Here is a 210,605-nt window from a genome sequence, read left to right on the forward strand (position 1 = left end):
TCATATGAATATTACTATGTTATGTCCCCCTCGAAACCCTACAACTTTTGTAGGAAACATTTTTTGATTTAACGCAGTGTTTCTGAGATATTTGAGTGGGTCCTTTAAAATGGGACACCCGGTATATGTATATGTCTATCTATATATAAACACATTGCGAAATTGCCCATGAATAATTTAGATATTTGTCCTTGCCGTCGGCAGAGTCGATCTTAACAAGGAAGCTGGAACCAGGCACTCCTTACGTAATTATTTATTGAAAATTGCACATAAAAAAGGCCTATAAAAAGGGCATATAAAAGAGCCACCGCGAACGCGCTGCAGGCAGTCGCTAACAAGTTTGTCGACGCTAATGTAGTTGCGAATTAATCCATCTGTCGTTCGTTGAAAAAATCAGTTTATGTGAAAATTATTTATATGTTTCAAATTACTTATTATGAATTACAAGACATTCTCAGACGAGAGTATCCTGATTGGAGCTTAAATTCCTTCTTGGCAGGTACAAATTTTAAAAATTCTCATTGTGTCTATACGAGATTCAATATGTTAAAACTTTACTATATAAAGCTATATTAAGATTTTCATTCTTTTCGATCGTTGTCTAAACATTATCGATACAGTATAGATTGAATTGGAGTGACGCAATTAATTAATAAATCGGTGTCATTAATTTTGAATTTATCACGACGTTTGTACACACATCATTGTTAAAATGCACAATATGATAAAATTTGTGTCGTGTAAAATGCAATCATCTGATGATTAAAAACCTCTTAAAGATTTTAAAGACGTCTTATGTCTCCATTTTGGACATAATGTCTACGATTTGCAGAAGCACTTGTTACAGCTGCTTGAACAGTATTTCCCTTTATACATAAAATTGTTTTCACACAGTTATTCCAAATTTAATTTCTTCAGTTTTACTCACGCATATAAATATTTTTAATATCATTTCTTCTACATTATTGAAATAATGTTAAGAGAGTGAATTTAATAAGTAAATTTAGTAAATAAATTTAATAAATGAACGTAAAACAACCAGAACCTCGAAGAACACCCAGGAACTATCAACTTCGAAATCGTTTCAGCGGTTCTATCATGTAAATATTATTGAACACTTAATAATTATCTGCAATTTAATCTTTCCGCGCAACTAGTTTCAGTAGTGATAATATTCTAATTCATCTTAATGCATTCTTGATAAATACTCTTTTGTAATAAATTATTCAAAACGATTTTCATTTTAATTGCTTATAAGTAGATATACGAGTATTTCTCTGATCCATCGTACTGTAGGTTTAATTAAAGCTGATTTATGATCATTTTTTACTTCAAATATTCTGCACATTTAGTCTATTTTTAACAGAGTTACAACGTAATAACATAAAAATTGTGTTTATTTGCATCTTATGATCACACATTTCATCGTCTTAGCATCTAGTAGTTGCAATATTTACCTTATATATTTTCTTGCACATATTGATCTCGCATTAAATAATAATATTCAAATGCTTTGATATCGCATGTAAAAAGTTAATTTATAAGCAATATTGTAAATCTTGCACAATAGTACGTCGTTATTAGATTGATAATTATGTAATACTTATTTATATTTTTATTTCTCACTGCAATAATGAGATATCTTATCAAATTGTAAGCATGTGTATAAAAATTAAGAAGAGAAAATAGTATAAACTATTCCTAGAAAATAATTATTGATATTCTGGCAATTCTTCCAATATATTTACATGATTCGGAAGTTCAGTACTGAATAAAGTGAGATATTCTGAAAAAGCAACCGATACCTTTCTTATGCAATTTCACGAGTGCATATTTTTAAATATGCCAAAATATCTATTAAAAACATTTACATTATACTAAGAGAAATTTTGGACAATTATTGATTAACTCCATTTATCATTTCGAAACTCATCAAAAATACATCTTAATACAGAATTGTAATTATTTTTGCAAACTATACTTTATATTTCTTACAGAAACACAAGTTGTATAAAATGGCATTTATAACGCCTTATTGGAGCTTTGACAGCATAATAATTCTAATAGTTTTTGTCACAATCGCCCATTTTTATATGACCCGCAAGTTCAAATATTGGAAGAAACGTGGCGTTTCGGAAATATCACCGATACCTTTCCTGGGCAATTTTGCGGGATGCATACTTATGAAGAAATCGCCGGGATTGCTAATGAAGGAATTCTACGATCAAGCTGAGGGGGAACCTTACGTCGGATTTTTTGTTTTTGACAAACCCTTCTTACTGATTCGCGATCATGAAGTGATCAAAAACGTCTTAGTGAGGGATTTTAAGTACTTTTCCGACCGATATTTTTCGCCGAATGAAACTGATCGTCTAGGTTACGCGAATCTCTTCTTCATAAAAAATCCTGTGTGGAAAATGCTGAGAATGAAAATGACACCGTTCTTTACATCCGCCAAACTGAAGAAGATGTTGAACTTGATAGACGAATGCGCGATAAATTTAGTCGAGTATCTGGACTCGATGAATTTGGAAGGTAAGTATTGAATGATTTACAGAATGCGTGAGATGTTAAAAAAAGAGTGTATAAAGCATCTATTTAAATAACTATTTTTAATTATTGTTCCGTAAGATATAAAATTATATTGTATACATATGTATTTATTTATTTATTTTAAATGGACACAACCTGAATAATTATCATTTTAATTTGGATGATAATTCTCAAGTAGAGCATAAATTTCAATAACGGTCAATAATTTTAAGTGACCATCACGCATTCTTGAGAAATTATTTCTTCATAATACAATCATGTTGTGATTTTTATATTAAACTTGATTTATGTAACATAAATTCTCAATTATTATTAGATTAATATTAGAATTCAGAATAAAATTCAATTATAATAAAATGTTAATTTATATTATATAATAAGAGGAAAATGTATAATTTTAAAATTTAAAATAGTAAAGAGCATCTTAATTAAACCTTAAATCATAATATTATAAAAACTAATCCCAGATCTACCAAAAGAAAATACTTGATGCGTCTGCGAATAGAATGCAAAATTTTGTTAACAATAAATACTATATCAAAGATTATTATTTTTTCAAAAAAATATATAATATTGTTGACAGATAAGGGAAAGATAGTGGACGTAAAAGAATTATCCGCCAAGTTTACCACGGACGTGATTGGCAGCACTGGTTTCGGACTCAACACTAATTCTTTCAAATATCCGGATGCAGAGTTTTGCAGACACGGAAACATGATCTTCGGTAGTGCTCGCTCTTTTGAAGTGCTCGCGGCAACTTTCATGCCAACGTTAAGTCGTTTTATTGGCGTGACGGCGTTTGGCGTGAAAACCGACGCATTTCTACGTAAAGTCTTTTGGGAGACAATCACCCAACGCATAGAATCCGGCAAGATGAGGCACGATCTCATCGATATTCTTATCGAATTGAAGAAAAATCACGGTGACAAAGATATTGGAGGATTCAGTAAGCAGAATGTTAATTAAATAATAATGACATTACATAAGTTTCTGCAAAAAAATTATTCAATATTAAATTAAACAAATTTAGTAAGAGATAATAAGAAATAAAGAAATATATATACAAATATAATCATAATATGGTGATAGAAAATTAGAATATTCAATATGTTTGAGCGATTAAAATTAATATTAATCAGGACAAGCAAAGGATGAGACAAATCTACAAAAGTTTAATAAATGTAATTTCAGAGTTTAATGGAGACGATCTACTATCACAAGCAGCAACTTTCTTCGCGGCCGCTCATGAAACCTCTGCAACGACGATGGCTTTCGCGTTGTACGAGCTCGCATTAAATCCTGAAATACAGGACAAGTTGAGAAAAGAAATTTTTCAGGCGCTTGTTGAATCTGATGGAAAAATTACATACGAAATGGTTTGTACGCAAGCATCGATCAAGATATTCATTTTTACTTTTGATCGAATCTGAAGAGCGTCAACAATGAACAACTGAAATATAAAAATGACATATACACTTTTGTTACTCTAGATTATGTCGTTATCGTACCTCGAAATGATGTTCCTTGAAGTTTTGAGAATTTACCCACCAGTAGAATATCTACACCGTACAACCACTGAAGTTTATAACATGCCGAATTCCAACCTCATAATTGAAAAAGATACACCGATTTTCATCTCGATCCGCGGTCTACATAAAGATCCAAAATATTTTCCCGATCCGGATAAATTCGATCCCGAGCGATTCAACGAAGAGAATAAACGCAAGAGACCTATGTGTATTCATCTTCCATTTGGAGAAGGTCCACATGCATGTATAGGTGAGAAAATCGATTTTATTTTAAAGATTGATATTATGTCACGCGTTTAAAAATAGATTTTAAGTCAGAATATTCCATAAAAATATGCATGAATATTTTAACATTTATACAAACATTAAAAATGCTATGAATTAAGCAACCTTTATCATGATATTTATCAATCAAACGTAAAAGATGAACGTCGATTTTGAAACAAATCAAAGAGGAAAAAAATTAAATATTCTTAAAATTAGAATTAGTCGACTTATTTTTTCAAGATTAATAAGATTTAGTTAACACATTGAGTGTTTCGTGGAGGTCACAGGTGACTAACAATACCAATATTAATAAAAACATTTGAATCAAATAAATGGAAATATTTATAAAACATTCAATGATGTTAATGTTATTTGATAATATTAAATATTGGTAGAATTTTCAGCAAGATAAATGTATAGATGTATGATAAAACAGTTTAATCTAATTGTTTTATTTAACATTTTACTATTATAATATGTATTGTACTATTATAATATGTATTTTACTATTATAATATGTATTGTACAACAAAATTTTATTTTGAGATTGTGATCAAGTCAAATAAAATTTGCCCGACAATTCAATCTGTTAATATAATACAATTGAAAATTATAAAATTACAGTAAAATTATATTTTACTTGTGCACAACTACAAAATTATTTAATAATTTAATAAACATGAACAAATTTCAATTAGATGATAATTGACAAATTTTTACGCAACACAATTCGGAGTCCTTTATGGAAATATCTAAACAGATGATGTATTTTGTGTGATCTATTATTTTATTGCATAATTTACACATATATTATACATATCATTATAATTAAACATAAAATAATAATTCTAGAAATGTAAAGTTTAATTAAAATTAATGAAAAAGTATGATCTATTTGTATTTGGATCTTTGAATCTTAATTTATGAAAATTGTTTAATTTTTTATTACTAATTACTTATAAATTTTTAATGTCTAAACAATTTCCAAAAAAAATTGACTCTATTTGGTCAGAGAATGTGTCGTTAAACACATATACGATGGTGATAAAGCATCCCTTGTTTCTTTAGATTTTTTTCTTATTAAAATAACAATATATTTTATTATACAGATTTATTATATACAGTTATTTATTTTGCAGGTACTCGTATGGGACTTTTAGAGATGAAACTAGCATTCATAAAAATCTTGAGCAATTTTAAAGTAACACCTTGCGAAAAGACTTCGATACCTATGAAATTTAATCCTACCGGAATTTTTACAATGCCTTTAAAAGGAGTAATATACCTCAATATGCAAAAAATTTATAATAATAAAGAATTGTAAATAGCGTAATATAAATATAATAAATATAAATATATATATAAATAATATATATATATATATATATATATATATGTATAATTTTCTACTTAACTTTTATTTCTAATATGAGTAGCTCTGCTTTCTTTCTTAATATCATTTTCTTTATATTTTTAGTGCTTTAAGAGTTCGCACAATGTTAATTAAAGAAAAATAAATTTTTTTATTACAAAAAATAAATAAGAGTTTATTTTATTCAAATATAACGCAGTTACTGGTTCAAAAATAATCTTTATAAAATAATATTAGTAAAATAAGAAATAACAATATCAAATAGTTGTTTGCCTTCCGAGCTTGCTCGGAATTAATACTTTATTATTAATAAAAAATACTACAGTATAAAAATGATTTTATATAATACTTTGAATTTTTTCTTATTATTTTTGTCGTTTAAATGTTCTGCTTTAGATATTGAAATTTAATGATTTCGCGGATTCTGGAAATATTTTGTATATATTGTACGACAATAAGGTCATTCGGCAAATAGAAAAAAACTGTGTTATTATAAATATCTAAGCGCTTCAGTTTTCTATATTTATTTACTTATCCGTACAGTGTAGATATTATCTATAAGCAACAGTAGTATAAGCAATAATAACTGACAATGAAATGAGATAATAACAGTAACAAAAGCTATCTATTATAAGAAGAACTAAAAAATTAGATACAAGTTCTACTAGAAAAGAAGTAAAAAAATTAAATATAATATTTATATTTTATATGATTCAATATCTTTTTTTTACTTATTTAATTGACAAAAATTAATTGATAATTTATACCATTAAAATTAAATTAATCGAAGAAAAGCGAGTTTTAATGAGAGTTTGATAAAACCTATATAAGATAAAACCTGTATCAATTGTTCTTAAATGTAAATAAATAACAATATATAAACATTATTTTATTTTTTATATCTTTGGATTTTAAATGTCACTCACACAGACTTCTGTACATTATTTTAGATCGCTAACAGTGATATTAAAAGTAATGCAAGAACAGCCATATCTAATTGATCAGAACAAATAGATTCAATATGCTACAAAGTTATCGTCATATTTCTTATTTTTATGTATATGTTCCTGATATTTTTTATTGCTTTATTTTTAAGATATGTATTTATTATCATGTTTTATCAACAGATACAGCATATCAAATTCTGTCCAATTATGGCTGCACTTGCATCACATTTCACCATATAAGCTGTATAAAAAATTCTATAATATATTTCAAATCAAAATTATTTGTTTTAGAAAAATTTATTCTTTCATTTCCATTCACATAGGTAAACAGTTGTGGCAATTTAAATAACTATCAAACACAGTAGTGCAAATTCAGACAGAAAGAAAGAAAAAAAGAAGAGGCGAAAAAACGGAAATTGTAATTTGTGCATATAATTATATGTCCGAAAAGCGATATCTATAAATAACTATTAAGAGACATTTACATATAGGTACACTAAGAAAAAAAGTAGTTAACTTGATTAAATCGTTCAAATAATTACTATTTTGTTAATTGAACATATATAATATATATTTAAGTCAAGACACTTTATGTTAGATTTAATATGTTGTATTTAATTTAAATACTTCTATATGTTCAATTAACAAAATAGTAATTAGTTGAATGATTTAGTCAAGTTAACAATTTTTTCTTCTCAGTGTAAGAGAGAAGGGAACTGAAACCAATTGAAAAATTGCACTAATAAACAAAATCACGTTTACGCATATACGTTCAATATATATATGTATATATCAGTGCCGTAACTAGGCAGGGGCACAGGCCCAGGGCCCAGAACAAAGAGGGGGCCTTGAAATGAAACTGAACAAAAAAATTGTTCAAATATAATATTTTCAAATTTTTAATTTTAAATTGTAGAAAAACGATTATCCAATTTTTCCATAATTTCGATTGAATATAATATTGTTAAAGATATTAATTATGATGATATAATCAATTAATTTGCTGCAATGAAAGCCAGAAAAGTGCAATTAAAATAATTATTTTTATTTATAAATATGAAATAAATATGAATGATCTTATATATATCTTATCTTATTTCTTGTGTACACAAAAATTATTTATAAACAATTGTTACATGATTTCGTTTTATTATTATTTTTCCCCCAAAATAATTAAGGGATTGAAAAATAAAACCTTGCCCAGGGCACATAAAAAGCTAGTTACGGCACTGGTATATATAAACACATTGCGAAATTGGTCGATCATAACTAGGAAACTGCAACCAGGCACTCCTTACGTAATTATTTATTGAAAGTTGCGCATATAAAAAGAGCCACCGCGAACGCGCTGCAGGCAGTCGCTAACAAGTTTGTCGACGCTAATGTAGTTGCGATTTAATCCATCTGTCGTTCGTTGAAAAAATCAGTTTATGTGAAAATTATTTATATGTTTCAAATTACTTATTATGAATTACAAGACATTCTCAGACGAGAGTATCCTGATTGGAGCTTAAATTCCTTCTTGGCAGGTACAAATTTTAAAAATTCTCATTGTGTCTATACGAGATTCAATATGTTAAAACTTTACTATATAAAGCTATATTAAGATTTTCATTCTTTTCGATCGTTGACTAAACATTATCGATACAGTATAGATTGAATTGGAGTGACGCAATTAATTAATAAATCGGTGTCATTAATTTTGAATTTATCACGACGTTTGTACATACATCATTGTTAAAATGCACAATATGATAAAATTTGTGTCATGTAAAATGCAATCATCTGATGATTAAAGACCTCTTAAAGATTTTAAAGACGTCTTATGTCTCCATTTTGGACATAATGTCTACGATTTGCAGAAGCACTTGTTACAGCTGCTTGAACAGTATTTCCCTTTATACATAAAATTTTTTTCACACAGTTATTCCAAATTTAATTTCTTCAGTTTTACTCACGCATATAAATATTTTTAATATCATTTCTTCTACATTATTGAAATAATATTAAGAGAGTGAATTTAATAAGTGAATTTAATATATAAATTTAATAAATGAACGTACGACAACCAGAACCTCGAAGAATACCCAGGAACTATCAACTTTGAAATCGTTTCAGCGCTTCTATCATGTAAATATTATTGAATACTTAATAAGTATCTGCAATTTAATCTTTCTGCGCAACTATGCAGTTTCAGTAATGATATGCTGATTTATCTTATTGCGTTCTTGATAAATACTCTGTTGTAATAAATTATTCAAAACAATTTTTATTTTATCGACTCTAACTGCTTACAAATAGATTTATTCCTTTTATCCTTCGTACTGTAGCTATAATAAAAGCTGATTTATGATCAATTTTTACTTCAAATATTCTGCACAATTAGTCTTTTTTTAACAGAGTTACAATAACGTAACAACATGAGAATTGTTTTTATTTGGATCTCATTATCATAAATTTCATTGTCCTATCGGTGGCTGCAATATTTAATATTCATATTTTTTTGCATATTCATCTTGCATCAATTAATTATATTCAAATGCTTTGATATCGCATGTAAAAAGTCAATTTATAAGCAATATTGTAAATTTTGCATGTTAGTACGTCGTTATTAGATTAATTATGTAATACTTACTTGTGTTTTTCTACCTCACTGCAATAATGAAATATCTTATCAAATTGCAAACATGTGTATAAAAATTGAAAAGAGAAGTTATAATATAAACATTTTTTACAACATAACTATTGATATTCTGGCAATTCTTCCAATATCTTTACATGAATTGGAAGTTCCAGTATTAAATAAAGTGAGATATTCTGAAAGAGCCATACCTTTCTTATGCAATTTTATGTGTGCATATTTCTAAATATACCAAAATATTTATTAAAGAACATTTATATTATACCAAGAGAGATTTTTGACAATTTTTGATTAACTCTATTTATCGTTTTGAAACTCATCAAAAATACATCTTATTAATAGAGAATTGTAATTATTTTTGAAATCTATACTTTATTTTTTACAGAGACTGAAGTTGTACAAAATGGCATTTATGACGCCTTATTGGAGTTTTGACAGCATAATAATTCTAATAATTTCGGTCACAATCGCCTATTTTTACATGACCCGCAAATTCAGATATTGGAAGAAACGTGGCGTTTCGGAAATATCACCGACACCTTTCCTGGGCAATTTTGCGGAATGCGTATTTATGAAGAAATCACCGGGATGGCTATTGAAGGATTTCTACGATCAAGCTGATGGGAAACCTTACATTGGGTTCTTTATTTTTGACAAACCCTTCTTACTGGTTCGCGATCATGAAATGATCAAAAACGTCCTAGTGAGGGATTTTAATCACTTCTCCGACCGATATTTTTTGCCGAATAAGAATGATCGTTTAGCTTACGCGAATCTCTTCTTCATAAAAAATCCTGTGTGGAAAATGCTGAGAATGAAAATGACATCGTTTTTTACATCCGCCAAACTGAAGAATACGTTGAACTTGATAGACGAATGCGCGACAAATTTAGTCGAGTATCTAAACTCGATGAATTTAGAGGGTAAGTACTGAATGATTTACAGAATGTGTGAAATGTTGAAAGAAGAGGGTTTAAAGCATCTATTTTAATAAAAACTGTTCCGTAATATATAAAATTATATATATATATATGTATTTATTTATTTATTTTAAATGGACACAACCTGAATGATTATAATTTTAATTTGGATCATAATTCTCAAGTAGAGCTTAAATTTCACTAATAGTAAAAAATCTTAAGTGACCATCACGCGCATTCTTAAGAAATTATTTTTTTAATAATACAATCATGTTCTGATTTTCATATTAACCTTGATTGATGTAACATAAATTCAATTATTATTAGATTAATATTAGAATTAAGAATAAAATTCAATTATAATAAAATGTTAATTATTGTATTACATAATAAGAGAAAAATGTATAATTTTAAAATTTAAAATAGTAAAGAGCACCTTAATTAAATCGTAATATTATAAAGACAAATCCTAAATCTACCAAATAAAAACACTTGATGTCTGTGAATGCAAAATTTTGTTAACAATAAATACTATATCAAAAATTATTATTTTTTGAAAAAATATATATAAAATTGTTGACAGATAAGGGAAAGATAGTGGACGTGAAAGGATTATCCTCCAAGTTTACCACGGACGTGATTGCCAGCACTGCTTTCGGACTCAAAACAAATTCTTTCAAATATCCGGATGCAGAATTTTGCAGACACGGCAACATGATCTTCAGTAGTGCTCGCACTTTTGAAATGCTCGCGTCAACTTTCATGCCAACGTTAACTCGCTTTATTGGCGTGACGCTGTTTGGCGTAAAGACCGACGCATTTCTGCGTAAAGTCTTTTGGGAGACGATCACCCAACGCATAGAATCCGGCAAAATGAGGCACGATCTTATCGATATTCTTATCGAATTGAAAAGAAATCACGGTGACAAAGATATTGAAGGATTCAGTAAGCAGAATGCTAATTAAATAATAATGACATTACATAGGTTCCTGCAAAAAATTCTTCAATATTAAATTAAACATATTTAGTAAGATAATAAAAAATAAAAAAAAATATATACAAATCTAATCATAACATGATGATAGAAAATTAAATTATTCTATATGTTTGAGCGATTAAAATTAATATTAATCGGGACAAGCAAAGGAGACAGTTCTACAAAAGTTTAATAAATGTAATTTCAGAGTTTAATGGGGACGATCTAGTATCACAAGCGGCAATTTTTTTCGCGGCCGCTTTTGATACTTCCTCAACGACGATGGCTTTCGTGTTGTACGAGCTCGCATTAAATCCTGAAATACAGGACAAGTTGAGGAAAGAAATTTTTCAGTCCCTCGTTGAATCTGATGGAAAAATTACATACGAAATGGTTCGTACGCGAGCATCGATCAAGATCCTAATTTTTGCTTTTGATCGAATCTGAAAAGCGTCAACAATGAGCAACTTAAATATATAAGCACTGACATATATATTTTTGTGTGTTTTACTTTAGATCATGTCGTTACCGTACCTCGAAATGGTGTTCCTTGAAGTTTTGAGAATTTACCCACCAGTAGAATATCTACACCGTGCAACTACTGAAGTTTATAACATGCCAAGTTCCAATCTCATAATTGAAAAAGATACACCGATCTTCATCTCGGTGCGTGGTCTACATAACGATCCAAAATACTTTCCCGATCCGGATAAATTCGATCCGGAGCGATTCAACGAGGAGAACATACGCAAGAGGCCTATGTATGTTCATCTTCCATTTGGAGCAGGTCCACATATGTGTATAGGTGAGAAAATCGATTTTATTTTAACGATTGATATTATGTCACGTTTAAAAATAGATAATATGTTAGAATATTCCGCATAAAAATATACATGAATATTTTTACATTTATACAAACGTTAGAAATGCTTTAAATAAAGCGATCTTTATCCTGATATTATCAATCAAACGTAAAAGATGAACGTTAATTGTGAAACAAATCTAAAAGGAAATGAAATTAGATAAATCTTCTTAAAATTACAATTAGGCGATATATTTTTTCACGATTAATAAGATTTAGTTAACACATTGAATGTTTCGTGGAGGTCACAGGTGACTAACAATACCAATATTAATAAAAACATTTGAATTAAATAAATCGAAATATTTATAAATCTTTCAATGTTGTTAATGTTATATGATAATGTTAAATATTGATTGAAATCTTCAGCAAGATAAATGTATAGAATATGTTAAAACAGTTTAATTTAATTGTTTTAATATTTTACGATTATAATACGTATTGTCCAAAACAGATTTATTTTGACATTGTGATGAAGTCATAAAAGCCCGACAATTCAACCTGTTAATATAATACAATTGAAAATTATAAAATTACTGTACAATTACATTTTACTTTACTACTAATAATTTAATAAAACCTGAACAAATTTCAATTAGATAATTTACAATTATTTGCGCAACACAATTCGGAGTCCGCTATGGAAATATTTAAACAAGTAATGTGCCTATTTTGTGTGATTTATTATTTTATTACTCAATTTACACATAAATTACACATATCATTATAATTAAATATTAAATAATAATAATTCTAGAAATGTAAAATTGAAGAAATATGATCTATTTGGATCTTTGAATCTTCATTTATGAAAATTGTTTTATTTTTTATTACTAATTACTTATAAATTTTTAATGTCCAAACAATTTCCAAAAAAAATTGACTCTAATTGATCAGAGAATGTGTCGTTAAACACATATACGATGGTGATAAAGCATCCCTTGTTTTTTTTAGATTTCTTCTTATTAAAATAACAATATTTTATTATATCAATTTATTATGTACAGTTATTTATTTTGCAGGTACTCGTATGGGACTTTTAAATATGAAACTAGCATTAGTAAAAATCTTGAGTAATTTTGAAGTAACACCTTGCGAAAAGACTTTGATACCTATGAAATATAATCCTACCGGAACTTTGACAACGCCTTTAGAAGGAGTAATATACCTCAATATGCGAAAAATTATTAATAATGAAGAATTGCAAATAGCGTAATATTAATATAATGTATATAAATATAAATATAAATAATATATATATATGTATATATATTTAAAATATATATAAATATATTAAATGTAAAATATATATAAATATATATAAATATATAAAATACCTATATATAAATTTAAAATAACATAGTGAATATATACATATAATACATATATAGTATATATATATATATATATATAGCAAAATATAATATATAGTAATTGTATATATCAGTAATTGTCATATAACCTATTATGCAATAACATTATGAGTCAATGTAATCTACTAGGTAAAATAATTTTCTTAACTTGTATTTCTAATGTGAGTAGTTCTGCTTTTTTAAAAATATTATTTTGCTTATATTTTTAATGCTCTAAGAATCCGCATAATATTAATTAAAGAAAAATATACTTATATAAAAAAAAAATAAATAAGAGTTTATTTTATTCGAATTATATCGCAATTACTGATTCAAAAATAATCTTTATAAAGTAATATTTGTAAAGTAAAAAATGTTGTGTGTGTAAAACTACAAGAGATAATAATATCGATCAAAAATCAAATACTTGTTTGCCTTCCGGGCTGGCTCATTAATACTTTCCTTCCCTTTCTAAAAAAAGGCGTGTTATATCGATAGTCGGAAGTCTCGAAGTGATTGTTGTCTCTTTTCCGTGATGTTGATTGGCTGTCTCGAATGCTATTGTGCGTTATGTTCGTACCATGTACCATCGAGCGGCTGTCATCGCGAAGGTTAACAGTTTTGACAGTTGTTTAAAATAAAATCAAATTAAATTAAATAAAATCTTTAAATAAAATGGCGCTTGTGTTGTCTAGTGATATATAAAGTGCGTGTTATATTGTTTTTGACTCGCATTTATAATTTTATGTTATTGATTAAGTGAATGCGCGACGAAAAGGCTAACCGTAGTGAGAAATGGTTGACTCGTACTACTTAATCTATCTACATTCTTACTTTGCGCATAATAAAATTATGATGTGTAAAGTGCGTGTAATTTTTTATTGTTTTTGACTCGCATTTATGATTTTATATTAATGATTAAATGATTGCGCTACAAAAAGGCTAACCGTAGTGCGAAATTGTTGACTCGTACTACTTAATCTATCTAAATTTTTACTTTGCGCATAATTAATTTACGATATAATAAATGCGTATAATTTTTTTATTGTTTTTCATTGGCATTAATGATTTTATATTATTAATTAAGTGATTGCGCGACGAAAAGGCTGACCATAGTGAAAAATTGTTGACTCGTACTACTTAATCTATCTATATTCTTACTTTGCGCATAATAAAATTACGATATATAAAGTGTGTAGCTGATATTTTTTGTTTTATTTTTAAGAGGTGTATTCACTATCATGTTTTATCAAAAGATACGGCATATTAAATTCTGTCCAATTATGGCTGCCCTTGCATCACATTTTACCATATAACTGTATAAAAAAATTCTATAATATATTTTAAATTAGAATTATTTGTTTTAAAAAAATTAATTTTTTTATTTACAGTTTGCACAGGTAAAAAGTTGTGGCAATTTAAATAACTATCAAACAAAGTAGTGCAAATTCAGACAGAAAAGGAAGAAAAAAAGAAGGGTAAAAAATAGAAAAGTAAGTAACAAAAAAATAAGCATTTAAAAAAAATTTGTTTATAAAAAAGCGAAATGTATGACACAACATTCCGGGACTGACTTTCAGATTCGTTCGAGAGTTTTAAACTTTGCAGATCAAATTTATATTGATTCATACTTAGATTTTCGCCTTTTAAATCTTATTTCTAATTTCAATAAACTATCCTTTTTTAAAATATATTTATCGAATCGGGACAGTCTTTCAAAACCGCATATGTATCAATATTGCTTCTCGGGCAAAAAACAATTTTGCATGATAATAACAATACGATACGCACTTGCTAGAAAACCATTAAACCATACTGTTTGTTTTAAAAGCAGAGAGCAATATGAGTTCTAACCGGCACGATCATAATGGATATGTACGAAAATTCAAATCCAACGTATGTAAATTGAATTTTATAAGTTACCGTACTTTTATAACTTATATACAAACAGTGCGTAATTACTACATATAACTATAGAACCTACTCTTAATTATCGCATTAAATAACTGTATATTATATTTACTGTTATTTTAAATTTATATATTTTTATTCTTATATATATAAATATTTTTTATAATTTTTTTATAATTTTTTTTATAATTTTGCGCGCGCGATTGTTTACAATAATAAATTAATGTGTTCTAAGAATTATTGAATAAAAGTAACGCATGCTTAACTTAAGCTTGTGTGTGTATTTGAATGTCCTATCATTATTTTATATTTATTTAAATAAGTCTGTTATATTTATTAAATATACTGTAATTTATTAATAATTTAATAAAATCTTGAGTTGAGATTTATAAAATCTTGAATTGAAATTTATATTTAATTACTTGATATCAAGAAAAATTTGTGCTTTGGGCAAAACTAATCAGTTTCAATGAAAAATGAATTTTTCTTGAAACTAAAACGCACTATCATCCGCATCTGTTACATTTGTTACATCAGAATAAGCTATCATTAAAATGTTATAAATATACATATGCATAAATTATTAATACAATAAATGAAATTTATGCAATAATCTAACATTATTATGACTCAATGTAATCCACTATGTAAAGTAATTTCCTACTTAGTTTTTATTTTATTTATAGTCATGAGATAACTGCCTCCTTGAAGTGCAGTACAATTAAAAATAAATTATTTTCAAAATGTTCTGAAATACATGTATTATCGCAATAACGATAGCTGTGAGGATAGTATATTATCCATATAATACGCGAGTTATCATGACATTTCCGTAATTTGCGCAAAAATAGAAAAAAATATCGAAAAGAACCGTAAACCGAAAATAATTTAACGGTCCGGTGTATATACATATACATATATAATATATATATGTATATATATATATATATATAACGAAAAACATACTATATATATTTTCATGTATAATATGAAGTGTTGTTTATTTATATGTCATAAAAATTAATAATAATTTTTTTAAGTAATAAAATTTAGAAATTAATTTAATTAGAAAAACAAAAAGTAAAAATTTAAAAACCCGGAACCGTAACCGAAAAAATCGTAATTTAAACGGTTTCGGTTTCCCTTATTTATCAAAAAACCGAAACTGGAACCCAAACAGTTATTAAATATTTTATTAAACCGTAACCGAAACCGAACCCTAATTTTGTTTCGGTCCGGATCCTTAATATACATATATATATATATATATATATATATATATACATATATAATATTTTTATATATTATTCCATATATTTTAGATTTACGATTTATAAACTCTGTTATTACAATTTATATATTTAATATTCCATAATATTCCATATAAAAATATAAGTTTTAATAATTATATTTAAAAATATTCTAAAAATTGTGAACAAAATATTTTTACATAATCAATAAAGTGAAGCCGGTTTTTAAACATAAATATACAACCTGATTTGCGTGTTTAAATAAATAAAATATTAGTTTTTTACTTTCTCTGATTCGGATTCTGATCATTCTCGTATTATTCATGTTTTAGAAAGTAATCATACAATCTAAATTCAGATTTTTCTGTAGCTGTGAATATATCATTCCATTTTTAGTATGCAGATGAGAATCTTATGCATCCGTTAGCTCAATAATAAAAGCTGTTAACAAGCGAAACACTCGGGTTTGATTCTTGATTCAGTTTGCCCCGATATTTTTCTTTACGCTTCTTTAAAGGGAAGAAGGGAGGGAGAAGAGTTTATTAAAAATAACACCTCGAATTGAAATTTATTTAAAAATTGAGATTTATGTTATTTTTATTATCTTACAATTAGCATCCTTGGTACCAAGGAAAATTTGTGTTATGGATAACTAATCAATTTCAATGAAAATTAATTTTTCCTTGAAACTGATGCACTACTATCCGCGTTAAAAATAATAAATTAAATACATTACTGTATGAACGCTAGATTAAATTTTTCGGAAGTTGAGATGTATTACGCCGTTTAATGGCACTGTCATAGCACCTCTCGGATCAATTATCATTGGTATTAAAGTTTCCTTGCACGGTGCCACTTCGTATTTACTCAAAATTATCAAAAGCGCCAGTTTTATTTGCAAAAGCCCTAAACGAGTGCCTGCAAAAATACATAAATTATATGTGTAACTATATGATACTCTACTAAACAAGAAAAAGTAAAACATAAAAATTATGTTATTCCTATAATAAAAATTATTTCGTAATTTTGTTGCGTTATTTTACATTTTTACAACTAAAGCTAAAATTTGACAATTATAAAATTTATTGGATTATAAAACATATAATAATATTGTTGTATTTAATGATATTAATATTAAATAATTTATATCTTTTGTCTCAGAGCCTACAGATTTTTTTATTTCCAATTTTAATAATCTGTTCCTCTGTTGTATGAAAGAAAAATTTTATGTTCTTAAACATTTTTTAAATTAGCTACGTGATACATTAATCAACTAATAAATAATTAATCTCTATACTCTATACTTAAAATACCTGCATAATTTAATATTTCGCATATATACAGGGTGTCCTACTCGATTTAATTCACTCTGTATATCAATATCACTGTAATTGAAATTGATTTCCTTACCTATACACGCATGTGGACCTTCTCCGAAGGGAAAATAGACGCATGGCGGTCTATTACGTTTGTTCTCCTCGTTAAATCGCTCCGGATCGAATTTATCCGGATTGGGAAAGTATTCTGGATCATAGTGTATACCGAGCATCGGGATGTACACCGGTGTACCTTTTTCAATCACGAGATCGTAGTTCGGCACTTTATAAGTCTCATTTGGCGTACGATTTACGTACCCCAACGGTGGATACATTCTCAGAATTTCGGAGACCACCATATCAAGATACGGAAGCGACATAATCTGGTAACAAAATATTTATAATTGTCTCATTACATATCAATCTCTTAAAATTTACTCAAGAGTATAAAAGATAGAAAAGTCTAATGAAAGAGAATTGCTCTGGCTATCAATATCGATACTTGCGTGACGTTTTATTATATTATATTAATTTTTTAGCAACTATATATATATATATATAAATATTCGTGTACCATATCATATGTAATTTTTCCACCGGACTGGTCGAGAGCTTCGACAATTTCTTTCCTCAGGGTATTTTGGCAATCAGGTTGCAATGCGAGTTCGTACAATGTGAACGCCGTTGTCGTCGAAGAGGTTTCGAAACCAGCGCTGAAGAAACTGGCGGCTTGCGACACAAGATTATCCCCGTCAAATTCTAAAATTCAATTCATTTGTAGACTTTTGAAGGCTCCTTTTAATTAACTTCAATTATCGGAATTATTGCTCTATCGGTTAGTTCAATAATATCATTAAAAATTACTACGTCATTATAAATTATCTCTCTATTTATTTTTGTTAAATATTCTATAATTAAGAAAATTTCTCTACAAATTTTAAAAATAACAATTATCATTTATCGTTGTTTTGCTTACCGAATCCGTGGTAATCCTGATCACCGTGACTTTTCTTCAATTCGAGAAGAATATCGATGAGATCGTTTCTTTTTATGCCCGATTCCATACGATGATTAAGTGTTTCCCAAAAAACTTTGCGCAAAAATGCGGTGGGTTCTTTGCCAAACATTTTCACACGAGTCAAACGAACTAAAGTTGGAAAGAAAAATATCGCGAGCATCTCCAAGCCGCGGATGGTGTCGTATTGAAAAATCATCTTGCCGTATTTGCGAAACTCAGCATCCGGATCCTTGAATGAATTCGTATTGAGTCCAAAAGCGGTGCTGCCGATGACGTCTGTGGTAAATTTGGCAGCCAATTCTCTCACTTCAATCGTTTCACCTGTCAGCAATGTTATTAGCTGATTTAATTCAATTCTAGCTAAGTATTTTATACAAGTTATATTTTCATAAAATTTAAAAACTTTTTTTTGCGCTCATGTGTAAAATTGAAAGTTGAACTTATTTCCTTCAAGAATTACTAATTGTCGTTACAACATTTGAATGCAATTACATTTTTTTAATAATACTTATTAAAATTTAGTAGTATAAGTATTTAATAATATACTTATTAATTATTTTTAATAATACTGTGTATATTCTTCACACGTATTTAAGCATTTTTTAGTTTTTTAAATAACTTTAGATTCTATCTTAATAATTCTATAATTAATTGAACCAGTTTACTTTTGTAATAAAATATTGAAATGTTCGATTATATATCTTCTGCTTATAAATTTAATCAATATATTATTAAAGTAAAAAAAATTGTGAAGAAATAAAAACAGTACATTATTGATATTTAAAAAATTGAGCATAGTGAGCATAGTGGTTGTGAACACAGCGCTATAACTTTTATTATATCCACATTATCATAGAAAAATTATGGATATCTTTTCATTTGTTAATACAGATAGCTTTTGTAAGCAAACACATGCTTACAATATAGTTCAGATTGAACCATTTAATTATATGTATATATATATATATATATATATATATAAATTATATAATTATATATTAATTATAAGTATTGATTATATATATAATTAAATGGTTCAGAGAATTTTAAACTCAAAAAGATATATTATATAATATATGTATATATATATATATATATATATATATATATATATATATGTTATATAATATAAAAAACATTATAAAATAATATAAAATATAATATAAGATATAAAAAAAGGTGGTCACTTTTGGCAGGATACTCTGTGTATATATGCAAATGTATATACATATATATTGCAATTTTTAAAAGTCAGGAAGCAGCAGGTTCTAGTATGATACTTATAAAGAGGAAAGAAAAGAGATTGTGAATTAAGCGAGGTGAACATCGCCGAGTCGGCGCTGAGTGAGCGCACATACTACGACCACCTGCGGCTCGGCCGGCTCGAGCTCGATTGCTCGACTCTCGGCTGCATTCTTATTGTTAGCAGTGAAGTTGGGTTTCGCCGTCAGTTGGCGACATCACTGCGCAGTCTTGTAATCAGTGGTGGGGATCAGTCTGATGCGAGACGTGCACCGTGGTGGATACATGGGATGAACGTGTCTAACGGAAAGGACAGAGAGAGAGACGTTGGGTCTCGTTAGGCGAGACGCTTCGCCGGGCTCGGTTCGTGAAGTTAGGTTTCGCCGTCAGGTGGCGACACTGCAAAGTCTCGCGCGTCTCGCGCGTCTCGCGCAATACGTGCAACATGGCGGACATGCGGAGACGTGCGAATCTACGCGCAGGTATTTTGATCGAAAGAGTCTTCTTATAGAAAATGTTTTGTTCGCATTTTCTGTTAAAGATTTAAATATTGAATTGCATAATTAATTAATACATATTTATGCATGCATTGCAGTTTTATATGTAATGCAATACATGCATTGCAAATACACACACACACACACATACATATATATATATACATATATAAATTATTTATATGTATAACATATTATATTAATGTTTCTCAACTCTTTATAATTTCAAATTTATACTTCGCAATTTTATATTTCACACATATAAATCATTCAACACTAACCTTCTCGTTTCAACGATTCGAGATGCGCGTCTAGATTTCGGCCACATTGTAACATCAGTTCGAACATTTTTTTCAGTTTGCCGGATGAGAAGAATGGCGTCAACTTCATTCTAACTAGCTTCCAGGTTGGATTCCTTAGAAAGAAGAGATTGTTGCAACCCAAACGATCGTTCGGATCCGCAGTATTGTATCGATCGGAGAAGTTATTAAAATCCTTCACTAAGATGTTCTTGACGAGTTCTCGATCACGAATCAGCAAGAAGGGCTTGTCGAAAATGTAAAAACCGATGTAAGGTAAGCCTTTTCCTTGCTCGTATAATTCCTTTAGAAAATACGCCGGTGCTTTTCTAAGTAATAAGCATTCCGTGAAATTGCCTAAGAAAGGTGTTGGCGGAATGATTTCCGTGATGCCTTTTTTCTTCCAGTATTTAAATTTGCGTGTCATGTAGAGATAAGCGCATATCATGAGAGTCGTTAAAACTATAATGCCATCCAAACCCCAGTAATCAGTTATGAGTGTCATTTCAGATAATCTGTAAAAAATATTTTTTCTTGCATTTATATAAAAGTAGACGATATTATATTTTAATGATTATATATTGCGGAATAAAATAATATTATAATCTTGATTTACGATATAGTTTTGAATTTATTATTGGGGCTGCGTTTAAAAAAAAATGATAGAACGGATTTGAAAAATGAATTTTGATCGATAAATCTGAAAGTACACACATCAATCTTACAATTAGACAAATGTCACTTAACAATTGCACAAGACGCAATTATGCTTTCTAGATGTTGATCATAGTCTTCGGAAAATCATATATCAGACAAGATTAGATAACTTAAGATTAGCATCATACATTCGAAATTAATATAACGACGATCTCGAGATAAGCAGATATAACGAAAGATATGTTAATTAAAATTCAATTATATAATAACTCTTTTTGAGATTTAAATTATTTATAAGTAAACAAATTTATAATTAAACAAATAAACAGTTATCTCAAGATTACTTAAATTTTTTAAAATAGAAAGCCCCACTTTTTATTGCATATTTTTAAAGATATAATATTGAGACACTTTACGAAATACTATAATAAAGATTTTTTTATTTACTATTTTCCGATTATGAATTTACATGATCATCTATCAATCATATGAATTGTCTGAAAAAACGAATAGATGTCGATTAGAAAATCATATTGGATGAAGTCTAATAAATCTTAATAATTAATGTTGCAGTCTACATGATAATTAATGTTACCTTTATCTAATATCAAGAAAATGATAACTATTTTATTTCATTAATACTACTTCATATTACTATTATCTTCATAAAACTATTTCATATTATCATTAAATCGGTTTTAATTAATACTTTAATTAATAAAATAATGTTTTCATTAATATTGGAGATGGCAAGAAACTTACGCAAAAATTTAGAAAAGTATTATATAATTTGTTATCAGCAAGCATTTCTGACAATCCCCACAAATAATTGAGTAAATGATTAAATTAAGCTTATCGTATAAATAAAATGTAATGAAATAATTTTGAAAAACCTTAATGAGATTAATTTATGTTTACATAAATTTTATTAGATAAGATAAAATAGTAGATTTATAATGTTTATCTAATAAATTTTATAAACATAAAATAGTCTCGTTAAGGCCTTTCAAGATTATTTTATTACACTTTATACACAAATAATATTTGAGATTTCAATTTTAGTATAACAATAATTAGAATATTATATATTTATCTTTTCAATTAATTATTACTTTGTGTTATGCAATTAATTTATGTTGTGTTTAAGTTAATAAATAATAATATATAGAATAAAACGTTTCAACGTTAGCTTTAAGAATATGCGATAAATAGTATAATAATTTTTATTTAAAAAATCTAAATAACTTTAAAAGGATCATGCAACAAATTAATTATAAGATCAGTATCGTACGTTTCTCTTGAAACCAATTTTTGTGCTTAAAATTTTCTTGAAAAAAGATACTATTTTTTAAAAATAATTAAGCGTTGAAAATAAAATTGCACCTACATAAAATATTAAATTACAGATAATTACTGGCAAAGAGAAACATAAAATATTTCAAAACTTCAGCACATGATGATTCAGAACGTGACAGCGCATGATTTGCAGAAACAAAATGAACCTTTGTATCATACACGCAATTGCATTTATACATTGCTCTCTCTTCTGTTTTTCATCAGCAAATTTTTTTGTTATTATTTTAGTATAATGGATCATTAATCACTTGTACATGCAAGGTTTAATAACTGTTTTGCGCTTAGATGTTTTGATGTTTCGTTAACTTCTGATTCGTAAACAGATCTAGATGTGTTGTAAACAACACAATTAAATATATATCAAAGTAAAAATGCGTTATTATAAAATATTTATGAATTATTAAACATTTAATTCTGTTTTTAAATTTAAATCAGATTACATATGCTTGAATGTTTGAAAAATGTATTAAAATCGATAAAATGCTTCTCCTAAAAAACTGATATGCTTACAAAAAGTTTAATTTAAATTTAAATTAAAAACTGATATGCTTATTTCAGCAACTATATCTCTGTCTTTATTAGAGAAAATTGGCTTGCTTTTTTAGTTAACTCAGTAGAAATCTATAATTTGTACATTTAATGATCATTTATATCTTAAATTAACTTGTATCGGGAATTTTTGAAGGCTGTTTTTCTGACTGTTGTTGACGAATTTTCTTAACGAATTTTTCTTGACAAACTTTCCTTAAACTAAATATCGTTAGTAGAAGTGTGATTATTCTTTCTAAATGTTTCATTCTTGTCTTAATTTTTTAATTATTATTTTTATTATTAAATTTTCGTAACTTTTAATAAGTATGTGTTTTTAGAATTTTAATTTTTTTTTTAGTTTGTTACTAGAACAACGCGCGCGCCATTCTGTAATTTTATATTTAAAAAAATGATATTTACAAAAAATAATATAAAGTTTAAACTCGATTAATATTTTTCACAGAAATTAGTTAATTAAAGCGTTAATTTACTAATTAAATTTTAAAATAATAAGATGTTAAAAAATTAAAATAATAATATGTTGTAAATAATATGTTATAATATCTTATTCTCGATTAATATTTTTAACAAAAATCAGCTATCAAATAATTATCAAAAATATTAATCAAGTTTAAAGTATTATAACATATTTATTTAAAACATATTATTTTAATTTTTATAACATATTATTATTTAAAAAATTAATTAGCAAATTAACGCTTTAATCAGCTGATTTCTGTCAAAAAATGTTAATAAAGCAAAAGTGAGATATGCAAAATAAATCTATAATAACATTTTTTTTAGGAAAAGCACATAATTTTTGTTATATTTGTTTAAGTATCTCTTTATACATGTATTTTATTTGTTACAGGTAGCATTGCTGATAAGCTGCGCGCGCTTGACTATGAGATTCTCGAGTGTCGAACGGACGTTAATTCGTGTTATTATAGTTTTTGCATCGTTTTTTCTTATTGTGCAATGTACGCGAAATACGCGTGCGATTTACGGGTCGCGTCGGGAGTGCCGTGTAAAGTGTCGGGCGATCGTAATTATTCGTATTTTCGCGAGTGTCGTGAGTGCTACCATGGACCAAGAGAGGAGGAGGAGGCCCGGGGAGGCATCTGGCGACATCGAGACAACTGTGAGGTATGTAAAATAAAAATATTTTTTTCTAAACTGCATTGTTTGAGATATTCGACCGTTTCCAGACTTTCAAAACACTCTGTACACACACACACACACATGCACACACACGCACGTACCCACCTCCCTCCGCCCACGCACGCACGCACGCGCGCACACACACACACACACACACACACACACACACACACACATTTATATACATAATTTGAATATTTTGTTTTCAGATCAATGTGCTGTGTACTACAACTCCGCTATTGCACGTATCGGTGAGTGTGAAATTATTTTATAACATTTCTATAGCGGTAATGGGGGTATTTTCAATAGTTTTACTATTGAAGATAAAGCCAGAACTCTTAATTATTTATGAGCTTCCACGAAATTATACGCTAGCTTCACACACATATTATTTTAAAATTTAATTAGCAAATTAACGCTTTCTCAACAATAAATATATAATATTGTTGAATATAAATTTTTATTTTTTCGAGGTCGAAAAAAACGAAGTTATATGCTGATTTTGATATCTTTTTTGCAACTTTTTATGTGATATTATAAAATAAAACACTTTCCCAATACTCTATAATAATAAATTCTTTTTTCAAAAATTAAGTCTCACCGTCGAATATATAACACAGAACGCTAAAAATGTTTTTCAATGCGAACACGCAATCACAAGCTTCAATGACAGAATAAACTTCTGCGTCATCTTGGCGACTGTATTTATGCGTTTCGATCCTTTTTCCCTTCCCGGGATGCCTGCGGATATTATCATTTTATAATGTCGCGACAGAGAATGCTCATACACGTAAACTTTTAATAACAATTTCCGAGCCATTTGTATTACATCCTGTTATTAAATCCGCTTGTCAGAGAGATAAAAGGAGATCTCGGTTTTTTCTTGATTTATTGATGGTATATGCGATGTTAGGACAGTAGGACACACGTGTGTCTTATGACATGACTAATCAGTAACTATGCATACATAGTTACTGATTAATCATGTCATAAGACACACGTATCATATTTATTATTAACTATCCTAACATCGCATATACCATTTATATAATGGCATTTCATTTGACACCGTAAATAATACATCTGACTTTCACATTTGATAATGACCTAAACCTAAGGTCGAAACGTTATGAATTTTATCTAATAAATGAATTCAATTTAGTCCAGTTTTTGGTCGTCATTACAAACCTCCTTCTATATTCTTTACGACTGGCGAATTTTTAAAAAATATATTTTTAAAAAAAATATATATTATTATTATATTGATACAAATACAGAGAAAACATCATTATTAATATTTTTCAGGTCTTCTTTTATTCTTCGAAAAATTTTAAATCCACACAATTTGTTAGAGCACTTTTGATGAGGGAAAAAGAATTTTTTGAATTAAATTATTTTTATTAATGACAAAAGGGCGAATACCGGTATAATTTTATTCTATCTAAGTCTCTTCTTTATGTTAAATAATCGATTAATTTTTTTTGAATTTTTTAATATAATTTAATTACAAAATATTGATAATTACATATCTAAAAAAATTAAAAAACGCTGTTTAATTTTTTATTATGTCTTTGCTATCTGTTCTTTCTCACTTATTACAACTGGTAATTATATAAATGACACATTGTTTGTATAAATTGCTGATTTGAGAAATTATAAAGAATTGCTCAAATAGTAGATTAAATAGCATGACTATTACCAGTTGTTTACCTGAAAACATTAGCAAACTATATTTGTACTTATATACCTATACTTTTAAATGTTCTCTATCAATCCAAATTAGGTTTGCCCAATTTTTCGTGAGAGAAAATTTCGTACAACAATAAAGGTCTATTTGCACATATTTTATTTGCATCCAAATCCATAACTCAAAAAAAGCGATTTGCTTGGCATGAAATAATCCACAACCAACTTACTGAGTGCCGTAACGCGTCCGTGAAAAAGCAAAAATATCGTTGGCAATTAAACCCAATAACACTGTACGGATACTGAACTGAAACTGAACGATCCGAATACGACACTGTGCCGGATTTGTGTAAACACGTCCATTTACAAACAAAGGAACGATATTTATTTTCATTTGATACTGACGGAAAATCACGGAACTGAACAGACACGGCACGGATATATGTAAATAGACCTAAACGTACTTTGAACAAAAGTCGATTTTAAGTTTCTGTTGTTCTGAATTTAATAATATTTTTTTAATAATAGCTAGTTTCTAATAAATCTTTTCTAATAAATTATTTTAATAAATCATTAAATTGATATGTGTATATCTTAAGAAATTAATAAAATCTTCTCCTATAATCTTCTTCTTATAAAAAGAATCTTTTTTATTTGTTTGTACTGAGAAAAAAATACTGTTAAATCAACAACGTCGATGTAGTTAAATTTTATTTTATTAATTCAATGATATTATTAATCTAATCAAATACATGTATTTGATTAGATCATTGAATTAATAAAATAAAATTTAACTACATCGACGTTGTTGATGTAGTTAAATTTCAATGATATTATTAATCTAATCAAATACACGTATTTGATTAGATTAATAATATCATTGAAATTTAACTACATCAACAACGTTGATGTAGTTAAATTTGATGATGTAACTACAAATTTGATGATGTAACTACAAATACACGTATTTGATTAGATTAATAATATCATTGAAATTTAACTACATCAACAACGTCGATGTAATTAAATTTTATTTTATTAATTCAATGATCTAATCAAATACATGTATTTGATTAGATTAATAATATCATTGAATTAATAAAATAAAATTTAACTACATCGACGTTGTTGATTCAACAGTATTTTTTTCTCAGTGTAGTAAATATCAATAGGTATACATTACATAATATATAATTACAATAATTAAATTTATAGCAGTTGTAAAACGCATTTTGCGCATGATACAATTACGCAACATGATCATAGCGATAACGCATTTGCTCCCTTGAACTAATTGTAAGATTTTGAAACATATTTGACGTGCAGATAACATATCAATACACATGTCTGTGTTATATATATTATATTTTTTTAATTATATATAAAGTACAAAACTATTTTTTTAAAAATCTAATAAAAAAGTTTAACAAAAAAATAATGATAAAGATAACAATATTCTGCAAATATCTAATCAGAAATCATTTTTATAAGTATATATGCAATTATAAATATTTAATATTTACTAACAAACGGATAAGATATGCGATAGGTGCAAATTAAAAATTAAAATTATGTTTAAATTAAAAACTACGTGTGTTTGAAAAATAATATTATTAAACATGATTCTGTATATTTGGCTTTAAAAAAACTTTAATTTTGTCTTTATAAAAATTTAAAAATTCTTAGAAATGATATCAAAAGTAAGGATATTTTGAAAAATATAAAATTTTAGCAAAATTTAAATGCATTGTTATGAATGCATGTGTTTAAAATCTTGTTTTATATCTCTCATCGTTTCGAAGATATTTAAATATATAAAGTTTTAATTTTTTTTTCAAGAAAATGGTTTCAGAAAGGATTATTTTATACATTTGAAATTGTGAGATTTATAAAAGGCATTTTGTGTGTCCTCTTTTTATATCATATTTGTTAAATGATTCAAAAGAGAATTTTTGAAAATTAGCAATTTTGTGTAGATGTAAGAAATATATACATTGTATATATACATTGTATATATACATTGTATATATACATTGTATATATGTATATAAATATATATAGGTATATATATATACATATACATATATGTTACTATTATATACATACATACATATATACATATATTTATCGATGTTTAAAGGAAGAAATATATTTTTATTAATGACGTGCACATTTGAAAAAATCTTTTATAAAAATATTTTCTATTTTATGATTAACAACAGATATTAAGATATATATTTATTTACTAAGATACATATATTTAAATCGAGAGGTGTCTCACTGTCGCAACACATGTACATTTTTTTCTGGAATTACGCATTACTTCGCATTACTTCGCATTGATTTACAAGCATAAAACAATAATAAAACAAGATACCCAGACAAGATTAAAATGTCTTAAAAAGTAAAAATAATGTTGTTATGTGACGTTTTTTTAATATATATTTTATTAAATATTATATAATTTAAGAAATCATTAATATTTCATATTTAATTTGTTCAGATCTAATCTAATTTTATTTGTATTTTGTTATTTGTGTGCGTTCAAGTTTATATAAAAGAAATTTTTATTAAAAATGTTTTTTTAAGTTGATTTTTAAAAATTTCTAAATTTTTTAATCACAAAGTTTAAAATAAGACATTTTTTAAAATTTATAATTGGGAATGCGTAACTTTCTGTTATATCTTAATTATACTATAATATTTTAATTTAGGTGTTCCAACTAAATATTTGCAATATTAATTTTGAAAAAATATTAATTTCAAATTTTTTGCATAATACATTGATACTATATGATTTACAACAATATCTCATAAATTTATTTTTCTTAACATTTCTTTTTATAATCATTCTCATTACATTTTTCTTATTAAATTAAACAGTACTAATATTTAAATATTGTATTTTATTTAAAAAAAGGAATTAACATAATTACATTACGCATTCCGTCGCATTACTTATTGTTAGAATTATACGGCGCATTACATGGAATTACTTAAAATTCTCGATAATTCGCAATACATGTACAAATTTTTGATGAGTGAGACACCTCTCGGTCATGCTAATGAAGGCGAATCTTACAATTTAAAGAAAATAACATTTACATCTTTTATATTTTTAAATACATTCCTATATTCTCTAATAAATATGATTCTGATATCTCGAGTCTTATGCTTGATGCATCCATCGCGTTTTCTTATTATAAAGAAAATCATACTGAGTATTAGTCGAATCGTCTACATCTTGTGGCTTGAAAGTAATGACTCGTTTCTCAAATTTTAATTAGCACTATTAATATTTTGGATGTTCAAATACAGACCGCCATTTAATGGTGTCGTCGTGGTAGCTTTTGGATTAATTACCATTGGTATCAAAGTCCTTTCGCACGGTGTCACTTCGAATTTGCTCAAAATTTTCATAATCCCAAGTTTCGTTTGCAATAACCCCAAACGAGTACCTAGGGGAAGTATCACGGTAACAAAAATTTTTTATAAAAAAAGGGAATACGTCGATAATGAAAAATTAATTGATTATATTTTATAATTAAATCGATTGCCTTACCTATGCATGCGCGCGGACCTTCCCCGAATGGGAAGTAGACGCACGATGGTATATTACGTTTGTTCTCTTCGTTGAATCTCTCCGGATCGAATTTCTCCGGGTTGGGAAAGTATTCCGGATCGGAGTGCATGCCGAGCATTGATATATAAATCGGCGTACCCTTTTCGAGTACCAGATCGGAATTCGGCATCTTGTAGGTCTCCGTTGTCACACGATCCAAGAAAGGTAATGACGGATATAGCCTCAATATTTCGGATACCACCATGTCCAGATATGGTAGCGACAATATCTGACACAAGAAATTATCACATATGTAATTATTATGATCATTATACCATATATATTCATCATATATATCGCATTTACGTACCATGTCATATGTGATGTTGCCATTGGCTTCGTTGAGGGCGTCAACAATTTCTTTCCTAAGTTTATTTTGAATCTCTGGTTGTACCGCGAGTTCGTATAAAGTGAAGGCCATTGTCGTTGAAGAGGTTTCAAAACCGCCGGTGAAAAAAATGATTGCTTGTGCTACTAAATCGTCACCGTCAAATTCTAAAATTAAATTCACTCTCTAAACCTTTGGACTATTGCTCGCTTAAATATAATTAAAGATATTTCGTTAAGAAATTAGCATTCTTCTTGTAAAGAATTTCTTGTAAAGAAATAGCATTCTTTTTATAAGTCATCATCTTTATATATATATATATATATATATATATATATATATATATATATATAATAGTATATTCTGCTTACTGAATCCTTCGAGATTCTGATCACTGTGAGTTTTCTTCAGTTCGATAAGAATATCTATAAGATCATTTCTCTTCACGCCAGACTCTATACGTTGATTGATCGTTTCCCAGAAGACTCTGCGTAGGAAAGTGCTAGATTCCTTGCCGAACGTCTTTATACCGGTCAAACGAACTACATACGGAAAGAAGAACGTCGCGAGTAGCTCGAAACCGCGAATATAGCCGTAGTCGAAGATCATTTTACCGTACTTTCGGAATTCGGCGTTCGGATTGTTCAACGAGTTTACATTGAGTCCGTACGCGGTGCAACCGATCATGTCCGTGGCAAATTTGGCAGTTAAGTCTTTCACGTCTATCTCCTTTCTTGCATCTGTCGGCAATCACATTCTGTGAATTGACTTTTACATATATTGTACTTATATTTATACGACAAAAAAGTAAATTTATTTAAAAAATTATGAGATTTTTTTTCATTATAAAAATATATGTATATAGATAAGATAATGCTGGTGCATTAAATTACGTAAAATTGTGTAAAAATTATTTAAGATTATCGATTAAATTTTTACTTTTTGTATAAAAATGTTATAATATTAAAATTCATAAATCGAGAAATACGAATATTTCATATACGAGATATTTTATATTTTATCATATTATTTTATAAGATAAAAATTTATAAGATAATTGAGAAACGTACGAATACCTTGTGCATATGAAATATTTTATATTTTATTATATTACTTTTACTTTTCTCATTTTTAATAAATAGAGAAATTTAAATTTATTTATCGCAATTTTTTTTTATTGTAAAATTGTATATTGTCTCGACATTATATGTTTGATAAATCTTTACGAACATACCGTCCACCTTCAAAGATTCCAGATACGTGTCTAGATTCTTAGCGCATTCAAGCATCAACTCGAACATTTTCTTCAACTTGCCGGACGTAAAGATCGGGGTCAACTTTGTTCGTAATATCTTCCAGGCCGGATTTTTTAGGAAGAAGAGATTGGCGTAACCCAAACGATCATTCGGATCAGGCGAGCCGTATCGATCAGCAAAGTAATTGAAATCCTTTACTAAGACATTCTTGACGATTTCTCGATCGCGAACCAAGAGGAAGGGTTTGTCTAATACGTAGAAGCCGATGTAAGGTAGCCCCTTCGCCTGATCGTAAAAATCCTTCATGAGATAGCCAGGGGATTTCTTTAACAACGCGCATTCAGTGAAATTGCCAAAGAACGGCGTCGGTGGATTTATTTCCGAAACACCCCGTTTTTTCCAGTAGTTGAATTGGCGAGTCATGTAAAGATAGGCGGCTACGATGAGAGTCGTTAAAGCTATCATGCCGTCCAGGCCCCAGTAAGCCGTAATGACTGCCATTTTGAAAGCTTGTGTTTAAAGAAACAATTTATTCTCTTTATCTACAAAATAAAGGATGAATCGATTAAAGTCATAGCTTTTCAGAGTAAAAGAATTTTTGATAAAACAATTTATTAAACACGAATTTTTGTTTTTTTTTTACAAAATTTTTTCCAAAAGTTTGAAACAATATTATCAAAACAGTTATAATAAAAACAGTCTATATTAGTTTTCAGCCATAACAATAAATATCTATCAATAAAAATGTATACATATATAAGTTTCAGTTCTTAAAAATCTAAAATCTTAAAACAAAATCACAGGTCAATTTTAGTATCTTTTAAAATAGAACATTATCCAATTTTCTTTTAACAACTAGCTTTCATTGTTGAAAATGTTTAAAAACCGAAGTTATTATGCTAACTGCTACGATTTTCACTGGTCGCGGTCGACAGAACAAACTAAAGAAATGACATACTACGTCGTTATATATATACACTTCGCAGATTACTTGATTTTTTATTTCTCCCCGAGTGATGTGATATCACTGACGAACCGTTATCATTTAATAATACTCATTTTATACATGCAACTTTTAATGACAACATTATGAAATTGTTTATGTTTATGTTAGTCTTGTTTTTGCTTAATCAGTATTTTTTGCAGTAATTGTTTGAAATTACTAACAAAAATAAGAAATAAGAAATAACTACCTCCTTTAATGTAATTAAATGTAATTCAAACTTTAGTTGTCTAGCGTGACAGACTGAACATCTTGTACCGAGCTATTATATATGTATATTATTCTAGATAAATGTAATTAACCTTTTTTATATTTATACATTATAAATCTGGTGAGGAAATACAAATGTGTGTTATGAAACATTCCGGTATTTTTTTATGAATGCAAGAAATTTGATTTACAATTGCTATTGAAATGAACTAACAAGATAATAAGTTCTCATTATTTATCTTGTTGACATTAGATGTTTTTCTTAGAACAATGCATTTTTTATATTTTTTAAAATATTTTATACAATCCTTCAAAATTTATTTGTTATAGCATTCTTATATGAAATATTTTATGCTGCGCAGTATCAAAAATAGAGTTTTAATTTAATAAATTTAATTGTCACATTGGAAGAGTCAGTAATACTTTTGTAATAATTAATACATTCGAAAAATAAATTAATTAAATAAGGCTCGTATAAATTTCAAAAATTCATTAAATAAGAGGATAAGTAGGCCAACTAAAACGAGCTACAAATTTTCGGTGTTAAAGTATTATTGTTATTATAATATATTTAAAGGGTAAACGTTTCGACTGTACTCAGTCTTTTTCAATACAACAACATTTATAATTCGAAGATATGTCTTTGTATAAGAACGTTAAATTCTGTTAATACGGAAGCTGGTATCATATTGTTAAAATTATTACAATCGGACAGTTAACATTAGAATAACTTTGACTAAACTCAAACTAGTTAACGTCTAGTATTGAGAGGAAGGCCTTGTGTGTTGATTAAATACTCGAACTTATTCTATCGATAAAATTATTCAGATTCCTCGTTGGCAAACGAGAATGTGTTGGTGAAATTATCTCTTGATTATATTTCTTTTCCTTCCTGCCCAATCGTCTAGATAAGTTGATGAATGCGCTATACATATTGTCTAATAGTTTGTAATATCGACATTAAAAAATTAATATTAAACACTTACATTTATGTCGTTTCAGCGCTTCTATCATGTAAATATTATTGAATACTTAATAAGTATCTGCAATTTAATCTTTCTGCGCAACTATGCAGTTTCAGTAATGATATGCTGATTTATCTTATTGCGTTCTTGATAAATACTCTGTTGTAATAAATTATTCAAAACAATTTTTATTTTATCGACTCTAACTGCTTACAAATAGATTTATTCCTTTTATCCTTCGTACTGCAGCTGTAATAAAAGCTGATTTATGATCAATTTTTGAATAATTCACAAGCTCCCTCTTAATTAACTCAATCAATCTATATAAGTCAAAGATTTCAATATCCAACATTTCAGTCCTTAATTTGTGCAACACCGTCTAGCTGGTAAATACTGATACGTATTTGATTAGATTAATAATATCATTGAATTAATAAAATAAAATTTAACTACAAAAATGTTGTTGATTCAACAGGATGTTTTCTCAGTGTACATGATGATAATGTTTGACTTATATAGATTTTTTTCTCAGGATGTTTTCTCAGTGTACATGATGAAATCTTTGACTTATATAGATTGATTGAGTTAATTAAGAGGGAGCTTGTGAATTATTCACAATTTCTTAATAATAATATTCCATCCTACATTTGGTATGACATTCTTAACCATCATGTGACCTCATTCAATAAATATAGCGAAAGGTTATATCACACTCACAGGAAAAAATTCTTATGGTTACGGCATATAAAAAAATGGGATTGTATCAATAGAATTAAACCAATAGATTACAATAATTGTCTGATAATAATTTATGAAAGTCCACGTCAAAGTCCGGTCAAGACACATATGTCTCATGGAAAATTTGTAAAATTGCGTACGAATTCGAGATGAATATGTCGCAGATAATTATTTGTATTTTTTTCGGGGAAATTTTTCAGGGACAAAACTTAGATCCTTCTTTAATATCGAAATGATTTTTCGGAATGCACTCGTAACGCTTGCAACAAGTTTCCGGCGTACATTGTATGCTGTTTCTTTTGTATCTTTCCAAAAACGAAATAAGTTTCAATTCACGATAGCTCGAAGAAAAGCACATCGGCTTAAATGTTGACGTGACTGGCTAAATTGCCATTCGTGAGAGATTGCATTTTCCAGACTGACATGCAAGTAAGTCTGGCACACACGAATTAATATACGGGGTGTCTCGATAATGCCGTATTTTTCCATTAGACTAATGGACACAGTGTGGCAATTATGCAATTATCTCAAGGAAAAACATGAAATTATTTCTTCAACTTCATGCCAAGAATAAATCTGGTTTCTTGATAACATTTAATAGCTTTCGATATTCAAAACAGTTTGTACGCGCATTTACATTTTTTTTTTTATTAAAAAAATTAGCTTCTTATGAAATAATCGCGCAATCACACAATTCATTCTTGATATTGAAGTTCATTAAGTTCATTATAGTTCATCGAGTAATAAGCAAAACAGATTGTCCAAACAGGACAGTGCATTGCAATTCTATATATTATATATCCATTAATATATTAATTATAATATTAATATATTATATTAATACTAATATTATATATTAATAATATATATAAATTATATAATATATATATATATATTATATATTAATATTATAATATCAATATTATTAAATATTATAAAAAAATTAATTATTAAATTAATTTAATTTTTAAAAATAAAAAATGAAAAGAATATGCTCTTGTTGGAAAGCCACGATTTTATCTAAGAAAGGAACAACTCCAAACTCGGGAGGGAATAGCTAAAAGCAAACGCGATATAGTTTTGAGACATCTTGTGCATAGACACATAGCCGCAGGAGGACAAACTCGGGTACACATATTAGAAATGTAATATAGTAGCAGCCATTTGTAATCTTTGTTACCAAGCAAAGTAAACTCTTAATGTATGGCACGTAATGTGCCGTGTTGTGTAAACCGTGAAAAAGCTAGACACGCATCTAGTTAATTTCAGGGCAGAAGATAAATTAATGACGTGGGAAGTAATGCCGATTGCAATATAATAAACGATAATCAGCACGTCGATGCGCGATGTACGATGATTGACAGAAAATACCACCGACGACGACGAACAGTGCTGCATTTTGCGAAATTATGAGCTGATTAATAATAATTTATAAGAATCTGACAGTATTTGGCGGAAGGCAAGAAAAATCAAGTATTTTAGATGTTCAATATTTTACACAACTTTGATATTAAAAAATAATTTTACATAGATATAGAAAGATAAATATACATCTGTGAAGTCTGAATAAAAATGAGAGGTTCGATTTTAATTATGCGACATCCGGTTTTATCTTGAATTTAAAACACATTTGTTAGGCACACATTCATATTGTTATAATTCCATTTTGTGTTTTATAAAAAGTTATATATTTAATATAGTTATAAAAAGTTATATATTTAATATAGTTATAAAAAGTTATATATTTAATATAGTTATAAAAAGTTATATATTTAATATAGTTATATATTTAATATAATTTAATATTTATTATATTTTAAATATAGTAAACTATATTTAAAAAATTATATCAAGGGATCTTTTCAAGTGTCTTCTTTTTCTATCATAATAATTTTTTCTAATTTCTGTAAATATGATTTTATAATCTCTCCCTCTTTTTTTGTTCCTCTTTTTTTTTAATTCTATAATATATTTTTTTTATTTTAACGTAAATTTATTTTAACTCAATTATTTAATTTTAAATTGATTTTATCATCTTGTTTGGAAAATTTAGATCAAACAGCGATTCTATCGATCTTTTGCTGCTTTCTTATCTTTTTCAATTAAACAGAATAAAAATTCTTTGCAAACTTATCAATTTTTAATGCGCAAATGTTCAATTTTCCAGGTTCCAAAGATTGCGGCATCATCCTTCGAGAATGTTTCGCGCCTTTTTATCTCGCCAGCTACTTATCCGTGCAAATACGAGTCCGAAGAGATCTCACCGCTGGTAAGTCTGTGATTCTCTGTTAAACATAATCGCACGTCGTCAGCGATTTCTATTCGCACGAGTGTATCTCGTGTCAGATGCGATGCGTCAAATACACGAAAGGCGTTCACCTTCTATTCATCTATTTTTTCCATAAAACATGCTTGCTCGTGCATTGAAATTCCCAGTGATGGTTTCGCTGGTGATCGAAAACAAGTCGCCCAGTCGGATCTTAATGTCACGCATTGCGAATGATTATTAAATGATTATTAAAATCAATAAAAATCAGGACCCAGATGATAATGACAGTTCAATATTAAAAATTGCAACCATCTCTCTCTCTCTCTCTCTTCTCGCGATCTCTGATCGTAGGGCGATCGTTCCATATGTATATATGCGATATGACCTTTAAACGATCGCGTGGGGGAGACAAAAGGAGAAAAGAAGGGGGCAGCCACCGTGAAGATACTCGCGAGGTATCTGCGAGTCGCGTGAGGTCACGAGAGAACTCTTCAGCTATCGTTTCCGCGCACGCAATCGCGAACGCGGCACGCAAAGGGGGGTGCGAGAAGAGAAATTGCCCCCTTGCCCCCCTTTTGCATCAGGAGCGACTCTTCATCTTCGCTCCCGGCACATTGCGGCTTAACAAAGTAGCGTTTACGATTCTCTTCCCCCTCGACCCCTGCCGCGGTTCCACGTTTATCAAATATCCCTCGAAATCTCGAGAGGGGATGGAATGAAACGGTGAGGAATTTTTCTCGCGCAAAATCGCACACGCGAGCGACCATACATGTCCGGGGGGCCCTTTCTCTCTTCTTCCTTCTTCAGCTTCGTGATAATGAGGCTCATACATTGTTTCCCGATGGCAAACGTAGGCATCTCGTTGCGAGAGGATGAAATTGCGGTTGTGATGCATTTCTGACGAGTGAGAGACGCAAATAAAAAATTTAAGAATCCGAGTTGCATGAAAAGCCACAAGGGGACAAAGGGTGGGAAGAATGATGATAGGAAGATGAGGAAATTGCATATGACAGCTTGAATGATTATTCGCTAACGAGCATCGTTTTGCGATAATGATTGTAAATCGATACTTATAGTTCCTTCTCTCGATTATCTTTTATATATACACGGTGTCGATAAAATCACCGACTGTGTCCGCGTCTGTCACACCGATGTAATTTTTACGCGATGGATGCAACGAAAACCAACGATTGTTGTCGGACATCGGGACGTCGGTATTTGTCGGCAAGGGATGTCGATAAAGGAACCTCAGAAGATACCGGAGCCTCTTCAAGCAGACCTTGGTTTGACGGGTCGAGCAACAGCTGATGGTTGACGTCATGTTAGTTAGGTGGCAGGTAAGAGGTGATTTAAACCCGGTGTGTTCCTCGATTTAAACAAATTATTCAATTTAATCGATAAAACTCATTATTTATATTTGCAATTAAATAGATTCTGAAGCTGTATGGAAAGTCCTTCGTCCATTTTTCGCATAATAATTACTTCTTCGAAAAAAATGGAAGAGTAAAAGTAAAATCAATAATAAAGAATAAGTAATAAAATCAATAGACCTGTTTGTAAAGCATTGTCAATAACAATCTATTGTTTTAGAAATAAAAAAATAAATAATAAGGTATAATAAGATATATACACTACTAAAAAAAAGAAAACACTTTTCATATCTTAAAAATTAAGCTATTGAAAAATTATTATAAACAAAAATGAAAAAAGCATTTTGAAGTTTGAAGTTTCAATTTTAATGCGCTATCGGTGATTTAAAAAATTTTTTTATCTTTCCTGTTTTGCGCTTCAGAAAGAAAGCACATTGTTTTGTTCCTTTAAATTACGTATTTTTGACACTCTGCAACTCGATAAAAAAATTTCTCTCGTAAAATTCAACTCAAGTTCTATAAACTACATTTTATCTATAAAATTTTTAAAAACTTTTTAAAGAATTTTCTTACGATTTTCTTTGAGTTACAACAGTTTGAAAATAGGAACCCTAATTTTTAGAGTATAAAAGAGCGTTTCTTATTTTTTTATAGTAATATATATATATATATATATATATTATATATTATTTAAATACAAATATATATATGAAACAATAAAATATATAACGAATCACTTCAAATCGTCTATTGAGACACGATTTATAAACTTTTAACGAAACATTTGACGAAACATTTGACCTCGCACGAATAAAATTTACGTCGATGATTCGAGATGCGATGATTATCGCACGCGAAATGACAGCTACCAACGTCAACGTAAAATGATTCGCAGAGTACTTGGAGGGCTTTTACACATACATACGCGTTTGAATCGATTTTCAATCCCACCCATAGCCATCGCATCCTCCAGAAGAGACCGCCGGGCGCGAGAGATCATCTTTATTTCATTTCGGTACCGCCGAAATCATTTCGCCGATTGTGTCCTCTTCTCTTCATCCTTGCGGATCCACCTCAGTCACCCTTCATCCCCCTCCTAGCCCTGTTTTCGGCGCCGCTCGCGGTCGCCTCGGGCGCGGATTATACGGTATCGCGTCGGTCCGTCTCTCATGAATTAGGCATCGGACAAGTTAATGAAAGTTTTCCCAGGCAATTTCGTGTAATAATAGAGCAGACCGCCGCGCCTCTCGACGAGGATAGAAAACGGATGTGCGCGTATGTGTATGTGCGTGTGTATGCGTGAATATTCGCGTCCGCGAATATGTGTCCGGTATAATAATGCGAACTGATTGCGGAATCGATCAAGAGGACGGCTACTACTACTATAGGAGCCCTAAACTCACGCGAGATCTATAAGAACGGCATAATCATATTTTTTAAAACGACTAATTTTCATTTTATTACGGGACGTTTATGTTATTATATGTATTAATAAAATTACACTAATTATTTCAATAATTGAAAATGACTGATCAGAGCGATTAAAATTCAGAAGCTAACAAATCGCGTTTTATTTAAAATAAAACTTGCCGCAAAAATCGAAATTAATTACGTAGATATCTCCAACCCTTTTCTTTGCATAATTAATTAACGTTTTCGATTCGATATTGAATATCGACACATTAATTTATTAATTTTCTCTTATTGAAAAAAATACTGACCGAACACTTTTCTTCCAAACTTTCGTCTGCGAGGGCATCAGCGCCCTATTATTTTAACGTTAAGTACTTTTCCGAGATGACGATCCGTCCTTAAATATCAAGAAAGCGGAACGACGTGCCGATCGACCTTTAATACATCGGAAGTATATCATAAGTACCCCTGATATATCACATATCCTGACTGACGGACGCATTTATGTCTGACGTCGCGCCGATGGATCAAGTGCGCCGGCATGCGTGATGCACGATGTTTAATGCATGCCGTTTCGCCGTTGCTTTACGTCGAGGAAGGAAGGGGGGAGGAGGACGTAGAAAATTGAATCGGAAATTCGGATCGATATTCCGGGGCGACGGGTGGATGTTCGCTTATCTGCCGCTGCCTCTGGACCCCCCCCCCCCCCGAAAACGGTACCGTTGTTGCCACCGAATAGAAACGACCGATTCCTTCGATCGATCCGTCCGTCTCCTCTGCGAACTACGCGAAGAGACACAACGTCGCGCATTTGATGCCGAATCCACATCCGATTCTCATCTCGAAGCGATCTCGGACGAATCGAACGCAAAAGCTGCGCATTTAGCCAAAAGCGTTTGTTGTTATTGATAAGAAAATGTTTTTTCGCTTAATTAGCAATATATATTTGTTTTAATTTGATTATGGGATTCCTGCACGAAAATCGTAATCTCGATTGACACAAAGAATAGTAAAGAAAAAGACCATTTAACATTTAATTAATTATTATAAAAATAATTATAAAAATAATTAAAATTATTCGATACAATATTACGATAAAAGAATGAAGAAATAATGACACGCTGTGTTTTAATGATTTCTCTAGTGTTCTGATTTTCATTTAAAACTGATCTTGAATGAATTGAACGCGATAGAATATATATTTAGCGAGCCAAAAGTGTTTGTTGTTTGATAAGAAAATATTTTTTGCTTTGTTAGCAGAAGATTCGTTTAAATTTGATTTTGGGATTTCTGCACGAACATCGTAATCTCGATTGACACTAAGAATAATAAAGAGAAAGACCACTTGCGATTTAAATGATTAAAATAATTAAAAATGAGATTATTAATATTATAAAAATAATTCAAATAATCCGATACAATATCACATAAAAAAATGAAAAAATAATGACACGCTGTCTTAATTTTTCTGGTATTTTGCTTCTCATCTCGAACTGATTTTGGACGAATTGAATGCAATAGACGATTTAGCCAAAAGTATTTGTTGTTCGATAAGAAAATTTGTTTTCTCTTTGTTAGCAGAATATTCGTTTGAATTTGATTATAGGATTTCTGTACGAAAATCGTAATCTTGATAAACACAAAGAATAGTAAAGAAAAAGACCACTTGCGATTTAAATAATAATATAATTAAAAATAAATATTAAAGTTGTAAAAATAATTATAAAAATAATTAAAATAATCCGATGCAATATGACGATAAAAAAAGAGATGAAGAAACAGCGACGCGCTGTTTTAACGATTTTCGCGAGCCGATAGAATCTTGCAGGGAAAAACAGACGAGCAAATGCAAATGCCTGTCCGAAATGCGCTTGCAACGAACGACCCGAGCAGACCCGTGTGTTTAAGCACGCATCGTAAACTCGAGGTGAGAGACACACGTACGCAATGCCGTAGCCGCGATATCTCATTGTCCGATTCTGACCTGTCCTTTTCGTCTTTCCTGCGTTCTATGCACGTGAAGGAATAATTTTGCCCGACGCTCCATATCTCTCCTTTTCTTCTTATTGTAATGCGAGAGCTCCTCCTGGGCCTTCGGACCTTAGGTAGTCCCTTCGGCGCGAAAGGGTTAGATTGCCCCGGAGGATTTATAAGGGAAAACACACGCAATAAAACGGTAAATGCCGTTTCTTAACGATTCTTTAGTTTTGCTTCTGACAAGTTCTTATTGTTACAAACTGACCGCTCGCCTGCAGGTATATATACACAAATGTATGGAGTTTATCGAGTCGTTCCGGGACGGTTCTCTCTCGAGGTATTATTGCGATAAAGTTACAACGAGATTGTGTGAAAAAAATAAAGATTAACTGTGCGAATCTTAATCAAACAACGATAATATCAGATACAAGTGATAGAGGTAGTGTCAAAATTGTATAAAAAGTATATATCAAAAAATAATATCAAGATATAGACATAAAATAACTAAGATAGATAAATAAATATTAGAGAGGCCAAATAGAAGATTAGCTAGATGGAATTATTTATTTTTATGAAATAGTCTGAAGAAAAATATTCTGTAGAAAAATAAAGGTAAAAGTAATTAAACGCTGCAGTTCGAGAGTTCATGACTTTAATTACAATTCAAACAATATTGTTTGTCATTTGTGTGTCGTTTCCTGATTTATTTGTAAAATAATTATCTTGTCACTTGATGTTTATTCAGTGTAAAAGTTTTCTTGAAAAAATTGGAATTGCAGTAATGAGATAATATAAACATGTATAGATAAGTATGATGATTAAAAATATAATAGTATTAGATTATTTTGCGGAAATAACATGTATTGTGAGATATCACATATTATGACAAAACATAATTTTTATGATATGACATATGATGATACATCTGATGATATATATAAATGACGCAGAACGCTAAAGGTTAAGAGGTTGTGGCATCCTTTCAGTTAATATTTTTATGATTCGCTTAATGATATAATTAAAAAATAAATATATTAATGAGCATTAATGAGTATTAATTATGAATATTAATAACAAACATTATCATATACTTATTGTACAAAAACGCAACGCAAGGTCTCTTATCACTTACGCCGAGATTATTTTCATATTATAAGCATGATGTTATTTTTGTTATTTTATAATTATACCTATAAACGCGACATGTTTTGTTATTAATTAAGGAAACACAAAATAGTTATTATATGAAATCTTTTTTTCATTTTTTTAAAAAGATTTTTTCTTTTTTTCTTTTTATATTTCTTATTATAGTCATTACAATAGATTATATAAAAAACAAATCGGGGAATTTTATTTTTCAAATTATAATTTATCGTTTTATCTCTTTTAATTTCGGAGATTTTAATATAACAATGTGAAAAATTAAATTCTTTTTAAAGGATTTTTTTCTAAAATAAGTTATCTGTCAAAACAGGAAGCAATTATGCAACTAAAGTTCGAGACTTTTTAAATTTTTATTGCTATAAAAATATGTACGTGTAATGTTTATTACACAAATTGAGCTTGAATCTGTTTTGAATTAGTTTCGTTAACCTTATTAAGTAAAATATCGATTAAATACATGACTTTGACTTACAGTCTCGAGTTACTTCTTCAAATGCCTTTGTACTGTTTTCAGATACAAAATTCAACGTGAATTTAAATGAATTTAAATAATTGGCAGAAAGCGCGTAAATAAGTAGAGTAATAGCCAGTATAGGCATCGGCTTTTCCCGGGTTGCACTCGGTTTAAAAATAAGGATACACTGTCCGTAGACTGGTGGAGAGGGGAAGGGGGCAACCGGGTGAATATTTATAACAGAAAATACACGTAATAAAATCGCACCGCGACACCAATACGCACGCAATAAAATTGGAGGCGACCCTTTGAAAGAGCGGCGCGCGCAGGGTGTCCTTTAACCCGCCTCTCTCTCTTTCGGCGCGATTTAAATATTATCTTGTACGGGGGATGGATTTAATGCATTTATAATTGTACACGGGAATGTTAAGGGCGGGCCCCGGGTCATCGGTCGGACATCACTGACCCTTCCAGCTGACCCCGGGGTCATCGTCCACCTCGGGCTTGTAATCTTTTTCTTTCCCCCCCCCCCCTTTTCTATCTTCTCTCTTCTCCCCTTCGGACACTTCACTCGGAAACTGCCGAGTCGATCGACCGAAATCTAGGGCACGGGTCCTACTGGTTTTACCGCGCGTCCCTTTCGGGCCCTATATCTTCACGTCACGAAGGGCCCCTCGGCTTTCTCCATCGGGCCCCGGGACCTCGCGCTTTAGAAGTGTAACTCTCTTTATGTCTTGGGATATACACAGTAACATTTGTAATATTCGATGAAATTTTGCAGATAAATAATCTGTGCAAAATTCTTATCTCATAAAATACTTAGATTTAGGCCTAGAAAGATGTATAAGAATTTTTTGAAAAAGTTTGAAAAAAGAATATCGAGAACAGTTTGAGAAGAATTTTGTATAAAAGTCAATTCGACACGCTTTGAGTGTTTTTTTTTATATTTTTTTGTGACAGATTAATCAATAATTTTTTAAAAAATTGTAAAGTGAATTATATGGCACAAAATAAATTGTCGACCTCATGAGAAACGAAACGACCATCCATCCAGGCACACGTTGGAAACAGTCCAAGCGTTTTAATTTCGGAAGACGTTGCAATATAACGGTTCCCGGTGAAATAGAATCGCGAGCCCTGGTCATCCTGGGTACTCTGACGTTTGTGTGTCCTGCCGTCAGCAGCGGCTTCTTCAGCGACGAACCCCTTCTAATTGCCCGACAGGGCAACGACGCATGTATTACGAATGAATTTCTACATTCGTGTTCCCGGGTCTGACCGGCAAAATTATATTCTTTAGGATTCTGCTCCAGTGTCCGTTTGTCTACTGTCAAATCGCGAATTTTTCAGAATTTTAGATTCTATCTAATTTTAGGTGTCGAAGAATCGATTAAATAAAAGAAAAGAAAAATAATCTTTTCAAAAGCAACATTTATTTTATTTATTTTTAACAGAAAGTATAATCTAATTTTAATTAACGATGAAACATTTCTTTTATTTCTGGAACATTTCGTTTCTTAAAGAGATTTTGTGTCAAAGTTATATATAAGAAAAACAGTAAAATAAGGAGTGAAGAAAAATAATTTTTTAAATGACAAAATTTATTCTACTTATTTTTAATATTCTTCAGTTAATCCAATTTTAATTGGTAAAGCACTTCTTCATTTCTGGAATATTTTACATTCGCTTCTTATTGTTAGAGATTTTGTGTCAAAGTTATATAATAAGGAAAACGATAAAATGAAAAGGAAAGAAAAATAATTTTTTAAAAGACCAAATTTATTTTTGATAAAAAGTATAAATTTTTTAGTTAATATAATTTTAATCTAATTAATGAAGCATTTTTTTCATTTCTGGAACATATCAAAGTTATACGTCTAAGAAAATGATAAAATGAAAAGAAGAGAAAAATAACTTTTTTTTAAACACAAAATTTATTCTACTTATATTTAACAAAAAATATAATATTCTTTAATTAATTTAATTTTAATTAATGAAGTATTTCTTTTATTTCTGGAACATCTCGCTTCTTAGAGCTTTTGTGTCAAAGTTACATCTAAGGAAACGGTCAACTGAAAAGAAAAGAAAAATAATTTTATAAAAGACAAAATTTATTCTACCCATTTTTAACAGAAAGTATAATATTTTATTCTTTAGTCAATCTAATTCTTCAATTAATCTAATTTTAATTAATAAAGCGTTTCTTTCATTTCTTGACCATTTCGCATTCGCTTCTTAGAGACTTTGTGTCAAAGTCCATCTATAAGAACCCGACAAAACGCAACGTGACTGTCTTTTTTCATCCCCTTCGATTATTACTCGGATTGTCACTTGATGCTTCTATTTATCGAGAGACGGATTTAGATGCCGCGCGTAGAAGCTCGCGGAATTAAAGCTCGCGCTGGCCCTTTAGGTAGAGAAAGAAACGAGGACCAACGTCCAATTACCTCGCGCATACCGGTGCGCGGACACGTGATATGTAACGCGCATGAATTTCGGACGTGTCCGTTTCTTCCGGCCTGCACCACCACCACCGACGGCTTATATTATTAGCGTCCTCCGCGGGTACCCTTGTCCGACGCCATTACGCTCGTCCACCTTGGTGTCCCGTGCATTGTTCTTCTAATTTATGCCAAGGTGGGTCCTCCTAGCCGGCGCACTAGCTTCTCTCTCTCACCCTCTCACCCTCTCTCCTCCCTTCCGCCCTTTCTCTTTCTATTTTTGCCTCTCTTCGCGCAAGGCGCGCCTTGAATTATGGCGACAACGCCACTAAATCCTCCGGGCTAATTGAATTATTGCTCGAATCACGACGCTGTGTTCGCCTTGTGTGAAAAAGGCAAAAAAAAAAGAAGAAAAAAGTGAGCTTCTCTTTCTTACCCCCCACTTCCTCCCTCTTGCCTCCCCTCGATCTTCATTTCTGTCTCTCTCTCTCTCTCTCTCTATCTTGTTCGGCCCTCGCTCGCGGGAATGATCTTTCAACGGCGTGAATTTCCGGGAAATAATTTCGAGTGCGTGTGAGACTCTCCTTCGGCTCTCTCGCGCCCGGAGGTGAGCTCGAATTCGAAGATCGAACTCACCCAAATTGGGGTTATCCTCCTCTCGAGGTTCCTTCGATTCGCCGCTTCTCTTCCGAGCATTCCGGGCTACTAAAGGGAATAACGCTAATACAAGAGAGTCGCATTCCAGGAGAAGCCAGAGTTGTAAGAGAAAATTGAAGGTTTAATATCTAGTGCCGTGGTTCGCGATTTTTTTTCTCCCCCGAGTTTATCGCCGACCTTTTTGAAGAGAGAAACTCTCTTGCCATTTTCTACGCAGTGCATAAAAATGGTAAATAAAAACACTCGGCCGAGGCGAGTGAGGCTATTCCACGAAATTCCCAAGATCGGTACATAATGACGAATGTAAAAAGTTTAAATGTCATCGATTTCCATAAAAGAGATCGGTGAGGCTCCCGCCCCGATTTCTGGAAATCGCGCGAAATTCCGCCTCGTCGCAGAAATTGCAGATTTATGATCCCGCGCGCGCCGGACATTTATGAGATATTAGCCCCGGCGTAAATGAATAATGAGAGACGCGACGACGCGGATCTGTATTAATATGATAATTTGATTTATTCGATTTAGTCGTGAGGGAGAGAGAGAGAGAGAGATAGGTCCATGAATCGTGTCGGTTCTTTTGTAAAAGCGGGCGACACAAGAATAAAAGGCGTAAACGGCAGGAAAGGAGGACGCGAGAAGAGGAGGTGGGAAAGAGGAAGAAGGGGGGAATAATTCCCGACTCAATCAAAATTTCGAGAACGTTAATTTTCCCCGCTCTTCTCTCTGTCTTCGCTCTCCGGACGGTGGACGTCCTTATTACGACACCGCGATACCATCGTCGGCCCGATCGCGCCTGATCGCGCCGATCATACATATATGTATGTATATATACCTCTACATTGGGTGGTATATGCTCTTCGAAAGCGGAATCCTTAATTCGCCTTTCCGAGAATCCGAGAGAGCAATCAGATCTGCCGCGCCGCGCGTTCGGTCGCCTTGAGAGAGATCGACGAAAGGCACCGACACGTTTAATACTAAGTTACTATTTATAGGCGCGCGATGGATCATTGATCATTAGTATATCAGATTCGCCGCTTTTTAACGATCACGGTGGTCAGACATCCGGGAGTAATTAATGGCTGCACAATGTAATGCGCGACTTCGGATTCTACCGGAGTCTCTTCAGAGAGACGTGACGTCACGTATTGCAGTCTCCTGTTTGCATACTATTGCGCCAAAAATCAGTTCTGAATGATAGATCTTTTTTTTATGATTTATCTTAAATATGTTTATTAATGATTCATCTCTCTTTGAAGAATTATCTTAAAAATAATTATTATAAATATAATTATATTTATGAATATATTTATAATTATGATAAATAATTGTAAATATATTTATTGTATTTATATTATATTTATTATTTAATTTAATATTTTATTTTATTATTTAATAAATGATTATATACATAATTATAAATATTTCTGAAATTAAATTGAGAAATTATACAGAGAGAAAATCTGTGAATTTTTCAAGCTCTTAAAACAATAGGTTTGTGTTGACTGAACTAGTGCAGCCAGTTCAGTCAACACGAACAGACCTAATGCGAATTCGATTATCTACAACGATTTGTGTAAAATGATGAATGATATCTTATTATTCGCATGTCTGATTTGACGTATCAGAAACTTTATTTTTAGTCAATAAAGAGATATTTAAAGCTGCAATAAATGAGGAAATATCGTCAATCTATAGTGAGAGAAATTAGAAAATTCCATTTATACTTTAATTTGGGAGAAGAGAACCTAAATTCATCGAAAAGCAATTTTCGATGCAATTATTATACGATATAGTCATTATGCGACTATTATCGCATTTTGAGATATTCTATCTTTCGTCTCAAGTTGTGATAAAATATATACGAGAATGAATTATTAATATCGCCGGAACGTAGTAATAGGGAGGTTTTACTAGGTACTAATCATACTTATTATCCTATCTATAATCCGAAGAAATCGTGGTTTCTAGTCGATTTCACTTGTATAAATCTTTCGCAGGAATGATGACCAGATAATATCCAGGTCATAAAATAGTCCGTTATATATCGCGCAACGTTTTGGAAGCCAGACCCTTCCTTCATCGAGTACATTACGCTATCTCCTTCCTTCTCAATCGATCCTTTTCGTTCGTAAAAAAAAAAATATATTTATAGCAACTTATATCGTAAACATACATAATATAAAAACGCATATGTGTCGAAATTAATAATTAGTAGAACATTTATTTATGCATTCTAGACGGCTAGACGAGAAATATATCGTAATCGTAGAATACATCGAGAAAAAAGTTCTCTTAAAAAGTCCCAATCCATCATTATATATTATACTTTATCGTATTTATTAAAAGCTGTAAATTTTTCATATGTCCTGAAAGAGTCTAAAAAAACATTTTTTAAAAATATAGAAAACATCTAAAGTATCTGATTTATGACGATTTTTTGAAAATTGTAGAATTTTGTATTCGAGAAAGTAATTTATTAATACAAAAGAGTTATTATGTATAAATGTAGACAGTTTGTAAAAATTTTTGAGCGATTTATTTTTGTAAAGCTATATATATTTTATTAAAATATTTCAATTATATCGGGTATAACTAAAAATTATATATATATAAATCATACTATCAGATTCTCTGGTTAATTTGGAGATGATTTTTTCTCGCTGAAAATGTCGAGGGAAGGTATTACTTTTATATGTTTCCAATTATTTGTCATCATGTATATCTTTGTAACTTTAAGTTTTAAATTAAAATTCTGTTAAAATAAATCTGAAATTAATTGAAGAATGTACTTTTGTTAATATTTTATAATTCCACAAAGTTTAATTTGCGAGAAGCCCTTCTTTTTCAATCATTTATAACTTGAAAATTATTGGTGCCTCGACATTTTCATTCAGGAAAAATCGTCTTCAAATTGACCAGAGAATTTGTATATGTTTTTTTCGTTACACCCTGTATAATTTACTTATATATATATATATATATATATATATATATATATATATAATTTAATATTACAGTATTGAGATAAACGATGTGCTGTTGGCGAAAGCATTTCTACAGCACACGGTACTTTAAAATACGGGATTTTAAAATAAGTGTTCCTCGGGCCTTAAATTCTCAAACCCTTTCAGCAGCTCGGCATCTTACCTCTTCAGCGCCAGGATGCCTCTGACACAAAGTAACGACCGTGTTTTACCGCCCGTTACGTAATTTTACCTGACGTGCTGGGCCTCTCGTGGAAGCCCGGCCACGAGGAAGCGCCTTCGTCCGTTACGCAATTTCTTCGTCCGCGTACGCGGACACGTAACGACAATATGGCCACGCGAAGGGTACCGTCCGTTACACGGTATCGCTATTCCTGGCCAGGGGTAGTGGCGCGCTTTATTAACAGGCCGCAGCAACGGATAACGAGGACACGGGGATCCTTCCTTCCTTCCTTCCTTCCTTCCTTCCATCGGACCTGCCACTGACCCCGAGGCAATATCCTCCACGTCGTTCCGTCCTCTCCCGTTCTCGGCGACCCTAAATTAATATTCAAATCTGTACGAACGGTTCTCCACGCGTCGGCTTGGACGAGGATCCTCCTAACGGACGGACGGATGGATGGTCGGACACACCATTGTCGTGTCTTCGTGCATGTCCTCAAGTGTCCTCGTCCGGCTCCGTCCTACGATTCGTCTGATTCGATTTCTTTTTCCTCTGGTCCCTCTCCCTTCTCTATTTATCCGCTCGCGATTTTTCCCCTTGCGCGATGCCCTGCTGGCCGAGGTCCTTCCGCAGTATCATTGTAGAGTTCTTTTTTTTTTTTTTTAACGAAGCGCCGGCCGTCTCTCCTATTGGTCGACTCGAGCCGGTCGACGATCCAATTATCGCATCCGTTCGCGTTCCTGGTCGTATACGATTATCTCGTTACTGCGATCGATGTAATTCTAGATTCTATGAGAAAGTTTCGTCTCGAAAAGACGAGCCTCGATTAAGCTTTGTAAGGTTTCATAGTCGTTCTATAAAGTTATGAATTTTAATCAATCTGTTTTGATATAAAAATATAAACTTTGTTAAAAAAAAAAAAAACTGTACAATCGCTGAATAAAAAAAGATATCTCAAATTCCTAAATTATAGGATGAACAAGATCGATTCGAAATTAATCATAATTTGAAGATGATATTTATTGGAAATTTTCTGAAATATACAGAACTCATAAAGTTAAAAGCTAATAAACAGTAAATATAATATAATAAAAAATAGTATCAGTATAATTATTCAGAACAATGATAATTAATGAAAAAATAAAATAAATTTCAGAAAAAAGATTATTGAATAAAATGTAATTGATCGTGTTTGTAAAAAGAAACAAATAGAGTCCAATTTTCCTATTAAAAAAGCAAATTATTAAATGAAAAATTATACACAATCTCTGAATAAAATAAGATATTCTAACAATAAGCTCCTAAATCGTAGAGTATGTAAATGAGTTAATTTAATCAGAGAATAATCTTTCATCAACTCTCAATCTTAATTACATTTAGAATTTTTATGCAGAAGAAAAATTATTTTTTAAATTACTTTTTACATTAATTAGAATTAATTATACATTGAATAGAATCTCTTTCTTGCGCTTTCGCAAAATTCGGCGTGTTTGCGCTTCTCAGGCCTCCTTTATCCCGTTAAAAGCAGCGCATTTTCGCGAGAGGGGTCGTAGCCCGTCGCGAATCCTCCGGCTTTCCGACATTTCCACGGTGCGTGCCGTTTGAACCCGCCGCGATATATCGTACGCTCGCAAAGCGGAGTGTCACCGAAATGAGCAGCGTAAAAAAAAAAAAAAAAAAACAAATAAAAATACGAGCGCTCGAGGAAAAAAGATTCGGAGGGAGAGAAGGAACTCGGAGCGGCGAGTAAACGTCCTCGCTGAAGGCTCCATTTATGGTCGAATTGCGGACAAATGACCGCGTCTCAATGCGTGGTTTTTCGGTAAAAAAGAAAAAAAAAACAAAAAAAAAACAAACGAGAGCGCGGAAAAAGAGATTGTCGTTCCCTAAGTCAGATTACGCACACCTCGTGAAAACGAATTGGAAAGAAAAAGAAAGAGAGAGATAGAATAAAAGAGGAAAAGAGTGAAAGGGATGGAGGAAGAGAAATGGAAAACGCAGGCGCATTATTGTCCTCGCTACGAGTGGAATTGTGAAATACGATCGGCTTTTAGTAAAATGAGACCAAAATATAGGGTGTCGAGAACTGCATCGCACCCCCCTTCCCCCACTCTCTTTCTCTCTCTCTCTCTAGCTGTACCCCCTGCATTTCAACATGACGAACGCACAATTTTGTTCTTTGAAATGTCCTTGAAATGAGCATCTCGTTTTTTTCGGAGAAGTCCACATTACACACGATGATTTTCGATCAGAATCGGAGCATCGCTTTAATTTCGCTTGTTGTTCACTTAAAGTGATATGAAACGTGAAGTCATGTTTATAAGTGTAACAAACATTTGTCGATAGAAAAACATTTTTAACATTTTTTCAGTTTATAATTTATTATCTTTATATCCATTATTCATTATCTTTGTTATATTTAAAAAAAATTGGTACAAAAGCTTTGAGATATTCCAATAAGGCGAAAATTTTTTCCATAAGTTCGAAAGCATTCCTTTATAGCATATATTCAAATCTTTTTTCACGTGACAGTGTGCATCTCTCTTTCTTTTCTCTTTTCTTCTTATTATTTAATTATATTCCGTTTGGTATTAGATGCATCATACGATTGAGCACCTTTGAGAAGCGTTCTTTCTTCTTTCTACCCCGCTGCGATTTGAGAGCCAGAAAATCCTTTTTGAAAACGCACTGTCAGCCCTTTTTCAATTGTCAGCATTGTTTGTTCTTGTTCTTCGTCGAAGCTTTCTTCAGTCGACCTCCAACAAATTCACATATAGTCTGTCTGTTATGAATAGAAAATCTTTTAAAACGAAGAGATAATGGTAATCTCTTTCATTCCAAGGCTTCATTATCTGCTCATATATGTGATTTCTTTAATCTAAATAAATATTTTTAGAAGAAAAATATATAGTCATCTAGTTTAACGAAAAGAATTTTATTTTAAAAGGCATTTTAAATATTTAAGCTAAAATATACATGTATATGTAGCTAAAATATTATACATATGCATTTAAACTTTTCTGTGCTAAGTTTACATTGGGAAAATATTATTTTCGCAATAATAACATTATTGTAAAATCAAGATATAAATATATGTTACACATAAAAATCGCAACACAAAAAAATCGTGTATCTTATCCAAGATGCAATCCATCTCCTCAAAGTAAATGCTGACGAAACATTAAAAGACGTATTTTCGCTCGCACAAAAGCTCATCAGATTTTAATATTCTGTCGCAAAATAGCGTAAAGTCATTATCAATTGAAGAAGAAAAAGAAGAAGAGAAAGAAAGATAAAGAGAGAGAGACAGACAGACAAAAAAGGAGAGACATGCTCCGTCGAATCCTATTTACGAGGCAAATTGATGGCCTAGAGTCTCGCTGAATGCGGCGGTCCTTTTTTCAGATATCATTACACTGAAGGGGCAGATGCAGCAGCAGCATCCCTCTCAGTCACCCTTCGCGAAGCCACGACAAGATGATCCCCTCTATCCCCCCTCTTCACCCCCCATAAACGGAGAATGGAGGCAGAACAATCTTCCTTTTATAAGAGACATACGAAGCCATTCGAATCCTGGGAACTGTTTTCTCCTCCCTTCCTCCTCCTTCTCTTGATACCGTCTCTGCTCTCGCGGCTCTTCCTCTGTCTTTCGTCTCTCGACTCGCAATTATTTTCACAGCTTGGTATCCACGAACAATCGCTCGCGCGAAGCGCGAGAAGATGCACCGGAACTCGCCGAAAACGTGACATCGGCGTTATCGCGAGGCTTAACGAGGGAAAGTCCGCAGGATGTCTCGGACGAAGCGAGAATGATGGCGTCAGTTGAGGTTTCAACGAAGTTTGCCGACGGGATCCTACCCCGTTTAACGGGGATAGGAATGAAGCTAAAACCGAATCATTTGCATTTTCGACAAGTCGAGGATTCGTTAGTGACGTTTGACGTATTTAATTTGTCAAATGTCAAATATGCAGTTGGCTTTCCAGCTAAATTTATCTCCATGTGTATAAGAAATTTTTTTATATTTTTAACAGTTAAAAAAGATAGAAGGAGAGAAAGAGAAGAGAGATTATATTTATAGAAATATCTTTTACGAACTAATTATTACATCGATATAACGATGTAATTGAGTTTAGATGGCATCAGAAGGATAACTATATAATTGCAACTTTTGGAAAGATTGATTTGTATATTAATTATATTAATTATAAAGATTTATTTGTACAGTTTTTAATTACTTTAATTTTTAGATTGATTAATTTATCTAGAAATTAAAATTATTAGAAGCTTCAATTATGATCAAATTGTCGATCAAAAAATAATTACATTATTTAATTTAAAAAAATGATTAATAATATAATTAATATATATTGAAATTATATATTATATTCTTATTATATATACAATTATATTTAAATTATATTAATCTCTCTTTTTAAAAAATAAAATTCCAAGAGGATACTCAAAATAACATAATAATATATGGATACACTTTGCACACAAAATTATTTTTAAATAATTTTATAAATTGGATTCCTCGTCGTATGTGTGTATTACATCGTCAGGGAGGGGCGATTCGAAGTGACAACAGTAAACGCTTCTTTTTCCACTTTTTTTTTATTTTCTCTCACGTTCCTCGCGCTAATGTAATGAAATATTTCCGCCGTCCGTGATGCAGTTAAGCTCGCGGGTCGGCCGCGCAAAACACGACAAAGTATGTTAATGCCGCTCATAAAGCTCCGCAACAGGTTCATTTCTCCGTGCGACGTGACACCCGCGAAAATCCATGGGGAGATGCGCCCGCACGTACAACGCGCCGTTTGTCACCTGGACATTTGAAAAATCTTACGAAATCGCACGTAGTCGTACGCGGCCGCGAGACCGTCTTCCTTAACGAGCGACAACGTCGTCCCCGACGCCGGTGTCGTTTTCAGAAGGGTTCCTGTAACGCTTGTCCAGGAAACTGAGAGTGTCCGAGTTCCGATTTTTACATCCAGAATCTTTTTGCGCGTTTCGCTATTTTTTTTCATTTATAAATATAATTTTGAATTGCACTTAAATCATTTATTATTATTATATTAATTAATTAATTTAATTTTTAGGTTAATTCATTAATATAAAGTATTTACAAGCTTAACATAAAATTAGAAGCATCAATTATGATCAACGAATTAATCTAAAAAATAATATAATTATTTTTTAGATTAATTCATTAATATAAAATATTTATTATGATTAAATTGTCGATCGTGAAAAAATTATTACATTATAAATTTAATTAGATTTTTAAATTATTATTTATTATATTAATATTTTTATATTATTATAAATAAATTTTCTAATTCTTCTTTATAGATAATTTTATTTAAATTTTCTGAATCCAGCGCATTCAAAGTATTATGATGGAAAAACTGTACGCTTTAAATAACTATCGAGATCGTATCTCACGTTTTGCGGAACTGTGATCGCAAGACAGGTCCGTCGATACGGATACCAAGCCCGGAACCCCTTCGTTAGCGAAAATACTTAGACTAATCTCGCAATCAATCTTGGAGTAGGTACGGTCAGAAGGCAACAGCTGCCACGTTGGAGTCGATGACGTCAGTGAATGCGAAAGATCACTCCCTTGCAGCATCCCATTCGGAGTAAACGACTGAGGGCGACTCTCTCCGTTTCTATTTTCCCATCCCAGTCAGCTGACGGCACCACCTTGTCTGCCATCCGAAACAGCTGCTTACTCTTTAATCGTTCCGCATCGCGTCGGCGAGGAAATGACTCTGTTTACCTGACTCAGATCCATTATCTTTCGCATACCTACTTGAAAATTCAAATTCTTGACCTTTCCAATACTTGTACATGTAATATGCGTCACCCCATATTCTAATATGTAATAAAAATTTAATAACTATATGAATACCATATAAATTATATTAATTAGGCCTATACAAAATTTCCGTACAATTCTTTGATTTTAAGGAAAGCCTCTTCTCACATTTCTCTAACTCAAGAATCAGCATTTTGTCTCCTCTATTTTGCATAGTTTTGCAGTTTCACTTATATCCGCGAGCATCAATGAAGCGAAATGAGATATCTTTCGACGGAAATTACGACTGTCGTAAATTTCGAGTCGCTTGCCAACGTCGCTTGCGACGTTAATTTACGTCATATTTGCAGCCGCGTCTTCGCTTTTATTACTTGTTTGGAGAACGAGAGACCCGGTCGCGGTGACCTACAACCCTGCTGGCGTGGCGGATTACACGCTCGTGTCTCACGGGTCAAGATCATCGTACGGCCATTAGCAGCGCTCGCCACCTCATAATCCGTCGACACATGACCCTGGCTGACCGGAAAGACACCCGGAAGGACCGTCGGAAGACCAGATCGCCGGACATCGAACGAGGAACGTGCCGATCCTGTCCGGCAACGATCCAGTCCTACAACAGTCCTGCGACATCACTCATGTTCAACTGACAGCAAGCTGACGTCTTGCTTCAACTCATATACGCATCACGGAGAATTCAGATTTAAGTAATTCCCGTGCTAGAAACAGCCGACAAAAAATACAAAATTTTACAATTCTGCGTTATTTGATGAGCATTGAGCAAAATATAATTTTTATATATATTTAATATATAATATTAATTTTATACATGTTATATTATATATTATAATGTATATTATAATATATATTATATAAGATATATAAAAATTATATTATATATATTATATGTAATAATTTTTTATAATACTATAAAATGTTATGTATATAATGAAAAAAAATTATGCGAGAAAAATTTACAACAAAATTCAAATGAGGAAAGTTTATTATGAAATTTTTTCAAGCTAAGCTTTTTGTATTATACATAATCAGCTAGCTTAACCATCTTTATTAAATTATCTCTTTATTTTGTACTTTATTATGCAATTTTTCTATTATTTGTAAAGAGAGAATTTACAAATTTATATCATTACGTCTTACAATTTTTCTGCAAAACGCAAGACGTGTAATTATTATTAATGGAAAAGTGGAACGTCTTTTCTCACACGGAAAGCCAAATCCTCTCGTAAGAGAGCGTAATGCTACAATACACGTAGCGATTGTGCGTTAACGCACACGAATGTTGTGTGGAAGGACAAAAAATAATTTACATGACAGGTCACTCCGCTTTGTCGAATCTCGCTATATCTACGATCTCCCTCGTTTATTAGCATCACACTTTTTCGTTGACCCGGAGCGACGAAGGAACTGTCAGTCGGGTAACTAGCTCGAAATGAAGAGCTCACCCCGGTAGTACGTGCCGATCCCGTTTATCCATATCCCGGCCAGATCCTGAAAAACCTTTCGTCCACGCGCTCGACCCCGACTGTGCGAGGGCCAGCTCGTTCCCGGAAAAGCGACCGTTGAAGCAACCCGGTCCTAGGACTCATTCCTTGCGAGAGCAACCTGCGATCGCGCGTGCTGGACGCCGATCGCTCGCGAAGTCGAGCGCGATAACTCGTGTCCGGTCCGAGTCTCAGGGAAGGGGACCAAACCTTCTTTCTTCCTCTCTATCTCGGGGGACCCGGCCGATCAGACTTACCCTCGACTGCGATGAACCCGGGGGTCTCACGGGGCGACCCGGCCGATTATCGTCGCGGCCGCGCTTTTAACTCACGGTTAACCGTCTCTATCGCAAAGTATATCTCATCGTGTATCCCGCGACCGACGATCGGGGCTCACGATCGACAAGGAGATTCGGCGGGGTAATTAGTCCGGTTATATTATCGAAGGGGGTTTCCCTCTCTTTTTTTTTTTGCGACGCCGGTATTTATGGGCACTTTGAGCACGACGCGGTGGCGTCTTCATCTCTGTGAGATCGATTTCTATATAATTTGGTCGGATAAAGTCTCGTTCAGCGAGATGAGCAACGACGATAAGATTCATGAAGAAATAAATATCAAGAGAGCTGCCGTATTCTAAAAATTAAAAAATTTTATCTAAATTTATCTAGATTATCACTATTTAAATTTGATAATTTTTTATATTCGAGCTTATTCAAAGTTTGACAATAATTGCAACAATTTTATTTATATAATAATTTTCTAAAATTGAACGCATTATACTTTTTTAACAGAAAATAAATATTTTAAAAATAAAATCTATATATCGCAAAAAATCCATTTAATATTTAAAATCAAATTTATTTGAAACAAGTTAAAATATTCATCGAGAAGATCAACCTCTGCTCGTCGACCTACTAAAAGCACAAAGTATTCAAACTGGAAACGAAGTTTCGTTTTTTAAGAACGGGGTAGCTTTGCATCAATTTTCCTTGCTTCTTCGTAGGGTCGTCTGTGAAACGATACCCTAATGGGACTTTGACAGGGACCTGTTCGATGGTCAGAGGTCCAGATGAGAAACCGGAAGTCGAACGCTAGGGGTCAGAGCGTGAGTCAGTGGTCGTCAATTCGAGTTCTGGTTTTCAAAACGAGTCAATTCTTCGTGACGATCGACCTTTCTGCCACATAGAAGGGATCAATTCACCCTGACCAATGAAAGGGAAAATCTAGCAACACCTGTTCTCTTCCTGACGTTGAAACGTCCGCGCGTTTATTTACGAAAACAGGTCCTCGACGAGAGATTGAAAGTGTTGGACCTTGGTACTTGTTGCAATTTGCATTTATTTCGTTATAAATCCGGCATCGACGAACATATTTATATATGCAAACGAGAGAGAGAAGAATAAAAATTAAGATATGCAAAGATATGAGAATTTTCTACTCCATCGTCTTAAACATCTCCAAACAAAGACTACTTTATACTCCTAGATTATTAATATATTATGCGATAAAAAAAATTAAATGGCAACAGCACATAGTTCGAATACGAATTATGACGTCATAAAAAAAAACCTCTTCTTGACAGCTATTAACATTAAACACACACACAATATATGAAATATCAATTTGAAAAGACAAAATGTATCGAAAAATATTTGGTAAACATATTCCCAAGACGAAAAACTGATATTATTAACTGTGATTTATTCTCAATTTATATTCAATAGTCAATGATATATCGATATCTACCTTCTTCTTGCCAAACTGACGGCAAACAAGTTTAGCCGCCAATTTTAATCATTCTATTTCTGGTCTATCTCACGATCGAAAAAGATGGTTGATTTATTCTCGAACGAAAGTCGATTAGCAAAAACAGCGTACGCTAATTCTCTTATTAGGACGACGCGACGTTCTCTTCGCGGTTGTTCCTCCCCGCTCTCTCTCTCGAGAGAGAGAGACTCTCCTAAGGTTTAAGGATGAGCTCCTGTTGCTCCGGTCCGCTTCTTCTATTCCCCGACACAATGGCGTCCCGCCGTGCGAGAGAGCGCATTATACCGTCCAATATTTTCTCCACCCCGCTTTCAAATCGCGCATCGCGCACACGTGTATATACATACATACATACGCGCATACTCGGTATATATCTCGCAGCGATGCACCCGGAAGAAGAGGATATATGCCCCTAACCGTCTCCCATTATATGCGATCCCCGATCGAGGGGCGAACTTATTTAGGCCGCGGCGTTTCGATCCCCGGAAGGGGTGCAACTATAGCACCTTCCGTTCCGTGACGCTCCACGACGAGAGAAAGACGGGGAGAGGGGGAGGGGGGAAGGGGCTGAGAGTCATCGACAAAAAGAAACGAAGTTTACTGTCCGGGACGCGGAGGAGAGAGGGAGGGAGAGGAAAGGGTGACAAGTCGCAGGGATGCTGTGGGAATGTTCTCACAGGCGCGAGATCACCTGTAACCATTGTAAGAGTCTCTCTCTCTCTTTTACTCTCTTCCTCTCAGCAATGGAATACACTTACCCCCAGCGATCGGTCTCATCCGTAGCCGAGATAATCGGGCACGATCGAAAAGATTCTCTCTCGTTCGTGCTTCTTCGAGCCAAGAAGAAATTTATCCTTTTGATTCTCTCAGCAACGAGCTTCGGGAAGCTTGAGATATATAGCGGAAGGAATTTTCGCACTAAACATTTGAAATATATAGAAATGCCATCCTTATTTATTAATTATATATTTTATTTCAACTAAATTTAGATTGCATAATTATCTCATATTAAAAATTGCGTCAAAAATAATTTTTTTAAATAATACCTTGCATCTATAATTTTTATTTTATTCTACATTCTTAGTTATTTTCCTCAATATATTAAATATTACCTTGTATACAAAATAAATATTACGATAATACATAATACGATAAATGAATATTTGAATAATATAAGTATTATTGAATATAATTATATTAAATATATAATTATATTGAATAATATAAACACCATAAGTAAATATATACCGTAATTTTAATTACGTGAATGCTATTTTGCCACCGAGAAAATTCAAGGAATCACGCACATTTAATATTGAATCCTCAAGGAAAGGGAATTTGTCATGCATTTTTGAAAAAAGGAGAAAATTGAAGCGAGTTTCTTTTCGCGTTGGCCATTTCGCGTCCTACGTTTTCGCCTCCTGAATTTTTACCGTTGAAACAAATAACAGGCCGTTTTTCTCCTTCTCGGCGCGAAGCCGGTTGATAGCGCAATCGCAATCTACTCGCTCAAATATTTGGCGTTTGCTCGCGAGAGAGTTAGAATTTCCGTCGCGTGGGTAGCTTCGCGATGCGTGGCGAAAATATATCTGGCGTGTTACGTGAAGCTCTTTCTCTCTCTAGCTTTCCTTCCTCGCGCAACCCTTCGACGGAGAAAGGGAGCCGCCCCTTTTAATTTTAATTTCCTGGCAAAATTCCCTTCTTTGTAAGTAGAGCGAGAGCGAGAGCGGGCCAGCCGATTACTGGAGAAAAAACGGGGCCGACGCGAGGAGGAAGATGATAGGGAGAGAGAGAGAGAGGAGCGCACAGGCTCCGGTTTTCCACGCACATCATCCCTTTTACATTTTAATTTCTCCCCTTTTGCGCCGGCTTTCCGAAGCGTCTTCCGTCTCGTTCTCGTCCCTTCCAGGACTAAGATAGCGCATCCCTTTAACATTATAATGTTCCCTCCCTGTGTGCGCCGGTGCCTCCTAAGTCGCCCGCTCTCTCTCTCTCTCTTCCTCTCTTCTCTTCTGCCGCCTCTGCTTCTCTTGATTTTTTTTCCTACCCCTTCGGTGGCGGTTTAACGTACCGATTTATGGGTTAGCAAGCGAAATGTAAGGAAATGTTATGCCATCGACCTGGAATCAATGCGAAAACCGTTGAAGCCGGCAAAGCGCAGCCTCTCAAGTGCAGCATCGCGTGCATCGCTGCGTTTTCTAGCTCAAATAGACACTTTCCCTCTTTCTCCGAAAAAATCTCTTTCTATTTATATTTAAAACATTTTTTAAAATTATATTTTAATTATATTTCGTTATTACAATTCATTAGAGGTCTATCAATGCATTCTTCTAAGTCAACAACATGCATATAAAGAAATGCAGAGGGCAAACACCAGCCAACTTTGAAATTCTTGTAAAAGTTTTAGTAAATTCCATCAAGCCTAGAATTGTTTTATTTTTTATTGTTTCATTTATTTTTCATTAATTTTTGTTTATCCTAATGCTTTCGTCGAGCTTGAAATTTTTACCTGCGGAAAGAAATATATAAAAATATGTTACTGAATCTAACTCTCTGTCCCTATATGTATTTTCCTTCTCTCACGTTGATCGTCTTATTTTTAAGCATATGCATCTCCCTTCTTCCCCTGTCGAAGGAACCGTTGGAAACGATCGCTCGTACGGATTATCGAGTAGCCGAAAATCTATCGGTTATACGCGAGAAAAAAAGAGGGAGAGGAAGAGAGATTCGAACGCGCGTGTGTAAGATCGGCATACATAAGCAGCCGCGACAGAAACTGGATTAAAGTGCCAGAATTATTCGCGGGGACTTTGCATACGTGCATGCGTCCTTGTTGCGGGTCACAATGGAATTGTATTCGGATGTAGCGCGCGCGCAACGGAAGTCTTTCTTCCGTTCCATCGAAGAAAGGATTCTCGTATCGATGGAATGTCGCGTTTCCGACGGTTGAAAGTGTGTTATCCGATTACAGTGCTCTCTCTCTCTCTCTCTCTCTCTCTCTGTCTGTGTAAATGTTAAGCTTCTCCTTCACCGAGTTCGCGTAATTGAAATCGAAGCGAAGCACTAAGCGAGGAAACCTCTTTTATGTATAAATTCTCTCCTGTCGGCATATAATTAAGAATACATTTTTAGAATCCAAAATACACACTTTTCCTTAACGAAAATTTGATTCGATTTATTTGTCAGAAGGAATATTTAAAAATTTTACAATTAGTATTATATTTTTGAGTATAGACAAAACATTTTTCTGTTAAAACAATTTTTTTTGAAGTGAATAGAAAGATAGAATCTTTATCTTATTAAATTAATATCAAATAATATCATAATTCTATATTATTATATATAATTAAATAAATTATATTATTAAATAATTATATATATATATATATATTAAATATAATTTTATAAAAAAATATAATGTACAATAATAAACAATAATAAATCAGTAAAAGTTTACAAGATATTTCATAATTTATTTTTTGACACATGAAATACAAGGTATCTTATAAAGTATTTATTCTTACATTAAAATATTAACTAAGTTTTTCACACTAATTAGTAGAATTTATTAATGATGTTAAACAAGCACAGCATTATATGCAGAAAAACGTATAATTACATATTCTTGTTACAATTTCATTATTCTATTTATCGCATCAAACGTGACTTTACAAGATATTTTATATCACAAAATAAATTCGAAGTATTTTATTCGAAATATTAGATTTTAATTGTTCTACTTTAATATTTTTACAAGTAGAAAAATTGATATATGTAAGAAAAAACGATCTATTTAAAGAAACAAAAATGAAACCTAAAATATACTTTATAAAAAAATTTTTAATGCCGCAAATAATATATCAAGCAATAAATAATTTCTCGATATCTCATTTTAATTAAGAAATTTTGATTTGTAACAATTTTCGCATAATTCATCTTGTATAATATATCAACAGAATTATGAGTAATTAATTAAAATTTGCTTTGTCAGAAAATTATATTATATGTGTATGAAGTTTAAAGGCAAATCTGATATTGAAAAAAATATCATCTTATTTTAAAATTTCTGACATTAGGTATATACAAATTTTAATGCAAACTTCGGATTATCGATCTCAGAACTTTCGCTAGAAAACTTTGAAATGTTTCTTCTTCATTTCAATAGTTTTGTCAAGTTTGAAATCTCTTACTATTTCAATTATTCTATAATATTTATAATAAATAGCGACGAACTGATTTTTTCATGTGGCTCATAAAAAAAAGACGACACGAAAGGATCGAGGAATGTCGTTCGAAGAAAGCTTCGTGATTAATGATTTACATGACGCATGTCGTCGGCTGGCATTTGGGGAGGGGAAAAGAAGGGAGGAAAGGGATAACAAACGTAGACGAGAGATGACGTACGACGTTGCGGTCCGGCGTGCGATTTATTTTACAAGGTGTAGAAGTGCAGCTCCTTGACCGCCCATCAAAGTGACGAGTAGCCGGGGAGCTTCCTCGGGGTAGCTTGATGGAATACTGACAAGAGGAGAAACACAACATATCGGTCAGCGCGATTGCGTCGACAAGGGGTCCGTCGACGAGCGATTTGCATTTACGATGCAATTGTGCGTCCCGGAGCTGCCGATGTGATAGACTGTCGCTCTATTATCTCTAGAGAATCACCTTGTTCAGGACACGAGATATATTACCAACAATTAGAAATCTTGCTCGACATTGTATAGGATAATTCTCAGAATATATAGAACACTTTCCAAAAAGCGTAGAAAAACAAGTGTGTTTTAAATCGCAAATTAAGTACTTGAATTAATTATATTCGATATAAACTTCTTTATATAAGGGATGGAAAGTCACTCTGTATATAATTTTATTGTTTAGGTCTTAGATAAACTTAATTTTTTAAATATAAATATCGTATCTGCAACGCGCGCGCTTATTCGGGTACCATTATTCATTATTAAACGAGAAGAGCCACCACGTAAGCGATTCGCCAGTGTTTCCCTTGCAAATATGTCAGCTTTCTCAGCACTTCGGGAGCCGGCCGGCGGCAAGATGGAGGAGAAATTATCCTTCGGCAAATATTGTCCCGCGCCGGGATCTATATACGATCGGGAGCATCGCACTGACCGCAAGCAAGAGAGCAAAAAGAGGATCTCGTCCTGGGACGACGGACCACCGGTCGGTGAATCTCTGAATTAAGACGAGCTGACGCGGCACGTGCTAGATCTTCTCTCTCAATGCTGCCTCCGCGGCGATTCGAGTGACCATTGGTCATTGTCGCAGGAGGGAACGCAAAAAGGAAAGAGAACCGGTTGCCACCTGCCAGGACGAGAAGCAGGCAGTAGCACGTGCTAAGCAATCGCGGTCCAGCGCGACTCGAGCGCTTTGAAAAGGGACGGATCCGGTGAATAAGACGCTATTTCAAGCAGCGCTCGATCCGAAGAAATTAGGAGAGCAGAGAGGGATTGGATATAATGCCGCGAATTTATGCCGACTTAGGATTAATATAGCTGATTATCCTCTTCCGCGAGAGAGAACGGATAATTAAGAGATATTACGAAGGTGTTTCTCAAAAAGTAACGGCAAATTAAATATTTTAAGATGATGTCATTTTTTTCTACATAATCGCTCTCCTTTCCAATATACTTCTCGTACAGTGGCAACTTCTTTATTCTATAAGAAAAAATATTTTTAGTTGTGCTTTCAGCTAGACATACACCGCTTCTTTGATCTCGTCATCATTCCGAAATTTTCGTCCTACAGGGGTTCAAACACATGATAGAGGGAGCAAAAGAGTCAGGTCTGTATGAGGGATGCTAAAGGCTGTAGAAAAATGACATATCATTTGTATCTCTAATTGAATTATATATCTCCAAATATTTAATTTGCTGCTATTTTTTTTAACATCCTCGTATTTATTCGATTAATTTATATCCGGAGAAAAAACGCGAAACAGCGAGAGCTTCAAACATACTAAGGCGTTATTACTAATCTCGAGGAGGACCACGCATCCCCCCGAAGAGTTAGAGCGGGAAGAGGAGAGAGTTCGTTGGCCGGCAACCCGGAGACACCCGCGAATTAGCATATTATCCGTTACAAGCAGTTGCCCACCTCTCTCCTCGCGGCACGATCCTTCCTCCGGAAGGATCTCCTCTTTCTTTTTACGGTCATCAGTCGGTCCGGTACGTTGACCATCAGCCGCGATTCGCTACATTGCTCGTCAAAAGGCTGCCAACCGAACCGAACCCCCGGGACTTTGACTGCGAGAGGCTATATACGCATCACCATCGTACACGCAACGCGCGCGTTACCGTCCGTCCGGCAAACAATGGACAATTCCGGCCGGTCGTCGTCTTCATCGTCGTCGTCGTCGTCGACTGAAATCGGATAGGATTGGCCGACGCCCCGTGATCGTGACCTGCGCCGGTAACACCTTCCTGGATGTGCCCCTTCGAGAAGAAGGAGGAGGGGTAGTCGGCAATTCAATTCCACCCTGGACGATGTCGGCGTCGGATCTTTCCTGCGCGTGGCCAGCATCGTTCTTTGGGAATTATCTGTAAAAAAAAAAAAGAAAATGTCGCTTTGTAAGCGACCCTTGCGTCGCGTCGAGACCAAATTCTCTTTTCTCAAAATAATACTTTCGAATTAAATGTTCAAAATAATAGATTATTGTAATTATTCTTTAAGATGTGTCGTTTGAGAGTTTCTGTAAAATACTAAAGATGAGAGAAATTTTGTTGAGTTTATTCTAAGTTTTCTTAAAAAATTCTACGCACTTTCTTAAAAAAATCTTGTGATTATTTTACGCAAGTCAGGTCCACTCAGTATAAATCAATTAATTTATATTTAAAAAAATATTGTTATCCTATAAATGATATCTCTTAATATTCTTTTTTATTACAAAATATTACAGTTGATAAAAATATTATCGAGAAAGAGCACAAGTCTCTTATTTTATATATATTAATTCTTCTTATTTTAAATTCTTAATTCTAAACTTCTCACATCTCTGGGAATTATCAGTAAAAAAATGTCGCTTTAATCTTTTGCGTCAAGACCAAATTCTCTTTTCTCAAAATAATATTTTTAAATTGAACATTCAAAATAATAGATTATTATTTAAATTATGTCCCTTTCAAGGATTTTTGTAAAATACTAAAGATGACAGAAATTTTGTTATGATTCTAAACTTTCTCATTTTAAAAATGCGTGATTATTTTACGTAAGTCAGATCCACTCAGCTTAAATCATTTAATTTATATTTAAAAAAATTATTGTTATTCTATAAACGATATCTCTTAATATTTTTGTTTATTACAAAATATTATTTCAATATATTTTCTCGATACTTTTTTTTATTACAAAATATTACAAAATAATAAAAATATTATCGAGGGGTACTTATTTTAAACTCTTTTCATTTTAAACCTTAATTCTGAACTTCTCACTGTATTGAGACTTGCTTTTTGAAAAATGTATCATTATTTTAAAATACTAATTAATACTAATACACAAATTAAATTCAATTAGGCTAGATTAATTTACATTCATTTTTACTATAATTATTATTTATATATAATTATTGAAATTTACTTGAATGCTTATTTTACTGCTATACATCTCGTAAAAAACATGTGATTATTTTATGCAAATCATACCTAATTGAGATATCCAATTAGTTTAATTAATTTAAATTACATCTACTTGTATTTAAGAAAATCGCTGATAGTTTAGCAAACAATGAAGAAAATCTAACGTAGTAAGCTAACGCGATTCTTTCTAGAGGGTTGCAAGAGATCTTCTTCTCGCGGCTCGATCTCGGCAAGGGTTGATTAATTTCACAGAACTTTGATCGGCCGATCTCCAGCGCGGTGTACCGCGACTTTACCAATGTGACCCTTCCAACTTGACGGCACAGGTACATCGCTCGCTCCCTTGACCTCTTGTCCAGCACGAATTACATGCTCGTCAAAGTTAATGACACCGTAATGATCGTCCGGTTTATAGACGCTCGCGACCGTTCGTTCCACGAAAGGGACAGAGACTGGAACTGGAGGGAGGGGAAAGGGAGGAGGGTCGCGGAGGATCCTCGATGACTGATGGTCATCGTACGACCAGTGGACAGTGCCGGGTTAAGGGTCAGATCTTCGGCTAATCCTGATTAATCGCGGGTCCTCGTGTCTTCTTTCTTTCAAGTACGAAACTGCTTGGGGTAGGGAAAGGAGGAAAGCGAGGATTGCACTTGAGAAATGTCGACGGCGGTTGCGGACTCGTGCTCGCCCTCCGTCATGTCGCGATTCGGACGTTTGGGAAACACGTCGGACAGATCGTGGAGTATATCGCTTCCCTTGGATATATAAGGTTGGTGCACAACGGGAAAGGGGGACCAGCAGCGTGTCGTCCCGTGAAAGAGGATAACATTGCATCGGCACGTTGAGCTTCCTCGCAGTAAGAGGGATCGGTTTTTAGGATTACGTTGTGTCCGAGGAAATAAATAAATAAGACGAGATAAAATGGTTATTAAAAGTATTGCTGAATAATTTCTTCGATCTTCGATGGATGTTAGACGATCCTACGATTTTATTTCATTGCAACACGAAGGTGATAAACTTGGATATTTAGAAAATGTGTCTTACAAGAAAGAAACTGAAACTTTAAGTGTTGAATAAATAAAATAATGTATAAATATTTAAATAAATGTGAATAATATAAATAATTAAATAAATAAAATAAGTGTTAAATAAAAGAAATTAATAATAAAAAATAAATTCTTAATTATAGCGCTCAAGTTTTATTTTTGCAAATCGTATTGAATTAATGACAGTTTAAGGAATAATGTGACAAAATTATGTTATACATTTCATACGTTATTTATACATATATTTCGCGTATGATTTCGGAAAGATCAACAATTTGACGAGATATATGTGTTGTCGAAGAGCAGCGAGGTCAAAAGAATGTGAGTTCTTGTATCCGACAAACGACGATCAGACTGAAATCGAATTCTGAGGACTAGTCGGTCTGTAACAGCATTGGAGGAAGGAATTTCTACAGGAAGTACTAGTCGCAATGAACTTTACGAGATTTTCCAAAGTAGCAAGCGGTACACATTATCGACTCGAACGAAAACGCCAAATATGATTAAAAAAAACCTGTATTTTTATATCTACGTCACGACTGGTCGAATGAAAAAAATTATTTAAGCATCTCTCTTTCTCTCACATCTTTCAGCTTTTCATATCGAATTGAGTGTGTATCTAATTTATATAAAATATTTATATAAAAAATAATTATTAGGTAACCAAAAAAGTGCGTGCGGTTTTCGGGGAGATCACTGCAAGAAATTATTTTATTTTTTAGTGGTTTGCAAATTTTTATGTGCGTCATAAAGCACATATATGCATTAATCAATCGGTGCATTTTAACTTGATGTCTTTTTTTTTGGCAAATTTGAAGTCTTCTAAAATGTCAGTTGAATCTGGTATAATTCGGACGTGCTTGCTTTATAAATTTAACTCGGTTCAAAAGCTGCAGAAGCCTATCGTAAGATATGTATGGCATTTGGAGAAGATGCGATAAAAGAAACGTACTAGACAATCACATTCGAAATAGATAATTTCGGAATAAAATAGAGATTGAAGCGGAGGTTCTAGACACAACGTGCGGAATTTATAAATTTCTATCTCATTGGGAAAGGGTTACTGAGTGTGAAGGTGACTAATTTAATGAATAGAACGTTTAATAAAAATTTCTGCACTTGTTAAAAAAAAAAAAATAAATTTTTAATATAAAAAACCGCACGAACTTTTTTATCTATATATAAAAATATAAAAATATACAAAAAATTATTTATATAAAAATTTCATATGAAGACGCATCAGAGAGTGATCAGCAGAGAGAGATGCGACTTGTCTGAGTGTTTGACGATCTTTCGGTCGGTTCGACTGACGGCTCACCCGCGGTCGCATGTTACAGAAACGTAACATATTACTAATATCTATTATAGCGACACGACGCAGTGTCGGCCGTAACATATACGAGACGAGTGCAAGAACTCGCGCATTATCCGCGGTGCAGAAAAAGGCTCTTCTCGACGAGGGAGAGAAGGAGAGAGCGCGAGAGACGAAGGATTACTGGCGTGCGAGATGCAGGTCATCATCTCTCACGCCGTACCTTCCCATCCCACCCCACTAATGAAAGCCGAAAGAGGAGCGGCGAAGGACCGCGACGAGATCAGAGACGAGAGGAGCCGTTGTCCTGCAGGACGCCCGGGACATCAGGTGGCCAGGATCGTGGCCATTACGCTCGTAGGATTAATTGTGATGCAAAAACTCACACGGTGGCTCTAACGGAGTGATAGGAGTGTCCGTCTTCAACGGACTCGGGCCTTTTTGTTCCGCTCTCGGCCTGCGCGAGTCGAGAGGACGAGAGCGAGTGCGCGGCATAAGTTATCAGCGTGATTAAACAAGGGATCGCGCTGATGCGTTTTGAGGCTCTCGGACGACGGACGGTCAATCCGGCCTCGTTGCACGTGGATTTCAACATTCATCTCTTCAACGTGAAGAGAATAGTTTTATTCCTCGCTGATCAACATTTTAGAAATTTCAAAAAAGTGCTTTTTCTTTAAATACTGTTTTATATGTCATCGAAAAATATCAATATATTATTTTTATATAATTTACATAATTATTATATTTATATATATTTTTCTAAAATCATTTTCTCTCTCCATCTTTTTCTTTGTTAGAATATAATCTTCTCGAAACTTTCGAATTTTAGCTTCTCTTTATCTTATAATATCGCTGTATTCATATAATATTAGATGAGATAAATTTTTTTAAATCCCCGAATTTTGATACCAAAAAATTTAAGGAATTAATTTCGAAGGAATTATCTCCAACCATCCCCGCGTATCTCATGTTATAACCGTCCGGCACGGCGTTAACATTCTCGGATCGTCCGAGCTCGAAAACTCTCACGCTGGCCGTTTCGCGTTGCGCGCTACCCCTAATACGGGCACATCGCTTTAAAGCTGCGAGGGGTGAGAGTAGATGGCCTCGAGGGTGGTTGCCACGGCGGTGAAGCCGGGTGGGTGCGGGTGGAGGGTTTTGGGAGGTGGAGGGTGGGTCGGTGATTCTAAGAGGTCCAGCGCTCTACACACATGAGTCTCCGCTTTACGGACCGAAGGCAGGGGGTGAAGGGGGGCAACGAGGAGGCGAGGAAGCGGGCGGGGGGTGGCTGGTGGCGGCTCTCGGTCCATGGGGCGCCGGTATTGATCTCCTTGGTCCACCCTCTCCCCCAGGAATCTCCCCTCGACCACGGTAAAAGGAGGGTGGATAAGGGTGGGTAAGATGTCAGCGTGCGTACATACAAAGTAGCTCACCGCGCTCGTCCTACCACAGCCGTGTTGTACGTAGCAAGAGAGAGAGAGAGAGAGAGAGAGAGGGACTTGTACATTGTCCGCCTTAAATAAGTTATCCTCGGGAGGAGGGCCCGCGGCCCCCCCGAATGTGTACCTGTGTCGTACTTTTTGGATGATACGAGGCCCGCGGGTCTCACCAGTGAGACGCTTTCCTTTACGTGGATTAGGTCGCGCGCGTATGCTATTGATTGGGTTTGGCCTCTTCCCCCTTCTCCCCCTCCCCCCTCCCCGAAAAGCTCGATAAATGCGTAATGCGTCTCGTGCTTGGCCGTCTTTCTTAGGGTAGATTAAATTTCACATTACCGTAATTCGTTACGGGAGAGACATATCGCCACGCGAAATTATGGCGATCGAGCGAGCTGGCGTTATTAATCTCTCTCTCGCCGAGTTAAGCAAAGTCCTTAGTCTGACGAGTAAATTTGAAAACAAGTATCTATCGCGAGAGGAAACTATGTTTGACCAACTAGGTATACGTAATTTCCGTTAAATAATCAGACCTTTTCTCACAAACTTAGACTCTATAGATAATTTTTTCTACATTTGTTATGAATTATTATTACCTCTTTTTCTTTCGAAAGCTCATTTTCTGGTGAAGAGACCAGAAGAAGAAGAAGAAGAAACTTTGAGGGCATCGCGTCTCTCCTCTCACAATCGCGTTCGCGATAAATCAAGAGCCCTCTCTTCCTCTCCTCCGAAATCCACGCGGCGGAAGCAATGCATCATTTTGGTGATCGTACATAGAAGCCGATGCATCATCCGTAACTCAAGCGAGGTCCGTTTGTCACGTGTACCGTGCACGTCGGTAATGTCCGACTTATCGTTGTGATACGAAATCCAACCGATGATTTACACCTTGTCATCGGGTTACCGGGCTATCCCTTCCTCTCATCCCCTTCCCATCATTGTCCGGTAACGAAGAGCCGCGCACGATCTGATCCCAGGAGCTGTATACATACATACATATACGTGCGTGCGGTCTCCCGGACCGGAAAAGAGGCACGGAGGATCACGCATCAAGGACGCGGAACTGTAATTATCCCCCCGCGTATACTCGCCCTTCCCCCTCCTTCCCTTCGCGACCACCATCATTTCCATTATCCCGGTGGCGCCGGTGCTCCTCGTTACGCTCATGCCGGCACGTAAGCGTGAATAATGTAAGGTGCGGAGGCTGGGCGAGAGAAAGGAAGGAAGAAAAAAGGGACGCGTGGAAAAAGCCAATAAGGGCTGTGTCCGGTACGGGGAAGCCCTACGCGCGCAGGACTCTCCCCTGGGTGTCGGAGTTACTCCTTACGGAAAGTCCGTCTCTTTCTCTCTCGCCTCTCTCGTGCATATTCGTGGCGGATTTTTCTCATGCGACGAAACACCTGAGAAGTATGTCCAACAGTTCATAAATTTGTCGAATTGTCCAATTTTAAGTTAGATGATTATATAATTACATGTCATTAATATATAAATAGAGAGTAAAATAGGATATGTAATTTTTTTGACAGATTTCTATAATTCTTTATAATTTTATTATAAATATCGTGTATGATGAAAAAGCATTTCAAAAATTTAAAAATGCAAACACAAAATATTAGAATATGTAAACATGTTAAAATGTACAGAATATATAAAGTTTTATACGATATATAAAATTATATAAATTTCTGTGTTTTATCAAGAATTATATCTCATTTAAAATAATTTTTTAAATATAATATTAATTCAATTTTTTGAATTTACCATCAGAAAAATACAAAACAATCCCTTCAACACCCAACAGAATCATGAATTAAATGCTCATTCCGGGAAATAATAAACAAATGTGTATTTTCGTAATTATCAGACATTAGAAAATTTAATTTCATCCAATTTTAAATAATTCCTGATAATTATATTTCCGAAGTTTGCTAAAAAAATACGAATTAACAGCATCACCGAAGAGAGATACCAAAACTTTTAGCAAGAAAAGCGCAGGATTTTCGGAAGGGGCGTCTAAATTCTAGACACTAAATTCCATAATCGCCGCGATAATTCGCCGCGTTATCGGACGACGCGATCTAAAACGTCGACGCTCCCGGAGCGGCTGCTTAACGATCAATTATATCGCGCCCGATAACGCTCTCACTCCGGAATGACTGAGATAATGAATTTTCCCTCCTCCCGTTCCTTCGCCTCTCTTCCTCTCCCATCCCTCTCTATCTCTCTCTCTCTCTCTTTGACCGTGCACGTAATAGCGCGGAGCTATATGCTGTCCAGGAACATCCTCGCACGCTTGCCTCCTCCCCCTTCACCCCCTCATTCTCTCTATTCCTCGCATACACGCGTGCAAACTCGACGTACACACGCAAGTGTCGAGCACTTGCGCGCTAACTTGGCACAGCTCTGGAAGCAATTTACATCCCGGCGTCTCTCTCCTCTCGTGGGTGGGTGGGTTGGTCGAGGTCTGGAGAGCGCGCGAGGGTGAGAGAGGGAGGAATGGAGACTGAGGCGACGGGGTGGCCCGAGACGGCGCTGGAGCATTGTAATTCAAGTAATGTAAGCTTTATGCAAAATACATGTTAGTTAGGAGTGCACGAGAGATAGGGCTACCCCTCTCTCTGCTCCTTCATCTCTGCCGCCCGCAGCCCCCTTCGCACCCTCCTCTTCCTCGCGCCTTACGTACCTGTGCTCGAACCTACAACGTTGCTGGTCCTCTCCGCGTCGAGGTTTTCTCTCGTCTTCCTCCCTTGATTCTTCTCTCTTTCTCTCTGTGTTCCACTTAACGATGAAATATCCCTAAATGTGCTCGAGAGGCAACTTTGGACTTTCACGTAAACGCGTAAACGCTAATGAAATATGTGCTCTATCGAAAATATATCCTAAAATTGTTGTATATTTATTTTTCACACGTCAAGAATCGTATTGTTAAGAATGACAGTTGTTTGTGTCAATAAACTTGTAATGAATAATTGAAGATGAGAGGATTCGGACTAATTTTTTAGCTTTAAGAATATTGATAAAATATCTTGTTTCTCGATCACTCGTTTTATATTTGTAAAAAAGAATTTAAAAAAGAAATAAAAGATACACATCACAAGTTCCTTAAAAGATATCCACTTGTATGTAATATTTATATATGCCACAAAAAATGAAAAATTAAATAATTTAAATACATAAACACACACTCATATAAGACGTTTCTTATCGTAAAATAAGTTGTTAAAATTACAGCGTCAAAATAATTAATATTTCTAGAAATTATTATTGTTGCGCAAATCGAGTAAATAAAATTCGTACAATAATAAGCGAAAAAATCTAATAAAATTATTATATATAATTTCCGAAAGAAAGGCTTTTTGTCTTTTTAAGAGTATATAAGCTAATAATAATGTAAAAGTTATCTCTTTAATACTTGCTCAAATAATTGAACTGGATAAACGAAATAGATTAATGAAAAAATAATATAAAAATAATAATATATCTCAAAATTGTTCCACGATCGCTCGATATCTTTCATTTAATTATAAGCCTTCTTTCTTTTTTCAGATTGTAAGACTATCTTCTTTTTTTTCTTTTTGGTTTTGTTGCATTCGCGTACTGCACTAATTAAGACATGATGTATCGTTCGCGGCATGATAAAATCAAATGCGCAGCACTCTCAAAATTTAAACTAATTAAGACGCGACGAAGCGTTCATCTTCGGAAACCGGATACCCGATTTATTTTCTCTAACGCGCGACTTTATACAAATAAACGAACCAATTTCCTATCTTGCACTTTGACGAATCGAGATGGCATCAGTAACTTTAAACAAAAATTTTAAATGAAAAAAGACGGTCTCATTGTCAGTCGCAATTCATTATGAGAATAAATAGTCAGAAATAAATATTTTGTAATAAAAGTTTTTTAATAAAAATATTGCAAACTCAGGTTGCAAGTTTTATTTTAATTTTTCCGTATTTTTTTTAAAGCCGGAATTTATAATTTTTATTAAATGAATAAAACTCGTATATTTATTATATTCTCTCTTTATTAGTCTTTCAATATTCAAGCTGTCAAAATATATAATTTTCACTATTAATGACAGACTGATTCTACAGCAAAATTAGGATTATTGTTTATTTTAATATTTATAACAGTGATTCTATAACTTATATCTAACTTATCTTTACAAAATATACAACAAAACATTTAAATTTAATTATATAACAATATACTCTTTCTGTCATGAGCGCACTCTGCTAAAATAATTCATATTTGTTGAATTGCGATGTCACAATGTAATTTTACATTGTATTTATAGTACATATAGGTACATAGTCTGACTTTATCCCGCGAGATTGGTCCGAGAAACAGCCTCGAGGGTGTCGGTTGGACATGAAATCGGAAGGGGTTGGTAGGACCTCAGTATACGAGAAAATTCTACGGCGCGGCACCCCATCGAAGAAACGTCGTGCGGACAAACACATTGCGAGGACTTCGTAAATAATCAGGAAGGTGACCTCAGTCACCCTAAGAAACCCCTTACTATTCTGAAGAAAAATCGATCCTCGCAACACAGGCGATGTATGATGAAAATAGTTGGCTCTTGAAAAAATTTAAGGTTCTGGAAAGTCGAAGTCCTTGGATAGGCAATTTAATTTGTCGGGGAAAGTGTCGCAAAAAATATGAGAAATAGAGCAATAATGTATGATCTCACACTCTTTCACACACATCATCTAAATCTTTACTACAATATAAAAAAAATGTTTAATTACTAATAATATATTTAAAATAAAATAAAAATTAAAATAGAAATAAAATAATACGTAAGCGCTTCACATATATCGAGCATCTTTCTCACGTGGGACTCGAAATAAAATGAAAAATGCGAAACAAAATGAGAAATGTGCGAAAAGAACATTTTTTCGCACGAATGTACAATTATCGATATTGCGTCTCTTAGCGTTATCGTTTATGTTTTTTGACAATCTTCTTTTCCATTTATACCACGGCGCTGTGAAGAAGAAAAAAAAAGAAGAACAAAAGAAGAAGGTCAGCGATTCAGATCCAATCGCAGATGTCAAAACTCATTCGCGCGTCCTTGGAGTTCTCTCGTCTTCAGGATCGTGTACTGCCAAGTCCCGCGACACGCAACTTCAATTAGAATTCGCAACCACGTTACGTTATGCGTCGCGGCGTGTAATTTGCCGGGCGTGTAGAAAACAGGCGTGACAGGCGATACTTGGCATCGTCGGAATCGTTCTGATCTCGGCTGCGTCTCGTCATTATCGGGCGGTAGCCGCTTTTTCGCTCAAATATTTGGAATGTCACGCAACGCCGCGATATATACGCTTTCTCGGTGCACGCACCGCATTTAGTTCTCGGAACGCTGCGTGTCGTCGGTATCGGTATCGTTAAAGGAACCGAAACACGCATACGAATACTTGAATCCGCACATTATTTCCAAGAGAGAGTGACACAAAGTTTCAGATATTTTTTTTCATCATTGGACATGTTCCAAAAATGCACACCATTGAAAGGAATCATTTAAATAGCTATATTTTAATAAAATATTAATTACAAAAAAACTTTTATACTTAATCAATTTTATTTTATTTTGGTTAATTTGCAGTTATAAATTGGTCCCAGTGAAAATTTATTATGTACTGTATTGATTTTATTACAATATATAAATTTATATTATTTGCACGACCATCCAGCGGCCCTTTTATTCATTTATAATTAATTACAAATTTATTTTCCGTAAAAATAAGAGAAAAGAATTTATAGGAAATATTTGTTGCAATAAATGAAATATTAATTAAAATAATAATTTTTAAAGATTTATTAAAAATTCTCATTCGAATAATATTTACAAATTATATTAACGTAGATTTCAAATATTATACAATAAGAAATATATATACATATAATAAAATAAGATTATATAATAAGAAAAGTCAATTAAAAAATAATAGTACATACAAATACGCATTTGTTTATAAAGTAATCATTATTTAATTTTTTAAAATAACTAAATAATTTAAAAGACGCAAATCTTAAAAAATAAATATAATAAATACGTAAAAATAATATATCATCAAATACTCCCTGCGTTATTTAATTAGATATATGCAGATATATTTTTTTAATATAATATTTTCATAGAAAATATTGATTACTGAACTATCGCAGAGCGTAGAAACTTCATGTCATTTTACGGCTCCGGTCGAAACACAGATGCTATCAACTGTATAATAGATCAACAAAATTCTATAAACCTCGGCCGAGGTAAATCATTTAAGATAAACCGTGTGTTCTACCTATCTACGACGGTAATTATTAACGGCGCTTTGACCGTTACGTCTTTCCGTCACACCGCGGCATATCTACAGCCATAAGATCCCGCATCTAATTTGCATGGGGCTTAAGCCAAGGCCTTGCATGGCCGAAGATCGTGGAAACGACTTTCGGCCAGGGGATGCTCTAAGCGACCAAGCCACGAGGGGGGTGGGCACGTATATACGCCGCGGAGATGAGCTACGGGCAGTTCTGACCCCCTCGGCGGGCAGAAATTACCCCCTTATCTTCCCGCGGCAAGGCCGGCGCTATATACTGAATCCTAATGCTCAATCTCAAGATAAACGCAAGCGGACCAACCCCATCGAGAGCGGGGCTCTGTGTGCCGCTTCACGTATCTGACCTTCTTATTCGATTGCCGTGCTCGTGGGGAGGCTAACAATCGAAAGGGTAATAAATGCCGGAAGAATGCGAACAATTCGTAAAATAAATGTAGGAAGAACGGTACGTTCGTAGCAGTGTTAGACACATTTCAGACATGCGCAGATTATAAAAAATAATCATTTAAATTAAAGATAATAGATGTATTAATACATAGAAAAAGTATTTTATTTATTTGAAACGTAATAATTAAAATAATAATCTTGATGGAATTATTAAGAACATTTTTCTTTAAATTAATATTTGTAGTTTTTGAATCTTACATCGATAATATTAAATATTCTGATATTATTTTAAATAATATTTTAATTGCTTGTAATAAGAAAAATAATCTGTGCAAAATAATAATACGCATTTACTTCAAAATAACAATCGTTTATTTAATAATACTTTACAAAAACAGTTAACGTGATTTAATAAAACATGAATAAGAACGAATCTGAAAGTGTGAAGTAAAAGTAAAATAAATACAAATGTGAAAATACTCAAATTTCTTATTATTCGTTTACAAGCTAAAAAATAATTATTTTAATTGATTACTTAAAGTCCCTATGTATATAACGAGAGATGTTTGAAATATTTATTCTTCATTCATATTTAAGATTTATTCTTAAAATCAATATTTTAAATAGGATTATAATTAACGTTAATTAAAATGTGCAAATATATTTTTATTTTATATTTTAATTATTTATTATACATAATTCATTAAAAAAAAAAATAACTGATATATTTTTCTTTCTATTTCGAATACTCTTTTGTTCATTTCTGATTCATAATTTATTTTATTGTCTGATAAATAATTCAAATTTCTTAATCAATATAATTACACGACACGATTAATTGTTATAAAAATTCGTAAATTTTAAATAAATTTTTAAAATAATCTATGTTTAAGTTTTTAGAACATTATTAAACATAAAAATACAGTTTTTTTTATAATGTAAGTTTTTAATATATATAAAATAATATCTTTTAATTTCTCTTTTATATTATTCCAAGATTCAACCAATGTGTACCGTTTGCTACATTCCCGACGTCCGGTATCATCATTCTGCCAGGCAGCCTTCATCGCGCTTGGAATTCTAGTGTCCCATAAAGACAACAAACCTGCTCGCGTTAAAGCGAGGGGGACGACCGGTGCCCTGTGAAAATTCGTTAATCCGGGAAATCGCGCGATTCTGCAAACTGTAGAAAATTGGACGAACAAACTTACGGCCGCGTGGGTGAAAAAAGAAAGGAGAGGGAGGAAGCTTCTGGTATATAGTGTCACCGAGAAATTTCGGCGAGTAAAATCGCTGGTTGATGCGGAAGAGAGAAAGAAAGAGGAAGACAAAGAAAGGGAGAAAGAGAAGGATAAAGAGACCGCAGGGTCGAAATTCGACCCTAGGACGAATATCGAAGCGGATATTCCTTGACGCGAAGATTAAAGCTCCCATACACACATTTCCGCTTGCATACATATTTATGTATATGTGTGTGTTTGTAAACGATTTCGTCATACGTGACAAACTGTACTATTAGATGTGTGTTCCAATTAAATTCGCACATCACTAATAAATAATTTAAAACTACAGTATATTTACAGTCCGCAGGATTTTTTCCAAGGGAGGAGGAGTATGATTCAAAATGTTACTTCCAGAATTAGAATACTTATAATTTAAAATTTATATATCTTTTGATATAAATTGTCTCATCACGACAAAGTAGGTGTATGTTAAGAAAGATTTTGTTTTTTGTTAATTTTTTTTGTTTAAAAAAAATTTTTTTTAATTAAAATATTTTTGTTATTTTTATTATTTTATATTAAATGTGCGAGTAAATTCCAGCGTTTATTCAAGGAAAGAGCAAATTCTTAATTTTTTGCTGATTCCAGGGAGGGGAGGCAAATGCTCCTTCTTATTGTCTCCTCCTGCGGACGTCTATATTTATAGTGTGTTTAAAATAATTTTTATTTTAAAATTGAAATAATTAAAACTAAATAATTAATTCCTAATTGATTTTTATTAATTCGATGTCATATAAAAATACAGACTACGTTTCGACCTTTGGTTCAGGTCCTTATCAAGTAGTCTGTATTTTTATATGACATCGAATTAATAAAAATCAATTAAGCCAGTTGGATCGTCTACAGTTATTCCTAATTAGATATTTGATTTTAATAAAATAAACTCTATTCCTATCTCAAATTAAATTTACTTTTGTTATGGGAGAAATATCGGCATAATTTAAATTTAATTCTCAATTGTGTAAGATATAATATTCGTGTTTTTATAGCCACGAATAAATATAGTATCTCTATGGCTCGAAAAGGAGCTGATTAAAATATATTAGACCGCCTTCAAATTTTCGACTTAAATACGGGTGCGCTCATAAAGATTTAACGCAATTTTTTTTTAACAAAATATTTATATCCGGATTATTCGACTATTACGAGTTAATTCTACCCGCGTTTCGTATTCTTCTCGAAAATTCTGCGCGTTGGTAAAGGAAAAGCTTCCACGTTCGCCACCACATCGTCGACGTGTCACCGGCGTACATTACACACGCTTATATACACGCTCACACGCGCTCGAACACGGACGCATGCCGACGCGCGTAGAATGTAATTAAGATAAATTAGCGTTAAGGGGAATTGGGCTGTGGAGCGCGAGGGTGGAGGAACGCGAAAGGGTACCTGCCTGTGTGTGTACATATGAATATGTGTGTACATATATGTACATGTGTATAGTATACGTGTGTGCGTACATACACGTCCATATTCCGTACACACATACACACATATGTGCGCAAAGACACGTGAGAGTCCACGCGAAAGCTCGGGTATGTGTGTGTGTGTGTACGAAGGAGGGGGCGAGAGACACGTACAAGGGTGGCGGAGGGTGTCGGAAAGCGCGGGGGTGGACGGTTTCGAGGGAGGTTACGAGGGATTGTCGGCGAAGCGTGTATGTGGGCTTCGTGCTAGTAAGCCTCGTCGGCGTTACGGCACGCTGGAAGCTTAATGATGCATGCCGCCGGCGCCAAACGAGCATCCACTGATAAAGCGATGACCAGAGGAAGTTGAAGGGGGTGGGGGAGGGAGGAAGGGAGAGAAAGACGAGGAGGGAATGACACGAATCCCTTTCTCTGCGTAAGCGCACGTCGTCGTTCTGGAATTATCAAAGATGATATTTAAGTCGATCTCTTCTCTTCTTCGGGTCCAGCGATAATTTGTTAAGGAAGAAATAATGAAGGATGAAGGGATAAGGGTAAAAGTTTGCGTAAAAATTCAGAGACGAGTATTAAGAGTATTTTGATCGTATCGATTATTTTAATCATTTTTTGTTTTGATTGATTTTGATCATTTTGTTCAATATGATAAAATAATCAAAATGTTAAAAAAAATAAAGAAAAAAAGAAAAGACAATGATAATCAATTAAAATGATTAAAATGATTATGTATATATATAATATTAATATTACAAAACAATATTAACTCCTATACTAACAAAGGTAAAACAGAGATTTAAATCTGTTGTCATTTCTTATGTTTAGATACATAATATTGTATTTCTTTGTTATAAATTTTTTAAAATATTTATATAATAGTAATTTTAATTATGTCATAACACATTCAAATAATATTTCTGACAAACAATTCTATATAAATAATAATATACTGTCAAAATTGTATTAATGTTCCAGAGTGACATGTGTTATCACGTGTTAGCATTGTTTTGCAAGATTATTAATTCTTGTTATAAAATTTTTTTATTTTATATATATAACACATATATTATAATTCAAAATTTATGTTACATTTATATGTATCTTGATAATTAAAATTAAAATTTAGTGTCCCATATATATGTATATAAAATAGTTATATTCACTTCATTAACACACAAGATTCTAGAAGAATAACTATATATTTTTTTATAAAAATATAGATATTCGTATCTACGTAATTAAGGTATGCGAAAGTTTATCATAATAAAATAATATGAGATGTGAGATTATATATAAAATTGCTGTTTCAGAAGTACCTTGTCAAAGTATTGCATGTAATTTTCTAGTATTACAGATTATTACAGAGTATGAGAACGAGAGAGAGAGACAGAGAAAGAGAGAAGTTGTAACAATTGCGTCGTACCGATATCTTACGCGTTCACCACGAGGTTTGGACAGCAAGGAGAAACAATGCCTCAGGGATGCTGGGGTTGATGGACGCTTCCGATACGCGAGAAAGAGGGCGAACGCGGTGAACTAAGGGGGGGTTGAAGAAGCGAGCTGGCGCGAGGATGGCAGTTAGGGAGGACTGAAGAGAGAGAGAATGGTTATACCTCCCTAGTTTCTCCGGCTATTATATTATTTAATTAATTAAGTTCGCGAGACCCTTGCCAGGCCGTTCGCGTGATTAATAACATTGCATGGACCGAGCGCTATTAGCTCGACCTCGGTCTGTGGATTTACGATGTTTCTTGACTGTATATAGATGTATACATATATGTATACGCGTGTATATACATATACACATTATGTTCTTAGACATCATCTGGACCAGTCAAACGCAGGGTATCGAATGTTTTTGCTGCGCGAACACCGTGAATAAATATTCTTCTATATTTTCGGACATAGAGAAATCTCTTTACTGTCTGCGTTTGTATAATATTAGCAATTATTTATATACAGGGTTCTATTTTAAAGTTTACAGCTGATTATCTTAAAAATGAAACATTTTCGGGAAAAATGTTCCATATAAAAGTAGGATTTCGAGGAGGACATAATATCCCCTTGAGTGGTGTTTTTCAAAGATATTTAGAAGTCAACCTAATTTTCCCAAATGAAACCACCCTATTTTTATTACATAAATCGATTCCTCGTAATATTCGACATAAAAAGTTATAAGGGTAGGATGGCTAAAAAATGAAAAATTTACGAAAGATTTTATATTTTAATTTGATATAATTTTAATATAAACTTTTTATAGATATTTCATAGTTACCCTTATAACTTCTTATGCCGAATATTACAGGAAATCAATTTCTGTAAAAATAATAGAGTAGTTCCGTTTGAAAAAAACTGTATTGACCACTAAATGACTTTGAAAACTACCACCTGAAGGTCAGGATATTATGTTCCCCTCGAAACCCTACAATTTTTGTAGGAACATTTTTTCCGAAAATTGTTTAAACGTTTTATTTTTAAGATAACTGAATGTAAACTTTAAAATGGAGGACACTTTATATATAACAGATAATAAAATAATATAATAATTTCCTTTTCAAGAGCAAATGCGAGAGATACATTATTCAAATAAAATATTTATTTACGCGCCGTAACAACAATTCGCAATTGTCGATGCGTCATTTCATTTCGAATAAAGATGCGCGAGAAAAGATTTTCATTCTCAATGAAATTCTAGTCTCGATAACGAGCTTTTAATGCAATTCGAGCAGCGTCCGCGTTGGTTCGCGAAGCTACCCAGCGGGTTTTCGCGATACAAGTTGAGCCGCGCATTCCGTCTCAATGGGCGCATCGGGGACAAAGTTTTCTTTTATTGGCGAAGAAGAAGAGAGAGTACAGAGTGCTTGTTAAAGACTCTCTTTATCTCGTTCCGCTCGAGAAACGGAAACTCTACCGTGAGACGGAAATACCAGGAGGAGCTTGCGCTATCCTCGATAATGCGATGGCGATTTATTTCTATTATCGTTCCGAGAGAAAATCGGTATACACTCTTTTCTGCGAATCGTCAATGAAAATCCTGTTTGCAGGAATACAAAAAAAAAAAAAAAAAAAAAACATGAAACTGCTCATTAATATTAATATATTAATATATACGTTTATATTGATATTAAAACATTTTATAGGAGTAGAAAAACATCCAGTGAGAAAGTTTAAATTGCTATCATTCTATTCTGTTTAATTTTGATTTTTCTCTCTAGTTTTCTTGTTTATATTTAAAAGTAGTTACATGATATATTTTAAAAAATTCCTTCTGTAAACAATAATAATTGTCAAATTAAATTGATGATTGATATTATGGCAGCTGCGAGTTATTAGACTTAATACTTTTAGCTGCAATATTAACATTAATTCTGAGAAAATGTATAACCAAATTTTTTTCATAAGTGCGAAAAAGGAAGAATTAGATATAAATATTTAAAAGAAAAAGTAAATTTGTCTATATAAAGGAAGCGATAAGCAATAAAGCTGATAGTTAAAGAATGGTTTCCGAAGCTTTTGTAAAAATTGCCTTGAACAATAGTAAACTTTCACTCACATTCTTCTTTTAACTGACAAGTAAGATGTGCGTAAATATACTGTCACCCTTTTTCTCACGATTCTTTATTGTTACATCGAACATTTGTCTTTTTCTCACATTCTTTGTGTAGACACAGCGAAAGCGTTCATTTCTTTGTAATAAAAGAAAATTCTACATAGGACATTCGTCGAAATGGTCATCACAATTTTTTAGCCATTTCCAACTGTACATAAAAAAATTATTTTTATAACTCTAATTACGAATGTAATCTTGTACAGTTACTGATTTTAATTCTTTCTAGCAACGTGTTGAACCTTTTTATTTTTAATACACCTGCCTCCGCGAGGCAAATTAATTCATTCACTCATGAAGACGTAAATAAATAAAAGTTAAAATAAATAAATAAAATTTAAGTATGTAACCGGTCGTTGAATTTTAGCGATGCTTATTCGCGCGTTCATTACGAGATGACGTGCAAAAGCGTTGCACACTGAATATCAGCCGCGGTTAGATAACCGCGGCACGACATGTCGAGTACCAGAATGGAATACGAATAAGAATGTTAATCTTTCGGACGTTGTGTCGTAGAAAGAAGGGAAGGAAAGAGGGAACGAAGCAAATGGGGTGGCTCATTTACCCCACTGCACGTTTAGTTTCGCGCAGGCGCATACATATACGTACGTATCTCACGATATCTCCTCCCGTATAATTCCAAATGTCAAAATGATCCACTTTTCACTGCGTTTTTTTAAGCTCTTTGCATCGTGCTTGCGCGGCGATTTAACTTCTTTCGTATTTGTGTCGGTATTGAAAAACTTTAATAAAATTTATATAAAAGAAAATTAATAAAATATAATATTTATCATATAATGAATTATTTATTTATTGTATAATATAATTATTTTATTGATTATATTTATTGCATAGTATTATAATATTATTATAATTATATAATAGTTATTATAATATTGATTATAATATTTGTTGCAATATTAACAAAATGATTTTAAAACGTAGAATAAGATACATCCTAAATTCAATCAATCTGAATATAATATTCTAATTTAATTTCAAAACCACTTATATCCAGAAAAATATCTACAATGAATAAAATTCGACGAAAAATATTTTCAATGTAAACTGATTAAAAACGCGTGGTTTCTATTTTTCTCTTGTATTCTATTACTTATGCTTTATTTCCGACTACTCTATTAAATAAATGTTATGTACGAGTGAAAACAAAAAATACTTGACTTTATCTAAAGCCGAAATTTCGATCGGCGGGCGCGAAACGGCCGGCCGAATCGTATTATCGAAATTGGATAGGGATGGAAAATTCGAAAAAAATGCAAATGCGAGTAGCAGTTATCGAATCGTAAAGGGAGCGGTGCGAAACTCACCCCCGGCCACCTTATCGTCAGCAGGGTTGAAGTCCGGTCGGTCGGTCGTTCCGTCCGAAGATAAGCCCGTGTCCATTTGCAATATCTAATCTCGTTGCGGACGATGTCTAAAGAGCCTCCAGACGACGCTTGATAATTCGATTTACTTGGAATGTCCGAATCAACTCAAGAATAATATAATATGCATGTGGATAGCTACATCGAGTTGCATATTTATATTTCGAAGATTGATTACGGAAATGCACAAATGGATCTCTGAATCAAAATGTAATGTACTTGTAATTAAAGTATCGTATCAATATAATTTTTATAATATACAAAGCAACATCGACAATTTAATTAGAAAAATATGTATTCTCTATAGCAAAATTGAGAGTTAAAATTTTATTAAATTAAATTAAATTAAAATTAAATTTGAATTAATTTAATTAATTTACAAATTTTATTTAATTATATCAAAGAGAAGACGCAAAGAGAAATTTTTACGAAACTTTGTTGTCTCGAATAAAGTCTCAAATAAAATTCTATTATTTATTACGACTGTCTTGTGCACAAAGTTCATCAATTGAAAGTATATCGTATGATTTCGTTTCTGAAAGAAATGGTAGATAAATTGTTTTAAAACCATGGAGGGTGCGGATCTAATTCAAAGTAGTAGAAAAATGTAAAAATACACCCATGGCAATGTGACACATCAGAGCGATCAACTTAAGCCTCCCCCTTAGCCAACTCTCCGGAAAGCTTAATCAGGATCGTTGATATGCACCCTCGTACTGCATGTTCACCGCGGACAGATAGCGCAAGAACTCATAACCCTGGAACTCGGAGAGGTTTGGCCTCTTTAAATTAACTCTCTCGAGGATCTAAATTGGCTCCGGCCGATTGTAGTTGGTGCGTGGAGAAGTAATCGACTGAAGTTGACGACCAACGCTTTTCTGGGTCACCGATTAAAGGGTATGACGATGAAGGATCAGTATTTTATGATCCTGTTAACTTGTTAACGTCAAAGTTCCGACATCTCGGAATTATCCTGCATGTCGATTTTGATTTGAAAAAATTGCTAGTTTATATGGGGATCGTGTTTTTTTTTTTTTTAAATATAAGTCAGATAACATTACTCGATTATGATATTTTATTTACATTTAAATCGATTAGCCAGCATTCTTTAATATCGCCAAGCTTATATAATTATAATTTAAAGTTCAGATAAAGTGTGTTAAAACTTTTTATAATAATAAAAAGGAAAAAGTATTTATAACTATTATATTAATATATATATACGCTTTCCTATAATATCACTAAATTAAAAGAATCTATTAAACTCTTTTAATTTTATAATTCATTAGCTATGTTTGATAAAAAGTGTGTGTACGTGTGTGTGTTCTGCAATGTTTCATCTTTTAAAAATAAGAGAGTTGGACTAATTTTAATGGAAATCGATGGACCAGTTTTAAAAGAGATTAATCTCCTTTTCAAATTGGTTTATTTTTAAATAAATATATTATAGACTACTTTTTATATAGTAATAAAAACAATAAAATATCGACGGAAACTCAATTTGGAGAATTTTAGGCAGAACAATTAAAGAATGCTATTCTCAAACTATTGACAATAATGAGATGGACATAAATGAGTCTTGTCGACATTTTAGCTATATTTGCAAATTTCAAGAAACACTTTGATAATAATTAATGTTATAGTAAATAATCAATTTGTTTTTTAACAGAAAAATTTCTGGCATGTATGTCTAAAAATATATAGAAATTTATAATTTCATTAACTATTTTAATTGTAAATTAATCTGGAAAGGGAGTTCTAATTATTTTAATATACTTATTTTAATTCATCATTTATTTAAATATTTCAATTCATCTCAAATTGTGTAATCAGATTAATCTACATAATAAGAGAAAAAGCAACTTAAATTTTTTATTTAATCCAATATTAAAAAACAGTCTGTCAATACAAAGGATGTGAAGGATTAGATCTATATCAGGATTCTTAAGGTTGCATGGTATTAATTTAATCTTTTAAATCTTTGTGCACCAAAGATTTGCACAATAATTTATGCGAGGAATTTCTAAACTTTTCTCAACAATAGTGCCATTATCTTATATTTAAATACAGATATAATTCTGTGCGATAATAAATATTTATTTCTAAGATACATCTTTGATGAATATCTTCGATAAATATCTTCGATCAATATTGTCTCTTATAGGATTGTCTCTTTTCTTTCAAAACACATTTTTTCCTATTTATTATCACACAGAATTATATCTGTATTCAAATATAAGATAACGACACTATTGTTGAGAAAAGATAGTTAGAAATTCCTCATAAATTAACGATACATTATTGGAGTTTTACGATCTTTGAACCAAAGATTTATATATCACGCAACCTTAAGAATCCTGATACAAATTAATCACGCGGCTTATTTTTAAATGAAGAAATATCGAAACGTCCTTTCAAAAACTAAATCGGAGTTGCGGAAGGGAGATTCCGTCTAGTCACGACGGCGCGAATAATTATCAGCGAGGAAATAGCTTCGCGCGCGAAAGAAGTGTATGTGCGGAATAAAATCGCGCGAGGAGAGGAAGGAGCCAAGGATCGTCGCGGCAGTGACAATCGGTAATTTCTTCGGTCATCGATCATCGGCCGCGACGCGCCGTGATTGGTCGAGCGGACGGGGTTGCGCCGGGAATGGGCCGCGCCGATTGGCCCGGAACCGGTGTGAGAAAATCTCTCGCGGTGTTCAATGCCTGTCGAGCCGGGATGATTTATCGCAATGACGCTCTTTTCTTCTTCCTCTCGCCGGCTTCTCGTTTTCCCGCCAAATTAGCGACGCAAGACGAGACGCGTCTACGATTTTCGGACTTTTCAATAGATTTTTGCAGGATACGATGCAGAATCTCTTCTCCTGTCACTACACTTTTCTTTCAATCGAATTAAAATTCTGTGTTTTATTTTTAAGGGACAATGGCAAGTATCCTGTTTTAATTGTGTTAAAATCGTTGATGAGAAAGTTCGACAAAAAGTAACATTTTGTGACACTAAATAAAAATTCAATAACAATTTTGGTTTCTAAATTGCTCTATCGTGTCATAAATAAGTGTCATTAAAATACAATAACTCTTTCTTGCGGCTTTAACTGTGACTTAAATTTTCCAAAATGATAATGAAGCAATTTGGAAAGCGAAATGCTATTCAGCGTCATAAAAATTATAAGTTTTTACCTCTCTCTCATCTCTCTTTTGCGTTTTTTTTTTTTTTTTTTGTTGAGTTGGGACGATCCTTGAAAAAACCCTATATAGTATTTTTATTACAAGAAATATTTCACAACACAAAGAACGTCTGAAAGACACGTCAATTTATCGATCGTTTCGTCGTTTGGTTGTTCTTTCGATGCCTTTTGGATTTCCATTACTGTCGTATAAGTTTGTCGTGTATAATAAAAAGATTCTCTCTGGAGATCAATTTATATATATACATATAAAATTCCTTATATATAATCATTTTTATATTATATTAAGTACCTTATCATTTCTATCATTAATAAATATCAGCTGATTGTAATAATGGCATAAAGTGATATATAATATAAATTATAAAATTTTAACTAATATTCTACTAAATTCCACTATATAAAATTCTTTTATTATTACGATACAATCACTGTTATCGAACAATTTTGAATAAACTCTCGCAGAGAAGAACCCGTTAATCGTTGTTTGCCGGCGATTCTGGCAGTTTGTAAATTAATTAAATCCCCAACGCGCTATGTAATCACGCTGATCGTCCGAACGAGATGAAAATTATCGGATTCCTGGAAAGCGGAAGCCCATGAATCTTCCTCCCCGATTCGATGGCTTTGTTATCAAAATTTCGGAATAAATCCCGAGATTGCGACGATATAAAGCGATCGTCGTTCGTTCGTAAGGACCCTCCTCTCCCCCTCTTTGCATATGTCGTCCCCTATCTGAGATTCGCATAATATAATGCAACGTGGATGCACATTATTCGGGCTCTCCTATGCAAGCGGACAGATATACTGGAAATATCCTGCATGCAACATTGTTCGCGAAACAATGGAGTCTGTAGTCTCCTCTCCCCCCGATTCCCGGTTCACTTTTTCGTTCCATTTCACCACCCGAAGTCCGCGAGACTTCGTGCCCCGACCATCCCCCGATACGCGAGCAAATGCACTTCTCGAGCCTTCTTTCTTATAGCTTTGGCCGCGGCAAATTATGATTGCCCTAATTTCCTTTGACTCACGACTATCCGTTCTCCCCCGTGACATCGTGACTCGCCAGCACGAAGGACAAGATAATTCCCAGAAGAGCCCGTCGGAACGGATGAACATTGATGTCAGAATGGAAGTCACGTTAACTTTATGTTACATTTGCCGCTATATCCTAACGAGCATGTAAAAGAGCATTATGATTGGTTACATTGAAATTTGATCAGTCAATAAGTTGTACGTGTATCTTAAATTTAAAGCATCATACTACATACGTTAAAACTTATATATTATTATTATATATTATTATTATTATATTAAATTATATTAAATGTAATATTATATAATATTAATTTGTAATATAATATAATATAATTATATATTAAATAATATTATATTATTTATATATTTTTTATTTTTTAATACTGTCTTTTTGTTTTGCAATAGCAGTAACTATTTATATATTATATTATTTTATTTTTATATCATCGCAAATATGTATGATAAATTTGCAAAATTCCCCCCCAAAAATGTGAAAAATGAAATGATTGCTCGAGAGAACAAAATTAATTTCTTAAGAAGAGAGTATCATACATCAAATATTTGAAAAACATACAGAAGCTACAAAAAAGTCATAATACAATCCATAATCTAATCTTTATATACATATTCAACATATTGTCTCTCTATATCTTTTGATTTTCAATTATGACGATTTCTCAAGATTATGACTTTGCATATCCACTCGAAATGTAATCGATGCTTTATCATTATTTAGATATTAAATTATTAAATGGTAAATACGATAAATGATGGTAAGTGAAATGTGAATAATAATAAATGCGCGGTGATAAAAAGACGAACGATTGGCTATGAATATTAGATAAGAGGGGATATTGGATAAAGAAAGTTTCATACTAATATTCGCGTAGCGCGAATATAGGGAGGAGGGGAGGAGTATACAGAAACTTTCAAAGTGTAATACTTAGGCGTCGTAAATTCATTTAAACCCTCGGTGACGTAATATTTTGCCAAGACGTTCAGAGAATAGAGTTAAACGCGTCCCGAACAAAGTTACATTATCTCCGAGAAAACTTGCAACAAGCGAATCTCCGCGGAAAGAATAACGGACAATATTTTTTCGCGCAGTTAAATTGGACAATAATTTGCTAAGCAAATTATAATGAATATACGACAAAAATAATTTGAATCATATTACGCTTTAATAAATTTTAAGCAAAAAGAAACTAAATTTTTTTCAAGCTATGGAAACCAAGATATTTTTCTTATTAAAAATTGAAATATTGAATATCTGAAGAGATGATTTTTTTTCCTAATAGTATAAAATAGAGTATATATAATGTGTGTTAATTTGTTATATTATAATTCGATAAAAACTAATCCGAGTTTCTTCATGAGATTCTTCGTGCAATTAGTTTTTTTTAGATAAAAAAAATTAGAGAATAAAGTTATTAACGAGAAAACGCAGATTTAGATTGACAATCTGCTCCTTTTTAAAATCTTTGACAGAGCATAATTAAATTTTGTTCAAATGAGTCATAAATGTGGCTTGGAACATCCATGCTGATCGTTATATAACGAGCGATAATTGTATGTAATGTGTGATGTGATTTGTTGTGTTTATTCTAATATCTGTAAGATATATTTATCAAAACGTGGAAAAAATTTGTTCCGTTAGTGTGATAAAATTATTCTCACGTTGAGTGTTATTGTAATATTTTTTGAAAAAAGAATAAACAAATAAAAGAATTTACTTCATGTCCTTCACAGCAAATATTTACATATTATGGTGCAACGCGTTATCTCCTTCTTATCAAAAGGGACAGAAGAATAAATATCTCTGCTAAATTTTTAGAATCTTTTCATTTTTAGTACAATAGAAAAATTTACTGCGCTTGATAAGATAACAAAATAATGTTCGACGAGTTCAATCTTTGCTTGTTATTTTTTTTATTTTGAAAGGAAATATTTTTTTATTTTCCATATATTGTTTATTCATTTTTTTCTATACTTTTACTTCCTTACTTAATTTTATTATCGTATTATGATAAATAGATTACATATGTTCTGACAAATGTTGTATTAAATTTTCTTATACAAATGTCAGTAAACTGTCAATAAAAATTATATATTTACGCATGTATAGTTTTATATCGCGCTATTATATTATCCGAGAGAACATTCAGATATAGTCCAATTAGATATTTAGATTTCTAATCGAATCCTAAATCATATATATTTTTTATGTTCTCCAGTTTTATAGTGCGTCTAACATAAAATCGTTGTAAACCAGAAATTCCATCTGGCAATCGTTATTAGCTATGTATTAAAAGTTGACGTTTAGGACACCGATATAAGCCACATTCAAAGTTATAACATGGAACACATCTTAAGTAACAAAGATGATGTTTAAACGATTCTCCACAAAGTAGCGATGTAAATGCATTTAGTACATAATACATCGTCATCTTCTCCGAAATGCCAGTCTCAAGAAATAAAATTTTTGAGTTATGCCAGCAGGATAAACCGAGCTCTAAAAACATAAGGAAATTTAAATTTTATATTAACTTATATACAAAGTTATATATACTTTAAATTAATATTTTTTTAAATAAAATTAAATTTATATTATATTAAATAAATAAAAATTTATATTTTATTAAAATTTATATCTAAAAAAACAAAATCTTTACATTATTAAATAATTACACTTTATTCATAAAAATTTAATTCTTAAACTTAAAAATATATCTGTTATATACTAAAATTAATAGAGAAAAAAATTTTTTCAGCGTAAATATATTCATCATATCATATATGCGTGTGATAATAATTTTCGTATATAAAAATAATTATTTAACGAAAAATATTAATAAAAAAAGACGGTGCTCGCCATATGTGTTCGTGCTTTTATCTCGAATTTTAAATTGCATTTAATAATGCAAACACACGAATGACATAATTTGTCTCGAAATTGTTATACCCGTTAGAATGAAAAACTTAGGGCACACCCTGACGTCTCTATTTCATGTCATATTTCTACCTTGTCTCTCCGGACAGAGTCGCAATTGAAATTCTCGAATCTCGTTGGCAAATTTTCGCGAGGAACCGAGCGGACGCGAACAAAGGATTTTTGCGCCTCGTCCTCGTCGGCGCTTCGCGTTCTTCTTCTTGCGACGAGAAAAGGGGGCCCGGGTAGAGCGAGGGGTACGAGAGAGAGCCGGGACGCAAGAAGAAGAAATCGAACCGCGGTCTCTCTCGCATGGCGGATCGACGACGCATCGAAAATTAATGTGAATACCACGAAACTGGTCCCCGCGGTATTCGCCCGCGGGAACGGTATTTCTGTATTTACCAATAGTATCGATAATATTTCTTCATTCTCCGCCCTTTTCTCTCTCTCTCTTTCTCTTCCCCTCCCCCCTTTCTTCTCTCTCTGTCTCTCTTTCGTGCGTCCGACGATAAGATCTCTCTCGTGGGAGACGACGCGACCCCCGGAAATTATAGGTTTTCGCGGTTTGAATTATTTCCTGTTCTCGACTCGCGCGAGAGTAAAACCATCGAAGTAAAGAACGCAGCCGCACGATGGGAATGGGACTGATTGGGGCTCGTTATGGCCTTTTCTCTTCCTCTCATTTCTCTCTCTCTCTCTCTCTCCTCGAGCGAAAGATCATGCGAGGCTCAGGTGCTGATACCCCGAATTAATCCTTTCGATATATCCGTTCGTGTATCACCTATTAACTCTTTATACATCGAAACGAATAAGAACGCGGATGAAAAGAGGACGTTTACTTATTTTTATTTATTTTTTCAATCGAAGATATTTTTGATACGTACCTATATATTTGATAGATATATTTTAATCTCGAGAGGGGGGTGGGAGATACTCATAATCAGCTGATCTAATATCTGCTTTTTCTACTTATTTTTATTTTATTTTATTTTATTACTACGATAATTATTTGATTTTTAAATTTACTTATATTATTTCTCTCTCTCTCTTAGAAGTATGATGACTAAATATTTTTGTTCTGAGAGTTTAGCCCCTTATTACGCTCTAGACATAAAATTAAATAGGTTAAGCCGCTAAATTGATAAACAAACAATCTACGAGTAATAGTGCGATTTTTTTTTTTATAACTCGTGTCTATATCATATTTTTGCTAAAAACTTGCAGTCCGCGAAAGAGGATGGCGAGCGGTCACCTATAGCGGCGAATATCGCGATTAAAGATTCGTGGAAAGCGTGTGAACGAACTTTAATTGTATCGCGCCACGGACAAACAAAAGAATCGAGCAGCGATGTGTCTCACTCCTCGGAGAGATGTTCCCCTCTCCAACCCCCTTTCATCCCGTCCTCCTCCTTGATATCCCGCGCGTATATACCTTGCTGAACCCCTCATCTCGCACGTTCTCGAATCGACCAGGAAGGGAGGAAAGAGAAGACAAGAGGAGAGGGGGGTGGGAGAATGTTCAAGGTTAAGGCAAATCGTGCCGCGGAGATGACGTCAGGATGCAGTTAAACTAGTTTTAGTTTTAGTCCGTGGTCCAGCCGCGCGCTCCGGAATCAGGCCCGGACAAAGAAGAGGCTTGTGTAGGAACCACCGGTCTCGAGGATGAAAGGAGTGAAGAGGAGAAGCGAGGAAGAGATAAAGAGAAATGAGTGGAAGGGGGGAGGAAACGCGCGATCTTTTCCGGTCGCGGGGTGATCGACGAGGGAGAGATCGCTCCATTTTTCCTTTATTGATTTCGCTTGATAATATTGGGTCCAGCGCGACGATAAGACGAGAGACCGAAAGAGAGAGACGAGGAGAAAAAGGCCGCGGTAACCTTGAGACGTCAGCGTCCGGAGAACGCTTGATTAACTGGTTCTTTGTTGCTAACTAGACGCCGCCGTCGTAAAATGCCCGTTTGCTGAAATTACTATCGCCCGAGCGACTCTACTTGCGACATATAAATATTAATGTCTGCGAGAGAGAGGGGGGAGGAGACATGAGAGTGCGTTTTGATGTGTTTTGTCCTTTGATTTGAAACTCGTTGGGTCGAAATCGCGTGTAAACTCATCATCGTGTCTTATTAAAATTATTATAGGTGACTGTCAAAGAAAGAGAGAGAGAGAGAGAGAGAGAAGACAGAGAGATTAGCATTAATTTTCTGCTTGATATGTCACGATATGCTAAAACATTTTTACATGTAATGGCTTTGATATTTGATACAAGAGTTTAACCCTCTTTCTTCGAAAAAATCTGAACATATATTTTACATGAAGATGTATTATAATATTATATAATAAATCTGGAAAAAAATTTGCGTATATAGACAAAGATATCCTCCGTTGAAGTTTAGAGCACATTATTGAATTGAAAATTAAAAATTTATTCACCTAATTAAATCTTTTAATGATTATTTAATATTTAATTGGCGTTATTTATCCAAATTATTTAGTAGCTGTTACTAAATCCTGATACTAAATTCTTATTTCAGTATACGACATCATTATCTTCTAGTCTCATCGCTTGAATGACAACAGAACGACCGAACGTACACAATAACACGTGTAAATAATAGGAAAATATGTGAAGGTCACAAAATATTTTGAACGCATTCTAAAATAATTTTATGTGAAATATTCTGTATTCTTTAAATTTAATTAATTATATTAATTAGTAATAAACGGTTAATGTATCACGATAATCCTGCGCGATTTGTCTATTACTGTGTATTCTTAATACAAAAGTGATTAATAAAATTACATAGAAATCGATGACAAATTCAAAGCGTGATATATATTCAAATTTAAACATTAAAAAATTATTCCCTTAAATATCGAAATAAAACAATAATTTATAATTACATTCTTCTCTATTGCTGCGATTTTTATCGCAAATAAATCGCGTGATTTGTGATCACTATAAATTATTTAATGTAGTATAAAATAAATATATGCCAAATACATATTTTGTTCTTTTTATCACTTTAATTTCGATAAATAAACTTATCGCACATTTTTTAAATCGAATTTTATTTGAAAAATAAAATTTACATACTTTTGTTTTAATTAAATAAAATATTTTGTTTTGATTAAATAAAATATTATCAAATATTATGACTTATTATCACAAATTGTGAAAGATTTTAAAGAGCACTATATTTGTGTACATTTTTTGACACAAAACGATTGAAGAAATTATTAATCATGTATATGTATATAAGCTTACATATTTCGGAATATCTAGAGCTTTTCCAGGTCTTGACTATTATCAAATTATTTTTTTATCGGAAGATATCCTATGGAATGTAAAAATAATTTTGATTTTTGGCGCAATTAAAGTTGATTTTTTAGAATTTTTTGAGATCTCAATATTTTTTAACTTTTTTATTTATTTACCTCAAAATTGTTGATGATAATTTTATTTCATATTGCATATAATCATTTGCCCTGTTTATTAGTAAATTTTTAATTTTTGTTCCACACTTCAATGAGAGGGTAAAAAAAGAATAATATTAATATATAGTTTGGATAGATAAATAAGTTTATACATTTAATCATTAATATAATGTTGCAAATATTTATCCTTTGACAGAAACGGCAATTTATTTTAATTTCGACCAAACTATTCAGAAATATACATATATATGATCTGAACAACAAAAACAAATTGAAGAATATCAAAACAATAACATAGCTACATTGAAACTTAATTTTATCATTTTATTTTTGTCATCGTTATTCGATGATTCGATTATAACACCAATGTGAAATTCATGACTTTCCTAATTAAATACACATGTTAAGCAACAATTTCAACAGCTATATACGGAGTAAAATATTATACACTTTATTAACAATCTCCTTACACGCGCTTATCTCAAATCTGATTAACAGTTGGATTTAATTAAATTTGCCAAGCGATTCCCTGCATTATATATAATATAAGGAATCCCGCAGAATTGAGTCTCGGTAAATTAAGATATCGTCAGACACCTAATAGCAGGAACATTCTACATCGAAGCGAAAAGCAGTATTCAATTAGCATCGATCAACGTTGATAGACTTCTAGTTCAGCGTCTCTGTTTCGAGAGTTCCTCGATTACCATCCCTTCGGTGCGACATATTTGCGGAAAAAGGCGAAGAATCCTTTCGGCCAGGACGAGATTTGTGGAAAGAAAAGGCGCGATGCGACACGTGCCCGGGCAACACCGGGCCCCGAAGTCGTTGGCCAGCACGAGGGTAGCCCACGGTGTAAACCGGCAATCATACGGTGGTCCAATTACCATAAGAAGAAGGGCTCTAATTTCACACAATGCTCCCTTTTTTTCTCCTCAGGGCGGACCACGGCCGGTCGCGATCGGACGGGTTGCACGTGGCCGACAATAGCGTTCAGACCGAGGAAGGTCGCCGATCGACTTCCACGATTTCTCAATAAGTTCTCGCGTGAAGGGAAAATGAGCCCTTCGTATCCGGGTCGTGCGTTCTGTAGGACAAAAATTTGATACGCGCGGAGAGATGAGGCCTACGAGGTGTCAGTGATCAGCTTTATACATTATATTAGATGCGCGGGATCGGCGTCATGCGTGACCCTATTCGCACCTTTTACGTGTCCTTTGAGGAAATGAAACGGCACCTTTCTCTCACAAGCGAGAAGTCCATTCGTCGTAATCGTGGACACTTCGGACAATAGCATTATATTTTATGATAATTTCTTTGAATCTAGGTAGCTTCAATCCATTAACATAGAATATGTTCTGATTATCCGATATATGCTCAATTGAAAAATATACATGTTGAATCGATATATTGAATTGCCTAAATGACAAATTTTTTATTAATGATTTTATTTAATGCTTATGCATGATAGTTTTAAGCTTATATAATTGTTTCTCCAATGTTTAATATGCCATTAATATTCAATAATGAGCAATGGTTCAAAAATGCAGACTTTCAAATAATAAATAATTTAAATATTGTCTAATTTAAATAAAATATTTATTATAAAATTTGTCCATGAAAATATAATAAATACAAGAAATATTTATTTAAAGCGCACAAGACAAAGACAAAAATAATGAGAAATAATACATTAATTTGTGAAAACAATATTAAAATATTTCATGTCTATACTTTTTTTCATATAAAAAATAAATGTTCTTAATTAATTATTGAAGATCTTCAATGAGAAATAAATATTTGAAATACTCCTTCTTTTGATTTAGATCAAATCAATTAAACATTTAAATCACAAATTCTAATTAACATAAATGAATTATTATTTTATAATCAAGCATTTATAATATAGAAAATAGCTTACGTAAATTTATTTTTTAAATAATTTTGTCTATGTATATGTCTGCATTCACATCGAATCACTAGATAAGTTTGATCACTGAGATAACTTTTTATATTTTCTTTAGTATAAATTATCCCTTCTATATATAGTCTCAAACATTTTGATAAATTCCAAGCGACGTTTAATGCACAAAGAAACTTTGATTAGATATTAAATTTCGAACTGAACGCACGGAGGAGGTTGCACCTGATTAACGTGTTATACAGTCTATTCGACGAACGCTGACGAGAAAAATGTTCAGCATCGGGTGAAGAATAAACACGAGCTTGAAAACGAGGGTGGGACATCGGCGGAACATAATAGCGACGCGCGTAAAAGCATTTAGTTTGCTCTCTGAGAGGAGAGGAGAAGGAAAAGGGAAAAAAAGGGAAAGAAAGGAAGAAAGAGAGAGAAAAAGGAGGACAGAGGTTAGCGAAGGGTCGCATCGCAGGGGAGGCTGGCTCGGTTAGAGTCGGCAAGGTTGGCATCGGACGCATTTAACGCGGTGGGGTGGCAGGGTGGGCGATTAAAATTTCAATTCGTTTTCCGCGCGAACTCTCTGACTCAGCCCTTCTCTTCCTATATATTCGTCCTTCTTCAACTCACTCAGCCGACCGCCACCTCGTTTTGCGAACTCTCGTCCGTGCTGCCAAATGACAGTCCCGACGTCGCAGAGAGAGGAACCACTTTGTTATAATTTCCTTTAATGACGCTCCCGGAATATAGAGTCGTCTCTCTCTCTCTCCCTGTCACTTTGCCGAACTCGCGGAATATTTTTATGACTCTTTTAGCGTTTTTTTCCGGCGGATCTTTCGTGTTCTTTCGCGAACTGCGGTTTGCAAAGCGTGTCATGTGTTGAAAAAAATGTGCAAAGAAATTTTTTCCGCTAAACGTTTCACTCCTATGTCTTTTTGTGTTATTATCCTCGCTAATGGCACGTTTTGATCGTAATAAAATTTACGCTACGTTAGGTCGACGATGTTAATTGCAATCTCTCTAATATAAGTTGAGCAATAACTCTCGTATGTACAATTATAGATTTTTTTCATCTACAGAAAATGTAAGAGAAGAATGTTACATAAATATCAAAATTTCTGATTAATAGTTTAATAATAATTATTTCATAAATTATCTAATAATGTTTCAAGTTTTTTTTTTTTAGTTTAATATCAGACATTTTATACATGACAGCAATTTTCGATATTATACATCTCCCTTGAAACAGTTCTGTTTGACAAATCAGAGATAATTTATCTTAGTTTACACGATCAATGAATCGCATCTAATACTTTACTTTTCTATTCAGCGTATCAGTCAAATTCTCGTTACACGTCTCGTTTTCTCATCGATATGCGTCACGCATTCATGGATTTGCGAAAGGAAGCCGCTGTCTGTCCCTCTCCTTTCTTGTACCCGCAGAGAAAAATGCTCGGGAAAAACAATTCCGTCTGTTACGAGAGAGAGAGTGAAGTCAAAGGGAAAGAGGGAGACGACGAGCGGAAGGAAGGGAACGAGAGAAAAGGACGAAAAAGCACACGTCGTCGCACGTGTTACGAGAAGAAGACTAGTAGCCCCTCTCCCGCATTTTCTTCGCACCGTAGGACTTCGTGACACGAGGGATCGCGGGGGGTTTTGGGGGGATTAGGGTGGGATTTCCTTAATAAAATGGGGCGCAAACGCCGCGCCAGCGAATATCTAGCTGATAGTGGTTCGGTCAGCTCGGCGTCCACTTCGAAAATGCCGAGCGAAGACGAAGGAGGAGCCGGAGGGAGGGAGAGGAGGAAGTGGAATCCGGAATAGAAGGGTGGCTACTGCTTAGGCTGATTCAATCTACCGCCACCCTCGCGCTAACCGACGGCCTTTTCGCCGTATTTCGAGACGTGCTGGTAAATGAAAATTGTGAAATAAAGAAAGAAAGAAACACGGGAGGTCATTCGATTAGGGAATTGAAAAATATAGGAATCTCATAATTAACAGAGCTATGGAAGAGGTAAATTCAACTGTAGAATGCTGCGGAATTATTGCGTTTCGTTTCTCGCTCTCGAGTTTTTCCACTCATTCCAGATTGATTGTTCTTTTGACGTTTAACAAAGTATTTTAAATATTGAGGAATTTTTAACAAAATTGGAAATTGCAATTAGTCGATAAAGTTTTGTCTTGCGTTTGAGCTAATTTTAAAGTTAATTTTTGTGCAAAACTTTTAACTACGATATATTAAATATTGCTTCTCTAAAAATAGTAAACAAATCGAAATATATATTATTAACTTTAGACGATCTGTAATTAAAATTCAGATCAGAATTCTATTTATAATTTTAACGTCGTATAATATAGAAAACATATATTTCAAAAAAGTGAAATAAAGTTAAAAATAGACTATTGTCTCAATTTTTGATCAACGCGAATTATGGATCATTTTAAACTTTATATATAATTAAGATATTTTCTATTTTCACTAGTTTTGTAAGCAAATCAGCATAATACTAGACTGAAACCTCAATTGCTTATTGCTGTACATTCTCGATTCTAGCTAGAGGATTAATTCATCACGCTATCTGATTTTAATATCGATCATTTATTTACTGGTTACGACCACGTGCTGCTGCGCATCCGCCCACACACGCGGCAAAGTTCTCTCCCCTGCATCAGGTGGCCGTCGCGCAATGTACAATAAACATATTCATAGTTGGAGGTTCATAAAGGGTTAGCGGCAATGGTGGTGGATGCGACTGGTGTCGGACACAAGAGGGCAAGATAGAAGGACGTGTCGCATTCCGTATGCAAAGTGCACGCGGGCCGAGAAGCCGGGTTCGCGTGTGGCGAAAAAAAGGTAATCGTAAAAAAATGCAAGGTTACCCACATTTTTTTCCTTTTTTTTTTTTATTCCATCGGGTCGTTCCGCGAACGAAGAGTCAGGTGAGAGGGATGCGCAGAAGAAAAAGAGAAGGAAAGAAGTTTAGATAAAAAGAGTTTAGATATCGTCGGATAATATCCTCGTTCACTTTTTACGCGGACACCTAACGAAAGAGAGCCTCATGACTCGGCCTAATAAAAAGTTAGGCGAATTGCCGAGAGTTACGTTTATTACTCGGCGGAATTAGGTGATCTTTGAGCAGTTCGAGGATTCAAGCGAGGGGATTTTTAGGCGGAGGTAAATGGACCGGTCCGCGCGATGATCCCTAACACGTTAAGTGCCGCAAGAATTACATTTATTTCTTCGATGATGCGATTTCCTTTATATGTATGTCGATGAATCGAAAGACGATTAAAATTTTATGCTAATCAATATTTTTATCTTTGACATTATTTGGATAATAAAATTACAAATTAGGATTTTATATTTAAAGGCAAAATTCGTCAGAAAAAAAATGCATTTGATATTTTTAGAGATAAATACGTAATTATTTTTTAATTTTTTACAAGGGAGGTTTCGTGTATAATAAAAAAAATATGATCTTGCAGGATGATATAAGATACGAAATTTAAGTTTTTCTAAAAATACCACACGTCTCGAATTCGAAAGACCTTGAAAATCTCAAAAGCTGTCACTTTGTAAAGTCTCGCCTGTGTAAAAACGATGTCGGCCGTTACGCGGGCGTGCAACAAACAAGCAATCTCATGTCATGCGCACGTTTCTGTTCTTCATCGTGTCTCTCTCCCTCTGAAGACGCGTCATAGAGAATCGGGAGAAACGTGATGGCAGGGGTCGTAATTGAAAAAGGATGCATCGACGTTAAACAGAAGAGAACTAAGAGAGAAAGACAAAACAACAGACGTCTTGGAGAATTCGGAGCCGTATTGAAAGCGAATGAAAGAGACGAGTAAAGCCGAAGGAAGAGAACCGCCAAAATACTCGTTAGATGGAGCGAGGAGGGAGGACGAAAGCCAGGAAGGGCAAGGAGGTCTCAAATTTGGTTGGCCATCGTTCTCCACCGTTCTGTCGTGCGTGCCTATCCCTCTTCAGTTCAGGCAGGGAATCAGAGGAGATCGGCTATAGTAGTGGGGTTGATACGCAGGAGAAACGAGAGTAAGCAAGCAGACAAGAAAGAGCGACAGAGAGAAAAGCAGAGAGAGAAAGGCAAGGCATTTCCATGCTTCTCTCTCGGTCAAGCATTTGGACGAGAAAGAAGGATGAAGTTTAAGCGAGAAGAAGAAGAAGAAGAAGAAGAAGAAGAAGAAGAAGAAGAAGAAAAGAGAGAGTAAGAGTTCTTCCAGCGAAGGGAGCGATAAAGTTTTCGTGAGAGAAAGAGAAAGTCTGAGCGTTAGACGAAGAGAGTCGTCGGCGTTGCTGAACGATAAGGGAGAGAGACGTTCGAGAAAACGACACGAGATGAAGAGAGATGGTAATAGAGAACGAGGGGAAGCGTGCTGAAATCTGAGGGAGAAAGATATAGAGAAAGAGAGAGGGATTCCAAAGAGTCGGCAAGTGACGACGAAGAGAGGGGGCGGCGAGGATTGGTAAAGGAAGCGGTGAGGAAGGGGCGGGACATGGCAAGGGAGGGATGTGGGGAGGAGAGACGGTGCCTTGGCGCGAGCTCGAAGAGTCGAAACTACGGACGGAATTCCAACCAGCAGAGTAGTGCCGGCGTTCGTACGATACGGTTGTTGTACAGTTGTAGTGAGCGAGTGTAGTAAGATTCGAGGTGAGAGTGAGAGAAAAGGGAGAGAAAAAAAGAAAAGGGAGAGGGGAAGTTGGGCGGAGGGGTGACGCGAGGCTGCGGTGGTTAGATTTCGTCTCATTGTGTTCGCCGGTTCAGTTTCGTTGCTCTCGCGGTAGCAGAGATACGCGACGTCAGGTGATCGACTCTGAGGCACCCACGATTAATCCTGCGTAGAGAGAAAGATAGGGAGAGAGAGAGACATTCTACAAGTGAGAATTATCACTGGGAGAAATATAGACACAATTGCAATGAACAACGTGCTCACGTGACAATCGTCGCAAAACTTTCAAAGTGATGATTATCGAGATTCGAGAAATCTCCCCTAAATCTCAAAGTGTCGATCGGCAGGAGAGACTTCGCTAGAGAGACGGCGATCACTAACGTTATCGGATGCCGAGCAACACGTGAATCATGTACGATACGCGCGTCTGTTTTTATTTTATTTGGTCCGTCCCGACGCCGAGTTAATCGGTATCATCCGACGCTCATTATCGCGAATCGCGTCCGCAGTTCTCAAGGAGCCGGCAAGTGATAGTACTATCCCGCTGTCGTCGTCGTCGACACGTCGTCGAATCAAGACCGACAATGCTGCATGCGGTGATTGCGATTTATCGGGCGACATTAAACTGGATATTCGCGTCCAGAATCGATGCGATCATATGATAAATGTAGAACACGTTGTATTCCCGATTTCTTTTTGTTTTCTCCTATTTTCTCTCTCTTTTTAATTTTGAATCCCTCCCTCTTTCTTCCCTTCTATCAATACGGCTAGATCGCATTGTTCCTCCCACCGAACTAGTGAATCTTCGCACGTGACTCCGTCGCGATGTTGTTTCGCGCTTCTTCCACGTACGATACGATCGCGTTCATGTGTTATTTCGCGTGCTACGTCACGTGTGCTGCGTCATAGGACACGATCACAAGAGGCGTCTAAGTGAAACAACAGACCAGAAAGAAAGGGAGAAAGATTGCTACGGTTGCGTGCACGCTCGGACGCGTGTAATAGGCGCTCATGTGTGTGTGGCTAGTTTTCTTCTGTTCGTGTTGTGTACGTTGAGTTACTGTTCGATCGCGTACGTCGCGCGCGCGTGTAGACGACGGTTGAAACGCGTGACTTAACGGCTGAGAAGAAAGAGGACAATATGAGTGAAATGACGAGTGTTGTCGAGACGCAGCAACAACATCAACAATATGTAGGTGACAGTTCGAATGCAAGGCATCACTGCAAGGACTGTGGTCTCAACTTCGATAGCGAGGCGAGTCTGAAGGTGCACCTGCATTATCATGAAAAGAATTTGTTAAATCAGTGGGCTAATAAGGCGCAGCAGGAAGAGAGCAATAATAATCATAGCAAGACTGGCAATCATAATAGTCACGTTAATGTCAATCGAGATAGTGTGACTGTACCAGCAAATTCGAGTGAACCATCATCGATGTCACCTTCTCAAGATCCAACATCTTCGCAGCAGCAGCAACAACCACAACAGCAGCAGCAGCAGTCACAACAACCTCAGCAGCAGCAGCAGCAGCAGCAGTCTGCCATACATCTCATACCGCCATACGATCGTTTTGAAACACCAATGTTTAACGAAAGCAGCTATTATATGCCAAACGAGCAGTCTTATATGTTGACTCATCACTTTTCGCCGTCACAGGAAGACGCTCAGGGCAATCGCGACGGTAGCAGCGGTTACCCGCGTTATCATCCGTATCAGCATCAGCTTTATTCTGCAGATCGCACGACGTCTAATTCTACTAGCCCGCAGAGTCCGCCGCTTCAATGCGAGGACACGAATCAGTTAGGTGAGCACATGAGAACGAATCATTTGGAGTCACCTTCTGCCTATCCACCTGCGCCACAGTACGGGCCACAACTGGGCAACAGTCCTCAGCAATTGCATCCATCGCCACCTCTTTCCAATCAACCGCAACAACAACCTGGTTACGATTACAACGGTGGACAAACGAACAAATCGGACATGAAACAGGAACCGCCTGAAGAAACTGATATCCTCGACTTGGATTCTCACAAAGTGCAAACGCATCGATACGAGGATGATTTTCTAAGGATGCAGCAACAGCAGCAGCAGGGACTTCAGATGCAGATGCAGCAACGGTTGATACAGCACCAACAGCAGCAGCACAGAATAGGATCGCATTCGGTGAGTTCTATGCTGACCAGTTGGCCCACTCAATCCCATGATTACCATCCCGGGCTTGGGTCTATGGGCCCCGTAGACAATGTTCCTCCATCGATACCTGATCAGGGTCAGTTCATGCGCAATCAACATATGCCCGTGGAACACGGACATCAAAGCTCACCGATAATAACAAGCACGCAACCGATGACGGGTCATCAGATGCCAGTTGGATTTGCTCAACAATCGCCGAAAGCGCCGTTGGCGAACCAATCCTGGAAGAGCAACGAGCCGCGCCGACCAAAGACTTACAACTGCACCGCATGCAACAAGTGGTTTACAAGCTCGGGTCATCTCAAGAGACACTATAACACGACGCTGCATAAAAACGCTGTAAAGAATGGCAAGGATCCGGCGAACGAACCGATTAGCGTTCATCATCATCCCACTAGAGAGAATAATCATTCGGGCAGTAGGGGCGGCGGCGCGCCAGCACGATCCCCGCCGGCCTTACCATCTTCCAGGAGTCCCCCAAACTTGATGGCAGGTCCCTTGGGCGAGGCGACGGGGGGCCTGCTCCACACGCCCACCACGCACTGCAATTCCAACAGCAGCAACAGCAGCAGCGACTCTTCGGCAGCGGGCCTAGTGCAGCAACAACTGGTCCATCAGCCGCACTCGGGAGTAATGCCAGTCAATTCTCCGGTTCTATTACCGCTGGCGGGACATCATCAGCAACAAATGGGTTCTGCGCCTCACCAGCTGGGCCTCCAGCAGCAGCAGCAGCAGCAGCAGCAGCAACAGCAGCAACTTCATCTGCCAACGGATTCGTCGGGCCAGCCGGTGCATCATATCACGAGTTCACCCATACCTCCACAGGCAGCATCGCACATGAATTGCCCTTCGCCAATGGATTCATCCCTCCAGCATCACATGAACTCGCCGCCAGGCTCGGTCCATCCGGCGATGACTTCGCCCATGGCGATGGCGGGTACTACGATGTCGCATCAGCCGTACCCAAACGCCTTGCCCCCCCACGTTACAATTATTACCAGCCCGCCGGTCCCACTAGCTCAGCTATCTACCCAACTAACTACCATGCAGCTAACTACTATTGGTAACGAGCAAAACGAGCAACAACAGTTGAATGTGCTGCCCAGTTTTAGGGGCAGCTTTGATTGTAAGACCACGTCAAATTTCACGCAGATCGGTGTGATAGGATTAGTAGACCAGTTACAAACCATAAACGTGGGGGGGCTAAACGTGGAGGTGATTACTCCACAAGAATCTTTCGAATCTTTTTCAAGCTATGACCCGTATTCACCATCGCGCTACAAGTCATTGATCAATGTGGAAGCTATGGCAAACGAGGAACAAATATCGACGTTCTCCTATCAACCTGAGCAAGGATACATTCTCGAAACAAATAATAATAACATAGACCTATTACAGCTGAAGCAGGGGAAGGAGGATGTAGATCCGAACATTGGCTTGCAGCCTAAAAAAGGGCGCAAGAGCAAGACTAACTCGAACAAGCAACGTCAGGTTCCCACCGAAGCCAGATTTGTTTCGCAGGATGGCATCCACAAGTGCCACCAATGCGACAAATTTTTTGAGAAAAGTTGTTATCTCACGCAGCATAACAGGAGTTCCCACTCGGGCGAGAAGCCGTTCAAATGCGCTAAATGCGGCAAGAGGTTTGCAGATGAGGAAAAGCACCATAAACACTTGCAGATGCACGACCATCAGAGAAAGCACACGTGCAACATGTGCCCGAAATTATTCGCCCACAAAACCGATCTCAAGCGGCATCTTTGTATTCACAGCGGTGAACGCCCGTTCGAATGTAGCATTTGCAGAAAAGGATTTATCCGTCAGGATCACATGAAGAAGCATAAACAGACGCACGGCAAGAAAAAATCGCGTCAAAAAGCCGTGCCAGAAATCAAAGAGCCCTGCCTAAAATTCCTAGAGGAATCCTGCAACGGCACAACTACGTGCGTTTCAAGTATTTGCGATCAAGATTGCAAAAAAAGTATGTTGGACAGCTCAACGTCGTCCACAACAATTCCGAAACAAAGACGTAAAGACATGTACATCCGTCAATGTCAAAATCATCTTCCCGATCGCTACGCGCCCTCAAAATCGTCCCGATGATGACAGAACGGAAGGTAATATTTTCCGCCGATCGATAGGTACCGTCTCTATTTTCTATTTTTGTGTTTTATTTTCTGTTCGTTCAATCTCAGACACACAGATTTTCATATGCAATCGTTTACCAATGATTCGATATCTTTTTTATAATTCTCAAAAAAATAATACAGTATTTTCGATAAAAAATATGAGGTAAATAACAGAATTTTTTCTCGAACTTTGTTCTCCAGAAAATAAATGCCTTTCTTTTTTAAAACAGTTTCGATATATAATATTTATTCGACTCTCAAATCAGTTTGACGTTCTTTTTTATCTAAAAGTAATTTGATGGAAAGTAATCGAAGCGAAACGGGCCTCACGATGTATCGAAATCATGTGCTTCTTTTTTTTTAATACGTGATACAAAAAACGTATCGATATATCTGCGAAACTTTCACGACGGTATCTCGATCGAAGTCGTTGCGATATTCGATCGCGAAGAAAAATGATGCAAGGATCTTTCTCTTTTCCTTCTTATTACTTTCATCGCGTCGGTCGCAACTTTAAATTCCGTTAATGTTTCTGACGATGATCTCGAGAAAGTTGTAAGTGTCGCATTTTCAAATTGGCAATAAGTGGTCGGAAATTGAGACGTTGTATCAAGTCCTCGAAGCTTATAATATTGTACAAAGTATTAAATATATATAAAAAGTGTGTATATTATAATTATTACAGTTATATAATAACGTAAATAATAGTTCTTTATGATATAAAATTTACAATCATAAGACAAAGGCCATTTAACGCTAAAGCGCAAAGTTGTTCAGCGTTTTTTAATACTTTTTATATATTTTTAGTATTACAGTTATAAATATATATATATATATAGTTATATATATAATTATGCATTTACAAACTACGCCTTGTTTCCTATATGTTTCTTCAATATACATATATATATATATATATATTCGTTTCCAAAATCATCAAAATTTGCTCTCATTTATCTCATCACACATTTCATAATTTATTATTATATTTTTTTCTTTCTCTCTTTCTTTCTCTCTCTCTTTCTCTCCCTCTCCTTCTCTCTCTCTTTTTCTTGGTAAAAATTACGATATTTATTACAAGATACCACTATTGTGCGTGTAAACAGATTAGCAATAAATTTTCAGATAATGTTGGTAATAATATAATTATATTGAGTAATAATTATTATATAATAATAAAGTTATATACTGTAATATATAATATTATTATAGTAAAAAAAGTTTTATTGCTATTTTATTTATATAAAACAAAAGATTAAGCATAATGATAGATTGCGAAATGTGATTAATTGATGATACAATTTAACCGAAATCGTGTGAAAACGTATATGCTAAAGAAGTAAAAGTTTATTCTATCTCATTTCTACAACAAATTTTTTTAACAATTTTTTTTTTAAATAGGCGGTACTTGTTGCGTAAATGTATTTTAAAATATTTGTACATATTATGACTTTTTTTTTTGTGTTTATGTTTTTATAAAAGGACGAAAAATTCCTTTTATATATATATTGGTATATATATAATATAAACAAATGAGGAACTATTATGAAAATATATCCAGCATTGATCAATAATTGACATATCGAATGCATATCGAATGCATATCGAAGGGAATGTAAAACATTATTTTTATTTTAGATAAAATTTTGATTAGATTTCCGCTGCAAAAAAAATCACAGTTGCGGTGATTGACTCGTTTTCCCATAATAATTAATCAGGCATTGATTAATTAGTACTATATATCAATATCCGGAATAATTTGAGCTACAAAAATAATTAACACTAATTGACTTTCAATAGCAAGAATATATGAAATAAGAGTCAACAACAACTTAACGCTAATGAATAATTAGCTTATCAATATTTAATAAATAAAAAAAAATAAAATAAAATAAAGTAAAATAAAATTGTAATCTATTAATAATGAATAGTTTAACTCTTATTGACAAGAGTTACATATGTTTTGTTAGAACAATTGAGTATAACAATCCGTGAAACAAATAAAATATATAATTTAAAATTTTAATTATATATTGCCATTTTTTTTACTTTGACTTGATTATATTCAAAAAAACCTTTGTAATTTAATTAATTTATTAGATTATCATATTGATTTACAATATATAAAAATTTGATATGTCAAATATTTAATAAATTAGAACACTTTTTTTTAAATTGATTATTTAAAAAGTTAATAGACGTAAGAATTTTAAAGTTAAGTGCATTATTCATGACGTGAATTCATATAAACACATACACACATACATATGTATATGTATGTATAATTAAATTTTATTTTTGAATTATATGGACTGTCACGATAAACACACATGTAAACTTTGTAAATACGATTGTAAAATATGAATAATTATATTCCAAGCAGATTTCGCGTTTATGATTTTTAGTGAAATGCAATTAGAAAACAAAATGTTTTAATCATTCATTTATTTTCGTGTAGGATGTACAATTAAATAAATTTGATTTAAATATCATGTATGTACGTACATATGCATACACAATCGCTCGGGCGATACAAGGACTAACGAAAACAATAACCTGCTATTTCGCTATAGCAAAGTTTACCTATAATGTGTATTTGCGAACGCGTGGCAAATTCGCTGGAGGAAGTCAGACTGAAGATAATTCTCTGTCAGTCAGAGTAAAAAGTATATTTCACATTCCCTTCGATATAAATTATCACGATCAATGCTGGGTACAATTATTTTTACAATAGTGCCTTATTTGTTTATTTAAAAGCGCCTAAGATATGGTTTGCGCGCTGTTCGAAATGAACTTTATTCGCATTTTGATATTATTACTCATAAAATTTTGATTAGATTCTCGAATGTAGACTTGTAGACTATGTATTTACATCTGTGCATTGTTTTATATAGGATATATTTAAGATATCACATTATATATTTCGCGGCTAACGACTACAGCATCCACATGTGTTTATCGAGATCCTTTGCTTCTTTAGCTTTATTGTCGATGAAAAAAATTTTTTTTATGCTACTTTAGAAATATCGTATATATGGTATTTACTGATACGATTTTTGATACACTTGCGAGAGATTATTAATGTATTATATTAATAATGCGCCAATTAATATGCATAAAAAAAAATTGCAAATGAAACAAAATGAACTATTAGGCTGAAAAAGTAAAAGATCCTGATAAACACATGTGGATAAATCTTCTAAATTTTCATGACAGCCGCTTTAAGCATTATTTCGTAGTTTTATTTAAAATTATATTTAAAACAAAATGATTTTATCTATTTTTAACTAGTAATAAAATTTTCAATCGTCTTAAATTAGTATATTTTAAAATTAAAACTCTATTTTAAAATTTAAAAAATTATATACACACATATGTATATACACGCATCACGCGCGAAAAATCTTAAAATAAGTTCTCACACACTAATTTTTTAAATAGTTTTTTAAATCTTGTAAGATAAAAAAAGGACGTTCTGGTCTATAAAATTTCGAAATTTTAAATTTCTATATATTGTAAATAAGTATAATAATCTAAATAAGTTAATTAAATTATATGTATATTTTATTTGTTCCGCGTTATGCTCAATTGTCATATAAATATTTGCCACTCTTATAAGAGTTAACTGTTCATCATTAGTAGATTATATTCTCTCGATTAAAGATAATATATGCTAATTATTTATTAGCGGTTGTTGACATTTACTCTTATTTCGTATGTCCTCGCTATTAAAGTCTATCAATTAATGTTGATTATTCTCGCAGCTCAAATTGTTCCGCATATATGAAGCACACTAATTAAATATGAAGCCCGATTAATTACTGTGGCAAAATTAGACAATCGTCACACCTGCAATTTCGATCCCTTGCAACAAATTTCCCTTCGAGCCACGCGTCGTTCAACTCGCGCAAATACACATTATAAACGTAAACGTTCCTGCTAAAACGAAATAATAAGTTATTGTTTTCGTCCTTGTTCCACTCGAGCGATTTCAAACGCGAATAGGTTCTCGTCAATATTATGTTAATTATTTAAACCTCCGTCGCGCGCACACATGTACACATACACACACACACACACACACATACAATAACACATTACTGTTGACATTTAGAAGGAAACGTTTATTTTCAATTTATATTATTTTAGTTTTAATAAAAAGGCGTTTATTTTCAATATGTACGCATTGACACGCCGTATGTATAATATTTTGATCAAATTTATTTAATTATAATTGATTTTACATGTAAATGAGCAATGAAAATTTTTTTTTGTTTTGTAATTGCATTTTATTGTGAACGAGAGCTGTTTACAATATATTTGTATATATTTTATATTATATTTAAAAGACTCATATATTTGTTTCGTGGATATTCATGTCCCTAGGCACTTGCATAATTAGTAAATGAAAAAAAAAATCAAAATGTTAATAATTTTGTTCAAAAGGGATTAGATTAAGTTTTTTTTATTTTAAAAATCACTTACGAAATAATACAGTATCTTAAGAAACTTACAAGATTTATCCACATGTTTAGCATCTTTTGCTTCTTCAACGTACGGGTTTATTTTGTTTTACTTTTATTATTACTAATAAGTGTATATGTAAAATATTTCTAAAATAATAGTTTAATAAATGTACATTTTATTATAAAATATTGTCAAGTTGAAGAAGCAAGAGATCCTGATAAACGCAAATGTGGATAAATCTTCTAAGTTTCTAATTGTATTATTTTGCAAGTGATTTTCGTCCATAAAATAATATGATACATTTTAGGTTCTATTCTGTATATAAAACAATGCACGAATATATAGTCTCAGATACGCACAGAAAATCGCGCGTATAATATATCAGCAATACAGCAGACGCGAAAATGTAAACACGCGACATTCTTCTACAAGTCCTGTTTCGTTTATTTATATTAAGGAGAGAGAGAAAGAGAGAAGAGAGTAATATCAATACACAGACACACACATACACACATAAATAATATCGACGTATAGCGTATAACACACGGTAACACACGGTAAACGATATAATAATATAGCCCTCTTGCCATTTTTACTACGTAATGTCACACCCGGAACAGACTACCTCAGAGTTCAGGAATTTAACGATGAATAAATGGAGGAAAAAAAAAAATGAAAAAGCCAATGCAATAATAATAATAATAATTATATTAATAATAATAAATAAAATAATAGTAATAATAATAATATTACTAAAGTATAGCGAAGAGCGTCCGTGCGGGCGAAACGATGCGAACTGTCACAATTGCGATTCGTACATACACATTGCAATTCATGTGCATTGCAATTCGACTTTGCATTTTCTGTGCGCTGCGTTATAATTATCTTTCTTGCGAGATATAACATTATGGAGAGAGAGTGAGAGAGTGAGAGAAGGAGAGAAAGCAAGGATTGCCATGTAAATAATATAAGTGTTCTATTTGTTTTTTTTTCTCGGAATATAAGTGTTTAAGAAAAAATTGTACAAATTATTCTTCTTCATCTTTTCCGAGTTTCTCGGCTCGCCCGCCGGTTTAATCAGCTTGTAATAGACATTGTATGACATTGTATATCTAAATGTAAAAATCTAATGTAAAGACGAACGAATGATGAGTTTTGCGAGAAGTAGAAGCCAGAGAGGGAAAGAGAGAGGAGGAATAGAGAGAGAGAGAGAGAGAGAGAGGGAGAGAAAGAAAGATAGAGGATGAGAAGGAAATAAATGTGATCTCATAGTAAGTGCGGTTGAACGTTGCCCTAGTAATGTGTATGCAAATTTTATTTTGTGCTCAGTATTAATTATCATCATATTGTCAAATTTTGATGATGTAATATGAATGTGTTGAGCATATATTTTTTTTAAATCGTGGTCAAAAAAACCACTATACATACGTTACGTTCCTATATCTAGCGGAATAGAGTTTAATCGAATTTGCTATGAGAGGCGAGGAAGAGAAAAGTGACATGTGCGTTTTTTAGAAACATATCAAACACTTATTGCGCACTCGGTTTTTATTATAAATAATAATCTAATGCGCGTTTGCGTTAGGAGATTGCTCCGATATTGCGCGATTAAATATACTAGATATCTAGCCATATCATCATTTTACAAAAAAAAAAAAAAAAAAAAGATTCAACGTCACGAGAACAGGATACGAAATATTCGGGATTCGGGATTTCGTTCGTCTCTGTGTCCAAAACCGCGATGGCGAAATAAAAAAAAGGGAAAAGAATAAGACAAAATTGTATGTAACTGGAATGTCAGAGCGATGATAATACAATCTTAATACAATCTTTGGATAGTCGGAAACTTGAGTGGCGATACTCACAGGAGTTGTTGAGCTGATTGATAATGAAACATCAAGGCGCATTACGCTTATGTTTTATATTATTAATATTATTACTGTCTTCATTATTGATTATTATTGTATTAATATTATTGATTATTATTATTATATTATATTAATGTCATATTATATTGATAATTAATTTGTATTGTAATACGTAATTTTTTTTTTTTTTTTGTTCATTTTATTCAATCCACAAATGTCCTTATAATTATAATGTGAAGGACGATCGATGAGAGATTCCCGGCACATTCTACGTGCTAAGGTGTAACGCTAACGTATGTATGATATGTACGTGTGTATGATACACTAGGGGATTATTATTATTTTTTTTTTCTCTCAAATGCGCGTGTGTCGAGATACGGCACTTTATAGGTCAATAGTAATAATAATACATATCTTAGGTTTCGGATAGTTCTCTTTGAAACACAGTATTTTTAGCTTCTCGGTATGCGATGGTATTTGGGTCCATTTATTAGATTTCTTTAAAAGAGAATGATCCCCTAATTGTTGTTCCGAGCAATGTATGTCGCATATGTATAGTAGAAATCAATATACATATATATAGAGAAACAATGTTCCGAAATACATGTATTCCGCAGTATGTAAAGTATTGCGCGAAAAAAATTGTGTAAAAAAGAAAAGACACAGTTATGAAATCAGATCGATATGTATTTTGAAAACTTTGCGAAAATCGGACGCACAAATCATTAGTTGCGAATCATTATTTTTAAAGAGGAAGGAAAAAAATTGTATGAGTAAAAATATCGGATATAAATTTATACTTGAAAATCTCTGTACACTTGGGAGAATTTCAAGAGACGATTGCATGCACATTGCAAGACATTGTATCTTTATATTGTAAGGATATCTATATAAAATGTACATATATATACGAACAGTCCCAAACACAATCGCGTGAAAGAAAAATATCGACGATATTGAAATATATATACATTCCCTTTAAAAATGTGATTCTGATTTCACGGGCATTTTCTCTAAGAGTATATTGAAGATCATTAATTTTCGCCGAAGCGCGAAAAGATAAAGTAACTTGAGAGAGATTCTCTCGATTCTTACAAGGATATAATTCGCACACACATATATACACGTACGATCACACATACACACACACGTGTTTATATATCTCTCTAGTGCCATATAAATATATAAATATATATATATTTATATATATATATATATTTATATATATGTAGCCATGCGACAAATTTATAAAGTTCCAGATAAAGAAAGAGAGCGAGAGAGAGCGAGAGAGAGAGAGAGAGAGAGAGAGAGAGAGAGAGAGAAAAAGAGAATGTGTGTGCCGATTATGACATAGTGATATTTCGATTATATATTCAATGATCATATGTTGATCGAGATAGTGACATACCACACACGTTTTCCGTTCCTCTTGAACGGGCATGCAAAGTCCGGTAGAAAATATTGGGAGAAATTAAAAAAAAATACCTATTCGAAATTAGTTTAGATTTATAAGAGTATATATAGGTATATTATAGACACAGATTTTTCGCGAAATTATATTCGAACGTTTATCTAATCTCGCGAGATTATGGTCCTTTCTGGTCCATTAATATATTTTTTAATTTCGAGATAATAATCCTCTCAAGATTTTGCATGCCCTTACACTGCTGTTTTAAGACTACACATTACTTAGAGTGCATAATATCGTAATAATGAAAAAAGTGATTTATGACAGAAAAAAATTACTTCGATACACAAATGCTGCAAAAATAAAACTCATTTTTTTTATTTTTTGAAAGTTATCTCTATAGTGAAAGAAGAAATTAAATCAATAAAATTAATTAATAAATTGAAATTTAATTGAAAGCATAATATAACAAAATAGGTAAATATGTTGTAGCTTTATTAAAAGGAATTCGCAGTTTTATTTATGCATTTTATGGTTTTTAACCGGGGTCGCGGATTTTTGTTCCGCTATCACTACTAGTCAATGACTTTTTATGTTTTAATAATGTTTTAATTCTTTGAAAAGAAACCGCTCTTGTATTTTGTCCTCAGTATGTAAGATTTAATCTCCGCTTAATTATTTTCTTTTCTTAATTGTGAAACAGCTAATTTATACCGATCTGTACCATATGGCGATATCCTAAAGCTAACAAACTAAGAAATAGGAGAAATAGGAAGGACATAGTGTGGTGTAGCTAGTTACAATATGTAGTTCTTGTTTTTCTTTATAAGTTACTAATAGTACGCATGTATAATATTGTTTTTATAAATATATTTTATTTCCTCGTCAAATAAAACATTTTTTCTTGATTCTTAGAGAACATTTCTTCTTTTTATTTTCTTTCTGCATTTCCTTCTTTCCTTGCGTTTTCGGCCGTCTTACGTTTTATAAATTATGTGACATATATTTTTTTTTTCTATCAAAGAAAGTATATCGTTAACAAAAGGTTAACATACGGATCTGGCAAAGCTATCTAATAATTTAAAAAACAAGAAGAAAAACGCCAAGAAAGAGATATTTATATACAGGATGATTCTAAATAAGTGCAAAAAGGTTTCCTCATTTTATATGACCTCTTCAATTTTCGACAAAGAATTATCTTCTTTTGCGCACTTTTTAGAACCATCCTATATATGTATATGTAAAAATTATTTTTTTTTTAAATGCTTGATATAAAAAAATATCTTTTCCTTGTAATACAAAATTGACGCGATTCAAGCTTGTTTCACGTATATACCGCATATATATTCGATGAAATCTTCGAGATACACGAGCATCCAACGAGTTAATGCACGTTATGTTTACTCGCGCGTATTCGTGATCGGACTTCATTAATCCCGACGAGGGGGAGAACGTCTTCTCTCCGGCCGTTTTGCGCTTTCGAAATCAACGGATTTCTTTCGTTTCGTACGCTCTCTCTCTCTGTTTGCACTTTTTTTACCCCCTCCGCGCTTTTATCGGTGCAATTTAGTTAATGTCAGAGTATATACGGACACACATACAACACGCGTGTATAAGCGAGAGATTCCATGAAGTATCCCATTCGTGGCGAATCGCTCCATCCTCCCGAGATCTGTACCATTACACCCACTATTCCCCTTCTGTGATTCTCTCTCCCTCCCTCTCCGATCACCGGCTCTCCCTCGCGATACTCTCGTAACCTTGGGCATTCTGTAATTTAGCAAATTGTTGCAGACTCGATGAAAGAAATCGGCTCGATTCGCGAGTGCCTCGCCAATAGCGATGATGGTATCGCGCTCGCCGCGGACCGGAACGAAAAGAAGATAAATAAATAAGTAATAATCGAATAATACATATCTCGAGGAGAGATAAGGAAGTTCCGTGCGAATTCTTTCCAACTTTTGACTCTTTGAATTTTTTCTGCAGATCGAGAGTTTTTCAAAAACGCAAGTGAAACTTAAAAAAAATTTAAACATTAAAACTATTACAATATAACATACAATATTATATATATAATTATATATAATTTTATATATAATTTTATATATAAATTTATATATAAATTTATATATAAATTTATATATAAATTTATATATAAATTATATAATTAAAAGAAATTATATATAAATATAGAAGCAATATATATATATTTTTTTTCTCATACTTTTATAATAAAATTACATATAATTACACACACATTCCAATATACTTCTTTATTAGTTTGATGAAAAAAAAATTCCTCGCTTTTATAAAGGGAACGAAATTGCGAAATATTATTCCACTTGTAATTTGCAAAATTGCGCGATCGGAGCGAGCGTAGCCTTACGTTAGTTTATCGTCGGGCGAATTATACACCAATCTCTCCTGCTATTTAAAGATCTACAATCAGTTGATAGATAGCATACTGATAGAAAGTTTAATCAACGAGTCGAGAAACGTGGTTCGAAAGGACTTGGCGAGGCACTATACTAGTCGAGAATCGGGAGACTCGCATCAGCGGTGGAAGGGGGGCAAAAATAAAGGGAACGAGCGGGGGGACCAAAGAGACGCGACTGACTGATCGATAGTCGCGTCGACTTAATTGCGGATTACGCGGCAACGATTACCGATCGCCCCTTTCCTTGTTTCGCAGCAATAATAATTAGTGGCTGTGATCAGGACGTCCTCCCTTGCCCCCCTTCTCCCCCCACCCCCTTTTGCCGCTGCTATCAGCGAGTCCGCATCGTTGTTAGACTTAGGCAACATCTACCTGATGATGAAGCAATATATTTATGCGATATCTATTCGCGATTTATATATAAGACGAAGGAGGAAAGAGAAGAGCGAGGTGAGAGAAAAGGGTGGAGAATGGAAACTTATAGGGGATGTGCGGAATTATATTATATATATATCTTGATAAGAGAAAAAAAGTAAGTCGAGAAGCGAGATGTGTTAGGTGTAGAGTCCATTGTATTATGCGTCTCCTAGCTAAATTTTTATGTTTTCTAATTCGTTGTGAACGAATGTTTTTCAGTATATAAATAAATAAATAAATATATATATATTATAAATAAATGAATCTATATATATTATATATTTAAATTCTAGATTATATGCGAATTCTAAGTGTGTGCGTGAGAGAGAAAAAGAGAGAAAGAAAGAAATCAATCAACGAGCTGCGTGGCGGCTGCCCTTTACCTCGCTACGAAAGCTCACGAGAGCGATTATTATCTTTAAGTATGACAATCGAGATCCACGAAGAGATGCGAGATTCGCTCGCTCATGTCCATATATCTCGATCGCTAAATGCGGACGATGATGCTTGTCGCAGAAGATGTCGCAAAAAAATAAATTTGCGAATAAATCGGACAGCCGCATCTAGCGATGACAGACAGACAGACAGAGAATCAGCTGACGAGTTTGACACTTGTCTCGCTGAAGCGAATCATTCTTCCGGAGGTAAAACGATCGCCATATCGCCGAATCGCGCAATATATATGCATATAGCTCGTCGCTCTCTTCCTCCTTCTTCACGAGGGGTGGAAAACCCAAGAGAGGAAAAGAAGCCATCCACAATCGCGAGTCGCGCATTCTCGACTCGCTAAAAAGTTTTGCAACTAGCTCTCCGTATAAAACTATAATATGTATGTCCTTTCGAGAGGAGCACACTGCCGCCACGGGAGGAAATTTTCGACGGAATTATTAAGAGAGGAGAGAAGGAAGGAAGTAAGTCAAAATATACTCGAGCGGATCTCTCGAACGGTCTCGAAAGAGAGTATCCTACGTACAGGCCGCGTTTATATATAAGGGATCCGCGGTGAATATAAAATACTGGTGGCGCGTCCGCCATTTATTCGCGGTACACTCGCGATGTATCTCGATGTACCGATTATTACCGATTATTTGATGCGAGAGAACGCCATACACAAGTACCTCATGATACAAAACACATGTACAAATGTTCATACGTTTTCAGAATAATATTAGCTAATTAATAAATAAATATATCCAGAAGTGAAAATCGACGAGACCGAGTCTGGCTTCAATAAATTCTTCCCTTCTTTCCCATTCATATCCTCCTTCTCCTTTTTTTTCATATATATTATTATTATTATTATACAATATAAATTATAAAGACTGAATATAATTAAATCAAGGCAAAAAATGGCAAATGCCAAGGCAAGCAATAAATAAGACGCGTGTATTTTACTGCAAATTTTATAAAATTATTGTAAATATCTACAAAATAAAATTATCAATAAATGAATATGAATAGCGTTTCGGTCCTTTTTTGGACCATCTTTAGCGCAATTGACAAGTAAATTAAAAAAAACGATTACATAAATAAATTTGCAGTCAAAAGGATAAAAATGATAAATAACAAAAAATAGTTATTAACTCTCACGTCATCTCCGAGCAGTGTGGCGAATTTAACGCGTGGCTTCCAATACATTACACAGGCTTCATTGCATGTATATATTTATTCTCTCTTACAAAATTTAATGACCTATAATGAGATAAGCGGAGCAACATGTGCTAAAAATTGAGAAGAAAGATAAAAACAGATTTTATAATTAAGAGACGAAAGTAGACATATAATTAAGAGAGATGCATCTTACAAATAAATGCAAAGAATAGACGCTGAGAATAAAAGGCATTTGGTGAACATGATTAATTAAAGTATGCAGAATGACATGTGTTATATAAGCGAATTTGCTTCGATGACATTTCGAGAGACAATAACATATCTATTTAAACTTAACAAGGTGAAACGCAAAAACATAAGCAGTAAATTATATACAGTCAGATATAACGCAGTATTTAAAGTTTTGGAAACTTGTCAATTAAAGTCATATTAGTGTCAGGTAAACATTTAATGTCAGTCTACAGATTTAAACTGGTTTTTTTTTTCTTTTAATATATAACATTTTTGAGATTGAATCTTTTATTTAGTTCATCTCATCCAAAATTTCGTTTCAATTAAAATCATAATTAAATTCAAATCTGTTAAATCTGAATTATTAGTAGACTGTAAGTTGTTAAATAAAGTTTTGAGACGTTCATGAATGAATAATTGAAAATATAATTATATACATATATTAATATAATATTATGAATAATCGAAAATTACGTAGTTGTTGTTTAGTATTATGGTGACGTCTAAACAATTTAATCTGTTTTCCTCACCAAAACTTCCATCGTAAATTAATTATAGTCGGGAATGGGAGAAATTAAAATTATTTAGCGTATGATTGAACAATTAATATACATATTATATAGTAATTTTATATTTACAATAAAATATACGCGCATTATCTACTGCTTTTGCCTTTTATCGTCACTTTTTACCTCGATTTGATTATTATTATAATTTTCCTCGTTACACCAAACCGTCGGAGGGATAGCGATTTGCGGCGAGGACAATCCTTGTATTCGCGCGAGCGTGAGACGATCGGCGAAAAATATACGGCGGTAAGTATTCGTGAAGAGGAAAATTATGGTATAATAACCGTAATAGAGAAGCTCTACAGTATCACAATATGCGCTTGCATTATAACGCACATAACAGAGTAATTTATTTAATGACTTGTGTCGCTGTTTATAACATTTAAGGCGAGGCCGTTAAATAATTATCGGCGTTTTGAGGCGCACGCAAGTCGATCCGTAATAAGGGACTCTCTCTCTCTCGTCGGAGCGACGAGTGAGAGGGATGAGATCGGTTTGAGGAAACGTAAGTATGTATCAGCGATATATATCGTTTCTCTTACAAGAGACATTTAATTTACAATTAGTAGTAGTTTAATATATCTATATAAGAAAATCAAAGAATTTAGATAAATTGAAATTCAATTAGGTGAATTTTAGCAGATTATACGGAACCCAATAAATAATATCAATAAAAAAAAAGAAAAAACAAGATTAATTGCAGAGAAAAAATAAAATATATAATAAAATATAATATAATATAAAATATAAAATAAAATATAATAAAATATATATAATAGAATATAATAAAATATATAATAGAATAAAATACAAAATAAAATAAAATATAATAAAATAAGAATACAACTTAAAGTTTAAATTGAAATTTAAAATAGTTACCTACGGGAAATAATACATAATTGGTTAAGTACGTAAATTAACACACAAATCATTATCATCACTTGCAATCATTTCCTCGGGATAATTGCTAATGTTTTACTCATGCACGAAAGGCGTCACGCATGCAGTTTGGAATAAACGTCTCTCATGTAGGTATTTGTTTATATATTTAGAGCGATTTTCCCGACGCATCTTATCGGCGAAAAAAAATTATCCTTCCCTCATCCCTTCAACCCTCTCCACTGTCGGCATTTTTCAACCGATTACCGCGACCGGCTTAACGCACGAAGATTACCGCCGCGCTCTCGCATCCCGTGATAAATAGCAAGATTACGAGTCTGCGTGTCGGCCAATGAACGATGCCCTCGGCCCGTGGACCATATGTTCCTCCAAGGCTGTGGGACCTTCGCCAGGACTTGGATCGCGTTAACGTACAGCGAGTTGCTTCGAGCGACTTCTTGCTTCATCGCGTATCGATGCGACATAACGTCACTGATGAAAGACGTCTTATAAAGATCGCAAAATTATATATATTTAATTAATTATTCAAAACTGATATATTCAAAATTACATCAAAAATAATAAATTAAATTAAATAATAGACTGATTAAATTATTAATTAAATTGATTAAATTAATTAAATTGTAAAAGTATTAATTAAATTAAATTAAATAATAATTAAATTCTTAGTTTTATTGCAACGAAAAATTTCATACAAACAGCTATTTTTTTAAAGCCTAATTTATTTAGAAAATCGAGAAAAAATATTCTTTTTATTCTTCTTGTATTCAGGTTTTACGGTATCGATTTATTTTATACAAAAAATTACTAAATATTTAGTGGATCGACAACTGTGCAAATTTATATATTTCGTAAAGTAATTTCAACGCACACACACGAACCCCCGCGGTTCGGAGAGGAGCGGATATATCCCAGTTTCCGATACGTATCCGAAAGATTTTTCCCACACCGAAGACAGCTGTCGTAATGAGTTGCATCCTCACGTCAGCCTTCCTATACCCCGTTGCCTCTTCCTTCTTTGGAGCTTTATCTCGCTCCGTCGGCTCTCTATCTCTAAGGGCGGGCGAGTCTTTCGTTAAAACGATATATGCTCCGCGTGACAATGCAGGTTTCCCTTTATCGGTCGCTGCAGCTCCCGCGGGAGAGAACGCGGGAAACGTCTCCTTTCTCTCTCTCTCTTTCTCTGAGAAAGAAGGGCCCGACGAAATTTGAGAAACGAGTCCTTTGACGGGCATAAATCGTCGGCCGATAAGCCGCGGATAAGGGCAAGAGCGTGACCCTACGCCTTTTATAGGATTCGCGCGACTCGCCATTTCTCTTCGTTCTCCTTTAGATTAGTCGCTTTACCGCGTATCTCTCTTTGAAACTGGCTTCTGCCAGCGAATACAAATTAATCGCATGTTCAACACATGCCGGGATCGATTCCGAACTTTGCGCAATTTCTCGGAGAATTTCACAGGTTAAGGATACGCAGTCTTAAGAACGCAAACGTCATTTATAAATCTGAAGAAAAATTAAAAAATAAAAATTTAAGTGATTATTGTCTTTCCCGTAGCGAGACTGAACCCCTCGGGTTTCAGGATATCGAAATGTATTCAGATTACGTGGGTCACGGACCGAATGGAAGCTACGAGAGGAGGAAGAAGTTATGGGGAAATGCGTGAGGTAGGTCGCGCAGGATGAAAGTTACTGCATCAAGGTTCTCTTGGAAGTTCTCGGGGATACTTCTGGTACACGAGAGAGAAACCAAATTAATGCGGCCCGTTACCGCCGCACACTCACTTTCGTTTTGTGTGATCTCCTTCAACGTCTTCTCGTCTCTTGAAAGGTTCCCGAAAGTAAAGGGAGGTGTAGGCTTCACATACTCCGTCCATGACCGTGACACGTGATACTTTTCTATTAATTTTCTTTCCGTTTAGTTCTCTCCTTCTCTCTCTCTTTCGTAAATAATAATTTGAAAAATAACAATAAGTCAAAAAATTAGAATATATTAATATTATCAAATTAATGGACACCTTATCTCTCGACCATTATAGATAATATTAATATTATACTTTGATATTTAGATATTAATATAAATTAATGTTAATTTTGAAACAATTTTGATAAAGATCCGAAACAATTTGTATAAAAATGATGAAATATAGAAATTTAAAGAAAACAGGCTACACACTCGATATTTTCTATTTCTACATTTTTTATTCTCTCTGTAAAGTTTCATTTTTGACACTTACGCTATTTCTCATGTCAAGGCCTCAATTATCGCCTTCGTTGCGTAAAAGGGGTATAATCTCAAAGTCTTTGCTTTTCACGAGAATATTGTCTCCGAATATTATATTGAAATCTTCATTTTTCTCTATATATCTGTTATACTTAATTCATTTCAAATTTTTTTCCAATTAAAGAAGAATATTAAATCAAATCGTTGTAAAATAAATTATTTATTCGAAAGAATTAAATATCGATAAGATAATTAAACTTTATCGAGAAATACGAAAATACAAAAAATATATAATAAAATAAGTTAATTTGGAGAGAGAAAAGAAGACAGTATGACAAATTAATATTACATTTAAAAGAAAAAAAGAAATCTTATGTCGAACATATGGCAAGTCGATCGCTCTTGTCACGCCGTCTCTGATTCGTCATCGTGATGCTGGCTTCAAAATTTTTGGTCGACAGTCGACGACGACGCATATGTTGCTACTAATTTCACGATATATTATATAAAGTAATAATCAGAATCTTATAAAAAATTTGACATAACGTATATCCATAAAAAAATCTCGCGATTAAAATTCGTTACTTCTGTTTATAGTTAAGAAGTGACGCTGTCAACTCTATCAAAAAAAAGCAACAAATAATAAAAATAAAATATAATATAGTAAGTATTCATAAAATAAAAAAAATCTATTTTATCTTCAAAGCCTTCATTATCTAATATATCCTATTTTTGATTAATGGGATATATAATAATTAGATTCAATAATAAAGAAATTATATTCCCAAATTTATGGCATGGTACTTTATATTTTCGTTAGACGATTTTTTGTAAATTAAAAAATAATTAAATAATTTTAAAAATTATGCAAAATTCGGAAATTTCGATATTTCCTACTTTTTCACTGCTTTATCTCGGTTCACGTGATGAAGCCGTGAAAGCATATTCGAACGATTGCGTAACCGCATGCTAGTATATAACGCAAATAATAAAGATCGTTCAGCCGCGATTGTTCGCAATGGCCACAGTGAAAGTTACACAGAGAAAGTACAGGGAGAATATTATAAGCCGACGTTCTCTCTATGTAATATGTGACGAAACGGTCGGACGTAATGCGAAACGACACATTTATTTTCGCGCAATACTTTCGATCTCCGACTGGAAGAAGGGAGAGAATGTGTGATGTGGAAGAAAGAGAGAGAGAAAAAAAATCGCTCGTTAACGCAATCATCCCGGCGTAATGAGCGTTTCTCACGTGCCTTTAACGACGTTTCATTACTCGGCTACTTAATCGGAAGATCGATATAATTACTACAAAATATATTTCGCGATATCTCCTTGTCTCGATATACACAAGTGTATTTTTCATCAAATTTGAAGAGGATTCTTGTCGCGCAAAATTTTTATAAATTCAGCAATATATTTTATATTTTTCGATAAAACATAAAAATCCCGCGTTTTAATTTTGCCGAGAAATTCTACTTAAAATTAATTAATAGAAATAAAAAAGACCTTAATAAATAATATAAAAAACAATACGATAAAAGGCTAAAATTAAGAATATTAAAATTAATTGTTTGCGTTCCTGCGATAATTTTAAGAGACTTTTGATAGATAATTTTAAAATAAATAATTTTAAGAGTTTTAATAATTTAATTAATTTATATTCATTGTAAAATAAAAAAAAATAGATACAGTAATGAGTAAGCTATAAAGTACGATATTTTTTCAGTACAAATATAGATGAATATGGACCTTCCATTTAAAAATTGATAATTTTAATAATTTTAATAATTTAATTAATTTCCATCCATTATATAATAAAAAAAAATAGATACAATAATAAGTAACCTAAAAGTACGATATTTTTTCAGTATTAATATAAATTATAAATGAATATGAACCTTCTACATCTTTAATATTATACACACTTGCGTATAAATGAATGAATGATCGTCTGCATCGTGTAAAGTATTAAAAATATATAATAATAATAATGAATTAAAAATATACAATAAAAAATATATAAAATATTATATATTTATAGTATATTAAAATATATAATTAAAATATAAAATAAATTAAAAATAAAATATAAAAATGTATAAAGAAAATTATATATTTTTCACGGTACGTATAATTTTAGATAATTCAAGAACTATAACGCGTTTGTCTAAGGGACTTCCACATTAGGAAACAATAGAGATTTTCCGCGACCGGGCGACTCGGTGACTCGAAAGACGAAGAGAAGAATCCAAATCTCCGGCGCGCCGACGCGACGCACTCGTGAGCAAACAAAGTCGGCGACGTGGACGGGATGCGCCTTGTTCATATATGGACGACGAACACACAGTTCGGAGGAGCTCGTGGTAGCATCTGCCGGCGTTTTCATTCGCCGTAGTTTGCGCTTCCCAGGCTCCTGGGGATGCACCTGGTCCTTACTGGTGCCAGTGCACATTCGTTCTCTCCCTCGCGTTTTCTCCCCCCCCTCTCTCTCTCTCTCCTTCTCACTGTGTGTTCCCTCTTTCGGATACTCGCTTCACGAAATCCGTGCTACGGACATGCTCCCGTGAACTTGAATAGATCGATGGAGATACGGCCCTGGAGATCGGCTCAATAGACGAGACACCCCGCCGTAGGTGCTGCTCCGGAGCTCATCGCTCCGGAGATTTATCTGCGTTCCTAGGTTTGTACAAGAGCCGAAAGGACGTTATCGTTGAAAGATACGAGACTGATAAGCCGCGGATATATCGGTAGACGTGTATCGTGCCGATACTACTAATGTTGAAGAATATGCGTAGATTTGTGTAAATAATGAGAGAGACGCGGATAAAATGAAATGGAAAGTATCTCTAACAAAAGCTGCTTTATATTATCTGATTTATGTTATGTAGAATTATTCGGAATTAATTCGAACGTTATTTAAATGTGGTTACGAAACAGCAGATTTGCTGAATTTCTGTCATTAATCCGCTGTCAAACTATGTTCGACGGATCTGCTCGGTTTTTGCCGCCAAAATCTCTCAAATAGAGCCTGCAGGCTCTCTATGTCAACAGCTGATGCGAATCTGTCGTAATATTCTGATCGCATCTGTTGCCAGTCTGCTAGAAAATTATTTAACAATTTGCTTACTGCTTTAATGAAGTCGACGAATATGATTCATATACGTATGTATGTCGGCATTAACTCTACAAATAAAATTAATATAAACAGAACGCAAAATAAAATAAAAAAGTTTAAATAATTAAAAAGACGAAAACTATCATTTTTTAAAGTACTAAGAGTCAAAATTCGTGAAAAATTTCTCTGTGATAAACAATAGATAAATAAATTTATGATATAATACATGTAAAACATTTTTATATAAAATATAAAATTATTAAAATTATATAATAAAATTAAAAAGTCACAAAAAAAAAAGAAAAAGATGTTTGTATACTCTTAAAATAAAATATCTATTTGCATAAAATCAAGAAGAATTTGGACATTAAAATTACACGCGGCTGCTTGACACATGTGGTCATAAAGTGCGAACGCGATGAGTTCTGTGAAATCTGTCTTTAAATCATTTTTTTGGCGCGAACGAAAGTCGCCAATTATAGCGAAAAATCGCCAAAGTAAACGTTGGAAAAAGAAACGTAAGATTTATTTTTAACTGTAATAAAGTTCTCAATCAAATTCGGCAATTTTTTTACGCACATTCCAAAATTATCGCTTAATATTTTAAATGTGTATTTATTGATAAATATCAATAAATATTTTTTCGATAAAATTTTTTATAAATAGATATATAATATATACATAATATTAATATATATAATATTTTAAATAAAATGGCAGATTAGAGTGGCAGAAATCAAGAAATAAATCAGAATTTACACAGAATTAGATAATAAAAAATTTTCAAGATTATATCAACGATGAAACATGAGTTAGTGCGCCGATCCTTTCAAATACTGTTTAAGCATTACACGATCTGAAAATATTTATCTGACGTAAATATTTCCTTCATAAAATCTTCGAGTTTTATCACGCGCAAAATTACCGCATAGCATAAATACATTATGATAATAAGGTGTGTAAACTGCGGAAATCAATATTAGAATACAATATAACATTTTTCTTTCATCTTTTCTTTGTGTATTTCTATTACTTACAACTAGTTCTAACAAAAAGAGAAGTTAAAATTGAATCTGTAAATTGATACGAAAAAATTGATATAAAAATATATTAATTAATATTGTATGTAATTGAAATGTGAAACAAATGAAAAGTATTATAATTATTTTATATAATATTATGTTGCTAATGTAATAATATAATTCTTTTTTTGTATGTGTTTCATTTTTATAACATATAATATAATAAAAATATAATAAAAATTTTAATTAAATTTATTTTACTCTGTAAAATGTCAAGAATATCTCTCTTTATATAGATTTATAGATATATGCTATATTAAATGCGGATGTCGAAATCGATTTTTGATAATCAAAAAAATTACTCTGAAATTTAATAAGCGGCTTTATTTTTATTTAAACAGCATATTGTTTACGAATTTAATCTTTAAATTTTTAAATTCGAGAGATTATAAAATAAACAGCATAATGTATAGGCCGGCACACATAAATATGTCTTCATTCAAGGCATTAAAACAAAAGAGAACATTATTATGGGGACTAAACACAAGGAAAGAAAGGTCAATTCTTAATTTCTTATTAACGTAATTACTTTTGTTTACGTATACGCACTGACAATTTTATGTGAGAAATTAAAACACTGTGTTTCTGCGGCCCTCCACCCCACGGATTTACAGGTATTTCGGAGTTAATAATCCCAGACTCAATAATAATGATCCCGAGCTGGGGCTGCGGGACTGCGGCAAAAATGCGGCCACCCCCTCGATTCTCCGTGTCGGGACGACGATGTTGGCATTAGTAAAAACGCGATATTGTCTGACTCAACAGGTTGTCGCCACCCCCTTCCTCCCCCCCCCCGCCCGCGCCCACATCTGGCGGCAGCCGAGTACCACCCCGCCCAGCTTTGTATTAAACAAACCTGACGATGGGGTGATTTCTCTCCCTTTTGTCGGACTTGTCGGAGGCGGGGAGAGGCAGCCACGTATACAGTCCATTAATGACGTGTATTAGTGATAATGTTATTAAGTACATGTCTAATTCAGTGTTTTTCTGCCGATCTCTAACACTTGCTACATAACTAAACTTTTCTTTCCAAGATTGTCATAAAAATATATCTTTACGTTCGATAATTTGAATTTAGGATAGTAATAAAATAAAATTTTTCTGAACGTTGAATAGGGGATGAATAAACATATCAATAATGTAATGACGATTTCTGTAAAGTGTCTCATTTACACACTCAAATACATAAAATTTTTCTCATAAATTCTGTATAAATGAGATGGAATAAACCGGTGCAGTGAAAATATAGAAAATAAACTGCAGCAGATAAGAATCTCTCATTGTTCTCTCATTTTGTAATAAAAATCATTAAATAATTAAAAATAGAATTTTTTAATTTTATTTCTTTAATAACAATATTTATTAACTATGATTCCTTTAATTTCTTCTCCTTCTTAACGATACTAACATTATTATTTTATATTTAAATGATTACTATATTTGGAAAATTTTATTCTACCAATATTGAATATAACTGCAATATTGCTGCGGTTTGTTATTTCAATTATATAGAAATGTAAATTTTAAGACTGTTGAACAAATAAAATTAATTTTCATCTCTCAAAGAGAAACCAAAGAGATCCTCAGATCCACACGTTTACTGGAGTTCGCAAACACGAGAGCATTCATCATTATGAAAGGGACAGGCCATGTGTAATCCACAGAGCTAGATTTCAAAAATCCCAATCAGCTGTTCGTCAGATATCTGAGCAAACAAGGGATTTGCTCCGACAATAGAATTGTGCTCATCTCTACGCATGCGTATATATTTCCATATTGTTTTTTCAGCTCGTAGAAACCCGTGGAAATTTGAGAATAGTATATCTCATATCTTCACGACACATGTTTTCACGATGTCACTATACGTGTTTAAAAAAATACACATTTTCTATGTGCAATTTATGTAAATACGTGATAATAATTTTCCATTGATCTACTTTGATCGAAATTAATTTAATTATTGTATAAATTATCTATATACTTTATATGTGTATGTGTATAGGTTTATTATATATGTACCTATATCTTTTAAAAATTCCAAATAATTAAAAAATTTTTGCGCTTATATATTATTGTATGTGTGTCAAGAATAAATAATTTATAACTAAAACACGATTGTTTAACAAGGTTACTGATTCAATGGTTTGCTGTCAGACAAGCGTGTAAAATTATTTATTTCCAAAATAGGGTATATATCGAGAAATAGGGTGTTCCTAAAAAACTTCATGCTACTCAAAAAGAAATCATTTCCAGTTCTATCCTAACAAGAATAAAGGGTAAAGATATTTAAAAAATAAAATTTAAAATTTTTTAAAGAATACGTTATTAATAAACAAAATGACCTTTTTGTCAAACTTTTGTCCTTGAAACGAAAAAAATTATAACTCTTTTCTTCGACGCAGTGTTTTTGTTTTTTTATTAAACCAATTTAGTTAGAAAAGAATCTCGGTTTGAAGGTTGTAACGAGAATTTTCATTGCTTCTCGTAAACCATAAGAATGTCAACCCTTTCCTGAGAAATAATGTAAAGAAAGGATTTTTTTGCCGAGGAATAACGTAATAAAACCCTTTTTTTATGTGAAACCCCTTTTTTAGAATCTATGCGTTCACCAATTATTCAGCACTGTAAGGTCTCAATGTATCCTTTCTCAGTGTATATTCGAACTTAACCCTTTCTCGACGTATGACTCGCAAGGCTATCGGAAAATCCATCATTTCGTCTCTCCGCAGTAATTCATCTCTTTCGCGGCGCTCTAACGCGGCTCGAGAGAGATTCCGAAACCGTAGAAAAATCTGCGACGACCGTTTCATCCCCCTTTCCGACATTCGACATTATTCCCCCGTCCCCTTCTACCCTCCCTCCCACCATCACGTTGATGATCATCCTCAAACACGGGCAGACGGTCTCCTCCTCTTCACGAAATTCAACTCTTGCTTGCTCTCCCCACGTTCCCACGGAATCCTTTTTCCCGAAAATATGTTCAGTTCCTCTCTCTTTCTCTCCCTCTCCTTCTCGTTCTCTTGTGTGCACACATATGCTCCGGGGGTTGCTTATGTCTGGTTAGAAATCTGCGTTGCCGCAGAAAAAAAAGGCTCTCGCGTGTATTGTCACGAACGAAATCCGTTCTACACCGACAAATCTTGATGGACGTGAAAACAAAACTGGTTCGCTAAGTGGAAGAGAACTCTGACGAGAGACGCGCTTGGAAAATCAGAAAATAAAACTATCGCGTGCATAGAAGAATGAAAGAGTTTTATAGACCAATAGAATTTATAGATTTTGCACAATAAGCAAAATAATATCGCAAGAATTTAATATACGAAGAATATTTTCTTAAAATATCTTTATTAACAATATAACTTTATTATATTCGACATTATTCATTATATTGTATTTTTCTAATTTTTATTAAACTTGTAAAACTTGATATTTGTTTCTGTTAAAGAGAAATTAAATCTACATATATTAATTGAATAGATTTTTAATTATTTCTTGCAATTTTATTTGTTATTCATTTTGATTATTTTCATGAAAATGAAATTATGTATTTTTTAATTAAGATCTGAACATAAAATTATTATAATTTTTTAATAAGATGTTTGCTATAATTAAAGTCATTATTTTAAACGTACGAAAAAATATATCTCAAAATTCTGAAAGCCAAGTATGAAAATTTCAGTAGAGATTTACATAAATTACACAATTTTTCGTACTAGACATCACATTCGAAATAGACAATTTCGGGATAAAATAGAGATTAAAGTGGAGGTTAATTCTAAACACAATGTTTCATAAAAGCGGAATTTATAAATTTGTACCTCGTTGAGAAAGAGTTATTAATTATGACTATTTTAATGAATAAAACATTTAATGCAAATTTCTGCATTTGTTAAAAAAAAATTAATTTTAATATAAAAAACCAAACTTTTTTTTAGTATTCAATGATTTATTACGGAATTTCTCTAAAAACTTTCTTTTTCGTCAACTCAAAAAAGGTTCGTTTTTTGCCTAATTTTTTAAAGAACATTATTTTTCGAGCCCCATACTTTCGAATATTTCAAATTTCAAGATTTCACTGAAAAAAATATTTGTGTGAAATTACATGATTATGCTGGGTTTTTTATCGACCCAGCATAATCATGCAATATTGCTTTTATATGGAAGGTTACAGATTATATGTAATTTCATATAAAATATATATTTTCAGGATTGAAAATATTCCACTGAACATATAATTATACATACGAAATTCTAGTGTAATGCTATAAAAGTATAAATGCTATAAAATAATGTTATAAATAAAAAGGATAAATGCTTATAAAATAAAGTTTTAATAAAGTGAAAATCTAATTTAAAATTACAAGTGATTTTTGCATAAAAATATTAATTTTACCGATATTTTACATTAATATTTTTAGTATTTTTACTTTAAAAAATATGGAAAAAAAAATTACAGTAATAATTAAGTAATTTTTCGATTTTGAACAAGTAATTTCCATGTAAAAGTGGATTTTTTTCAGTATGTATGCGACTTTGAAGTGTTAATGACGTATCTGAGAAACTTGGAAATAATGATTTCTCGGAAGAAAATAATGACTCTGCATATTCACCGTGTCTTAATTATCACATCCGTTTATTACATTTGTAATTATCGTTCAGTGCCGCGGAACAATGGTGGAAGGAAAATCTCGCTCTTTCCCTCGAAAATTTAAGACGACTCGTCGTCGTCTCGGGGTATCCGGCGCTCGCGGCAACCCCCATAAAATCGTCCAACCGGAAGGGGGTGTCTCCGGGGTAAGGGTGAGAGGGGGAGGGGACCTGGTAGCGGGACGCAAGTGCACGGAATAAGGTCCTCGGGGCTCCGCATTCATGAGCGCACTTTGCGCTCCTTCCTCTTCTTCCCGCCGATCTATAGGCAGGATATCCTTAGGACCTCCGTTGAATCGTCGACCTACATTCCGCGAGAATGCATCTCCGCCCCTCTTTCCTTCTATCGTCGCCCGGTTCCATGGGAATGCGCGAGCATACAACGCCGAGAGATTTTACGTTAAATCAACCGTTAAAGTACGAAGTCATTTACCGAGGAATATTTCACCGAATTTATATATAAAGCGCGGACTATCTATTTTTAAGCATGATAAATTCGAAATGCATAATGCATAAATTCCACGTAAAGAATTCAAATAAATATCTTTTGTAGATATACCCGAAGAATCGAAAGATTTTAATCCAAACATGTCAAGATTCTAAAGAAATTTATAAAAATTATTATTATTATTATTATTATTAGAGTATTTCTGGACTTTATATTGTATTTTTGTTGACTTTTGTATTGTATTAGAAAATAATTGTCAAGACAACGTATAAATTTAATTGTAAAATATTATTCTTATAATTAAAATATGTATTATTATAATTTGCTTAATTTTTTAATAATTTTATAAATTAAAAATATATTTTATTTTATTAATTTTATTAATTATCGAGAGACTTATTTATTGCGCCGCGATAAAAAATAGATTTGTCCATTCTTTACCAATTGTGTTTAAATTAAAAAATTCTCTTTCAGTGAAAATTATATAAATTTTACACTTGACTGATTTGATATCTTAAACAATCAAATCATCGTTTTTTGAAATTATTTAATTTATAGTTTTGTCGAAAGCTTCTCTGAAGACAGAAAATAGGAGGTTAATTCCTATATAATTTAAACCTATCAATTTTTTTCTGTCAAAATTAAATAAATGCAAGGAAAATATATATATATATCTACACACACATATATATAATTTTTATAATTAATACTTTTTATGATGAATATACATATATTCTGATAAACACATTCTCCGTCAATCTTACAAATAACTCGTACAATGCATCTTATCTCGTCGCTTCTCACCAAAGCGGCGGCTTGTGAAGTTGAAGCCAACTATCAGAAGGATAGCCGCTCGATAAGGCTCTCTCTTTCCGGTCCGCTTGAGTATTCCCAAAAGATAGACGAAACACTTTAGCCGACGAACGACGAAACCGGAAGCGTCCGTCTCGATGCGGTTCGCTCTACGACGTACCTGTGTTTATCGACAACCTGTCGTTCCGACCTGAGGGCCAAGCCGGAGGGCAGTAGCCGCCCTTTTCTCCCCCTGAAGTTTACGCGGGGCAAACTATCGCGTTACATACGTCCGCAAAGTGTATTCGTATAAAATTAGTATCGTATTAAAAACTCGCCACGCGATTACGATATATATAAAGTTGTTAATCTATCTACATCAGAATTTTGTCGGCCATTGCGTTTCATGTAAAAATACATTAAATCTTACTTTCATATTTTTGATTCACTCCTTGATAGTTATAAGGAAGATTGTAAGTTAATACCGATAAAAGTAGATGAAGATTGATGCAAGGGATTGAATAGGATTATTAATTTTTATAAATAAATATTATTTGTAAATTTTAATAACTTTAAATCATTTCCTTTTTGTTTTTGCGTTTTTACATTAATATTTAAACGTTGCTCCGTAGAAGTTTATTTTTGACTATTATTTTATGTTTGTTTTAAAGAAGAAATATATATTTTTAAAATTTATTTTAAGATAAATTGTAATAGTTCGAATTTGTCTTAATACTATTTATATGGAATTAAAAACAGAATAGACACAGAAGAAGAAGCGACTCAAGCAACGTAAGTGAATCAGAATTTCCGAAATATAGGTAGGCTTATCGTTGACTGAGAAAACAGCAATGTTTGTATACAATATATTTGAACGATCACTGTTTCGTCACAGACATAAACCTGTGTAACATTAACTGGAGATCCCTTGATCATCCAGAGAAACATTTACCTTTTTCCAAGCAGAATAACAGTTTAAATTTATCTATAACTTTTTTCTACCCTCCCAAAAAATAAATATTTCCCATTTATTGAAAATTTCATTTTAAAAAAGTTTTAATAAATGGACTCGATTTCATAATTATATTACTTCACAACTGATTAAAAATTCCAACAATTTCGTCCGATCCCTGGACGCAAGTTCGAAATGAAACAATAAAACGGGAAAGAGGGGCACAAAAACTTTACGTGCCCCGCGAAGCTTAGCCTATTCTTCACCACGATTCGGTCTTCTTACTTCTTTATTACATGCTCGCTCGTCCACGCCGGACGGAGATATAATTTCGATAACGTCGTTATCGCATCGAAGGATCCGACATCCCGCGTGAATCGGAGGTCGACAGCTCGTAACGGGCTATCGACAACCTGTCGTTTCAAGGGGGGCCCCGTGACGCACGTCAGAGGGGGGCCGGAGGAAGAGAAGACCCCGGGCATCTCTCACGAGCAGAGGCCCTTACGGAAGGCGGGCTTCTTCCTCTTCCTCCTCTCCGGGAGAGGAAGTTATGTTAAGGAGCCGTCCAACCCGCTCGCATACGCACGCACACGCGGGCCCATATGTGTGTGACGTGCGACCTTTTTGTCACTCTGCGGTTCCCTGGTCGCGTGCCGGACCGGAATCCGTCTCTCTCCCTCCTCCCTTTCTCCCTTTCACTCTTTCTCTTTATCTTTGGACAGGCCTTACCTGCATTGGTGTACGAGGGTCAATCGAGGATTAACCTGGTTACACCCAGGCTCTTTCTCTCTCTCTCTCTCTCTCTGGTGTAGGAAGTGACCGCAGGTGCTCCCTACGCTTTTCCATGAAATAGGGACACCACGTGCCCCCTTGAATGAATCGTGACGCATTTTTTACTATCATTCAACGGAGTCTTTTACGGAATGAAAGTGGAACGTAACAATGTCATTTCACCCTAGTTTGTTGCTCATGATTCGAAATTTTTCTCCCACTTGACTAATCTCGATGTTCAATCTGATATCTAAAAGTGGATAGTTTGAACAGAGTCAAATCACTCGCTTTCGGAACTATTTCATTTATAATCTTTGCCGGAAGATTCTCTTTTGAGCCCTTAAAAGGAAACTCTGATCGTTTATTACCTATTTAAAGTATAGAAGCTTAATATATAATTAATTTCATAGATTCATAATAGATAAATTAAATTCATTACATTCATTCGATAGATTTCTATCGAAATCTTGTAGAGAATCCATATATAAATATGAGAAATTTAGTTGAAAATAGGAGTAAAATTTTTCAACTCGAATTAAGATGGATATTTACGGATTAAAAAAATTATATTATTATTAGAATAATTAAAAGAAATATAGTATGTTATACATTTATAATAAAACACAATCTGTTAAAGCTGGCGTTGAATGAGCATTACGCGAAAAACTCGCGATAAATATTCGATTTTCATTTTCCTGTAGATTTTCAAGCAGTTTTATAATGCTGAATGTTTCATCAATTCAGTTATATTTTAGATTCTGCGGAAACAATACAAGATAAGATTCTGCGATTTTCTATTTGTTCGTCTCGCAACACATATATTCGCGGTACAAAAAAATAGTACAAAAAAAAATGATTCTTTACGTGTAAATATAAATCGAAAAATCAAGAATAAAATTTTTACGTGCCAGCTTCTATTTTCGAAAATATTAAAAGTTGGAAAATCGATAACATATTTACGAAATTTTTAATTGTATCTATAAAAATCTTAGATTAATTTTTTTATTATTGTTTTGTTGTACATATGTATGTAAAAAAAATAATATTTTTTACTTAATATATATAATCGTATGATGTGTCAAATATGGATAAATAAAAAAATAGTGTTTAAAATATTCTTTCGTTTCGTTCTACAATTTTAATATATAATTTAATATTAAAATCTTTATATTAATTATATCGATTTGAAAGAGTGCGTTTAAAAATAAAATATAAGCAGCGAGTTTCGGCTTATTTTTCTTCAAATAAGTAATATATTTCAGTAATACGTCGACGCGATTCGTATACGGCCTTATCAACCTTATTTCCGTTTCTCTTGAGATAAACATCGTCGTCCGAATTTATCGACTTCAATTTACGATATGAATTTCCGAAAAAGGCCTGAGATTCTCGGTGCTGAATGAATGACATTTCCTTTGTTACATGGCTATCGTCGATATCTAAATTGCCAAGATAATACACAGGAGATAACGCTCGTTCGCAGGACGGTATAAATGCGTCTGATTAAACACTTCACCGATAATTATTAGTCAGAAGATCTTATCGTCCTGTCTTAACTGTCCCTTTTATCCTCCATAAAGGAAGGAAGGTAATGAACCGAAATCGAAAATTCGTACCACGCTCTCGCTACTTCGGAACCCCCCGATGATTCGTGTGTTGGGAGGAGATTATCGTTGTAAAAAAGAAAAAAAATAAATGAAGAAAAAAAATTTTATCTCCGTGCACAACATAAAATCGCTGCGCTTTGTCGTTTAGTTTCCATTTTTTACTCTATCCCTATAGTACGACGAGAGAATAACATTGCCACCTTGTTGCTCTCGAACATAAACTTTACAGCGGGTTAAAGTGAAATCGACTTTTATTGGCTTTGCACTGCCAGAAAGTCCCGGGTAGTAAAGCAATTAAAGTCCAGTTCCACTTTGGTCCGCGCTCCCCTGCGGCTTTTGTCTCCCCCTTTCCCCCCTTGTCCCCCCTCCGGCTACGAATGTAGCTGCAATTTCGACTTTCGAATGGAAAATCGTGGAAAATCGTAAACTAACGCACGGACGTTGCGTTCCTTTAACTCTTTAACCCTTTCTGTCAACGCGTAATTTTTCATCTTTTCATTAACGTACGAGTAACCGGGTAGCCAACTGTGTTCCAATACATGGCACTGTGACAATTTCTCTCTCTTTATAAGCAGCTGCTGAGCATCGAACATTTCTTTTCCGTTATATTTTACGAGGCTTCCGAATACAAAAGCTCTTTGTATTTTGTTATAAATGAAGAATAGTTTTGACACATTTTTTAACGTTTAAAATTATTTTATGTATCCGTTCATTAACAAAAGGGTTAATATTGTACAAAAGTTATATAAGCAATGTGTATTTTAAAATTTTTATATGCGTATCGTCTTTCATCCTTTCTCTGGTATAATCTATACCAGACTATAACTGTCTTGAATATGTTATCAAGGCATCTTAAATTATTATTAATAAAGAATAAGATAAATATCACACTGTATATATCTTTATTCGAATTGTGGGGACTAAGTTTTGAAAATTAAATATACGAATGTTTTATCAAATGTTTCATTAAATAACGGAAAGAGAAATAATTTTGCTCATTAAACGAATCGCTCATGAGCTAATATTTTCTTACAATAATATTTCTAATGCATAGTATCTTCTATTTTTCTGATATAATGTAATAAGAGGTTTTAAATATTACTTAATTCAAATAAATAATAATCAAATAAAAGCGTGCATCAGTCATACTCAATAATTAGATACGATTTCATGCAATAATTTTCAGTCATTTAATATTATTTTCATTTCTTTCATTATTTTGCATGACATATTCATATTTTTCCTGTCGATTGTCTTAAGCAAGCGTACTATATTATAAAAACTCATAAGTGCAATTAAGAATCTGTGACGTCATTTACAATAATTGTGTAGCTCTTAATAAGTTATACAAAACATATATACATCCCCATTACAGGTATAGAATGTTATAAAATAAATCATTTCTCACTCACCGATACGTAGAATAGTGGAGTTGTAGTACACAGCACACATTGATCTGAAAACATAATATTCAAATTATATATATATACATATGTGTGTGTCGAATATCTCATAAACAATGCAGAAAAAATATTTTTATATTGCATACCTTACAGTTGCCCCACTGTTGCCTGATGCCTCCCCGGGCCTCCTCCTCCTCTCTTGATCGACCGTCATTGCTCCTTCGTAGCACTCACGATACTCGCGAAAATACGAATAATTATCGCCCGACACTTTACACGGCACTCCCGACACGCGAAACTTTACACGACACTCCCGACACGACACATGAATCGCACTGTGTATCGCAATGCTACCTGTAACAAATAAAATACATACATATGTTAGAATAATCTTATTATTTCGCATTATAACATACACAATATAAATATATAAGCTAAAATATTTAATTATTAAATTTTCGCTTTATTAATATTTTTTGACAGAAATCAGCTGATTAAAGCGTAAATCTGCTAATTAATTTTTAAAATAATAATACGTTATAATACTTTAAACTCGATTAATATTTTTGACAGTTATCAGCTGATTTCTGTCAAAAAATATTAATAAAAAATAAGGTATTATAACATGTTACTATTTTAATTTTTTAACATATTATTATTTTAAAATTTAATTAGCAAATTAACGCTTGAATCAGCTAATTTCTGCGAAAAAATATTAATCAAGTTTATATTATTTTTTAAACATAAAACGGAAGAATGGCGCTTGTGTTGTTCTAGTATATAATAAAATCAAGTTGCATAAATTCATTGGTCAACTATAAAATGTGCGGTATTAGATTGAGTCAAAGTAAGGAATGATAATTGACATTTTATAATATCGCATTTCTATGCGATCGCAGAAGGTATTAATCCGAATCGAATTATTGTGTACAACGTCGTACAATAATTTATTTTCATCCCAGAGAGAAAGGGGGGAGAGAAAGGGGGAGACGCGTGTCTCCCCAGCGTTGAGGAACGTTACGCTAACAAACATTAATTTGCGCCTCACGGTCGATGTATCGAATTATTGCGGGCTTTCGAGAGGTCTGCCCTCGGCTGTGTCGCTTAGGCCAATCGTGAATCAAATCGCATTAGCCTCGCAGATGCATATTCATGGGGAACGTATGGCGGATTACGCAGGTCCCGTTGTACCCCCCGCTTGACAAACGCGGGGTGTTTTGCATTTTCCTCCCCTTCTCCCCTCTTCCCTCGCCGAGAAAGGGTTCCGCGTCATATTTATCTCGAAGTAAAACGACACGGTTAAACGAAATTGCTCCTCCCTTCATCTTCTCTTCGCTCTGTCTCTCTCTCTCTCTCCTCTTATTCGCTTTTAGAAACTACAGTCGAATATTCCAACGGATAGAATTCGATCGATTTTTTTACCAACACGCGAGGAGAACCTTTTTATTTCATGATAAAATCGTAACTTGAAAAGAAACGCTGGAAGGCATAAAACAAATTCTGTAATTAAAAATCTGTTTCTCGTAATCATGCAAACATTCCATTTTGATCTATTTATCATGATACAAAATTAAATTCGAGCTACGGATATATAAATATAACGATATCGTTTTAACATCTTTGTTTTGTTCATAATTTGAATAATAAAAAAATTAATTTTAAATTTGTGTTTATTATAGGATTTTAGCGGGTAAGTTTTTGAACGATATTTCTTACTGTCGATCATTTACAGATATATTTAATATCTGTCATAAAAAAATTTAGTGGACATCTTTCTCGATTGCACCTGACCAGGCGTGATAAATTGGAGCAGATTCACACAAGCTATGGATATTCGACGGAACACGGGGAGGGTAAAAAAAAAAGGTCACATGATTATCCGAAGTTCATCGGTCCTCTTCACGAACTCGTGAGCCCGCTAAGCCACGCATTAGAAACATCCGGGCAGAGTTATTCAGGTCGCGCGACACCTTCCCTTCCTCAAGCTCGTGCGAGCTCACGGAACGTGTCTGTCCTGTCTGATCGCGAATACTCCCCGAGGATTATAGGACGCCGGAATGACGAAGTGGCAGTCCTCCGAGTTCTTTTCTCTCTCTTCTCCCTGCTCTTTCCTCTTCAGAGGTCCGTCCTTTTCGCCTATTACGCGGACATTGTGTCATCCGAAGGATTAACCTTGGCCCATCTGGAGACTACGAGAGAGTTCTTCACGAATAAACTTTATGGAAAATCTTAATGAGACCAATAAAAGTATCAAAGTTTATTGTCGTTTCTTTTCGGTGATGCCGATTAATTATCTAATTTTTTTATACATTTATCAAATTTATATATAATTAATATATTGCAATTTCTTTTATATATATCAAAATATTTAATAATTCTTGACATGCATTGTGCGATTTATTACGTTGAAGATCTGTCATTGAGCAAAGAGTAATTTGACAGTTTAAGTATTAAAAGAGTTAATAGTGTGTAAGTATTTTTGTAAATAATTTTATTTATTTAATACAAGTTTTAATTTAGTTTACTGACTGCTTTTGAAGAATGAAGAAAATTGCAATACATTCTTCTCAAGTTTGTAACAATCTTGAAAGACTTATCGTAGTCGAGCGATACAAGGAGTAAAGTCTCAAAAGCCCCGAACAAAGTATTAAAAATGTTAAAAGAATTTTATGATTAACAAAATGTGCAATAAAAACATTTTTTTAAAAATAAAATATTATTAAAAATTTTCTCTCTTTTAATTGTATATGACATCATATAATTATCGTCACAGATTATATAATTGTTTTATATATTTTTTAATTATTAATATCTTTCTCTATGTAATTAAAATGAGAACGAAATATTTATTAATTAATTCTACTTCAACTTTTTTATTTCTCATTTTTTATTTTTTGTTTTTATTTGAGGTATTTTAATTTATACATAATTTATAAATTGTAATCTTTTTATATATCAAGTTTATATCAAAATTTAACAATTTTTCATATTTTTAGTAAAGATCATATTAATTCCGGTATAAATATTATAGTACAAGACATTCTTTTTACAATTAAAATAATGGAAATAGCATTTTTTTAATTAAAATCAAATAGCATCACTATAATATAGATGATTAATAAAAACTTGAAAAATAAAAAAATACTGCTAAAGCTTTTTTTTATATTTAATCAGATAAAAACTTAATATCAAAATAAAAAATTGTTATAAAAATCTCTTGACGTTTACATATAATAAATAACAGTTAAAATTACAAAATAACTGAAATATGTATAAATGATTCACACTAGTTTTTGTTAGTATAATAAAAATGGAACAACATAAACTTTGATAATATTTAAGAGACAAATTTAAAAGAGCTTTGATCTTTTCGGGGGCCACACATACAAAAACGTAATGTAAATTTCCCAAAAGTATCTAAAGATCCGGCGCACAGTTCAAAAATTGAAAATTCTAACAAAAAGTTTTTGAAGACTGATTTTGAAGTTCGCAGCCTCTGCAGGATCGATTCGTCTCTGTATAAATGGTACTCTTAAGCAGAGGGAGAAAGAAAGACGATCCGGGATGAAACATCCCGGAAAGTCGGAGCAAGAATTCGCGCGGAGCGAATCTCTCTCTCTTTTCCGCATGAGGGTCCTAAAATATTTATATCCCTGAGAAGGACAGCTGCTCTCGTAAACGTGAAAGGATTATCGGCGCTTAAGTCGCGATTCGCACGTCTCTCTCTCTCCCTCGCGACGGAATGACGGGCGGAAAAGATTATGGAAGAAACGCGCGGGGAGAAGGGGGCGAGAGGAGGGCAACAATCTCCCCCCGGGGATGCTAATGAACCTCGCCCTTAATGAATCCATTCCGAGGTCGCGGAGAGAGATCTCGAGATACAACGCTGATGGATACTCTCACGCGCGCGCGCTTGGACTCTCCTCCCGGAGGGTTTTACAAAACCGCACACAACACTCGGGAATGCTCCGGAGCGGCACTCGAGTCGAAAACTCGTCCTGGGACCTGGTCCCGAACCGAAGCGTCTTCGCGCCGACGATAGATTTACGGTTTACTTTCTGTGACGTAATATATTCCCTCTCTCGGTTAGTTCCTCCCCTTTCCTCGTCGATTTAAATTGCGTTCGCGAGAGCGAGTCGAAAAAAGAAGGGAGACAAATGGGGCGTTTTAAGGTAACTAAGTTAATTAATAATAATTAAACTTTTTTAAAATTAAATTAATAAAATATAATAATGAATTAAACTGAATTAAACTTAATAATTAATGGTAATTAAACTCTATAAAAAATTTTCCAACTAAGGTTTAATAATATCGATTGGGATTAATTGGGATTAATTAAATTCCTCATTCAAAAAATCCTAGTTTTTATTTTAATTAAATTGCATTAAAAATTTTAATTCAAAATTCCATTCACATATTACAGCTGAATAGATTTTTAAAAATGACTCGCAAGATTATTTTCAAAAGTTTACATGTAGAGATATAATATTATTTGTACTATCTTTATTAATTTGGTCAATCAAGCAATATTATATTAAACAATATTGAGACATGTTTATTAGAAATCGTTGAGTGTAAGATTTAATTAAATTTGGGAAAAAATTGAATAAATTCGTAGATACATTTCTCTTTTTTTTTTCTCTCTCTCTCTCTCTCTCTCTGTATCTTATTCTCTGGTCGACAGGATTTTACCGACGATCCAGATTCTTTCGTATGTGAACGTGAATTTATATGTGTGCGTGTAACCCGTCGGAGATGAATAACGTCGGCGCCTTTTGTCGCGGGAATCGGGTATCGGGGATTTTTCTTTAATTTAGTCGCGCCGGCCGTCCGAATAAATCGTCAAGTATGGCCGGGGGTTAAGCGAGATTTATAGGATTATGAAATGCTGTCGGAGAATTTACGGCAGAACAAATGATGTGTGCACGATTTTAATCAAAGAACGCTATCAGCATGTTACGAGTCAGACACAGAGAAGAGAAAAAGAGAGAAAATATTTTATTTCATAAATTATTATTTTTACAAAATTTATATTATTTAATAAAATAATTTTTTTGTACTTAATCTTGCATTTTCACATTGACAATTAATACTGTTATTGAGAAAAATTATTATTATTATTATAGAGATAGAGTAATATATTTTTTAACGTGATTAATTCCCTTAAGCATAAGATAATCCTAAGCACAAAATAAAAGATCCCTTAAATAATAAAATACAAAATTCATAAAGCAACAAGTAGAAGATAAATTATATAAATATACACATATAAGTACATATGGAATAAAAGCTGCTAAGACTAAATTTTAAATAAATGAATAAATAAAATTTTTCAAAATCTCGAGTTAATTAAACATCGCGTCAGAGTGGTATAAGTGTTTTATTCCCGAAATCGGTAAAAGATTCCTCTCGCGTGAATCTAATTGCGCGATCATGCTTCGTGCTTACGAAACAATCGTACGAGGACTAAGGTGAAAGAGAGGAAGGAAAAGGAAGAACGAGGAGAGAACAGAGAGCGTCTCTGCTATGAGAGAACTCTCGACTTACGTCGTTCTCTGTTATTTGCCGAGCGATCATCGGGCAAAGTTTCGCAGAGCCCGGCTACGAGATTGCTAGCCTTCCGCGCGCGTGCGCGGCCGCGTAATTACCAAAAATCAAGCAAGAAGACCGAAAAGCCATCAGCGGCCACGGCTACGTGCGTTTCTGCAATTTTGGCGCAGCGGCTATTGACACGCTGGAACTAATATGGAAAAAAAGGGGAAAGGGGGAGAAGAGAAAAGGATGACATCGTCGCGACGATGTGAAACTTTACGATGCGTGTCTCCCTTTGTTGTTGCTGCTGATGACGCACAATATGTAAAATAGACACGCGCGAACGTATGTATGTCTCAATTATTGTTAAACCTTAACTGGGGAACAAAACAAGATAATTAATGACGAGTAATTTTTCTCAGACTCGTTATTTTGCATGGTTAAATTTTTTCCAATAATTAATCAATGTTGCTTATATCTGAGATATTTAGAAATCCAAAAAATTAAAAAAAATATTGCACTAAAATTATATCTCCGCAATTGTTTATTTATTTTGCGTACAACTTTAAGATTTAAGAAATTTTATTGAAGATTGATTTTTGGAGCGATTGAAGAGAAGAGAAATTATTACATCACCGTCTTAATTGAATATTTCAATCAATTTATTAAATGTATTAAATTAATTTATTATTCACATTATTAAATTAATTTATAAAATTAAATTAAGAAAAAAATTTTTTTCATTATAAACTAGACTGTAAAATTTTTGCGGTGCCTTATATTAAATTTTAAATTATATTTTTTTATATCTATCTAAATTTCATCTACCATTCACTAATTATTGTACTACATCTATTACATCCGTTACATCCACGCTAAAGTTTCACGCTTTTCATTCTACAGGAAATGTAAAACGATACGTCACTGCGAACTTCTGTGAGAGATATGGACAGAAGGAGATACACACGCCAAGGAAAATTTGAAGGAGCGAGAGAGAACGAAATACAAGAGAACACACCACATCGTCGGCGAGCACACAATAAAGACTGGATGATACTGGAGGGGAGAGAGCCTCATCCTTCGAAAAGCTTAGCCCCCCTCGGCTCCGTTTCTCTTTCTCTCTCTCTTTCTCACTCCATCTCTTTCCTTTGCAGTTTTTCTCCGCCTTCGGGGGTGAATTTTCTAACGTTTGCCACCCGCTGCGTTTTTTTTCCCCTCTTCTTCGACGAACACAATGCTTGTCGCACTATTCTGCAGCGACAATCGCACGAAAATCGTGACGGTTTACCAGAGATCGTCGGAGATCCATGCCAAATGCGTACAGGCTGCATTCAGAGAGTCGTCGTGCTTCTTTTTATTTGCCTTTTTGCATCTCACGCCGCAGCCCGCTGCGTGAAAAACGAATTCTCTCGCGATATTTCACCCTCGCGCGGACACCACCCTTAGAAAAATCCCCGAATTGTTCTACTCGGGTCAGATAAGATTTTCGAGAGACCAGTGTTCTCCATCGATTCGGCGAGCAGTTTGGGGTCCGTTTTTTATTGCTCTCACATTTGACACATATCAGCTGATTCTTCCATTTTTCGAAATTTCGCATCTAACGCGATATATTTATGATACATTTTCGGACTTAACATTTATTTATGACTTAATATCAAAGTTAAAACACCCATTACATATATCGCAATGCTTTTAAAAATTTTTGTTATCTAAAAATAATACATCATGTTCTTTCTTTAAAACTTATCGATTCGTATCATTATTTCATCCGGCAAAGGGTGCAAAAAAAAAAAAATAATGAAATAAACCCCCAAATGTTCGCATCTCGGCGATAACAAATGTAAAAAGAAAATGTTCCTCCTTTCCTAATTTTCCAAAATCGGGGTCGCGCGACAAAATTCGTTCGTCTCGTTCATATAAATATTAATCCGCGTCCGGAATAATTTTCGCGTCGGACCTTTTGCGCTTTCCCATCGAGGTTGACTCCGTTACGGAAAATTACGTTCGGACTTACTGAAGGATGAGGAAGGGGGGTGGGATTGAAAACAAATCCCGGGCTTTCGGCTCTCCTGGGGCACAGCGTCCCTTATTCCCGCTTTTACCTTCGTGTGGCGCCTGTCCCTTCTCACCTTTCTCTCTCTTTCCTTTTCCTCCTTTATTTCCTCTTTCCCTCCCCTTCCCTCTGTCCCCCGAAATGCTACGTAGATCGTCGCCGCGAACGACGGCTCTCGTCGAGGATAACGTAAATAATTCCGGTGCGACGCGGCTCCACCGAAACGACGTACAACCTCCGACTCGAGAGAATTTATTCTGCGCTTTCTACTGAGTAACTGGAAATTTATCAACGGTAAAATTATATGTCTATATATAGTATTGTCGAGTATTGTTCATTTTTTCTAACAAAAATTCAAAAAGTGTTTATATAGAATTCAAGAACTTATTTTCTTAATCTATAAATCTGACAGATAAATCAAAGATTTGCACAATTATTTATAGTATAATAATAACTGTCTAATTTTCTTTATGATAATTGTATATAATTTTTTATTAATTATATATAATTATTTAATAAAAAAATATAGATTAGGTTATTCAAATGAAAAAGAGCCAAAAGACATAGCAAAATGCTTTTTTTACACAATTTTGACTTTTTGTATTTTAAAAACGAAGCAGTTTAAAGAAAATATGTTTATAAGACATTTACTTCATAAAATTAATCAAGGAATATCCCCTTTAATTTTTTGTTACTTAAGATCTTTATATGTTTATACAAGATGTTTCTTAAGTAAGTACAAAAAATTAAAGGGGATATTCCTTGACTAATTTTATGAAGTAAAGATCCTATAAACATATGCCTTAAAGCCTTAAACTGCTTCGTTTTTGAAATATAAAATGTCAAAATTGTGCAAAAAAATATAAAAATTTTGAAAATCTCGAAAATATTTAAAGATATTTTATTCGAATTTTGTACCTATACATGTAGAATTAAGAATTTTCTACTTTCCAGTACAGATAAAACATTTTTAAATTTACCAGGACCATGGATAATCATATATTAAAGTCTTTTTAATGAGAAAATAATACGCCACTGTTTTTTTCCAAGTTTAGGGCATATGTTTATAGAATCTTTTTTTTTTATAAAATAAACCAAGGGAATATCCCCTTCAATTTTATTTATTTTTTTTTATTTTATAAATAATATTCTGGTTTAAACTAATGGATTCTGTGAAAATCAAAACGTACGTCGCGGGCTCTCGTAACATTTGACAGATCCATAATGAAGCAGTTGATTTCTTTTATCGCCATTTTGTAACATAATGCGATACATAACAATGAGATGATGTACGCGCGACAAAAAAAAGCGAAAAAGAGAGAGAGAAGGAAAAAATTAAAAGTCTACGAATAACAAAGATAAATTCGTCGACTTTTAATCGCGTACAATTTTATGTCGTTTAAAAATATGCAACGTTTCGTTTTTATGTCTTTTTTTTTAATAAATGGAATTATATTTGCTACGTGCGCGCACGTTTAGCGGAATTAAAGATCTTTCCACGAAAAAAGAGTTTTCTCTCTTAAAATACGAGATGGGATTCGCAGAAATGAAGAAAATTTTTAAAAAAATGACATTTGCGAGTGTATGTATATGTGTGTAAGCTCTTAACGATGTTTATCTCTGCTTTTATCGCGAAATGTCGATCGCGCGAGATTTTTCTCACTGCTTTTAATTAATCCGATTAATTTACCGCATGCGCTGTACCAAAACCTTAATGTCTAACGCTGATCTTTCTCTCTTTGCGATATAACCAGGCTTTCGTAATTTAATAAACTCGCCACTCGAGGCCGCGACGTATTACGATTATAAGATTTAATCCTCATCGGTGGCCGAGGCCGCGCAATAAAAATAAATTTGCGACGGCGAAGTTTCCCACCGAGATTTCCGGGAAAATCCTGTCATTACTGAATGCGGCTAATCGCGGACTTTGGGAAATTTCCACTGCAAATGTGGAGAGAAAGAGAGAAGCGGCAAAGACGGAGACCAAAATGCGCGAAAAAGAGAAACTCGGAGGAAAGGGGAAAGAGGGAGGGTGTGAAGGGTCAGAAAAGGGACTTAGGAACGCAGGAAAAGGAAAGAAGGAAGAAGAGAGAGAATGCGTGATGTTGCACGTGTTCGCAAAATGTCCTCGCTAAAGCCTGACGTGGCGGTTCCCTATGCACACAATGCATTTGCGAAGGCTTGGAAGGCTGCGCGGAGGAGAAGAGGGAGAGAGGGTGGCTCATTTTTCCCATCCCCGACTGGAACGCAGAAAATACGCTCGCATGGTTGCAATTAGTCGAGCGCGGGTTTCGGGGAAAAAGAAAGAAGCATCGAATGTGTATATGTGCTCTCTCGTCGCGCCAGGAAGTAGTTGTTAATTTTCGTATGTCGTAATGGCGGAGAAGAAGTAATGTCTCTCCCCTTATGAAAAGTGCATCTCGGTGAATTTAACTGCGCGACTGCAAAAGGACCGAGAGAATTTTTCTCTCTCTTTAACGCGTAAAACGCTATTCTTTCTTATAGTTATCTTCATATTTTCTTATATTTCTTATCTTCAGATATGTATCTTAAATTGTATATGTATTACATGCACTGTATAATGATTTTTATAATTTTTTAATTTTATTTAGTATAATATGTCATCATATGAGCAGCGATTTTAATTAACTTAACTTAATAAATTTAAATATATAGTTATTATTAAAAATAAAATGCTTAAATTATATTAACGTTACTTGCAACATTTACAGTTTTGACATGAATATTATTTATAAAATAAAAAGAAATATATATAATTATTATAGACAAGATTAGATAATTATTATTGTTAAATAACTGTGCAAACCTATTCGATTTACAGATCATTAAAAAAATAATAAGTTCCTGAATTTTATATACATTTTTTGAATTTTTTGAAAAAAGACGAGCACAATACCATGTATAATTTTGCCGTTGAAAAATGTTCAGTTAGTCAGTAATGTCATTATGGCACGGCATTATGTTACTACAGTGCGGATTTTGAAAAGAGAATTGTACTATGGAAAATCTGCATGGGAAACTCTAATCCTCGGGCGGCACCTGAATAAACAGCGCCGGACAGCGTGCCGTCCATGTCAAAAAAACTAATGATTCAAAAGAATTTCTTTTGAATCATTGAAGAACGAAACTTGTATAAGAAAATTGTAGGAATTTGCTTTAAAGTGAGTGTCTGAAAATTAATGATCCTCACGAGACACGAGACCGATAAGTGACAATAGCAAATATTTTTCGTATTTATTTCCATGACATGTAATTTATATGTACCTACATAATGCAAAAAACGAGAAAGAAATTGTTTGCATTTATTAAACAAAAATGTTATTTTTTAGAAAACAATGAAAATTTTGTGAAAGATAAAAAATTTTGGAATATTAAAATCTTAAAGTTTTTAAGATACGAATACAATTTTTATATAATTTCTATTTATATATACTGCTAAGAATTTTCATGCAAAAATCTGGCGGCTATAAACGTAAAAAGAATGGTTTACGTGTTTGTAAAATAAAAATGTTATTTTTTAGAAAACAATGAAAATTTTGAAAGTCATCACACATAAAAATTTGGAAAATTGAAATCTTAAAACTTTTGAGATATGAAAAATATTATATAACTTCTGTTCACATATTGCTAAGAATATTCATGCAAAATTTTGTGGATATAAACATAAAAAGAATTGTTTGCGTTTATAAAACAAATGTTATTTATTATAATTATTTTTTATAGTTATTTATTATAATTATTTTTTAAAAAACTATAAAAATTTTGTCTGAAAGATTTCATAAAAATGTGGGAGAACATTGAACTCTTAATATTTTTGAGATATAAACATTTTTACATAATTTCTAGTCACATATTGTAAGAATTTTCATGTAAAATCTGACGGATGTAAACGTGAAAGGGATTATTTGCGTTTGTAAAACAAAATGTTATTTTTTAGAAGACGATAAAAATTTTGTGTCAGAAACTCTTCAAATTTGACACATTAAAATCTTAAAGCTTTGAAGTTATAACAATTTTTATATAATTTCTGCTCACATATCGCTAATTATTGCAAAACTTTGGGGATATAAACGTAATTTTTCGCGCATATTAATATTATTGTTAAAGAATTTCTTCGATATTCGAATCTAACAAGCATCTTTATCACGTCGATCCGCACGTAACATGGTCTCTTTTTTCATCTCCGTTTACCTATCGTCTCTTCCCGAGTCTGCTCGCAATTTCGCAAACTCGACGATCTTCGGCAACCCGCAAGCTACGTACAGCTTTCGCAGGCCGACATAGGAAGAGTCCGGGGATCTGAAGGTGGTGGTGGCCGAAGTGTGTGGCTATCGATCACTGGTCCACCCCTGTGGGCAATGGTCTCCTATTCGCTTACTCCCCCGTTTTCTCTCGCCCTTCTCCTTCACCCCTTCCTCTCCTTCTCGTCCAACTCTCCCCCGACTTCATCTCAACCTGCTCTTATCCTCATCCCTTCGAGTTACACCGAATTTACCTAACGTAGGCGCGATGGCTAGCCCCTTCCTTGTCTCTCTCTCTCTCTCCCTCTCCTCCTCTCTTCCCATCCTATCTCTCCCTCTTGTTCGGTGTTTACCTTCTCTGTCTTCCGCACCGGTTCTCTCCCCCGGTGCCAGCGTCTCCATAGCTCTGGACCCTTTGAGGCCTCGAAGAGGCCTAGATCGGGAGGAAGCGAGAATGTAAAGAGGAACGCAGATGAAAGAGAGAGAGAGAGAGAGAGAAGGAGAAAGAAAGATAGCTTGTTATGGACGTGACGGATCCTTCTCGCTCGTCGTTGCTCTAGCGTGGGAGGAACAGCCCGGGGGAAGAGGGGAAAGCTTTTAGAGCTTGGAATATTCACGAGACCGAAGCCTTGGACAAGCGAAACATGGCTCTCTCTCTCTCTCTCTCTCTATCTCTCTCACGCGTCCCCGATATTCGACGCTTCTTTCGACATCGGCGCCATGGAATCAAATCGAGAAGGTCAAGATCGCCTAAGTTGATTTCTCGACAACTTATTCTCGTTATTTTCTTTTCCCTTCGCACGAGAAATAATCGTAAACTCACGGAAATTCTGCACAAGCATTTCTTAAACATTTCTTTAAATTTGCAAAACAAGTCCTATTAAAACAAATTGTTCTGAAAAGTCTCAAAATGTTTAGGACATATCTCTATATATAAAATATTTTTCCTAAATCTTTGGGAATTAAATTATAAATTCAAAGGATTTTTTTAAAAGTTTTCCTTAAGAAGACACATTTTTGTCTCGCGCAAAAAATGGTCTATTTTCGAAAATTGTTTTTCAGTAAATAACATAGTAATCAATACAAAGTTTTTTTTATTTTACATATTTAAGTGTGTATGTATATAAAAAATTATTTCAGTTTTATAAAAAATTATAATTTTTATGATCATGTAGACAAGTTCTAATGGCTTTTTTGATTGTCCATCTTTTTTTTTGTAACAAAAAAGTGGAAGAAATTTTAAAGCAAACTTGTAACTTTTTCTTTCAAGTTACTTAATTTCGTGAATTTTTATAAATTAAAAAATTCCCCTTGACAGATCGTAACTATAACACATTTCTTTACACGAAAATATTTTTATTTATCATGTAGACACTGGAATTATTACTGATTAACTTGTCATAAAAATTATTTATAATATAATTGTTTATAAAACTTAATAATTTTTTATATACATACACTCAAATATATATAACGAATAAAATAAGAAAACCCTGCATTGATTACTATTTACTGAGAAAAAATTCCCGAAAACAGGCCATTTTTGTGCTCACATGTGCTCTCCTAACAAAAATTGTAAAGAGAAAATTAATTATTATTCTAAAATGTACAGGCGCGCGAGGCATATTATCCTGATTTCACGTTTAGTTCAATATATCGTTGAATAAAAGAAAAGTTCTCCTCGGTGGAAATTCTCGTTAGATCTCTCTCCGGAATCTCTCGTATTTACTCGAATGCGCCAATTTTCGAGAGGAAGCCGCGCGTTAGCGTAAACCTGGCTGTCTTTTGATTTCGTATTCAGGGAACGCGACGGTGGCGAATCGCATCTACCGCCAGGACACGAGCTCCTGGAAGGACTTTCCTGGCAATCAGCGGCGGTCCGCAGGACTGTTTGCCTTCGCGCGTGATTGGCGCCTTGCTTTTGCCGCTTCTGTTTGGTCCGCCGTTAAGGTTCCTACGCGCGTTTATTGACATTTTCCGTCGACAATACGTACAACTTGCGTCACTACAGGCCGATCTAATGTTGGAACAAATGTACGTTGTCATGAAAAATAAACCGCAATCCGCGTACTCATTCTTTGCGTAATAAATTCATAATTGCTTTGATAATTAATAAAATAAAGATTTTTGAGATCGATGACTCGGGAATAATTAGTTAATTTGTGCAGAAAGATAGATAGCTCAAGTAATATTAAAATATAAGCTTTTTTGCATTATAATAAAAAAATTATAATAATTATCTCTTAAAGAGATAAATGTAAAATATATATCTTTAAGTACAAAAAATATCTTTAAATAGAAATAATTAAGAAATATGTGCAATAAGAGCTTTTTTGCATTATGATGAAAAAATTTATAATTATCTCTCAAAGAGATAAAAATAAAAAAAAACTTTAAATACAAAAATATCTTTAAGGAGGAATAATTAAGTAATATTTGGAAAAAGATAGAGAACTCAAGTAATATTGAAATAAATATAATTATGATTCAAAAAATCTATAGCAATTACCTCTCAAAGAGATAAAAGTTCTTCAAATATAATAAATATTTTTAAATAGGAGTAATTAAATAATATATGCAAAACAATAGACAGATCAAGTAATAATATTTAAATATAAGCTTTTTTGTATTATGATAAACTTGTGACATTTATCCATCTCTTAAAGAAATAAAAGGAAAAAAGATCTTTAAATGCAACAGCGTTCTTTATCGCTGATTGATTTGACGAAATGAAAGAGATTACACTGTTGTCAAAAAATCGATATAAAATAATTAATAAAATGTATTAAAATATTTAAAAAATTTTATTCGACTATATATATATTTTTTTTTTCGATGGCTTTCTTCGATTACATCGATAAGAAAAAAGATAGCATATGATAATCTATTTCGCACAAGATACCAGCGTAAAATACGCCTTGTAAGACGTATGCGAGTATGTTGCTTGAAGGGACTGTGATGCTGGACACGTGTAGCGCCGCAGAAATCGCAGTCGAAAAAAGTGGTCGCCATGTGTGTTTTAAGGATTTATAGAGCTCCTTTGGAACTAGCTGTAGAATCCGTCCGGGGACGGCGAGAATTTTCCGAGGCTATACATTCTCTCTACGCGTGTGTGCGTGCAAGGGGTTCCCGGTTCCTTATGAGTGTGTTGGACGCGCGCGCGCACGCGATATGAGGTCCTGTAGGAATTCACCGGGGAACGTAAATTCTCCTGTGTTGTCTCCCCCTGTCTCTCCCCCTTTCTCTCTCTCTCTCTCTCTCTCTCTCTCGTGCACCCTCCTTCGCTCGTAGCCACCCTTGGGGTGGACTTTAGAGTCCACCCCCTTATAGCCGGCCGCTCCACAAGCCACCCCATCTCCCTGGCCATCGTTGCCGCCGCCTCCAGCGACAACATTCTGCAGTCCGGCGAAGGGTGACCATCCCTACGAAGAGCGTCCGAGTAACCAGTGACGCTCAAGCAACCCGGCTCTTGGACAAGACGCGAATTTGCGAGGCTCAAGCAATCTGATTTCTCCGTTGAAATTCTCTTTCGGCTCGCAAGTAAAGCTTATATTTTTGTAATACGCGAATCGGTGTAAAATTCTCCAAGACGAGAAGTAGATTGCACGAAGATGACAAAGAATGAAAAATCTATTACAAGTATAAATTGATATAACAATAATATATAATTTGACATGGATCACATAATAAACATGATGAATGTCCAAGAGGAGAAACCCCAAAGGTTTTTTTAATCTGTTGGCTCCCTTCATCAGGTATCTTTGCGATGTATCTTCTGCAACTATCGCGCATTTCCGCGCAAGTTATTCTCCAGAGAGATATCGTGAAACGGAGGATACACATGGGGAACTCGATAGATCGATGCGCGCCAGGACATAGTCGCGATAAAAGCGCCGAAGCGGCCCGATATTGATAAAAGCTATACGGGTCGCTTAACCCGGAGGTTCATTCGCAGATTCCGCTCACGTACGGCGCGCGGAGAACATCCTGAGCCCAGTAAGTGGCGTATGGAGATATCCAGAGGGGTTCGGATAGCTCGGATGGTTCGCGAGGGTGCCGGGCGAGGATGGCGATGGCGCCGGGAAGGAAAGGAGGGAAACAGGTGGACGGATATGTGTGTGCAGGGGGCCAGAAGGGGGTGGGAAGGGGGAGACGGGAAGACGCGCGAGAGGGCGAGGGCAACGGGGGAAGGACGCGAGGTGTAGGAATCGGCGAGGGGACACACACGCGGGATAAAGGCAAGGGGTGAGAAAGGATGGGGGGTGGAAGAGAGAGGGGATGGGGGGAAGGAAAACGAGACGGCGTCGAGAGAAATGTGAACTTGGAAGACCGTTCTCTGGACTCCCGCGTCTCTCCTTTCTTCTCTCTCTCTCCCTGTTGTGTCCTTCCTCTTCTCGCACCCTGTATTCAAACTACGTCAATACTGTACAGGATTCTGATTCGGGTGTCCTGACGCGTGGAAAAAGGGTCGAAAAGGTGCTATCGCGCGCGGAGTGGACGAGGCTGAATCTTAGGATTCCGGAAGGTTGTTTTTAGAATAGAATCAACATAGTTAAGATGTAGCCGGTCGACGTATCTCTGATCTATATCGCCCATCGTTTTTCGCACAAATAATATGTCGATGGAATTTTAACGAAACTAAATGAAGAGAAAATTTTCTCAATTATACCATTTTTTTTTTGATGATACATAAATTATACTCTTAAGTGATCAAGATTAATAGTTGTTGTGTTATAGAAGCGAACGAATTCAAAGAGCAGGAAGACGTTTTTTAATATTTTCTTGGTCGGGCACGATTTTGGCAAGGATCCTTTATATTATCCCACGAGATACACAAAAGGACACATTCGCGCCAAATGGTCGATTCTCGACAAGAGAAATGACAGCCGGCGATCGCGTTACCTCGTGCAAGTTTCAACGGCGGGAAACTGCTGTGTTGGGAACGGAATTGTCGCTCGTCAGTCGGGGTAGGGATTGGCACACTGACACACTGTGTGTGCATTCTGCATTATTAAGCGGCGAGGAGACGCCCAAGGACGCGGCCGGGTCGGAATTGGCTCGGAGCAAAAATTAGCCGGCTCGTCGCTCAGACGTGGAATTAATAATCCGCGACTCTTGCAAGGCCTAGTTTTCTCAAGACATCGAATCGCCGAAATATCTGACTAAAAAAAAAAAATTAGTGAAACCAGAACATAAGCAAGCTGATAAATATTGCTATTTTCAACAGGATTAATTGATATCTCGTTCAGAATTGAATTTTATTTCGAGTTAAAAAAAATCGGTTTCATGGATTTTTGGAAAAAAAATAGTATAATTTTCTTCTTAAGCTTTTACAATTTATAGCTTTTAATTTATATATTGTATTATATTCGTTAAAGGAAAGTAGACACTATTAACAATTGAAAAAGACAATATTTTCAATTATTAATAATGACTACTTTCATAATAGGATATTTTCATTTTCAATTATTAATAATGACTACTTTCTTCAACATATATCATCTATAAATAAAAAGCTACACATCATAAAAATTTAGGAAAATTATGCTGTCATTTTTAATAAATTTTAATATTAACTTTTAAGCGGAGATAAATATTCATATTACTTTTCCCTTGACACTTTAGCGCGATTGACATCGCTACTTATGGTAAAGGGATGAAAAGGGATAAAGAGAGAAGCGCGAGCGAGCTCGCGTTCGATTTCGAGACAGACTTGTTAGATAAAGAAGTACAGCTGTTGCTCTGGTTCTTTTTCTTCGCGAAAGTCTTGAATTTATTTATCTCACGGCGCACAGCTTCGAGGCAAGATGGGTCCTGGACCCCGTTGTTTGCCCGGGACAAAGAAAGCATTCATTAGGGAAACGCCATTAGCGGCGAACTTCTTTTTCCCTCTACCCCGCCCTCTTTCTCTCTCATCTTTTTTTCGGCTTTCGAAAGAACGCGATGATACGGCAAAATTTTTCCGCGCTTGTTAAAAATATGTCATCTCTATACGTCATTTCCTAACTAATATATATACGAATTTAATTAATAAATATAATATAAAATACAAATTTTTTTAGGAAAATAATAGAATATTTGATTATTCGATTGATAAAAAATGAGAAAATAAATGAGTGTTGCAATCACCTTCTAAAAGAGCATAATAATTTACGTATATGTACAAATTGAATAACTAAATAAATAAATAAAAATATAATATAACTAATATATACGAATTTAAATAAATATAATACATAAAAATATAAAAATATACGAATTTTTTTTAGAAAAGAAATGACGTACTCGTTTACTCGATCGATGAAAAATCGGAAAATACATGCGTTTCACATGCAACACGTCCGCTAAAAGTAGTCGTGTCTTCTCGATACTCGGTCATTACTCGCGGGCGCCGGTTTTTTTTCTCCATGTCTTCGTCGCCGATCGGAATCGACCGATAGTCGGCGACGTCGACGCCATAAATTACCGTCGATCGACGTTGGCGTCTACGCGATGCTGAGGAGGTGAAGCAGGCATCTCTCCCCGGGGATTTCTTCCAGCCGTGCGTAAGATACCGCGGATAAGGTAAAATCCGTGTCGATACTCTTTTCGGTTCTCGTATTCTACTACCCTCTCGGCTTCGCGAGATGCGAGATAAATCGAGAGCATGCGGCGTTTACGTTCGGCTACGGTGTGAACAAAAAAGACACGGAGGCACGAATGCGCAGCCGAGGAATGTACGAGATGCAAGCTTGTTCAGCTTACATTATAATCTCCCGCGAGAGAGAGAATACGATTTTGAAGATAAAGAGTACTGTTTAAGAGATAATTTGTGACAAAATTCGAGATATGGAATTCTATTTATAATTTTGTGTAGTACAGAAAAAACATTGAAGAATACTTATATACAATAATATAATATATTTATTGTATTATTTATATTAAATGTGTATAATATTTCTATCTATGCATTTATTTATATATACAAAATTATTTATAATTATATTATATTTGACTTATATTTTTATTACATTGCTATTATATAATAATATAATTTAATAATTTAATTATATAAATTAGTTTTTTGCATAGTAAGAATATATGTAATTTATGCAGTAAAAATTATATTTTGTTTAATTATATTATATTTTGTATAATTAATAAATATAATAAAAATGAAAATATATATAATATAAAAATGTTAAGTATTATATCGCGGAAATATAAAATTATATAAATAGATTTCTATCTTGAATTTTGTATCGCAAATTATTTATAGATTATTTAAAGTGAGCGTAATATATATATACAATTTGACACTTTAAAATGTTTTCTTAAATTTGCAATGATATCATTATTGGTCATAATTTATACTATACAAGTAATGCACAATTTTTGATGTTTTTTCCATTACATCCGTTATATTATGCAAAATTAGTATACGCATGAATAATAAATATCAAATCTCCCGAATCTTTGATTTTTCGTGTGTATCAAATATCTATACATATATATACATATGTTTGTTTCACATCTTCGAATGTCATTACATAGTGAGCTCTGGGCTCGAGGAGAATTCGGACATTAGTTATTGACGTCGGGATCTCTTTCCTCTCATTTTCGGTGATCGATCATCTACTGCGCTTTGCCATCTGCAACTGGGGAAAATATATCGCCGGCAGGTGAGACGGCCCTTAAATTTCGTTCTGCGAACGTGAATTTCCACTAACCTGACTGCCCTTTGCGTGAAGCAAGTGCGTTTCAAAATTTCGCAAATATTTTGTAACTATATCCATGGAAAAAAGAGAGAAAGGAAGAGGCGAGTTTAGGTCTCCTTTTTAATTGAAAATTCCGTTAAATTTGTTAATCAATGCAAAATATAATTGTTAAAATAAGAATAAAACTATTATAGATTTGTTAAATAAGCAGCATACGACGTAAAGTGCAATTGACATGTCTATATGAAAAATTTTAAAGGCACATGAAAAACAATGAAAAAAAAATATTTAAAAAGATATACATTCTGTCATTAATCAAAGTCGGTGCTTGTAATCCATGTATCTTTTTTTCAATAAATGTTCTCCGTTCTTTAAAATTGTAGAATTTTAAAGCAAGCTACATAAAATTCCACAAGATAAAGCTGTCAAACAAAAAAAATTATATTTTAAGTTCTATTTTAAGACACATATACAGAGTTCGACAGTTTATATAAGACAGTCTTGCACACAAAGGAAAATCTTCACAGATGCGAGTTCACGCTTGCTGACCGACGTTTCACAGCGGGAGGTAAGGATTTAAAGCATCGGACACGCCTAGTTTTTTCTCTCGTTCGCAGATCTCGATTCGTAGATAAGGATTAAATGTATTTTCGGTAACGTAGCGCCTAATTAACGGTTTCGTCTATTTTCCTTTTCCAGTCCCTTCGGGTGGAAGGCCGGTTTCAAATGAAAGAACCGTATATTTTCGGGGGATGTAAATTATCGGGTGCAGAAAATGAAAGAAAATAATAATAAAATGGATTATTTATCGAATGTTCGGCGTTAAAAGTTTTTGACAAATTAACGGCTATATTTTCTGTCTGGTAGATAAAACATTACATAATAATCTTTGCGTTGATTAAATTTTAATATATTTAAGCTTTAAAAAAAATATTATTTAATTAAAACTATTTTTCCAAGCAAGTCAATCCTGTTGTTGACGAAACAGTCTAATATGGAGAAAGGGTGACCGGCCCGAATTCCTTTTTTATCTACCAGCATTTAATTTGGAAACACTGTGCAATTAACGTGCCATCGTTGTCGGATACGCGAGGCTAGGATAGACGATTTCCATGTTTTGTTGCGCCTTTTTTCGGGCTCTAGCTCACCGCGGGCTATCGAAGGGGGGCGGAAGGGGGAGAAGACAGGGGATGAAACGACGACCGGTGACGTTGACTGACGTCCGTCAGACGTTTCCTATTATTTTGAATAGTAGGAAATCGACTCAGTCTCTACGACTCCGAGAAACGTTAGAACTCTTCTTCTGTCGAATGGCCGAAGCCGATTTTCAAAGCGCATAGTGCACACTGGCGCATTTACTGAAAAGAATGCTCGTGTGTATATATGTGTGTGTAGAATATATGTGTGAATGCGCGTAGAAATGATCGCTCCAACCCGCCAAACTCCATTTTTCTTCGTCAATTCGTTACGCGCGCAGAGCACGTTCTAATTTACATCGTTTCGCAAACTTTTCATCTTCTGCGCTCCGGCTTTTCGCTCCATTAGAAAATGCCGAAAGTCTATTAAAAAAAAATTACTGTCAAAAATAATTCTCGGAAAAATAAAGCGTGTTTTCTTTTAAAATCGATGTGAGCCGGAAAATCCTTGTCAGAAGTAAAGGGATTTTTAGTTTTAAGAATAGTGATTCATTTTTTTCTCAAACATGTTTTCTTTCGCATAAATCGATTTTTTCCGAATACATTATTGTCTGAAAATATTCTCGTTATTTAAAATGTTTATCTTATTTTCGACTATTTATTTTTGGAATGGAAAACATTATAAACATTTTTAAGATTTATAGAGCAATGAATGGAAAATGCATTACTGATCGGTTGAAAATTATTCCGAATATTATATTTAATTTCAATATAATATTAATAAATTTAATTTTAATATAAAATATTAATATAATTTAATTTTAATATATCATATTTTAATAGAAAATTATTTTAATAAAACGTCAATAGAATCCAAAGCGACAGAAAATCTGGATTCAACTCTAGCGTTAATTATCTAATGGGACTCTAATAATAGCTTTTAATAGGAAATGGATATAGATGACGATGGTTTGATCTCCTTACTGATAAAACATAAATCTTCATCTTCTTGTATTTTATTTTCATGTTTCGTCTCTCCTACATATTTCAAAGAGAAAAAAAGAGAGAAAGGGGAGCGAGAGAACTTTTAATAATTATCAGATATCATAATAATTATCAATAATTATAATGATTTCCAACGATTTCGAAGGCGCGCACAAAATCTCATCGGGCCTTTAACATTTTCCCGTGATATTTCAATCCGAATTTGCATTCTCCGTGGAAAATCCGTAGGGCTTTCCCTCTCTCTCTCTCTCTCCTCATTCCACCAAGAGGCATGAGAAATGTGCGCCGCTTCTTTCCTCATTCTCTCTCTTCATCTTTCGCTCCCTTTTTCTCTCCCTCTCCCTCTCTCACCCTTTTATCCTTCCCCTCCTCCTCATATATACTCTCTCGCGCGCGACCGTTCTTTTTCCCTCCCAAAAATAAACCCGAAGCCCCGCTTCCGTCTACGGAGACCACGAATACTAGACGGTACATATATTTCTTCTATTGTCTAGCCCCGGAGTTTCCTATTGTTTCTAGAAATTTATCGCTTCACGGTAAGTTTGGCCACGCAGAAGCGGGTGCTTTCATCTTGGGGCACCAGATAGAAGAGAACCGCGAGAGGAGGAGGAAGAAGATAGCGGGAGAGGCGCACAGAAATTGGAAGGAAAGACGGAGAGTAAACGATGGTGAGATGCTGGAGAGCTAGACGAGAAGGGGAGGGAAGAGGGAGAATAGCGGGTGAAGAAGGGGAGAGAGAGCAAAGTTGGTGGAGAGAAGGAGAGGAGAGAGGAGATAGATCCGACCGGCGATAATTAGTACTTCTACGAAATTATTTATGCCGGGAATAAATCAGGGGAAAGCTTAATTGCTTTCCACCATGGCTGACGACGACGACGACGACGCGAGCTCGCTGCTCTCGAAGAAAGAGATTTTTGTTTTCTCTTCCCAAGAGAGAGAAAATCCCAAGAATTATTGTGGGCGAATATAATCATTCCGGGACGATTATTTTTTTCGAAGACGCGAGAAGGCTGTATCATAATTTGTTCTTTTCGCCCCCTCCCTTCTCATCTTTAACTAGCAGCCCCGAATAGTTTTCTCGCTTTTATTCGCCACGGTGGATCCTCGCAGACTCATTCGGCAGCCGCGTGAATATCCGTGACGCATCGAGTCATTAGTGGCCGGCGCCGATATGATGTATCGGCACGTCGGGGTTCCTAATTTTCGTCCGGTAATGGGTTACGAATTCATTATCGCGCTTGCCGAGCATGAAAAATAAATCCCATTTCCGTTTTAATGCCGTTAGTTCGAGTCGAGACGTAAATAACGCGCGGGACTTGCAGCGCCAGATTTTCATTTCGTGAGAAATCTCGACCGTCGATATATAATAATTTTAAATCACGTCTTTTTCTTTTTAGGAACTCACGAATTCACGCGACTCAGCTTGCTTTGTATATTCGCTTCTCACGCAAAAAATTGTTACTAAGTTCAGTTGATGATCTTCTGGCTTATTAATAAAGCAGAATTCGAGACTCTGCTTTATTAATAAATTATGTGAAGGATGCATTTTATTTGATGAATCAAATATATGTATGTATTATATTTAATTAGTAAATTCGTATATATATGCAAAATAATTAGAACCTTTAAGAAAAAAACTGATCTTTGATAATGACTATCAATTTCGGTTTCAATCTCGGTCGGAATAAGAAATCTCCATTTTCGGAGGAGGAGATAAAAAGAGAGATAAGCGAAGACTACTCGCTCAATTGGCAGACATTAATGAGACTTTCCTGCTGTCTGCGAGATGTGTAATCATAAGTCATAAAGACTCGCGGGTAGCATATTTGTAAAACCACAAAGAAACGGACGGAGAAATGAAGAGGTCGACGGGGGTTGAACATTATTTTTCTTTCTTTCGCGCGCAAAGGTCGATTTACATTCCGGGGTAGAAGGGGAAGAAACAGAAAGACATAAAGAGAGAGAAAAATAATTGTATATTTCGTAAAGCAGGGAAAATATCTACGCAACTCTTTCAGGATGAAAGAGAAACGAACAGGGGAGAGGGATGGGGGAGGGAAGGGAACGAGCTTCGATGGACTCTCTTCGATGTGTAGATAGCTAAAGGGAGCAGAAGGGAAAAGGGCGAACCCTGGCAACGTGGCAACAGGTTTCACCCCCGTCGCAGCCTTGCAACGTTGCACTCTTTTCCTCCTGTATGTTCTTCTACGTTACACGCGTTTCTTTCGAGAAATATTTTTTCTCCTTCCACGTCATCCCGCCTTCCACGTTGGCACGCATGCGCGTCTTTCGCAGGAAAACCGGTTTTTCCCCGGTGCGTTAAATCCGCCGACGTTTCCAGCGAGTTTCCCGCCCCGTTACGAGCCTTCTTCGTCTTCGTCTATACGAAAAGACGAATCCTGCACATTTGTCTGCGTACGAGAGAGTATTTTATATTCTATCGAGATGCAGAAAAAATATACAGGGTGTTTAGCGTAACGGTTCGCACGATTTTTGAAACAATTTTAAAAAAAGTTTATATAGTGAAAATTAATCTATTAGATGCAATAAAAAAATTTGAAAGAAATTTTTGTTATAAAGAAATTAATGTCACCTTGAATTTTTTACATGGAACCGCCATATTTTTTTTATATAAATCGATTCCTCATAATATTTTGCATAAAGGATAGGATGATCAAAAAGAAAATAGTTTATGAGATATTTTATATTTTAGTTTGACATAATCTTACATAAATTATGAAATTTCTCAATAAATATTCATTTTTTGATAAGTTTACATCAATACTTTTATGCACAAAATAATAAGAAAAATCTAAATTAATGTAAAAAAACATAGTTGTTTTTAAGAAAAAAATGTAACTGCTAATTGCAATTTATATATTTTTTCTTGAAAACTATATGTTTTATTTACATCAATTAATTCCTTTCATTATTTGGTACATAAAGGTATTGAGGTAAGATAATAGGAAAATGAATATTTTATGAGATATTTCATAGTTTATGTATAAGATTACGTCAAATTAAAGTATAAAATATTTCTTAAACTATTCACTTTTTGACCATTCTATCCTTATAACTTTCTATGCAGAATATTGTGAGGAATCGATTTATATAAAAAGAAATATATATATATATATGTTGGTTCCATTAAAAAAATTTTTTTTTCATATTTTTTTATTGTATGTAACAGCTTGCATAAAACAGATTAATTTTCACTATATAAACTTTTTAATTTTCAAAAACGAACACCCTGCACATATTTTTTTCATAAATTATTTAATAAAGATTTTTGTATTCTTGATGTTTTTTTCTTTCTTTAAATATTTTTTTATGTAGAAGAAAAAAAAATATATAATATTGTATATATAAAAATATATATTTATAAAAAATGCGAAAAAAATGATTTTTTTTTAAATCAAATATAATGATCAATTCAATGAAATAAATCTACACAATAAATGTCATTTTTATTTACAATTCGAAGCTTTACTATGCAAACTCGATATAATATTATTACGTTATTTTCGTTTTCTGTCAGAAGAAAACGTGGAACACTATTGTGAACATGTGCAGTTTTTTTTTAGCATATCCTTTTAGAGAGAGGAAAGGAAAAGCGTAGAAAAAGACAGAATAAATCTGACAGACGGCGGAAAAGAGGGGACAGTTGTGGGGGAGGTATTAGAGAGAGACAGAGAGAAATCGAAGCAGACATTGTGCGTGGAAGCCTCCTACTCCTAAGTTACAAGATCGTAACTCAGCCACTTTAAAGTTTCTCGATTCGTGGCGCACCATTAGGCGTTCTTTTTAGAAAAATAAATCTTCCGTTCCAGGAATTTTCTACGCGCGCAGAACACGACTCGACATCCCTGTTCGGACAAATGGACTCGTCCAATGGGGGATGGCATTTTTCCCTTCCCTTCCCTTCCCTTCTCGTCATCGTTGTCTCTTTCTCAGCGTGAAATTTTCGCGAAGAAATTTTAGAATACTTGCAGCGTGAAATTGTATCTTCCCACATGGTTTTTGTCGTTTAAATCAATTCCTTAATATAAAAAAAATTTGCCTTAATTATTGAATAATTATTTATAAAGATATCGAATAGAATTATCAATAAAATTACTGGAAAATTATTTAATATATATATGTATATAAGAATAATTCAAATATAATATATAAACTAGAATTTTTTATTAAGCTATATTAGATCAATGTAATAAAAAATTAAAATATCCTCTCCTGCAATTTCCTTTAGGCAATTGTAATGTGTAAATTAAAAGAAAAGGTTTTTTTTATCTTATGTCTTATTATAGCTATCTTTTTTATTTCTGTTACTAGAATATATTTATATATTTGATAAAAAGGTTGACATAAAAGTAATTGTTTACTAAATATATGAAATATATTTATTAACTTATATTAATGTTAAAAAAAATATGTCAACTTTTTTTCCAAATAAACGGTTGATCTAAGAGCATAAAAAAAAAAAAGGATCCATAAACTAAAGACTTGAAAGCCTAAGATGACATAAAATGACTCAAAATGTAGGAATGCTCTGCATATGCGGTGCAGAACGCATGCATTTTCACGCGATACTTATACACATTTTCCACAATGTTGATATTCATGATCTGCACTATTTGCAACACGTATCCATCATCAAATAAAATTATAGCCATATCAACAACTATTTTAAAAATAAAGAAATCACTGAACATTATCTTGGAACAATTTTTCATATCACAATGCTGAGACTACACTGATTAAAATTGGCTAGACATCGTTTACACACACGCACACACGCACGCACACACACACACACACACACACACACACACACACACACACACACACACACACACACACACACACACACACACACACACAAAAGCAGATTTTCTTTGTTTATTTTTGCATTAACTTAATTATATTTTCCTTTTTAGATGAACTGGTCGCGTTGCATTCTGTTCGAAGAGACAGGCAAAAGAAGATTAAACTAAGCCCTTTATAAGACCCTCTGACAACCCATTTCTGTTGCACAGTTAGTACAAAAATTTGGACAGAGCAAACGAAGACAAAAAAAAGTTATGTATTTTTTATTCAGAAATATATTCTCATATTTGTATTCAAGCATTAAAAAACAATAATTTATAATTTATTGTTTTATTTTGTGCAATAAGATCGACAAAACTGAATTAAAAATATAGAGTTTTCTATTTTTATAGTTAAGTTACGAATTTTGAAACAAGGCTTGTGATAAAATATAATCTTAAAAATAAAAATTATTTTTTAGAATAAAAAAATAAATATTATTTTCTACGCTACTCTAATCCCTCAAATTTACAGAAAATTAAATTATTAAATGTAAAAATTGATTTAGTTTACAAAATTAAATTAATTTTTCTACAAAATCTTCTTGTACTTCAATATCATGTTTTTTAACGTTTAGATAATTTAAAGATTAAAAGATTAAACTGCGATTCAAGTTCTTGAACAAAAGATGATGATTAGATAACAGGAATAATATTTAGATAACATTTTCTCCACATGTTCTCTTTTTGAAAAATTTTCCTCTGTCATAAACTTAGATTTGAGAAAAACTTTTTATCAAACTAATTTTTCTGTTGATATAACTACATTATTAAAAGCAAAAAGCGAAGTTATGGGTTGCGTCATAGAACATGAATATTTTTCTCACTAATTTTAACAAACATTCACTGGACGTTATTTGACAAGTGACTATGCTAAACAAAAAATTCTTTACTAACGGCATTGTTTAGTTTTTATTTAAATAAACCGCGTCATAAATAAATTATGATTTATATTGAAAAATAATACTCGAATTTATATTTTATTACAATTATTTTAATTTAAAAAGTTGTTCTAATATTTTAAACGTTTAACATATTCATCGCCAAACGTATTCTAGCCAATTTTCCGTCATGGGATTATTTTATATTAATTAGATTCACCGTAATATGCACATGTAATCATTTTCAAGATTTTAATAAATAAAAGTATCAATTTATTTTCGTAAATACTTGTTTGTAGGCTATTCTATTATTGTCAAGCATAATCATAACTTTGCAAATGTAAACAATTGCATATTATACATAATTGTAACACATCATCATATGACGCACCTATATTTTATTTGTAAGAACATAAAATAAGATATCAAATACACATTTTTCTTAAAAAAAAAAAGTGTTCGCTCTTATTTAAATTCCCCGAAATAAAGAGAAAACCTATAGAAGAGGACTATGCGATTCTTCTCTCGGAACGAAACAAGGATAATCTATTATGGCACTCAAAGAAACGAACTAAAGGGCCCGGTGCTCACCTTTGCGCGACGAGACGCGCCAACGCGACCGAGAAGATGCGCGCGCGATAACGCGGGGAGGAGGCCATTCGGCCGACGAAACAGCGTCTCACGAGAATGCGTGCCCCGACAAAGAGAACCCGCCGGGGCTTCTCTCGCCGGAAAATTTGAAAAATAATCCGGCTCCGGCCTGTCGCGAATCTCTCTCTCTCTCTCTTCGTCCGCTCCGATGAATGTCGGTCGACCAGGCTGCACCGCACAATCGCGACATTGTCGGGGCCCCTGGGAGTGCATCTCGATGCACCTCCACGGGAATAATATTTACTTCCGGCCGGAGGCCGCCATTCGCGCGCGACGACGGGGTACGGGGGGCCCCGTATCCGGGCCCCGTCCCTCTCCTCCTCACGCAAGCTTTCTTGTAACACGAAACCTTCCTCTTCCGTTACCCTCCTGCCGAATTTCCCTCGCTTTTCCCTGCTGGGTCCCGCCGCTATTTACCACGTGAGAGGGTGGCAAAGGGGTAAGAAATTACACGTTCCCGATTTAATCCGTTTATCAAGGGGAGAGGAGGGCGACACGCCCCGTGGGCCCCGCAAATTACGCGTTAAAGCGCGCTTTTTCGCGACACACGCACTGGAACCCCCCTTCATGTTTCGGTTTTCATCGGGTTCAACGGGGCGCAACTGTTGCACTCACATCATAATTTGTACACGTCGCTTTTAACCATATCTCTAAGAGCCTCTTTCACGTCCCGATTTATCTAAACGTCAGAATGCACGAAACTAACACAATTGCAATTTGAACAGTATTTTTCTGTTAACTATTACTCTCGATCGTGTGCAATTTCCTACGTGAATAGACAAAAATCGGTGTAACAATTCTCCCTTCTCGTATACTTGCATATTATAGTACGTTTATTTATTTCAGTAATCGTTAAAACTGTTTCTCTTTTCATTTTTCTCTCATTCTCTCTAATATATATATTATAAAATACGTTTTCTGTCCTTTCTTAAACAGAAATTATCCTAATCTGTTGTCCATTCATTTTGAGGTCTACAATCACTAGTCTACAATCTACAATCTATAAATCTACATATCTATAATATAATTTCTACATAAAAATAATAGTTCACTCACCGATGCGCACAGCAGAGTTGAGTGACTGCATCGATGCTATGATCTGCGTTCATCTGTAACATATAAATAGAATTCAAATTGTAGCAGCGCTCAAAATACTTAATATACATATCTAAAAATTATAATTGTATCTATTGAATTTTGTATTACAAAAAAAAAACGTATACAATAATAAATAAATATATAATTAAATAAGTTTAAAAATTTTGTAAAGACTATTTTTTATATAAGTTTTTATAGGAATTTTTATATAAACTTTTATATAAATGTATCAGAAGTTATATCAAAAGTATTTTTTTCTAATTCTCTTTTGTTTAAGGCCCTGCGCACAATAAAGAAAATATTATAAATAAATCTTAAATATTAGGAATAGGAATTATTTAAAAATAATAAAAAAACTCTGATATACAAATATAAATTTGAGTATAAAGGGCTCCCCTACTAGCTTATTAGCCCTTACTTTATTACCGAATTTGTATTTTTATATTAAAGTCTTAGATTTTATTATTTTAAAATAATTCTTATTCCTAATATTTAAGATTTATTTCTAATATTTTCTTTATTGTGCGCAGGACCTTAGCCATTCAAATATAAGAATAAAATTATTATTGAATATTGAATATATTAGTGAATTATTAATTAATTAATAATTTATATGTATGTATATATATGTATATATATATATATATATATATATATATGTATATACAATATATATATGTATAAATTTTTATTCAATAAATATTATAATAAATATAATTATATATATAACATTTTTTTATATAATTTATATTGAAGAAAATGATCAATCTTCAATATAGATTACATAAAAATTTTATATAAATACGCTACGTAATGTTTATTGAATAAAATTTTATGAAGATATTATTTAACGAATATATATAAAATATATAATTGTCTTTGCTATATCGCGCATATTTGAAACATAATATTCGTCAATGTAGAAAGATATTTTCTTAGAATCTCGGGACACATCGCGGGTTAGAGAAAAAAAAAAAATGCGTAATTTTTGCCGCCGCGATAATTGAACGCGCGACCTTGACATTAACGCGGCGAAATAATGAGAGTGATTCCGGAGAGAGAAGAAGTCCAACACGAAATCGCGAGTATTTACTGTTGCGCGCTCGCGCGCAAGAATGCACTTCTCATCGTCGGCGAATGATAAAGGTATAGGAAAGGGGGTAAGAGAAGAGGGAAAGAGTGAGAGAGAGAGGAAGAGAACGTCTGAGCTAAAAGTGCAATTCAAGTTGCAAAACGCGACTGACGGGGGCCTGGGCAGACATTACGTCGCTCGCAAATTGCCACGAAGGGGGATGCGGCGGGGGAAGGATAATCATAATGCGATCGTAATGCAACGCAAATGACTTGATTTCCAGCACGGGGCTTCGACGTTGCAAGACGGCCGCCCTCATTGCCGGCAATTAGCGATTATTGGCGGTTACGCGTAATTATTTGTCGCAATGCGAATTCGAAAGGTAGCCAATTCGTATGCGATGTATAAAGGCGACTTTGGGAAAAATATTGTCTTTACGAAATTATAATAGATGAATTATAAAGTTTTGTGTGTAAGAAAGAGAAACAGAGAAGAGTGATATTTTAATTTATTTATATAATACATATGTATTTATTTTATATATACGTAGGATGTTAATAAAGTTCGTATATGCTTTGCTTAAGAAAAGAATGAAGTGAAATTGAGCATATTTAAAGTCTTTCTTTACATATGAATTCTGCAAATCATACATTTTTTTCAGCGATGCAAGATCTGTCAAATTATTGTAATAATCGATACATTTTCTTAAAAAAATTTCTTAAAAATTAATAAAATTTATTGTATAAAAATTAATTTTATATAAATTAATTTTATAAATTAATAAACTTTTTATAAGACAAGGTGTCGATTATTACAACGATTACATCTGACAGATCTTGCATCGCTGGGAAAAATGTGTAACTTTGCAAGATTCATATGTAATAATAAATATTAAATAAATGAATAAAAAATAATAAATAAATGAAGATGATGAAATAAATATTAAATAAATAAATAAATAAAATAAAATAAATTTTATATATATATTATTGCTCTTCTGGGATTTATTTATTTAATTTGAACTCTAATTTATCTCTAATTTATTAATGCATATATGATTCTTCTCAATTTTAAATAAAGATTTTTATTCGTAAATTTTAATATCGTTATTATTATTTTTTCTTTTTTTTAACAGCTGTTTTTTCGGCGATTTAATAACTGTTCTAAGCAGATAGCAGAGTTAAAAAATATATATATATATATCATTTGGTGTGATAAAAGAAAAACCTCCCTAAAAAACACTGCGCAAACGTACGTTTTAGTATCCATCAGGGCGTTTTACTGTATGTCGACAATTGGTCTCATATAGAGAATAAAACTCTTCAGCATACTCCCACGTCTTGGGAACGCGGAGAGGCACGCACTTTTTCGTTCGCATTCGTCACGTGTTGTTTTGGAGCATATGTTTTCGGGCAGGATAGTAAAGTAAAGTTTGGCAAGCCAAGGAGAGAAAAAGAGATGGAGAGAGAAAAGGAGATGAGAGATCTCCTACGAACAGTATCGTAAGGCGATGCCGTCCTGCACCGGGTGCAAGCTTCAAGGGGACAAAATCACAAAGTTTGAAAAAAAATTAAAAAACCTGCAAAAAATTTGTAAAAAAAAACATTTATTTGCAGCGAATAAACGTCCTTAGATCAGAAGTTCAATTTTTTAATTAAAGATATTTGGGAGGGGGAGAAGGGGCGCAAATATTGAACTTGCACCGGGCGCAACAGAGGATAGTTACAGCCTACGATTACTGCCTACGAAGGGAACAGAGAATGCCGAAAGAAAGATGCTGTGGGACCTTGGAGAACCGCCGCGTGCACCTATACAAACAAGCCGCCGAAAAGCAAATATTTTGTTGTGATGCAAGAATTCACAATGCGCTGTAACGAGGACCCACTGAACGGATCCGGAGATTCGCGTAATTCGTCTCGTGTAATTAGAATCGCAATTATGCAATTAAATGTTACGCATAAAATGTTCCATCCTTCAAAGAATATATAAATATAAATGCCAATACACAGGATCGCTTAAAATTATTAATTACATATTGCAAAAAATTTTTTATAAGATTTTGATTGATATCGATTACGTGGTCAATTGTCTACTGTATAACTGCAATTTTGCGATTATTAATTTTATGGAAAGCCATGCTCTAATTTGAAAAAAGAATATATAAATTATTATATATATTTTTATATAAGAATTTTTATATAAATGAATGAGAAACCACTCTTTAATTCTAAAAATTTTTATATGTATTTATATAATATATAGTTTTTATATAAATAAATGAAAAATCATTCTCTAATTCTAAAAAAATATACGAGTATATAAATTTGTATGCATAATTATATAATTTTTATATGAATGAAAAACTATCCTCTAATTCTAAAAGAAAAATATATAAATTCTTATAGATATTTATATACATAGGTATAATTTTAGTATAAATTCTAATTAAAAAATCCATAAAAATATTACGAACTGCAAATTGTAATAAAAGATTCTTCGATGAATATAAGTGGATTTTTAATAAATTCAGATGGCTGGTACTCGATGCAATTGTTCAACTTTCGAATTTTATTTCGGAGAGTTCAACGCTTGTGTGCCGTTTCTTCTATTTTTTTTCTCCTCGAATTGGAGATTATTTTTCGCGAACCGGTTTATTTTCGGATCGTCATCCCGCGCTCTTGGGATATTTCGGGATTTATTTTTACATCGACTTCTACCTGAATTGCAAGTCCACTATATTCGTCGAAGCTAACGGTCGAAGGCGACTTTGCGGCTCCATCGCGATTACAATGGCTGCTGCATGAATGGCAGCGTTGCAATATCTCCTGCCACCCGCGTTGCAGCATCCGCTGAGTTTTCCTCGCAACGTTGCCGAGGATCTTTAGGAAATTGCACCTGCGTGTTATTTGCCACAGGAACACATTTCTGCTTCGTCGAATTCGACACAAGCTCCCAAAGATCCTCCACTCTTTCGATCTTGAATCTCATAAGTTTATGAAATTTGAAAATATCGAGGAAGTAAATTATAGGTTTGATTAATTTCGATTTTACCTTATCAAAGTGTTTATTTTTTATTTTAGCATAACAGATGACTTTGACATATGTTACGAAGATTATGATTCTGAATAATTTTCAAAAGATTTTAGTTTGTATATTTATCTAATTGTAAATTTAATATTATTAATTATATAAACTGTGTCACATATTCAATTTTTTATTGTAAGTCTTGATTTTTGCATAAACGTAAATTTGTTAATAACTTTTTCATTCAAACAACAAATGACAAATAAAATTTTTTACAGATTATTCAAAATCATGACCTCGATATATATATCAAGGTCAAGGTCTGCAGGTGTTACTTCAAAGCAAACATTTAAGTTAAAGTTCTATATCGTCATATTATCTTTCAAAACAATTCATTATTTATCTGTTTATCGAGCAGAGATAAAGTACTACGACAAAAAGTGACTACTTTACTATTAAATTCTTCAACTGAAAGTTTGAAGTACAAATTCTTACTTACAGATATTTACTACATTTTTATTTTATAGTTTTAAGTAACTGACTTTGTTTTAAAGCAATTTGAGAATTAAGAGCTAGCTATTATATAATTCATTAAAGAATGTCACAAAAAAATGTTCGAGCAGAGATAAAGTACTACTACAAAAAGTGACTACTTTACTATTATTATAAATTCTTCAACTGAAAGTTTGAAGTACAAATTCTTACTTACAGATATTTACTACATTTTTATTTTATAGTTTTAAGTAACTGACTTTTTTTTAAAGCAATTTGAGAATTAAGAGCTAGCTATTATATAATTCATTAAAGAATGTCACAAAAAAATGTTTCCAAATCTCAAATATTTTTGGCACAAAGTGATTTAATATGTAAAGGAATGCTCGAGAGATTATGAAAGTCCATAATCTCTCGAGCATTCCTTTACATATTAAATCACCTTGTGCCAAAAACATCTTAATCGTAAACTTACATCTTAATCGTAAACTAGCAAAGTAAACTAACTAATGAAGCGGAGACCAAGGCGTTATTTTAATAAAGCGCAGCATCTAATTTCATAAAAATAGGAATATGTTGATTTATGTCAAACTTATATATCGATTTTAATGCTTTTTTTTATTTATTCAAAATGTATTTTTTGTCGACTTTTAGATAAACTTAATTTTATTTAAATATTAGTTTCCACAAATTTTTATCAAACTTCTTATAAAATTTTAACTAATAAAAGCGTTTGTTCTGAGACAAAATTAACATTAGGAAGCGAAAAATTAAGTTATCTTAAACTATATATCATAAATTTTCCCACGAAAATATCCATGGAATTTGTGTGATAAAAAAAGAATGGTTGATTCACGAGAGAATCAGGAGTAAATTTACTCTCTTAAACAATTATATGTACATCTTACTATCTCTTTTACAAGCAAGAAAAGATTAAGGTAGGATTTCGAAGCATGTTTGCATAAACATTAAAAATACTAACTGGTTTAATCCAGTGTTATCATTTTCACATTAGTGCGTCTCGAGATGAGTCAATAGATGATAAAATAAATTAAATTATTAAATAAATGAATAATTAAATAAAATAAATTTTACATATAGTATATAAAATAATTAAAATTAAATAAATAATTAAATAAAGTAATAAATGAAAGAAATAAATATGAAGATAAATGTTAAGAAAAATTAAATTAAAGGCTCTAAGATAAATTAATTATCTTAATTCGAGATGAGTCAATAGATGATAAAATAAATATTAAATAAATGAATAATTAAATGAAATAAATTTTACATATAGTATATAAAATAAATGAAATTAAATAATTAAACAAAATAATAAATAAAAGAAATAAATATGAAGATAATTGTTAAAATAAATTAAATTAAAGGCTCTAAGATAAATTAATTATCTTAATTCGAGGTGGGGCGTGTTTGCGGCGACCGCGGGGGATATAACATCCCGGCGCACGTGTAATGTGCGAACGGAAAGCGAAACTCGCCCACCGAAATGATCCCGTTTCCGCGACCGGGCGCAGAATCGCACTGAGCGCGCACTTGTCGGATGCTGGATGCAGCGCGGCAACCTGTTGCGGGTGTAGTATGCGACGGGTGAAAGGGGGATGAAGCGGGTGCTATAAGGACGTCGTAAACGCGCGGTAATAATGCACCGGGGGGATAGAGAGGGAGGGAGAGGCAGAGCGCTGTTAGTAATTTTAGCGTGCTGCATCTCCGGCGTTTACGGCGCACATTGACACTTTTATTGTTTGACGCGGGAATGTCTCTATTTATGATCGCGGAGAGATGCAAGGTGGAGCGCGATTAAAGTCGCGTAAACGCAAATCGCGTCTGATATATTCGGGGATCTTGTAAATTCTCGGTTCATCAATTGTCGATGCATCGTCTCTTTATTTTCAGATTAGGGGATACTGCAATTTGCCAATAAATTTTTTTTAAAATTATTAATAGTGTAATAAATTGATTAATAATGTAATTTTGTGTATCTTTCGATAATCGAGTATGTAATATTTTTTCGCCATCACGGGATTCCCCGAAATATATGGTTGATATAAAAAATTTATATATATGATGTAAAAAAGATTATAATAATTTATTTTTTATAAAATAACAAAATAATTCAAAATAGGTATATTTAAAATCTTTCTTTTATCTAAAATCTAAACAATCACAAGTCTGCATGATAATATATGATAATATATGATAAATGAACGATATGAGATATCGATATCTCTTTTTCTTTTTTTTTCTTTGTTACGTGCATTTTTTATTCCATTAAAATTTTAAGATTAAATTTGTTTTGAAAATTATGCGTATACTCTGTTCGGAGAAAAATATGTTTCGGAATACTTTAAAACATTTGGTTCCTTAAATATCCGGTTTCATTTGTAAGATGAAAATACAGCATCGTATTTTCCTCATATGCATATTTCGCGTTATTATTTTATTTCATTGAGATCTTTGAGATTTTTCGTTAATTTATTGATTTCGAAATTCTTGGAACATTGCGTGTACTCGGGAAATAATAATACTTAAAGAAAATTATAAATAACAATGTAGGCTCCCTGCATTGATAAATTACAAATTCAAAAGGAGGCTATATGGAGCCACGCGTAGGGTGTAGGTACGCAAATATTAAAAACAAACTTGTTGGAAAAACAAATTTATTGAATCTAAACTTAAATAATAATGGGGAATTTATTGTATTAAATTTACTGAAGAAGGTCCAAAGAAAGGACCGAAACGCGTGGCTCCATATAGCCTCCTTTTGAATTTGTAATTTAAAGAAAATTATGTTTCAATGCATTATCTCTTCGTATTGTTTCCGAATATATAATCTCCTATAGAATTTGCTTTATCTCTCACCTTTTTTTCTGAACTTTGTATGTACGCTTGTAACGAAATTTATCTAATGATAAATCTTCGTATCTCTATGTAAGAAACAATTATTTTTCCGAGAAGAATAATGAAATTTCGAGAAGCATGATTTTTTTTAAATCCAGATCTCGTAAATTTCATTCACTTGTCAGGAGGAGAGGGTAAAAAATTCGCCGGTTAATTCCGCGTTTTCGAAGCAGATGACGAGCCGTGTAAAATGCGGCCTCTCTTCCAGTGAGATAAGCAAACAAAAAAGGTGAATAGGAAAGGAACCTGTGTAGTCATACGGAGATTTTAATCACCGTCGACCGCAAGACACAGTGACTCACTGAGATGGAACTCGGTTCGTGAACGCGTGAGATCTCGCGAGACGACGATGAGGAGGAGACGGAGGAAGAGGGGAGATCGAATCTTGGTCCAGGTTTCCAAAAATTCCCTGTAGGCTACTCGCGAGATTGAGAAAATCTCACGAGAACGAGAAAATAAGAGAAAAGTATCTTACGTCCTAATCAATCGTTTTCCCGATGAAATCCTTTTTCATCCTCGAGAAGGCAGAAAAAAGCCTCTCATCTCTTCATTTCCCCTTATAAGAGAAAGTATCATGAATGCGAGATACGATATGAACGGATCAAGGGTTCACATTCAAAAAAAAAATATAATTTTTCCACGTCATATCGTCTTAAAAAAAATATTTCATATTTCGTAAAAAATTTTTGCAAAAAAACCCTCTTTCATTGAATCTCATAAATTCTTAATGCAGCTTCAATTACCAGAAATATATACGTGTTCGAAGATGCTCGTTCAGCATTAAATATCTCTCTCAGAATCGACTGCTCGAGATCGATTCGTCACGAAATCGCGTCCCCGAATGGGACCGCGAGACGCCATTTATAATCGAGCGTAAGAAACGTTTTGAATGAATTCCTTTCTGAAAATAAGCGAGGGGCGAGGTATAGGAAATCGAGAGTAGTGTAGGGGGAGAGGGAGAGAAGGGGGACGGGGTAGAAAGGCGCCGCATGCACGCGGGGAGCGCATTATACATGCGATCATAGAGAGAGAGAGAGCAAGAGCGCGAGTACACGAGAACATGTCGGGACAATAGCTGTCATCTCATTCACGTCAAGTGAGCAGCTCCGAGGACTACCAACTTCAGCTGTTGATGCTTCGTAGCGAGGATCAAATTGCGTCTCAATTCGCCCGACGACTTTTCTTTTTAGCGCCGCCTTCGTCTCCTCGTCTCCTTCTTATACCACCCCCTCTTTTCATTCTCCTCCCCGGAGGTACACACTGTGTTTTCTTCTTCTTCTTCTCCTAATCTCGTTCCATATTGTGGATCATATCCAAGAGTTGTTCAACCGAATCGAAGAACAACGAGGGAGTCAGCCAAATGTCATAGCAAATTTTTGCCATTTCGCAAAAACCACCCCTTTTGAAAAATTTGACATTTCACGAGATATATTCTCTTCTCAATGTGATTAAGGTATTTGTCAAAAATAAAGATACGGATATACCGTTATAAAAAAGAGAAAGAGAAAGAGAGAGGAAGAAATAATTTATTTTATATTTTGACATTTCCTCAGATAATTTTTTATACTTAAACCAATTTTAAAAAATTTATATATATTATATTAATTGTATAATCGATTATAATATATATTATATTATAATTGTTTTAATATAATAAATTTAATAATTTATTAATAAATATTTTCTATAAATCATAATTTTCTATAAATCAATTTAAAAAATTTATTAATTTTATGAGAATTTTCTCTTAAAATTTACCCTGAAAATCCTGGTAATCGTGAGACGATATAGTATGGAAAAAATTTTAAAAATATAAGTTTGATTAATTTTACCGTACTTTTAGTAAAATTATATTTTATATTTTATTGTGATAGATATTATTATTTTTTATTATGATAAATATTAATTAGAGAAATTCTCATAAAATTCTTTCCATATCATATTGTCCCACGATTACCATGATTTTCAGGGTAAATTCTAAGAGAAAATTCTTATTAAAAAATTTAAAAAATTAGAAATTATTAAATTTAAGAAATTAGAGAATTATGCCGGATTGCACAAGCTGAGATCCCTCTCTTTCTCTCTCCGGAATATTTTGATTCGCGTCCCGTGAAATTCGATTTGCTTCGATACGAGGGTGTGTTTACGTGTGTCGAACGATTCCGAAATCGACATTAACGCGAACTCGTATCTCACATTTTGATCCTTTTCGAAGGTTCTCTTCGCATAGGCAACTGGCGGTGCATACCGGTTCATCGGAATCCCAAAGATTTGCAGTTTCATGCACCGACGTTGCCACGATGCGTCTTTTGCCTTTTTTTTTCTCGCTTTCTCCCACGCTTGCGCCTCTTTTTCTAACTCGCCTCTGTCTGGCGCACGAAAACACGTTTCTGATTCCTTCTTTTTTTTCTTCTTCCTCTTTAATTCCATGCTATACATTTTATACAACGCGCATACTCACACATACACAGTTATTCAGTTAGTGTGCACACACGACAGCCCATCGCCATTCAAATTCGGAGTTGAATCGACTTGTAAAGTCATTTAATTCGTTGAATGTATTTTCGAGTCGCTATTTCCACGGTTATTTAAGGACTCTAGATGCAGATTCGCAGATTTTTTTCTATTTGGCATCGCATGTTGACGCAAGATACTCTCATTAATTCCAAACAAAAAGAAGAATCAAAATAAGTCTATTAATTTAAAAACTTAAATATTCATATGCCAACATATGATAGGCTGAGAAGCCTGAGAAGGATAATAGCCTGTAAAATTAAAAACAAAACGCAGAACAAACGGATTAGTTCTCTCGACTTTATAATATTACAGTTACAAACTATTAGCTCGTCACGCCTATTTAAAATAATACAAAGATGCAGGTGCTTAAAGATGTCAACTTTGACGTTCTAAATTTTTAACGTAATTGCACATATCATTAATTGAAAATTTATGACTATCGTATACACCAATGGCTCAAAAGGAAATTGTCAGAATTTGTCTATAGAGCGTGACATGCTGAGGGGAAAATTTTACGAAGGCTGAGCACAATTCGAAAGAATAATTGCATCGTCCTTCTCTGCCAAGACTCCATGCTATGTGCGACATAAATTATTAGATACTACAACCAATACAGCTTTTTAAATAATTATTTACCAAATTTTATAGTTGTCAATTATTATTATCACACATTTAATATTATTAAAGATCCAAAATTGTTCGAAAATTTTTATTATTCCAACTTAAATAATTTTGAAGCTTAAGTAAAGAGTTAGAAACCATGTGATTACCATTTCTTTGACTTAAGAAAGATTTTCTCCGATTTGGCAAATAACAAAAGTACAGCACGATAAAATCAATATTTTACGCACATTGAAAAAAATAAGAGAAATATATTTTTAAAGAAAAAAAAAACGGCGTAATAATTTTATATTATAATTATTATATTACATTTTTTATGCCTTTTACTTTATAATAATATGATATACATAATATACAATATTAATGCAATATTTTCTTTCTGCGAGAAGATAGAGAAATAACATTTAAAAGAATATCTCTAAAATGTAATATGCATCTTTTTTTCGGAAGATGATGATTCGAACAAAGATTGATATCGAGAGGTGGCGAACCTTTACTTATGTAGAACCTGTCCCTCGTGATATCGGAAAAGGGGTGAAAGGGGGGGAGGGAGAGAGGACGAGCGGTGAATTAATTCCACGAGACGCCGGCGAAATCACAATCTATTCCCCCCCTTCGCGCGACCCCGTTAATTCTTTTCTCGGGCCCCGCGTTCTATTCTTTTGCGCGGAGAGAGCAGAAACACGTTCCTGGAACGCCTATTCATCGCGCCGGATTTTTCGGATGAGTGGCCGGAGGAGAGAGAAAGAACGAAGAGAGAACGCGCGGTTCGCGCCCAATCAGCGTCGATTCAGATTTCCAGTCGGGCCCTCGCGGGCCCCGTCGCGCGGCAGAGGCTCTGCTTTTCAGGCCGGGGGTCCCGGTCGCGACGGGCCCGGTTCATTAATAAAGACATCGATACGTGCCAGCGAGGATTTGAGCGGCGACGGGGATGCGAAAAACCGCCGCGAAGATATACAAGGTGATTCTAAATAAGTGCGAAACATTTTAGGAGATGATTCTTTGTCAAAATTAAGGGGGGTCTTTCATATAAACATGTACAAATGAAATTTGGGGGGTGGACATTTTCTATTAGTAAAACTTTTTATCCTCCTGTATCATTATATAGGGATGAAACTAACAACCCCTATTCAATTTTCTATTAGAACTTTTAACGGGTCGGAATGTGATCTAAAAATATGCATTAGAAAGCTTGATTCCTTTAGAAACTATTTTATTTTCTTTATTTCTTATTTCGTAAAATCAATAGTTTGCAAGAAAAAGTTAAAATATATTATTATTCACAGCACGGTGCTAAATAGACATAGGTTTCAAGTTACGAGAAGTTGAGTTTTAAAATAAAAAAACGCAAGCATAATAAAATTATAATAAATGTTGGAAAAAATAAAACAAAAGCAAAATTTGAGCAAAAAATAAAAACCTAATTTTTATTCCCCTCTTTGGAAGAGTGTATTTCCTCAGGGAGGGATATAGCAGTATATGATTATATGAAAGACCCCCTTAATTTTCGACAAAGAATTATCACTTAAAAATTTTCGCACTTATATAGAATCACCCTGTATATTTTGTGCTACGAGAGAAAGAAACTGATCTCTGTCTTCTGCCCTTATGTCAATCGCACAATCTTTTTTTTTATAGCAGGTATTGCTGTATTAATTAAACGTTATTACTGGATTTAGAAGAAACTGCATGAAAATTAGATGAAGGGCATCTTGTAGCCGTAAACAAAGTCCTTGCGTTTGTGAAAGAATAATTCACTATTAAAAAAAATGTCATAAACCTTACAACGAGATGATAATGAATCGTGAAATCGGGCAAAATTTGACAAAAGCAAGGACGTCGCACGGACTATTATAAACGAGCTATTTAACGACCTTGAGCAGTAAATACTGCTTGGATTTACATAGATCTTTCAAGGACACTCTCAAGAGTGTCGAGCTCAAATAAATTTTATTACAAACTTTCAACTTTAATGACTTTTTGTCAAAGTTTACGATATACATGTCTCTTTAAAGATATTTTATCGCAGATAATATACGAAAAAAACCTACTTTGGCTGTTTATAACTCGATTATGATAATAATAATACATGTAGCTTCTCGCGTGCAGGTTTAATTATTTAAAAGAAAAGAATATTAGCGCGCGCGCGCGCTAATCGTTATCCCGTGAAAAAAGCATCGCGTAATTTAGCGCGCTAATAAACTAACCCCGGTGCAAGGTGCAAGGTGTGCATGCGCTTTTTCTCTCTCCCCTTGGCCACTAATTCTCTAGCCGCTCTCTAGCTAAAAAAGCATCATATGTAAAACCAGGCTAAAGCCGAGTCTGCTGGTTCCGCTCGGAAGGAGCCTAGGGCTCCTCCCGAGTCGCCATTAATACGAGAGCTTTTCTGGGAAGCGGGGCGCGAAATTTATCGGGCAATATAATTTTATCGCGGGACGCGATGTAGCCGCGTTGTAATGTCGGAATGGTGGGAAGAGAGAGAGAGAGAGAGAGAGAGAGAGAGAGAGAGAGAGAAGTATATTTATGCGCGAGCAAGACGCTTTAACGCGCTAAATAATAATCGACGCGATCGGTAGTTAACGTCCGAAGTTCGAGAAAAGTCATTAGGCTCTCCGGCCGAGCGTTAGATTATTAATGGAGCGAGCGCCGCCAACTACCGGTGCACCCCGACGTTTGACGTATTACAAGAGTCCCGAGAGTTATGAGGGCTGTCGTTTTTAAGTAATAAGCAATAGCGCGTATCTCGCGCGCGAGCGCATTCTTGGATTAACCCTTTGACCTCGCGTACATGCGCGTTACAAACTATGGATCATTTGGTTGGTATACGTTGGATCCGGGCAGAGATTGAAGATTGTTTTGCCAATTCTGTTCTAATTAACTCTGAATAAGATCGCGATGTTCTTACGGGCTGTGAAAAACATGTATTTAAATATCGATCTGATAGGAAGAGTCTCCCGAATGTTTAGCGGCGATATATAATAATTTTAAACTCTTGAATTTCCGGGAATGTGAACAAAGTATATATGAAGAGAGAGTATTTAAAATGTAGAAAATAAAAATATTTATATAAATTAATTCTTTAAATTATTTCAGTAAATTATTTCTTTCTTTCATTATAAATGGTTTAGCTAAAGTAATAATTCATTTGTACGCAGAGAGGATTTTCTCTTAAAATTTACCTGAAACTTTGCAGTTTAGTAAAATTAATCAAACATGTTTTATATTTTATTGTGATATGTAGATTATTATTTTTATTGCGATAAATATTAATCAGAGAAATTATCATAAAATTCTTTCCGTACCTGTCCCACAATTATCACGATTTTCAGGGTAAATTCTAAGAAAAAATTCTCTCAGAGTATGATAATTAAAAATGTACTCAAAATGTCTAGAGAAAAAATAAAAGTAGAAGAAAATGATAAAAATTATTAATCTCGTAAGATTAGATTCTTTAATACGCGTGACGATAATAAAAAGTTTCGAGAATAGAATTATATGAGATGCCTTATAATCTCGGAGTGCCTATTTGCTCCGGGCGATAAAATATCGCGGCGTTAATCGGGGGGAACAAAGGGAACGATTTAAAAATTAAGATGAAAGTGCTCTTAAGAGAATCACGCGCGACCATCGACGGAGATCGAGAAATAACGATTGCGAAATTATATATTTGCATTTAAGATGATAATATTTTCTCGCCGGCTGTATAAGCCTTCCACCCTTTTCCGTCCCCCCGACTCCGTTATATTAATCGCGATGCTACTTTCCGCGGGGGGAGAGAGAAGATGTGGACGGAGAAATACATATATACACATGGTAAGAATTCCGATGCGCGCCATAAACAGAGAATCTCCGAAGTTACACTTATGCATAATATTTCTTCGTGGTCGTAAAGTTCCATGACCGCGCGAATAAATTCCGAATTTTATTCTCTCCGGACCAAATTCTTATCGCGTCGTCGACACGATGACAGCTTTTCATTTTATAAGGTGGGCCAGGGAAGGAAGGGGAGGAAGAAGAAGACGCGTCCGCCGAATTCTAGTCACGATTTCGAGGCTTCAGGAATTAGATCAGTGTACCGAGAACGACAAATAGAGACACATCTTTGGCAATTTTCTTTAGAAAATCTGTCACGTGTAAATTAAAAGAAGTTTTTATTTTTAATTTTAATAATAGAATGTACAGTAAACAATTTGATAAAAAAAAATATTAATTGATAAAAATAATTGTTAAAAAAGCTTCCTGAATAAACATGTTACGACAGCTTTTAAGCCAAATGATTGATCTGAGAGCCAAGAAAGATCCAACTAGAGATAGATTAGAGACTTAAATGTATTATATGACGATCTCAGAGATTAAAAATGTTTTTTATAAAAAGATTAAGTATCTTTTAAAGCGTATTCTAATGAAAATTGTAAGTCGATTGAATGAACGGTTGATATAAGATAGATTGTCAACGTGTTTAAAAAAGAAACTGGTTTTGAGAAAAACACGTTTTTTAAAGTTCTAGTTTCTGTTATTTAGACAACTAAAATTTATTGTTAATTTAGTTTCAGTCAACTATTCCTGAAGCGTAATTTTTGTAGTCAAATTAGTATTTCATTTGCAAATAAATTTTCCTCAAAATTAGTTGATGCCTTGCGTGTGGCGTGTTTTGTCTGGTGCTTTGCATATACCATGCAATGTGCATCCAATATTGATCTTCATTACTTGCAATATACTCGTGCGTCCATCATTAAATAAGATTACATTCATATCAGCAGCAATTTTAATAATAAAGATACTGTTAAACATTGTTTTTAGATTTATTTCCCATAACTTCTTAACGGCTTTCGTTACTTTGAAACTTTCTACATATTGTCCAAGATTTTTTTTGCTTAATTCTTCGTAAATTGGCTTGATTGTAGTTTTCTTTTTATTAGAAGAATTTTATTATACAGTGAGTTGTTGCATGCTGTTCAACAGACAATAAAAGACTTTTAAATTTCGACAATGCCCTTGACGTTACGTCATGTACTATTGTATTTCTTTGTACATCTATTCGGAAAAGATTTTAACAAGAGACGAAAACACATAAGAAAGTATATTTCTCAATAGAAATATATTTTCATATTTGTAACACACAAACAATAAATGACGAGTTATTATAAATTTGTGCAATAAAACTACAAAATATACTTTTTCATATTTTTATAGCTTCTCGAAATATTTTACTTCTTGTACTTATCAGAATAGGAGACATCTGTCTAAGGATACACAATAAATATTGAAACAGCAATATTGATGATTAAAAAGAGGCTAAAAGCCTGAACATGATTGTACAAAAATATTCATAATTTTGAAATAAAACTTTCTCAAGGTAAAATAAAAATCTTAAAAATACATACTGTCTTTTGAAAAATAAAATTGATTTTTTTGACTATTTACGCTGATTTAACCCTTTTATATATACAGAATATTCAGACTACGTATTACAAATCTATATCTTGAAATCCGGTTATTAATTTTCCTTAACAAAAATTCGTTTAAAAACTATCATTTAACACTCTCTTAATTTTTGACACTTAAATAGTTCGATTATGATACACATGAAAATTTTAATTTGCAACAAAATTTTTAATATATATCTTTAAAGCACGGTGCAAAAGAAATAAAATTCTTTTATATCATACAAATGTAATTCTTATATATATATTAGATGAGAAATTCAAACAGTTATACATTTAATGTTATACGTTCGCACGAAATATAGGAAAAATTATCTAAATGACACTCCTAAATCATGCTACTATATTATAAGATACTGTTAATTTGTTGATTAATATGTGAATAAAATTAAAATATTAAAAATAGCGAAATTTTCGCAATTTGGATAATAAAATTATAAGTATTCAATTTCCTACTTTTTTATTAAAGAAGAACATAAAAAAGAAAAAAATAGCTTTCTACATCAAAAACCGTAAAAAATTACAATTTTTCAGACAATTATTGAGAACAATAAGGAAGAATGATTTTGTGGCTTGTATTGGAGGAATGAAAAATATAAGGAAATATATATATACCAACAATAGGCACATATAAATCTTTTGCTAAAACTTTCAAAAATCTACATAAATATACGGCTTACAATATATACAAAACATAAACAAAAGATTGAGACGCTATTTTAACAATATATTCCATCCATAAATCACATCAAAGCGAATACTTCTTAACGTTTCTTTTCATTTTTTTCTCTATATCGTAACTTAAAGATTAAAGAACTCCCCGTATACAGGATGTGAACGTAAAAGACTCTCTGGCTTAGTTAGTTTGGTCTCAGGTCTGTTAGAATGTCTCAGCATGTGTCCCAATACAGTCATCCATATAATCTCAAATTTTCTTTACCTTGTATATAAAGAATATTTTAATAAATATTTAAGCATATTATAGCCTATATATATTTCTAATTTTTAACTATGTTATATTATTTAATATTTATTTAATTTAACAAAATATATATAATATTATTATCTATAAACCTAAAACAAAGTGTTTATTTATGTGAATGCGATTTTGACAACTTATTGCGATTTAGAAAGTCTAAATGAGACCAATTATAACGATTTATATATAATTCATTTTTTTAATATTTAGAAATTAATAAAAATATCAAAAAAATATTGAGAAGAGGAGCAAAATGCCAATCTTTATGGTAGTATATCTAAAAATGTATTATCTTGAATAAATTAAATATATATTATATTTTTTAAATTTATACATATAATATTTAAAATATATATGACCTCTTTTTCCGAAAAACGTGTCATTTAAATAACTTTACTCTATACAGTACGAAATTTGAAGTGGTATCATGTGTCATATATGATGATATACGTTCTCTCTTTCACTTTCTCGATATTATTGAATGCGAATTTCACGTACGGATTTTTCGTAGCACGGGATTTCTGACTTTAAAGTATTAAAACGCAACGTCACATATATATACATACATATATATACTTCGTGGCGCAGAAAAAGAAGGTGCACGATGCGACGAAAACTGGTTTCGCTCTCTGAGTCACCGTCTATAATGACGAACCGCGCACAAACGCGCTGAAGATTCATCGCTCTGCTACGCAACTTTTCGTATCGCAACGAGAAAATAGAGAGAGAGAGGGAGAAATAATCGAAACATGAACGACGTCTGTGCGAAAGTGAGAGAAAAAAGCGGAGGAGAAAGATCGAGGAAGCACGGATGAGAACATGACTGCGATTTCCGGTTGTTAAAATGTCGAAGCTTATGTCGAATGTTAATTTCTATACGGGATCGAATCGACTTATGTATATGCCTGGTTATTTCATCGCTGTATGACTAACCGCTTGTTATATTTTCTCGTTCTGATCAAAGCATATATTTTATACGAAAAGATACATCGTTGTTGCAGAAAGACATCTGTAGAGTGAATGTTTTTGGGGAAAGAGAAAAATATTTTCATAAATTATATATATAACAGTATATTAAATGAATTAAATTAAATTAAATTAATTAAATTAAATTAATTAAATTAAATTGATTAAATTAAATTAATTAAATTAAATTTATATTAACAGTATATTAATTAAATTTTAATGATATCTGCGATATCATTAAAATTTAATTGTGTAAAAATATCAAAATATTTTAAAGCAAATCTGAATTCGAAGCTAGAACTTTATTTTTCGCCCTTTTTTCTACCATATTTAAAATTCGAGGGCGATGTGTGTAAAATGTTAAGGTGCATAATTACAAAAATTGTTTTTAAAAAAATTTCTATTTAATGTTAATAGATTGAGTCCATTAAACGTCAAATTAAACGCAATGTTCTCATCACGATGGAAAACATGATCCTCCTCCGTGAGTGGAAATATTCATTTCGGAAAGTGGAGCGAAGAGGAGAGGGAGGGAGGGAGATGGAAGAGAATTGTTCAGACTTGTTGAAGGTCGCGTAACTAGATACCGGGGACCCCGAACTGCCTCGGATCGCCCTGGGAAATGAACGATTCCGACCAACGAAGGTCGAGCCGCCTCCGTCGAGTTCGAGTTTCACTCCATTGGAACGTCGCGAAGTTCCCTCGGTCGACTTTCTTCTCTATGTGCAGTTTCCTCTATTTTCCGAGAAAGATACCCGTTATACGGTACAGACATAAGGAGATTTCAAACCAAGAGTGTGCGTGAGAAGAAATCGAGTCCCGTTATCTTCGCAACCCCTTCTCGTCTTCCTTTGAAGAAGCTCTCTTATATGAACTTCATCTTGAAAGAATCTCAAAATTTCTCTCAATTGCAGATTTAAATTTAAAATTTATTTTCTTATATATATATGTATATCTTGTTTTTATTTTTTGTTTCAATATATTTATTTTTGTGGGTGTTGTTTCATTCTTATTAATTTAACTAATATTTAATTGTATTAGAATTTTAAATTAAATTAAATCATAGACCGATAGATTTCATTGCAAGAGAGTTTTTTATACGAAGATTATCATGAATAAATTATAATAAATAAATTGATTTATTTATGTTGATTTTGATTTTTTTAATTTTAAGATTTAAATTTATATTAATTAAATATTCTTTTCTATTTAAAATATTTATAATTTATATTTATTTTACAATTTGTTAGATTAATAAAAATAAAAGAAATACATACATAATAAAACGCTAAAAAATGAGAAATTTTGATTAAATTTGTTCTGCTAATTGATGCTGCAGCATCTTAAGATATTTTCTGAGTAAATATTGTATAAGAGCTATATCAATGCTAAATGTATACGCTATTCAATTTATTGAGTGTAATTTACGGACTCGAGTCTCTACTTCGCCGACTAATCTTTCAGAATGTGTCGAAACGCCTTGCATTATCAGCCGTCCGTAGAAAAATTTACGGAATATTCTTTAAACGGAAATACATTATAATCACACAGTTGAGATAATCTTTTTCTAAAAACACGGCCGACTCTCCGAAAGAGAGACAAAAAAAAAGAAAGAGATAGCGAATAGGTTCGCAGGGATATTAGAAAAATGCCGCCTAAGCAAGGACATTAAGGATACGATGCACCTGAGAGATGGAGATAGAGAGAGAAAAAGAGGAAATTATCGATAATAGCACGGTCGTTTTCTCTCATTCATTACATGTTATCGTGGAGATAATAACAGTACTGGCCGCGGCAATAATGATAGCAGGATGCCGGGAGGATATTTACCTTATCCACATCCAGTCCTCTCTCGAGCTCTCGCAAGTATTCATTTTACATGGCTGCAGCAACAATTAGAAGATTCCGGTGGCTCCTTCATTCCTCCCTCCCCCCGCCATTCATTTTGTTATTACGAATATTAATTATCAGTGGCGCGTCAATAACACTGAGCCGCCAATTAGAAAGACATTGTTTCGAATTATTATTCCCGAGCATAAACGGGAGGAGAAATGTCTGTGTAAGGCTGGGTGGTCGCTGATTTATCGTATATGATTTACCGAACGAATCACAATCGCGTGAATATCGCTCCGATAATTTATCCGATCTCTCTCTCCGGATATTCGTGATTTAACATAATGTTTTATTCAATCTTATGTCTTCTCTTCTTATATATCTGAGAATACCTCAGATTATCGGTGGAATAATATTTATCGATGTCTTACAATTAATCAGGGGGTGGGAAAAAGGGACGACGAAAATATATATTAAGGGGATACATATACCTTTGTCGCGCGTAAAAATGGTTTTCGGGAATTTTTTTTCTCAGTAAATAACATAGTGTAATAAAAAATAATTATTTTTTTGTAAAGAAATGTTATAGTTACGAACTGTCGAGGGGAATTTTATAATTTATAAAAATTCATAAAATTAAGTAACTTGAAAGAAAAAGTTACAAGTTTGTCTCAAAAGTTTTTCTCCTTTGTTATAAAAAAAAAATGGAAAATCAAAAAAGCCCCCGACTGATCGTAACTATATAACATTCTTTACAAGAAAATATTTTTATTTTTTAAATCAAACTAACTTACAGTGCAAAATCATGCAGACATTGGAACTTGTCATAAAAATTATAATTTTTTACAAAACTTAATAACTTTTTATATTTATAAACTCAAATATATATAACAAATAAAAAAAACCTGTATTGATTATGTTATTTACTAAGAAAAAATTTCCAAAAATAGACTATTCTTTACGCGCGAGAAAGATATGTACTCCCTTAAGGAACAAAAAGCACCTGTGCTTATCTTCGAATATATTTCGTTGAATTATCTTCTTAAATGCTTTTATTTTTTTTTTAACCACCACAGATACAGGTTCCTCGAATTTGACACTCATCAAGTACGATTCGACTCGGAGAGGCGGAGAGATTGATGGAATGAACGAGAATATGCGGACTCTCTCTCCTCTCTTTCATTTTTCGGGATATAAATATGTCGTCGCCGGATTACGAGTAACCGATTTCACGGATATCCTGCCTAATCGCGGTGGTGTTTCGCGCGCGCGTGGTTCATGAATAAAATATGCGGGCGCCGGCGGCCACCGCAAGAGAGAAAGAGAGAGAAGATAGAGAGAGAAGACTATTAACTGATACATCATAAAGTGCCGTTTACGGCGTCGGCACCGTTATTATTCATAAGCGTTACAACAACGAGAACGACGTAATACCAGCATCACTTCCCCTCCTCTCTCCCCGCCATAATGAATCCTCCGTAATGAGACAGATGCTTGCGCGTCTCGAGCTTGCATCTCCTGGAGCGTTAGATTTATACAGAATGCGATCCCTTTCGTGTTCGTCGAGTCATCACTCTCAGTCCCAGGTGGTGCACACATACACACATATATGATGACTGCACGATGGATGAAAGCGAGATATCAAGTGTTCTCCAGTTTGATAAAAAGGAACCATTTTATTTTTGAGCTTCTGCTTTAAGTGAAAATTTGTGTTCACAGATATTTACTGAGTTTTATGGTATAATATATTGCTTCAAATTTTTGTGGTCCTTTTTTCAAACGCGAACAAATTTGAGGTATGAAATTCTGATAAAGTGCAGCTTAACTGTGTAATGCAATTCTGTTTAAAAGACCCATATCAATCCATTTAGTAATTCTTCATTTACCACATATTTGTTCTCCAGTTTGATAAAAAGGAACCATTTTATTTTTGAGCTTTAATTCTTGCTTGAAAGCTTAAAATAAGAATTTGTGGTAATAGATATTTATTGGAGTTTTGATAATATTGTTTCAAATTTTTGTGGTCTCTTTTAAAGGCGAACAAAAATTGAGGTCTGAATAATTAGTTCTCAAAAACGACATATAGATACTTATTACTTATTACAGAAACCCAAGAGAAACCTTTAGTAAAAATCGTGGTAGAAAAAATGCAAACGAATATGGAACGGATTTAGGCATCTAAAAATATGAAATGATGTAATATTGTTAAAAAAATTGCTATTTAATTTGTGTATTTTGCCAAAGAAAGTTACAGGCAAAATATTCTGAAACTTCAAAGACTCAATAAAAACTAATTCAAGAACGAGAGCGAAAGAGAGAGAGAGAGAGATCTCAACAAATGCATAAATTATAGTCTTCTGACAAGTAAACTAATTAAATAAACCAAGCTCTGACAAAGTGCAGCCTAACTGTTGCGATACGAGTCTGTTTAAGAGGCCCATGTCAATCAATTTAGTAACTCTTCTCGTGTATTATTTACCATATATTCGTGCGGATAAACTAACCGTTTCCTATTTACTTATTATAAATGGAAAATTGGTTTAAATGCGGAGATAACTTTAGGCACATAAATGTACTCGAAGATCGATGCTAAGGGTGTAGGTCGTCACTTAAATCGCCATTCTGTACCTTTAGCGCGATTCCGGAGAATCATCCTTCACTTCCCTTCGTCGCGACATCCGCCAGACGCAGCGGCACCAACACGCGAAGGATGTATATACCTGTGTGCTTTACGGCCGGATTTTAATCGAATTTATGAAGCGCGCCGAGAATTATGCATCGAGTAATTCGCGCGCGCGCGTTTGACGTGGAATAATTCATCCTCTATAATTACATCCAGGCGCTCTCTGGCGCTTTGGCGTTTCGCGCCGCGATCGGCCGAGACGCGCGTTCGATTATTAATTGGCTTATAATGTTTAATTACGGGAATAATAGCGACGAGGATAAAAATCGCGCGAAAGTATCCGCCGAGATCTCGTACAAGATTGTTCGCGAAAGGTAAATTAAATAACCCTCCCACCCCCTTAAGAGATGGAGAATCGTTTCTTGTATTTTACATTTTTCGCAGAAAAGAGAAAAAGAGAAAAATGTATTTGATAGACATTGCACATATACATATATTTAAAGAATTATCATCTTATTAGAATTATCAATAATTAATTATTATCCGTCCATCCATTTCTAAAAAAGGCATGTTAAGTCGATTCTCGCAAGTATTGTTGCCTCTTTTCCGTGATGCTGATTTAGCTGTCTCGATTCGCGTTATATTCGTAGCATCGAGAGGCTGTCATCGCGAAGGTTAACAGTTTGACAATTTAAACAAAATAAAATAAAATAAAATAATATGTTTTAAATAATATGTTATAATACTTTAAACTCGATTAATATTTTTGACAGTTATCAGCTGATTTCTGTCAAAAAATATTAATCGAGTTTAAAGTATTATAACATATTATTTAAAACATATTATTTTATTTAATTTTATTTTGAACAAACTGTCAAACTACCAACCCTCGCGATGACAGCCTCTTGATGCTATAAATATAACGCACAATGCAAATTAAGACAGTCAATTAGCATCGTGGAAAATATGCAATAATACTTGCGAGAATCGACTTAACATGCCTTTTTTAGAAAGGGATGTTATAATACTTTCAATTCGATTAATATTTTTGACAATTATCAGCTGATTTCTGTCAAAAAATATTAATCGCAGATAAGATATTATAACATATTATTATTTTATATAATATTTTCAACATATTATTATTATAAAATTTAATTAGCAAATAACGCTTCAGCAAATTTCTATCAAAATATATTAATAAAGCATTAATTTGCTAACTAAATTTTAAAATAATAATATGTGTGTGAAGCTGGTGTATAATTTTGTGGAAACTCATAAATAATCAAAAATTCTGGCTTTATCTTCAATAGTTCTACAGTTCTTGATAGTTCAAACAAATAGTAATAGACCTATTTGTTTAAACTATCAAGAACTCTAGAACTATTGAAAATGAAGCCAGAATTCTTTATTATTTATGAGTTTCCATAAAATGAGATGCCAGTTTCATACACCCCCATTATCGCTATAAAAGAGTGTTATAAAATAAACAATTTCTCACTCACCAATACGTGCAATAGCGGAGTTGTAGTACACAGCACATTGATCTGAAAACAAAATATTCAAATTATGTATATACATGTGTGTGTGTGTATATACATATACATATATATATATACAAGGCGTTTTGAAATTCTGGAAACGGTCGAATATCTCAAACAATGCAGTTTAGAAAAAAATATTTTTATTTTGCATACCTCACAGTTGTCTCGATGTCGCCAGATGCCTCCCCGGGCCTCCTCCTCCTCTCTTGGTCCATGGTAGCACTCACGACACTCGCGAAAATACGAATAATTACGATCGCCCGACACTTTACACGGCACTCCCGACACGCGAAATTTTACACGGCACTCCCGACGCGACGCGTGAATCGTACTGTGTATCGCAATGCTACCTGTAACAAATAAAATACATACATATATTAGAATAATCTTGTTATTTCGCATTATAACATACACAATATAAATATGTAAGCTAGAATTAACGATAGATATATCCACGGATCGCAATACATTCGCGCGCGCGAAAATAGATTAAGTTGGGTTATGTTGGCAAGAGATTTTGCATCGAATTTTTCGCGAAATATGCGTTTCGAACAATTACGCCTACATATTAACGTTGAAATTATGATATGCGATTGATAAATATTACAATACAAAGGTTAGAAATCGTTTCTAACGATTATGCTTACTAATTAATCACAACGGGACGCAGCTCCAACTGCCTGATACTCGCGGCGTTTCGGTAATGACCGAAGATACAAACATCGGCAACTTCACTCTAATAGCGCGCGCGCGCGATACTATGTGTATACATGACTTAATATTAATAATTAATTAAAACTCGAAGGAGATTCGTTCGAAAAGATTAAGGTATTATAACATATTATTTATAACGTATTACTATTTTATAACTTTTACCATATTATTATTTTAAAATTTAATTAGCAAATTATAACATACACAATATAAATATAAATAGGTAAGCTAGAATATTTAATTAGCAAATTTTATTAATATTTTTTGACAGAAAAATCAGCTGATTAAGAGACATTGAGAGAGAGAATGTCTCTTTCTCCGCAATAATATTTTCTCTCTCGTATTCATAGAAATGTTTTCGAGATGTCTTGTGTATTTGAAGCTTGATTATTGTAAAAAATAATTAATTTGTTATATAATTAATTTGTTGTATAATAATTAATTTGGATAATTTGTCAGTGTATCTACCGAGCAAATCACAACGTCTGATTAATGTCTTATATTACTACTGAAAAAAAATTAATTAAAGCTCTACATGACATATGATTAAAGCGTCAGCTGATTAAAGCGTTAATTTACTAATTAATTTTTTAAATAATGTTATAAAAATTAAAATAATATAATATGTATTAAATAATAAGTTATATATATATATAATACTTTAAACTCGATTAATATTTTTGACAGTTATCAGCTGATTTCTGTCAAAAAATATTAATCGAGAATAAGGTATTATAACATATTATTTACAACATATTACTATTTTATAACTTTTACCATATTATTGTTTTAAAATTTAATTAGCAAATTATAACATACACAATATAAATATAAATATATAAGTTAGAATATTTAAGCAAATTTTCGCTTTATTAATATTTTTTGACAGAAATCAGCTGATTAAAGCGTTAACTTGCTAATTAATTTTTAAAATGTTATAAAAATTAAAATAATATGTTTTAAATAATATGTGTGTGTTATAATATTTTTGACAGTTCATCTGATTCAGATAATCAGCTGATTTCTGTCAAAAAATATTAATCAAGAATAAAGTATTATAACATATTATTTATAACATATTACTATTTAAATTTTTTACATTATTATTTTAAAAATTAGCAAATTAATGTTTTAATCAGTTAATTTCTGTGAAAAAATATTGATCAAGTTTAAACAAACTTTATATATATATTTTTTAAATATCATTCTTTTTAATATAAAATCGAAGAATTGCACGCGCGTAACGTGTGCTTGCGTTGTTCTAGTATAATAAAATTAAGCACATATATATATTTAAAGAACTATCATCTTATTTGTGAACTATGATTATTATCAATTATCATATAAAAAATTTTATTAATTATTTTATTATATAATTACTATCAATTATTATTATTCATAATTGATCGATAATGATTATTGATAATAATTAAAGTATATTATTACATAATTAATAAAATTAATTTATTATTAAATAATATAATTATTAAACAATTATATAATTAATAGAATTAATAAATAATAATTATTAATTCATGCAATAATTAATTATATTAATCAACGCGTTTTTTTCTGCTTTAAATATTGCTCATTTATATTCTCTGTTTTTAATCCGTTTTTAATTACAAAATTGAATCCACAAAACAATCGAACATCATCAATCACACTTGATACTCACTGTCATTACTTACGTAAATTAAAAAATATTGAAATTGTCCAAAACGCAAGAATCTGTAATGTGACTGATGTGTTTTCCAAACAGCTCTCGTTTTCCCTTCCCTCCCTTTCTCTCTCTCTCTTTCGAGTTTATTCTGTCTCGTTTATAAATTTCGCGTAAACGATTTTAACGTATATGTTTTTACCCCTTAACTTCGAAAGCTACATGCGTTGTACATACGCGCGGTGACGTTGATGAAAGAAGATTGCGGTGCAGTATTTTCCGGAAGGGGCAGGAAGAGAGGGGCAAGATTATAAATCACGCGTGTAACATATATACGAAACGATCGACATCGCAGGTGTTTGCCCAAGGTATAAGATCGCGGCTTTCGGTGGGAAAGAGACGACGACACACCGCGCCACGCCGTCACGATAATAACCGCGATATTACGAGCCACCGGGCTACCACCGCCCGATTTTATTGCATGCGATCTGTCGCATTTGCATGCGCCGTGCATGTACGAGAGTGCGTACATACACGGGCACTTAAATCGGCGATATCGGTACATATAATTTCGTCGCAATCGCGCCCTGCGATCTCGCCAATTTGTTTATCACATTGTACACATCCCGCTGTTGTGTACGCACGATATATATATATATGTGTGTATGTATATGTTGTATCCCGAGGGTGAGGCGAACGGGGAATTTAGATATAAAACATGCACACGCACATATATACACGAACGAGATCTGCATCTTTAACACTTGTCCGATCGCCGAGCGCTGTCATTAGCGGTTTCGCGAGCCGTCAGTGAGCGACTCTAAAGACTGTCATTAGTGTATTTATGCTAATTACTGCCCTGGGGAATCGAACGCGCGGCATCGAGGGTACACGCGTGTTTATTGATCCAAGAGTGTTGTTTTGAAGTTAAATTAATGTTCTTCGTTTTTACAAAATATGTATATATACGTAATATATTTGTATATTTTTTTAATATATACATATATATATATTTTTCTTAATTGTATATACAGTCGACTCCCAATTAAGGGCTTCCCGCTTTCGAGTCTCTTTAATGTTACTTAAACTAAACATTTTCTCCACCTCATGTCAAAGGAGCAATTTATTGATAATTGAGCCAAAGTCTCGCTACTATAAAAATTACACTTATTTAATAATTGCAATAATTGCAATTATACTAATTATTTAAATTTTATTTCTTTAGTTTTCTTTATTTTTATAACTATGCTTAATTCTTTTACGTCACTTGTTAATCCGGAAAGGAAATACTTTTGTCAATTGCTGCATTCTTCTTACATTTTAAGGCTTGTACCATATTTATAATAAATTAATTTTTTATATATATACACGTATACAAATATAATTTACAAAATTATAGAGTTCAGATTTTTTTAAATATAAATTATGTTAATAGGTACAATAGCCGTGAAAATATAATACTTTAATTATCAAAACAATGATTAACTTTATTAAAAAAGAAATAGAGAAAGAAAAGATATTTTCATAAAATATTATCTTTTCTCTTGTCAGAATTTTTTAAATAGTTAATTAAATAAAATAAAATGACAGAACGAAATTCCCATATAAAGAAACGATTCGAGTTATAAATAAATCATTTCTGATTTCACTAACTTATTTTAATAAGCATCAATTTCTATTTCATTTTTCATCTCTACCCTTGCATCCCCTTTTGCGATAAAGCACAATCGAGCTTCACGAAGCTTACCCTTTACGTAAGGTCGAAACTCACAAATTCCTGTTGCGGCAGGTCCGATGCAACCCGTCGGCTGCATCTTACTTTTTCGCGTGAGATGCGCCGAAAGGGGCGTCCCGTTTGTTCGTGGTTAAGGAAAGGAAGGGGGAGGGTTATCGAACGGGGGCAGAGGAAGAAGAACCCCGTCGTCCCTCGGCACGTGGCGGTCGCGTATTTCAATAATAGCAGGAATTAAAGCCGGGGCTTCCTTCCTTCGACCGCCACGTTCCGCTTTCTTTCCTTTCCGGAGTCCTTCCATCCCTCCCTCCCTCTATCTACCTATACCTCGTTCTTCTCTCCTAAAGGTCCTTTTTTCGGAACACATAATCGGGCACTAACGTGCGTGCGGGCCTCAAACCGCGACAACTTTTGCCTCACTTTCTTATGGACGTCCGCACGTCCTTCCCTCTGTCATCCCTCAATCTTCCCTTCTTTCTCTTTACAAGAATCAGTCAAATATCGATCCATATCAGTATAAAGATTCAATTCCTTAGATATTAGAAAATATATCAATGAAGAAGCTATATTATTATATAATAATTTTATAATTTTATAATTTTATATAAAATTATAATAAAGAAATTAAAATATAAATAATAAATTATTTTATGCTCGTTTACTGATATATTTGAAATGATAAATTAAAAATAATTAATTTCCCACTATCATTCGAATAAAAATTACTATTTTTGACTGAAATCTCGCTACATGATATAATCTACGAAATTGGAAAAAAAAATTGATAGAAGATATAAAGAACCATATATTTTAAATGAAATGGATCTTTAATAAGAAGCATCTTCCCACATTCGAGGTGCAATCTTCTATTCCTTCCGCATTCCATCGGCTTTTAATCTACTGTATCCCGCAGGTAGTCCTCGTCTAGTGTCCTGATTATGAAATGAACAACAGCAAACGCCCCAGTGAGAGACCGCCACCTACCTTATCTAACCCCGTTTCTCTCCCTCGGCCATGCAGGTAGACGCAGAATTTTATTGCAACAGGTTGCACCGTTGGTTCGATGGCCTATTGCATCCACCTGTGCGCGTCGCGTCAAAGCTGCCGAGTAGCATAAGATAGCTTCTTCGATCGGAACTTCGACATCTTGCCTACTTCAAGCTCGCTTTTTTTGTGAATACGATATAAGAACCATTCATGAAAGATTTACATAACTCTACGAAGAGAAATTTATTCTATACTAAATTAATTAATATTCATTGTAGTGCAAAATATAAAGTAGAATAAAGTATGAAATAAAATATGAAGAGAAGGCTTTAAATAATTAAAAAAAAATAATTAAGAAAGAAATTCGTGAAAAATAGTGTCGGAGAAATTATACGAGGTATAAAACAATTTTTTTTAATTGTAATGAAAAAAAAAACTAAGCAGACAAGACTGTTTCTCAAACAAGAAGAATTCAGAAGACGTATATTCAACTCTCATCGCAGTTTCTCATAATCGCATTCATGCTCGCGAACGAAATGTAAAACGAATCCTCCGCGATATCTTTACACGATTAAGTTTTTACGCTGGAATATTCTTCAGAGAAAGAGAAGGAAAGAGTAAAGCGATCATTATATCGCGGGAATTCTCACGGATAATTCTCAAGTGCGCGCCTCATCAAGCCTCAGTAACAACTTCGGATTCGTATATAAGGATTCGCCGACGACTATATACACATTTACACACATATATACAATATATTCACGAATCACGTGATAAGTGTTAGGATCGCAACTTCCCCGGGCAGAAGAAAAATTGAGCGGCCGGGGCTTCGTGCGTGTTCTTGGAATTGAATCAAACAAGTGTTACCACCCTCTTCGGAGAGAGAGCATATAATATATCTTCTAACATTCAGCGGAGAGACCGAGACGGATAGCTCCCGTGCTTTAAGGATATACCTGATATCCCACGTATAGAGGATCCAACGCTGCGGCGCGTCTCGCGATTTCCTTTTTGCGCCGTTGCACGTCTCCGAAATTAATGCGCTCGTACCCTCTGCCCCTCTTTCCTGCCCCCCCGGAGTTATTCGAGGTATGCGGATTTTGATACCGTATTTAACGCTTTCGGCGCGAACGACGCGTGTATATATCTCTGTGTTTATCAGCAAGCGTCATTTATTTGGATATTTATTTAGATATTCAAGAAAGATACAGCTATAAATATATTAATTATTAGGGTACAAATTGATAGAGCGATCATAAGCGATGGAAAGATCGCGCATTTTGCGGAGAATAAGTTTTCTGCAGTAAATATATATATATATATATATATATATATATATATATATATATATATGTAAGACGAATAAAAGATTTAAAAAACACACTAATTTTTTTTTAAGCAAGTAGATGCACTTGAAAATTATTAAAATATCATAGTTTTTTTTTAAAAGAAGAAAACATTTTTTTGAATATTTTCAATTGTCTAAAAAAATATGTTAAAAGAAGAATGGTGTTAGAACTTTTAAAATCATTCTCTCTTCGATCTTTATGTATCTTATTTTCAAAAATCACTGACCTAATATCACTATTATTTTTAAATATGTTTTAAAAATAAATAAAATATTGTAATTTTTATTTTTTAATTTAAGTATTACATGTGTGTAGTCGTTTTTAGCTTCAATCTAAAAAAATATTTATTTTTGGATCCTTTTTTGTATTTTTTTTTGCATTTAATATATTTGCCTTATAATTTTATTAAGCCAAATTTAATTAGTATATTAAATAAATATTTATGTGTCGCTTTTACGAGAATATTTCGTCTTCGTAAAAGTAAACCACGGACACGCTAGATGTCTTATCTCGCGCCGACGAGATCCTACGAAGAGGGAAGATCAATAAATCGATAGCCCAAGAAGAAGAGTAACATCGACGGCGCAGAAGGAACACTAGAAGCGTAGGACGGTGAAGGAGGGGGACACGGGGGTGTTTTCCTCGAGAGCTATAATAGCACGAAACATAATCCCCGAGTGAATCTAACGAGTCCTGGAGGAGCGAGTTGAACGAGAGAAAAAAAAGAACCGTAGAAAAAAAAGAACCGTAGAAAAAAAAGAAGCTCCACACACAGGGGGGAGAAACATTGGAGCGACGAAGAGGGGGCCAGGGGGATAGGTTTCTATTTTCGAATGTCGGAGCGGGAAGAAACTACGGTGTCGTCGCGAGTGGGAGAGGGATGACAACGAATTGAAAGAGGGAAAAGGAGAGGAAAAAAAGAGAGAGGAAGATGGCACAAGAGCAGTCGAACCAGGTTCGGCGCCTCTCCGATCATTCTTCAGTCTAGCGCAACGACTCACCGGCATTTTTTTGCCGCCCCGAAACGGAGAACACGTTAAAATTGCTCTAATGGTGGACCAAAGAGAAAAGCCCTCCTGCTCGCCTCCCGACAGGTACTTATCTTTTTCCCAACTTCACCCCGTGTGTCTCTCTCTTTCGCCGACATCCCAAACGCGACGCCGACGCGTTTGTTGCCCGAAACTTAACCCGCGTTAACGATATCGTCGTGTTACGATTCTATGAGAGAAGGATTCTCTCCGGCGGTCCAGGGATTCTGTACGCTTATCCGATAATGTCGCTATTGCTACATATTATTACGTTAAATCAGCTTTTATCGAGGATTCTCAAAGTTTGAAAATTTCTTTCTCGAAACTTTCTTTTTTTCAAATTACATTATTTAAACAGTAGAGTATCAACTTCTCTTCTCGATACATCCTATACATTTATCCTGTAGATTTTTCTAAAATCTGTTTTATTTTCATTTCTCTCTCCTTCGCCATTTTTATTATATTTCTGTATTTTTAGTAAATAAAAAAAGAAGTCGCCTTAAAAAATCATTCGCTTAAAAGTTTGAAACAACATTCTCAGAATTTTAATATAATCTTGAATTATACCTAATTATACTACAATTGAATTATTAATATAATTCAATTATAATTATAATATAGTTACAATATAATCTTGTATAGGAGCGCAATCTCTAGTAAATATCTGCGAGTATAAATTTTCATATCGAACTTTCTCAGCTACGCGTTTCCTCTCTATAAATAATTGCCGCAAATCCGCATCGTGATTTAGGTATACCGTATGTATATATTAACTCTACGAATTTCACCGTTATTATCCCAGAGCTTTTTCCACTCCCGTTTTGTCTCTTATTATTGTCAATTAACCCGATCGGTCGGGGTGGGATCGTTGAGCGGAGAGGGGAGCGCGAGATGAGTTACTGGACCAACTTATAATCCTAAGATCGTCGTCATTATGTCTACATCGTGGGTACCTACGCGAGCTGGGGCCCATTATCTCGTTTACGTCACGAAGACATCGACTCGCGCGTTCGTGCCCGGTGCAATTCAGAAAATCACTAAGAAATAATAAGTCAGCAGAGATCCCGAGCGCTGTAGGGGTCCCCCCTCGTCCCCCCCTTTCGTCCTCTCTCCCTATCTCCAGCCGATAATAATTACCTCCCGCGGGATGTGTACCTAGGAATATCTACATCGTTTTCACCGTGGAAAGAAATCACGAGAGATCTCTATGATTCGCAAAAGTATTTCTCATCGGTATTTTCAGGGTCAACGTAATCGGCATCGGTCGACCGATATTTAACCCTTTAGTTCTGTCTGAGATACAGTTGGCTCAACTATATATTTATTATCAAATGCCTATTTTTAACTTTGTACAATTTCTCTGAAGAAATTTTGTTTTTTTTTTCGCCAATTTTTAAGTTTTTTTTTGTACGAGTACTTATAGAGAATTAGGAAATTTTGTCTCTCCAATTTAAGAGTTGGGTGGAATTTCGCGGAAGACAAATATTAATTAAAATTTTATTAATTTAAGTTCCTTTTCTAAAGCTCAAAATTTAACATTTTTCTAAAATCTGTTTTATTTTCATTTTTATTTCCTTTGTAATTTTTATTATATTTCTGTATTTTTAGTAAATAAAAAAAAAGTCCACATTCGCCTTAAAAACTCATTCGCTCAAAAGTTTGAAAATATATTATCAGAATTATAATATAATTCTTGAATTATAATTATATAATTAAATTATAAGTATAATCTAATTATAATATACTTGAATTATAATTATAATATACTTATAATATAATCTTGTATAGAAGCGTAATCTCTACACTGAAAGAATTTTCTCTTAGAATTTACCCTGAAAATTATGGTAAACGTGGGACAATATGGTGTGGAAAGAATTTTATAAATATTTTTATGATTAATAATTATCACAATCAAAATAATAATATTTATCAGAATAAAATATAAAACATGTTTGATTAATTTGACTAAACTGCATAGTAAAATTAATCAAACATATTTTATATTTTATTGCAATAGATATTATTATTTTTATTGTGATAAATATTAATCAAAGAAATTTTAATAAAATTCTTTCCTTACCATATTGTCTCACGATTACCATGATTTTCAGGGTAAACTCTAAGAGAAAATTCTCTCTGTGTAGTAAATATCTGCATCTAACATGTACTTTAAAAACAAATTAAGAAATTTGATAGCCACACTATATACGCAGCGATCTTTCAATAAAAGCATCCGCTCGCTCTTGATAATAAGCAAAAAGAAATCTGCGGTCTAGGTGACATAAGTGGGTCACTGTCGCTTTCAATTAGGCGCGAAACGACGAGAGAGAGAGCTTCCTTTCGCACATTCGGCGGCGACATCTCAGACGGGCAAAAAGCGACGAGTCTCCGCGAATCCGACGTCTCGTTCCCCCTTTTTTCATCTCCATTAGGTAGTCTCTCGTCTTTCTCTCTTTCTCTAATTCGAGAGATCCGAAAGGTCAGACGAGAGATCTCGATCCTTCCGCTTTCTCGTTGTCGATGTTGTCATTTACGATTTGCCCTCCTGTTCATGTTATAAATGTGTCTACCGTCCTCTCGACAAATTAATATTGTATTTAAATATTATTATATGACTTGTGATTTTGTTTCATCCTCTTAATTATTTATATTTTATTAAGCACACAGAGAGAATTTTCTTTTAGATTTTACCCTGAAAATCATGGTAATCATGGGACAATATGGTATGAAAAGGATTTTATGAGAATTTCTCTGATTAATATTTATCACAATAAAAATAATAATATCTATCAATAAAATATAAAATATGTTTGATTAATTTTACTATGCAGTTTAATAAAATTAATCGAACATGTTTTATATTTTTATTATATTACCATATTGTCCCACGATTGCCATGATTTTCAGGGTAAATTTTAAGAGAAAATTCTCTCCGTGTACAATTATATTGATCTTTAGTTTTTTCCTTAAATTTCACTTGGTTACACGAATCACAAATATTTGTCATATATCATGAAGAAGGATTAATCCTTATTTCTCTCTTCCATCAGTTTTCCGGAAGTAAATCCGAGAGGCTCAGCGAATATGATCCGCGGAGGAAGGGAAGGATAGGACAGATGGGAAGGAAAGGGAAGGATAGTCCAAAGTCCGCGACCATAGACTATGACGATGATCCTGCGGCCGAGAGATACTTTTTGTGGGTTTCTAGGCCGCCAAGGAGCGAATGAATGAACACGGCTCTTCGTAATCCATTCATGCTTCAAGAGGGTTCATCCTCCCTCCCTCTCTCGCCATCTCTTCCTAAAGAGGCGAAGGATAGCGACAGAGAAGAACGGGAGGAAAAGATGGAGAGAGAAAAAGATCCTCTTTCTTCATCTCGCCGGGATCTTTCCTTGTAACTCGCGCTGTTATATTTTGTTTGTCTGCTCCTGAGGAACCCTCCGGACCTCCTTCTTTCCCTCCCCTCGGTGTTTCTCTTCCTTCTGGTTCCCCTTTTTCTCCCTCGTGTTAGACCTCACTTAGACCCTGGGATCTGGGTCAGATTATATGTATACAACTTGTTGAGGCATCGGGCTCATCGAGAATATCCGCGCCGTTTTCGTCGGTCGCACAATTCGCAAATCGAATTACACGCTGGTGTCTCTGTGATCACTGCGATTCTTCCGGCAACACTTCCGCAAGATTAGTCAAGAGGTTGTTTCTTGCGACCACTGGCCGCAAACTTTAGCATATAAGTGAGTTTCATTTCGTAAGTGTCTCCTTTGTTTTTACAGGAGACTGATAGATGCGATTATCCACATATTTAGAATATATATAATAAATATATTAATAAATATAATAAATAATATTTGTTACTCGATACGAGATTCTATATTTTTATATGGTTGTTCAACTTTTGACAGGTTGAATTTTAATTAAAATTACTTCTCATATAACTGGTTTTATGTCGATTAATTTTAATTTGATATTAATATTAATTTTAATTTTGATATTAATATTAATTTTAATTTTTATCCAATTTTTCTAGTATTAATTTTATGTAGAAAGGCAAACACATACGAGATGTAAAAACAATTTATGTCCTGTATTTTTATATGTCCTACATTTAATTTATCTTTTTATATTTTTTATATTGTATATATAAATTAATTGTAATTAATAATTAATTATTAATTATCCACATAATTGTCCTAATAATCACGTATCTCACGTCTCAATATTTATGCATACGAAATATATCAATTTCCAATATCCTATTGCTTTCTATATTCGTCGTGCGAAATATTATTATTTATCATTTATTACATCTCTGTTATACATTAATTTCTTGTATATCTATGTATGTTTTGTGCAGTTTCTATTTTATTTATTTTTCACGGTGTATTGGTCCTTAAGAGCGCAACAATTGACGCGAGAAGCACGCGGTTTCGCCAGACGCGCCTAATTAATTCTGCAAACCCAGCAATTAGAGAAATTAATAATAAAATTCCTAATGAACCTAAATCAGCGGTGATAGAAGCCTTCCTGTGCGGTCGGTGCCGGGCCATTGTGCGACCCACGATGCACGATTTAATAATCGTGCAACGTCTTTCTCGAATTGCATGCCAATTAAAGGGGAACATTAAAATTTGACTGATGTCGAAGTTCACGAACAATCGGTAATTCAAATTCATTTCAAGAAAGAGATATGACGGGCGTTGAATTAAATATCTTGCAAATAGATACACACGATTTTTAAAATAAATATATTTAAAATATTTCAAAATTTATTTTTCTCTCGCAAAAATATATTTGAATTTAAAAGAGAAAAAAAATATAATCCACACAATATTATATATTTTTTATCATATATGTACAAAATGTAATATACTCTATATACAAATATTATGGTAAATTTCTATATTAATGTCATCATCTCAGGATTTCTTCAAAATTTACATGAAGCTTCCTTTTCATCTACAATTAAAATATATGATATTTTCAAGTCAGGCAAACAATATGTTGATTTTGCAGTCTTTGAGAAAAACGCCACTTGACGAATTTTCCCAAAGACAACATATTATTTGCCCGGCTTGAAAACATTATATATCTTAATTGTAAATAAAAAAAAACTTCATGTACATTTTGAAGCAAATCGGAGATGATGACATTAATATAGAAATTTACCTTTCAAGTATATAAAAGCATTTACAATTCCAAAAATAATGCTTTTCCCAAAAGTCTATCGCTGTCGTCCAAATTTTTCAAACATAAATCGCAATAAAAACAACATATCTGATCTAAATTTCCTGTGGAATAAAATCCTGCCTCCGCTAATTATTTCTTAAGGTAATATTTCGTTCGAGACAATGATGCAAAACTTTGAAGATGAGCTTGATAAAAGCGATATTTAGGATGCTTACTACACGGAATGCAGTAATGTAAGAATATTAAGAACAATACTAAAGTCTCAAATGCTTTCCTATTACGTTTGTTTTTCGTAATTTGCAACAACATAAAAAAACTGCTAGATAATTTATTCATTTGTTACACAGTATATCAATATCTGCAGAATAAGAATTAATGTTTTATTATCACTATGTAAGAATGTTTAAAATTTTATGTGCAAAAACAGAATAAAATTTCCCACAAAACATCAATGTATACGGCGATGTAAGTCTATTAAATTGCATTAAATTCGTTTAGTTTCGTTTTTATTTGTTTTTCTTTTCGGGGAGGGGGGAGGGAATATATAATTTTGTAATATATATATTATATCAAGAAGAATATATCTCTGCTAAGCGTCACAAAGAGACAAAATGTTTGTGTTTCGTAATAGATGGATTTCGAGATTGCGAGATATTGAGTTATTTCTATAGTTGCTTAATTGCTTAAATGCTTTCTCTGTCCGCATAATTAAAAAATTAACGCGCAAGTATAATATAATGCGAACTAGTATTCTATAATGCAAAATATTTCGGTTTTGTATGCAAGTTAAATTTTGAATTAAAAATATCATGTTTCAATTTTATTTTTTATTTATATTGTTTCTAAATTCAACGTTTTGTTAACTAACTGCGTGCGATCAAGCTATCAATAACAGTTCCATATTGACATAGTAATTGATCGAATAAACATTATAAATTATAAAACAATCGTAATATAAATTTATCGAAAAAGTATGAATTAAAATAATGAATTGTGTGTTCAGTAGTTTCAATAGTTTAATGATGAGAAATCGACATTAAGATATATGATGTTTACAAGCCGGGCAAACATTATGTTGTCTTTGAAAAGAATCGTCGAGTGGCATTTTTTCCCAAAGATAACATATTGTTTGCCCGACTTGAAAACATCATATATCTTAATTGTAAACTAAAAGGAAGCTTCATGAAAATTTTGAAACAAATCGGAAGTGTTGACATTAATGTAGAAATTTATCTCTCGAATATATAAAAGCATTTACGATTCCAAAAATAATGCTTTCTTAGAGATCATTCTTGTCGTCTAAATCTATCAAACATAAGTCGCAAAAACAATATATCTGATCTAAATTTCTTGTGGAATAGAATCCCGCCTCCGCTAATTATTTCTTAAGGTAATATTTCGTTCGAGACAATGATGCAAAACTTTGAAGATGAGCTTGATAAAAGCGATATTTAGGATGCTTACTACACTGAATGCAGTAACGTAAGAATATTAAGAACAATACTGAAGTCTCAAATGCTTTCCTATTTCGTTTGTTTTTCGTAATTTGCAACATAAAAAAAACTGCTATGTAATTTATTCATTTGTTCCACAGTATATCAATATCTGCAGAATAATTAGTGTTTTATTATCGCTATGTAAGAATGTTTAGAATTTTATGTATAAAAAAAGAATAAAATTTCCCACAAAACATCATTGTATACGGCGTTGTAAATATATTGCATTATAGTAAATTCCTTCGTTTCTATTTGTTTTTCTTTTCGGAATATATAATTTCGTAATATATATATATCAAGAAGAATATCTGCAAGAGTTTTGTCACAAAGAAACAAAATGTTTGTGTTTCGTAATAGATGGATTTCAAGATTGCACATATTGAATTATTTCTATTGTTTAATTGCTTAAATGCTTTTTCTGTCCGTATAATTAAAAAATTAATGCGCAAGTATAATATAATGCGAACTAGTGTTCTATATTCCGAAATAGTTCGGTTTTGTATGCAAGTTAAATTTTGAATTAAAAATATCATGTTTCAATTTTATTTTTTATTTATATTGTTTCTAAATTCAACATTTTGTTAACTAACTGCGTGCGATCAAATTATCAATAACAGTTCCATATTGACATAGAAATTGAATAAACATTATAAATTATAAAACAATCGTAATATAAATTTGTCGAAAAAGTATGAATTAAAATAATGAATTGTGTGTTCAGCAGTTTCAATAGTTTAATGATGAGAAATCGACACTACTCTATCTTCGTTACTCCGAGATTGAGCAATTATTTTAATAAATTTGATATTATGAAGAAGAGCACTCTGGACGATTTAGTAAAAAATTTAGCTTATCAACCATAAAGAAATACTAATATATTTTTAGATAAAATCGGTAACAAAATAAAAATAGCAATAATTAAATGTTACTCAAAACAAAGATGCATACATCATTTTATCATACAATTTCTTAAATCTTTTTTTATATAAAGTTAACATATGATTTTTTAACTCTTTTCTTGCAATTGCGCTCTAGTTAATTTCTGGTGATTAATACCTGCATATACAAATAATGTTATATGTATATGTATACATGCAATACACTCACCGATACGATGCGTAGCAGCGAAATTCTATAGTACAAAGCGTTGATCTATAACATATAAAAAACACAAAATATATATATATATATATATACAAAATAGTATTCAAAATAATTAATATTTGAAAAAGTCAATAATGCGCTATTAAACTTTTATTTGTACCGTAAAATATATTTAATAAAATTACGTGATAAAAATGATTATAAATTTTTTAATTATTTTTTAGATCTAAATTTATATAAAATATAATAAAATGTTATTTTTAAAAAGTAAATTAAATAATTATAAAATTAATATAAATATAAATTGTACAAATTGTATAAGTAATATTAAAATTATACATATATATTGTAAATATATAATAAATTTTTTCATTATTAATTATCTAATTATAATAAAGTTTAATGTAATATTTCTTTTATTTTTTTTTGTAAATTACTTTAAATATCCATATTTATTTTTCTCTTAAATCATTTTTTAAATAAATTTTATTCCAAATTCTTAATATTATTAAAAATTTTATTTTAATAAAAATTTAAATAATAAATTTCTATAAATTATATATATTTAAATACTTATAAAATATGATAAAATATAGTTTTCATATAAAAAATGGTGTGTATTATTATCAGAATTTTATTATAATTTATTTATTAAAAGTTCTGAAAAGTAAAATATCCAAAATCCATCTCATACATTATAATATACATTTATGTAAAATGAATCGTTATCGCGGAGATGAACGCGAGTAATTATTATAATTTTGCAAGTGAGAAATAATCAACGAAATAGGTTATAAATCTACTTACGACAAGGTTGCTCCTTTGTTGCCCGATGCCACCCCGGGCCTCCTCCTCGTAGAAGCTTCGAAACACTTGCACTCGCGTTACCTTTTTTCGTTCGCGACGCCCGGGTTTTAGATATCACATTTTCGAGGCATTTTGGTAAAACGCGAGACTCGCGAGAGCTTATTCGCGCGCGAGTAGAACCGATGCTCTGTTTTCGCGTCGCCGCTATTTTCAAGGTCCATTTATTAAAGGGTCTCACCGAACGACGATGATGCGGCGACTCCCCCGCGACGCTGTCAGGTTAGGTCAGGAGTGGCCGATATTTCAAGAAATCGGGACCACATATTTCACTATGTTCTACATTTCACAATTCAACGACGTAGAAATCGCGGATCGACAACGCCGAGAAATCTCCGGAAGTTCGCGTCGAAGGGGGAACCGGAAATTCGATCCGCCCGTGTATAGCCAACTTCGCGACTCGCGTGTGGCCAACTTCGCGACTCGCGACGCGATCACGATGTCGGTATGTATGTACATGACTTCGCGACGCGATCGGATTTATACGATAATTAAGCACGTAAAAACATTAAACACACACTCGTATTATCGCGGACTGGCGATAAGCGCGCAATATCAATCGCGATCAACCGAAAATACACAGAAAACCAGCAGTACTGATGCAAGACTGGCACTGCCAGTTACGGGACGCGCAGCCGCGCAGCACATCGGGAACCGAGTCGAGCCGAGTCGAGCCGAGCCGAGCCGAGCCGAGTCGAGCCGAGCTCTGACGTCACGACGTCACGACCTACCTCACTCGTCACTCGGCTTCGCGACCTTGGCGAGTCAGCTGGCATCGGTGTACTGCTGTTTCTAGAAGTATTTTCGGTTGTTCGCGCAAAGTGCGTTTGCGTGCTCATCGCCGGTCTGCGATAATACGAGTGTGAGTTTAGTCTTTTTTACGTGCTTAATTATCGTATAAATCCGATCGCCTCGCGAAATCATCTATCGACATCGTGATTGCGTCGCACGGGCGAGTCTGTTATACGTGTGTGAAGTTGGCCTCAGACACGTGTCCATTATACGGGCGGATCGAATTACCGGATGTGCTTTCGACGCGAATTTCCGGGGTTTTTCGGCGTTGTCGATCCGCGATTTCTAGTCGCACGAACGAAAAAAGTAACGCGAGTGCAAGTGTTTCGAAGCTTCTTCTACGAGGAGGAGGCAACACACATACAATTAACGTATTTACGTCGGGAGTGTCGTTCAAATTGTTGTGCAAAAAGACGCTACAAGTACGAACAAAAGAGAAGGAAGAGGAGGCTCGGGGAGGCATCGGGTAACGGTGGTACAACGATACGGTAAGCAGGTTATAATTAAAATAAATTTATATTAACAATATTATATAAATATATAGTACATATATTTTGTGTTTTTTACATGTTACAGATCAACGCTTTGTAGAGCTCCGCTGCTGTGCATCGTATCGGTGAGTGTATTGCATGTATACATATACATATAACATTATCTGCATATGCAGGTATTAATCACCAGAAATTAACTAGAGCGCAATTGCAAGAAAAGAGTTAAGAAATCATATGTTAATTTTATATAAAAAAAGATTTAAGAAATTATATGATAAAATGATGTATGCATCTTTGTTTTGAGTAACATTTAATTATTGCTATTTTTATTTTGTTACCGATTTTATCTAAAAATATATTAGTATTTCTTTATGGTTGATAAGCTAAATTTTTTACTAAATCGTCCAGAGTGTTGCTCTTCTTCATAATATCAAATTTATTAAAATAATTGCTCAATCTCGGAGTAACGAAGATAGAGTAATATCGATTTCTCATCATTAAACTATTGAAACTATACTGAACACACAATTCATTATTTTAATTCATACTTTTTCGACAAATTGATATTACGATTGTTTTATAATTTATAATGTTTATTCGATCAATTTCTATGTCAATATGGAACTGTTATTGATAGTTTGATCGCACGCAGTTAGTTAACAAAATGTTGAATTTAGAAACAATATAAATAAAAAATAAAATTGAAACATGATATTTTTAATTCAAGATTTAACTTGTATACAAAACCGAACTATTTCGGATTATAGAACACTAGTTGGCGTTATATTATACTTGCGCATTAATTTTTTAATTAATTATTATGCGGACAGAAAAAGCATTTAAGCAATTAAGCAACTATAGAAATAACTCAATATGTGCAATCTCGAAATCCATCTATTACAAAACGCAAACATTTTGTCTCTTTGTGACGCTTGCAGATATTTTTCTTGATATAATATATATATTACAAAATTATATATCCCCCCACTCCAAAAGAAAAACAAATAAAAGCGAAGCTAAACGAATTTAATGCAATTTAATAGACTTATATCGCCGTATACATTGATGTTTTGTGGGAAATTTTATTCTTTTTTTACACATAAAATTCTAAACATTCTTACATATAGCTATAATAAAACCCTAATTATTATGCAGATATTGATATACTGTGGAACAAATGAATAAATTACCTAGCAGTTTTTTTTATGTTGTTGTAAATTACGAAAAACAAACGAAATAGGAAAGCATTTGAGATTTCAGTATTGTTCTTAATATTCTTACATTACTGCATTCCGTGCAGTAAGTATCCTAAATATCGCTTTTATCAAGCTCAACTTCAAAGTTTTGCATCATTGTCTCGAACGAAATATTACCTTAAGAAATAATTAGCGGAGGCGGGATTCTATTCCACAAGAAATTTAGATCAGATATATTGTTTTTGCGACTTATGTTTGATAGATTTAGACGATAGGGATAATCTCTGGGAAAGCATTATTTTTGGAATCGTAAATGCTTTTATATATTCGAGAGATAAATTTCTACTTTAATGTCAACACTTCCGATTTGTTTCAAAATTTTCATGAAGCTTCCTTTTAGTTTACAATTAAGATATATGATGTTTTCAAGTCGGGCAAACAATATGTTATCTTTGGGAAAAAATGCCACTTGACGATTTTTTTCAAAGACAACATAATGTTTGCCCGGCTTAAAAACATTATATATCTTATGATTGTAGACCAAAAGGAAGCTTCATATAAATTTTGAAGCAAATCGGAAGTGATGACATTAATATAGAAATTTATTAATATTATTATATTTTATTTATATTATATTTATGCTTTATGAAAAATAAATTCTCGGTGTTTTGCTTTTTTCTTCCATTTCTTTTGATTTTGCGTTTCAGAATATTATTTAAAATACAAAAACTATAAAGATCGATAATTAATTTCAAATGATTGAATATTCTTAGAAACATTTTCATAAGATTCAATGAAAACTTCAATTTATCAATCTGCGAAATTATCAGAATGCAGAATAAATCATGCGTTAACAGGATACTCGCATTAATGTTGTTTACTGAGGCATTCATAAAAGTGGGAGTAGGAAATGCTCGGGGAAGAATATATCTCTCTTTCTCTCGCTCTCCGACTTCTCGTCCGATAGGTTACGGACGAGATAATAATTTCGTGCGACGAGAGTAATTGCCGGAAGGAAGGACCGGATACGGCGCGGAAGAAAGGAGGGAAGAAATGAAGAAGACGTGTAGAACGTGCGAAATGGCGGGAACGTCGTCTCTCCACGGAATGAGTGGGACCACGCACAACTAAGATTATATTCTCATTAACTCTCGGCTCTCTATCTTGAGAGGCAGAAAAATCGGGACGAAGGAAAATTGCTCCAGGCGATGAGATACAGAGAGATGTATACATTCGATGCTTTCGGTCTTCATCCGATCCATCTATGGTCGAATGTTGTCTCTTACGATCTAATTATCTAATGAAAATCATCTCGCAGATATAATTTTGGCAAACGATCCGTAATTGAAAATAAAAGAAGGGAAAAGTATCGAAACTCTCTTTGCATAATTAATTCGCGTGAATGAATATTTGTTTCGCTCGATGTATGATGGATGGATGAGGTTCCGTCCATCAGCGTTCCAAAAGTATCGCCCAGGGCTCGAGCTAGCCCTGACCTTTGAAGTTTCGGCGAAAATGTCGAATCCACCTTCGTAGGCGGAAAGTCATCGGGTTCGTTTTCCACTCGGCTTACGCGCTTCTGGAGATTGATGGAAGTGGGGTTAGTGACGGGGAAATTGAAATTCTCCCTTCCTCTCTAAGGAATATATATATATATATATGTATATATATATATATATATATATATAGCATGCAGAATCGTGGAAATGCTTTCGAGAGCAGATCGATTGAAATAAATGAAACGAAAATCCGGAAAAGAGAAACACGTGTTTATACTTAACTAGATAGAAGATAGAAACGGGAGGATTTCGCTTTGTTTCGACCGATTACACACAATTACTAATAATTCTGGACAATATTATTTTTATTTATTTATTTTTTTGGTAAAAAAGTTAATAAATAAAAATGATATTGAAGTATTTCGAAAAGTAATTATTCCCAAATAAATTTTACACGCTCTCTTTCTCTCTCTAAATCAACGTTGATTTTGCATTTAAGCTTCGGAGCAGAGTTTTCGAAATTTTATTAATTTTTTTGGTAAAAAATAAGCGAAGCTTAAATGCAAAAT

At 33.3% G+C, this 210,605-nt stretch overlaps 6 protein-coding genes across 17 annotated transcripts; 3 read left to right on the plus strand and 3 right to left on the minus strand.

Annotated features, from left to right (window-relative positions):
* Positions 1-315: 315 nt before the first annotated feature.
* Positions 316-13,423, plus strand: LOC145935202 (uncharacterized). Its single transcript, XM_083036320.1, has 12 exons — positions 316-499; positions 1,998-2,535; positions 3,137-3,499; positions 3,745-3,929; positions 4,044-4,332; positions 5,489-5,669; positions 8,741-8,798; positions 9,695-10,232; positions 10,813-11,175; positions 11,415-11,599; positions 11,723-12,011; positions 13,091-13,423. Exons 2-12 carry the CDS (start codon positions 2,016-2,018, stop codon positions 13,282-13,284), a joined length of 3,165 nt encoding a protein of 1,054 aa, XP_082892446.1. The 5' UTR covers positions 316-499; positions 1,998-2,015; the 3' UTR covers positions 13,285-13,423.
* A 3,719-nt stretch (positions 13,424-17,142) lies between these two features.
* LOC145934630 (cytochrome P450 6k1-like) lies at positions 17,143-26,753 on the minus strand. 2 transcript variants are annotated; one of them, XM_083035207.1, is made up of 6 exons: positions 26,575-26,753; positions 20,936-21,468; positions 18,874-19,236; positions 18,472-18,656; positions 17,992-18,280; positions 17,143-17,499 (listed from the first exon to the last, which is right to left on the minus strand). In XM_083035207.1, the coding sequence occupies exons 1-6, from the start codon at positions 26,736-26,738 to the stop codon at positions 17,333-17,335; spliced, it is 1,701 nt and encodes a 566-aa protein (XP_082891333.1). In that variant the 5' UTR covers positions 26,739-26,753; the 3' UTR covers positions 17,143-17,332. The 2 variants fall into 2 exon arrangements, with proteins under 2 accessions (XP_082891333.1, XP_082891334.1); XM_083035208.1 differs by lacking the exon at positions 26,575-26,753 and adding an exon at positions 25,260-25,392.
* LOC145934631 (uncharacterized) lies at positions 24,275-163,429 on the plus strand. 6 transcript variants are annotated; one of them, XM_083035211.1, is made up of 4 exons: positions 24,275-24,643; positions 24,868-24,909; positions 36,634-36,735; positions 163,346-163,429. In XM_083035211.1, exons 1-4 carry the CDS (start codon positions 24,476-24,478, stop codon positions 163,400-163,402), a joined length of 369 nt encoding a protein of 122 aa, XP_082891337.1. In that variant the 5' UTR covers positions 24,275-24,475; the 3' UTR covers positions 163,403-163,429. The 6 variants fall into 6 exon arrangements, with proteins under 6 accessions (XP_082891337.1, XP_082891338.1, XP_082891336.1 ...); XM_083035212.1 differs by lacking the exon at positions 163,346-163,429 and adding an exon at positions 93,947-94,066; XM_083035210.1 differs by lacking the exon at positions 163,346-163,429 and adding an exon at positions 77,558-77,985.
* On the minus strand, positions 28,529-32,551 carry LOC145934808 (cytochrome P450 6k1-like). 6 transcript variants are annotated; one of them, XM_083035571.1, is made up of 6 exons: positions 32,455-32,551; positions 31,529-32,092; positions 30,666-31,034; positions 30,277-30,461; positions 29,907-30,195; positions 28,529-29,802 (listed from the first exon to the last, which is right to left on the minus strand). In XM_083035571.1, the coding sequence occupies exons 2-6, from the start codon at positions 32,049-32,051 to the stop codon at positions 29,624-29,626; spliced, it is 1,545 nt and encodes a 514-aa protein (XP_082891697.1). In that variant the 5' UTR covers positions 32,052-32,092; positions 32,455-32,551; the 3' UTR covers positions 28,529-29,623. The 6 variants fall into 6 exon arrangements, with proteins under 6 accessions (XP_082891697.1, XP_082891698.1, XP_082891702.1 ...); XM_083035572.1 differs by having other exon boundaries at positions 32,437-32,500; XM_083035576.1 differs by having other exon boundaries at positions 32,407-32,457.
* Positions 62,547-66,736, minus strand: LOC145935139 (uncharacterized). Its single transcript, XM_083036248.1, has 3 exons — positions 66,646-66,736; positions 66,335-66,496; positions 62,547-65,000 (listed from the first exon to the last, which is right to left on the minus strand). Exons 1-3 carry the CDS (start codon positions 66,734-66,736, stop codon positions 64,717-64,719), a joined length of 537 nt encoding a protein of 178 aa, XP_082892374.1. The 3' UTR covers positions 62,547-64,716.
* LOC145934768 (uncharacterized) lies at positions 101,310-114,433 on the plus strand. The gene has a single exon (XM_083035500.1). It carries the CDS (start codon positions 102,593-102,595, stop codon positions 105,743-105,745), a length of 3,153 nt encoding a protein of 1,050 aa, XP_082891626.1. The 5' UTR covers positions 101,310-102,592; the 3' UTR covers positions 105,746-114,433.
* Positions 163,430-210,605: the final 47,176 nt, after the last annotated feature.

The sequence above is a fragment of the Prenolepis imparis genome, unplaced genomic scaffold (genome assembly GCF_030444845.1).
Source record: "Prenolepis imparis isolate NDT839.2.m4 unplaced genomic scaffold, iyPreImpa1.0 SCAF_4, whole genome shotgun sequence".
Classification (NCBI taxonomy): Eukaryota; Metazoa; Arthropoda; class Insecta; order Hymenoptera; family Formicidae; genus Prenolepis; species Prenolepis imparis.

What these genes read in the sequence shown, in the direction of transcription:
- LOC145935202 (XM_083036320.1), top strand. Translation starts at nt 2,016, where the DNA reads ATGGCATTTATAACGCCTTATTGGAGCTTTGACAGCATAATAATTCTA. An exon ending in CAAAGATATTGGAGGATTCA is followed by an intron (nt 3,500 to 3,744) that starts GTAAGCAGAATG and finishes ATGTAATTTCAG; the next exon opens with AGTTTAATGGAGACGATCTA. An exon ending in GAAAAATTACATACGAAATG is followed by an intron (nt 11,600 to 11,722) that starts GTTCGTACGCGA and finishes GTTTTACTTTAG; the next exon opens with ATCATGTCGTTACCGTACCT.
- LOC145935139 (XM_083036248.1), bottom strand. Translation starts at nt 66,736, where the DNA reads ATGACGGAGGGCGAGCACGAGTCCGCAACCGCCGTCGACATTTCTCAA. An exon ending in TCCCTACCCCAAGCAGTTTC is followed by an intron (nt 66,497 to 66,645) that starts GTACTTGAAAGA and finishes CCCTCCCTCCAG; the next exon opens with TTCCAGTCTCTGTCCCTTTC. An exon ending in AAGTTGGAAGGGTCACATTG is followed by an intron (nt 65,001 to 66,334) that starts GTAAAGTCGCGG and finishes TTTTTTTTACAG; the next exon opens with ATAATTCCCAAAGAACGATG.
- LOC145934808 (XM_083035571.1), bottom strand. Translation starts at nt 32,051, where the DNA reads ATGGCAGTCATTACGGCTTACTGGGGCCTGGACGGCATGATAGCTTTA. An exon ending in GGAATCTTTGAAGGTGGACG is followed by an intron (nt 31,035 to 31,528) that starts GTATGTTCGTAA and finishes GATTGCCGACAG; the next exon opens with ATGCAAGAAAGGAGATAGAC. An exon ending in TCAGAATCTCGAAGGATTCA is followed by an intron (nt 30,462 to 30,665) that starts GTAAGCAGAATA and finishes ATTTAATTTTAG; the next exon opens with AATTTGACGGTGACGATTTA.
- LOC145934768 (XM_083035500.1), top strand. Translation starts at nt 102,593, where the DNA reads ATGAGTGAAATGACGAGTGTTGTCGAGACGCAGCAACAACATCAACAA.
- LOC145934630 (XM_083035207.1), bottom strand. Translation starts at nt 26,738, where the DNA reads ATGAAAATAAATATCGTTCCTTTGTTTGTAAATGGACGTGTTTACACA. An exon ending in CGGACGCGTTACGGCACTCA is followed by an intron (nt 21,469 to 26,574) that starts GTAAGTTGGTTG and finishes TATTTTTTACAG; the next exon opens with ATTATCTGAAATGACACTCA. An exon ending in AGGTCCACATGCGTGTATAG is followed by an intron (nt 17,500 to 17,991) that starts GTAAGGAAATCA and finishes GTATTTTTGCAG; the next exon opens with GCACTCGTTTAGGGCTTTTG.
- LOC145934631 (XM_083035209.1), top strand. Translation starts at nt 24,476, where the DNA reads ATGTACGCGAAATACGCGTGCGATTTACGGGTCGCGTCGGGAGTGCCG. An exon ending in GACATCGAGACAACTGTGAG is followed by an intron (nt 24,644 to 24,867) that starts GTATGTAAAATA and finishes TTTTGTTTTCAG; the next exon opens with ATCAATGTGCTGTGTACTAC. An exon ending in CCGAAGAGATCTCACCGCTG is followed by an intron (nt 36,736 to 54,914) that starts GTAAGTCTGTGA and finishes ATCTTGGAGTAG; the next exon opens with GTACGGTCAGAAGGCAACAG.